General features: G+C 39.6%; 10 protein-coding genes and 1 long non-coding RNA gene across 12 annotated transcripts; 4 read left to right on the top strand and 7 right to left on the bottom strand.

Moving 5' to 3' along the window:
* The first annotated feature begins 4,974 nt into the window (after positions 1-4,974).
* On the top strand, positions 4,975-9,045 carry pck1 (phosphoenolpyruvate carboxykinase 1 (soluble)). The gene is given in 13 exon segments (XM_032548340.1): positions 4,975-5,107; positions 5,369-5,597; positions 5,599-5,654; positions 6,091-6,275; positions 6,371-6,574; positions 6,691-6,889; positions 6,960-7,123; positions 7,223-7,311; positions 7,313-7,448; positions 7,582-7,713; positions 7,813-7,908; positions 8,026-8,270; positions 8,272-9,045. Coding segments are annotated over 12 exon segments (1,887 nt in total). The 5' UTR covers positions 4,975-5,107; positions 5,369-5,429; the 3' UTR covers positions 8,485-9,045.
* A 16,094-nt stretch (positions 9,046-25,139) lies between these two features.
* On the bottom strand, positions 25,140-60,249 carry pmepa1 (prostate transmembrane protein, androgen induced 1). Its single transcript, XM_032549673.1, is given in 7 exon segments — positions 25,140-25,515; positions 25,517-25,562; positions 26,136-26,495; positions 26,573-26,622; positions 29,059-29,091; positions 29,093-29,214; positions 59,400-60,249. Coding segments are annotated over 7 exon segments (975 nt in total). The 5' UTR covers positions 59,497-60,249; the 3' UTR covers positions 25,140-25,248.
* Positions 60,250-75,724: 15,475 nt separating this feature from the next.
* On the bottom strand, positions 75,725-93,388 carry LOC116710465 (uncharacterized). The gene is made up of 4 exons (XR_004337093.1): positions 93,220-93,388; positions 83,634-83,643; positions 79,557-79,560; positions 75,725-75,735 (listed from the first exon to the last, which is right to left on the bottom strand). It is a non-coding gene; the product is annotated as an uncharacterized LOC116710465 (long non-coding RNA).
* On the top strand, positions 83,927-91,178 carry ccndbp1 (cyclin D-type binding-protein 1). Its single transcript, XM_032549509.1, is given in 12 exon segments — positions 83,927-84,107; positions 85,060-85,119; positions 85,417-85,496; positions 85,693-85,774; positions 86,474-86,523; positions 86,525-86,571; positions 87,465-87,538; positions 88,559-88,635; positions 88,803-89,062; positions 89,342-89,402; positions 89,607-89,653; positions 90,660-91,178. Coding segments are annotated over 12 exon segments (1,035 nt in total). The 5' UTR covers positions 83,927-84,019; the 3' UTR covers positions 90,769-91,178.
* A 1,908-nt stretch (positions 93,389-95,296) lies between the features above and the next one.
* Positions 95,297-111,760, top strand: LOC116710462 (nuclear factor 7, ovary-like). Of its 2 annotated transcripts, XM_032549507.1 has the most exons (3): positions 95,297-96,003; positions 96,970-98,388; positions 111,406-111,760. In XM_032549507.1, exon 2 carries the CDS (start codon positions 96,987-96,989, stop codon positions 98,364-98,366), a length of 1,380 nt encoding a protein of 459 aa, XP_032405398.1. In that variant the 5' UTR covers positions 95,297-96,003; positions 96,970-96,986; the 3' UTR covers positions 98,367-98,388; positions 111,406-111,760. The 2 variants fall into 2 exon arrangements, with proteins under 2 accessions (XP_032405398.1, XP_032405399.1); XM_032549508.1 differs by lacking the exon at positions 95,297-96,003 and having other exon boundaries at positions 96,452-98,388.
* nol8 (nucleolar protein 8) lies at positions 101,538-115,376 on the bottom strand. Its single transcript, XM_032549510.1, is given in 22 exon segments — positions 101,538-101,932; positions 102,275-102,357; positions 102,525-102,586; positions 103,046-103,119; positions 103,121-103,233; positions 103,308-103,560; positions 103,562-103,586; positions 103,765-103,848; positions 103,934-104,069; positions 104,650-104,740; positions 104,845-104,969; positions 105,044-105,227; positions 106,332-106,626; positions 106,629-107,249; positions 107,252-107,387; positions 107,834-108,090; positions 108,923-109,221; positions 111,775-111,931; positions 113,301-113,379; positions 113,742-113,804; positions 114,962-115,028; positions 115,030-115,376. Coding segments are annotated over 22 exon segments (3,318 nt in total). The 5' UTR covers positions 115,084-115,376; the 3' UTR covers positions 101,538-101,872.
* Positions 115,377-115,726: 350 nt separating this feature from the next.
* Positions 115,727-205,857, top strand: cenpp (centromere protein P). The gene is given in 10 exon segments (XM_032550650.1): positions 115,727-115,855; positions 116,698-116,856; positions 116,940-117,094; positions 117,563-117,651; positions 118,928-119,016; positions 123,878-123,921; positions 123,924-123,973; positions 201,453-201,532; positions 201,615-201,706; positions 203,844-205,857. Coding segments are annotated over 9 exon segments (891 nt in total). The 5' UTR covers positions 115,727-115,855; positions 116,698-116,710; the 3' UTR covers positions 203,990-205,857.
* ogna (osteoglycin, paralog a) lies at positions 127,327-137,176 on the bottom strand. The gene is made up of 6 exons (XM_032550651.1): positions 136,939-137,176; positions 133,061-133,130; positions 132,124-132,288; positions 131,282-131,484; positions 130,984-131,076; positions 127,327-128,250 (listed from the first exon to the last, which is right to left on the bottom strand). The coding sequence occupies exons 1-6, from the start codon at positions 137,080-137,082 to the stop codon at positions 128,080-128,082; spliced, it is 846 nt and encodes a 281-aa protein (XP_032406542.1). The 5' UTR covers positions 137,083-137,176; the 3' UTR covers positions 127,327-128,079.
* On the bottom strand, positions 154,618-171,898 carry aspn (asporin (LRR class 1)). The gene is made up of 8 exons (XM_032550649.1): positions 171,692-171,898; positions 164,206-164,460; positions 163,185-163,297; positions 160,445-160,658; positions 158,047-158,157; positions 157,815-157,908; positions 156,485-156,623; positions 154,618-155,498 (listed from the first exon to the last, which is right to left on the bottom strand). The coding sequence occupies exons 2-8, from the start codon at positions 164,411-164,413 to the stop codon at positions 155,298-155,300; spliced, it is 1,080 nt and encodes a 359-aa protein (XP_032406540.1). The 5' UTR covers positions 164,414-164,460; positions 171,692-171,898; the 3' UTR covers positions 154,618-155,297.
* On the bottom strand, positions 182,281-200,188 carry ecm2 (extracellular matrix protein 2, female organ and adipocyte specific). Its single transcript, XM_032550647.1, is given in 14 exon segments — positions 182,281-182,801; positions 183,936-184,149; positions 184,949-185,061; positions 185,152-185,291; positions 186,993-187,150; positions 187,733-187,868; positions 188,147-188,262; positions 188,511-189,209; positions 190,598-190,736; positions 190,738-190,787; positions 194,157-194,169; positions 194,171-194,301; positions 195,568-195,702; positions 199,911-200,188. Coding segments are annotated over 14 exon segments (2,409 nt in total). The 5' UTR covers positions 200,083-200,188; the 3' UTR covers positions 182,281-182,608.
* A 757-nt stretch (positions 205,858-206,614) lies between the features above and the next one.
* LOC116711236 (semaphorin-3D) lies at positions 206,615-240,285 on the bottom strand. The gene is given in 19 exon segments (XM_032550648.1): positions 206,615-208,110; positions 208,798-208,937; positions 210,798-210,862; positions 212,388-212,545; positions 213,049-213,090; positions 214,794-214,882; positions 217,295-217,517; positions 219,805-219,949; positions 221,520-221,589; positions 222,245-222,359; positions 222,639-222,781; positions 222,906-223,034; positions 224,496-224,586; positions 225,313-225,432; positions 225,607-225,669; positions 231,776-231,930; positions 240,091-240,163; positions 240,165-240,194; positions 240,196-240,285. Coding segments are annotated over 19 exon segments (2,376 nt in total). The 5' UTR covers positions 240,256-240,285; the 3' UTR covers positions 206,615-207,645.
* Positions 240,286-247,229: the final 6,944 nt, after the last annotated feature.

Raw genomic sequence — 247,229 nt, 5'->3', positions numbered from 1 at the left:
CCGCACAGCATCACTACCTAATGGGAAGACCAAGTCAGCTATTTTATTTTAAAAACCAGTGGAGTCCTTGTGATTTAACTAAAGAACTTCAGAAGTATTAAAGTAATATTTAAGCAGAGCAGGAAGACAAGAATGTGACAGAAAACATGGAGCATGGAGGACCTGGTCCAGCCCAACACCATGTTTCTGATTTTGTAGTTTTATCATTAAAGCTGCAGTACGTAACTTTTGTAAGAAATATTTTTTCACTTATTTGTTGGGAAAAAAAAAAAAAAAGTTAGTGCCGTCAATCACAATCTCATGTAGCGCTGCTCATTCTTCGTCCCTCATTGCTCTGCAGCTAGCAGAGACTTTAGTGAATGCTAAGGCTAGTTAGAATAGCCACAGATAACAGCGGATAAACGGTTTTCCTGTGCCAGTAAATTGTTTCTCCACCATTAGCACATTTAGCAGTGGGTACATGAGGTTGATTGAAAGCACTAAGACCCTCCTCCTGGCCTTGATTGGTTGTTTTGGTTGGGTGCATTTCTTCAGACTGCAATAGTAGCTTGTAGTAGATCAATCTTTGTCATATATTTTATTTATCAAATATGTAAATAAAACTTTTTAGAAATGTTACATACTCTAAATCGAAAGCCCCCAAACAAATACTTCTTATGAAAAACGCAAATATCTCTCTCTCTCTCTCTCTCCTCTCTCTCTCTCTCTCTCTCTCTCTCTCTCTCTCTCTCTCTCTCTCTATATATATATATATATATATATATATATAGCTTAAAAAGTTATTAGAAGTAGTTGAAGTATATAGGTACAAAATGGAAAGAGGTTGAACTGAAACGGTAACATCACAATACAGAAAGTGAGTAGAAACTGGTGAAGACTTTGAAAGCCTGCTTCTTTGGTGAATACAAAGGGAAAAGGGCTGAAATGGGATTTGGGAATTAGACTCTGTGTGAAGGAAACAAGGAGTCTGCAGACAGGATGCATCTGATGAAGATGTCAAGAAAGGCCTGGTGTTTCACTGGTTGAAACAGGAAAAACTGTTTTTCCACCACTAGTACTAGGGGGAGAAAAGGTGAAGTGGTTATCCTTTTATCTATGAAAGTGAAAGCAATAGTGAAATGCGTCTCATGATCGAATCAAAGGAACCGATGCTGTGAAGGCAACAAGCACAAACCAGTTATGGGTGGAAAATACTTGAAAAGTCCTGTCACCAAACAAGTACTTTTTCTTTATTTTTGAAACAAATTTTTATATGAGATCTAGAAGTAAATATAGCTAATACTATTAGCAGTTTGCAGAGCTTCTTTGTGTGAAACATGAAATGGCAGCTGGGAAGGAATATACAAAGTAAAATTATTCAGGAATATCATCATAAACTGATTGTACTTAATAGTCCCCCTTAAGAAGCGAATAAAAAACAAATATGTTTTAAAAAGGGTTTTTTTTAGCACTAATGGTCCTCATTCAACAGGAAGGACAGAGAGAAGAGAAACCCAGGCTAAGGCTAAAATAATGCAGACTGAATTATGACCCCATTAAAAACTTACTTTGATGTTTTATGAAAAGTTTGTCTGTCTCATGACATTTGTGCCACACATTAGTGTGCCGAAGTGTCCACACAATAGGCTATTTTAATCCAACAGTAAGGATGTGTTTGTTTTTAATAAAAAATAATTCTTTTGATCGTCTGAACTAAAAACAAACCTTCCTCTTGGCTGACCTCCTCCTTTCACTGATGAAGCTGGGAAAACTGTTTCCCTTAATCAAACAACTGCTACATAAGATTATCTATAGATTTTGAAGAATACTTAAATTCAGGGAAAAATTACTTTCTTTCTCTATATTTATGTGACTAACCTGCAGTCTGGGAGCGTAGATTCAACGTAGTTCTTTAGAACTGCAATGCAATATGATTTCAAATTTATGTTGCAGGAAAAAATACATTAAAAAAATGTATTTTTATTTTAACAACCGATTTTTATTTTGTGTGTGGACGAACATATCATTGAATGAATGACTGGAGAACTTGTTGTTTTTGTTAAACTTTATCAAATTTTTTCTCTCATTCTACTTAAAAATAAATCGCCGACAAAAAAAAACAACCCTAAATCAACACTGCTGCAATTATACATTGAAAGATAACATCCATTTCATCATTTGTTTTTCTTTTTGCTCACACACAGGCACGTATCTAACGAAATAACATTATCTTTTGCTGAGAAAGCTGTTCAGTCAGCAATGCTGTATTGATGTCTTTTGCTCTAAATAAACCAAGCTCCTCATGGAAGCACCAGTCAACTCGCACACACACACACCCAGCAACCTGGTTGGAACCAGTTCCTCTTGGGAAATTGATCACTCTACATGCACTGCATTGTTTTCATCACTCACTTTGTTCCACAGTTTAGGATATAAAACTTAAAGAACTTATAACCATCAGGTGTAATACATTTGTTTAGGGTATTTACAATGCTTGAGCAGAGCAATAGTAAAATAGCTTAGCTTGTGTTGATTCAAGGCAAGTTGATTCAAGTTGGTTGGACTAAACCAATGACTTTCCGATAACTTCAGAGAGAAATGTATATTAAAGCTGCAAATTCCTTCAAATTTCTTTATTTCTGGGGCTTTAAGCTGGGAAATCTATTGCGTTAGAGGTCCATTGCAATTTGATCACAGATTAGGGGGAAAAAATTAATGTTTAAATAAATATAATCCTAAACAAACAGAGAATTATGATCCTTGTCAGAATGAATCAGCTAAGCCTGCTGTGAGAAAACAAGAGACTGCAAACCTGAATAACCAGAAGGGTTGAGTTAAACAAAGCTTTACATAACGCTGCATTTATTCAGAGTATCAACTAATTTCAGTCAGAGAGTAAACACCTTAATTACCGACGTAAATCAAGCCAGTCATACAAAGATAATGAGGGTTCTATTTTTAAAAAATAGCAAAAACATGAACTGATCTAAAGTTCAGGCCAAATGTTCTGTCACTTTGGTGAATTGATGTCTATAGTACGCTGTGCGTTTGTTCCAGATACATGAGAAATTCAAGTCTCAAGACATTAGCTGGGAGGAATCGGAAAGTTTCCTTTCTTTAATTCATCCACTTTGTGAGATAAACTAAAGTGGATGTTAAATTAATTAATATGCCTGATAGGTCTGTCACACTGGGGAAAAAATGTAACAATTTAAGTCATTGCCAGCTCAAAATTGGCTACCATCATGTATAAAAACTTTAAATGCAGTAGACTTTAATTAGCATCAAGTATATGGAGTTATGGAGTAGTGCTAAGCATAAAAATGAAAAGGTAAGATTGAAATGTGCAGAATGTCCTGGTTTTATAATCTGCCAGGAAGTTATTGTTGTTGTTAGTGCTGTTCATAAAACAGCTTCAAAGAATGTTTTGTGCAATCATAAGTTCCTCTATGACACATTTTCTTTTTCCATTAAATCATCTTTTTTGCCCAGTTATCAGTTTTAGAAACTTGTGAAGTTATACTGAATATTGTTTCTGCCACTGTAGATTTTTGGCAATAACTTAACTGTATTTTAAAGTTAATCCTGAAGAAAATGGCAAATGTATTCCATAATTCATCAGCAAAGTTAAGTGTCTACTTGAAAGTGGAGATTTAGTTAGTTTTTGCTTTCAGTCTTCAGGTGTCTTAGTGTTAAGGTTAAAAGGAAAAACAAAAATCTCAAGAGAAGCAACTGTTTTAGCCCACACAAGAAAGGTCAAGAGGCCATTTCCAAACAACTTGGAAGTCTCTTATTCCAATACCAGATTCACTGTTTGCAAGTTTAAGTTGATATACTTCCTAGCTGTAGACATCACAAAAAGCTCATGGCAAAGTAAGGCAGTATTTAGAGCCATTTTGGTAATCCAAGAGCTTGTTCTCAGATTCCACAGGCCAGTTTGCATGTTAAACTATGAGTTTCTCTCAGGATAACACCACCAAAAACTATGAAGGCTTTCTGAAATGAATACAGCAGCCAGAAATCTTGGACAACATTTTTAGATTAGTAGTTGCCATCAGTAAAGGCGACACATTTTTGAAAGATTAGAAGAAAAAAACGGCTGGACATCAATAAAAGCTTTACCAGCTCACTGTTGGCAGCATTTGACCCAAACCCTGATCTAGCAAGAAGTCAGGTTTCTGTAGTCTTCATTCCCCTGTACTGTATCTTTGCTGGAACTTTTACAGCATGTCAAAACATGTCAAACTTAAAGATGACGTTAATCAAATGCAAACATCTCCTCTGTTAAAAACGACTATAAGCCTCTTTATCTACAGTTCTCTGTGCAGCACATGCATGCGCACACCAACCCGACTGGACCTTAAACTCAACAAGCCCACAGATGTCAGCCAATACAAAAGAGGCCAGCAAAAATGTTCTTAACGTCACACTGCAGACTCACGACAGTGAACCCTGAACTTGCATCACTTACAGTGCCAAAGTTCAAAATCTTTTGTTGCAGCAAGTATGAAGGAAGTTATTGAATGTTAAATATCTTAGTCAGGTTAAACTGACTTCTACAGAATGAATAATTCACATAATTATTCATTCATAATTCATAATTATACAAATGCGTTTGTGTTGAATGTGTTTGAATCACACAGAAAACATTTTCTTAAGGAATTTTAGATATAAAAAAGAAATTTTGCTTTTCACCTAATACTAAGTTGCCAATATATGTACCATTCAAACAAGCCCATCTCTCAATTAATTAAAGACATCACAGATTATAATTGCCTTAATTAGCAAAAAGCTGACGTCTCTTCAGTCTGAGATTTGAACACTTTATCATCATTTATCTGACACCAGGGAGAACCGGTTCTGTGAAGATGACATGACGTCCTGTGGCTAGTTAATAATTATTCAGTGGCATGCAACACTCATTTCAGGACGACGAGGTTATGCACACACCTCCTGGCACATCCCCTCCCTCTCGGAGGGAAATCCCAGGGTATAAAAGGAGCAAACCTTCTCCAGAGCAGACACAGCGGACCAAGAGTCCTAAACTCAGCCGAGAACAGCCATCACCGAGAAGCTTCAGCTGATGAGGCCAAGCTAACAACTCCTTGCTCCCAACAAATTGTTGAAGGTAACTTCAAAACTCTGTTTTGCAGCTCTTGTATGCATGGAAGGATGAGAGAGACATAAAATGAGATGTTACTGGACGTATCAGAGCTGAAACCAGAATCCGAACAATTGTGACTTTTTCTGTGCAAAAAGCTAACTTTTATCTTCTGTACCTCTTTTTTCTCTTCATGATTTTATCTTTTTCCCATTCCCTTTTGCAAACTTTCTCCCAACCTTTTTCTTATTTTACCTTCCACTACTTTCTCCCCACCCTTCACTCCAGACATCCTCTCATCTTTTCTCTCGCAGTCTATCGACTTGCTGTTTCTTCAGACTTCTTCACCATGCCTCCTCAGATCCAGTCACAGAACCAGAGCGGTCTCAGGATCCTGCAGGGCGAGCTCAGTGCCCTCAGCCCGGCGGTCAGAGAGTTTGTGGAGACCAATGTGACCCTGTGCCAACCCGAGTCCCTTCACATCTGCGATGGCTCGGATCAGGAAAACCGAGCCATTCCTAACTCAGCTGGAGGAACAAGGGATGATCAAGAAGCTCACCAAATATGAGAACTGGTAGGTTGATCTGAAGCATTTAACTAGGGATGTGAAGAATTTCTCTTTGCAGGGTTTTTCTAATTTGTTGCAAAGTGCTGCAAAGAAATAGGAGCTTAACAGTTTTAGTTTGAGATACCTATCACTATAGCTTGAGTTGTTTTTGGAGCAAAGCATCAGTGGAATCAGTAAATTGTATAATCATGTTGTTGTTGATGACAGTTTGCATCATTCAGCCGTCAGCAGTTGTTTTGATTGACAACATACCTAGAAAATATCGTGCAGTCTGACATACCAGAAAGTCCAGTTAGTTCAGCTAACTAGAAGTGTTTACCAGCAGCTGAAAAAGGTGCAGATGAAAATGACTTGCAAGAAGCTCAATATCTGTAAAAGCTACAACTTTTACAGATATGCTGTGAACTTGTCTTTCTTATCCCTTATATTTCTAATTTTACAGCTGGTTGGCTAGAACAGACCCAAGAGATGTGGCTAGAGTCGAAAGCAAGACGGTAATCGTGACTAGGGAGCAGAGAGAAACGGTGCCCACGCCACTGGGAGGTGGGACCAGCCAATTGGGGCGTTGGATGTCCCCAGAGGAGTTTGACAAAGCCATGGCTCAAAGGTTCCCTGGCTGCATGAAAGGTACTACAGTGATGAATGTGCATTTTAAATCAGTTGATGAAAGTAAATGAAAGAAAAGGCAATTGTAAGCAATCCTTTTATCTTTCTGTCTTCAGGTCGCACCATGTATGTGGTTCCCTTCAGCATGGGCCCCGTCGGTTCTCCCCTCTCTAAGATTGGCGTCGAGCTGACTGATTCCCCCTACGTGGTGGCCAGCATGAGGGTGATGACCCGAATGGGGAAGACTGTGCTCAACGCACTGGGAAACGGCGAGTTTGTCCGCTGTTTGCACTCCGTCGGCTGCCCTCTACCACTTAAAAGTAAGCCAAAAAAAGTTTACCGAACATGTATTAATATGCTACTTTTTCATTTTCCAAATGTTCCTGCAAACCAGAATAATTCACATATTTTAAAAATGCTCTGATTTTCCTTTCAGCACCCCTGGTAAATAACTGGCCCTGCAACCCTGAGCAGACCCTCGTCGCCCACATCCCAGAACGCAAACAAATCATCTCATTTGGCAGCGGTTACGGCGGAAACTCCCTCTTGGGAAAGAAGTGCTTCGCTCTCCGCATTGCCTCACGAATTGCCAAGGAAGAGGGCTGGCTTGCTGAGCATATGCTGGTAAGCAACAGGCAAAAGGATTGAAGCCACTTCCAACAGCTTTTTCATTTTTGAAGAAGACTAAATGTTTTTCCTGTTCAGATTCCTAGGCATCACCAATCCTGCTGGAGAGAAGAAGTACATGGCAGCAGCCTTCCCTAGTGCCTGTGGTAAAACCAACCTGGCCATGCTCTGCCCAACACTGCCTGGCTGGAAGGTTGAGTGTGTCGGAGACGACATCGCCTGGATGAAGTTTGACAACCAAGGTAAGAAATCTTTCTCTGGCCATCAGCTGTGCAAAACTGAAATATCATGAAATATCATGAACAACTATCAAAACTAACAGATGTTATTCCTGTTCTTAGGCAACTTGCGCGCAATCAACCCTGAGAATGGATTTTTTGGTGTTGCGCCTGGTACATCAGCTAAAACCAACCCCAACGCCATGGCGACCTATTGTTAAGAACACCATCTTCACAAATGTGGCAGAAACCAGTGATGGTGGCATTTACTGGGAGGGAATGGAGCAGGAACTGCCTGAGGGAGTCACACTCACATCATGGAAGAACAAGCCCTGGAGTTCAGAAGACGGTAAGAAACTCACAGGATTAAAATAAGATCAAAACAGATTTCATAAATTACTTAGATGTCTAATAAGAACACAAACTGTGTATCCTGGGTAAAGATAAAAAATAAAATAACTGTCTTATCTTTCTCTCTATAGGGGAACCCTGCGCTCACCCCAACTCTCGCTTTTGCACCCCAGCAAGTCAGTGTCCTATTATTGACCCACAGTGGGAATCACCAGAAGGAGTCCCCATTGAAGCCATCATCTTTGGAGGCAGGAGGCCAGAAGGTGAGCAAATATTGAATCGAGAGGAGTAAAGATGTAAATTGGGAGCACAAAGCAAGAGAAGATTAGCAAAGATGCAAATATAACTCTGATTCTCTTCAGGTGTTCCTCTGGTGTATGAAGCCTTCAACTGGCAACATGGAGTATTTGTTGGCGCAGCAATGAGGTCAGAGGCCACTGCAGCAGCTGAACACAAAGGTCAGTGACACTAAAAAGATCTCCTTTTGTCTTTTGGGTATTTTGCAATCTGCAACCCCACAGAAGTGAAGTAAAGCCACACTTACTCACAGCCTCTCTCATTTTTTCTTTACCTAGGCAAGGTAATCATGCATGACCCCTTTGCCATGCGACCCTTCTTCGGCTACAACTTTGGCCAATACCTCTCTCACTGGCTGAGCATGGCCGACCGCCCCGGTGCCACGCTGCCCAAGATCTTCCATGTCAACTGGTTCAGAAAGAGCCCCAAAGCTGGCTTCCTCTGGCCTGGCTTTGGAGACAACATCCGCGTTTTGGACTGGATGTTCAGGCGAGTGGATGGCAATACCGGCGCCATGCCTTCCGCTGGTGGGCTACCTGCCCTGCAACGACTCCCTGAACCTCCAGGGCCTAGAGGGAAAGGTGAACTTCAGTGAGCTGTTCTCCTTGGAACATGAGTTCTGGCAAAAAGAAGTGGAGGAAGTGAGAAAGTATTTCACCACACAGGTGAATGATGACCTGCCCAATGAGGTGGGCCATCAGCTGGAGCTGTTGCAGCAGAGGGTGAAGCAGATGTAATGAGGAAGAAAGCATGGGTTGGGTATTTTAAATGGAAACTACATGGATTTTGGTCTTCAGCTTTGTCAGTTATAAATGTACTGAAATTCAAAAAGCTAGTTGGAATTTTAAAATATTTCTTCATAAACTTTAATTTCACAACCTTTATGAGCAATCCTTCTTTTAATATTTTTCCACGTTGTTTTCCTCTCTGTTACCTAGCAAGAAATACCTAATGATGATACTTTTCGGCATGACTAATTTCCTCCAGAAATATTTATTTTCCATCCATATGCTGTTGTAGCAGGACTGTGTATTTAAAACCAATTGCAATATGTTGTCCTACTCCGTGTATGTCTATTTAAAGATAACTTATTTGAGCTATACGTCATAGTTTCATAACCATGTAATTGTATGTGGTCCTTTTTATGGCTCTGTTCCCTATTTAAAGGGACAACTGTTTTCTGTTCATGTTATTTGATGTCTTAATTTATTTTTATACAACACTGGTGATGTTTTGTTCTGTTTATTATAATTTGGATCTCTTAAATGAGAAGACAGCAATAAATGCATTTGAAGATATATTTGTGATTCTGATTCATTTTTCAATGGTTTGGCCATGATGGCTTTCCTCCTTTGATCGTTAGGACATCAACAGATAACGCACAATTATATCAAAAAATATTTTACAAACACACGAACTCTGCAATGTACTGAAAAGTAGCAATTAGCATAATCTGAAACAAATGATTCAAGAACTAAGACAACACGACTAAGGAGTCGCATTCAAATGAATTGAAATGTCTGATTAAATATTTCACAATGTCAGACAAAAAACAATTTACAAAATTCTGATATTTTAAAGACCAAGACAAAAACATATATATACATATATGTAACATTTATAAAATTACTAATTTATGCAGTAGAAATCCTTATCCAAATCAAGGATTTTCATGTATAAAAGCTTTGAAACCAATACTTAAGGTCAGTATTTGTATAATATATCTTAGAACAGAATAAATACTTCCAGTGACATTGTATAGTATTTACTGTACATTCACTTGTCCTCAAGTGTCACAATAGGCTGAGCAAACAGAAAACACAAGAAAGAATATATGTACAAACATGAACTCTCACTTTCACAGACTTCGGGTCTCTATCTGACATATTTTTGGTTAAAACATATTTGTCCTTCATTTAGTGAAGTTATTTCCAGTAGGTAGAGTATCCCAAAATTTTATGTAAGAGTAGTGATACTTAATAATAATATTAATGGGGGACAAAAAAAACAAACCACATTTAAATATAATTTGGTTTAGCCGTCTAATGTTTTTACACAACGCTGATACATCGTATGAGTTCAGGATCCTATTTATGCCCTAAATGTTTTAGATCAGTTAAGTTACTGCTCTGAAAATGATCAGGCGCTGGAAAATAATAAAAAAAGCAAACTAAGTACAATAAAACATTAACATACAGAAGCTTAAAAGATCAGAGGAATGAGGATGTTAAAATTCAAAAATATGCAAAGTATTAAATTTCAAAGTAAAAGTCATCCCTTTTTTTAAACCTGGTGTTTTTTTCAGTTCTCTTCATAAGCAAAAACATCCCAGATGAACATGGTGTACAAAACCCCCGATCGTCATCACCTGTTTGTGGGAGGCCACATGTTTCTGTCCCAGTGGTCGCTGTGGTTTCATAACAGGTGAAGATAATGAAGGAACCACAGTTAATCATCACTCAGATGTTTTTGACCTTCTCTCACATTCAAATTCTGTGTGCTGATTAAACTTCTGCTCTTTCCTGCTTCTGTAATCTGTTCCAGAAGGATTTTAAAAACAGAATACAAACAAGTGTAAGGTGCTTCAGTAACAGCTGCCGACCTGATTGCAAGGAACTCCCCTTCTTCATTATGGATGCAACAAAAAAAAACGTTCAGATTTTTATTCAAAGTCCTTCTTCACCTAAATGTTGTCAAGCTCTGAATGGTATTTAAGTTTTATCCTTTCTTGCTTTACCAGGTGCAAACAAACACACCTAAATGTTTTCAGAAGTGATCTTAACAGTCACTTCATCAAATTTAAAAGTCCACACCTGTCAGCTCATTTGCTGCTGGTCTAATCTTTTACGATGTGTGAATTTTCTAATGATGTTCATAATACAGCATAGGTGTAACTTCCTGAAGGACTGGTGTGGACATGTCCCCTCCAACTCTGGCATGAAGGGGACAGTCACCACCAATATTTCCTGAACCTTTTTTTCTTTATGTGCCTGCATCTATGTAACTCGGCAGCAGCTGCACGTTGTATTCAAAGCATTATCAGCCAGGTAATGCTTTTTAAAATTTCTTTGTAAAACGTAAATGGCAAGTCCGCTCAGTGATCTAGTGGATTGGACATCATGTGACTTACTGTGCGCTACATGCGCTGTTGCTTTACATTGAGTCAGGAATATCGGTGGTCGGGGAAATGACACAATCAAGCAAAGAATCTGAGAAGGGGACGCAAAGTTTTGAGATTAATTGTCAACACTACGATAGCAAGATAACAAGGTAGAACAGAATCACATTTCACAGGTCATTAAGCTTTTCCAAAAAGCTTTAATTAAAAATATATATATATAAAGAAAGTGGAGAGTAGGTTAGTTATGCTAGCTTAACTTTCATCACCTTAACATGTACTCTTGCTGCGCAGTTCGGAGTATTTCGGTTCAATATACACAAAAATAAGGAAGTGCAGGTGTTTAAGTTAGCTAATCAACCACCGCTAATGTTCAGGCATCACTAATGATCGCAAAATGGAAATTCAAAAACATAAATCTGCTGGACAGAATGTTCTGTTTGGTGTTTTTATGTCATTTTTGTGTTTGAAATGTTTTTGTGGGGGTTTTTCTGTGTGTGTGTTAATTCCTGATGCACTTGAATCTGTGCTCTGAGCTCCCTGGGCTGTTGTCTATTGGTTGCCATGGCAACAAGTCCTTGTGTGTGTGTGTGTGACATTAAGCTGACACGCTGAGAAAAATAAATCATACAATCACCCGTTTTTCTACATTTTTCCCAGGGCAAATTGCATAATTTGTTCATAGAACGTGGCAATATTCAGAGCAATCATCAAATAGGATGAAATATTTCATAAAGCATAAAGAGCCAAAGTTTGTTACATTTTAAATCATGGACCCTACCAAGTAAAACTAAATTATGGGCCATTATAAAGATAAATTGGTCTTGAACTGACAGAAACCAAACTATAGATTTATTAGCAGAGAGAATATATATTTCACATATCCAAACATCAGCATCTTAGTTTTAAGCCACATTTTATAGAATCCAGTAATATTAACCAACTGCCCCAACCTGACCCAAAAAAGGTTTTGCGTCTTTATTGTTTGCTATATTAAAGACACATCATATCATCTGCTATATGTAAGTCAGCAAGACGAAGGTTTTGCCAACCAGCTGAGGGACAGCTGTGGAATCAGAATCACATAATTGAAAAATACAAAGTTTGTACTGACAAGCATTCATTTGGTTTACACAGAAGTTACTTATTGTTTTGGAAATGTTTAATAACATTTTGATTGTTATAGAATCTCATGTTGTTGATGTTTTAGCACTTGCTAAAATCAGACAATAAAAGGCAACTATATGATAATTCTACACAAAAAATATTACTGAATTGTAGGTAATCATTCAGCAAATACAGGCTGATTCCATAAATTAGAATGACTGAGAAGTTCCTTTGTCAGCCGTTCCATCACCAAGTGAAAGACATTATATAGATTAATTAGATTACGTATGTTTTAACATGTTTATATTTCATAGTATGTTTAATACCTCCTAAAAGATTATTTTCAAAAGATACTATTAATCTGACAACCCTGATCAGGACATATTTCCTAATTTATTGAATAAGACTGTATGGCAAAAGAAAAGGTCTTCCATTAACATGTGAGTGCATCATGACTCTACCATCCCCCATTCCCCTGCTCCTCTACGTCCCCACCAACTTGCAACACAAAGTTACACCCTTGTAATACAGTATGTGATAAAAAAACAAAGCTTTTACATGAGCTGTATATCAGTTGCAAAGTGGTGACCTTTCCCCTACATCTTTAAATACCAGAATCTTGGTTAGTATGTGTCTAAGTAAATCTTCACCACTTCTGAAGAAAAATCTCCCCACTGATTCTTTTGGCAAGTAAACAATTATTTTTTTCAGGTTACACTGACAATGATTTACTTGTTTTCTGCCATCTGCAGACGATCTGAATGTTCTTGTTTTTCAGATGCCTTATCTGAAGAAATAATTACCTAGCAAGAATGTAAGCTCATAATTGTACACCATGTCCCAAACATGTTTTGTGCTCAGCTCTTATCACATTTTCTCTTTGTGATTTAACCGGATTATCTGTGAATTTACACATTTGTCTCAGTTTATGTCCTATGTTCCTGTTTTCTAGGTTTTTATAGCCTTGTTATGTAACATGAAAGATCAATTACTCTGAGTATTTTTGCAACAGTTTTGGTTTTTATCGTCACACCATTACAATGTATAGTGTATATATTTGCTCACATCATTTTTAATTCTACTCAATCTAAAAAACAGTAAAAAAAAAAAATCTCAATTTTTTTTTTCCAACACACTGTGAGATCTATAGCCTGATGAATGTAATATTATTATTTTTCTGAGCAAAAGAATTATTTCAGCTTTTCTGCATCAAATGGGGACATTATGACAGCCTACGTCAGACTGCCCCGGGCAACTTTGGCTACAATGTAGTAACTTATCACCACCAGTGTGCCAATCTGTTCTAGTTAAAGAGCTGTACTATATTTTACCATATAGTAAAAGCTTTAATTTTTTCTCTATTGAAAAAACAGGAGGTACATCCCACATCCTCAGTTTTAGGATGTGCAAATTGTGTTAATATTTAATATGCATGTATAAAAACATCATGAAAGGATTATACTGTGAAAGGTTGAGATTATCTCACAAGCGAAGTTGTAATTCCCAGAGAACATGAATGAACAAGCAAACACTGTTTCTAATCTAAGAGATAAACTCTTTTATCTCTAAGAACAGATTATCAGCTGCTGCTCAGATAAAGGCTTGGAGTCCAGCGTTATACAGTAAGAATTAGTGAATGTTGACTGAAATTTGTTGGATTTAAGAAATATTTTCCCAATTTTCAAAGAGATTTTTGAGAGTTTTCCATATTTTGTCTCTCATCTGTTTTGGGCCTTCCTTTCCTTCCTTAATACTTACCACATTTTAACAAAATCCACTTTGATAAAAAGAAAAAAAAAATACTAGGCCAGTCAATGACAAGGCATTACAGACACACAGCACCACCAATGCAGAAACACACTCCCCTCTAAGTTTGGTTACAGTAACTGATTAACAGTCAAATTTTTATGGAAGAAAGTCGGAGTACCCGGTGAGAACCAGATCATGTATGGGGACAACATGCAAACTCCATGCAGAATGAGCCCAGGGTGAATATTCAACCTCACCTCACCCTTCTGGTAAACTGAAATGGAACTGAACTAGAAATATCACTTGTTGTCCATCACTACAAAAATGTAAAGTGTATCAATTTCTGGTTTTGAAGCTCATTTAAAGTCAGGTTGTATTTCGACACCAATCCATTTATAAAGCCAAACCACCAAATGACCAAAAGGTCATTTTAGAAATCATCTCAGCAGATTTAAACTCACAGGTTGAATCAATGCTTATAGGAGATAGACTGAATGCAAAGTTGAAAGGTCTTGAAACTAGTGCGAAATTAGTGCACATACAGCAGCTTACTTAGGAGAAATAGTGCATGTCTTGTGTCACATACAACAATTTACACAAAGTCTCAACAGCTAAGTATTTCATTGTTCACAGACAGCTGAGTAAGGGAGAACAGAAGGAAGGGAACAATGTGAAGTTGTGCAATGAAAGGAGGACAGTCTGCCGCGTCAAAGGTGAGTCCTTATCAGCTGAGTGTGTGAATGTAATATTTGCACAGCGAGCTGATAGAGCTGACACAGTAACACGGCCCAGAGGTCCAGTCAGACTCTCACCTCCAGTAAAACGTCAGCAGTGACGCTTCCTGGCCGTGGGGCGCTGGTGGTCAAAGCTCAGAGGGAATTCCAGACGATCCAGGAACACCGACTTCTGTACTCTCTCATGTTTAACATACCTGCAAACAGGAAAATTATTTTAAAGAAGTAAAAAGTGAACTTATTTTTTTCCTGTCTGGGGTGAAGGTGAAGAAGATACAGTATGCTTCGATGTATAACACAAATGTTTTGTAAAGCAAAGACTTTAAAAAGTATCAAAGTGCAAAATATATTTCAGTGACTGATATTGATAAATGTAGCATACATGGTTGATTCTAGCATTAAAAATGATTAAGACTCAAAGCAGAAAATTGGCAACAAAGACACAACAGTGTAACAGCAAATAAGACAGATTTCAAAATCAGAGAGAAATATTAAGAAATAATGGCAGAGCGGGCCACAAAAAGGATGAGCGACAGTCATAGCTCTGAATTTCTCTGTATTAACTTAATATTATTTAATCCCAACATTATCAACTCTTATTTGGCATTTTAGAGATTTTGTGTGAAACTTTGCTGACAATGTGACCAGAACATCTTCAAAAATCTGAAACTAAAAGTCCGTTTTCAAAACTACCCAAATTCTGAGCTTTACAGTCGAGTCTTTGAGACTCAGCATGTTCAGTGCGTCTCTCGTCTATATTTGGCCAAGCAAAGTAATTTATTGGTGTATCTTTGAGAGACACACCTGACAGACATATCCTGGCAAAGGCTAAAAAGATACAAAGTTTGTAAAATGACTCACTGACTGATTTTTGATTGTCAGTGATCAACCCTTTTCATTTCATCATTTCCATTTTACAACCTGTAAGTAAATCCTTCATATCTTTTCATTTCTCCATAAACACACAGAAGAGTATGAGGTAAGAGTGCGGGGCACCATGTAAGCAGCAGGACAGTAAAAAACTGGAATAGCCTGCAGTAAGAGCCGTCGTAGGAACCTGGCAAAAGGACAAAACTGTAACGTAAAGTTCACTGGAATCCACGTAGTAACTGGCTAGGATCCATTTGGGATCTGGGAATCATTTACTAACTGATCAGAAAGCTGCCAGGAGACAGACTGACGAAAAATCAAATCCGGTGTGTGGCAGGTATGTCCTGCCCCGGCCATTAGGTTATTGTAGGCAACTCTTATATTTAGCTCATCTTGAAAAAGACAAAAAAAAAAGAAAGGAACTCATGTCTAACCATCTAAAGATATTTTAAGGTGATGGAAGCTGGACAATTGGGAAAAACTCAATATGATGTGCAGACAAGCTAAAACATTGATCCAACCTTTTTTTACTTCTAAAGGTTTACATATTAGGACATTTCTAGGTATTAGCGAATCTTAAAAGTAAGTAAATTAGATGAAATAAGATGAATCACATGCAGTGTAAGACATGTTTTGGGAAAGTTTCTGCATTCAGGTGTATTGTTGACCTCAGCACATTATGAACACATTAGAGCGACTGCTGCTTGTTGAACTGAAATGGTTGTTGGACCATTTCTAAAAAATTCTGAACTCAATTAGGGAATGAATTGGATTAGGACAGATTCAGTAAAGCTCTCGACTTTCAGCTTCAACATTACAGATGCCAATAGGTGAGTTTTGCTTCCACTGCAGGGTCACGGCTTTACTTGTTTAAGAGCAAGGAAGTAATTTTTTTACTAAGTGGAAGACGACCCATAAAACTTATCCTATTCCAAGTGTCCCAGTAGACTTCCCTCAGGTCAGACATGCAGTGCTCATACAAATCATCAATGTTGTAGAAAAAGCTTCAAGAAATGTCTCTGCACTTATGTTTTAGGAAGCAAAAAAATTTAATTTGTGTTGAAAGACTTGCCCAAACTTCAAACTGAAGAAAAAAAGATTTGAAACTTGAAATACTGTTAACACTGGTGATTATAAACTTCTTTTACATGCCAGTGTTTCACTGCATGGTTCCCTGCCCCCAGCTTCTCCATATTGGACCTGTCTCTGTTATTAAGAATTAAAGTCCACAACCCCTTGCATATTGTGAGAATAAAATATACAAAACTTCGAAAACAAACAAGAAATTTCAATAAAAAAGACAGATGAGTAACAAAATGTCTGCACAGAGTGGAATTAAACAGCTAAGCAACACAAAAAACACCCAGTCGACATTACTTCACCCTGCAGGTGACAAAGGAAACGCATAAAAAACGCAGCACAGCGCGGGAAGAGCAGTCAGCTTGTTCACACATTTGCTGCAACAGTACGGTCCAACACTCGACAAAACCATTCCATCCTCCGCTGAACTATGTATAAAACATTTACCGAACATCTGACAAAAATGTTAGCTAAAAGATAGTAAAACATTTTGCCATCTACAGCAACTTTCAGATAGTAAAACAGAAGTTCCGTGAGAAACTCACCTTCTACCATAACAGCCATGAGCGGTCTGGTGAAGGAGGAAGTGACGTCACAGGTCACGACCGCAAAGCTTCAGCTTAGCGAAATTTTCTCAAAGTTACAGATTTTGTTTAAATAATAATTTCAAGATAAAAATGAAAGACAATAAAATTAAGAAAATAAAAAATAAAAATACATGAATAAAATTAACAAGTGAGGGGATTTTTGTGGAATGCATTATGTTTCCGTTCTTCCACTCTACACATGCTGATTTTAAAGTGCTTGTTGCATTTAATCATTTAAAAGTCTAAATTCTATTGTTTTTAATTCCATGGATCATTTAGCAGTTTGGTTAATTTCTGCTAATTTTATATAAAATTAAACGAGTTATCTTGGCCTGATGGATGAAATCTTGGATCTTTTGTGAAATTGATACCAAATGGACACAGAAAATTGACTTCACAGGCCTCAAGGTAAAAGAGCACTTACTGTAACTCTTAGATCAAGTTAACCTGCTACTTCAACAGGGCCTTGTGAATGTGAATTATTAAATGACACATTTACGAAACATCCTTTGATAAGGACAGCAGTGACTCAGACAGATGCCTTTGCTGATTGAACTAGTGCCTGGTGAAAGTTTTCAGATTTTGTTATTTATTCAGGGTTTAGTTTGCAGGATTATAAATACAGATAATAATGGATAAGATTTTTTTTTAAAGTGATCAAGAAACATGTCACTTTGTGTTCAAACAGCATTGATTGGTAACATTAAGCTCTCTGTTCAAATTAAAAGTATTTGTTAGAGTTTGTGTATCCACACGTTCCTGCCACAGATTGTCAATTTGAGTTTGAGACCAGCTGAGAAAACACTGAGACTCACAGCTGATTTCACATTAACCAATCATTTAGTGGAAACCACTGAAACTTTATACGTTTTCTGATCGGCTACTCAGTTATCTTTACTTTCTACTAGTAGATTTACAGAGGTTGCTGTCGTGGTTTTATGTTAGGACAAAAGCAAATATTTGACCTACCATAATTTTGACTCTGATAGAACTTTACTGTTCTTTATCAGCCATATTATGTAATAAACCAGTAAAACTAATAAAAAGCTATACCTCTGTAAAAGTCACAATCAGAGAAAGTAAATGAAATTAAGTTGCAATAAACATGATGTTTGAGGTATGGTTTAGCAAAACTTGAGTTCACTTTACTTGAAAAATTGAAAACAAAATCATTATTGAAGCAACAGCAAACGCAAAATTGGTGGTCGAATGGATCAAATGAACTGTCATTCATCTCTTGCTTTTTCTTTTTCTCTTGCTTTTTCTTTTTTTTCTATGAAATATCTCAGAACATATTTAACTTCCCAGACACAATGAAGACAAATAAAAAAAGAAAAACAAAGTTTATGTGAGATATGAGCCCATATTAGAAATTCAAGACAGAAGTTCTGATATTTTAAAGTCCAGGTGAGTAAGAAACTCTTCACTGAGTGGTCCTGCGTCTCCAAGATGATATTTTGAGTTCAAGGTATTTTCGAAATAATTAGCAACAATGAATTTCAATACATAAAAATTTACTAACTTCATATGAACTTATATTTGCTTTTTAAATGTGTCTGCTTAATTAACTGAAATTTGTTGTACTTTGAGCAATTTTGTACTGCGTTGTGCTGTCTGACTTACTGCTGCCAAAAATATTGTTTTATTGCATTTTTTTGCATACGATGACAATAAACTCTATCTATCTATCTATCTATCTATCTATCTATCTATCTATCTATCTATCTATCTATCTATCTATCTATCTATCTATCTATCTATCTATCTATCTATCTATCTATCTATCTATCTATCTATCTATCTATCTATCTATCTATCTATCTATCAGTACTCGGACTGTTACTGAACGTCCAGGTGCCTTTGTGTCGTTGAATATTTTAGCTTTATTGGCTCAAATGCTGAACATTTGACAATTAAGGTATTAATCGCACAAAGTTAACATTCTTTTGAAATGCCACTAGAGGGAGCCAGTGTACCACACAACCCACTGTCCCTTCATTTTTTATTTTTGTATTTTTTGGGTGTTTCCGTGTTGCCACACACCTGACTGAAATAAATAGAAGTGTAAAAAGCTCCTGCAGCAATTAATTAAATGCTTAGGATGTGATGTAAGCATTGTCCTGAGGTTCATTCTGACCCCTGTGTGTGTTGAAGACGACTTGCTGAAGGTCAAACCAAACACCAGAATGATGGGAGAAATATGAAGAGTTTTACACTTTAATTTGTCTATTGTCCTTTATTTTTCTTTCTCTTTTTGTACTTGGATGGCTTTACTGCAGGTTCATCCTATATTATGAATTTTCTGTAAAACTAATTGAAGTGCACCATCTGGTGGACACTGTGAGAAAATCAATCTGTTATTTTTGTAAATCATTTGGGCATTAAGCTTTGCAAATCCAAATTGAAGATATGTGACATGACTGTATGTGTGTTAATGTCCAAGTAACATAAAACTTGTTATCACAGTTAGAAAGTTTGTTTCTTAAAGTCAAAGATAGTATATTTCTGTAGTGGATGGCTTTTATGTTCTCCCTGTGCAGTTCACTGTTTTTCTCCAGGTACTCTGACTTTACCACCCAAAATTATGCATTTAGGCTAACTGGACTCTCAATCGGGTTTGTGTGTATGATGTGTTTCCCTGTTATTCAGTAATTACCCCTAAAGAAAGGTACATCTCTATGTGGACAGTAACTAATTACTTTTACTCAGTTACATTTACTTGAGTAACTTTTTAGAAACAATGTACCTTTAGGATTTACTGCTATGATTTGTGTGATTAAAAGCTTATCACTTTTTGAACTCCCCACGAAGAAATAAAAAAGACAGGTCAGGTGTATTTATAAAACTTTTTTATTTGTACTTTTGTTAATTCAAAGGCTAAATGAAATGTGTCCGATTCTTACCAAGTTCTGTATCACCAACAATGAAGCATTGTTGAGTTCTTTTGGCAAGGAATATAACATAAACCCGTCAATGTGAACATAAGTTAAAAGGAACTGTCTTAATACACAAATAAGCAGGTATTATTGAGAATAAAATAGATCTCTATATAAGTGTGTTACCCATGCTGTGAGAGAAAACTGTCTGGAGTTTAACCCCCCAAACTTTTCTGCAATGACAGATTCCTGGATCCTAAACCAGACTTTACAAATTGCTGTGTCCTAGATGGGTTTTAAGATTCTGCTCATTGATGAAAAGCTGACCGTAATTCATGTTTTTACATTTAATTTTACTTTTCTCAAAGGTGGGAATCCAGAGCAGAACAAACTCACCATACCGTACAACTCCCACCATTAATGTGCCTTCAGGATTAAACTCCACAACAGCTGGAAGACTTTTACAACAGTCGCAAGCGTTGCGGCGCAGTCGTAATACAGAGGTTTTATTTAAATATGAACACATCACATACTGCAACAAAAAGAGAGTGTTATCACACATTTTGTTTTCTACAACATTGTCAGAGGAAGAGGCGCCAGTGCAGCGCTGATTCAAAGAGCGGAGAAGCACACAACACTGCAGCATGAGAGGAAACACACAAAAAGGGGGGAAACCTTAATTTTCTTCCAGTCGCCTTGTGCTAATGACATAAGTGCTTCCAGAACCGCTTGTTTCTGGGCTAATGTCTTAAGTTATCAGGTGAAGAGAAATTGAGTTTAAATAATTTAGAGTGCAGCTCCTGATTTTGCTGCTTTGCTATGAAAATGATGTTTTCTTAATAAATTTGGGCATGTTTCTTCCCTTTTCCTGCAAGACTTCCTTACATCACACAGCCAGGCTTATTCAATGTTCCAGGCTGTGTTTGGTTAAATGTCAAAAGGCAACGGTAATGTAACACTGGACACCAGAAGGCACACATGTAGAGTTTGGAGACGATAAGAAAAAACAAAAAAGACTTTATACTGCATAAGAGAAAAAAAAAGGAATGACTGAAACTCTTTTTGCCAAAGATAAACATATAAAAGCACAAATTTGCAAACTAACAACAACACCTTCAACTGAAAAGGGCACTTAAACACAGAAGCACATGTTACGGATTTCCTCTTCTGCCTTGCTGATCTGCAGCTTTTGTGTGTTTAGGTAGTTTCACACTTTCACAAACTTTACAAATGCAAACAGTTTTCTGTGTGAACAGTGAAATAAAGTGAAATCCTTTTTTCTCTCTTTCTAAAGTGATAAACAACAATAATAACAATAATTCAAAACAAAATCTTACATTTAACACACTACGTTAAAATATCACTAATATCAAAAAGGCAAAAAGTAGTTGTATTGCAACAATCTTCTGAGGCATCACTATCGAAACCATCAATCTTCATCAGACTCATCACCACCATCCAAACATCATCATCATCATCATCATCATCATAGTCTGAGACAGCGCGGCCGGGGATGATTGACAGCCCACACAGGCCGCTCACATTTAGCCCGTCTCAGCACAGGCAGGCACACTTACGTACGACATAGCAACAACAACAAACGACGAACATTTCCACGGAGACCCAAACTCGGTCGGCCAATGGCAAAGGGGGGGCCTTCTTGGAAAGGAGCTCTGTGATTGGACAGCGGGCATCTCTTGGGAACAGGAAGAGCTCACTGAGACAGGAGGAGGAGGGAGGCGCTCTGGAGGAAGACCAGGTGTGTGTGAGATGAATGTTTTCGCTGTACCTTGTGTGGTCCACAGTGAGAATGGTGGTGGTGGGGGGGGGGGAGCACTAGCTGAATGAAAGTGTGTCTGGCTCTTTAAGTAGTTTATTTAGACTGCTGTGTGTGTGCGGTTGTGTGTGTTTGGTTTTTGTCTAGACAGCTGGAGGTCTTTCCCAGGCCACATCGCTGCACATTTACTGCACAGGAATACACACCCACGCACCTTTCACAATGCGCTGATACACACTAACTCACTTAAGAACTTTCAAACTGGCATAAAGCATTAAAAAAAGAAGATTGTGTAGAGAGTTTGCAGTGCATATTAAATGATTTTTGCCTGCGTATAAATGTTTGATATGTGTGAGTTTCCTTCTTCCTCCGCCTGTCTCTCTGGGTTTTGTCAGCCAGCGCAGGGTTTTTATGTATTTGGATGCACATATTTATTATTATTATTATTTATATTGTTAGTAGTGGTATTTGTTTTCCCAATCATCCTGATCAGAGCCTTTTTCAAATCTTTATTCACTCGTTACAAACCTTCTTATCTCTGGTTTAATGGTCAAGAATGATTCATGATCTAAATATCCTTCGGTAGTTTTGGGTGTAGGCCTTAGTTCCCTTTGCATCATAATTTTTTTATCTTTAAGTGCTTGACTTTAACATATGTCACTGATTACGTAATGGAAATATATAAAAAAAATTACTTTGGTTTGTACTCTAAAAACTCTCTCTGGTTGGTTATAGTTTAAGTAATTTTGTCAGCATAGATCAACTAAGGTGAAGATTTGGGATTTCTTCCATTATTCAACACAAATTGGTTTCTGATCAGGGTGTGTTGCTTCTAAACACTTTGCTGAGATTAAAAAAGCACCTGGAAGTCAGAGTTACTGACCTACCGACTTAATAATACTAAAACTGCTAGAAGAGTCAATATATCTAGAAAGTCTAAACTTTTTTGTTGAAAACAGGCTTGTTAAAGTTTATCTGTTCTCTTTTCTCACATAGCAGACTTACAGGGATGGTTCAGATGTTTTTAAGTAATATCTCTTGAAATGCTATGAGCAGTTAGTGACATACAGTAGGAAACTCTGATCTCTTTCTCTTTATATGAATACAGGGCCAAGAACAAAGTAGACTTCCTCCATCTTTAAAACAATTTCAAAGTGGTTCACTCTTACTAAAGTTGTGTTTTGTTGTTGGATTTTACACTCATGACCAAAGTAGCATGCGGCATGCTAATCGGCAAGCTAGTTTTCTACTGTTCTTAAACTGTTAGCTGCTCATAATCTTTTAAGTCATCTGAAACACCCATTTAAATCAGCTTCAGCATCAATTTGGTTCAATAATTGCATAAAAACTGGACGACACAAAGCTCAACTGGTGTCGTCTTTACGTTTACAGACTCATAATGTTTTTCTATTTCTACACTTGTAAAGAGCTGACACAGGATGAGTTGCTATTAACACTCGTGTCACTTGTCAACACTTCAGTGTGTCTAGTTTCAACAACCCATCTTGTGTAAAAAAAGAACTTCAACAAAATCAACATACCAAAATATTGCTGCCAATATTATCCAAGAAATGTTGGGCTACATTTATGGTCCATTCTGATTCATTTTAGAAGAGCTTTGTTTAGTGAAACTCAGCAGATCGGATGCTGGACTGATTTATACATTTTTATCCAGTGTACGCTTTTACCTCGCCAACAGAGATAAAGGTTTCATGTTGTGATGCTGGCGGACTCGAGGATTGTTGTCTCTTTCCCGCTGCAATAAAGTGCTCAGAGATGCCAGGCAAAATCGAAGAAGTTTACCAGAGTGAACAGAATGAATGTTGACAGGAGGTTCGGAGAAATGTTGGTGTTATGAATCGTGCATAAGAAGCCACCACTGTGCACAGTCAGCATATCAGATATTTAGGGACCTGTTGGACAACAGGCTTTCTTCCTGAGTAATGCTCCACAATGAGGACATTAGGCGTCTCTCTCTTCTCACCTAATGAGCATAAAACTCTAACATTCAAATAAAACACCCAAGCAGGATTAAAAAACAAAAAACTAACTCTACAACATTCTACTCTATCCCTTTCTACTGTTACACAGCTGTCTTGATTAGCTCAGACGCTTGTCAAATGGTACAGTCTGATTAAGTTGAGGAAACGTATGTGCTTCACTTGTTTGGTCGAGGTAGTAGCAGCCAGCTTTGGGATTGCTAATGATTCGGCCGACAGGGATGAGAGAGAGAGAGAGAGACGGAGAGAGTTCTGGGATTTCTGATTGGACCCACAGGTGGGTTGCTGACATTTGGTTGGTTCGCTGGACTCAGACATTTGCATAAACTGGAGATTTTTTTTTTCTTTCATCTATGGTACAGAAATTGGATTGTCTGAGTCCTTTGGACCAAAGTCAGTCTTCCCATCGACTGATAGCCGCTGCTGTGCACCGTGCTGCTCACACACTCTGGCAAATCATTTCCAATCTCTTTTTAAACCACAAGACACAGAGCTCCTTCACAATAAAAGTCCCTCTCAAATGTTCCATCTGGGCATACTAAAAAAATAGTGCAATGCTTTTCAGCAATTATATAAATAACTCTAAATTCGTGCTTTTCCATTCTCGTTCATACATGCGTGTATATATACTCCATATGTAACGAATATACAAGTCAACATGTACGTTTCAAAATGTTCAAGGTGAATGTTGGCACCCTCACGTGTTTCTCACGTCTCTTTTTCTAAAACTAGACAACCAAAAAACAAAGAATGCATCAAGTTTTAAAAAGGTACCCCTACTTTCTAGACCTTCTCTCTTAGCATTAATCACCGCAGATTCTCCTTCTGCGGCGAACAGTCAGACTTTGTGCAAACCCTCTTCAGAAGACATCAAATTGAATCAAGGATCTGTAAGGTCTCCTGCAGGTGTTGGTCATTATAAGGCAGAGCTTCTAGCTTTAGGACGTTTAGCACTGTTGCTACACCTGCTGAGCTAGTTTTACGATTACGCTAACTAAATCTAAACTGGAAATATAGTCAGATGTGCTATCATGCCCCACTGGTAAAGCCAAAGCTCGGTGCAGGAGCTGCTGCAAACTTTGAAGTTGGAGGAAAAAAAAGAAGCAAATATTTAAGGACTCAAAGCAGCAACAGAGGATTATCACAAGAAAACGAAACATATCCTGCAAGAAACAAGACGATTGAAGTGTTCTGCAGGCTTGGAAATGATACGTTCTACAGAGGCAAACAGAACAAGTAAATATTTATAACAAAGATCCATCGGATACAGGAGAGACGAGGAATATACAGAGGCTTCTATCCACCTTCATCTTTTCCACTTCACGTCCGTCTTCTCTGCCATCCCCCGTTCTTCTGGAGCAAAGTGGAAAACCAGGAGAACCGGATGTTCTCCTGGAACTGTGCTCTGCAGAGGTGATGCAGATGTTCTCACTCAGACCGAGTCCGACCGCACATCCGCCGTGTAACCATTCACACCGGATGTTAACGTTCACGTCATCGTTCCTCATTGCCCGCGGATGATTTCCCAAATGGTGAGCTGATGGAATTTGGGGTGTTTTTCTTTTGTCTTTTTTTAAGCTGGAATGAAGAGAAAGCAGTCCAGTCACACCTGTTCCGGCTTCTGGGATTTCTCCTTTGTGTTCCTTGTGTTCCTGTTTTCCACACTTCCTTGCTGCTTGGGCAGAGGTCTGAGCAGGCCGTGTATGAGAGAGGACGGCGTCCCCTGCAGGGACGATACCGTCCGATGGCTCTGGGTGGAGGCGAGTGTTGCTGGGTGGTAAAAGTGCCCGATGGCTTCGCTGTAAGTCGGGGGAGTACCCTCGACTTGAGAGTTCTGTTTCTGCTGCCGGGACAAAGCCTCTTGGGCCGCCTAGCACACTAATACCTGAATGGACGCTTGGGGGCGGAGCCTGCAGCCTGGGGACAGAAGATGGAGGAGGAATGAGAATGATGGGAGAAACAAATGGAGGAAACACGCAATAAGCCCTAAATATACATCAGATAGAAAAATAACTGGACTGGAAGATTGGAATAAGAATAACTCGTGGTCAAAGTTTATGTCATAAGCTGTTTTTGAAATAAATATTTTTAAGGGCAGAAAGTCATAAAGAACTCACTAATGTTTTTAATATTTAGATATAATGAAAGATGATGTAAAATCTGGAACAAACGTCCAGAAACGTCCAGCCGAAACACTGAGTTCCTTTGAATCAGGAGTTGCTTTAGAACATATTTGATTTATATTGATGATTAACGATAGTTACTGTTTCTCCACAATTGTTGACTACATGTCAACAACTGTTGACATGTAGTCAACAATGACCAAAACATAGATAAATACTGAATAGTTGAACTTCTGGGGAAGAGAACAAATAGATAGTTTCCTTCCTGGCAACATTTTAAAAGTAATTTAAGTGACAATAAATCTGAAATGACTCTGATTACACATGAGTTCTCCACGCTAGTGAATGACAGCAGCTGTGCTGTTACCTGGCCTGCAGGCAGGAGTGGGAGGGGTCCAGGGCGTGGGAGTCAAACACTGTTCGGTTGGGCGGAGGGCGAACCGACTCGCGGTTCAGCTCCATCTGCTGTTCAGGGTCCCTCAGCTGCAGAGTGCAGGACCCCTGGTACGGAGGCGGCTCCTCGCCGTCTGAGAGGGAGATGGTGGGCGGGAGGTCGATGAGGCTCTGGGGCAGGTAGGGGTATGTCGGCTGGAAGCGACTCGGGCCGTACGTCTGCTGGAAGCGCTGTGATTGAAGCAGAGGCTGCGGCTGGCTGGGCTGCGGGTCGCGCTGCAGGTACGACATGACTCCTCTGTCCGGGGGCCGCGGGTTATACACCTGGTGCTGAGCGACATGAGACGTCAAGATCTTTAGCTGCGTTAAGCTGGAGAACAAGGAGCTTATTCCAAACAGAAATTACCTCAGTTCAGACCACTGCTGGTCCCAGTGCTCTCAGACGACCACAGGCTTCCCTCCTGCAACAGAAAAATCATCAAACTTCAGTCAGATTCACCTGCAAACTGAATGCAGCACAAACTATATTACAAAAGCAAGAAAAAAAAGCACAAACATAATAGAGGACTAACTTAAGAGATTTTAAATGTTGTCAAAAAGCTAAAATTAAACATCCATGATGAAGATTAATAATTAAAAGATAAAAATAAATAAATAAAAGCTATTTTTAAGCTCATGGATTCAATTAAATACAAATGTACAACTGCAACTATAAATTACAAAAAAATAAGTGAGCTAAAATGTAAAAGGGCAATAAAATGCCTGGAATTAAATATTAAAAAGCCTCAAATTAAATAAATGAAAATAAAACTGAATCACTGAGAACCTGTATACATTTAATACTTTATGCTTTAAATAATAATATTTCTAAAAGTAATGATCAATGTGCATCAGAGAAAAACTGAAAAAATTCACAAACCACTAACAACCAGTCAAAATGTAAACTGTATTGGTTTGTGTTTATGTTTTCATGCCTAAAACCAGACAAAGAGAACTTTACTGTCCATCTGTTTTTGGTTTCCAGCAAAACTGATTTCAACAGAGCAAATAAAAAAAATGTGAGAATCTAAAACATAATAAGTAACAAGAGTAACGAGAAACTGACCCAATTACACCAACTTATTCAAGATTTTTTATATATATATTTCATTGTTGTTATTGACAGTTTCAGATACAGTTCCATTTTTTTCTGCACGCTTATATCTGATTAAGTGTTTCTCCACTAGAGGGCTCTGCTGGCGTGTAAACTGAACTTCTCTCCATGGTGTTTTTAACATTCTTCCCTTTATAAAATCTTTTTTATGCATCTTCATTTTTCGCTCTGCTTTTTACTCAGAGTCTCGCCTTGGCCTCTGTGCTTGATTAACTTCTACAGCTTCGTGCTGAAAGGAAATTAGCCGACTAAAGCAGACATTTCAGCAGTTTTTAGGAAGATCAGCGCCTCTGCCCGACATTCTCTGTCCGTTTTAATTTCCTTTCTTTCGAGAGAATTTCGATCTGCTTGTCTGCTTGGATGTGTGTCAGTGTGTCTGAATGCTAATCCAAACTAACTAGGACACTGTCACTCCCCTGAGCTCTTCACAAAGCCTCTATGTGTGACGTTTATCCTTCATCCCTTAATCATTATCTTACTTCCCGACTGGAGCCACAAACACACACACAGTGACTCAGGAAGCACGAGTGAAGTCATATGTTTGAGGAAGCCTCAGGTGTATCTCAGTGGATGTGTTCCTCAGAATAGACGCCGGTTCCCTTAACGAAAAAATGAGTCAGTGAGCTAGCATTAGCCTGCAGCAGCTCTTAATCACTGGAATTGCATGCTGTCTGTCAGCATGCCTGAAACTCTGTCTTCCTTCTTCTGTCTGACCCGTCTTCTCATTGCCTAATTCACTCCAACAACCGCTGGTATGTTCAGGAAGTTATGACAATGTCTCAGAAATTATAACGTAAGTGAAGCTTGACTGTCTTTCCAGAATCTTTTCAGAAACTTCCCAAAATACTTGCGGAAATATCTGAACATGTGATCCACAGGTTAGAAAGCAGAGTGGAAATCTTACATCTGCATACAGCTGATCCATATTTATGAGATTGGAATGCTTTTTGGTGTCGATGTAAATGGAGGTTTTAAAAGTTTCAAAAATGATAAAATTCCAGACTGTCACAAGTTCTTCATTGAAATCCTGAAGGTGTCAGAAAACCCAGAGTTTACTCTGATAGTACGGAGTAGAAAGAAGCGGAGCACTTCCCATCCTTTGTCACAGTAACAAATTTTCCTGGATGATAAATTGTCCCACAAGTTATTCCGATAAACGATAATATTGTTGTTTTGAGATGATTTTCTAGCATGGCTTAATAATGCAAAAACATTCTCAAATATCAATAAACCTTAAATTCTAATGAACATTTAACACTGGAACCGGAACAAAATTTAAATATTCAAAACAACAGACACAACAAATAAAATTAATTATGAAGTCTCTCATAAAAGGGCCTTGTTGAGATCAAAGTACCAGACTGAAGACTTTTATCATCCAGTTTTCGGAAATGGAAATTATTGAGCTCGTTTTAATTTATCTTGAGATGAATTTGTTGTTATTCCCTCCCCAACCTGTTGCTGAACACAGCCAGTCAGCTAAAAAAAAGGAAGGTTGCTATCAAAAAATAGATGGATGGATGTTCTAAAACTACATTTAGCAATCTGTGAGCGAGAAAATATTCAAACTTTTTGATTACGTTTGTGCATCAAAAATAAAAATAAGAGTAAACAAATCGGTCTGAAATCTTAAATATGTTAGCTTGTTTTAATACTCAATAGTTAATAACAGCTGCTTCTCTGTTTAAGATAAAAGCATTTATCCAAGTCTTTGTCCACCCAGATTTCAGGAGGAAATTCTTACATTGGCCAGCGGCAGGTGCCTCCTGCGGGCAGGGGGAGTGCCTGGAGAGCAGGGAGCGCGCAGACATGCGGTAGTGGTTGAGCAGACAGGTGATGACCACCACCATGACCATCATGAACACCACGATCACCAAGATCTGGACGAACTCCAGCTGGGCTGCAACGGCACAAACACTAAGGTCAGCATATGATCTGGACTAACAAACAATAAAGCATTAAAAACAGATTAAAACTTTTTCTACATGCATAGAAAATGCCACAAGCGTGCCCAGTTATGTCATCAGGACTTAGTCAACTTGAAAGCTGCTGATTATTAACAAAAGCTGCAAAGCTCAGGCTGAGAGTCAAACTCCACCCAGTTGCTTTGTGGGAATAAACCAGTTTCACATTATTTTCCTCCATTAGAAGCTTTACAACTGAAACAGTCTTTACAGATGCATAAAAATATCCCTGAATGAAAGTTGAAAACTTGTTTTATAACCTAAGATGTTGGAAACAAGCAGCATGTTAGCCCAAGAAGAAAGTTTTATTAAGGTTCAGAAAAGCAGTTAAATATATTTCAGTAAACTTCTCGACTAACAGCAGAAAGATCAGGGATCTCAAAGCTTAAAGGACAATGGAAGAAAAATTTAGAATCAGCTCATGTGAATAAAAAAATAATAATAATAAAAATATAGCAATATTAAAGCACAACAACCTTATTTACACACAGCTGAATTTTAGGGTTTGGGTTTTTTGTGCATTGAAAAAGAAAAAGCTGCTTTCATAGATCTTATGAAAATAACAGGTTTTCAATGTAAAACAAAATGAATTTGACATTCTTGGACTTAAGAAGCAAAAATGATCACTTCCTTTTGAGATTAAAGATGGAATAAATCCAAATTGTGAAATATAATTACCAAAACAAGGTCAGTGTTTTATTTCAGACATGAAGGGGGTCAGGGAATCATACACACACACCCACCCCTACACATGCACACACACCCCCACAGACACACACACACGCCCACACAGAGCCAGACAACATCAGACATACAGAACTAGCTTTGTTTAGAGACAGTCTGCTCAAACTCCCCGCTGTTCATGCCTACGCCACCCCCATCAGACACACACACACACACTGAGCAATTTTCACACACTTTTTTCAAAGGGAGCAAGCAGAGGTCAGGGCCAAATCAGAGAGAGGAACATAAAGTAACCTGCAGCCACACTACGCACACACACACACAGACCAGACTGCAGACTGGTTTCCAGACGGCTCACACCAGTTCTCAGAGCTCTGTGTTCGTCTGGACCCGTTAACGGTCACATGGCGTCAAAAGACAAAGTCAGCTGACTGCATTTCTGCACTTTTATGAAATCAACCATTTTCACTTTATATGACTGTAAAACGTGACTCTAAATAACTTCCACCGACAGGAAGTGAGAGAAACACACACAACTAACCAACTGTTTGAGAAGCCAACCTTTTCAAAATAAGAGCATTGCAGTTTTCTGATAATAGGAAGATTACTGGTAACTGTGACTGTGATCAATCCAACCTTTGAGGTTTGTCTGTAAAAGAGTGATTTATTAAGTGAATGGAAACTTGAAACTTACTAAAAAAAAAATGAACTTTTTTCATCCTTCTTCACTAAAACATGTTTTAATTTTACCAAACAAAACTTCAAAGCTGTCCAACTGCATAAATCACTCAAAAAATCCTGCTGACAAAAGTTAATGTTCACTTTCCAGAAGGTAGAGGAACCTGCATTCTCAAACTGGACGAAATGGGATTTAGTATTTTGCATAAGTGATTTAAAATATAACAATATTGATAATATTAATATAAATCCTGATCAAATTAAGCACAACAATAACAAACAAATAATCACAGAACAGCGGTAGAACTTTATAAATATAATAAACGTTGTTGGTCTTTGAGTTGGACATTTCCAAACTCTTCCAATCCACTGCAGAATCATTAAGTATCAAAATATTGTAGAATCAATAACCTTCCAATGCAAAATCTGCCTTATTATATGAGAATGATAATTCTAGTTTCTGTTTGGTTCTGGAGATGAACTAAAAGTTTCACAAGAGTTGGAAAAAAAAAGCACAACAACATGAAAATAAAGTGAAATCAGAGCTGAATGCTGTAAAAACTGACACGAAACTCACCACAGTGCTGTATCTGAACACAGTTTTCATGGCTGTGACTCCCTGACGATGGTTGCATAGTCTCTGCATGCAACAAGCTGCCCAGATCAAGACGTTCTCTCTGAAACAGCGCGCTGATTAGATCCCGAGGGTCTGTTGTTAAGGCAACGGTGCAGTGGGGAAAGTAAAGTGAACTAAAACAAATTTTTTTTAAAATAAACTAAAACAAAAAGTTTGTGGGAAAAGTTGGAGCTACATGATCTGCAGACGCTCCGAGTCGCAGTGTGAGCACGCACTCTCTGAGTCTGGACTGAGCTTTGTCTGCAACTTTTTCTCACGCACATTCCCACACTGTCCAGACAAACACACACACACACACGCACACACACACACACACGCACACACCACACACACACACACACACGTATGGAGGAAACAGTTGACCGGAGCCTTCCTGCCTCCCCCACAGCCGCTCAATAGATGCGAACAAAAGGGGTCGATGTGACGGGGGGAGGAGAAGAGCGAGGGAGTGGTGGGAGCGTCTGGTAGGGACAGATGGGTCAGAGGGATGGACAGAATAATGATGAAGGACAAAAATAGGGAGCCATGAGGCTGGAGGGGGGATCATTACGAAAAACAAACATTATAACTCCAAATAAAAATGTACTAGTTTGGGTTAGCTTCAGGTCTGTTTAACCCATCACAATATAAGTTATTAATGCAAACATACTGTACGTATGATCACATCAGAATCAGCAATGACGTTACTCTGTCAATAAATCAACAGAAGTGTAAATCTTTCCACTGTTGTCCAGTAAGGTTGGGTAATATGGCTTAAAAAGAAAATGTTTTTTTTTTAAATCCAAATTATCATAGGAAGTAAAAGCAAGTGATTCACCAGATAATTTTTAAGTAAGAACTTTCAAAAAGCTTCTTTTGGTTTTTGAACATAATTTTCTTCACTTTTCATGCAACAGAAAATTACAAATGAAAACTAGATAAACTAGATAGGGGCTGCACAGTGGCGCAGTTGGTAGCACTGTTGCCTTGCCGCAAGAAGGTCCTGGGTTCGATTCCCGACTGGGGTCTTTCTGTATGGAGTTTGCATGTTCTCCCTGTGCATGCGTGGGTTCTCTCTGGGTACTCCGGCTTCCTCCCACAGTCCAAAAACATGACTGTCAGGTTAATTGGTCTCTCTCTCTAAATTCTCCCTAGGTGTGAGTGTGCGTGTGCATAGTTGGTTGTCCTGTATGTCTCTGTGTTGCCCTGCGACAGACTGGCGACCTGTCTGGGGTGTACCCCGCCTCTAACCCGGAACGTAGCTGGAGATAGGCACCAGCAACCCTCCCGACAAAGGGTGAACAGAAAATGGATGGAACTAGATAAAAGCTGCAATGTTGCACTCAAAAAAAGTATTTGAAGGATGCAGATTAATATCCATCCATCCATTTTCTAACACAGGAGGGGTGCTGATGCCTATTTCCAGCGAGACATTTCAGGCGAGAGGCGGGGTCACCCTGGACAGGTCACCAGGGCAACACAGAGACAGACAGGACAAACCGCCATGCACACATCTAAGGAGAATTGATACAGACTAATTAACCTGACAGTCATGTTTTTGGACTGTGGGAGGAATCCGGAGTACCCAGAGAGAACCCACGCATGCACAGGGAGAACATGCAAACTCCATGCAGAAAGAACCAGGGGCCGGGAATCGAACCAGGACCTTCTTGCTGCAAGGCAACAGTGCTACCAACTGCGCAGCCTCAGATTAATATATAAAATTGTAACTGAAGCTGTAAAAGTGACAGTCTGAACACAAACGCTAACAGAGTTGGTCCGTCATAAGAAGCTGGGGTACCCAGAGAAAACCCAGGCAGGAAAGGAAAGGAAAGGAAACGAAGGAAAGGAAAGGAAAGGAAAGGAAAGGAAAGGAAAGGAAAGGAAAGGAAAGGAAAGGAGAAAAAAACAAGTTGTGGGAGTTTGGTACCAGCTGACAGAACAAGCTGTGCGCAGGCATTAGGCCCACTCACACACACACACACACACACACACCCACGCACACACCCCCAGTCTGGGTGGCTTCACACAGATGGTGAGACTGGCACTGATTTCTGTTTAAGTGTCTCTCTGTTCCTCTTTGCCTTCGACAACAACAGTTCCCTTTAACAGGCAGCGTCGCTGTTGACAAATAACGCTTTTAATCTGTTTATGTTTGTTGTTGTTTGTCTTCCCTTCGCCCCTCACTCTGCCTCGCTTCCTCCTTCGCTCGGCTGTATCCTCCTTTTAATCGAATCAGAATGAAAGCGCAACGGGGGAAAAAACAACAAAGCAGCAAATAAACAGCAAATAAACACAGCACTCAGAGACACAAAGAGAGGAGGCTGAGCAGCAGAGTGCAGGAAGCCTACTCAAAGATACAAATGAGAAAACGGGCTAAATGCAATTAAAAGTCAGTAATGTAGACTTCATGTTAGAAATTTGAAATAAGGAGAAAGAAAGAGCTTATTTTGTATTCCTTTCTCTTCTTTCTGAGTTAAGGTCTGTTAAAATAATTACATTTTGTACATCTGTGGGTTTTTTTAGATCAGCAGAGCTGCATCGCATAAAAATCATCTGTACACAGATTGTGTCTGAAAATTAATGCAGTGGGTAGAAAGTCTTTAGGTGAAAACTCTGATTATTTGTTGGCAAATAACTCTAAAAAGCTTTTTCTTGGAGGGGATTTAGTAAAAGTGAAAGCAGAAAAGAACTTTACTTCAATGCGACAGCCCAATAAAAGGAAAATGTTAAAAATGTTACTCATCGCCATCCTTCTGCCCTCTGAACATGGATTATTAAAACCACACTGAATGAACCCTGGTAGATTTAAACTCTGACAAGGCTCCCAAAGTTTAACTGCAGCTCAGAAATATTTGCAGCCCAGTCTCACATTATGGAGCCATAACCGTGACCTTCCCTTCCCACTGCTGTAAAACCTCGCTGTCTGACCAACAGGACTCTCTCTCTGCAGAATAATAACCTCGTTAGTAAGAGAAGAGTTTTACTGCTGTAACAACTTCAGTAGAGGTACAAGTTTGTTTTTATGTTGCCAAACATTTCCCATTTTAGATTGTTTAGCTTGTCATTTTTTTATATATTTTAATTATTCAGTTAAAGTTACATGCTTCAAACCTCCTTCTATTATGCCTTTGCTTTCATTTCATTCATATCTATCATTATGAGTTGCTTAATATTCTATAATCTTTTGGTTCAGTTAAGGCATCCAGCCAATCTGGGGTCATGCCAACACATCCCACCGAGCTCAATTTTCAGAAAAGATTTAAACTACTCTCACTCTCCTTTTTGCTCTCAATCGCAGATGTATTTTTAGAGCAAATGTGTTGTGCCGTCGCGCTGATAAAAAAAATAAAAAAAACATCCTTAGGGTGAAGGCTTGGCTAGAAACGCAGCAATATTGTTCTTCGTTTTTGGGACGCGCGCTGTCGGGAAACATGATTTCTCAGCTCCTTCTCTGGATGTGTGAAGAAACAAACAGAACAATGGCTGAATAAAAGCTACTAGCAGAGATTTTCTTACTTGTTGCACTGTCTGGTCCATTTCACTGCTTGTTCTTGTATAGAAAGTACATGCTGGCTTTTTCAGCTGTTTTCCAAAAGAACAGATATTTTGGAAAATGATTGATGTTATCTGAAAGGACTTAACTTTGCTAAACATTTTACTTGCATTTTTTGCATATGCACATTCCAATCTAAAGGAAATTTGTAGACAGTCATGTTTTTGGTTGGTGGGAGGAACAAAGAACTTTAATCCTGCATTTATATCCCTACAAATTGGACATCTTATAAAATATTTTGTCCTCTGAATAAAATAAAATTTCAGACTCACAAAGCGACATTTAACACATTTTCCACCTGCTTCGTTTTTCTCAGTTGGTGAATCTAAATCTGCTGACGTAGCAGCATTTTAGAAGCATCTTCACTGCAAACAATATTTTTTCTGTTTCAAAGAGGTGTTGGTGATACTGTTACATAAAAAAATCCTGAAAATGCTTTGTAGTTTCCTTGTCAAGAATAGAAATGATTAGCTAACATAATCTCTGTTTAGTCTTGTGATCTTGAATCCCAAGACTAAGAGCAGATTCTCATGTAGAGAGTGGATTACTGTCCTCAACTGGCTGTTTCTCCGCACTTCACTTCAAGTTATTTTAAGTTGATTTTGGGGCAGCTCAGGAGAACGAAACTACAAAAAGTTGCGAGCAGATTTTCATTTCTTGTCTTGTTGCATGAGATCGCCTGCTGATCCTTTCCCTCCCTCTGCGGTGTTGTCTAGACAGGAGGAGGCTGTAAGCCTGGCAGGCAGGCAGACACTGCATGGTTAATCTAAAGCAATTAGCTCATTTGTCATCCGTTGCCTGCCCTCCGTCTATCTGCCTCCATCTCCTCCTCCTCCTCCTCTGCCTCCTCCTGCAGTCAGCAAAAGGTCGCAGGCAGGCCGAAAAACGAAGCAGGAGGAGAAATAAAGAGGAGAAATGGATGAAGAGGAGTGAAAAGCAAGCAAAGTGGAAGGACAAGTAGAGAAAATAGAAAATACAAGAGCAAATGAAGGTAAACTAAGAGGTAAATAGAGAAGAGAGGAGAGGAGAGATTAACAGAAAAAAATGATAGAACAGGGAAGAAACTTGCCAAGTCCTTCTCCTTCACTTGGTCCTTGGATGACTCGACAGTCTGGGAAGTCAGAAATAACTCACACCACTGTGTGTGTGTGTGTGTGTGTGCGTGTGTGTAAGAGAGAGAGAGTGTGGGTCTATGCAAGTATGTTTGCGAGTTTGTGAGAACTTTTAGGTCATAGGTCCACACAATTTGCTTACCAATTTCCATGAGAAAGGCTGCAGGGGGTAGACGGACGAGCAACAAACACACCCCGGCACACACACACAACACACACCATTGACTTCTAAGTCAGGGTCTCGACAGCCAACAAGTGTGGGAATTTTTGTCGACAAAACTCTCAGTGGAGGTTTCAATAGTGGGAAAATGAAGAGGAAGGACAGTGGGTGTGTGCATGTTTGTGTGCAAGACTTTTTTGGGGGGGAGTGGGTGTCATCCTTTCCCATCTTTCCACTTTTTAATCTTTCACCATTCTGATAAAGGAAACACTCATTTCCAACATGTCTGGTTTTGATACAACTTAATTTGTTCCTGAGAAAAAATGGACTCATAATCAGTACTGATACAAAACCATCAGCTGTCTTCTGATAACAAATTAAGATTTTTTTCATTGTTGTTGCCACTTTATCAAAACAAAAAATAAGAGGATCTTCTCCCGGCTCCAGTAATTAACCAGTAACAGGTCAGTAATATTGTGAAAAGGAATGCCTATTAATCTAAATATCATACCTTACAGTATCAAAAAGAGGCACAAAATGTCTGTACTGTAAACAAAACATTCATAACTGCATTTAGAAAATGAAAGTACTGCAACTGATTTTTTTTTTTATCTCAACAAGCTTAAATGTTGAACCATCTCCAATGTATTTTTCTAAAGTTATACACTGCAAAAACATAAAGTCTTACCAAGTATTTTTTTTAGTTTAGTAGAAATATTTTATTACACTTAAAATAAGACAAATCTAAATTACAAGTAACTTTTCAACAAGATATTCTAGCATTGTTCAAGTCAGTAACTCTTAAATATTAATGAAAAGTAGTAGTTCCACTGGCAGATTATTTCACTTATAACATGGGAAAATGACTTGTTAAAAGTGGAATAACTATGCCAGTGGAACTAGTACTTTTCTATCAATATTACTTACAACAAGCTACTATATCTCCTAATTTAGTTTTGTCTTATTTCAAGTGTACGAAGAAATTTGCACTAGAAACTAGACCAAAAATACTTGGTAAAATTTTGTGGTTTTACAGTGTTGAAATTATTATAGTGTGTCTGAGTAAAAAATATATATATTTTTATAGGACCAATCAGGAGAAGACGGACTAAGACAGAAGTGATAGAATAAAGAAGAGGAGAAAAGAGAAGTGACAGAGTGGCAGAAAGTGGAGCAAAGCGGCAGGAGGAGAGGACAGGGCAGCATTAGTCTAATTTTAGAGCGCTAATCCAGGGAACTCCCATGTTAAACTGTGAGTCCCATCTGGACCTGGAGCCAGGCTGACTGCAGCAGAGAGTAGGTCACCGGCTCCGAGTGAGCTACATATCCTGACGGAGCAGAGAGTAGTGCTGACTTCTCAGGGTGCCGCGACATCTGACCCCTTCACCTTTGGAGTACAGCGTCCTTTCAGATGTTTAGTTAATCACACAACGTGATGGTAAAGGTCAACAAGCACTCATGTTGGATGTCTGATGAAACTTTTCAGCCTCTTTCTTCCGATGTTCACACCATTCCTGTTCAGTTTAATTAAACTGTTTGTTTGAGGAGGTGTGAATCAAACTCTGGGGTGGTCCCAATGTGGATGAAAGCAAACCTGAGACCTGCTCCAAAATCAGGAAGTGGACTAGAGTGCAGGGCATTCTGGGTAAATGCCACCTAGTCTAATGCTAGCAGTAGAACTGCCATCATGGCCTTTTACCAAAGACAAAAGACAAATTTGATGCTACTCCGTTTTTGTTTACATTTTAGGAGGAAGGAAGTTGCGCTCATGTCTATTTCAGAGGTTTTCGTATCGTTTTCTTCAGTAATTTTTGGGGCAGCGCCCCCACAGGTGAGGAGGGGGACAGGTTTTTCAAAGGTTTTGGTTTATTTGACATAGTGCAGGTGTGAAAACAACTGAAAATGTAGCTAATGTTGCAATTGTGAAAACACCCTAAAAAAATAGCAGATATACAAAACAGGGTTTAACAAACACACACAATGTATGAATACAATCTTTCTTTATGAACTAATATACCATGATGGTGGAGAAAAGGCGATAATTAAAAAAACAACCTTTAAAAACTGTCTTTAGCTGCAGGAAATACCTCAGCAGACGAAAGAAGGGAAGAAACAAAATCAGAAATGGACCTCTTGGTTCAACAGCTGGTGAATCTGAGAAGTAATAACTCCGTAAATTTCTCCTGTACAACTCTTATCGCCTTCTAACATCACTAGACAGGAATTTTGTTCCACTCCTTTTTGTAACCTCACCTCCCTCCTGGCTGTGCAGACATTAATACCACCTGCAAAACTCAGTCCAAAGCAAATATTTCACCTTAGACCGTCAGCTATTTCCTCCCAGATGTTTAATAAAAAGCTCAACTGATAAGACAAAATGCCAAACGGGTTGCAGGTCTGGTCGATCCGCTTTTAACCCACATCTGGGTCACTTCTTCACCCTGACCTGACACACTTTGGTAACAGTTGGTGCTTCATTGTCATCATTCCTCTAACATGTACAAAACTTCTTGATGTTGTGTATAAATGTAGATATATCAACATTTGAAATCAAGTCTCACAGCATGTTTATTCTTAGCTGATCCTGGGGGAAACTGAACAACTTCCAGACACACATTCAGTCTCATGTCCTGCTTCCTGTGCAAGAAGGAAAGGCAATGCCATTTCTAAAAACAACGTGGGGGTAAAGTATCCATGTTCACCAGCAAACATGCATCATGGTCTGCATCTGCGGAGGTTTTCACACACGTAAACGGTTCACATTTTATGCAGTTACATTTTCAGCATGTAACTGTGCTAAACCTGCAGCTAACGATTGTTTCAGTAATCTATTATTCCATCGATTATTCTGACAGTTATTCAAGTAATCCGAGGGAAAACAAAGTGGCACATTGTGTATATTTTTCATACTTTTTAAGCTTATTTTATACAATATTTGAAATACATAAAAAATGCAAACAAAAAATTCAGTAGAATTTTATCACCTAAAATGCAATAACGTAGCAATGCTTTAGGGGACATTTAATTATTTAAATGTCCCCTAATCTGATCTGTCAATCAAGTAATTAATAATTGGATTGCAAAATGTACTGTACACGAGCATTTTTCTTTCTCTTACAGAATTCAAACCAAGTGAGGCTAAAACTGATGCTACTTCAGGACTGCTGGGTAGAAAATATTTGCAGACAAGGACGTTTTTTCCATCTTAAGTGCAAAATGTTTATATTTTTGCATAGTTTTGGCTTATTTAATGCTCTTAGTGTGTTATCTTAGCATATTGCATGCTTTAGTCTGGTTCATGCACAAAACAATAAATCTCTCAATGAAACAATATTTTAAATGTGTGTGTAAGGAGAGGCTGAGGAAGTCTGAGACCATTTTCAATTACACCAGCTGACACTCACACACACACGCCCCCACACGCACACACACACACCCACCCACCCACACAACCCACACCCACACACACACACACTCTGAGGCCAACACACAGTGCTAGTTGGCCCGTCGAGCAGTCTGTCTGAAACGTATGAAAATCAAACCTCATTATGAGCCGTGTGTCTGGCTCTGTGTGTGTGTGTGTGTGTGCGGGGGTGTGGGGCGTGTGTGTGTGTACATGAGAGAGGGGGTGCGAGACGACAAGAGCAGTCTAGCTTCTTCTGGCTAAAATTAGCACACACACTTGATTTAAATGTAAAAGAGAGAGAAGTTGCAGGGCAGGTCATGTGTAAAAGAGCTGTGTGTATTTGTGTGTGTCTGTAATGGCTCTGATCCATTGTGACACTCGACATAATAATCATTAACAGTGTGCTGAGGGTGTGTGTGCACACATACGCACACAATCACATCATGTCATGTCACCGTTTGCAGCCTCATAGAAAACAGCCTTAAGTGAAAAAATTTAAATGCATATAATGTTGAGTACTTTGAGTTTGTTCCATTCTAAATTTATGATGCTAATTGTGACTTATGAAGAAAATTAATTCTAGTTTCTGATGCAGTTATTTATGTTAAAATTTTATTTGAAAAAACAAAAAACTGCTTCCTATTAAACACAAGTAAACAAGACTGGAAAGTAAACAACACAAGCAGATAGTCTAACTAATCAACTAATATCAACTTGTTATATTGTTATTACTCTACAGAGAGCAAAATAGGAAATAAATATATACTGCATAGTATTCTATACTTGACAGTTGCAAATAACACCACTAAACAGTAATTATCAATGTGTTATATAATTTCAGCTTTACTTTTCTGTACTTATTGTGAAACATTTGTAATGTTTTCTAAACATAAAAGTTCTAAGCACAAGAAAAGTGTGATATGTTTGTCCAAGGTTGTACTATTACAATCTCACAGCATAGAGTTCTTACTAAGATACAGTAACAATGATTTTCAGTTTCTGACAAATGCAACGTATCTTAAGACTCTCTTAGCACCTTGAAACCTTTAATAAAAATCTATAGATGTACAAATCTATAGATATAAACACTGAAGACTGTGAAAGATGTATTTTAGGATTACACAAGTAACCCATTTCTAAAACTGAAGCAGAGAGAAGTTTCCACTCCCTGCTCAGGGAGCTCAGGGAGATTTTTGCCAAAATTGTTCAAGGATAAATGCGTCATTTTCCAACACTACATGTGCCTGGTTTGTGTTTATCTCTTTGGGAAGGAAAACGCCGTTCTGAAGCACAATTAGTGTGAGATCAAGCTTACAAAAGAAGGGGGATGTGAGGGAGTGTTTGTGTCAGCGCATAAGCCAGACATGTGTTCGCTCTCCAAACAGTGTTTAGCTGCCACACTAAAACCAGCTCAGCCAGTCTTTAGCCACACACACACACACCTGGCTAGACACAACAATGTCTGTCTGACTCAGTACTTGTGTTTATGTTTCTGGGAAAAAAATCAATTCCACAGTAACGGACAACGATAATGAACTGAAAGCGCATCCATTTGTAGTCTGGGTTTTGTTAATGTGTACAGAAAACGGCTCCAAACTGAATGGTGACAGACTTACTGTACACAAACATCAATAGTTTGAGTTTAAAGTGTCAGTAAATTCTGAGTGAAAGCTGTTTTCACTCAGCCTGCATAAACATAGCCACTCTGGAAGTTTTAATGCATAGTTTTGCAGCACAAATGATTACGAGATGTGGACATGATCCATGTGTAATGACAACTCCACCTGAAACGATCATAAAACCTGCAAGTGTGAGTCTTTTTTTCTTGCATTTTTAGTGAGATGCACAATAGCAGAAAGTTTAGCAAAACCAAAACAAGAACACTTAAATTTCAAACTATAACCAGGGGAAAATAAAGTGTTTTTATGGTAACAATTAGTATATAAAAGGTAAATGATCTAGCTTTGACTCACCACGGAAACCAGACCACCAAAAAAACAAAAACCTCATGGGAAAAAAATCATAGCATCCTTTCTTCTAACACAGACTTGAGGCAAATAAAACATTAAATATTCATCAGCAAGTGTCAACAAGTTTGGGTGGCTTTGTGTTCTGCTGTGTGAACACAACAGCAGGGTGGAAAGAAATCAGCAATGATTTCACATAAACAACTGCTGCTATTTCTCATTCCATCTGAATTCCATAATTTTACAAAGAAAAGATTATTTACAAGTGAAAATCGTTGAAGACTGCCATCAGGCCTTCCAGAAGTGGAAATTTCAGCAAATTCAGACTTTGCAGTGTTGAGAAAAAAAGTGTTAAGGTCTGTGACAACTGGATCGGTAAAGAATAAGTATGGCTTGTATGAAAGGGTGACGGAGAACGGCTCTACTCTTTAAAAATAACATGACAGCATGATTTAGGCCTGCAAAGTTTCATCTGACTGAACCACAGGTTGCTGGGATAGATGAGGCAATGTGAGGATGTTTGACCATAAGTACAATGTTTGGAGAAAATCTGAAGCAGCACATCAGCAGAAAGACCTCGTCACGGGGGCGGAGGAATGTTACTGTGGGTTAAATTTGTTTTGCAGCCACAGGACCTGGGAACCTTGCAGATTCTTGAGTCTACTATGAACTTCTCTATGTAGATGAGCAGTCGTCGGTTCAACGACCCATTTGGCCCAGACTGTTCCATCCATGATCCCAAACACAGTAGCAAATTTAAAACTAGAACATTTCTGATGAAATGTTAAAAATGGTGGCCAAAATGTGCGTGTCGGTCGGATCCAAGTCATGGATTCTAATGCTGAAAATGAGCTAAAATGTTATGGTTAGCGTAAATGCTGTCACTCGCATGTGGATTAGTGATTACTAGGTGAATGTCTAAACTCAGTATGCAAGCATTAGTATATAAATTCAGCTAAAATGCTAAGGCTAACTTAGCATTTTACTAACATGTGGACTTACAGTACATTTAGTATGCTAAATGTAGCCAGTATATCCAAAAATGGCTAAAATGCTTCTTTTTTTTTTTAGCTTAATTCCAACATTAGCATAAGGGTTGTCACTGTCTTATAGAGCAGCTAGCATGTAAGCACTACCAGTAGAATAAGGGTTATCACTAGCATGTTGACTAACATTAAATTACTCCATTCAGTGTGCAAATATTGGTGGATAAGCTAAAATTAGCTAAAATGCTAAAACAGCTGAAAAAACATTCAGTTTTAATGGTCCAGTTGTCAGCCTGATTCATAAAATGTTGCAGTTGGAAGATGAAGAATCCAGAAAGACTTGAAGTGCTAAGAAACAACTGCATTTTGGCTTGTTGCCTTCATCATATTTATGACCAGGATGAAGTTAACAAGCCAAAACAAGTTGGTCTAGTTTACTGGAGTCTTTACCGTACCAGATTACTGACTCTCTGTGCACCTGAGGAGTCGGTGAACTTGTGCCAGAAACATTTTGGATTTGTTGCTGTGCAGCAAATGTCTGCAAAAAACAAAGAAAATTCACTGTGAAGAGTGGTGGGTCAGAATCCCTCTAAAGTCCAATAGGACATAACGACCTCAAGTTATTGTTGCTGGTCGTTCAAAACACAATTCACCACAATTCGCTGCTTAGGCAACATAGAATTGTGGTAAACAGAGCAAAAGCACCTTGATTTCTTTATTAAGCTTTAGAATATAAATGCTTAAATCTTTGAGGATTACATTGATTTAAATCCTCCAGGAACACCTCCACTGGATTTTCTTTCTGTGGACTGACAGCTTGAGAACCTTCTTTTTATCATTTAGACGCTGTTATGCAAGAGGGATCACCTGCTTAGTGGAAAACACTGAAACATTAAAAACACCTGGCACTGAAAAGGTCCTTTCTCTCACAAAGACTAGGCTCAAATAAGCCCTGATCCTTACTACATCCTCCACATGATTCAACTCGCCTTTGCTTTGTGTGTGTGTGAGAGAGGCAAAGATAAACTCCAGTTCAGACAAAACAAATATGTGCAGAAACCCAAACACGGCTGTAACAAAGCCACTGGAAAGACATGTTGCAAGGAAAAGGAAGGACTGAAATAACCAAGGAAAGTACTTAACGGGAAGAATATTTTCGGGTGCATTTGAAGTGGATTACATGTCAAAAATGGTGCAGGAACTGGTTGAATATTTTAAATATAAAACATGTAGTAAGCACATTCCTGGATATTTTATTATTTCATATATTTATGTAAGGGATTAGAGCTTTCCTCTCCAAGTTTGCCAAAATAATTCTGCAACAGGATTATACTATAGTCTTCACATAGGAGTGATGAAGTCTAAATAGAGCGATGGAATGGAAACAAGGTGGGGAAATGTCCCTCAGCTTCAAAAACAATACAAAACACACCAATATTTGAAAGGCATTAGAAGGTTTTTGGACAAAATGAGAGAAGAACCACGGATCTGTTTTAGTCAAGATACTTTAGATCTTAGTTTTCAGGAACCAGACAGATGTTGGGAGATTAAAAACAATCTCATGGAGAGGGTGAGGTGTAAAAAAAACTGACACCAAAGCTGGATCAGACACCTGCATCCAAACACGGAGGCTGTTTTCTCCCTGTTTGCACTTGGATGAAAGTTCAGGGATATTGGAGGGAAACTAGTCACTTTAAGTCAAATGAATGAAGGAGATAAAAAAGCCAAAGCTTCCCTGAACTCTGTCAACGCTAATATTTGCAGCATTTCTGAGCAGTAATAACATAAGATACAAAAACATTTATAGATTAGCATCTTCTAGAAATCTTGTTGAATCAAATTTATTATTTTAGAAAGTTCAAAATGATTTAATATGGAGGTTTAGATATCAAGAGTATTTAAAATGTTTTCTGTCTCCAAACCCTGGACTGCAGGGTTTGAGGTAAATATCTGTGTTTTTTACTTTACTTTACAGCAGTTTACCAGCTACCTGGCAAAAGTTCAAAATAATCATTCTAAGCATTTAATGTATTAGAACATAAAAGTCATTTAAAGAACTAAATTAATATGTCATTGCAGCAGCTAGCTAACATTACGTTTTGTACCTGCAACAGTCATATTGGGTTTTAAGGTTGAGTATAAATGGAAACCTTCAACTTTCCAAGTTGAAACGATGACTTAAGAGGGTGAGTGAGGTAAAGTTCAAAGTTGGACAACAAATGCAATATACTATTACTCCTCCACCAAAAAGCACTTAAAAAGTCCTGAGTTTATGTCTGAATGGTGACTGTGCTGCTGTTTCTCTAAAAAAAATGTTGTAAAGTTTTATCTTGTTTACCAAGAAGAATGCAATAAACACTTTTATTACCAGCTGTATTTAAATACAAATTAATTATCCACGTACAAACAGCAGACGTGTTCTTTAAACAGTCAGTAAAAAAAAGCAAACCTTGAAGTCTTCCAACAAAAAAAGACCATGGAGTTTGAGGGCGTCATTAGATGTGACTCATTTAACAAGGAAACCGAGAAAAGCTTGTTTTGGTTAAAGTCCCATAAACTGTTCTGGACTAGTTAAGAAAATCCTATAAAACAATTTCCTTCTGGCAGTCGCTCTAGTCAATGGTGGTTAGGTTAGTTTAGCTAAACAATTACTTACAAATGAATAACTACTGCTTTAAAATACAGACATCCATTAAGTAGAAGCTATTTTTGCAGTATTTGGTTACATAGACACTTCCAGATTGTGTTTTCAATAATTCAGTCAATATTTGGATTAGAATATAGTTTGGACTGAATAGAACCGTTCCATTTTTAATGGCAGCAAGCGGTGTAGTTGCTCTAAGAACCACAAGAGGGCAGGGTATTTTTTTTTAAGAGACCGTATTTCCCAACATGCAACAAACAACTCGTGGGGTCATAGTTGGGAAGATATTCTGGAAGCAAAACGCAGTGTGTGTGTGTGTCTTTGTGCTTTCCGTCTAGACGCACTGTAATCTACTCTGTGTGTGTCTGCTTTTGTGTTTGTGACACTTTGAGGAGGAGGAGGGTGGGGGGTTGTTGTTCCTGAGGTGGAGCTTGGTTTGTATCAGGCATTATAACAACTTTGGGTTGCATACTTGTGTCTGAGGGAGTGAATATTTGAATATGCAATGATAATTAGTAGTAATTTAAACAAAAAGGGAGGAGTCAGAGCATCATTTGTGCGTGTTTGGCTGGAGATGCAAAGATGTGGTCCCAGCTGTTTCCTGTGAGCCAGAGGGCAGAGCGAGGCAGACAAAGTCCTTTGTGTGTGTTGGTGTGTGTGTGTAGGGGTCAAGCCCATGGTCATGAGCGTCTGTGACGTGAGTGTGTGGGGGGTAGTCAGAGTGAATGTGCGTGTTTCCCAGACTGAAGTGTCCATTGTCTGGACTCGGTCTCACAGTCAGAACCAGCTGACTGCTCAAGGCTTTGGCTCAAATATCCCAGAGCGGACTGGGACGGAGTCTCAGAGATGTTCAAGCTGATGAACCGTCAAAAAAAATTAAAAATGAAGAGCATTGAAACGTTATTGCAACATATTCACATTTACCATCAACACATAGAGAGAAAACTGATAAAATGACCCAAATGTGATTAAATGAGTAACAACTTTATTTAGCCAACTCACTATTATTTAGTTAAATCAAAGCTTTATTTTGACACAGTTTAATTTAGTTTTTTATTTAATAAAAACCTAATTCTGTCATGGACGCATTAACAGTTTGTTTAATCTGATATATTTGCTGTTTGTGTCTAAAATTGCCAACAGCTTCTAGTCTAAACACGAATCTGTAACAGACATATTTGAGGAGTCTGTGCTACTGACACAATGAAAGCTGAATGTTACCCTCCTCCCATCCTTTTACTGACCTGACCCCTGACCTTTGCCCTCCCAGACACCCAGACTGTCTCACTTCACCCCCGTTCTGCAGATGCACAACAACATTGGTTTCATATGCAAAAAAGCAGACCCATCATCACAATAAGCATTTGCATATGTGGATCTGAATTTCTAATGAAAATAATTTTTTCCATGTTTTAACTGAAATAAATCAGTTCATGTTGTGTTTATCTTATTTCTGAATGCCAGAACTGTGGCAATAGATTCAATATGTTAAATCACATTTCACACAATGCATCCATGCAAGCAGTCTTGCACATCCTAACTTAACTGCAGTGTGCTTTTTTTTCCGGTTTCGAAAACTTTAAGGTCATTTCTTACATCCTTAGATTAAAGACGTGCTCTGAGGAAACGCGGCAGACAAATAACGCCTCTTCAGACTAACCAACAAAAGCTACAGACACTGTAATTTCTTCTTCAAACATAATCAGACGTTAGCATGAGCATTTTGTGCACCAGACAATCTTATGGCGAGTTCGTCAGCGCCAGATTAATTAGCGGAGGATGCTGTAATTTTACCAACACAAACAGACGCATTTAGAAAAGCAGACAGTTGCTTCCCGTTTTTTTTCCCTCTTCTCAGACTAATTAATGTGAAACAAGAGACAATCTTTTCCACGTTGCCACATGACAGTCTGACAGACATTGCCCTTATTTATAGAGCAAGCCTCTTGCTCCTCAGACAGCCTCTGTGTGGATTTATTTACTCTGCGACGCAGACATATAGGGCTGGCTCTGATTTCAGACTAATTAATGGGATGCTGCCGGTCCGGCGGAGTGAAAGGGCCTCAGCTGAGTGCTGTCTCGTATGCAGATCAGATATGAGGGGGCGAAAACGCACATACACCCCCTACCATCTGAAAATAGTGCCAATGAACTTGACCCCTGCACGCACATGCTGCATGCATCTACATATATGCATGATAAGAACGTCCTGATGACTTTTTGGGGGTTCTGTGTGTTTTTTAGCGTCTAGACTGAGAAACAATGAAGAGTCGATAGGCTGGGTGAAGCAGCCAACAGAAAACAAAACCAAGTAACATAGAAAGGAAGGAAAGAAATTACAGATTAAAGACAGTGTAGATTAATCTATCAATGACTCAGTTTTGTGTTGGACCCCTCATATTGCATTAAAAGTTGCAGAATTTACAATTAATTAATCACAGCTAAAAGCATTTTAACCAAACACCATTCATCGACAAATTGAGCAATATTTTCAATTCCAAAAATACTTTTTGCTGCAAAATTATTAACTAAATAGACATATGAACTAAACCAAAAAATATTTTTTGTTTTTATTCTGTTATTTAGGTTCTTCAACTATCAGAATGGTTCAAAGTGCTATTATAGCTGTAGAAGCCTGTGTGAGTCTAACAGGCGCTTAATCCAGATCTCTCATTAATCGAATCTTCCTCGGTCAGAAGGAATAGGGCGACTCCAACGGTGCAGCTCAGAAGTTTATTGATGTTTTGTATGTGAGTGTGTGTGTGTGTGTGTGTGTGTGTGTGAGAACAGACGGACTTTTAACAATACCACTTCAGCATTCAAGTATTTCTTTTTAAGTGATGCTAACATTAGCACTGGGAACATTTCTGCTGCTGCAACATTTTAGCACTGAGCTAATTGGATAGCGTTGATGATAAGCTAACTCCTCTTAGCACAACAATAATGTTTTCCAGCGTCCAATCAGATAATTTTTAAGCCAGAAGAGAAGAGGCTTAGTCGTCCATCACTGTTGTTTGTAGATGTCGCCTGTGCGTCAGATTTAAAGGTGTTCCAGAAACAAAATTCAAAAGTTCCGGGTCTAGATTTTTTGGTATAGAAAAAAATATTCTGTAAAAAAAATTACCACTTGTAAATCTATGTAATTAATTAATCAAAATTAACACACCTTAAATAAAAGCATAACTAAACAGTTTTATCCATGTTTGGTTATCTAATTTGAAAGCATTAATCAATAGTTTAAGGCACTTCTATTTTATTGAGACAAACATTGACTCAGCTAATGAACTGGTCCGTCAGCACTTGCCAGTGTGGATCTGATGAGATAAAGAGGTGGATAGGAAAGGAAAGAATTTAGGAAGCCAGGAAACGAGAAAGCCAGAACAGGAAAAGAAGCAGGATGAGAGTCATCAGGACTCAGTTTTCCGCAATGGGAAAAAACTGCTGCTTATATGCCTTCAAGCAAGGCACTGAACACAGCTACCCCAGCGGCTGAAGAGAATGAGAATATTCCAGAGTCAAGTTTTATTCACAGCTGGAGATCAAAAACAATTAGAAGCCTGGCTGACTTTCTGCAGACACATTACTTCTTCAGAGACAAATTACAGCCTTCTTATCGTCCTCAAGGATTAAATTAATCTCTGGGATGATGCCAGATGTCATTCACAGCATAAGAAAAAAAACAAAACAAAAGGGAGAATTTGATCTATGCAAGTTTCAGGAAACAAAACTAAATTATTGTCTATTCTTTCCTGCAAAGACTGCGGAAATGCAGCATCAAACGGTCTGATACTGTCTTCTGCACTCACAGGAGAAACTAACACATGTGCCTGCTTGCTCTCACACAGCGCATGAGAAAGCCAGACAGTAAAGTTTGCATAATAAGTCCAGGAGAGCCGCCAGAGCAGACTCGATGATTTAATTTCCATGATTCACTGAGTTCCAGCAAAAAAGACAGAAGAGCAGAAAGAGAAATCAATGGGAAGTAAAGTCAGAAAAGCGGAAAAAGGAGCACCCAGAATTTGTTGGTCGTTTGACAAATATTAACGTTAAAACATTTAAATCATAGTTTCCAACAGGATTTATCTAAACCCAAAGGTCATACCATTAGAATTATAAGGAGACAAGACATATCATCCCAAAAACTGATAAAATCAACTTCTTACTTACGGGTAAATACTTCTTACTGTTCTGTTTTTCTTTAAGCACTTTGTTTAAGTAAAATGACAACATTGTGATTATATCAGCGAAAAGATCCCCTCTGTGTGACAATCAAAGTTGCAGTGGCGGAATTACAAGCCAGTTGCATCAAGTTTTGCAATACAAATGGAGTGCCAGCATAGGAATGAAGAAGCATCATCTCTGTCACATGGTAGCTGCAACTCAGACAGGATGTGGAGGGGGACTCATGACAAACGGAATCACACAGCAACAATTGACGAATAAAGACGGTCAAATGCCACAGCAGCTCCTTTTGGAGAAGTGAAAGCTGTCCATTTTTAAAGTGTCTCCTGGCAAACGAAGCTTCACAGTCATTCTGTGATGTCGTGAGAGACAAAACAAAGATAAAAGGTTTAGAAAGTAAAATCTACAAAAGATTTTTGAATGTCAATCTCCAATAATAAAGGATGCATTCGAATCTGGATGAATAAATTCCAACAAGTTTGTCTTAATATGCTTACTTTGTTCCTGCGGCACAAGAAAGAACATCTATTACAATTACTTTGAAACATTATATGCATCTTCTCATGCTATCTTTCACAGAGGATTATTAAAAATAATCAAGGCTAAGATATCCAATTTCTACTGCACAGATATAGGGTTTACTTCAGTAATAATATCTTAGGTTTTTTTGAGTTATTTTTGTTTGATCAGAGGTCAGGAGGTCAACGGATCCAAACAGAAGTTAGGAACACAGAATTAATAAGGTGAAATATTGAATCTGTTGAGAGATGAGTGAAGTGACTTTAAATTTTATCAAACGTAGCGACCAAAAGGTCAGTTGTGGTATGTTCGTCTTGGTCTCCAGGGTGTTTTATTCTGTTCAGCTTTAATTTTTCATTTCCACATGATTTGCACTAAATTATATAAAACATATTGATGTCAACATTATCATTGTACTGTAAATGCAAGCAGTTTTTCTAACTATCATTTATATATTCTGTATGGCAGATTTACCTTGTCAAATTCATTTAAAAACATCTGTGCTTTTAAAAAGATACATCTTGTTTCATGTGTAGATGCATTAAAGTTAATAAAAATAACTGCAGTCTATAATGCAATAAGAAATGCAGACCTCTTATTGCATTTTTTTACTTAAAGGAAGCATACACTATGTTTGAAATATTACATCAGTCTAGTATTTCCATAAACTAAAGTCCATTCATGTATTTACTTGCTTATATGTAACCAGAATTCCCATTTAGTCACAGTTACACTGCAAAAACACAAATGACAATTGCCAAGTATTTTTGTGCACATATCTTAGTATGCTTGAATTAAGTCAAAACTAACTTACAAGCAGAAGCTTATTTGGTTATTTTTGGTTAATTATTCCTTAATATTGATAATAACATTATTTTTCCCATGTTATAAGTTAACCTGCCAGTGGAACTGATACCATTTTTATCAATATTAAGGAATTATCTACCTAAAACAAGCTCCCTTATCTTGCTAAAAAGTTACTTTTAAGTTAGTTCTGTCTTATTCCAAGTGTTATCGATATTTAAACTAGAAACTAGACCAAGAATACTTGGCAAAATGTTGTGTTTTTTTAGTGTAAAGGCTGCACGCATGCAAGGTTTCATATGTTACATGTTCATGTTACATATAAATTAGGTATAGGCTGAAGTTTGGAGAGGAAGCCTAAAAATGTTTTAGTAACGTGATATAAGCTGAGGTGAAGGAGTTGAACATAAATCTTTATTCATTGCAGCCTTCCTGTCATCAACACGCCAGCAACCCGCCGCTCCACTCTGCGACGTTATGACTCTCTTTCCTCAAATTCGATAACCAAAATAAATCCCTCTACCCTGCAGCTGAACCCACACTCACTCAAACACATGATATGGATAACATTTACGTTGGCTGTGCAGCCGGGCTGCGGATGTGTTGATTTTAGGACATGCAGAGACAAATGTACTGGGAGACGGAGCTACTTGTAGGAAATGATTCTTCAGAGCTGATAACATCAATGACTTCACTGCACAGACACATGGCCAGCCTGTGAGTAATGCTGAGGTCATGTGCTTTGACTCGCCATGTCTGCCGCTTGGAACAGATGTCTTACAACCTAAGCGATCCAAATGAAGGAGGAAAGTTAGACAGCTAATGATAGTGTGCAGTGAGTCAAGGGCTCTGCAGCTCCTCTGGAAGTTTAGGGAGTTTAAATGCTTTTAAATCCAGGTGTTGGATATACAGCAGTTGGAATGCTCTGCTTTAGGACTGAATCTATAGTTTCACTTAACAACTGCTTTCATATTTTTCTTCCATGTGATCTTTGTCAACAGTTCTCCAGATTTTCTGAAGTTTTCTAACATTTCCTCTCCAGCACCTGGCCATTTACTCCTGAACTCAAAAGTTGAACCCGTTGACTCATAACATTTGCACAAAGTGAGTAAGAACTGAACTATGCCAGCACTCACTGTCATCTGAAATCATAAAACTGGCTGGTTTGCTTTTAGATTCCAGGATAATATCGTTTTCATTTGGCCACCTGTGTTTCTTCCTTGTCGCTCATCTGCACACATTCACTTCAGCTGGCGTTTATATCGGAGTGAGGAGGGGTAAAAGTGATAAGCCGCTTTGGGAATGCTGCACTCATTCCTGAAGAACACATGTTATCCATCAGAACGGCTAACTTTATTCACATGTTGACTGTTGAACTCGTACAGTATAAGTTGTCGGGTAAATACTACAACAGGTTTCACCACATTTTCTCGAGATGATAATGATTTTAATTTTCATGTGCTTAGTGATATGTCTGTGCTGTTGGAGTTCTCTGTTGATCGGGTTTTGTGCATAAAGCATAACGAACAACATTTCAGACAAAAAAAATCGGTACGGGTCAAAATTAGAATCGACAGGTCAGGCTTTTTAAAGACTGGTAATCCGCGATGAGTCGGAAAACTATAATCGGTGTGTCTCTATTAGATTGCTTTGGCATGTTGGAGTTTTCCTCAAGGACAAACAAGCATGCAGACTATTGAATGTGACATGTGCAGCCAATCAGAAAGCGAGCTGACAGGAAACACAGAGAGAAATCCAAAATATAGAAGACAAAACTGCCATGACGGACTAAAATGTCCAGTGGACGTGTTTTTTCTCTACTAAAGATAGTCCACAAACTATCGCCATGGCTTCTTCCTTGTCGGCCATGTTTGTTTACCCTGAATTCACCATCTAAATGTTCATGAGTAAATCTGTCAGTGTGTGGTGTGTTGCATTTGCCCATATCAACTCCAACTGAACTATGTAGTCTGCAAAACACAAAGAAAATACCCTAAAATTCCCCAAATATGTGCCTTCCTATGTACAAGCATCCCTTGTAGAGAGGATTGTCAGATGTCAATGCGAACATAGCACTTGCTTTGGTTATATCAGGTTCTTAAAAGCATTGCTGGATCTGGGACCAGTGGGACCAGCGATAGACATTAGCAGAGTGGTTAAAAGCAGCTGAGATTAGTGTGCTTGTCCCTCAAAAATAGACACTAAATTTCTCATTTATCATGTATATTTCTGAGTAACTTCCTTAAGATGGAAGGATTGAGCCTTTAAGACATTTTAAACAACACGTTGGATCACATGTTTGTTCTCAGATGGGAGCTTTCTTCCAGATCTGTTTTCAAGATCTTCTCGGGTCAGACTTTTAGGAAGCCCCTCCTGTTTCTATCCTGTCCCTGCTTTGATCGCCACATCTCATGTGTAAAATGTGGATTAGCCTGTGTTTTACTTGCTCTGCTGTGTCTTTCATCTCTCCTGTCACACTCCAGTTCATGCTGCCCAGTACATCTGCAGCGGCTTAAAAATAATCTTGTTTTTATAATAAAGGCCAGTGCATCATTAGTTTCAGTCTGTCAACTCCTACACGATTTTCAGCTCAGCAGAATGTCTCTTTCGGCTCCTCAGTCTCTCTCTTTTTTACCCGGTTCGTTCTTTCCAAAGTTAGGACGCATTTCTCCCTCACGCTTCTCCAGCCTGCTCTGCTCTCCTTCTTTGGTTTATCCGTTTCCCTCCTTCTGTCCTCCAGACTAAACATCACGTCTGTTTTCAGACAGAGGAATTGCGTGTTTGTGTCTATCTGCATTCTTATCTCGTCTTACTGTTGCAAGTCCAGGCAGCAATCTGATACAAGATTGAAATAGATACACTCTGATGCAGCTTTAGTCCAAAGTCTTTGTGTTTGTGAAGTATACATCCTTTTCATTTTGCACGTAGAAAATCTTACGTGACTCACAGTTAGACAGCTTGGATGAGCATGAAACAAAATGTGTGCTTTTTAAAATTCTTTCACATGAGATCCAAGCAGCAGGAGGGGGGGAGATTATGAGGTTCACAAAACTGAAAACATAATCTACAGCTTCAAGCTAGGGTGGGCAGAAATCTGCACAACAGTTTACAAACTGAAGTAGCAGGAAGCGTGAGCATTTACTTCCAAAGTGCTACACACAGACGCATAATTGTTCATGTATTCGTATCAAACTGTCACTCTATCGATGTCACAGTCCACTGCGTACAACCAGATGATCCAAAGCCTCGTTGAGGAGAGGATGTGCCCTGTAGGCCTGTCAACATAACAAATTTTGCTGGACGATAAATCGCCCTGAGAAATTATTGCAGTAAGCAATAATATTGTCATTTTGAGACCTTTTTCAACTAATATAATGTTGACAATGATATATTAATCCAGGTATTCATACTCAAAACAAAACAAAAAAAACTTGAGTTCTAAAGAATGTTTAACAATGGAACTGGAAAATATTTGAAATATCCAGAATAAAAAACAAAACAATTCTAACTAAAATGGATAATGAAAATATTAAAATATTAATTATTCAGCTTGGGCAGGGAAAACAGGCAAAAGTGGCAGGCAGTGCAAACTAACTACTTTGTACTGGATGTCAAATGTTTGCAGTGTTTTTCAACAATATTAAAGTTTAGTGTCTCTTTAACAACTATACCAACTGGAAATTATTAAGCTCATTTTAATTTATTATGTGATTAATTGATTTATTGCTTATAGTGACAGGCCTCTCTGCATGTGCATATATTTTTCTTTAGTACTACAAAACAACATGCAAACATTCAGATATTGTCTAAAGCAGGCCACACCAAAGAAATGCCCAAACAGTCTCACTTCAGGTGAAGTGTGAGGATTCAACCTTTAACTTATTTTGTATTTTCACGCAGCCGGCTCAGAGGGAAGACTATTATTCATGGCTCACTATTTGTGAATTCACCTATCAGCTGATTTTCTGTGAAATGTGACTAGAAATTATTTGCAGGAAATCCCCCCATTCGCATTTTGGATCTAAAATATTCAAAAGACAATGCAGCTTTGGAAGCTACTTGAAGTGGTTAGTAGTTGGCCAGTAGTTCTGCAGTTATGTTAAGATGGTTTACACTGAGCACGTAAATGCACATGAAGGTATATTTGATATTTGAACATTTAAAAGAGGCAGTTGTGTGGATTATTAGCGATTACCAGGAATCCACTGTAGCTTCCTGCTGCCTCAATTCGACGTGCCGCTGGGCAAGGCATTTAATCACAAGTTGCTTGGTTGTCTCTTTTGTCTGTGATAACCATGCCTGCAAAAAACAGCAACTCCAAAACCTTCAAAACGCTCAAGGGACGGGTCTCAAACAACCCAGAAATACCACCAATTTAATGTCTTTGGAAGCAAAATTAAAGTTACAGTTTCCTTTCAGATCACTCAAATTACTTGTTATTTTGAACATATTGCCCAATAAACCAGGGAGCCCAATGACAACATCTTGTGTCAGAAAGACTTGATTCTGCACACATTTCCATCCTGAAATGGGAACGCAGCCTAATCATTTTGTATTTTAGCCAGTATGCCAAAATTCAGCAAGCACCCACTTGGGACTAATGTCCTGTCAGACAGACTGCATGAGAAATAAATGACGGATGACACCAGCATGAACCCTTCTCACACATGATTGGCTAAACCCATTACTCACAGTGTCTGAAATGTCTTTCCTTCCCATTTTCAAAGTGGAAAGTCTTATAAAAAAAACTTAAATATACCTTCAACCAATCCAGAAGCTTCTAAACAGACTGCAGGTGAAATGAACAGCAATTTTAAAAGTAGGTTTGTTAAAACTGACAGCATGCTTCATCGAGTTATTTGGCATCATATGACTGCAAGAAAAACAGGAAAACTTCAAATAATAAATGACTGCAGTCATATATATATATATATATATATATATATATATAGGTCGCCGAGGAGGTCTGGTTGTCATTCGGGTCATGATTTTCTCTCTCAGGTCTGATTCGCTCAATGGGGCCGTGTATCCCCTGACTGGGTGGGGACTTGTAGTTAAGTCCCCACAGTTCTGACATCCAGGTTCCTCCTTTTTGCCGTAGCATTTGTGTTGTATCTCGTCAATCTCAAGTTGTGATAGCAGTTGCCGTTTGCGGATGTTGGAACACTGAGCTACTAGTTGTTTAGCGCTTAGTGTTGACTGGGGATGTCGAAGTAACCATTCCTTCACCAGTCTTTGCATGTAACCTCTCTGATTAGGGTTACTTGAGTAGTAGCATTCCAACAGATCCACATTTTCATCTCTCGCCCATTTCCGTCTTGTTCCAGTAGCCCATTTGTCATCAAGGTGCTCTGGTCCCCCAACACCTGACGCAGACCTTGTTTGGCCGGGCGACGTCTGAGCCGGCATGTTATGCATTTTTGTGTCTCTCATGGTATGAGGTAGGCAGTAGCTTGAAGGGTCTTGCCTAAGGACCCAGACTGGATTCGAACCCTGCCCTCTCGGGTGATATACTGATGCCTTATCTATTGAGCTATCCAGCCAGCACGAGGAGCCAAACACCAACTCCTCGTAGACCGCACAGTTGCCCGAGACTGCAAAACCCGACACACCAACCTGTGCATGGCTTGGATTGATTACAAGAAAGCCTATGACTCAATGCCGCATACTTGGATAATTGAATGCTTAGAGATGTATAACATCAACAGGACTCTGAGAGCCTTCATTGCAAACTCGATGAAGCTGTGGAAAACCACCCTTGAAGCCAACTGCAAACCACTTGCACAAGTGTCCATCAAATGTGGCATATACCAAGGAGATGCTCTGTCCCCGCTACTGTTCTGCATAGGCCTGAACCCCCTCAGCCAAATTATCAACAAGACTGGCTACGGATACCGACTCAAAAATGGGGCCAACATCAGCCACCTTCTCTACATGGATGACATCAAGCTGTATGCCAAGAGTGAGCGAGACATCGACTCACTGATCCACACCACCAGGATCTACAGCACGGACATTGGGATGTCATTCGGACTAGAGAAGTGTGGTCGGCTGATCACAAAGAGGGGGAAGGTCATCCGCACAGAAGGGGTCTCACTCCCAGAAGGAACAATAGCAGACATAGAGGACAGTTACAAGTACCTAGGTATACCACAAGCAAATGGCAACCTCGATGAGGTCACAAGGAAAGGAGCCACAGCTAAATACCTCCAACGAATAAGGCAAGTCCTGAGAAGCCAGCTCAATGGCAAGAACAAAATCCGAGCAATAAACAGCTATGCCCTGCCAGTAATCAGATACCCTGCTGGAATAATTAGCTGGCCAAAGGAGGAGATAAAAGCCACTGATATTAAGACTAGAAAACTACTAACAATGCATGGAGGATTCCATCCCAAATCCAGCACCCTGAGACTGTACACGAGCCGCAAGGAAGGAGGCAGAGGACTAGTGAGTGTGAGAACCACAGTCCAGGACGAAACAACTAAGATCCATAAATACATCAGGGACAAAGCCCCAACAGACAATGTGTTCAGTGAATATCTCAGACAACAGGGAACGGAGGTTGAGGTGCCAGAGATACCATCATGGCAGGACAAGCCCCTACATGGGATGTACCACCAGCAAATAACCCAAGTGGCTGATATCAGTAAATCCTACCAATGGCTGGAAAAAGCTGGACTCAAGGACAGCACAGAGGCCCTCATCCTGGCCGCCCAGGAACAGGCCCTAAACACCAGAGCAATAGAGGCCCAGATATACCACACCAGACAAGACCCAAGGTGTAGGTTGTGCAAGGAGGCCCCTGAGACAGTCCAGCACATAACAGCAGGGTGCAAGATACTGGCAGGGAAAGCGTACATGGAACGACATAACCAAGTTACAGGCATAGTGTACAGAAACATCTGTGCAGAATATGGACTGGAAACCCCGAGATCAAAGTGGGAAACACCCCCAAAGGTGGCGGAGAACGCCAGAGCTAAGATCCTGTGGGACTTCCAGATCCAGACAGACAAAATGGTAATGGCGAACCAACCAGACATTGTCGTAGTGGACAAACAACAGAGGAAAGCCGTTGTGATAGATGTAGCAATACCAAGCGACTACAACATCAGGAAAAAGGAGCACGAGAAACTAGAGAAATACCAGGGCCTCAGGGAGGAACTGGAGAGGGCCTGGAAGGTGAAGACCACAGTGGTGCCTGTGGTCATCGGGGCCCTCGGGGCAGTCACCCCCAAACTGGACCAATGGCTACAACAGATCCCAGGAACAACATCAGACATCTCAGTCCAGAAATGTGCAATCCTTGGCACAGCCAAGATACTGCGCAGAACCCTCAAGCTCCCAGGCCTCTGGTAGAGGACCCGAGCTCAGAGGATAAGAACCACCCGCGGTGGGTGAGAAGGGAATTTTTTTTTTTTTTTTATATATATATATATATATCAACCATCCAGATTATAAAATAAAAAACTGCTTCAGTTCTACTTTCCATTGCAAGAATTTGGACCTGAAACAGTAAGTCCATAACTCAGCTGTTCAGACTGTAAGAAGATTAATCTGCAAAAATCCCCATCCTCACTTTTGTGACTTTGTATTATTATTTTTCTTTAAAAGCTGCAGAAACATTTTGAGGATCATGTTTCTTTGTTTGCCTTGAGGTACGTACCATAATATGAGTTTAAAATGTAGAAAAGGAGGCTAAGGAAAAGAAAACAAGAGCCCGTTGCTGCAGACAAAACTATAAATCAGCAGAGATGTTACTCAGTTCCAGACCAAACAAGTTATTATGTTATTATTCAGTGAAATATTACTGAATAATATTTCAGTATATTATTCTGCTTTTGTGTCCACAGAGCTGAACCGAGTCTGAGTCAGAACTGTTGGTGACCTCAGGTGGACTCACTAACATAGAAACACACACACACCCCCACACACACACCCCCACACACACACACGCACGCGCACACACACATCCGTCTTTTCATCTACAACATAGCTCAAAGTATCACAAGTGAATTCACAGCCAGCAGTGGGGAATGGACCCCAACGGAGGGTCACAGTATCTTACCGCTTCAAACAAAAAGAAACAAACAAAAATCTCACAGATGTAAACACACGAAAACACACACACGCAGGGATTTCCCGGATACGACCACACACATAACGGCGCGCGCGCGTGCACGCGCAGGCAGACGGCTAGACAGACGTCTGGCTTCACCGGAATGACGAAGCGACGAGCAAACTTCAAACACCCTCCTCTTCTTCTTCTTTTCCACCGGGAAAACACACCTTTTCCTCTGTTTTTATTTTTCCACTTCCAGCGTCCTCAAAGGCGAAATTATGAGAGTTTCGACAAGCTTCATCTCATATCCTGACCATTAAGAGAGAGAAAAGGCAGACTGCAATCTTTTCTGCTTCCTTTTATTATCGGTTTGCCTCTGCAGACATGATAGGAAGCTTGCGACGTTAGTTCAAGTTCAAAATCAACCCTTATGAACCATCTGCAGGGAAAATGGTTCATTAGAGGAGCTTTTAATGATTCCTTGCAGTTTTTATGAGCAGCGCTAAAAGTAAAGTTGACAGGAAGTCGTTAAAAGGTAAAATAAACTGAAAATATTACAGGAGTAAATTCAAAGGCGAAAGTGAATTTCGCGTATTTCTAAAGGAAACGTAAGTCAGGGTAACCTGAGAATGAATGGGGTGTTTCAAACAGAGCCAAAAGTCATATATTCATCATCACAGTCATCAAACACAGCTGAAAACAAAAGGAGTCAGCAGATTTAGAAAAAAGTATAATAAATGTTACTTACTGATTTCCATGTTCTGGATGGAGGTGTAGGGCTTACAGTTGCAAGTACAGGAGACATTGGGGGCGGTGGCGTTTAAAACACCCATCAAGTTCAACATCTAACGCCTCCCAAAAGCAGACATAAATGCTCCAAGAGATGAAGAAATTAAAAGCAGGGGGTGGAGGAGGCTGGAAGAAGGAGAGGAGACCCAAAATAAGACTAAATGACCCCCTGAAATGTCTCCTCTTGTCTCTGCGCTCTCTCCAGACTCCTCTCCTCTCCTTCCTCTCCGGTCCGTCCGTCCTCCCTCCGTCTCGGTTCTCTCCTCCTCCCCTCTCTGCTTTCTCCTCCTCTTCCTCCGAAATCTAACTATCTATCGATTTGAATGTGTCAGTCTTTCGGCGGGCTATGGAAGTGTCTGCTCCCCCGCTAGACGTTGTTCAAATCTACTTGAGTTAGTTTCATTGTCCGCTGGAAATGAAATCAGCGAATCCGTGAGTTCCGCCGAGCGACCGGCGACTAAACCACCGAGGGACTCATGTCTGGTTCTGGCTGCGTCTCTCTCCTCCTCCCCCTCTCTCGTCTCTGGGGATTTCTGTCTCTCCCTCCCTCCTCTCCGTCTATTTTTCTCTCTTTCTCTGTCCGTCTGTCTCTCACGTCCAATTTCCACTGTCCTTGTTGGTGCATCATAAATTCCACAGTGAGAAACTGACAGGGAAAGACAAGTCGAAGATTTATTTCTTTGTCGCCTCGCTTCCCTCCAACCGCCGTAGGGATCACACATCCTTCCAGATTATTTCATTTCTGTATTATTTTAATTATAAGACGCAAAGACTTGGTGCAATGCTGATATTAGACCAAACTAATGTTCAGCAACTGATAATTGATGCTTTAGCTATTCAACTGTAATCACAGTTCATTCTTTAACTTTGATTCAAAGTTATGTAACACAATCAAATGTGCTAAAACGTTATATTTGAATTTTGTAAAATCTGTTTCGGACATCATAGTCTATTCAGGTGTGGCAAGATGCCGTGGAGGGTGAAAAATATGCCAATAAATTGTCATGAAGTGCGGGTGTGAGGTGGTGAGGCAGAGGCAGCGGACCCAGGTATGATGAATTATGATGATTTAATGATGAAAACCAGGCAAAACAACGAACAGCAGGCACATGGAAATACTGACGACGACTAGGCTGGACATTGACGAGGACCCGACGAGGAACAAGGAACACAGGTGGAGTTAAATACACGGGAGGGTAATCACAGAACGAGACACACCTGGGAACAATCAAGGGGAGGACAGGACAACGAAGAGACTCAAGGACACAAAACACTCTAAATGAACACAGAAAACACAGATCCTGACATAAATATTCAGCTTTTTATTAAAAATGATCACACATCGTTGTCTATTTATTAATATGCACATTATTAATGTCAAAATGATTCAGGTGAAGGTAAATGGCAAAAATCAAGCCTTGTTTAGCTTATGAAAGCAAAAAATTTCTATCTGGAAAGAAAGCCACAGAAACCTAATAGTCTCACTTCTGTTGAGTTCAGCTCAACAACAGCAACAACTTCTGGGGACGATTTAGTTCTTTGAATACTTCTTTTAGCATCTTGCCATCTGCTTACAGGGTGAACCTGCTTGGATGACCAGCCCTGAGCATCATGGTGGTTGTTTTGAATGGCCTCCACTTATTTTTCACTTTGTAGAAATCCCTCGTTTCAAGTTCTTTTGAGACCTCTTTGAACCCGAACCAGACTCCAAAGGCCTTCTGAGCACAGTTCTGACAATCTAACCATCTCACTTCAACAACTAAATGTCTGAGGTTTAATGTCTAAATGTCTGAGGTTTAATGTCTAAATGTCTGAGGTTTAAATTGGGCAGCTGTCTTTTAAGTTGCTGACTACTAACGCTGTAAATATGCACTGAAAAAAGAGAATGGACCTCCAACTAAAAAAAAAAATTAGCTAAATTGTTACATGTAATCAAATTAAGTCCACCACTTACTTTATTTACATTTGTTTAATATGACAACTTAATGTATTTACTTGGATAAACTTAGTTTAATTACTTGTAACAAAATATTTTTTTAAAGTTAGATCACCTGTTTTCAGTGTGTATAACTGTGTAAATTAAACCATTTTTAGTGGAAATAAATGTGGTAATATGTATTTTTTAAGAGAAATTCTATTTTGTACAACAGTTCAAAGTCAATTTTTACTTACAATTCATATTAAATGTTTCAATATTTTTAAAATTGACATTAAATGAAAATGATTCAGATTGCTGGTGTGGGTGTAATGGTGTGACTGGGGCGGTTCTGACCGTGTTACAAAGTTCAAATCACGCCAGCCTGGTTTTTTGGACATGACACTTCATCGCACTCCAAAGAGAAACTGTGGGATGTGAGGGATCAAGATGTTTGCATTATGGATCTGCAGCCTGCAATCTTCTGCAAAGGACCAGAACTTCAGAAATGTTTCCAACAGTTCGTTGAGTTCTTCACCATGACTTTCTGCAAATGTTCTAATTCTTCCTGGTATTTTAGGAACTAGTCATATTTCCTTTCTTGATGCTGCTGTTGCTAAGGATCGTTATGTCTGACTTTACTGCCGTCTTTTCCATTAAACCATCGCCGCAATGTTTAGCTGGTTAGCCATTGCCTGTTTATCAGTCTAGATCTGGAAGTCCCAAAGGAAATTGAGGTCATTTTTCTTAGCAATTTCATCCTCATTTAGTGGTTTTCAGGACTAAATACATTAGTCTGCCACTACTTTTATTTCTTCCTCCTAAAAGTCAGGCACATAAAGCTTTGCCTTAGAAAAACCACTGATTGCTATCCATGGTCACTGTGCGCAGGCAGAAAGACAAACCAAAAGGTTGTTTGTTGTAGTATTAAAACTGCATTTTTCTTTGTTTTGTTTTATTTTTATTTTGTGTTGAAACTGCAGCTATTTCAAATTCAGATATAAAAACTTCAGCTTAGTTTAGGAAATGTTTAAAATGCAAGGTTTTTACTTTGTGACGCAGTAGTTTCTGCTGCAGATTCACATCTACGTCATCAGACTTGTGTTTTATGGGGTTTTCACCTCAACATTTCTTCCCATAATGCATCAGTGTAAACCTAATGGTACTCTTTACCAGGCATGCACTGATATTCTGTAAGATTTCCTCTAGCTTAGTTAAGACATTTTCTTTGGAAGACAGTCATAATTTTAACCCTTTTGTTTTACCAAAGTTTATTAGCACAAAAAACCCACTTTCAATAAATTTCTAAATTTTGTTAAATGACTAATTGTCCAGGTGAAATTACACAAATTGCAAACAACCTTTGAGATATTCTTTATACTAAATGTACTTCAGATGTTTTAGATATTACAGCTGTTTCCACAGAGCCAGACAGCGTTAGATCACTTCTATGATTGACAGGCTACTGGGACCAATGAGACCAGACTGTACCAGTATGTTTCATCTGACTCAGCTTCCTAATTAGGTCTGCTGGAGTTTATAGCTGCATGTTAAAGTGGCTTTACAGCCCAGCTGGATGCCCCAAAGCCTTAATTGTGCAGACAGAAAAAGAAAGAAAAAAAAAATCACCAAAAATACTCTGTGCGAATACTGAATGCTCGCTGTGTGGAGGAAAAAAGGAGCAGGCCTGTTATGTGTTACAGTTGGCTGAAAATACCATGGGTGTGTACGCTTTGCAACTAATGATGCAAGTAAAAATTAAACCACGTAAGAGATTACAGCAGTTCTAGAGCAAATTGGCTGATTTTAAAAAACACTAATTATTAAAAAAAAAGATCACTTTGGAAGAATTCAAGTTATATAAACACAGGTTATGGTTGTGCATTGAGAGAATAAACTAGACAATAATTACCGCCGCAAGAATGAAATCCTATTGTCCGCTTATAAAACTAAATAAAGTAAATAAATGATAATGGGTAACCAGTCGACTTAATAATTTGAGAGGATGAAAAGTCGTCTTTGCCGCCCTCTGGTGGACACCCGCGTCATTCCTGCAATCTGAGCACATTTTGTTTTGGCTTTTAGTTATTAAGCTCATAAGTATGACTGGGGTGTAAATCATAGATTCTGGGAGTGTGTTGGGTGTATATTATTTAAAAATGTAAATACCTCCAGGTAAGGTGTTTGTTTAAAAGGGGATTACTAATTTAGAGCAATACACCGGAAAACATGGTAAACATTTAGCTTTAATATCACTTTAAATATTTTTGTGTCTTTCTAAATGCCTTTACTATATGTAAGCAAAGCATGACATGAATTAAAAAGATTGCTTTGATATATAAAATACAGTGTTTTATTGTTAAGTTGGAAACATCATTGACTTTTTGTCCTTGAGTCTAATAACCTGGGTTTTGTCTGTCAGGACTGGTTTGAGCTCCACTAAACTACGATGGACATTTGGGTCAGTTTTAATCTCCCAGTGGAGACCCTGTAAGTCAGTTTCATGATGCTTCTTGTCCTCTTTTGATCTGCCGCAGAGCTTTTTAAAACCTGTTTAACAAATAAAGCCTTCACTGAGCCTTCTAAAGAAGGGTGGAGATGGGTAATGACACGACAGGTTCTCAGCGATACTTATTCCCAGAATGCTAAATGATCAGCCTGCTTCGTCTCACGTCTAATGATTTTAAAACACGACAAAATCATCTGCTGTTGTTGTTTTGCAGATACAGGGAGTTTTGTCTGTGCTAAAGCACTACCAGTGGGTTTGAAAAACTTTCCCCAAAATAATGACTACTCTGTAGAATAAGTTGGAAAGATATTTTTTGCAGAATAGTATAGTTTCAGGAGATATACTGGATGTTTATTTGAAACCTCCTTTGTGAAAAAGTATTTCGATCCTTGTTTTTGTGAGCTGTCACTCATAGATGTTTCAGATAATCAAAATTTTAAAGACAGAAAACAAACAAATAAAAAGGTGAAAGAAAGATTATTTTATTTATTGAGGAGAAAAAAAATTATACAAACCGGACTGGTGAAAATATAACTGACTAAGATTTTAGTCTGAATTGCAACCTTTCATTACTTCTCTTCATTTTTCCTCTGCAATATAATGTTTTTTGTTTAATTATTGTGTTGTAAATTTTTACCATATTCAAGAGGCTTCAGCGTCTTATTCAGACCTGGAGAGACAAGTCTATTAGGGAGTGGCTACATATGTAGGGTTTTGGGGAAATCGTAATCGCGATTTTCCAGAATAACGATGAATTCAACAAGTTGGAATGACACACAACTTTTTATGAGCTGTGCGATGCTGTGAGAGCTCTGGTGGAGCCAGCTGGACGTTGTCCAAAATGAAAAAAACTACAAACCACAAAGAAGATTACTTCCTGTTGTCTTCTTCAGCATTTCTGGCAGTAGTAACATCAGGTTGTTGATCATGTGAATCGTGTGATGCAGAAAAAGTGTTTCCATTGCAGTCTTGCGAAATATATTTACTTTGTCATGGCAGTGAAATCATCTCATCCTAACACAAAAACTTTTTATTGGAAAACATCCGTTTTTTCAACAGCAAAATTATTTTCATAATTTCAAGTTGTGCAATTTTAAGGCTAATGGAAACGTGATGTTTAAAGCCTAATCACAAACACTTAATGCCAACTGTTGCTACCAAGGGTTTCACCAGTTATTACAAAGATTTTAATGGCTATTTTTTTCTCATTTACAAAATTATTGTTTGAGAATTGTATATCCTCTGGTTATGTTTGTCTAAAATTAAACTTAGTTTGATGGTCAGAAACAAAAACAGAAGAAATCAGCGGGTAAATCCTTTTCCGCAGAACTATTGCTGATTGTGAGGTGGTCCAAGCCCAAGGGGAAAAGCTCTTTGTGTGCGTTGTAGGTGGAAGGCCTCAGCACAGGCAGCAGGCTGAGACAGATAATCGAGCTGGCTATGAGTCAATTTACCGTCTGAAGGGGCTGAGTCACCGATCGGACACCCAGGTGTGGTCATTCTTTGTGTGCCTCTTTCTTTCACTCTTTATCACACCCTTCCTTTGAAGACTGGAGTGGCTGAATCACTGGGTTGAGTACTTGCTCTCAGAGTGAGCGTATCTATTTATCGCTGTCTGTTCAGATGCCTGAAAATGTACAATGTGCATTAAAAAAAAAGAAGCAGAGCAAAGCTGGAGAGGAGATGAAAAGGAATCCAGGAGGGTCAGGTTGAGTACGAGAGACAAAACAACACACAGCTTCTTTTTTTTCTCAATTCTGTAACTCTATAACCAAACCTGAAACAGTTATTGCAACATCTATTATTTTATCTTTAGCTTTAATGATTGATAAAAATAAAAAAAACATAAGAGAACTGATCCAAAAGCACAGCAGCTTTAGATACATTACAGCTCTTCAATTAGGTTAATTTGTGAAAAGATTGCTAAGTTGATTCAAGGCCCCAAGCTAAATGAATCCAGAGGACATTTGTAATTAGTGCATCTTGTATGCTTCAATGTTAGGAATAAAATCAAACATTCATAACTTTGTGATTTTCTGGCAAGATTTTCCAGTTTGAAACTGTTGGTAGTTTACAAATTACTGAACGACTTGGCACCACAATACATGAAAGATCTGCTGTTGGATCAACCTTCCAGACCTCTCAGGTCTTCTGGTCCTGGTTCTGCTCTGCATCCCCAGAACCAGAACCAAACATGGAAAAGCAGCTTTCAGCTTCTATTCACCACAAATCTGGAACAAATGTCCAGAAAACTGCAAAACAGCTGAAACACTGAGTTCCTTTAAATCCAGACTAAAAACCCAAATGTTTCGAGTTGCTTTTGAACCGTAATAAATAGAACATTGACCAACATATTTGATGCGCATTGATGATTTTGATGATGGCAATCAACACAATGTAATATTTATTATTGGTTTCTCAGATTGGTAGACTTTATTGAAACGTGCAAAACAAACTTAATTGATTGCTTAATGTGTTGGAGGAGGGGTATGTCTAAACGTTGAAGGACTCTGACTCCCAAGTTCAGTTTTTATGTAGATATATTTTTATATTAGTCTGTCACAGAGTTAGATCCTAAACTGAGGAAAACAGGATGATGCCGGCATGTCAACGAGCAAAAACGCAACTTTAGCAAGTTGCTAAGATGTAGCATATTCTTAAGGCTAAGAAACAACAGAGTACACTCAGCATAGGCTGTTGGTAAGTTAATTAAGTATAAAATGAATCAAGGATAGAGAAGCCACAAGAATATAAGAATGACAAAAATAAAAGAGAAAAAGTACTGAACAGAATAGTAGTGATATACAAAATGAGTTCAACAAGGATGGACTTTCTATTTGCAGAATTTTAAAGGTAATTTGAAATATTTGATTTTGACTGTTCAGTTTGTTGGTAGCCTGAATGTTAAAAGAGCATGCTTAGTCAATAACTGTTTCCCAAAAAAGTGAATTTATGTTGCTCCAGCAGCAACAGCAGCTGTGTTTACATCTTAAATTTAAGATGCATAATTTAGGAATTCATAAGTTTCTTACTTCTTCCTACTCCTTCTCAAGCATTTTAAGATTATGTGTCTTTTGCATTCCCTTTTCATGTGTGTGATTTCATACTTCTATCATAAGTATTTTTTTAAAAAGTATCCAAACGCACAATAAAAACCAAAAAACCACACAGAAAGTTATGCAGACTCAAACTGTGACGTAACCTCGACAAACTAAAGATGGAAGGAGGAAGAGAGAGTGAAAACAGGAACTTTAGATTGTCTATATTTGACACTGAAATCACAATGTGATTTGCAGTCATCTGCCTCCTGCTGCAGGGCCATTACACCATCGGAGCGGCTCTATCTGTGGTATAAATGCATTGACAGAAAAAGCCACAGCATTACGCAGTCCTTCAGCCAGCTTTCACTTCCTATAACTCTCCACATTTAATATGGTGCGAAAACCTTGGCTTCCTTCTCTTTGAAGCTGGCCCGCCCTGAACTGTCCAGATGGCTCTGATGTTTGCCGTCCTCATTCAGGAAAAATAAAATCACAGGTAGTGGGGAAAGAAGGTTAGTTTATACTGCTGGGAATATCTCAGAGTTATAGTCCAGGAAAAGAAATTCAGCTGATCAATGTGTGACCTAAAACATAATATTGAATCTGTTTCTTTAATGTTTTCAGGAATTTTGGTTGTTTTACTTTGAGATTTCTCACATTTCTTTACTTTTAAGAATCCTGATGCTTCTAGTTTATCACTTTATTTATGTTCTACTCCATCTTTAGTTATGGTTATTCTTTCTTAGTTCTTGTTTTATTTTGAAACCTCTGGCTCTGTGTTGTTTTTATTTATGTTTCCTGTTGATCCCGTTTTTGAAGTTCTTTATGTTTGAATCTTGATTGATTATGATTTTCAGTTGCACTCTGGTTCTGGCGCCTCTCTTTTTGCTCTAAGTTCCCCCGAATGGGATTTAATATTTCACTCCCTCAATAAAAATATGAACAACTAAAGGAAATCATAAATGAAAGAGCAGAAAGATGTACAAGCTCATATATGCCTACTATTTTCAACTCAGACTATTACAAACATATTTCAAAATAAAACTAAACAAACATTACACAACAAAACATCAGCTTATTCAACATTATATCGCTTCATTATAGTAATTTAAAATTTTATTTTAAATGCAGAAAAAGATTTAGATTTTTGTTTTATTTAATTGTAAATATTCTTTCATAAACTGACACCTTAAATAGAAATGCATCTTCTGCAGGTCTTAATCTTTTTCTTTTTTTTTTTTACATTTAAATTCCTTTTATGTTGTATTTACTTTATCTCTTTACAAATCTGTTTGAATATTGTTTGTACATACATGCTAAAATGTTGCACTCTATCAATTCATAACATTTCAATAAGTTTAACAATATAAATGTTGGGTTTGTGTGATCTCTGTATTTCAGTTTCTTCTGTTTTTGAACGTCACAACCTGAAGAAACAGGTATTTAAGTTTCTGTCATTCTCTTTTGAGTTCTGCTGTATTTCCTGATTCCTTGTTGATCTGAAGTTTATAATTTTCTCTCATTTAAGTAATTATCGATCATTCACCTGCCACTCACCTGCAGTCCTTTTGGTTCTTACAAACACAGAAACATGACATGTCGGGGTCACTATATCGGAGGTAGGTTCACAAAGTAATAAAGTCCTGAGTCAGAAGCTTACTCTCAGTCTCAGCAACACATACCACTAGAGGAGATCTTTTCTTCCTGCTTTAAAACTGTCTGTAAGAGAATTAAACCTAATTTCCCCTCAGGGTTAGAAAGTAACATTTAATTGAAACAAACTGAATTGATGTAGAAAGTATATTGTACATACTGAACCTGAACCTGCATGATCTGGCAACATTAAAACAGCTCCTCTGTGTGAAACATGAGTTGAGGTAATAAAGGTTTAACGCCACAAAATCTGAGCAGAGTAATCCAAAACTGGATCAGCATGTGACTTTTATTCATTCTCCTCTTGGGAAATAAACATTTAATTTGAGTTTTAGTGCAGCTAATATGTGGCATCAGAACATATTTATTCAAAGTTACCTCTAGCTGGTGTATGACTGGATTAAAGAAGAGTGAATTATGTCAATTCAGATATAAGTAACAGGAGTCAAAGTGGAAACAGTTTTGTGAAATGGCCTGACAACTGATCACAAACTGTTGATTTTTCTGCATCAGACCCTGCAGAGCTTAAACCGTGAAGATGATGCATTTCCAGACATTGTGGCACACATGCAATAGAGAAACCAACAGCCTTTCAGGTTATTGCATTCCATTGGAGTGAGCAGGCAGCTCTGTGGCTGCATTGCTCATGCTGGCTCATTGTGACGGCTGACTGCAGCACTGCATGGAGCTGAGCTGTTACTAGACTTCATATAGTTTGTGGTTCTTGTTGCATTTCAGGATAAAGAAACAGAACTTATGCTGGAGAAAGTGCAGATACGTAAACCTTTGCTCTTTGGCTGTCTTTGTACTCTGATTGGCTGGCAGATTTTACTTGCTCCAGACAGATTTGTGGTAGTTTTGTTATAAAACAAAATCCCTCAGTCAGTTTCCAGACTTTGGAAAGAGCTTACTGGGGCAGTGGCCCAGGGCCCTATTCTAAATCTTTTATATTCATTTTTTGGAGAGGTGGGCAAAGGTCTTTATTTACTTTCTATTTGAAAATATTGTACTTTTTATAAAACTAATAGGCACAAGTTAGGTGAGTTGTATTATTATGTTGAGATTTTTATGTTTATAAACAATATTCAAGTGTTTGAAAAATTCTGAAGTTATTGCACATTTCTTTGGAAGCAACATGGAGTTATTGTCTAGGTGGCATATTGAATTTATCATGCATCTATTCATATCTGGTTATGTAAATGATTATTTACTTATTACTTATTATTAATTTGCATCAGAAAAATATTTTTTTCCTTAGTGGACAGGGCACCAAAACTAGCTCCAGCCCAGGGGCCCACATGCTTGTTGATCCGGCCCTGGCCAGGTTTATCACAGGAAGAAAGATGCATGATAGTAACTTGCATCATATTTGGATTGAGTAAAACTCTCTTATCTTGATGTGGTTTTACTTTCCATCATTTATTTTCTTTTCTTGACTTTTGCAGATGCCTAACTAGTTTTCTTTGCGGTTTTTTCTATCAAGCTTCTCTGTAAAATTATTTCATTGTTTATTACTAACAAATCTCATAAATGCAGACTTACCAAGACAAAGGGAATATTTTGGCACCTCTACCTCCCATTTTATTTGTTCGCATCCCTTCACCCAGGTGTGTGGCGGTAGTTTGCAGAGAACTCATAGGCGGAGGCCAATCCTGTTGGGGGCGAGATTAAACAGGGATTAAGCATGTTACTCTGTGAAAGGAGACAGACAGAGTAGGACTAAGCTGACTTTAGCCCTGTTCTGAAAAACAGCCGGTTTGGGCAATCCCACTCTTCCGCGCCTGCATGGTGTGTGCGTGTGTGTGTTCATGGGTGTGTGTGCTCTTGTGCTTCCACCTTTATGGGAACCGACTGTCCTCTCAAGGACTGAAACGTGAGAGCGTGATACTGTTGCGTGGGTCCTGATGCCTACAGGGGGTTAGTTTAGGATTAGAGTTTAAGGTGAATGGCACAGCCGGGATTATGAGGCTTCAGGTCAGGTTTTACAGTTATGGCTGAACTTCAGTTGCATCCACGGTGGAAGAAGTCTCATTTGTGACAATAAAATACCAGTATTTTGTTTCCAGTAAGTCAAGTTTGGGTTTGGGTTTTTTTTGTTAAACTATGTCTAAAAATGACCTTGAACACAGCTGGATTTTTCTTTTCCAGATTATAAAGTGCTGTAAAAAATACTTTGACAACCTAATATTCTGTAGTTGGTTTTTTAACTCGCATATTGATGATTTTTTTATCTCTAGAAAAGAAAGAAATGTAAACAACAAAACTCATTTAAGAAAAGATAACAAAGGTGTTTCTCTAAATAACTACTTTTACCACCTTTGGCTTAAAAAGAGAAATGTCACTAAAAAACGTTTTCTCCACTCCTCGCTTTTATGTGCAACATTTGATCGTTTTTTTGCATATGTAGTCCAATTCAAATCACACATTAAGTATTTAGCATTGTTAAATTTACTTTATTAAATATCCATACTTCCAAATGTTGCAAAATGTCTAAAATGTCTTAATTTCATCACACAACAATACATTCTTTTTCAGTCCTTTTGTTAGGATTTAATAAAATCATGTGGCTCTCAGTCTCTTACGTTACTTAAATCTAACCAGAAGAGAAGAAGATTCTGCTGTTATCAAGTAAAAAAAAGTTTAGGTTAATCTGGAAAAATTGTGTGTGAAAAACCAAGTACACCCATGATTGAATAGCTTGTACAACCATGTTTAAAATCATGTTTAAAAGTAATTGTTTCTTGTCTTGTGCTTCAGCTGGCAAACAAATGCATAATGTTTAAGTCTAAATATCATGCAAACCTGATCACAACGCCATTAAGCAGGAGAAGCTTTCTTCTTCAACTTTTCCAAATGAGCCAAACTCATTCAGCCTTTTCTAACTCTAACATGTAACAGGCTAACTAAGGCTGGAAAAGTCTGATAAGATGGTCAGGTTTTACATTTTTTCTGCGGAGACTTTGACGACTATTCACTAATGCAAAAGTTGACACCTTTCTTAATTTTTTTCAACTGTAGATTGGGGTTTTTTTTTGATTACACATTAAATAAACACAAACAGAATATACCTGATTTGTATTTTATCAACTTCTTAAAATAATGTCAAACTCAGTTTTTGCCACAAGTGTTTTTTTCCCCCTAAAACATATTTTGCAAAGAAAGTGATGATTTTCTTTTCTTAATTTTTGATAAAATCACCACCTATTGGGCTATCATTTTAGGAAGGTAACAATTTGTTTCTTAATAATAGAAAAAAATATTCAATTACTCATACTTTGTTCCTCAGATTAATTGTCAGACATCACTATTTTCCTAACAATTTTTTACAGTGTACTGGAAGAATTGGTAAGTGTATCAAACTATTTAAAAAACTTCACATTGGTATACAAAAATGAGCAAGAAACTGCATAAAAATCTGAATCAGGCACCTTGTATTTGTCCTTTAAAGGACGTGCCTGTGCAGAGGGAGGTGGTATGTGAGTTTGTGTCGCCGGCGCACAGGAAAAAATGTTGAGCTGATTGTCTCACTTACAGCTTAGACTGGCTGTGTTGTTCCCTTACATAACGCTCTTAAAGCTCCTTGCCCTGCGGTAACAGCAGGGTTGTCCAAGCTGCAGTCTGTCACACGACGATGGTGTTGCACAATGAGAATGTGACCAAACAAGAAGAGCAACAATCAAGTTTGTATTTGTAATTGTAATTGCTCAGCATATAAAATAACCGGGATTTTTCCATTTTGCAGTGGAGTCTTCATGATTGGATTTTTCTCTAGTATGTGGAAAGTTATATGCTGACAACCTGCATAGTTGTGCTTTTTTTTTCTTTTGTGGTGCATATCCAAAATATTTGCAAGGAAATGCAGCTTGGGAAGTTGAAACAACTGCAGTGCTGCTTGACACACTATTGGCTGGTGTTTGCATAGCAGCCAATCCAGAATCTCCATTTATTTTCCTTGGTCCAAGGAAAATAAATGCATGCATGTCCATCCATCAAAACCCACTGTGCTGCTTTGCTTCTTTTCTATAATAAAAGCTTGACATTTGAGTAAAATCTTCAGTCCAGGATTTGATATAAATTTGCCCATCTGGCTTCACTCACACACACACACACACACATTTTGTCCCCCTCGCTGCTCACTGCCGCAGCTGTGTGAGGTAACGTCTGTCTCTGTCTGCATCAGTGTACCACCCTGGAAGAATACCAAATCCACCTTCTTCTCTCAACCTTTGTCTGCCTCATTATCTCCCCCTCTGCCTCGTATATCGCTCCGTCTCCCCCGTCTCTTCTTCATCTGTACTCTTCCTGCTCGCCCACCCCTCGGCTCCCCCAGTTCTGTTTGAGGCTAGATGCAGTCGGGTGTTAAAAATGTCCTCTGTGGAGGGGAGACTGTGTTGTAAACAAAGAAGCATGGATGAGAGAAGCCGGCGTGAGGAAAGGTGGCGAGTGAAGGAGTGAAAACTGACTGAAAACAACCTAAAGGAAAGGGAGGGAAGGGGGAAACTGTGTTCATTTTACTGCATTAATAGTCATGTTTCCAGAAGTGCTGCATCATCTAAGACCTTTAACAAACTTCTTTCTACTTCATAGCAACAAATTGATGACCAGATATGTTCACTTATTAATTAAAGACAGGACAGAAATATTTTATGAGAAGTCAAGTTTAAAATCTAGGCATAAACTACAATTCTACCATCTCCTTTTGTTGTGCTAGCTACATAAATGGTAATACAATCATATTTAAGGGACACATTTTATGCTGGGCTCTGGTGGTGGAGCCAACCATAAAATAAAATATGACACTGAAACTGGTGCAACTTAGACAGATTAGGGGACTCTTTCAAATGTTGCATGAAAAGCTGATAAAAGCCTGTGTTTAGCCGACATGCACAAACTGTATTTTTGTCTAGTTTCTATTGCAAATGTATTGGTCTTCTTGAAATAAGATACAAATAACTTAGGAATAACCATACATCAAGTTACAGAAGCTTGCTTTAAGTCAATAACTTGATGAAAAAGTACTTGTTCCATTGGAAAATTATTTCACCTATAACATGGGAACAACGTCTTCTTATAAGTGAATTTATCTGCCAGTGGAACTAATACTACTTCATCAATATTAAGGAATTATGTACTTAAAACAAGTTATATATCTTGCTGAAAAGTTGCTGGTAAGTTTGTTTTCTTATGTCAAGTATACTAAAGTAATTGCACTAGAAACTGGACAAACATTTTGTGTTTTTGTGGTGCACAAACATCTATTACTAACAAGCCAAACACTGTTTCCAAAATCTATTTGTATGGTTTTTCATTAATAATAATGCTTAAAATGTGGTACATCAGTCTGATTAATGGGTTGAAAATGCCCATTAACCAGGTATCCTACAGAGAAGGATATCTGATCATTACTGTTTAGCGATCTGTGACTTCGACTTTTTATCCCTCCTGACCTGATCAAGAAAAATACAAATATTTTATAATAATTAAGAAGAAGGTGTAAAGAAGTAGATCCTACTGTCTGTGTGTACTCACGTTTATGAAAAATAAATAAAATATTCATTAATTACAACAGATTTACTTCTTATCATTTCAGCAGCAGCACAGACCAAACTCTACTTGTTAAGTTTCCAGTTGAGTTTTATTGAGATGAGAGAAGAGGGGAGGCGTCAGGAGCTAAAAACAGAAAGTGAAGTGCTGCCTCAGACAGAGAAGTGGAAAAATTCAGATAAGTAGAAATAGAGGAATGATTTTTAACATGTTTCTGATTCATGTTCCTTTCCCATTTCTTGCTAATTTTGGCAAAAAAAAATTGCACAATAGTAGTTCTTTTCAAACATATTCATATGATAGCGCTGCTGCCTTGCAGCAAGAAGGTCCTGGGTTCAAATCCTGGCTCAGGGTCTTTCTGAATGGAGTTTGCATGTTCTCCATAGTACACTGATTTAATGGAAATGACATAATAATCCATGCGATTTCTTGCCAAAGATAGATACACTTTATTTTCAAAAGAACACTTGACACTGGAAATGATAAACAAAATAAACAAAACAACCAAAAACGAAAATAAAATGGTCTCCATTAACAAAACACACACTTGAAAAAAAAAACTAAACAACATAAAGTAAAAGTGGAAATAAATACTGCATTCAACTAAAAGAGTGCAGATTATGAAGTCTGTATACTATGTTGCCCTTCAGTAATAATTAGATTTAAATAGAGAAGATGGGCCCATCGACTACCTGATGCAATAATTCACACTACATGATTTTTTGCTCCTATTTTTCCCCTTACAACAATCTTAAAACGTTGATCTTTCTAAGATTGTGTGGTGTGTTACGGTAGATCATCGTGGCCGCTCCGATCCAAATCAGGGATTTTCCCCGACTGGGCGCTTTAACTCAGCCTGTTGAATGTGACAGGCAGCCAATCAGAAAGCGAGGATTCTCCTCTGCACTTTCTGAGGGGAAATTACGTCGGGGAATCCCAAACAGCTGACACGGCGCAACACGAAGTCCAGCGGACATTGGAGATGATATGTGGAAACAACATTAATGTTTATTCAACATGCAAAGAATATAGAAATGACAAGAGGAGGAGTTGGAGCGAAATTGCTACCGCAGTTGATAAACCCGGTAACTTTTCAGCTGTTCTTCGTTAACGTGACGTAAATAGGTTATAATGATTTTCATTCAGTCAGGACTTTACGCTGACACTAGCCACATGCATTGCAGGTAGATTGTAGTAAAGCATTGATTAATGCCTGGTTTTAAAATTAGTCCACTGAACTTGTAGCCATTATTTTGTGCCCATTGTTGGACACCACATGGCAGGAACGAACCCGATCGAACCGTTATACCTAGGATTTCTGTCGGCTAATGTGTGGTCTGTCAGGTTTTGAAAATGGGCCGACAATCGGCCGACAGCTCTAAGATCGTCCATATGCATGCATTAGTTCTCTCTGGGTACTCCCACTTCCTCCCACAAGCCAAAAACATAACTGACAGGTGCAATTCAGTTTTATGTGCCACCAATTCACAACACAAGTCATCTAAGACACTTTAAGTTTGTCTGTTTGACTGAAATGAATTCGCATTGTTGTTTTGCAAAGTAAAGGACGTACGTATGTTCCAACTGATGTTAGTTATCAGACAGTTCAATTAAGGTCAATTTATTACATAAACTGGCTAAAACTGGCAGATTGCATAGAATAGACAGAGTTGTTGAGCATGCATGTAGCAATAATAGAAAGGAAAACATCATCAGTGTGAGCAGCCAAGACAAATGTTTCTGCATAGGATCAGAATATTAAGTGAAGTGGAGGAATAAAGTAATAAAGAGTGTGTGGTTGTATTCAGCTCCCTTTACCCTGATATTCCTAATTAACATCCATTATATCAAATTGCTTCTTAGGAATCAGAAACTGTGAATCATCTGAAGAAATGTGATCTTTGTAAGACAATGAATGTATCAACCGTACAGGCTGAGCTATTTTATCAAAACTGTTGAATAGTTTTAGTGATTCAAATTTAATTTCATTTAGTAGAATGAGACAAATATTGTGTCCTGAGCTGAAAATTACATTTTATTTTAGAAGAATGTACTTATTTTTGACTGGTTTACAGTAATATATTTAAATACTACCATCTGTTATGTAATGGGATCTAAATCTAGAGAAATCTTTTAATTTATAAGGCTACAGTGTGTCTTACATTAAAACAGATGTCAAACATGTACAATCAATTTATTTAAAAAAATATTTGGCTTGAAGATCATTTGTTTACATAAAATCAAAACAATTATGTACAACCTTTAGCGTCCTCTTCCTTAGACTATCATAGAAAACCAGAGTGTCTTCAGTCAGAGGCTTCTTCAAATTTATTGCAATACAGACTGCTACAGCAGATCTTTCCTGACCGCAGCCATTCCCCACCTACAATAACTTTCATTAAATGAATTACAACATTTAAATTCCTTTTGTGTCAATAAAGTATTTTTGAATTTGAATTTACTATATTGCTCTTCCAAATTAAACTGATCAATTTGTTACATATAATCAAATATTAAATACAACCGAAAAATGCTAAATTAACTTAATTTAACTTTACTGCAACCAGACATTTTCACCTTGCAGTCCTGAAAAATGTTAAGGTTTTGAATTACTTTCACGCAATATTGCTAATTCGTCCCCTGCATGTAGGAGGTCACAGCAAAATATGTGCGGGGGTGCAGGTTGAGCATTAAAACCTAAAAAACCTTTATTCTGTAAAGCTGTCATTATGTGAGGGAATTTCTCCTCAGACGCAGGAGATCAAAGCAAACAAAGGCGCAGCAGGCGAGGCAAATTGTCCTCGCCCTGCCCACACAAACACAACATATATTTTTCATTTAACTTCAGAAAATTAAGGCAGCAGGGAGGCTAATAAAATACACAGACACATTTGTTAAACAAACTCCACATAAACCCAATTTTACAACCAAATGAGTGCGCACAGACTTAACAGACATCCTGGCAGGTTGTTTTCAATCTTTGGGTGGATTTAATAATGTCACTGTATAATCTGACTAATCTGATTACTTTTTATACCTCACAATTTTCTGCCTTATTGCATTTCTCTTCGAAATAAGATCCAAATTCTGAGTCAGACTTTTTGTTCACTGAATATCACTGCTGGTCATATAACTTCAATTATCCTCAGTTTAGATTCTTTATTGTTAGATTAATGTTTAAATCACCTTCTGATTGTACCAGCGCTGGTAGTATCGCCTTTAACAAACTGGCTGTGTCATATCTACGTCATGTAACAAAACCATTGTCATGGTTACCTGCACTTAAAATAAACTGACAGATAATATATTCTAGTTATTAAGGCCTTATTTTTGCTTTATTTAACAATAATACTTGAGACAAAATGCACACGCATTTTTAAGTTTTGACAAAATTCTAAATTTCAGTTTCAAATTGACAGTTTTCTCTAATGCATTGCATGATTTCCACCTCATTTATGCCGTAAACATTACATCTGTAATGTTTAAGGTGCTTTTAAATACTTTTAGGGTGGCAGTATGTGAATACAAAATGTATTTTTATGTGTTTGTTCAGTAGTGCAAAGGTGGAAAACAAAAGCCACCAAGAATTATACTCTTTGCTCAGATGGACAAATGATGAACGTAATCTCTCGAATGTTTTGGCCAATATTTCTTTAAAGCAACCACACACTAATCTTGGCGCAGTTCCTTAAACTGAATCATCTGCTAAGTATATGTATTAATTTAAAAGTAGCAGACTGTACCCAACTGCTACTGGTGATTATTGTACCTTGATCTTGATTTTTTATTTATTTTGAACATTATGATCAATTATAAATTATTTAATGAGTTTTTGCTTTGATCTGTATCCTGCCTGTTTACTGATTATTCTTATAAGTGCTTCAGCTTGTCTGTAGTACATTTCCCAGTTGCTATCGTCGGCTTGCGCTGTGTTTGTGATGTAGCTAAATGTTCGCTTAGACGTCCAATCATCAGTTGTTGTAGCGATGCTTCCGGCGTCTTTCAGCTTTTAAATAATTTACAGTATTTAAATACTGTTTGTGTTATGTCACTCTGTTGCCATTTATCGTTCCTGTTGGAAACCCAAATAAATGATTTAACAGTAGTTGATGATGGATCTTCCATTACAACTTCATCAGGCAAATTTATGTTGACTGCAACTAGCTAGTGCTCACGAGTTCGCAGTCACTTCAATGAGAAATATTGTGTTTAATACATAAACACCAAGCCACGCAAGAAAATGTAATCTTTTGTTTTGAAATTTCTGCTTTTGCTTCTTAAACTTTACTTTAAATATCCTACAAAGTCAATAAGAGAACAATTAAAAAATAAAATATCTCGGACATTTTATTGTCAAAGTGTGTTAGATATTTAAAACATCTGATTGCCTCTTTTCTCCCTTCTGTTCTGTCTTCTTTCATCTGTGTTGCTCCTGTCACTTTTCATTCCCAAACATTTCGCAGAACTTCAAGACTAGAATGAAAAGTAAATCAGTTGTTTACCCCCTTCTCTCTCGTCCCTATCTCATTTCCTCTTTTGTGTCTTTTCTTCCTCCTCTCCCTCTGTCCATTTTTCTCTCTCAGGTGTGATCTGTGTGGGGAGTCACTGTCTAGACAACTGATTATACCGAATAATGAGGGAGAGGGGGTGGCGGGCGACGAAAGGAGCTTTAAAAGGAGGCGAAGGAGGAGGAGGTGAAGGAAAGAGAGTGTCAGACAGGGAGAGAGAGGTGTAAGGGGAGGAAAGAGGGAGGAAAGGCAATCTGTGGGGGATTAAAGAGAAGAAAAAACATAAGAAAGAAGAATAAGGAGGGAAGACGACATAAAACACAAACCAGGAATCAGGATGAAAACAAAATAACAGAGAGAAAAATACTGAAAAAGATTAAAAATAGAAAGACGGTGCAGAGAGATGAAAGGAAGCGAGTCAGTCACACAAACCGAGCGAACATCTCTGAGGCAGAGCAGAAACCCGGTCTGATCTGTTGTGTTAGGAAACCCTATCAGTCACACAGGCTTTACTCACTCCATGTGTTTGTGTGTCTTAGTTTGGTGATGAGTAATCAGCAAACCCAAAAACCTCCCCGACACACACACACAGTTACGCACACACACTGTAATAGGCTTATCCAGTGCTGCAGTTTCATCCTATAAAATGGGCCTTTTTTTTTTCTCCTTCTCTGTTTGGGATGAAAGAAAATTGGCTCTGTTAAGACGTTTGCCACTTCCACAGAAGCTTTCCTGTGGGTGTGCAAGAACATTTTAATTTTGTCTGTATTTAGAAACAGATTAAATGAGTTGGGCAGTCTGCAGCACACAGACGTCTGATGGCTGACAGTTTATCTGCCATCAGACGGCCGGAGCGAACCAGAGCAGAGCTGCTATCGACATTTTTCTTGGGAAGTGCATTAAGGCCACTGTTAGATAAACTTCCTCTTCCTCATGGAAAAGAAACAGCTCTCATCCTCCTGCGTGTTTGTCTCTTCTGTTAATGCAGCAGGGACAGTGGAAAGGGTCTAAACACTTTAAACTAGGCTCAACTTTTGTCGCAGTGCAGCAGAAATGAACTGGAGTGTTTGCAAGTTCAATAAAGGCTGACTGGCCTCATACACCACCTATGTCTGAGACAGTGGAGGCTCAGGTTAATAGATGAGTCAAAAAAAACTAATTCTCCTATTTCAAACCAACAACCAGTGACGTTCTTTCTACAATTGTTCTTATATACTAAAAAGGGCTTTTGTCTCCATGACTCAGATAAGTCTTCGAACATTAAATAATCCCTTTAATCCTAAAATTGATGCACTTTAGGTAGCCTAAAGGTGAATACAGCATCCTCAGATTGTCAGTTAAAATTAAAGTTCTTCCATAGATAAATAATGTAATTTTATTAGGGGTTCACTGATTGCAGTTTTCTGGATAATTACGGATCTTTAAAAAGCCTAACCTGCTGATTCAAATTTTGGCCAATGTTTTTGTCTTAAATGTTGCTAAATATTGCAAGAAAGTCACTGAGTTAACAACAGTGGGGTGACTATTGTTAACTGCAAATGTCCAGGCATGACCTGGTGGGCAGGTCTGTCAGCCAAACCTCTCCCACAGCAGAGCAGAAGAGAACAGTGGCTGATTTTTGGACCTTTGCTGAGGTAGATACAATTGGTGGATATGCTTCACGTGCAAGTACTTGGCCAATTACAGATCTTCTACAGTTAAGGAAATCGAGGTCAATTTATTGGCTGACCAATTTATCGATCCACCCCTAAAATTATGTTTTCTTTTCTGATAGTACCTACAAACAACATAAATATAAGGGAGTGAACATTGATGTAGATGATGGTGTGTAGCATCAAATAAAAGCCAAACTAACCCATCAATCAATTTATCCATCCATCCATTATCTTGTGCCTAATCTGAAGTCGGGTCATGAAGACAGAAGTCTAAGCAGACATGTCCAGACTTCCCTCGTCCCTCATGCCTTAGGTCTTCCTCTGGGTCTTCTTCCAGTGGGACATGTCCTGAATACCTCACCAGGGAGGGCATCATAAGAAGATGCCTGAACCCCTCCTAGATGACCGAACTCCTTACCCCATCCCTAAGGGAGAGCGCAGAAACCCTGTGGAGGAAACTCATTTCAGCTGCTTGTCTCCATCATCTTGTTCTTTTGGTTACCCAGAGATTGTGACCATAGATGAAAACATCAACACAGATTGACCTGTAAATCAAGAGCTTCACCTTTCTGGTAATCTCTCTCTTCACCAGTGATGAGAGTGCAACAACAATCCACCATTCAATTTTACAGTCCATTTTCCATCCTACATAAACAGGACCCTAAGAAATTTAAACTCCTTCACTCTCACCCTTGCCTAGAAATGACACTACCCTTTTCAAGACGATGGAGGTGCTGGTTTTCTTTCTGGACGCTTTACACTCCAATGAAAGCTGCGATCACAGTCTGATGAAGCTAACAGAAACTAGCCTGGTAAAAATCAGCCCCTTGTCGTACGCCATTTGTTTCATATAGAGCAGGGACATCAAACTCATTTTTATTTTGGGCTATATCAAAAACCTGAATGTTCTTAAAGGACCAGCTGTGCCAGAATATATTGATAAAGCCAATTAAACTATTAAAATATCAATAATTAGCTGTTCCTTCAGGATTATGTGGTTGTTTTAGTGGTTTTTTGCAATCAAAATTATAGATTTTGTGGTGCAAATTTAGAAACGCTTATGATATTTGCACTAATGTATGATGTTACATGTGAGTTTTTATTACTCACCGTATCAATTACGGACTATAAATTGACATCAAGTGAGGCTGAGGCAGCAGTCACTTAAACTCAATGTTTCTGACCAATTTTGAGAAAATTTCTAGAAAAATCAGAAAAGATTTGGAGATTTGTTGATTTTGTTTGAATTTTGCAGATTTGTGAAAAACTGGAGGGACTCATTGATGTAATTTGGAGACCAGAGGGCCACATAAACAGCTACGTTAGGCCAGATTTGGCTCCCAGGCCTTGACACAGAGGATCTGGACCATTGGTTGTTGAGAAACGATTGCTTCCTGGAGGTGTGGACTGTGTGGGAGTTTTAAATTTTACCCAGTCACTAACGTTTGCCTGTGATATATGTAATGCACCAATTTGATGCTAAGAAGCGTACCAGAAGTTGCCTGTGCTGTAAACTTCTTCTGCAAAGACAGGTGTGCCAATCTGAACGAGGCAGTTATTAATGTTAATATTTGGAAGTGAGCCAACACAAACTGAAAGGCTTCTTTCACTTCCTCTGCTGCCACTACTAAAACTACATGCAGACTACAATTCTAAAAGAGGGCAGAAATTCGTTCACAACTTCTTCTGTTCGCCGATTGGCCCAGTTAAAAGACGACCAGAGACAATCTGAGTCGAGGGGAGGAAGCCCAGACTGTGCTGTAAGTGAGCATTTTTTCAAGCAGAGTTGCACGGGTAGGCAACGGCGAGGCTAAACGGAACCACATCATCTGCAAAAAAGCAGAGGTCACTAAAATGGATCCTCTCTACAACTTCACCGCACATAGAAATTCTGTCCATGAAGGTTATGGAATCAGTGACAATGGGTATCCTTGATGAAACCAAGTTACATTTACTGGCAGCAAGGCAGCCAAAGCTTTGAGACTGATCATAGTGATGGGCAAATTCTTGCAAATATTGCTTGGCTTTCTGTATATTGCTCTACAAGTAACATATAAAGGAGATTAATAATTTCATTGGTAAAGAAGCTTCATTATTTAATATCTTCTTCTTTGCTTTAGCTTTTAATAAAAATCGGCACGTTTTCTTCTTCTTCCCAATGCGCCCCACAAGGGTTGCCACAGTGGTTCACCTGCTTCCATTTCACAGACGTTTTGACTCTTTAACAGTAAGATTTATTTTTAAAAACCACAAACCATCCCTTATAAAATCCCTACAAACCAAGTATATAAGTATGGTAAAGCATACTAAATTGTTACTGTATTGCAAAGTGGGAAATGCAGGTGAAGTTTGTTTTAAAATTACAAACATGTCGGTACATGTGGAACAAAAACATCCTACAGTGACACCATGTGGACTCAGACATGTATTGCACACTGGAGGCCAGTTTCCTCGGCAGGGAAGTTTACAGCTGACACAAAGCTTCTCCGCTGTAGTAACTCATGTACTTAACTAACAACAATTTTTTTTAAAATATACAATTTATTAATTTGATAACGTTTGCACGTAAACAGTGGAATTCATGTAAGTACAATAATAATTAAAGAAAGAATGGCAACTATGTGACTTATGGTAATAGAAGACAATTTAGCAAGTATACAGCACGTCTTCATGACATAAAATGAACATAAAAAAACAAATTTTACTAATTCATTTAACAATGGAGCTGTGTTTTACATATATAAAACTCTCTTAATGCCAACTGATAAATGATCTGGTGTTTAATATTAAATTAATTTATACTTTGAATGTTAAGATGTGCAATCAAATGAAGAAATGTTAGTTTCTAAATTCATCAAAGTAATAGATTTAGACTGAATATTCATTTAATTCTAATGTCTTGCCACATGCCTGCTATTTTAAAATGGTTATCTAAAAGGTTTGTTCCCCAGAAAACTATTTATAGTCTATTAAAACAGTTAAATGTAATAGTCATAGCAAACGACATTAAAATCAATAAATCGAGATTGTCATTTTAAATCTCCCTCCAAAAAAAATCTTGATAGATTTTTTATGGTTTATTAATGCCCTCTTATGGCCATCGTTGGAAACTACAGCTTAACCGATGAGTTTGAATAAAACCATAGTCCTTCATTTGACCACGTACTTTAAACTTTTGACTTTGTATGTGTGTGCCACTAATCTTGAGATTTAAAAAGTACATACCACATTTTTTTTATTATTTTTTGTTAACATTATATGCTATAACATCAGCGTTCAGGTTGGTGGTATAAATATAATGGCATATATTAAGACAGTAAAACTGGAGTTGTATCATGAGAACTAGGCTAAATTGGAAAACAGAGGACTGGGGACTTACTCAGCATGTTTTAGATGCGTCCTAACAACTTTCTGCAAACTTTCTGAGAAGGATGTGGTCAGCTGCGCAACGGATTGTGGAGTTTCTTTGCTCTCTGCTCTTGTTTCTTTGGGCTGCGATTTAATGGCCGGAGCAAGAAAACCTCCGGAGACTAATTTCTAATTTGTCTTATGACTGGAACAGTATTTTTCTCCACCGCTTATGGCGTTTCAGATTTTTGCGAGTGCAAAAGTAATGTACAGCGAAAGAATCAAACTATTGAGCACGGTTGTTTCACATATTATCCTCCCCGGAAACAACGTTCCGCTCCTCAATAGTTCCACAACACCCGTGTTAGAGTTGTTTTGCTATTTGCCGTTATCTCATTTTGGCGTCATGAGTGCTGAAAACTCTGATGAAACTTTGTCGGTGCCTTTGCGAAACATATTGAACTCTATTCAGTGTATCAGAGACCGAGTCCGAGGTAAATATGAAAAGTTATTTATTGCGGAGGGAATGCAAAAATACCACTGCATGCTAATCTTTAGCTAGCGATTAAAGCCGCATGGAGTGTCTGTTAAAATCCGTTTTTCTGTTGTTTGTTTACTTCTCTGCTTTTAGTATATTCATGGTCAACTCTTTTATTTACCCCAGTGTTGTTTTCATATATCATAGCTTCGATCCTAGCACAACGTACAAAAGCATGTATAATATGTCATTATTATGATTAACTGCCTTTGTTGTTGTTGTTGTTTTTAAGAAAACTAAATACGTTTTTGGCTTTGTTTGATTTTTATCTGCCTTAAATTACTTAAATTATTGTCATTAAGCTGCTCTAGTTTAAAAACTATAACTAGTAGACTCTTCAGACCTGGACTACAGTATTACATACTGATATCAGAATATTAAAAACCGAGTTTGTGATTTGTCAAACCTTTATTTGATTTGTGAAGGTTACGATAAGATCGATTTCAGCACCTGTTTCTGCTTCTTATTATATGGTAGATTTTAAACCAGAGCAAATTAAAGACGCTCAACATAGTTAAAAATTCGGTGAAATTGCCATTTTCAGAATGACTGTTGGTTTGGTTTGGAATTGGTTCTTGTAATCAAGAACCAAATTCATCTTTGTATTACTGTCATAAATATTTCTGGAGATTGAATCTTAGAACAGAGACATGTAGTGTAGTCTGACTGCCAAACAGCTTCTAAAAATCCCAAATACTTTGATATAAAACAACTAAATAGATCAATATACTTTGATTAAAAACTAACTCGCATAGGTAGGCCTATCTCTGCTACTACTTAACATGTTAGACAATTATTACTGAGACATTTTCTTAAGAAGTAGAAGCAAGTAGACCTAATCCATGGTGTGAAAAAAGGTTTTATCTTATAATTCAGCTAAAGAGTGTTCTTTGTACTTTTTCCTTTAGATGGAGAATCAAATGAGAGAGACGGAGCATTCAATCTCTCCAACTTCTGGGACACTTTGAGTTGAGTTTTCTTGACAAGATCTACCATTTTCTAGACCCCATGTGGCTTTAAATGACCTCCCATCTTGTTAGTGGCCATCTTTTTTCACAGATCCAGTTGTGCACAATAAGATTATAGTAGCTATAGTAATATACAATCCCAGTTTTTTCATAATAGTGCTCCTTCATGACATTTTTGTCTTCAGACATCATCAGCACATTACAATAAAGTATTAGTTGACTTTCACATAAAAATATTATTTCGTATCTGTTGAATATTTTGAAAATGTTCCCAAACTTTTCTTCCCTTTTCCTCAGACCAGGCAGTGAAGGCTGTGTCACATGAAGCAACTAAACTGAGCCTGGCCTTCTCTAGACCTCCTCTTCCATCTTTACAAGTCAGTTTGTTATTTTCAACAAAGATAATCGTTTCTTTACATTCTGCTCATTCACTCAGGTCTCACAAAGAAAACATCTAAAAGCATCTAATTCTTCTAAGTTGTCTGTTTTAGGAATTCTGTTGATTTTTCTCCATGTTGAACTGCCATATAAGCGTGTTATTGTCTCCTAAAAACAAACTTGCTTGTCTTGCAGGATGGAGAAAAGCTGTCAGAGTCCATATTGAAAAGCGTCCTGACGCTGTCGACTGTGTTTTACTGGCTACCCAAAAGCCAAGGTGACTCTTAAACTGTATAAAGTTTGATTTTTATTAGCAAAATAAAGTAGATCTGAGTAAAAGAGCATAGTTGGGTAGTAACTAGTTACATTTACTCAATTATTTCAGTAACTTTTGAAAAAAGAAAATACTTTTAGGAGTAATTTCACTAAGCTGTACTTTTTACTTTTACTTGAGTAATTTTATTATGAAGCATCTCTACTCTTACTTGAGTAAAATTTCTGGATTTTCTATCCACTGAAATGAAAAGCAAACATGTTTTAACCAAAAATTCACCAGACATAGACACACACCTGCAGTTTTTATTAAAGTTTCATAAGGTTTTTATTGGAAAACTTATTTGGAAATTTATTTATTTTTTTTTTACTTATATAAATTATTGTCATTTTGGACCTTAAAATGACAAAATGTCCACATAACTTGATGTTTTGGTTCAGTCTGAATATGTAATTTTTAAATATTAAATGATTCATAATTTGATCAGTACTTGAGTAGACGTTTTACCAAATACGTTTTTATTATTACTTGAGTAATTCCTTGAACGGCTGCTTTCTACTTGAGTAAAAATATGTTGAAACAGTGCTACTCTTACCTGATCACCTTTTTTGGGTACTCTGCCTACCTCTGCTGAAGAGTGATTAATATTTGCGGCTGCACTGTAAGTCTGGCTGAGTATTTTAAGTCCTGTCTGTGTCTCAGGGGTGACGCTACGGCGGCAGGTCAGGGACGCCACTGTGGAGGTGCTGGACTGGCGTTTTACAGCTTCTGGAGGTCATAATCAGCTCACCGCTGCAAAGGTGCACACATCACTGTCACACAAACACCATGGGAGGAATTACAAAGCAGCCAGCCTCCAACATCTGTGGCTGCTGTTTTCTTAAGGCTGTTTGCCTTTTTTTCACTGGATTCACAAAGCAAATTACACTAAACGTTTCACCCATCAAGTCCAGCAGATTGGAGGAATGTTCACCTATTTCTGCACCATAGTTGTCCTCTCTTCACACAGAAGTGCTGACCTTTCATGACCAGAGAAATGTCGAAGGTTGTAGAAATCCCCTGTTATTTTTGCTTCAAGTTTTAAAATTTCCCAAGATGTTGCATCAGGGTGAAAAATATTCTTTTAGCCTTTGTCCAATTTGGCATATCACTGCTTCTCTGAGACACATCTCTGTACCTCTTGACAATTTCAGATGTTTCAAGGTTTAATAAAACTAATCTACTGTTTTGGAACTGCAACTCAACCATAACACAGATTTCATTTACCTCTTTTTGAATATATCCTCCACAAAACACTGAGTCAAGTCAAGTTTATTTGTGTAACAATCAAAGTCAGCTGGGATTTAGCCTGGATGTAAAGGAACTCTGGGTTTCAGCTGTTTTGCAGTGTTTTTTGTTCCAGATTTGTGGTGCATAGAAGCTGAATGCTGCCTCTCCATGGTTCTGGTTCTGGTTCTGGGGATACAGAGCAGACCAGAACCAGAAGACCTGAGATGCTGACTTTATAAAAGTCCAGCATTTAGACCCCTTTCAACTTGTTTGAATGCTGTTTGAAAGCAGTCCCGTCACTAGAAATATTCTTTTTGCCAGGAAAAAACCATCAAACAAATCAGGAAGTTGTTGGATATCTTCCCTCATTTGTATGCAGCTTCATCATTTCCCTCTATCTGCTCTTCTCTCTGCTGCCATTCAGCCTGACCCAGGAGCAGATCACGTCCACTGGAGGAGTTTGGTCTGCCTGTGATCGCTTTGCTCAGCTACCAAAAGGTAAGAAGAAACAAATAAAGTAAAACTCGGCTGTAAAGTGTTGACCAGGCTTTTTTACCCGACAATGAAAATTTTTTTATATCACCATTATTAACCTTTGCATTTTTTTACCGCAACATTGCTTCTAGTTTTCAGGTAGTCATATTTAATATTTAATGGTGAGATATTTGTCATAAACACTGAAAGTGTGTATCAAGTTTTCCACACTTAATGATGTAGGAATGACAGTGTTTACTTACGTTTGACTTACCATGAAGGCCATTTGTCTCTGTGCGTTTGCCACTTATGAATGCAAAATTACATTTTTGGGCAGTAAAATTAATTTTTTATCTCCATTTCCAGTCCTGTGCATAAACAGGGACAGCAAACCTCCTGATACTGATGACAAACTGTTTTACAACAACTGGTAATCATTCTGCAAAGAATACCAAACAGATTTGGTCTGTTTTATTTCTATAAAATAATCAGAATAAATGACCATAGAACCATATTTGCACACTGCTGCTGCTCAGGTTTAAACTGGAAAACATCTATCAGAGAATAAATAAAATATAATTTAAAAAAACTGCTGGTTGCATAAATATTCATAAATTTAACCTTTAAATACCAAATATTGACCATTTTTATTTTAAAATTTCCTGTTCTTCTTCATTGCCCTTTATATTAAACCAAAGATTAGCATAATATACCTACAATATTTACCCTTAAATGAAACTTGTTTTCATTGACTCCCATTATAACAACATATTTCTCATACGATGTTGTCCGTCAAATAGCAACAAAGTATTAGATTAAGAGTCTTAAACTCATTTGTTGAGTACTCATTTTACACCCACTGTGCATTTTATTTGTTTTAGTGTTTTGATATTTGGTTAAAAGAAAAATGCTAAAGAGAAGACGTTAGATGTCCAGATTGGGTTTAACTTATTTTCCACTGTCTGGATCAGCAGTCTGTTTTACTTACTTTGACACTCAGAGATCTTAACATGTTTATTGTTGGAAAAATTTGTATTTTAGCAGACAACAAGGAAGCCCTGCTGGTCGTTGTGTCCTCTCAGTCTGGAGTTGTAAAAGATGCTGTTGAGGAAATGGAACAGGTAAACACTAACACGCTTTTCAAAGTTTTTTCTTTTTTTGTCAAACGGAAACCTCATATTTTATTTGAACTTTTAGTTGTTTCTGTATACTTAAAAGCCAAATGTTTACACATTAACCCAGATTTATTGCTTAGAACCAACAGCTGCTCTCTCCTTCACATTCTCAGGTTTTATCCGAAACCCAGGATCCGTTCGGGGACTTCCTCATTGACGACCCGGACGACGACAATCCTCGAGGCAACCAGGACGTTTACCTGTCAGAGAAGGACCGCCAGGTGATCAGTGCGTGTCAGGGGTTAATGAAAGCAGCTGCTGCTTGTCTGAGGAAACTGAGGTCAGCCGTCAAGGCCAACGGTGACGCTGCCGACCCTCAAAAGGTCGCTCAGCTGGACGACCTGGCCGACATCAGCCGGGAAATCAGCCCCAGGTAAATAGACAGTGTTGTTGTTTCTGTTGGATTTTACATAGAGAATGAAAAAAGTTGCAACTAAATGGAAAAAGTTAATGATTGATACATTAACAAAACAGACTCCTGCTGATTGAATTACAAATTTAAATCAAAATATGTTGGTTTGTGCCAGCAGGTTCAAGTTATTGCATGGATGTTTTGACTTGTATTGTTTCCTTCACATGACGTCAAACGTTTAGTTGTTTTTAAACTCAAATGAAGATATTTCTGTCAACGTTGATGTTTTCTCTCTCGCAGTGTGGACGATCTCGCCCTCTGTCTCTACCCACCCATGAATTACAGTGGAGTGGAAAACCACGTAAGACAACCCTGCATTCTTTCTGATTGGAAAAATAGAATACATTTATTCATTATTCTCCCTCAAAATAATAAGGGTGTTATTTTAAAAGCTTTAAAAAAAAATAATTTTTGATATTTTAGTCATTTCCATAACATTGACACTGAGTTCTTTTGTTTTATGTCCTTCTGAAGAATAATAAACATTTTCTTTTTCTCCATTTAGACGTCTAAATTGGCAGTGATTTTAAGGAAATTTTTGGACCTAATTAGGTAAGATTGATTTATCCACAGTAGCTTGTATTTGTGAAAATCAAGAGTGCATGATATACAGAAAATGCTTAATTGTGATATTTATGCAGAATATTACAGTGATCATATTGATTACAGTTTTTTGTCAAAAGTGAAATGATCTCTCAATGGACCTATAGCTTTTCTTTTATATAAATATTAACCCTTTCATGCATGAATTATGATCCTTTGTGTCAGAATTTTTTTTCCATTTTTAAAAAAATTTTCTTAAGGCATAAAAAAAGGTAGGAAAATTTTTTTGTAAAAATAATTATTTTTTTATTTGTATTTTTTATGTGATCAGTTGTAATTTTGTCCAAATACAAAGTTGTTATTTGAAAAATACATCAGTAGTATTGTTCCTTAGGGGTTATCTGATGTCACAATATTTTTTTTACTTGCAAGAGTCGTCTACAGTAGAAGGAGGGACCGGGTCGGTTCTCATGCTTTTTTGTCTGTCGGCCATATTGTATTTAACAAAAATAATTTCTTGCATTTGCAGCTGATGGCCAGTAGTTGACGGTATATTTTATGATGCATTAGTGTCCACTTCAGTGGTCTGTGTGCATTTATAACATAAAAATCCACAGGAAGCACAAGAAAATGGCTTTTAGATAACTGTCCACTATCAACTACTGTCCACTGTAGTGACCACTATGCATGAAAGGGTTAAGGGATTACTGACTTAAAACAAGTTCAAACATCTTGTGAAAAGTTACTTGTAAGTTAGTTTTATCTTGTACTAAGTGTACTAAGATATTTGCACAAGAAACTAGTCAAAAATACTTAAAATTGTGTTTTTGGAGCCTGATAAATACAGAAAACTGTTTTCAATAGTCACCTCTAAAATGGGCTAATAAGACTAATCTTTTTTCAGTGTAATATTTTGTTTTCAGCATGTTGTCTTTGATCCGGCATTAAAATGATTTGTTTGTGATAAATGTTGCTATTTTAATGCTGACAGCTTTGACTTGTGCTCACCCTCCAGATCCAGCCATGTGTGTGGAGAAGCAGAGCTGACCTGGGTTCAGTTTTTAGAGACAGCCGTCGATCACAATGTTCAGAAAACCAAAGAATCGATTGAGCTGGACGGCTAATTTAATAAAATGTTTGTAACATGCATCAAATGGCTGCCTTTATATTTTGGTTTATGCACCAGAAAAGAAAAATGAGAACAAATTGACTCTGAGGGGAAAAAAGACAACATAAAAGCTGGAAATACATTTCAACTGTATAATTTCCACTCTGTCCCAGCTCATTATTTGTTGGACTTGAAATGTTTTGAAAGTAAAATATTTTTTCAGAGCTCTTTATTAAATAAAGTCAGAGGATTTGCTTTCTTTAAAGCTTTTGTTTTGCTTTGTTTTTTTACAACTGAACATTAGAGCCAGACTGAAAGGTTTTCATTTTTTTTAAAGTAATAATAGTTGTGATAATTAAATCATAATATGACAATAGAAAAAAGATGCAATATTACCAGATGGAAAAGTCGTTTTAACTATCGAAATGCAAAGTTTTGACAGTTATCGAGATCTGACGTGACCCGTTCAGCAAATCCATACTTCTTTCTTTAAAATAAACAGTCATTTGCATCATTTCCAAGACCTGCTACTTAGAATAATTTGATGCTGATGTGTTAAAAAAGATTTTATATTTCCTTACTTGTAAAACCGATTAAAAACAAAAGACATAACTTTGTCAGATGTTCTGCATTCCTCATTTTATTTTTATTAATATTTCAGGGAGGAATTCTCTTAAAATTACTACTTCATTCTCCTGACCTTATTCTGATAATCTAATTTTACAGTAATATAATGACTGTATTCTCACATTATTACAACTTTATTCTGGTAATATGACTTTATTCTCATATTAGGACTATATACTGGAAGATGATCGTAACACTCCGTTGTTGTTTCTTGCTGGATGAAAGTCAAACAAGACGAACTACTAGCAGTTCAGCCCATAAGAACTTACACAGTCATTTTACATTGTAATCTTTCGCATCCAGTTCGTTCTGGCCTACATGTTTTTTGTTGAGCCATAAAGGCGTACTTAATTACCTTTACCACAAGATTGTTCATCATCCTGTCAACACTTTGACAGCTTCAACCTTCAGACTGTAACGTTTTCTGGAAAGTAGCGAACCCAACAGAGCTGATGAACGACCCATCAGTAGCAACATCAATAGTAAGTTACTCATTTGGGTCATGAGGAATTTGATTTGGAAATCAGGATTTCAATGGAGAATTTATTCAGGAAGTGAAAGATTAGGGTGATGTCAAAGAGGCCTTCCAACCTGCAAGTTGTGATTAGCTGTTGTAGCTTCTGGATTTGTGTTCATTCAGGTTATTTTTATCCAGTATTAATATTTATCTGATGATCTGACAATAAAATAATAAAACAGCAAAAAATTTATAATGAGGCAAACAATTTTTTACAGCTTTGTGATCACTCCAGCACAGCTTGTTGTACATTTACAGCCCAAAATACTTATGACTGCCTACAATGAACTGGCTGTGTTTGAAATTTGTGGAAGTTTTCCTAGTGTGGAGCATCTTCTGTAGTTTTACATAAAGTTGGTTCTTGTTTATTCAAAAACAAACTTAAAAAAAAGAATTATGTTCAGTCTAGAAATGAAAGATTTTATTGAAATATATGCCGATTCCAGACTGGTTTCTCTGGACTCTGATTTTCTCTCTTAAAAGAAGATCTGAAAAAACTTGAAATGTGTTTTTGTTTTATTTCTAAAGGAAAAACTCACATTTAGATTAGCTGGAGAACAGCATGTACAAATTGTGTCAAATGCATGTATAAAGGTTAACATTAAATGTTGCTGTACTTGTTGGTACAGTTGTGTTGTAAGTCAAGTTTTCAGCCTTGGAGCTTTCATACCATCTGTCACCCAAAAATTCAGTGAGAACATTTCACTGGAGCTAGTGCTGATAATGATCATATAATGATCAGTGACAACAAAACACATTTACTGCCTCTATGAACGGTGACAACCAAAACCTGCGGTAAAAAACTGTGTTTTGTGCTGTTGTTTCTAACAGCATACCTTTGTTTTCTGCTTAATCCAATAAAGATAAATAAAGAAATAAAGAAAATCCAGTGAAGGTATTTTTTCTACTTGTGTTTAAAATTTTGTCTTTGTTTCAGATGGTTGATGAAGCCAGAATGGACCAGAAAATGACTTTCAAAGTGGACTTGAAGAATCCAGTCAATGAGACACTGACAGGCTGCACTCTGACTCTCTGGAACTGGCCTGGTGCAATGGGAGGAGATGGTCAAGTATGTGTTTCCTGTTGAAAAGTCTACATGTATTGGTGCAGGTTTTCAGACTTTAAGGACAAATCAGTCCTTTAAGATGTAAGGAATCTGACATGCATTGTGTTTTTGTGTCATCCACAGAGTTCCAGATTTGATGCCTTACGATTCCCTGAGTATGAAATTAAGCCTTTTCCCCTACAAGAGTGGAGAAAAGACTCTGCTGGTCGACTTCGACTGTGCCTCTTTCAGAGACAGCTGCACTGTTAACGTCAAACCTTAACACTAGAATAGCTCAAGTTAGTCCACTTTGACGTATACCTATTTCGGCTTCGATAGTCCAACTGGCCTGAAGGATTTTATCTAGCAGGTGCTTTTGTTCAGTAAATAGGGCCATTACCTTATCAGTACCCTGGTAATGGCCTCAACGCATCTCACAGTTGCACAATAGACTTAGACTTCGACTTCGACTTAGACTGACTTTGTTGTCATTTTCAATGCACAGGGTGTATAAAGAACGAAATTTCGTTGCATACGGCTCAGGACAATGTTTGAGGAGAAAAATGTTCGCTGGTTGACCTGACACTTCGCCCTTTTGCCTGGGCTGGGTGTGGAAGGTTGTTCCCGAAGCAGTTTCTCCTTGTGTGCCTTCTTCTCATTCACATGAGAGTTACCGAACTCTTTAGCAAGTTCAACAAGGAAGTCTACCCGTCTCTCCTTCACCCCAGTGCATGCCTGATAAAGCACATGTGCATTCAGTGCTGCCATGTCAATCAGGTTGTAGAACACCGCAACTGGCCATCTCCGTGTTCCTGCACGCACGCTGTACTCCCGCACCATTTGGTCCATCACATCCACACCACACTTTGTTTTGTTGTAATCTGTGACCGTGTTTGGCTTCCTTTTGGTGGTATCCTCAGTCTCAACCACGCTGTGCATGCTGCTCTTTCTAAACTGTCATTTTATACCCTCTTAGCTTTATTTCAAAGAGAAACATTACTAATTTCTTTTAGAAAAACCTTTGCACATTTCTTGAAACAGATTGTATGTTTTGCAAACTCTATGTACATTTGGCAAAATGACCTGGATAATGCAGCACAACATCATGGATCAGCTGCAAAAGGTCACATCTCTCCAAAAACACTTCATGTATGCTTCAAAACTAAACTGAAGAGCACTACCTACAGGAGAGTCTACTGTAGAGCTGCCTCCATCATAGATTGCACCCACCCCCAACATGGACTATTCACATTCCTACCTTCTGACCTGACGGTCAACGACCACATTTACAATTGAAGAAGGGATGCTAATTTGAGCCATCAGAGTCGTCAGGGTGGACTCCGGCCTTTTGGCCCTGGTGAGCCGATATGGGAAGGACTCGAAAACTGAGCTATCCTACTATAGAAAGAAAAATGTTTAATACACACATTGATGCATTTGATGCATGCATTGATGCTGAAGGCTTCACAATTAGTTTTTTTAAGCTGATAGATCATTGAATTCAGAGAATATTGTTAAATGATGGTTTGAATAAATCGTAGCTTTTGGTTGTTTCTTTACGTTTAACATTAAAACTTGGATTTCTGTGGGGAACGATCAGAAACTTGAAGTAAGAAGATCATCCAGATGATTCTTATAAAGCAATAAGAATCATTTTGAAAATCATAAACAGGAAGCAAGGCCCTGCTTTCACTGCTGTCTGTCTCCAACCAAATTCATTCTTAAACCAGTCAATGTTTTGAGTAACTTAAGGGTTTCAGGTGTCCACCAAACTGTCTATTTTTGCTATAAAACTCAACAGCTCCTTTTCTAACCTTACTGACCAAACTGCTTTTACACTGCAAAAAACAATTTTATTTTCTATTAGTTGAATTACAAGTAAACATCCAAGCAACAAACCTCCAGCTCTTTCAATTTCCATTTTTCACTTAGGATTGCGTCACTTCACTTCACACTCAGATAACCCCTGCTTTGTTTGGTTCAATCATTGCAGTCTTTTATTGTGTATTTGTGTATTTTTATTGTGTCATTTTCTGTATAGATATTGACTCAGTGGGAAGACATGAGTGCTTCAGATACAAATATTTCTCGCAAAATAAGCTTAGCTAATGTAGCGTTTATCTGCTAGCTAAGGTGGATATGTGGTCTATGTGTATATTACTACATGAACTTCCTCTGCCAGTTACCAGAACTTTTTTATTCACACAAAGAGTTTGTACGTCCTTTACAAAGCCGTTTAAACATTGATTGTATACATCCATAGATTTCAGACCACAAAGCTCATCCATGGTGTACAAATTATTTGCGTTCATTTGGTAGTGATCTATGTCATTGTAGATCGGAAGGAGCTTGTCCACATCCTGACATATTTTCCATCTCTGTCTCATATGAATCAATCCCGACAGCAGCCATTTTGTTCATGTTTTTCTCTTGCACATTGGTCCAGAGTGTAAATATATTTTCTTGGCCTCAAAGTCGTAGTTTAGCTTTGCACTGCACTTGCCTACCAAGATGGCACAGATCACTTCCATTCAGACTTGTGGGAACTATGTATTGATAGAAGTTCAATCAGAACTGAATGACTGCAGGCCGGAGGACAGTTTATTCTTATTGTTTTTATTGCAGGCTATATTCTGATCTGAGCAGAGAAAAGAGGAAGTGAGTTATATAGCTGCTCACAGGCTGAATGATGGACTTTGGAATAAAACATATCTCAGTTACGGGTGAGGCAGAAAGTAAACTGCTGCCTCACCCAGTATACAGACGCATTTTCAGATGCATTGAAACCTAAATTTCAATGCATCTGAAATTTGCATTGAAATTTCAGATGCAAATTTGAAATTTGCATCTGAACACAACCATAGGTGTGTCTAACCTATAGTTCAGGTTAAACACACTTAAACTAAATCAGGAAGCAGTTTATGATTGTTGGTTCCTGCAGACGATCAGATTCACCTTCAGACCAAAGTAGCAGCTTCCTCTGAGTGAGTCCAGCTGTAGGAGAGAAAAGTGGAAACCTCCAGCTCTGCTGCTTCCAGCTGCTCACACTCCACAGACTGAAGGTGAGTTGGACCAAGAACACTTTGACTGCTTCTCTATCGTCAAATCTCTCTCTAACCGGTTAACTTCTGGTTCACTTCTTCACCAGTTGGAGTCGTCTAATTGCGATCTGTTCTTCTCTATCATGGGCATTAATATGGGCAGGAACATGGGCGGGACATGAGCTCACAGTTGTTAGTCCTGCAGTGAGGAACCTCAATATTTTGATGGACACAACTAAGCCCAGATATTTGATATTGTCTTTTAGAAATTAATTGCTGACCCAAACATAATGAAAACTATTTAGATTACCTGATTACTTACAACTTTATCTATATTGTATAATCATTTGGATTTAGATAATGCAATCAAAACATGTAAACCAATGTTGTTGTAAGGCATGAAGTTTATTTAATAGAAAATACCAAACAAAGAATAAATTGCACATCATGCCAAACTAAAGTCAGTGATTCACATCATGTAGCCAAAGCTGTAGCTGGTAGCTAGCTTTGCACAGAGCTGCACAGCTTCTCACTTCCTTATTGGGTTCCTTTGCATGCAGCTTGCAGGGCTATGAAATCATGGTCATTCTGCTCCTAAAGGTGATGCATGTGTTCCTGCTCTGGATTAAACTTATATTTACACTTCTTCACACTTGCGCAGCTCTCTGAAAGCAAATGGCATGTTCGCCGGTCCACTTAAGTTGTTGACATGTTTGGAGTTTGCAGTGAGGGAAATCAAGGGCCAGTCTGCAAATGAGGTCCACTGTCAATCAAATAGCTTGCACACAATACAAGGCTTGGTGCAGTTTGTAATTCCCCTGAAGTGAGTATGAAACATGGGGTGCAAATTCATCTCTCTTAGCAGTATGAGAGATGGCAGTATGGGACAGAATTGGTTAAAGATGCTCTAGTGGAGAAGCGGCTTTCAGGTGAAGTTAGTAGAGGAGGGATGGGAGCTGTGACTGACTGGATCTTCTTTGTTTTCAGCTTCTCTTAGAGACAAAATGGCTTCCAGAACAGAGGAGGATCTCTGCTGTCCGGTCTGTAAGGAAGTCTTTAAGGATCCAGTCATTCTGTCATGTTGCCACAGCTTCTGTAAGGAATGTCTAAAGGACTGGTGGAGAGAGAAACTAGCAAGAGAGTGTCCAGTTTGTAAGAAACTATCAGTCACCGAAGATCCATTTTGTAACTTGGTTCTGAAGAACCTGTGTGAGACTTTCTTACAGCACAGAGATGAGACAGTTTCAGAGGATCTCTGCAGTCTGCACTCTGAGAAACTCAAACTCTTCTGTCTGGACCATCAGCAGACAGTTTGTCACATCTGCAGTCATTCAGATAAACACACCGGGCATAGATTTAAACCTATCGAGGAAGTTGTGCAGCAACTCAAGAACAAAATTAAAGAATCTCTGGAGCCTATAAAAAAAACCCTGGACCTCAGGATGAAAGTTCTGGAAAAGGTTTACCGGACCGCAGAACACATGAAGGTCCAGGCCCGACACACAGAGAGGCAGATTGTTGAGCAGTTTAAGAAGCTTTATCAGTTTCTAGCAGAGGAAGAGGAGGCCAGGCTGGCTGCACTGAGGGAGGAAGAGGAGCAGAAGAGAGGGATGATGAATGAGAAGATGGAGGCTCTGAGCAGAGAGATAGCAGCTCTTTCAGACACAGTCAGAGCCACAGAGGAGGAGCTGAGAGCTGCAGACGTCTCATTCCTGCACAACTACAAGGCTGCAGTGGAAAGAGTCCAGGGCTGCCCCCTGCTGGAGGATCCACAGCTGCCCTCAGGAGCTCTGATAGACCAGGCCAAACATCTGGGCAACCTGGCCTTCAACATCTGGAGCAACATGAAGGACATGGTGACCTACAATCCGCTGGTTCTGGACCCAAACACGGCTCATCCAGGACTCCACCTGTCTGGAGATCTGACCAGTTTGACTGTAGGAGAGGAACAGCAGCTTCCTGATAATCCAGAGAGGTTTGGTTCAGGGTATTCTGTCCTGAGCTATGAGGGTTTTAACTCAGGGAACCACAAATGGGATGTTGATGTTGGAGACAGTGAAGGCTGGGCATGTGGTGTGATAGCAGAGTCTGTTCAGAGGAAGGGGATTATACAGTCTGGGTGGCTGGTTCTGTGGTTCAATGAAGGTGAATACTTAGCACGTTCTCCAAAAGCATCGACACGTCTCCAAGTCCAGAAGAAACTCCAGAGGATGAGAGTGAATCTGGACTGGGACGGAGGAAAGCTGTCGTTCTCTGATCTGGACACTAACACACGCATACACACCTTCACACACACCTTCACACACAAGATGTTTCCATATTTCAACACTAGTCATGTAACAGTTTTACCGATGAAGATCTCAGTGATCAAACAGCAGCTCTGATGTTCTCAGCATGAAGAACAAAAAGTCCAAATGAAACTTTATTGATCACAAGTTTTGATCAGGAAACTCTAAGTGATGTGATTTGATCACTTGTTTGTTTTCAGGATTCTGATCTTAATAATTTTTCTTAAATATTTTGAAGGCAAAACATTTAATATCAAGAAGAGGAATATTTTTACTAAGAGCCTGATGATCTGTAATGTTTATTAATTTATATATGAATATTTAATTAAAAAAAATTAATAATTGAGAAATTGATGATTTACAAATAAGTTATTTAAGTCAAATTAAAGTTTCCCAGAGCAAAATTAAAGCAATCAGTGTTATGCCGATTATTAACTTTGTAGAAAAATCAAGGTCTAAAATATTAGACATAGATTTTATTTACTAATTAACTGATGGCTGATGAAATACTGATTTTTTATTTTACTTATTGATTAAGTCAAAACTAAAAATTCGACTTGGTGATTTTGGAGACTAAGTGAATTATAAACAAGTTTTCTTTGTGCAAGTAAAGGTAATTTATGTAACTTTAACAATTTTACAAATGTGTTGGTAACTGTATGGCAAAAAAAGTGGAATGAAGATAAGAAAGGAAGGTGTTTATGTAAAATACAAAAGTCTGTTAGTTAAAAAAATTAGTGAGAGAAAGAGAAGGAAAGACGTAATAATGATTAGGTCATACCTATTTAAATGACATTTTATGTCTAATTGGGAAAAATAGTGATAAATGTGAAAAATGTGGAGAGAAAGAAAATTTAGGACATGTATTGATGAATTATAAAATATGAGCCTGGAAGGGAGAGATTGAGAAAAATAGAAGAGCATGAATGGTTTCTTACAGGAATATTAGGAACTGAAGGAAACTTGAAGGATATTTATAGAGTAAGGAGAGAAATATTTATTTATTTTCATAACACAAAATTAAAAAATAGAGTTTAATGGATGTAAAGTAGCGTTACTACACACATGTACAGTAGGTGGCGGTATGAAAGTTGCTTGTAATCCACCATAAATAAGAATAATAAGAAAAGCTCAGAGGCGACGCAGGAAGAGCATCTGACTGGTTTCACTTATCAGCAGGTTGGCCTGCTACGGTTTCAGTTTTAGTTCAGTTTCAGGTTAGAGTTACTTATTCTTGGTAATTGTTGATTAAAACCGGTTTTGGGTTTTGTTTGGGTTTAGGGAAAGGGAACTCCTATTGTTCAGCCCTCTGGCTCATTTTAAAGGGGATCTTTGCTGCCCTGGATTCAAACCGGTTTTATTAGACTGAAGAGATGAATGGAGGGAGTTTTATTTCTTTGTGGTATTCACCAGAGATTTTGCATGAGTGTGTTTTTGTTAGGGAGCACGTTAAGTGTATTTATTTCTCTTTTCTCTATTACTACCCCACCCCAATTAGTCTATTTTATTTAAATGGGTTTTAACTAGATTTCAGCTAAGAGGCTCCCACCACATACCTCTGTTTAAACCTTTGCCATTTTTGTATAATAAAATAAATTCTGTGATTCACTCTAGCCCTTAACTCAGGGTGTCTGTGAATTTGTGAACCAAATAAAATGTATCTAATTTGCAAGCAGTGACTCTGCATTTTGTTAAGGTCAGCTGATTATTCCTTGATGAAGATCTTGGTAAACAGCTGAACTGCAGCTCTGATTATAGTTTTGTCTTTAACACAGTTTTTTCTGATCTGACCAGAAAAAAATGAAACCTGTTAATTAGTGACTTTTATAGTAGCCAAAAGGTTGAATTCTGGAATGAAACACCTCAGTTGGACCTGAACTAAAGCAGGAAACAGTTTGTGATCGTAGTTTCCTGGAGAGAGACGATCAGATTCACCTTCAGACCAAACTAGCAGCTTCCTCTGAGTGAGTCCAGCTGCAGGAGAGAAAAGTGGAAACCTCCAACTCTGCTGCTTCAAGCTGCTCACACTGGAGGTGAGTTGGACCAAAAACACTCAGAGTCACTTTGAGGGAAGTTAGTAGAGGAGGGAGGGGAGCCGTGACTGACTGGACCTTCTGTGTTTGCAGCTTCACTCAGAGATAAAATGGCTTCCAGGTTAGAGGAGGATCTCTGTTGTCTGCACTCTGAGAAACTCAAACTGTTCTGTCTGGACCAAGAGCAGCCAGAGTGAATCTGAACTGGGACAGAGGAAAGCTGCCGTTCTCTGATCTGGATACTAACACACACACACCCCTTCACTGACAAGATGTTTCCATTCTTCAACACTGGGGATCAATTTAAGATCTCAACGATCTTAAATTGATCGTTAATTCAATTGATCACAGCCAGGCCCCCTTTATGCTTTCTACTTTCTGTAAATTCACTGTGTCTCTTTTTTCATCCCACAATGTTTCTGTTAAAAACATCACATTGATATTGTGCCCAGTGATGAAATCATTAATTAAAAATAATTTTTCTGATAAGGATGTGACGTTTATAAATCAAGTTTAAGTGTTTTAGTGTTAGATCCATTTTCAATCAGATGTTGCTTTAGACAGAGGAAAAATAGGAAAAATCTCAAGTTTTTTTTTAGATAGCTGCATTTTATTCTATTGGTAGTTATTTCTCTCACTAAATTTTTCTTTAGTCTTTTACTTTCGGTTTTAGGTGTTTTATGCCATCATGGCCAAAGTCCAACCAGACCATGTCCGTATTGAGAGGAGCCTCTGACGATGTTTACGATGTAACATGATGGTACAATCTATACTGTGGAGTGAACTGTGTTCCCATCTTTAGTCATTCATTTATTTTTTCAATGAAGTTTAAAAGTAAGTATGTAAGGGTGAGTCAGGAGAAAACTACTGAAAGACTATGTCCTTTAAATCAAGGTTAAAAATCCATTAGCTTAGAGGTGCTTTGATTAATAATAAGTGGAAAACAGATTAATTCTGGTCTGGATTATAATTTTCATTTTAATCTGTCACTGCAATGTAATGTTTGTTACTTTGTGTGTTAATTATATTTTTAATTAATAGAAGCTGTAAAACATAACATTTTCTGACATCATTCTGAACTATGGAAACCCAAGAAGTACATTGGTGGGAAAAAAAATCTATACTGTTCAAAAATGTCATCTTCAAAAGAAACAAAAAAATGTATAGCCAAGTAATTTAAAGAGAATGAAACCTTTTAAAATACATGGATGATTTTTGCAACAAACTGAGCAAATTTTCAAATATTAAAGAAAATGATTTATTATGTTTTACAAAAATCTGAGACAGTAAGGAGTCATTAGATCAAAACTTTGAGATGTAATACTTTAGTAATGTGTGAGCAGAGTAAAAAATGTATTGACATAATATTTTCAAATATCTTGTTAAATTATTTTCAGTTTCTGTCTCCAACACTTTATTATTTTTGCTTTGTATTAGTAAAGTTTTGTTCATCTGCAGCTCATTGGCTGCAGCACAAAACCGGTTCAAACAAAACCGGTTTAAAAGCGACTGAGAAAACCAAAACTCTTCAGAGCTAAGTTCACTGGAAGACTACACTTCCCATGATCCTCAGGTCTTCCGAGAGATATTCAGCTTCCTCCTGGCGTCTCTGTGCTTCTTGCGGTATTCCTGAGAAAAGCGGATAAAACAAATGTATTTATTTCTTTACTCTGCCTTATTTGACAAGAAACAACTTTATTTCTGACTGTTCTGTTCTCTGCAGAAGGATCAGAGCTGAATTGTTCTGTGATAAACAACCACGTGGGTCAGATTTTTCACTTTCCTACTTCTGATCATCTCAGATCCAACATGTAAAGATATTTCTGCAGCTTGTTTGATTTAAAGGAACTACAGTTTGAAACAGTTATTCATTCTGCCTCTAGAGAGCAACAAAGTAGACTTTAAGATCAGTTTTTTCAACCAACATCACTCTGATCAGTTAAAGTAATCTTTGGTGGAGCTGATAGAAACCTGTCTGAGCGTGCTGGTCCTCTCCTCCCACTGCTCCCTCTGCTCCGCCAGCTGGGAGGTCCGACAGAACAACTTGGGCCCCTCTGAAGGACGAAACAGAGAGCTGAGATTAAACAGGATTAAAAAAATCTCCAACAGAAGAGAAAAGTCAAGATTTAAAGATTTAATTCTGTGTCTAGAGCTCAAAAACAGAAAAAAATCAAACCATCATAACAAAGTGTCAGTAAGGAGCCCAGAAGGTTGATCTCACCTTTCAGTCTGTGGTCATCAGAAGAGAAGAAGAAGAAATCAGGCTGTGATGGAGTCTCCTCCCTGTTAAAGATAAAAACGAATGGAAGAGATTTAATCTGAACTCAAAGTGATTATTTTATCTTCTCCAGAACCTCTGAAGAGCAAAACGTTACTACAAGAAGATAACGGGTTTACACAGATTAAATATGTTGATCTATTAAGGAAGAAACTCCATAACCAAGTTGTTTTTTTTTTTCCACCACTGATAAAAATAAATGCAGGTTATTTATTATTTATTCAAAGATTTATTCACCAATCACGATAAAGCTGGTGTGACTTCAATGAATCAAAGTCAAACCTGAGGCGGGAATTCGCCTAAGGGTTTCAGGACGGTAGCTCTTGATAATCAGAGTTGAGAAAATTATTTATCCACTTGATTAATTTATTATGTCTGACTATGTTTCCTCTGATCACATTCAGGTTTGAATTATTGGAGAAAATAAAACCAAACTGCAGAAGTTTGCAGGATTTTTCCCTCACTTTGTGTTTTTAGCTTCAACGCTGCTCTGCTCCTCCTTCTTCTCCTCTTGCCCATCCTCCTCATCTTCCTCCACCTCCTTCCTCCTCAGAGCTGCTGTCATGGAAACGTGGGTCTTGGTGCCAGGAGACCTTCGGCGCCTTCATCTTCTCAGCTTTGTACTCAGCTGTTGGGAAGATTGAAGAGATGAACAGAGATCTGCTCCATGTGTGGGTCTGATGAGGGGAACTGATGAGACTCACCCGTCTCTCCTGCTTCCAGCTGCTGATTCGTCTCCAAAGAAGGAAAACCTGAATCCGGAGGATTCCTCTGACTTGGAGCTGGGATCGGCTGACAGGAGGGAGGGCGGCAGCTGTTCTTCCTCTCCTCCTCCCTCTTCTTCCTCCACTTTATCCCAGTTTGCCCCCTCCTCTCCCTCAGCGGAGCCGTCGTTCGTCTGGCCGAACACGGCCTTCAGGTCTCCGGACACCTGGAAATAAATCTCCTTGGAAACTTCAGGCAGCTTCTGAGCCTCTTCTCCTCTTCTTCCTGCGGGCCGCTTTGCTGCGAACAGAACAAACCTTCAGGATCCTGCTGGGAAGAGTCTGACTCGAGTTTAAAGTTCTGATGATTTGTGGATCGTCTGAGCTAAACTTTCACAGAATCTACACACAGATTCAAGTGATCAGAAGTCATGAATGATCGTGTCAGTTTAATCTGAGGATGGAGGTGGTTCCTCTACCTCTCCTTTTTGGTTTCTTCTGTTTTGGTCTCGAATGCAGCGTGCTCCTCTTTGCTCGGGTCGTAGTGCAGCGCCGACACGTCTCTGCAGACACAAAAACAACAGATTTTAATCTGTTCAAACTCCACCTTTTAGTCCAGGAGGAGCTGGAAACCAGACTGACTCCCACCTGAACTGCTTGGCTTTGACGGCCGTTTTGCCGCTGGCCTGTTGGCCAGTTCCGAGGACGCTCTGCAGGATGGACAGATTCTTCTTCTTCTCCTCCTCCAGAGCCTCTTCGTCATCCATCAGACTCTTCTGAACTTCTGAAAAACAAAAAAATGAAAAACCCTTCAGAAGGTAACAGAGGGAGGTTCAGCAAAACAATGATTTACTGCTGACTGGACAGAAACAGAGGAAGAAGTTCTCATTGGTTCTGATGGAGAGGAGTGTGATCAGGTTGTTACCGACGTCATGAAACAATGAACCTAAAAAAATCTAACGGGTTCTGATTGAACTGAACTAGTTCTTGTTCAGTGAGACTATTGTCATAATAACAAATTTTGCTGGACGATAAATTGTCTCAGAAGTTATTGTAATAAACAATAATAATAATAATAATAATAATAGCATAATAATTATAATGCAATAAAACATTCTCAAGAATCAATAAACTTTCATTTCTAATGAACTTTTAAATACTGGAATAAGACGACATTTTAAATGTCCAAAATAAATCAATTAAAAAATAAAAATAAATGAATGAATTATAAAGTCTCTGTAATAAAAAAGGAATAGTTGAGATAAAAACACCAAACTCAAGACTTTTGTCATCCAGTTTATGATTTCCACTAACATCCCTCCTTCCTCTTCCTCCTGACTCAACCTTCATCCAAACCTTCTAACCTGTTTCCTCTTCCTCTTCCTCGTCCTCCAGAAAGCGGGAGTCCATCCGGAATCGCTCGTCCGTCCCAAAGCGAGACTGCAGCTCCATCAGCTGGATGACAAACAAACATCTTGGTTTCAGAACCAGAACCAGGACTTTAACTAGACCAGACTGACGCAGCACTACAGTTCATGATCTCCACATGACAACCAGACCTTCTGTCCAGCTGGACCTTCAAACTCTGGCCTGATGTCAAATCTGCTGCCATCCTCCTCTTCACCACCTTCCTCATCATCTTCACTGTCAGCAAACAGCTGAGGACCCGACGGCTTCAGGCGCTTCCTGAAAACAGGCAGAGGTGCTGAAGCTACTGGGATAATTAGAGCTGAGCAAACGCTCTCAGATCCTCACTCACTGCTTTGTGTGGGGCGTTCTGATTGGCTGCTGCTGCTCCATCAGCTGTGGCTTCGTCTTCTGATTGGCTGTCCTGGAACAGGGGCTTCTTTGACTCTCTGACAGCTGAAACAACTTCCTGCTTTTCCTCCTCGTCGTCTGAACCGAAGACGATGCGTTTCCCTGTGGCTGGAGGCGGAGCCTCCTGATGGAATAATAAAATAGAATAAAAAAAAAGATTAACAACCCTGACCATCCTCTTATTGAGGCTGACTTGGGAAAAGAGAGTGTCTTCAGTCAGAGGCTTCTTAAAATGTGCTGTAATACAGACTGCTACAAGAGATCTCTCCTGCCAACAGCCAATCACACTCTTACAATAACTCTTTGAAGAATTTTAATTAATATGAGTTACAACAACATTTAATTTCACTTTGGGATCAATAAAGTAAATTTGAATTTGAAACCAGGAAGTAAATGTTTCTTGCGTCTTTATTCAACTGAAAGTTTACAAAAAAGCCCAATAAGGGGCTTCCGGCCAGGAGCACCGTAAAGATGGCTGCTCGGTAGAGAGGCTCCCCAGACGACCGGAGAAATTATTGAATCACTCCCGTTCAGCTGAGTAACATTGCCTTGCGAAAGCATATACACTTATCATGTCCTATGTCCACCCATGTCAGCTCTTTGGGATTCCCCTCCGTGCTTACGTCACCTGCGTTTTCTGATTGGCTCCCTGTCACATTCAACAGGCTGCAGTTCTCGCTCCAGTCAGGGAAAACCCCTCAAGACAATCCAACATGTTCAGCACGCCCGATTTTAGATCTGAGCGGTCCCGACGATCTACGTAACACACCACATACTGCAGGATGATCAGTTACTATTATCACAATTGAGTCTAAGAACTCGGAACGTTTGTAAGGGGAAAATTAGGGCAAAAATGTAAAATTGTGCCATGTGAACCCGCCATACTTCTCATACTTCCATTGTGGTGGAAGCTGGATTGTAGAAAGTTATTGTAACTTGCCTTTCCAAATAAAAGATTAATTAAAAAAAAAAAAGCCCAGTAAGTTATTTAGGAGAAGTTACGCGCGCTAAACGTTTTCAAAGTTAGCAAAAACGTTGAAGTATTAAATGAAATCAGTTCCACTTTTAGCGCTTTAGCAGAAGTGTTCAGATCATTAAAACAAATACTGAGGTCTGGAATCAGAGGAGATTGTTCTAAAGAGCAACGATCCTCTTTCATCCAGGATATTCAGAACAGACTGGACCAGAACCAGAGGTAGCTACCAGTTGGAAAACCAGGAACACCCACCAGGTTGGCCAGAGCTCCCTGGATGAGCTTCTGATGCTCCTCAGCCTCCTTCTGCCTCAGCTGGAGAGCAGCCAGCCTTCTCATGTTGGCCTTCCTCTGCAGCTCCTCTTCCTCCTTGGCTGCCAACGCCACCCGGGGAGGAGCTACTTCCTCCTCTGCCTCTTCTTCCTCTTCCTCCTCTTCCTCACTGGAAGAGGTCTTGCTGCCTGCAGCAGGAGCTGGATGAGGAGCTGCTCCAGCCTCCTGCTCTTCTTCCTCAGAGGAGCTGCTGGATGAAGGCTGATCTTTCACAGATATCATCTTCTCTTCCTCTTCCTCATCTTCTTCACTCCAGAGGAAGAGTTGGTCTGTGGATCATTGAGAGCTTCTGATGTTTCTCCATGTTTCTGTCTCTCGCTGCCTGCAGCTTCATCCTGCTCATGTTCCCTCTTCCTCCTCAGACACCCGTCAGTTTGAGAAGTTTCCGGCCCGGTTTCCTCTGAGGGCTGCAGAGACGCTGAAGTCACTCCTTCTGCTTTCTTCTTCTTCTTCTTCTTGTGTTCTTTGTCGTCGCTGCTGCTGTCCTCCCCCAGGATGGAGGCGAGGATCTCGTCGGGGGTGATGGCTTCCTTGCGCGCATGTCGCACCTGGAAGCCAGACTCCGGTTTCAGTCCGGATCCGAGGATGCTGGGAACTTTGCTCTCGGCCAGCCTCTGTAAATCAGCCAAGGAGATCCTCAGATGGTTGGAGTTAGCAGAAAACAGGGCTGGAAAATCAAAATCTGAAGACGAGTCTGAAGAGTTTCCCTCCTCCTCTTCATCATCCTCGTCGCTGTGTGAATCTGATGAGTGCTTCATCGCAGGGCGGACGCCAGCTGGGTTCTCTCTCTGCAGAGAGGATGAGTTTTTACTGGAGGAAACATCTCCAGGTGTAGTTTTTCTTTTCATTTGTCCTCTTCTTGTCTGAAAACTGCTGGGCTGTCGGTGATGAAGGTTTCTCCTGTAGGGGGGGCAGGCGGATTTCTTCTGGAATCAAACAGTTCATCTGTGCCAGCAGAGTCATAGTCTTCCTCATCCTCTGGAATCAAATGGAGAAATCAGGTCAGGTCAAAGGTTATTTTTTACCTTTTGCTGTTTCTACGTTTGCACTTTAAAGAACTTCATCAAAGCCTTCATTGACTCCTGAATTTCAGTGAAGTTTTTTCTACTTTTTAAAATTTCTTCCTAAACCATGAAGGTCCACCAGGTTTTCCCTCCAGGTGTGATTTTGTCAGATTCTTCCTACAAACTCATCTCAAGGTGTCAACAGGAAGTGCAGACTCCTCTGAAGTGAACATCAGGCTTCTTCTCTGCTCAGTGAAGTCTGGATTGTAGAGCTGGTCCTCCAGAGTAATCCAGCTTCATGAGGTTCTACCAGCTAATGATGATTCTGTACTTGGTGTTTCTCAGGGATCAAAGGTCATTCCTTTTAATGACTGGGAAGACATATTGATTGAAAATCCCCGTTTACAGAATTTCTGTTACCGTTGGGTCCTGATTTCACCAAGTAGTCGAGTCCCACCACTTCCAGGTTGTCGTCGTCTTCCGCCTCCTGCTGCAGTGCATCATGGGAGCTCTGCTGGGCGGCCGCCAGACTGCGGACTTCCTCGTCCGAATCAACATCGCTGTCAAGGAACCACCTGTCCTCCCTCTGAGCTGCTCTGCGATTGGTTGGCAGATCAGAGCCGTTGGTGAGCTGATGGACTTCAGTGTTTCTGTCGGAGTTCTGGGCCCGTTCGGATCCTAACAGAAGAAGAAAAGAAGAAACATGGATTATAAACCTGTTCTACATGTTTCATTACTGCCTTCATGTAATATCGTTTTAAATATTTGACACTTTTGGCTGTATGTCTCTAAGACAAAATAATTTATTCGAGTTCATCAAAACCACAACTTTCAGGTTCCAAGCCCATATTCACATCAACAAAAGTGATGACAGAATTTAACCAGAAGTTAACTGGAGCTGATTAAGAGCCTCTCAAGATTATTTAGTCTCCATATACGGGTTTAGCCTGCAAATTTTAAACTCGAGTCTCTGCCTCTGATGCCTCCATAGGGGCAGGATTAAAATGTTATCTGGGCTGTTTAGCAGCAGTTATCTGGTTGACCCTGCATATCTAATTTATGGAGCTCATTAAATCAGCTTTAAGGAGCCTCTACAGAACCGTCTCAGTCTCCGACTGCAGCAAACATGACAGGCTGCAGGAAACCAGAAGAGCCAGGGAGGCTCCAATGGAGAACTAATCAGTTTGGGGAAAAGTTGAGAAGAACCAACCACAAACCAAGTTTTTAAACATCTGAGGGAACCAAAGTAGGACACAGGGTTTCTGTATACGAACAGAACAAACAAGGCAAACTGAGGCCAGAGATCCTTCAATCTATCTGTTATCAGAACCGGGCCCGACGACAGACCATAAAAACGCTTTTCCTCAACATTCTCCTACAACTATGCTGTGTAAAAAAATTCAACGGTTCATGAGATGTTGTCACATCAACATAGTGCTAATTTTGTCCGTAGCTGTTTTGTGTAAGAACACTTCCTTGGGAACAGATGAGAACATTTTAAAAAGTTACCGGCTCCTGCTGAAAGCATTAAGGGAGTCGCCGGGATCCGTGCGACTCTTCTTAGGTTTGATTGGCTCGTATGGGGGGAACTCCCCCCTCCTCCTCTTGCTGATGTCATCATCCCCTCCCTCCACCTGCCAGGTGAGCTGGGTGACTGACAGAGTCTCATCTGGATCGGTCCGGTCCAGTCTGCGGATGTTGTGGCAGTACTTTGATGGGTCGTACTTCACTGTTCGAGCTTTGCTGCCTTTCTGACACCTGAGCTGCAGCACAGGAAGGACTCGACCGAATTTACTGACCACCCAGTCCTGAAAGCAGAGAACAGAGTCAACATCTCCACCTACACACACAAACCTGCGTTTCATAGAAACCAACAGATGAAACCAGCAAACATGTCCGTATGGAGCTCGGATTAAAACATCTGATTCTGTCTTGAGCAAAAAGTAAAGTGTGAGAAAAATAAGTCAGAGAATAATAAGCATTACATTAAAAACACATTTAGCAACAAAAACTGAGTTGTTGCTGCAGTGGGTCTGGAGGAAGAGGAGCACTGATCATTAGGATGAGGAAGATCTTGGTAAAACGTTTCAATCAGGGTTGAAATCAGTGCAGTTTATTCTACAGTCTTTATTACAGGTTTTGTTTTGATCTGAGCAGAGAAAAATAAAACCTGTTATCAGTGAGTTTATTAGCAGCTCAAATGTTGAATTTTAGACACTGGAACAAAACACACCTTGATTATGGGTGAGGCAGCAAGTTTGACAGGTTTAAGCTCCGCCCCCAAACCTGTTCTACCTCAACTAAAGCAGGAAACAGTTTGTGATCATTGTTTCCCTGCAGAGAGACTCCCAGACGATCAGATTCACCTTCAGACCAAACTAGCAGCTTCCTCTGAGTGAATCCAGCTGCAGGAGAGAAAAGTGGAAACCCCCAACTCTGCTGCTTCAAGCTGCTCACACTGAAGGTGAGTTGGACCAAGAACACTCAGGGAAGTTAGTAGAGGAGGGAGGGGAGCCGCGACTGACTGGACTTTCTGTGTTTTCAGCTTCACTCAGAGACAAAATGGCTTACATGTCTGAGGAGGATTTCTGCTGTCCAGTCTGTAGGGACGTCTTTAAGGATCCGCTTGTTCTGTCATGTAGCCACAGCTTCTGTAAGGAATGTCTGCAGAACTGCTGGAAGAGAGGACCCATCAAGACAGTGTCCAGTTTGTAAGAGGAGATCTCCTAACGGATGATCCGCCTTTAAATCTGGTTCTAAGGAAGCCTGTGTGAGACTTTCTTACAGCAGAGAGACCAGAGACTTTCAGAGGATCTCTGCAGTATGCACTCTGAGAAACTCAAACTCAAACTCTTCTGTCTGAACCATCTAGAACCAATTTGCTCCATCTGCAGAGATTCAGATAAAACACACCAACCACAGATTCAGACCCATCGATGAAGCTGCTCAGCAACACAAGAAGAAACTTCAGGAAACTCTGGAGCCTTTAAAGAAGAAACTGGAGCTGAAGAAGAAAGTTAAAGAGGAGTTTGATCAGACAGCGGAACACATGAGGGTCCAGGCCCGACACACAGAGAGGCAGATTGTTGAGCAGTTTAAGAAGCTTCATCAGTTTCTAGTAGAGGAAGAGGAGGCCAGGCTGGCTGCACTGAGGGAGGAAGAGGAGCAGAAGAGAGGGATGATGAATGAGAAGATGGAGGCTCTGAGCAGAGAGATAGCAGCTCTTTCAAACACAGTCAGAGCCACAGAGGAGGAGCTGAGAGCTGCAGACGTCTCATTCCTGCACAACTACCAGGCTGCAGTGGAAAGAGTCCAGCACTGCCCCCTGCTGGAGGATCCACAGCTGCCCTCAGGAGCTCTGATAGACCAGGCCAAACATCTGGGCAACCTGGCCTTCAACATCTGGAACAACATGAAGGAACATGGTGACCTACACTCCTCTGGTTCTGGACCCAAACACTGCTGGGTCAAAGGTCATCCTGTCTGAAGATCTGACCAGATTTACTAGAGAAGAGAAACAGCAGCTTCCTGATAATCCAGAGAGGTTTGATGAATGGGAGTCTGTTCTGAGCTCTGAGGGCTTTAACTCAGGGAACCACAGCTGGGATGTTGAAGTTGGAGACAGTGAAGGCTGGGTGCTTGGTGTGATACCAGAGTCTGTCCAGAGAAAGGGAGAGATAGAGTCTGGATGGTTGGCTATATGGTTATATAAAGGTAAATATAAAGCAGAGTTTCCACCAGCTCCAGTCACGTTTCTCTCAGTCCAGAAGAAACTCCAGAGGATCAGAGTGAATCTGGACTGGGACAGAGGAAAGCTGTCATTCTATGATCTGGATACTAGCACACACATATACACCTTCACACACACCTTCACTGACAAGATGTTTCCATTGTTCAACACTTGGAATAAAGTAAAAATCCTCCCTATGAAGATCTCAGTGATCAAACATCAAACTCTGATGTTGCTCAGCATGAAGAACAAAAAGTCCAAATGAAACTTTATTGATCAGATTGAAACTCTGTGATGTAAGCAGGAAACTGAAGATGATCTGATCTGATGATCTGCTTGTTTTCAACTCAGCTTAATAATCCTTCCAGATGCTACAAACTAAATGCGCCATGAAGTGAATGATGTGGACTTTAGTTTGGTTCTGACAGCCGATAAAGGTGTGTGGATCCTGAACAGGTACCAGGTGAGGTTAGTGGAGAGCATGAGGACACTGTACAGCTCTGCTGATGAAACAAACTGAGATCCAAACATCCAGACTGATGAACAGAGGAAAACTCTGAGAGGTTTTCATATTTAGATGAGGAACATCTCGGCAGATTTATCAGGAACAGGAAGAAGCTGACAAACCAACCTTACATCCTGGTACTTCGGATCCCGGCACCGCAGCCTTCATGGTGAAGTTTTGGACTCCAGCTTTGCTCCATGTATCCAGAAGTTTGTGCTTCTTTGCTCCATTTGCAGATCTTTGAAGATGATGTTCTGCTGCCTCCTGACGCTCCTGAGCCAACCTGCAGCACATTTATTAACTTAATAATGCTGTTTTCTTGCTCTCCCTCTGCATTATGGGTAACTTCTGGTACTCCAGCTTCCTCCCACTATCCAGAAATACAACTGTTGTGTTAACTGGTCTCTAAATTGTCCCGGGAAGTGAGTGTATTCATGGCTGTTTGATGGTGGATTTTGAATCTCAACCAATGATGGCTGGAGACCAGCAGGTCAGCTGCAGCTGGTAAACAGAACATTATCTCAAAAACGCTGAAATCAAACATTATAAAAGATATTTAAGGGTTTAATCATCTTTTCAAGCATCTTTTTCTCTCTGGTAATTAAAGCATCAGATTCTTGTTCATCAAAACTGATTCTGTTAAAATAACCGAGATTTTAAACAATCTGATTTATGTTTGTAAGAAAATACTAATTATTTCCTAAACTACTGAGAGCTTTTCATAAACTTATACAATATTTTAAAAGGTAAAATGTTAATTTTATTGTTATCAAAGTTGAAGGCAGAGTATTTATTTAAAACAAACTAACAGCCTGATTTATTGTAGTGTTCATTTCTGTATGAGGAAAGAAATAAATTAAGGAGAACAAGCTGTGATAAATTGAGTGTTTTTACTGACTGCTGATTAAAGTTTCACTGAGAAAATTGAAAGGAAAATTGATGCATCATAGCCTTGATTTAATAATGTCTTGTCCATGTTTATCTTTTATATAAAATATATTTATACGTAGAGTTTCTTTTCTTTTAAAAATTTCCATTGAAAGTCTCTGATGTTCTCATTCTAACAACCGATGAATTTGTTTTTGTTTTTGGACAATGTGCAAACACTATTAAAAGATGCTTTGGACCAGATTGAGTTTAAGGAAGTTTCCATCAATAGTCCTCTAAGCAGGTGAGTTAATAACAGGTTAATATAAAACCTGCATTGAAAGTTGTATATGCTCTATACAATCACTATACAGTCATAAAATTACAATATAAACAGTACTAGGTGCCATTTTTACTTAACTGACCACTGATGATAATCAGCCAACTTATCCTTAAATCAGCTCTGATTGGTGATAAATTTCTGAACTATTGAAGCATTGATATATTTTTTTTAATTTTACTGATTTATTCAAAACGAATTTGCAGATCAGAAATTAGAGAACTGAAAATCTGTTTCAGCTGGTAAAATCCTGATCAGTGCATCTCTACGTCAGACAAAAAAAAAATTCAATCCATAAATCCAGCAGCTTTTAAAATATTTTCATTTGTAAATAGGCCACTGACATACTGTAAATCTCTCTCTGCTTCCTGAATTTTATAACCAGATCTTCTGTATAAAATGAAATTTTCCTCCCCAGGATGTGAAGTTCAGTAATAAAATGAACCTTTGGAGGAAGCTCTCCTTTGCTGCTTCAATCTGCAGAGTTCCTCCTTTCCATTTGGATTTATTAAGAACCGTCATACCTGCAGAGAAAACACGAAGACGTAAAATGACCTGAACTCTGATGTCATATAAATCTAAGATAGTAAACAGAAAAACTGGGAGATGGAGAAAATTTCACCTTCCTCTGAATCTGTTCTAATTAGTTTCAGCACTGATTAATTTCATTAAGAACTTCCTACATCATTGTCCATCAACAAGATACCCTTTATTTTAGATACAAATCTATAATCTGACTGTTCTAAAGATCATAAATAAATATTACATGTCTGACAATATCTCACTTTCACCAGATCACGAGACAGGAGTGATTTTATCTTACAGAGAAAGTTTCCTGCAGATGCTTTAAGGTGGGAATGTTGACTATAGAAGCTTCTTTACTTACATTTCTTCAGGTCTGGTTCAGAAATGTTGATGTTGATGTAGGCGAATGTTTTGTAAGGAACATCTGCAGGAAAAAAATAAGAAAATAACATCAGGACAATCTGATGAAGCCGTGGCAGGAAAAATGGAGGATGTTCTCTAAGAAGAATCCTGATTTTAACCAGAAACCTTTAGAGTCATTCATTTCCTGGTTTGATTGGAAAATATTGCAGAACCTTTAAGGATTCAACAGAAATAAATATTCAAAGACAAATTATATCCATTAATTTGGTTAAAAGACTTCTCAGTTTTCAATGCAGTTTTGATGTGAAATTAAAATAAATGAAGTAACAAAACTGTTTATATTGAGAAGTATCTAAATTAGGTAACATTTAAACATAAAGATGATTTATTATGTTGGTTTCAGAAGTTTTGTTTATAAACTGTTGTTAAGTTTAAACTTTGTTAAATAGTCATCTGGGTGCCATCATGCGAGAAAAAAACAACTATAAATGCACAATATATCAGTGTTAACATTGCTGTTAGTCATTTCTTTTACATATTTGATTCAGCCCAATAAGTAAAATTGGGCCAATATTAACAACTGATATTTATTTCCACCTTGTTCTTGTTGTTTGGTCATGTGACAGTCATAATCGTGCAGTGCAGAATTGTAGGGTGTTTAACTGAAGTGAAGAAATGTCAGAGAAATATTCATATCACAGCAATACTCTGAAATACTCTAAAAATGAATCGTATATTGACAATCGTATACTTTTTATATTGACAGCATGTTATATTTTATTTTTATTTTGTCTACAATTGCTACTCAGTGGTGGTTGTTGTGTGTCTTGTCTCTATGCTGCTGTAACTGCGAAATAATTTCCCTGCTGGGATGAATAAAGTAATTCTATTCTATTCTATTCTAATTAAAATATGCTTTCCGATGAGGCTCCTTTGGCAGATTAAACGGCAACTTTAGAAAATAATATTTCAGAAGCTATTAAACAAACTTTCTTACGCCCACATTTCTTAATTATGCTTTTTATTTTTCTTATTTAATAAGATCTTTATCTTAAAGGCCATGTTTTCATTAACTGCCTCATTCAGTGAGAGTCTTACTGATTCTCATTTGTTATACATGACAGCTATGATTTTGAATGATAACTTCCAGTTGGTGGTTATGATATTAAAACACATTAACTTATTTTACAACTCTCAGACCATCAGGAGCATTCTCACCCTCCTCATCTCTCCGGGTCCGCAGCTCTACATCCAGAACCTCTCCGAACTTTCCAAACCGGTCCTTTCAAATCCTTCTGGGTGACCGTGTGGTTCAACCCGCCGACGTAAAGCCGCCGCATTGTGCAGAATCCACAAAACCAGTCACTTCAAGAACAGCAAACACCAGCAGCCTGTAGCAAACACTGGTCATCCAGACTGATGTGTGAGGAGCAGCATCAGTTATTTCAGCAACAAACCTTAAAGGAGACAAAGATGTTAGAAAATGGAGCAGCTTCTTATGTGAACAAACATTTCTGTTTCTATAGTCAAAAGGTATTTAGGATTTAATCATTTTTCTAATGAAATTCCTAATGTTTACTTCACATGTATTCAGCCTGTGCTTCGCCCTTTCGAGTCCGACTGACACTTACTTCCGGTAGTTTATCTGAAAACGTTCCGCGTACATTGTACTTTATATTAATGTAAAATACACAATGCCAGCATTTAAAAGATTAAAAGAAAGATTTAGAATAAAACACATTTTAATTAAAAAATATAATACATATGCAAAATTATATTCCTCCTGGCGAAAAAGACACATTTTCGGGTTTTGTCGAGATATTTCCTGTGTCCCATCTACTGTGTAGAGGAAGAGGGGATGTTTCACATTTTTGCTCCCGAGTAAATCTTATTTTTACAGTTTATTACCAATATTAACGCATTATTTTATGACATTTAGATTGAGTTTACTTATATTTGTGGTTTTTGTACCAACAGAAGCACCCAGTAAGGTCAAAAGGACTCGACAGCAACACCGTCTCACCCTCTAATTTCAGACCGAGGTGGTACAGTCCAGAGAGCGGGAGGCTGCAAACAGCTAGCTCCACAGATCAGCTGGGACACGCAGACCAGGTAAATAAAAAGCTTTAAATTAGCCTTCTAATGGTTGGCAACAACTTTAATGTGGCCGAATTTATACGGCCACAGAATTGTCTGGTTACGTATAAGTTGAATTTTATTGTGTTTCTTAATAAATAAATACGGTAAAATGGTAGTTTTTGTTGGTTATTTTTTGAACATAACAGTTCTTAAGCTTTTTGAGCAGAAATGGGTTGAGCAACAAACTTTGCGTAATAAAAATAACATTAGAAAAACAAGGTTGGTGTAGAACTAAGGTTTTACTTCCACATAAATTGTAAGTCTGTCTGCTTGTGTTGTTGATTCAAAGATATAAGCTTAATAGATTAGCCAGACATTGTTCTCCAGTTATAGTGGAGGACAGTTACTTCATACTAACATCACTCAAGTATAAGTGAAACGTAAAGCGCAGCAAAACTAATCCTGGAAGTAAAACGAGCTCAAAAACTTCCATTTGTATAATTTAGCTTTTTCTTTTTCCTCTTTCTCTTTCTACCAAAAACTGAATGTTAAAGTCTTCAGTCTGGTGCTTTGGTCTCAACTAGCCCTTTTTTAAGTGACAGTTTTGTTCATAGAAATATCATAGTGTATTTTATTTGTTGTTTCTGTTGTTTTGTTTATTTATTTTGGATATTTGAAATGTCTTCCATGTCCATTGTTAAATGCTCGTTAGAATTTAAAGTTTATTGATCTGTGAGAATGTATTAAATTACTTGAAAATGTTTTCAAAGCAACAATATTATTGATTATTGCAATAACTTCTGGGACAATTTATCGTCCAGCAAAATTAGTTATTGTGACAGGCCTACGTCTGAGTGTTGTTGCTGTTTCTCCAGGAAGAAGAGGAAGATGAGTGAGGAGAATGCAGAGGAGGTGAAGCAGCTGGAGGCTGAGGTGAAGCTGCTGCAGGCAGAGATCAGAGCTCTGCAGCAGCAGCGACAGGACAGCTGGGAAAACGTCTCCTTCCAGTTCAGGGGACAGATGCAGGACGCTCTGTGAGTTTACCTCCTTTTATTACCATCAGGTTCCATGTTTGAGTACCAGAGAGAAATGATGGGATGTTTGACTGTCTCTGCAGAGCGTTTGTCTGTGGACGGACGCAGGAACCTGGAGGAGACTGGTGGTGTCCAGGCTGAAGGAAGGAAGTGGAGGAGCTGGAGAAGGACTTGAAGCTCCAGACTCAGATGAATGGCATCAGCCTGAACAGCTGCATCACAAAGACCCTGCCGAGCCGTAAGGAAGAGAATCTGCTGGACATTTCCAACACTAGACATCTAGCTGCGTTTCCATTGACCATCAAATTGCACAAATTGATATTGACATGGCTGAATGATGAATTTATCTTTTCTAACTGTTTACATCTATCACTCCAATCATTTTTTTTACTTATCTCTATGAACAAGCTGATTCACATGTGATTTTAATTTCATTTATTTTTTAATGCAGTTGCGAAATGGTGTTGTTTTGACATCAGGAGAGTAGAGAGAAAGATTTGCAAACATTTGTAATGGAAACACAGCTTCTGTTAGCCATTTGCTCAACATGTTGTTTATCTGTTAGACTCATCTGTGTTATTTAAAACCAGTTACTCTGACCTTCTTACTGGGCTTTTAAACTGCACCAAGTTTCCTCATTAGTCAGATGCCCAGTTTCTCTTTCAGAATAAAAGTCTGGTGTTATTTGTTTCTGTGTGTGTGCCAGGCGGTCGGGAGGTGGTCCAACAGGTCTGTCTGTCAGGTCGCAGCTCTGAGCTGGTCTTCCAGGTAGAGTTCCAGCTTTCTGAGCTCAAGGTGAGTCTTTTTATTCTCTTGATGTTAAGGTCGTTTTACTGATATTGGCTCTGGGACCAGCAGCTGTTCTCAGCCTCTTTGTTGTTTAATTTTCTTGTGTCTGTTTGTTGGTTCTCTGGCTGTATTTAGGTTAGAAGGAGGAGATGGGATTTTGCTTTCTATCTTGTTAGCTCCAGATCAGTGTCAGATGATGGATAGAGAAGATCTTAGAGAGAAATATTAGAAAATAGTTCAGGGTTTAGCCAGCAGTGGGTGACAGAGAGCCATAATTAGATCAGTGATTTCAGCTGCTCCTGAAACCTCAGGAATGATGCTCATCACTTGTACTTAAGTCATTAAATTAATTATTCGCATTGATAAATTAAAAAACTCAATAACCACTGGTTATGGATTCAGTCATCTGCCCCTAAATATGGAAAACAGTCCCCAAACAGGAAACAAGCTTTTGGAAAAGATGGAGGGATGGATGGACGATATGGCTGAACATTTTTCAGGATATAAGCATTTCACATCTGTTGTTATCGATAACTATGTGTTGAATTCAGTTTTTTTGTTTTAAATATCTGAAATACTGGCAAACTCGGAGCATGACCTTTTCTGTTTTATCCAGTTTTCACTCCATGCCATAGTTTTTTATTTTTAAGCAGTTATGAGGCACGATGGTGAAACCTGAAACTGCTTCTGCACAAGTTTTTCAGCAAGTTGTTGCTAGGTAACCAAAGAATGAGTTGCTCGGTAACCAAAGAGTGAGCGAGAAAGTTGATGCCACCAACTGTATTTAGCTGGTTGTTAGAGGTTTAGTGACTAAAGCTTACATCTCCCAGAATGCTGTGTTTCTGGATTCTACATATTGCATGTATTATCTATTGATGTTGAGCATGTGTATATGATGATATATATTGTTATTGATATATTGTCCATCCCTAGATGGAGATAATGTTCTGAATTTGTTCATGCTGTCATTCTGCCTCCTCCTGTGTCCTCTGAATGTGTCTTTTTCTGCATTTGTCCTCTCTGTGGAGTGACATATCTGCATTCAGTCCTGCATGCCTTAGTCTAAATATCTATTTTGCATCATGTAAACCATACATTGGATACTTTCTATATGTGTGAACTGAAACTGTTTGAATCATAGAACAGTTTCACAGAAATCATTTTTCTAATTTAGGAAAGTCAAAGTAAATTTCTAATTTGTGCAAACAGGATTGAAGCTGGATCTGTTAGCTAACTGGAGCAGATGTTGGACTGTTTTTACTGATGGATGTAATGTCTGCAGGATGGATCGAGAACAGAGCGGAGAATCAGAGATCTGAACCTGGTGCTGGACTCCAGCGACCTGCAGAGCCTCAGCAGCTTCCTGTCCAGGTACCGACCTGCAGTCATAACTAATGGGGGATAATCTGAGAGGGAATGAGGAGTAACCAGGTGGAAGGGTTTGAAAACACTAACCAGGAGGAAAAATACATTATTTCAGCTGTCATAATCCTCTAAAATGAATCTCTGATTTTTACTGAGGAAACTTTAAAGTTAAGATAACATGATATAAATGTATCATTTTGAAACCGAAGCGCTCCATCTCAGACTCTACAGGCCTCAGTTAGCAGGTTAAAGTCAAAGATCATGACCATGAACCAGTTTGGCTGCTTGGGAGGGTTGGGGGGCGGGCTATTTTTCTCCAGAAACAAGATGGCTGCCGGACTGAGGTCAGCAGGACTGCATGTGGAAGAAGGACGAGACTTACAGGGCAAAGTCCTGTGGACAAGTGAGACCAGAGTGGAGATGTTGGACTGTGATGGACAGAACCGCGATGGAAGAGACCAAACACCACATACCAACTGTTGAGCACGATGGGGGAAGGATGATGGAGTGGGCTTTCTGCTATAATTGACTGCAGCCAAAGTATTCTAGAGTCCAATGTGAGTCCTTCTGTACCTTCATCTGAAGCTTGGTCCTAACTGGGTCTTCAACAGAACCAGGGTCTCAAACTGAGCAGCAGATCAATGACAGAAGGGCTGAAAAAGAGGAGAATCGATGTATTTCAGTGGCCTAGTCAAAGTCCAGACCTCATCCTGATGGAAAGGCTGAGGTGGGACGAGGACCCTATTATCAGTGTGTCAGTCTAACACCTAGTGCTGAGAGGTTCTGGTCCGTTCTTTATTCTGCTGCAGAGCGTCTGCTCTGCTCTGATTGGCTCTGAGTCTGAGGCCAAACCACATCTGGATCGGATGACCCAGACTGCAGAACCTGGCAACCAGCACATGGAAAAATTCTGAAGACAATGATTCAGCTGCTGCTGCTCCGTCAGGACCTCTGGCTTTATGAGTGAGTGTGTGTGTGTGGGCGTGCGCGTGGTGTGTGTGTGTTTCAGCCAGTCCTTACTGTCCAGTCCAGATGGACCATCTCTGGTGGATCCGTCCGGGTTCAGGTGCTGCTGATGAGTTTCTCCCGAGGTCAGGGTGGGTTTCCTCCTCCAGGATTACCCACTTTATCCAAGCTGATGTGGATCTTTCTGATGTTGATCTGATTTAGTGACTGTTGGTACTGAGCAGGAGGGGAAAACAATGCTTGTGAATAAACTTTCCATTCATTAAAATTCAATTAGTTAAAAATATGTTCGACTGCATCTCTATTTGAAGGCAGAGCTTCAGCTGGAAGCTTTTAAAGGAGACATGTTGAACCTTTTTATGATCTGAACTCCTCTGCCTGAGGTTTTATTGAATTATTTCATTCCCAGGTGTTTTAAATGAATTGCTCAGCTCTCTGAAACCTCACTGTGTGTTGTTAGGAGTCTGGGTGAGGATAGACATCATCTCCTCCACTCATCATCTTCTTTCTTGCTTTTAGCTGGAGTTTAAAGGCCTCTCTATGATGGGTTTTAATCTGTAATCTGGAGATCAATCCGTCATCAGTGAACCAGACGGCTAACAGCTTGGTGGGAACCAGAAGTTCCTCCTCCGTTATCGATGGTGACTGGTTCTTCTTCATATGTTGGCTGCTTGTCCGATGGTCTCTCTTGTTTTAATCTGGGATTATAATCTTGTCAGCAGTACACTATTCGGTCTTGAAGCCTGTTTACCCTTTTATGAGTGGAGCCTGATTGCTCAGCATTGGGTTGACTTCAACCCCCCTGTGCCACTTTGGTCCTTTCACAAAGATGACAACTGTTCTTTGTTTCTCTCTGCTGAGACACAAATGCCACATAGAGCTGGAATCAGAAGGTTATACACACCTGTAAGCAGAAGTTTACACACATCTGAAACCAGAAGGTTACACACCTCTGGGACCACAAGTTTACATACACCAAATAAAAAGATGCATCTACGTTTTCTTTCGCTCTGACTGAAGTTAAATCAGAATGTTTTGTTTCAAGTCAGAATCACCTAGAATTATTTATATTTTTAAAAACTTCTACAATAAGAGAAAGAATCTGTCAGATTTACTCAATAATGTCTACCAGATCAGAAGTCTGCATACATCTTCTCAGTATTTGTAAACATTACCTTTAAACTGGATGATTTGGGTTAAACCATCAGTTTTATTGAGTTCTTGTCCATTTCTTAAAACGCTGCAGTTTTTCCACATAAAGTTCTTTCCTCATGATTTCATCTATTTTATGAAGTGAACCAGTTCCTCCCATGGCAAACCACCACAGCATGGTGCTGCCACCATCATATAGATCCTATTTTTTCCCCCAAATGTAACAATGGTCATTGTGTCCAAACAGTTCCACTTTAGTCTCATCAAACCACAGGACATGTTTCCAAAAATGAAGATCTTTGTTCCTATTATGGTATTTGATTTTTATGTTTCTTCTGGAGTGATGGCTTCCTCCTCGCTGAGCGGCCTTTCAGCCCATGTCGGTACAGAATATATTTCACAATGACTCTGACTCACCAGCATCAGCTGCATCTTCACAAAGTCTCTGGCTTTTGTCCTGCACATTTTCACTCACCATTATGACTTTTAGCAAATAGACAGTGAGAAAAAAGTGGATAAAAAGTATATTTTTATTGGGCATATGTAAACTTCTGGCTTCAGCTGAGTACGATAGACCCTAATTTGTCACCTGGTTGATGTTGATTTGCTTTGAAATGTGACTTTTGTTTACTGTAGAGCTCCGTCCTTTATAGAGTTTTCTTGTTTCTTTGCGACGATACAACTGAAATCCAGGAAAACCTCCTCACGTCTTCATTCAGTCCCATCAAGATTAATCTGCTCAACATTCCCGGTGTTTTATTTCATTCCCCGCTGAAGATTTTATCTCTTTCTCCCGACCCGTTTCAACCAGTCAGTCCTTCTGCTATCAAACTGGGATCGCTCTGTCTCCGTCTGCCTCTCTGATAGTGCTGCATTAGAAGTCAGGCTGCTGCCATGTTTCCATCGACTCCGTGCGGAATAACAGTCATCTGGAAATTTAACCCGGCTGCCGTCTAGCCCTGGGCCCCCTCGGAAAACTCTGGAAATCCTTCACCAGAATGTCCCAGGCTCCGTCACACTCTGGACCAGACCTAGGCGTTTCCGCCTTGTTATACGCAGCCTGTTTCAGTGAAGAAACTGCTTTTATTTCATATTTTCTGCTCTGTATTCATCTGGATGATTCAGAAATTAATTTAGGATTTATATTAAAATGTTAGCAGTAAAACGAGGTCAGGCTGAATTCATAAAGGTCTGAAGATGTTTTCTGATTGTGATAATCATTAACAGTCGTTGGGAGCAGAATGTCTGAAATAGAAAAGAATCAAGATGCTTCATGGGCCTAGTCAAAGTCCAGACCTCATCCTGACCGGAGTGTAGTTGCATATGAACATGTGTATCATCAGACATCATCAGACATTGGTATCAGCCTGTAGGAGCTGGACTGGTGTGTTGCTAATGTTGGGTAATTATAGTACCAATAAAAGGTTTTTTACTTTCACTGATTTAGAAATCAGTGAAAGTAAACAAAATGTTTTTTTTATTTTTTACAAAAAAAAGACAAAATAACATTTAAAATCAAAGTTAAAAGTGATGTAATTTAATGACAAATTAAAATATTTACCACAAAATAAGGAAGTGCATAAATATTCAGGTGTGTCAGCATTTTGATAACACATTTGTCCAGTGAGATGCCTTTAATTTTCCACACCTGATGTACTTTGCAGAGTGAAAACGTGGATCAGTCATAACCATCGTTGCAGTTTTAGTGTTTTTATTGTGATTAAATAATAAAGTAGTCTGTGCAGCTCTGCTTTAATCTGGATCCCATTTTATGATGTATTTCTACAGTTTTTTGTTGTAAATATTCCAGTTCAGTTTGGTTTTTAATAATGGGACGATACATATTAAATATTTTAGATTATAGCCAAGTGGATAATTTCCATCTGTAGTCTTACAGGCAGGTTGTTTCAAAAAAACAAAACAGCAATAATAATAATAAAAAAAAAAAAACATATTTCTACTAGGTTAAAGGTTTATATTTGACCATAAAAATAACTGCACATTTAACTATAGTCATGTTGACTTTTTGGCTTTCCGGGAATCAGATTTTAAGATGTTTTATCTCGTATTGAGCCTGGTTCTGGTTCTGGTTCTGCTGGAGGTTTCTTCCTGTTAAAGAGGAGGTTTTCCTCTCCACTGTCAGCCCCCTGCTGGTCCAGGAGTAGTGAATCCTGCATTAATGACTCGATTCTCTGCTGGATTTCCTTAGACATAAACCTTTTTAACTAATTTGAATAATAAATTGAGCTTAATGCTCTGATTTGTAACTAGAATTTATTGAAATGGACTGTATGATTTAACTGAAGTAAAAAAAATTTATAAAGTCAATTGGGACAGTGAAGTGTACTAAATTTAATATTTTTATTTCATTTTTAGAAATCATTTGTCAGGAGAGGAAATTTTGTTATCCATTTATTTATCAAAATAGGCAAGTGAATATTTTTTACAGATGCTGTAACGTGTGAAGTTAAATTATTTCTAATAAATCAAAAGTTAGACAAATTAAATGTTATTATTTTCACCATTTGTTTTTGGAGTTGAAAATGAAGTATCTGGATTCTTGTATTTTATTTTTGTGCGTTTAATTTGTTAAACTTTTGCAGTCAGTTTGTGACGTCATAAGATGTTCGCTTTGAAGCAAACAGAGACAAACAGTTTTAAGCTCAGACGAGAGGCAGCCTGGCTGTTTATGGTTGCTATGGTTACGTGACGAACGCCGCCATCATGTGACGACATGCTGTGATTTCAGGGTGGAGGAGACCCGGGACCTCCTGTTGTTCTTCAGAACCATCAGAGTTTCTCAGAGAAATGCGACGATCGGACCAGAACCTTCCAGCACTTCCAGGTGAGTCAGAGCAGAACTGGACGGACCAGAACCTCCCACTGATCTGCAGACGTCCTGGTTCTGGGTTATTAGACATCAATGCTTCTTCTGGTTTTGTTTTAATTTTCTCCTGTGGAGAACCAGATGTTCATTAGATGCACATCTGCTCCGATTGTTTACCTCTTCAAACGGTTTTATGACAGCAGAACCTGCTCCAGGTTCTGTTTGTCATACTGATGGGTGTGTGAGGCATCCAGAACCAACTGTGTTTGTTTGGTTTTCTGCTGTTATCTGACTCACGGAGGCTCTCTGTAGTCCAGCAGCTTGTTTTTAGTTCTTTTAGGTTCTGCAGAAGCTCGTATTTCTGTGTTGCTCAGATGATGAAGAGGAAAAGAGCCGTAGGTGTTAATTAGCGGGACCAGTCTAAATGTCAGGGCGGGACGGTGCTGGACAGGCTGCAGCTAGATGCCAAATAACACACCAAGTGGCAGCGGTGGTGTGGAACACATTGGCCTGTTTACTCGGGGAGTCGGCGGTCCAGCCCAGTTGGCAGGACCGCAGGACGATTAACACACATTTTCCATACTGAGCCGCGTGCTTGCAAACACTGCAGTTTAGCTTCATCTGCATCTGTTTCAGGGTTTCTGTGGAAAATGTCATTCCTCATCGTAAATATCCAGCTGTAACGTTCTCCATACCATAATAACAGCCAGACAACACCAGCTTAAAACCGGTTAAATAAATAAACAGAGTAAATGAATTATATGGAAAGTGTTGAATGTTTTTCTTGCTGGTGAACCGCAGCGCTAAACAGACCAAAGCTATCGACCTCGGGCTTTATGAGCCTCAGCAGGGCTGCTCATATTGATGTTCCCTCTCAGGTGCGCAGACATGTTAACGGCTTGTGTTGATGAGAGCCGTCTGATGCAGCTAATGGATGTTTTCAGTTTGGTGTTCTCACATTACTGCATTCTGGTTCTAATCTGGGCTGCAGCACATCAGGAAAACATGTGACTGCAGTGTTATTGTTGCTTCACCCATCAATAGGAACTGAGGCACATTTTCTTCAAGATCTTCTTCCATTGGTTGATTTTTATGCTCCCTGTCAAACTGAACCCATTTTCCCTGATTGGTCTTAGTGATTAGTGGTTTTCTTAAAGCTGTTCATGCCTGGAGCTCTCATGTCCCTTCATCTTGCTAATGTAGAAATGCTCTAAGTCAAATACAGCAGTCTTTTCTTCAATCAGTAAGTCAAGATTTTTTCCTTAAAGACAACGGTTCCCCACTTAAAATTTTTAACAAACTTTTCAACACAATGTTACTCTCAGATGTTTGCTTTATTTGATGCCAACAATTAGACCCTTCTGGAACAGTTCATGTCTTCATGGTTGATTGAACAGGCAGTGTATTATTAAGTCAAATTTAAGTCACATTTCAGCAACAAGGCAGTTCAAAGTGCTTTACATCATAAAACATCATACAGTTTACAATGAAACAGCAATAAACATTACATTTTGTTAAATGCCGTCATTAAATTTCATGAAGCCAATACACATCAAATATGTTGATCAATGTTCCAGTTACTAATCAAAGCAACTCTAAGCAGGTAGGTTTTTAGCCTTAATTTACAGGAACTCAGTGTTTCGGCTATTTTGTGGTTTTCATATTTGTGGTGCATAGAAGCTGAATGCTGCTTCTCCATGTTTGGTTCTGCTCTGCATTCCCAGAACCAGAAGACCGGAGAGGTCGGGAATGTTGCTATGACAGCAGTAGATCTTTAATGTATTGTAGTCCTGAGCCGTTCACTGACTTATATACTAACATGTCTATTCTCTGAGCTGCAGGGAGCCAATGTTGGGACTTTAGAACTGGGTGGTGTGCTCTATCTTCCTGGTTTTAGTGAGAACGCCAGCAGCAGCGTTCTGGATCTGTTGCAGTTATCAATGCAATCAATACATGGATGAGTTTCTCTAGATCTTCCTTAGTCCTCTAATCCTGCAAATGTTCTTCAGGTGATAGAAGGCCAACTTTGTAACTGTCTTTATGTGTCTCTGAAGGTTCAGGTCAGAGTGCATCCCAGAGTTTGGGCCCAGAGTTTGGGCCTGGTCACTAGTTTATAGCTGTGATAACTGAAGCTGTGCGTTGACTCGTCTCTTTGTAGGTCCAAAGAAAATAACTTCAGTTTTGTTTCTGTTCAGAAGGGCCAATGGTACAAAATATCAGCCTTGACATTTTGCACATTTTGCTCTGGGTCAGCCAGCTGCTGACCCAGAGCAGCTGTGACTACAATCCAGTAGCTTGCCATCATCAGTGTGTGAATGTGTGTATGAATGGAAGCGACTAATTTAATTGTAAAGCTTCTTCGAGAAACCTTATAGGGTTGAAAAGCGATATATACTGTAAGTGTTCTGTTTGTTGAATAAATGAATTCAGAGTCACCTGGTGACATTGTAATGTAGAGCTGTGTATCATCTGTGTAGATATGGTAACTAATCTTACTTTTATAACCTATATTGAGAGGCAGAAACTGAATTCACAACAGTTGAAATATAATAGCCAAGAAAATATTACATCCAAGCAACTCTACATCATCCAGCTGGATGATAGTGGTGCGGTTTGTTAGGCCTGTTGCAATAAACAATAAATCAGTTAATCAAATGATAGATGTGAACAAGCCCAATAATTTTCAATTGCATGATTTATTATTTTTCTCTTTTCTCTTTCTATCAAAAAATTACAAAAGTCTTCAGTCTGGTGCTTTGGTCTCAATTAGCCCTTTTTTGATAGATTTTTTTATTTAATTTTGTTTTATAGAGGATTCATATTTGTTGTTTCTGTTGTTTTATTTGTGTGGATATTTAAAATGTCTTCCAGTCTCAAATATTTATTATGGTCTTTGAGAACGTGTTTTTGCATTGTTATATCGCTATATTACTTTAAATGGTCTCAAATCAACAATATTATCATTTATCGCAATTACTTCTGGTACAGTTAATCGACCAGCAAAAACTGTTACAGTGACAGGCCTACCTGTCCTGGTTCTGGTATACCTACCCTGCAGACCCGGTTTATGGAGCTGAAACTGTTTAAAGTTTCTGACGGTGAGCTCAGGTTTTGGTGATTTGCGGTTTCAGTGCCAGACTGATGAAAGATGAGGATGGATACACCTCAAAACTTAAGATCGTATTTTTGCAAACTGGAGACAAAGAAACGATGACCATATATCCCTGAAACATCTATCCACCACAGTTTGTCCTAATGTGTGGATTCATCCTGTCATACTGCAGCACTGGCTATTAGTTTTATAATAAACTCGTGGTTCTTCATCCTGTCAATAAATGTGACATGATAAAAAATGGAGCAATAATCCAGACTGACTGTAATCAAAAACAGTTTATTAACATATCAAATACAGCCTTGTTACACACTCCTCCTTCTGTACAGCTCCTCTTATTCACATCAGTTATCATAAACAAAGATTTATTTACCTGGAAAAGAAGTGAAAACAAGAGAGTAACTTTCACATTACTGAAGTTCATAGATACATGTTCTCCAGCTCACCTCAACTGGACCATAAATTAGAAAACAAACTGAAGTCAAGTTACAGAACATCATCATCATCATCATCATCACCACCGTTGTCTGCAAGGCCATGCAGACGAGTCGGATGCTTGAATTAATCACAGCTCATTTATCCAGCGTTGCATCCGGAGGGAAACGTCTTAAAATGTTCAGTTGACAAAGGATCACCATGACGACGAGATTAAATTAGATTAGACTAGAAGAAAAAACTCACCTGTTATTACCTGGGAAAATCATTAGAAGTAAATTAAGGAGCCTGTTTATTTTGAATGAGCGGGGATCCTCCAATGAGCAGGACGTGTTCGTCATGCGGAATAAATTTCCCTTCTTTTAATATAAATTCTATTTTATTCTGGGTCTTTTTCCAGATCTAAGATGAAGGTCCAGAACTATTATTATTAAAATCTAAGAGAATCTCTTTAGAGTCAGGAGGGGAACCGAGCCGAGCTGGACCCATCACTGCTCGTTAAAGTGACAACACTAACCGAACCAGAACCATTCTGCTGCAAAGGCCTTAGAGTGAGTCTTTGGGACATTGGTTCTCCTCAGCGGTACCGGCCCACAGGCAGCACTTTCATGCAGGTGAAGCTGTCAGGGTACTTGGACAGCACCACCGGGTTCCCGTCCATCCGGACCTCAGACAGACTCAGTCGTAGATAGTAGGAGTTGTCGGACTTGCAGAAGGTGTCTGTGTTAACCTCCGTGATGTTGTTGTCCTGAAACACAGGAAGAGTGAAGAATAAGCGAATGTTTTGTTGTCTAATTTTTCTTCATATTTCAAACATTTCAAACGTATTTCATTTGTCTTTGAAATATGTTTCACCCAGAAAACTTGCTAAGCCCGCTGGTCGGGGCGCTAGGCCAGCCATCTGGCGACCAACGTGTCCTTAAGTTAAAAAATGATTAAAGTTCACAAGAAGTTTGAAAATATGAGTAGGTAAATATGTGCTATTTGAAAACATTATGAACAAACACGATAAAGTGGCGTGTTACTTTATTCGCTAAAGTAGTTAGCATGTAGACTGGTGATGACAGGCAGGAGTGAATTAAAAAAGACACCTGACCTCAATCTCAATATGTATTCACGTACTGACTGTTTTATGTTGCCATTGTGCTTCCAACCATTTCAAAGAGACGCTGGTCTCACTGTTAGTGGTGTATTAAAAAAACAAAACGATAATACTGTAGATAAACAATGTTAGACTGGTGGGGGTGCAAATAAAGCTTGGTGGCCCGCCAGGCTGATATTGCACTAAGGGAAACCCTTTAATAGTCTTTAAGAGTTGAATAGCTAAATTTATGTAAATAGGGGGGCAGATATTATACATTTATACTTCTTTCTGCTCCTTTTCATTCATGATTTCTTTTAGTTATTCAAATTTAATATTGAGTGAATGAAATAAAAAATTAAATTAAATGAGTTCAAAACAGGCCGATTATTCACAGCCCCTTATCACATTTTGTCATATTACAACTAACCTTTTTATTTATTCTTTTTTATTTATGTTTTTACAATTTTTTATATTTACTTATTTATTTTAACTATTTGTATTTATTTATAATTTTCATGGTAGATTATGTATTTATTTTAAAATGAACCTGAATTTGTTTTATTGGGATTATTGAAGAGGCAGTTGAGGGGAAACTTCCTCAACTTTGTGTGGAATGGAGATGTTTCGCTCAGCGACTGCTGGAGTTGGGCACTGGACGGACCAAAAATCTGAAAAGTGTGGCTTGGATTGCAGTTGCAGTAGTAGGAACATGAAAACTCAGAGTAGAAACACTTCAGTGGAAATGTCTGTGACAGATGGAAGAAATGGATGTGAACAAAGTTCCAGAAGATTCGGATGTGTTCTCAAGCTTTTACTGCTTGGAGGGTTTTTATGACATATATTTTAGGGTTGAGCACTTTTAAAAGGAGAATTCCCTTTTATATTTAAACAAGGTTCTTTGTTTTGCACGTAATGTTTGTATTTTTAAAAATCTTAATGGGGAAACTTTTTTTTAGCGTCTTATAAAACTAATGCTCTGTTGAACCACAACAGTTTAATTTGTGTAATTAAGTATTTTTATTTCCATTTGGTAGCTCATTGAGACTGTTTTGTTTAGTTAACTAAATTAGTTTACATTTCTATTCATCCATTTTGTATTTTCTTTGAGGCACTAAACATTGTGTATATTGTATAAATTGTGTATATTTATACATGAATATTTCTATGTAGTTTATAAAGGAAAGAAAAAAACTGAAAATGTGGAATATAGTCTGTGATGTATAATTGAGGTATTGAAAATATATTGTGATATAATTTTTTGGAAATATCGCCCAGACCTATTTAGGACTGGACTTTGACTAGACCAATCTTCTTCCCATAATATTTATGGCTGGATGGTGATTGCCCTGTTGGAAGGTGAACCTCAGATTTACTTCCAGGATTGTCCTGATTTAGATCAATACATCTTCACATCACCTCTGACCTGCTTCTCTGACCCATAGCATGATGGTCCCACCACCATGCTTCACCAAGTGGATGGTGTAGTTGTTTTTTTTTTTTAATAGTTTTGTATGTAGGGTAAAAAGCTTGATTTTGGTCTCCTCTCATCTCTTCTTCCATGTCTCCTGCATGGCTAACTGCTAACAGGACTTCTTCAGTGACTTCTATTACTGTCAGACAGCTCTCCTGTCAGTCCAGGTGGACGTCCATGTCCTGTTCGGTCAGCAGGCGGTCCGTCCCGTCTCCAGGTCCAGATGATGGACTGATCAGAGCGCTGGGAGATTTTCTTATAGAACCTAATCCTGCGTTAATCAGAACCAGAACCTCCTCAATGTTCTCTGGAGAACCTCTGAAGACAATTCTGGGGGGGATATAAATATCTGATTCGATCCCGGATATCGGTGGCAATGTGCCCTGATCCACAAGGACAGATCTATTCAGTCTAATTCTATGCTTTGTGCTTTATTATTTATTTTATATTATATTTAGATTTCCTAATTGCACTTTCTGAGTCATTTGAATGGTTTGTTGCCGTTTATTTTTACATGTTTGACTGAAGTAGTGAACCTCTTGTTTTTGACAGTTTCAGTTTATTTATTTTACATTGGCTATTAAAGTACTAACTGCACTCACTGAATAAATTAAAGTTATTTTTGCATGTGTGACCAAGCCTGTGAACCTATTGGTGTATTTAAGTGAGCTGAACTGGTCCAGAGTTATCAAGAAAATCTGTAATTAAGTAGATTATGTCGGTACTTAAAAATATAAATGTTTTAATTCTGGGCTGTTTTTCTGTATCGGATTGGTATCTGCCGATGCTAAACCTCAGACATCGGGATCAGAAGTGAAAAGAGTGGATGAGTGCATCCCTAGTTCACAGCACACTCTTCAGGTTTTAATCATAAAGGCATCCTAACACCCATTCATCCTCTGTGAACTACTTGTGTTGGTGCAGACCTGTAGATGCAGGATGCGGACGCTCTCTGGGATGAAGGGGACGGCCTCCAGCTGGTTGTTGGCCAGGTACAGGTTGGCCAGGCCGGTCAGTTTCTGTCATGGAGAACAGAGACTGTTCAGCTTCCTTCTCATCTTGAGTTTATTTACAGCAACATCATTCAGCTGCCTTCATTTACAGACGAGTTAATGTCCTTTTTAAGGGCTGAACTGTCTTATTAAATCAAATCAATCTGGTTTTACCTCATATATAGGATACACTCTCCCTGACTGGTACCAGAGCCGGGTTCTGCTGACGTACCTTGAAGGCGTTGGCTTTTACGCCCTTGGTTTTGAGCAGGTTGCCGTTGGCGTTGAAGGAGGTGAGCTTGGCGGGGAGAGCGGGGAGTTTAGCCAGTCTGTTCTCAGCCAGAGACAGTTCCTCCAGCAGGGTGAGCTTGGAGAAGGCGGCGTCGTCGATCTCTGAGATCATATTTCCTGTCAGGTCGATCCTCTTCAGGGTCGCTGCGGCAGATAGCACAGGGAGGCTTTTTTAATACCAAATATTCATGATCCAGTCAGGTATTCAGACATCAAATCAAATTTTTGCCAACTTAAAAGCTAAAATAACAAATCCATTAGGGATGCGAATCTTTCAGCGTCTAGCAATTCAATTTCTAGTTTCAATCCTGAAACAATTTTTAATTCAGAAACTAATTTTTCTATTCAGTCTAAAGAATCTGTTTGAATTATGTGACTGATGAGAGGAAAAGACAGTGTAGCAAAAAATACATTTATTTAAAACAATTTCCATACTGTATCAAATTCCATCAGTGTATATTTAAACAAAAATAGGTTTGTGCATAAAATTTCGCAACTTAAATAACCAAGTATAAGGTTATCTTGGCTAACTGACTTTTTCTTAAATAAAAAAAAATATCATAGAATTAGTCGAAATATGACTTTACAGAAACATAAGCAGACTAAGTAAAATTTTTGAGCATTTTGAATCCATTCAAAATTCCCAGGACTTTTTCTTTTTTTCCTGCACTTTTAAAATCCATGCATGTTTTATTTCCCTGAACTCTGACGTCTCTGCAGCTGTGAGGACACGAAGGTCTCAGCTCTGAGTCCAGATGTTCTATCCAGACGTCAGGGACTTACCAGTGTCTCCGAAGTCGTTTTTCCCAATCTTCTTGATCTTGTTGAAGCGAGCGTACAGGTAGGCGGTCTCTTTGGGCAGCAGGGGGACGCTGGTCATGTCTGGACTCACCTCCTCACAGTACACAGAACCGGACAGGCAGACGCATAGCAGGCAGGTGGGCAAATCTGCAGAACAGCAACCAGAACCAGGTCACAGAGACCCGGGTTAACCCGACAGACTCGGTCACATTCAGATATTTTTATGGATGTTTATATTTTCACAGTCTAATATCTTATTTTAGGTGATGGTTTATTTATTTTTTCTTGTTTCTGAACATTCAACCAAATCTACTTCATTTAAAAACTCCCATTGACTTCCTATTATATGGCTGATTGTTCATGTTGTCATTTAAAACTTCACCAAACTCAACAGAATCTAATGGGCTTCACATAATTCAACTCTGAGAATATTTCTGTCAAGATATAACAGTTTTTTAAAGTAATTTCTTTCTGCTGAGTGTTTGACTATTCTAGGACTAGGATTATTCTGACAATTAATTGGATTAAACTCTGTGCATTTTGCAGATTTTTCATTTAACCACTTACTATATGCAATAGTAAAATACATAAAAATATAAATAATTACATTTCTTTTTTAAAATAAGAAAATAAACATTGTATTGTCTAGAATGGAATAACATTCATTTAGTAAATACTTGACCATTTGTTGTAAAGGATCAAGATAAAAATTTTCTTAACATCAACATATGAAATCTCAGCCTCTTCTGTCTAGTGTGGAGCTAATTTGTTGATAATTGATTAGATTAGCTAATTAATAACTGGGTGCAAAAGGGGCTTAATAGAAGATTTTTACAGAATGTGAATGGGGTGAAGCTAAAACTGCATCTAAAAGAGTTCTGGGTAGAACTGATTTACAGGTCCAGATTCTTTCTCTCACCGGCACCGCCGCCGCCACTTTCCTTCGGTGCAATGCTTGCATCCGGCTCATCAGCAGGAGGTAGCGCCCTCTGCAGGAGAAAACAAGCAGTGTTTACGCAGAGCCTCGTGTTTGGGTCAATCTCTGATTCTGGTCGAGTTAGGAAATTCGCACACTTATTGCAGTGTGTGTACTAACAGGCAGGTTCTGTTGAACTTTTCTGCATTATACTTGTGTTTTAAGGCCTGCAGAGGAAGATAATTTGGTCATATTCAGAGTTTAAATCAACTGCTTGAAATGTCTTAAGATTTCATACTAAACAAACTGAATGGAAGGAAATATTCTGGAATATTTTTGCATAAACTGACGCCTCTTCTTGGAGTAGGAATGTTTCTCTTCCAACAAGTTTTCAGGAATATTTAAATATAGACCTTCATGTTGTCTTTAAACCAGTCTTGGTCCGTTGTTCTCCAGCCTTTGTTTCTTTGGTCTTTGGCCAAAGACCAAAGTTTTCAGTTCAGATCTGACTGTTTCTTATTTGCCAAACTCCAACCCATGAATCATCCCTGATAAATAAACTGTTTCATGTCAACACAAAGCAGATAATTTTGTAAAAATGATTTCAGATTGACTCTATCAGTCATTTTCTGACAGAAAATCTGGAAGTGTGGAGTGTTTTTCTGTTTGGATATTGATGAGAAGCGGTAATCAGAGCGCTTCAGTCCTCCATAGCTGGGTTCTGCAGCTCATCTGGAGAAGCTATTATCTAGTCAGACATGAGACGTGTAATCTCCAGCTCTCCGGGATCCAACCATGGGTCTTCTCTCAGGAGGACACGTCCAACACATCAAACCAGATGTCCAACCTGCTCAGCTGTAGAAGCAGTGACTGCAGTCTGCTCTCTGGACGGCGTCCCTCAGGGTAAACCCAGCTGCTTTGCAGGGGAAGCAGACGTTGGCTGCTCCTGTCCAACACTTGATAGGTGAGGGAAGGATCAAGTCTCCTGTGAAGCTTTTTAACTTCAGAGTTTCACACCTGACATCCCTGCAGGACCACATTCCCATCAGCGAGGAGGACAGAGAGAAGAGTGCTGCTTCTTTAACCCTGGAAAGGTCCAGCGTCTACAGGAACCAAGTTGGATCCTTTTAACTCAAACCAATTACACCCAATGTCTCCCTGTACAGTGGAGGGGCTATAATTGCCTCCGAACACCTGAGACTTCCTCAAAAGACGCTTATAGCTGCCTATTTTAATATTTCAGACTCTAGGAGCACCGATCAATCAATTGGCCATTTCTTCAATGTGAAATCTGTCCTTGATCCCTTCTGCTCTGCCATGAGAGACTGACTCACAGATCTGTCCACCGGGTCACGCCTAGGCCTGCCGCCGAAACAAGTTTGGCTAGACAATAAATTATTCCAGAAATTATTGCAATTAACAATGATATTGTTGTTTTAAGACCATTTTCAAGTAATTTAATGGTAATAATGCAAGAACACGTTCTCAAAGATCAATAAACTTTAAATTCTAATGAATATTTAACACCAGAACTGGAAGACATTTTAAATATCCAAAAGTAAATAAACAAAACTGGAATAACAAGTAAAAAGAACACTGAAGTTTCTGTAAACAAAATTGTCCTTAAAAAAAACTAGTTGAGGCCAAAGCACCAGACTGAAAACCTTTGTCATCCCCGTCCTGCAGTCGGAGCAGAGAGCAGACCGACTCCACTCCGGTTCCACTTTGCAATTGAATCACTCATTCTCAGACCTGCTGCCGAAATCAAAAAGACTGTAAACATAATTTTTTTTTAATTTTCAAAAAAGGTCTGCAGTAGGGGTGGGCATTTATTGTATTATTTATTGTAATAAATTTCTTATCAAAATATGAATTTTGATTTATTGTCGTCATGATAAATTCCAAAAACCCAAAACTGTCAGTATTGCCGTGTTTTTTCATTGAAAGTGTCATAAAATACCAATAAATTTCTAAATATTTTTAAATGTCGTTACTGTGTTCATGTGACACAAATCACACTTCTTTATGCCATGGAGTCCTAAAGAAGCGCTTTGCAAATGGGAATGTTTCTCTAGGTTATTATCTGTGTTTGTAGAGCTATGATTGCTGTGCCATGCAGTCATAGTTATATAGTTACCTTAAAAAGAAGTAACAAATAGTTCTTATGTCACATTTATTGTTATTACAATAGTACCACAAAATATAGTCCATATTGCCCATCCCAAGACTGCAGTCTAACTTGTTGTGCAACTTTTGTTTGTTTTGAAAGTGTGAAAAATGAAACACTAAAGGAGCTGCAGTTGGAACAGCAATGCTGTAAACATTATTTACATTCAAGAGCGTAATGTGCAGCTAAAACAAATGTATATTGGTTCACTGGTATTGTTCAGTATTTTTCAATAAAATAAGGTGTATTGTGACTCTGGAGTCTGGAGTCGGAATCAAACTTAAATGGGAATCTGCAGGTCAGTCTTTTGAGGATCGGCCAGAAAACAAGATGGTTTCTGCTGTGCATATTGATGCATATTAAGGTATATTTGGTGTTTGAACTGGGATTGCACCAACGCAAGAACTTCTTTATTGGTCGCCTTTATTACTTTTTTTGGGCATACAGCCAGTCAGCATCAAGGAAAATAAATGCGCTCCTGGAATGCATTGTGTCTCGGTATTTCAGCTCCCCAAGCTGCATTTTCTGTTGAATATTTTTGATTTTTTCTGTGGACCAGTCCATGAGGGGTCCACTGCACTCTGGTGCCCCCCCCCCCTGCAGGATGCAGGTGGCACTGCAGGGCATCGATTGATGCATTAAATTCAAATCTGCAGAGACAGAACCTAGTCCTTTCCAGTACAGTCTGAGGTCAGAGGTCATTCATGGAGTGGATGGATCCCACTGAGCTGTTTGCTGCTGCTCAGTGCAGACAGAAGCAGCTATCCATGCTTCAGGGTGATCAGATAATCGGTCAGTCTGTCCCAGAGTTCACTGCTCTGATGCTTCAGCTGCTGCTTTTAGCCAGGAAACAGACGAACTTCCATTCTGAGATCGAACGGGAGCTGGATGCAACATCCAGCCTTAACCCAACCAATCAGGATGAACAGCTACAGTTCCATATTTTCTATTTAATCTTATACATTTATCCACATTGATTACATTTGAATGCATTTGAGAGCTGCTGGAAGAAGAAAGGTTGATTACAGTGAAGCTGTGGTCCATGTTTACCATGTCCCACCATGGTTTCGTCATTCTGTGGATTTTTTGAGGGTTTTTCTTCTCCTGGAGGAATTTCCTGACAAATATTCGCTGGATTGGTGGTTTTGCTTCATGCAGTCGACTCATGCAGGACTGTTGTGGTTGGAAGGAGGTTGTCGGTTTAGGGTTAGCTTTGATTGGTGTGAAAACACACAGGAGGTTGTTTGGGTGAACCATCTGCTAGAGAGGAGATGGTTGAATCAGAGCTGGCAGCAGCTTGAGGAGAGATGAACCAGTTAGTTTCATATCAATCAGCAGCTGGGAGACAAACTCCAGCTGTTCCTGACGGCCCAATGAGATGCTTTAGATTCTGACCTCACAGTTTCTCACGTTGCTTTGATTGTTCAGAGAAATCTTCTGCTAGGACTTCAGTGTTTGTTTTTTTATCTGCTTGATTTACTTCAAAAGCTCAGAATATTTATGGTTTTGGTTTAAGTTAAAGAAAAGCAACCAAAAATATTCTAATCAAAAATTCAAGTGTTATAACAATAAAAATAACTAAACAGTTTTAAATCTAAAGACAGTCATCAACACTGAGGAGAGATGTGTCTAAACTGGAATCATTTCCAGACACTCTTAAGGAATAATTACCGACTTGTGGCTACAGGTCAGATGTAAACGATAACCTCCTCACCCTCGCTCTCCTTGACTTCAAATATTCGCTGATGTATCCGTTGGGTAAAGATCCGGGTCTGAGGCGCAGCTCCGGGCCGGACGTCCGGGCCGAGGCCGCCGTCAGCCACAGCGCCAGCAGACAGGTGATCAGGAGCGCCTTCATGCTGTCCGAAGCAGTGTGATGCAGACACCGCCGAGCCTCAAGGAAGTGTGGGTCAGCACCGCGCTCTCAGCTCCGGCTCTGACAAATCACTGCATTTAAAGGCTGAGCTTTCTGCAGAGTTTATAGAGAGCAGCTGTTAACCCTTTCCTGACCACCCACCATCCATCTGCAGGAGGAGAGGAACACACACACGCACGCACACGGAGCGAGGCATCACATATCCAAACAGGCGTAAGCATCTATTTTCCTCTGAAATGTCCCTTAAACATGACCAGGAGGGAGCAGACACTGCAGAGAGAGCAGAAAAACTGAAAGTTGACAACATAAGAGAGTGAGAGTGTTTTGCCTGGAGGAAAGTCTGGTGTCCAGCAGAGACATTGTCAGAAATCATTCATAATCAAACCTTTCCTCCTTTTGTCTCCGATTTTCTCTCTTCATCATCAAGAGTAGAAATGGTGACTGATGTTAATCATCAACCTGTCCTCCTCACCGACAGGTCACCAGTCTGTCTGTTTACTCAGACTGACTAAAGTCTGGATGTATTCAATGCAAATTCATTACCTGATTTAACTTATTGTACGCAGATCTATATGAGAGAATATGAGGTTCATTGTAGATTACAGAAAAATAACAATTTGACCTCAGAGGAGTAAATTTACACCAAAAAGCTCAGACAAACTTGAAAATTTTCTGATATGGAAATTGTTTTTTAGTATAACTTTCTCTGATTAAAGGAAAATATTGTAGCTATTCTCTGACATTGTAAAGTCCGAAATGTGCATGAACAAAGCTCAAAAGTTACCTGAGATGTGGGATTAAAAAAAGCCAGGAATCCACTAAGATTCGATGATGTGAATTTGCAATAAGGTTTGATACAATACTCTCAGTTAAACAGACAAAAATCTGAGTCACGCAAGTAAATTGTGCTACGTGTTTCAAACATGTCCTGCATGAGACATTTGGACATCTCCCAGTTTGGCAGACATAACTTAAAAGTTTTCACAAACACTGTTACAAAGCAGCAGACTGGTTAGAATAACATGATAGTCCTTCCTGCTGTAGATAGACATAGAGTTCATACCTGCAGAGGCGTGGCTCTGCTCTTCTCCCTTCCTGGACCATAAACTCCTGACCTCACTAGACTGGAACCAGAGCTTCCCTGGAGCAGAAGCTTTGGTTTCCTTATTGCTTCCTTCCTCATGGTCACTGGTTGGGAATGAAAAAGTTGTAGAAAGGTTCACTGTGGTTCTGCCTGCAGATTTCAGGTTTGGTTCATATTAGACTTTTAATTTTAATCTTAATTTTAATCTTCTTAGCCTAGAGTTGATTTGTTTGGTAAAAATGTTGGAAGCATCAGTGGATTTTTTCTTCCTGGTAAACTGTGACCGTGGACCTCCATAAATCGATTAGTAAAACCTTGTTTGATACGGTGAAACAGCCAACATAGAATAAAGCCAAGCAGACGGAGCTGAGCCTGCTGCTGGCAGGGCTCTGAAACAACCAATCACATATCAGCTTCAGGCTCTTGGTGGAGACACCATCTAATGCACAGGTGTCAAACTCCAGTCCTCAAGGGCCGGTGTCCTGCAGTTTTTAGATGAGCCACAGACACAAAACACTGGAATGAAATGGCTTAATTAAATCCTTGTGTAGATCAGTTCTTCCAGAGCCTTAATGACCTAATTATTCTATTCAGGTGGTGCAGCAGAGGCACATCTAAAAGTTGCAGGACAGCGGGCCTTGAGGACTGGAGTTTGACACCCCTGATCTAATGGAACCATAACCGAACTCTGATGATGTGCACTGCTGGGCTGACCTCTGAACCTGAGGCTCAGTTAGTGGAAACTAATAAATCTGCTTCTGTTTATTATCTGGTGATAGAAAATGGAGACCAGCTTCCTGTAGTTATTGTTAGCCAGGAGAATGTGAGAACATTGTTTCTAAGCTGTTCGTCTCCATTTATGTGTCGATTTAAATCAGTGATGTCAACAAACAGCAGCTTGACATAAAACAAGATAAAAACTAAACATTCCTGGAAGTTCCTTCATCCATCCAGGCCAAGTTGTAAAGTTTAGTACAACTTGAACTTTACAACTTGTCTCCATCTCTTGTTCCTCAAGAGATGGAGACGTTAGTCTTCCCAGCAGGGTTTCTGTGGGTACGTTGAGACTCCATAAGAAGGAGAAGGAGACTTCCCCTGAAAAACAGTTAAATAGAAAACATGTGACCGGTTTGAGCCGTCTGTAGGAAAGGAAGAGAACCGGAGCCAGAATATAAACATCCCAGCAACATGAGCGTGCTTTGTCACAGGTGTGTTAGCAATTAAGAGCACCTTTAAACTTTTATGAGTGTGGGAAGAGAAGCAGGAGCTGGAGAATGTGTTTGTTAGGCTCACTGATTTTCTGTAGCAAAATTTGGTCTGTTGGGTTGTTTCACTGGGGTTTTACTCCCCAATAAAGCTGCTTTAAAGGCGAAACCAATCACAACAACTTTATACATGGACACATATGGTTATAAATCACTCATTATGAGAGGGAGGGGTCAAAGTTCACCAGATGTTCATATGAGCTCTATCAACACAATAGAAAGATTTTCAGTATATTATATTATTTTAGCAGACACTTCAGGGCCAGAGTTTTTAAACGAGGCCAATAAAAGATCTGTAGAAAATAGAAGGTATATTGACCTAGTTAATTGGGCCAATACTGATGTGTTAATGCAGGATATATCCATATCTTGCTTCTTTTTCTTTGCTACTGTAATGCTTGATCTATAATAAAGCACCAAATCTATCTTCTTTTCAGTCTCCAATGAGATTAAAAAACTTTCCTTTTGTAATATAAAAATGAAAAACTCACCACATCTCTTCGGACCATACGTCAGATTTTAAGCAAAATGTGATAATAATTTTTTTAAATAACCATTTTAACATTGTTTTTGTGGTTGTTTGAAGCCACATTTATAATTAAGAGATCAGTTTGTTTCATTACTTAGTGCATCAGAGAACAATTGGCCCAAGGTTGAATATCCATCCATTGTTTGTTTATCTGACATCAGATGCGGATAAAATATGAGAAGGCTAATTTTTATAGCTGCTAGCATTATGTTCAACCCAACGACTTGAAACTGAGTCACCATAGAAGCAGCCAGAGGTCCGATTTCAAGTGGTCTGTTCCAAACAGCAGCGCGGCAACAGGAGGAGCAGGAGTCCATTTAGTTTCTAAATACATGCAGATGTGCAGCCTGAAGCGCCTGCAAGTGTTTATCCGACTGCTGAAGCTTCAGCTTCCTTTGCACTCTGCAATATAGGAAATAATCTGCTGTCAACCACACTCCAGCTTTAGATTTATGGATTTAAGTGTTCTTGATTGTTCCTCTAATAGAAACGAAAAAGATGGTCCAGGTTTGGAGAAGCTTCAAATGAAGCTTCCAGTTATGAAAACAATCAAAGTGATCTGTATGTTAATGATTCTAGAAGTTATGTTTTTTATCTCATCTTCATCTATTCAGCTTAATGCGACTTTAAAGTAGTTCTGTCATCACAGTCTGTGTATTGATCAGTTAAATTGGTCCAGATGGAGAAAAGGATCCAAGAATAACAACTTCTTGAGTCCAAAGCACAGATAAAACCAACCTGTTTGAAGTTCTGGTACTATAAAGACTAAATGCTCCAAATCTCCAGTTTATCTTTGATGCAGAACAATGGTCCGAAGACCCCAGGTTCTGACTGGAAAATGCTTTTCTGGCTCATTTGCTCTGTTGCGGTCAGTGTGACTGTGAGCAGGTGGAGGAGAGTGATAAGCAATGACAGTCATACCCCACGTCACAGCAGAACACTGGACCACCTGGCCGGGAACCAGACAGCCGTGCCGGGATCGAGCAGGGATAAAAACTGACTTGATGTATTAACACTGGTGATGAAAAGTGTGTGTTTTGGTTGTGGCAGAGCCACCCCGTTGCTCTGACTTGCTGCCAGCAGCTGCAGACCCAACACTGGGTTTTTTTTATTGCAGCTCAGAGACTTGTTGGGAATTTAATGTTAACACGAAGCAGCTACTGCAGGTTCCACAGTTTCCAAGCCTCGTTTCCACAGGTTGTTATACTATTTGTCTGTTTCCATTGTAAAAGTGGCCCATAGAACCACCATTCCTGGGCACCCTTCAGTTGTAGATCCATAGGACAATGGTAAGGTCTGGTTAGAGCGGAGCTAATGGTGTCACACGACTCAAAAATGTCACTCGCCTGCCCAGTGAGACTCCAGCTGGAGGTGGAAACCTCTCCTGAAAACGACGGACCATGAAAACAGGGTACCGAGCCGGACCGACCCGTACCTCTCACTCAAAACGAGGCATAAATGAAGCAAGCATAGAAGAGTCAAATAGGATTCTGTGGGACTACAGCTGCTGCCACCGCTGGGTATCTGGGACTAGCACAGAAACAAGAAACTGATTTTTACTGGATACAAACTGGCTTTATAAAAAGTTTGCAAATAGTGAATTATTCAATCCACCCTGTGCATTAATACATTTTTATTCAATATAAATGGACAAGCATAACCACTGAACACTTTATAAGGTACACCTTTTGAACTGTTTGACTCTTCTAATCACGACGTCAACTCAGTGTCTCTAGGCTTGGTTAAGACAACTTGCTGAAGTTGAAACTGGGCATCAGAATGAGAAATAAATCAACTCTGACTGTTTCACTGTTACTGGTGCCAGAAAGGCTTGTATATTGCAGGAACTGCTGGTCTCTGGCTCTCAACCTTCTCTCTGGTTTACTGAGATCGGACTAACAAGGGACAGATATCCAGTGAGCAGTAGCTGAGTGAATGTAAATACCTTGTTGACGTCAGGGGAGAGTACTTGTCACAGTCATGGTTTGCAGAATCTCATATTGGATTTAATCGACATTCCTCCATATCAAATGATTCTGGTTGGAATGTTGATGAGTCTGCGGCATGAAGAAGGTTGTGTCAGAACTTGTTGTAAACAACATGAAAGCATGGATCCATCCTGCCTTGTATCATGGTGTTGTGGTGTGGAGGATAATATCTTGGTACACTTTGGGCCACTTGATACCAGCTGAGCATCATCTAAACACCACAGCCTGAATCTTATCACTGACCGTCTCCATCTTTTGCCTTTCCAGAATACTTCCTAAGGTCTTAGAGATGTTTTATGGTAAATATAAGATGGGTCTTTGTGTTCTTTTGGGTCAGCAGTGATTCTGGTCTTTGAAATCTCCCATGAAGGACATTTATGTCTCTTTTGAATAATGATCTCTGACTTTATCTGAGGCAGTGAGGCCTGCAAAGCTTTAGATGTTGTTCTGGGTTCTTCTTGGTCCTCCTGGATGGTTTCAAATTCAAAAATACTTTTTTGAGCCCAAAGGGGTAAAAATTTGTTGGTGACCTCTTCATATTGGTAAGTGGGCCTCTCCTGGAAAGGTTGAATGTCTTCTCCACTTGTGTCTCATTGTTGTTCACTTTCCAGACTAATAGATATCACTGATTCTTTTTGTCCTCTGTTCTTAGTTTTCTTTAGATCAGATCATGTTTTGGTGATTTTTTCATCTCTGCTGAAGTTTGAAATGACTGGATTTGATATTACCCAATCATTAATGTTTGGCCATGATGAATGTAATGCACCAGCACGACCATGAAGGAGCCTACGCTATGAAGCTGCCTGGGAATTATGTCCACTGTAAGCAACCAACCCTCACTGCGAAGAGAGTGCCGAGTCAAATGATATCTTTGCCCAGTCTTGCTCTGAGTTTAATTGCTATTGGAAGTGGCCAACACAGACTGAAACTACAACCAAAGGCAGCACGGAACTTGGCATCATTGTTCACAATTCCCCCTTCTGTTTGCTGATGGCCCAGATGAATTTCATCTTGAGAAATCCAGCTTAATGGGGAAAAAACCCAGATGCAGTTGTTTTGTAGGAATGCAACAGCCAGGCTAGTTTGGCAGCAGTCAGGCTTGGGTTTAGCTTGTGGGCCAGAGAGCAAGTGGTGGGTGCAAAGACTTTTTAACAGCATTATATTTGTACCATAATTTTCTGCAGGTGCAACATCTTAGCAATGGTTTGCATTACTTTAGCAAGTCTGCAAGTGTAATACACCCAGTGGCTTAAAAAGTTCTGACCTTGCTTCGTTTCCTCTTGTTTTCAATCCAAACAGCCCGACTTCCCTATAATCCTTCAAAAACTGCTTCCTGATCTCCAGCTTTTCTGGAGATTTGTTAAGGTTTTATTGGGGATTTGCTGTTTGTCACTAACAATAAGTCAGTTGTGTTGACACTAACAGGAAACTTACCAAGGAACAGACTTCAAATGAAACATCTCCCAGCTTCTATCATGTCCTTTCTGGGTTTGTTCCAGTTTTTTCAGTATGGCTTTGAGATACTGTTTCTCTGCTGGAGAAGTTTTTACTGGCCCTAGAATTATTGTATTTACATGTTTCTGGGACGCTTGTAAATTTGATGTGCAAGGGACATCTGCTAACAACAGCGATGGATGACAAAGCTGCTTCTAATAGCACTTTGCAATAATCTGATGATTGAAGAACCTGAATAAATATCTTTGTTGTTGAGCCCATATATCTATTTATTTATTTAATAAATAGATAGCAGCAAAAACGATTTTTGAATTGAAAATGTTGCTTATTTTGTTGATATATAGCTTTCGATTCCTTGCAGTTAATTAATTACAAACCCAGGAACTAACTTGATTAAAACTTTGAATCAAGTCCCACCACTAGTTTTTAGGTATGCCTCGTCTTCTTTGGCCCACCAAATCTCCAGAGTCATCATACTTCAGCTGAACACCATGTTGCGATATTCCACAATACGACATAAATCTACGAGTTCAGAACACAGTCCAACAACTGATCAGTTCCCATCTGGTGGTGTTATGCGATGAAAAATGAAAAACTTCTTGAGTTTCCAAATATTTGACTCAATCCAGCATTAAACATGGGAGTTCTTTGAGCTTGCCAAAGAATCTGTTAAATGTGGTTTTTAACTGCTCCGTCATCAGATGCTCTACCAGAAAGATGCAAAAGCATTTTCAACATAGTCTTTTGTTGTCTTTTCCTGCTGCTTGACAGTTTTAAATAAAATTAGTTCTTTGAGGTGACTTTCTGTGAGCGTCCGTTGTTACTACTGTTATATTTTGGAATTTGGAGTTCCTGGGCTAGAAGAGGTATTTTGTCCATCAGTTTACCGCAGAAGTGAGTTCTTTTCCTTCTGCCGAGTCTTGGTTCAAACCCTGGAAATCGGCCTTGGAATTTGAGTCCCGGAGGACGGCCTGATGGTAGAAACAGAGCAACTGCAGCTTCCAGAAGGAGACCACCACTTTAGTTTTACAAACAACAGGTTAGGATTTAATTTCTTCAGCATTTTTGTCTTTTCCTGGGATTTCTCATTTTAAATAGAACCGTTTTGTTTTTAATGGTTTTTCCACATTATATGTTTTTTCATGAATCTTAAGGAAAGAAGTAATGAAGCTGATTTCTTCGTAGGTCGTTACTTTAACAGTGTGTGCTTGATTTGCACCATATTGCCATGAAGTCTTGGCTTCATGTAGATATGCCGTGTTGGACCGCAGGAGCCCTGCTGTTATGGCAAGATGCAAAGCAGATGTTTGGGATGCACGAGGAGGAAGGCCGGGATTTCAAGTTTGCCGTTGGACATACAGCTTTATCATGATTCACATGCTGCTCTCTGTGTGAGAAGACTGATAGATTTCTGTTAAGATTAAATGTCTGTTAGCGGCTTTCAACTGATTTTACCTCTCAGTCAGTTTGATATGACAGTGAGCCATTGTCTGGTCCTGATTTCAATATTATTGGATTTTTTTGTTTCTGTTTTTCAATTTTGTCAGGGTTTTTCTGTAGCGTTTTTGCTCAGATTTCATCAGATTTTATTTAACTCAGCTGTATATACTTTGTTTTGTTTAACCAGGAGTTTTAGTCTGGGTTGTGTTGTGAATTTATCAGGATCTCCTATGCTCCTGTAAAGCTGCTCAGTGTTTACAGTAAAGAGTTTTTCATGCTTCTCAGAGCCTGGAAACTCTTATCCCAGCATGAGATTTACTGTCAGTCCCTCTTGGCCCCCTACATGTGAGGGTTTTCCAGTCGTGAGAATTCCTGCCCATGTTATTGCTGCTGTGTACGTTTAAGGCCTAAACCTGGATGTTTAATGTAGGCTAACAATCGTATTTATGACTGAGGTTAAACACTTCTCCTGGTACTCATGTAAAGGATGTAGTTAGCATAATGACTCTAGTAATTACTGGCCAAGCTTTATACCAAAGCTTTAGATCCAGCTCTCCAGAATTCAGTTTTAGTGCAGACCTCGTGTGAGGTCACATAAAGTTTAGATGGTTCTCAAACTGGTCTTGTAATAACAAGAGTTCTTTTAATATCCCCACTTAGGTGCTACCACACTTACCAATAGTGAGCAAAGGCAATAACATTTTAGCCTTATTTGCACTCTGTTCAACCTGAACATAAACTTCTTGTGCTAAGGGTCTTTCATTTTTACTCTTATATTCTCACACACCATAAATATTGTTCTAAACAAAGATGTTACTTCTCCTTTACCTGGAAATACATAACACACCATATAGTACCAGACCATACCACAACACATTATACCATACCATACCATACCAGTTAGTACCAGACCACACCATAACACATCATACCATAACATACCATACCATACCAGACCGTACCACAACACATTATACCAGACCATACCATACCAGTTAGTACCACACCATACCATACCAGTTAGTACCATACCATACCACACTATGCCATTCCATGCCATATCACGGCTTTTAGTACCAGACCACACCATACCACTCCATACCACATTAGTTAGTACCATACCATACCATACCCTACCACAGTGGTCCCCAACCCCAGGCCATAGACCGGTACCGGTCCGTGGACCAATTGGTACCGGGCCGCGCAAGAAATAATTAAATATTTCCATTTTATGTATTATTTGAGTCTGGAGGATGTGATCGGATCCTCTCGGTTGCGTCTTGCTCACCAACATTGAGCCCACCTCATCACTCCCAGGTGGAACCGTCTCGTTGCAGAGAAATAAGCTCAGGGCTCCCATTAGTCGTTATCGTGAATTAAAATTTTCACGAAAGTAAAATGTTCGTTTTTGTGGCGCATCTGCATCTTATTTTGAAGGGATATGTAAACGTTACGATAGCAACCAGAGTCAGAGAGCGTTAGGGCAGTGGTTGAGACGAGATGAGAGGACTAGAGCTTGTGAGTTTTAGGTCTGGTTCACACGGCACGATTTAAGGATTGTCGGCCGATTTTCCAAACTTCTGTGACCACACACGACACGAGCCGATAAAAGTCCAACAGGTTCGGTCGGTTCGTGTGTCCAGCCACACGGCAGGAGCAACCTGAGCCTGTTCAATTCTGACACTCCCATAAAAGTTTTTTTTTTAATTCTATGTAAATATTTTACGTTACAACTTGGAGATCACTCGCTTATAGACAAGTGCAGCCTTGTCTATAAGCATATGCTGTATGTACTTTTTTATTTTTAAAGTTAGTGGGTTCTATTTGGGTGCAGTCAATAATCTGTAGTTGCCCACTCAGGTCATTCACAGCCTGCGTGAATGACCTTTTTTAAAGTATCTGTTTTTAAATTGTTTTGATTGTTTTATACTTGTGCATATGTATTAATTGTTTTTATCTTGTAACCAGGTTGCTATGTATTGCAAATTTTTTGCTCAGGTCCCTCTTGAAAATGAGATCTAGATCTCAACGGGGTTTACCTGATTAAATAAAGGAATATATATATATCTGTTATATTGAGAAATTGGCTATTTTAACAGCTCTTCAGTGGACTGAGTTACATGTAGTTCTAAAACAATAACAGAAACCTCTCTAATATTAGTACTGTATACAGTGGTTAAACTCACAGCTCTGCCTGAAGAGCAGAGGACGGAGCTTTAAATGCTGGTAGTTGTAAGTAGACTGGACCAGAACCAAAAACCTATTGGAACTAGTTGTAAGTAAGACAGATTTTCCTTTTTCTTGTCTTGATTTTTTGTCAGCAGACTTTCTTTGTGAGTACTGGACAACAGAGCCGCTCCAATTAAACTGTCAACTGGGACACAATGTTTTGGACCAAACCAGTCTGAAACATGTGGGGAGGATTACTGGTTGACTGGGTTCCAGTTTGCGTTGGTATGGTACTCTGGTGGCTACTGGACCTGTTATCCCGGCATTCCAAACATTTTCTTTTTCCCAGACAGCAACTTCAGAACCGATGAACCCAAAAATGTTCTTTTTCTTCAGTCTGGACAATAATTCACAATCAGCCTTTATTTTCACTGTTGATTTCTAAATGTCTGAAAGTGATTCAGTTTATAGCCATCCCGGCACTAAACTGTTGGATCAGTAGGATGCATTCTTAGACCAACTTGGGGGGTTGTCAGGCTTGGAAAATATGGAGTCAAGATCATGAGTGTGAGTATCTTAATCAAATGGCTGTTTTCATTTTAGTTGCTTGTTTTGGTTCTTTATAACCAACAAAGACAATAAAATTCTGGGTTAGGCTTTTTTCTTGTATAAACAGACTTTAAAAAATAGTGGCGCCCAACCTGCCGCAGAAACCAGTTTAATTCTACAGAAACACAGTTCTGTTTTTGTGAAACCAACATCATACTCTTGCCTTCACTACTTCACGGCCTGAAAGAAGGCACTTCTTCTCCTAGACTTTTGTTTTCACTCTGGCCGTTTCCTCTTTCCAGCAACCTGGATTCATGTTTCACATGGAGGCTTGGTCAGCTGCTGCATGTTGTCTTTCTGGAGGCTGGAGGCAGAAATTATCCTGGTAGTGAGTCCTGGTTAGGAGCCATAACCTCATCTTCATCTGGTCACACCCAGTGATGTGGTAAAGAGTAAGGGTAGCACATCTCAGGTACAGATGTTGAGGAGTCAGATATTCTGCTGGAAAACAAGATTAGCAAAACAAAATGTGCTCCATATACTAGAGAAGCCTTCACGCACCATTTGCACTGAGGCACAGATGTTGGCTGCGGCATAATCAAAGACCAAAGACGGCCCTCACACACTCTTCAAAAACTTTTACGGTAACACTTATGGCATGTGAACAGGGAAGATGCTGTTCAGACATGTTCTCTGAGTCAATTTAAACATCTCAACAACTGTCTCAGTCCAATCAGTAAAACTGGACCGATGTTTAGAATCGTTTACTTCCATCTTGTTGTCATTTGTGTTGTTGTCTGGAGGAAAAGGGGTAGAGGTTGGTCATGTGACTGTGATGCAGCAAAGGATTGTGGGAAGTTTAGCTGAAGCAGAGAAGCAATGTAGGCCATGCTGTCGTTTGTTCCCCTTTGGGCACATGGGTATCGAAATATGTATATACTGTAATATTGGTTAATATCGGCCATTACAGTGGCTTTTATTTTGGCTCACATTTTCCTATTACTTCCTCCATCTTAAATGCACATAGATGTACATATTGATTTTTTTATTTCCTCCACTTGATGTCTGCATGCTGCGATCGTGTGGTTTCAAAGTGAAATTTCTTGTTTGTGCACATGATGTTGGCAAGTAACGCTGGTTCTGGTTCTGTAAGTGAATGACAGCCAGGTCAGTTCTAATGTTGGTCTAAAGCCGCCTCTAACTCTGGGTGTGGTTTACGTAACTTCTGAAACATCATTCTGCAGGTTCCTCATGACGAATTGCTCTCAAATAATTCCTGAGACTTTAGTTTCTCTTTAACATCACGTTACCTGCATACATGAGGAAAATTATCGTACTGTTGGTAAATGGAAAGCTCCTGGCTCTGAGAAGCACTGAAATAAATCGACGGTTTGTGATCTGAGTCGATACCCCGGTCATCCTGACTCCAGAATCAGGAGTTATTGGGAACATTTGTTTATCCAGTCTATTTAATTATGAGCCCATCAATCAAGGCTGTGTCAGGTGGTACAGTAGTCCGCACTGTTTGCGTTCCCTCTCCTCAACGCTCCAGTTCAGCTGAGATGTTATTTCATGTGGTTAATGTCGACTCTTTGGAGGCTGGGGGATTCTGGGAAGTTCCCATGTTAATGTAATTATGTCTGTTTAATAGGACATTGTGGTCTTGAGTGTTTCCTTTAGCGCTAATTGTGATGAGGAGAACACAACTGTCCTCTCAGCAGTGGGCTCCATCTGGTTAAAATCTCTTTTTATTGGAGCGCTCTTCAAAAGTTCTGGCTTCAGCATCACTACTGGCTTCAATAACAGTGAGTCTGGGACTCTGGCTCTGACCCTCTGTCTCCATATTCTGTCTGTTTCTCTCATTTCAGCTATATTCACTGGCTCTGGAAGTTATACACTGCAAACTGATTTAAGACCCAGATATTCAAATTGGTAATAAAATGAGCTAAATACTGCATAATCTGTAAAGAATTGCAGAAATCCTGACTGTCATCCATTTAAAGCTCAAAATAATCTTTTCTGGGATTGTTTGGTCAGAAAAAAAACCACTTTATGAATTTTTAAACATTCAGTGATTAAAGATAAACCTGTTCCCAAGTTTGCTGTCCAAGTAATGAAATTAGAAGAGGCCTGGAGGGACAGAAAACCAGGGAAAGGATAAGAAGAGATGATCCATTTCTCCTGTTGACCTTTTGCTCTCAGTTTGACTGACCTCAGAAAAAGCAGAAAATTAGAATACCGGAATAAAAATTAAACAATAATGAACGTGTATGCACAGACTGACTCTGCATCACAAAGATAACAGAAAAATGAACATTGCAGCAGAATTGTCACTTTCTTTGGTTTGTCTGTTTCTCGTGTTTTCTGGTTGCCTTTTCAATCAATCAATCAATCAATCAGTCAAGTTTATTTATTTAGCACATTTCAACAAAAAGGCAGTTCAAAAGTACTTTACACCATAAAAATACAAAAATAAAAAGTCATAAAAACAACATACAGTCATCAATTGAGAAACTAGTAAACATTACATTTTGTCTGGTTCTATAATTAAAATCATCAATGGACGTCAAATATATTGATCAATGTTTCATTTATTATGGTTCAAAAGTAACTCTAACCAGGTGGGTTTTTTGTCTAGACAAAAAACCAGGTGGGTTTTTGAAGGAAGTCAGTGTTTCAGCTGTTTTGCAGTTTTCTGGATCTGTTCTAGATTTGTGGTGCATAGAAATTGAATGCTGCTTCTTCATGTTTAGTTTCGGTTCTGGGGAGTCAGAGCGGACCAGAACAAGAACACCTTGAGAAGGTTGATATCATGCAAACTCCTTACAGAAGGAGGTTAAATCGGGTTTTGAACCTCTTTCATTCCCTCCATCTGCAGCTCAGCCTCAGACACGATGAGAATTCGTCTTTTGGTGGAAAAACCTGGAGCACCAATGGAAAACTCTAAAACAAACAGGAAAATCTGGCAACGTGGATAATGATAAATGGGGATATCTGTCTTATTCAAATGTATTTTACAGAATTATCTTCTGTATTTAAACCTTGTTGCTCCCACAGACTTTTTTTAGTTGCAGCCCAGTCTCTCCCACACGGCCGTCATAAGGCCGGTTTTTCCACTCCAGCCAGACAGCCGTTGGCCTGTTGGCCTTGTTGCTCATTTTTCATGTCAATCTTTTCCCTGCAGAAAACATCAGGCTGAGATTGTCTCACAAGAACAAACAGGCCTCTCAGTCCTCGCCTGTAAACATTTTAATTTCACTGGCCTCATTAAGCCTTGGCCCGTTTCTGGGTGAGCTGGTGGTCTATGTTTCAGATTTTGTTGGACAGTAACTGTGTGCTGACGGAGTTCTCAAAGCCTAAATGTCCAATTTTCTCCAACTTTTGAGCGTTCTTTGCTGTGATCTTGGCATCCTGGAGCTCTGGGTTCCTCTGAAAGCATCTGCAGCCGTCTGCAGAGACTCTGCTCATTAGCTGTTTGGGTTTTTTGGCTGAAGCAGAACAGACTTCAAAACCTTTAAAAAAGTGTAGATGTGCTGAGGACGGGTTTTTCTTTTTGGACTTGTGGAGCAAAAAAATAAAAAAGACACTCAGCTCCCCAATTTGTTTTTCTCAGAAGCATCTGTTAAAACTTCTTCTTTTTCTTCTGCTCAAGACATTTGAGTTTGATGTCTGCAAACGGTCATCATTGTTTCCAGTTATTGACATTTTTGCTTACAGTCAACGTCAGTGAAAGCCTCAGAGTCCTTCTTGTTTGCCCTCTGAACCCATATTGTTTGGGTTTTAGCTTTCAAATACAGTCAGAATCAAAACCGACTTCTGCTTTCAAGTATTATGTAAGGAAGAAAGTAATACTAATAGAAAATACTGACAGAAGTTCAAGAAGGGATTAATGCTGGTTCTTCTTCCTGCCGTGGCTGTAGAAAAGCTCAGCTCTTGGTCTCATTGATCCTAGTTGATCTTGGATAATATTCCTGTTTGGAAAACACCAAAGATGATTTTTAAAAAAATCTTTCTAAAACAATTGTTCAGCACTGAAAAGCTCCATATAGATGCTGGTTGCCTGCTTGTGGCTGATACTTTGACATATTGGGATCGGTCCAATAAGTAAAACTGGACTAATACGATGTTTATTTCCATATTGTTGCTGTTTGTGATTGACTGTCATGTGGTATAAGTTTGGTCATGTGACTGTTGTAGTGATGCAGTGCAGGATTGTGAGGTGTTGAAAGTATGGGGAAATAATATCGGTAAATATCAGTTATCAACCATCCTAACAGCAATATTAATAACTGGACATCATTATTAGGCTACATTTTCATATCAGTACATTCCTAAAGCGTGACATTTAGAGTGTGTTTTGTTTTTGTGAATGCATGTATTCATTCATATTTTATACATTTTTAATTTTTTCTGCTCGGTTGCACATTTCTTTTAAGAACAGTTATTTTTTATGTTGCTAACCCGCTGCTGGTTCACCTTAATTCCCCTGCTGAGGGACAATAAAGGAAGTTTCTATTCTATTTGTCTCTGATATATTACTGATTTGAATTTAGCATTAAAGGTCAATTGTGAAGGGTTTAGTGGGACCTGCTGGCAGAGTGGCAGATTGCAACTAGCTAAACAAAAACAGATTATTATGCCACAGTTGTGCAAGCAGAGCAAGCTGGAGATGGGCAGCAGGTAGACATGTCCTGATGGAAGACGGAGAAATCTGGCAGTGATGTAGAAACTAGCAGGATATGAAGAGGAGTGAAAATCCTGAAGTTGAGTGTGTGTGAGAGAGAGAGAAAGAGTGAGTGTGAGACGTGGCAGAACGAAGCCTGGCCAAGCGGCAGATCTTTTCCATATGTTTCCTGGAGACAGACAGAGTGAGGCTGCTCCCCCGCCCTCACCCAGTCGTCATTTAAACCGCCAGAAACCAGTGAAACAGCAACACAGCTCAACGCTGGGATATTGGAACTGCAGCTCTGCCTCGGTTCAGACAGGTGTTGGCTTCCTGGAGAAACCAGGAGTCAAAGAAAACTCTCAGGTTTTCACCTCCAACAGTCCCAGGTGTGTTTCGCCATGAAGAGTTACTTCTTGCAGAGAGAGAGTAAGGAGCCCAGGAGTTCCCCCCTTTCAAAGCTGTGACCTTTGACACTCATTAAATCATCCATACCTTTTCTGACTCCAGGCAGGAAAACATTGGCTGACAGTTTTTCTCCAAATCTCAGTGGAGACCAAAGCAGAGCTTAAGGAGCCGCTAGAATCACCATGGAAACGAATCAAACTCTTTAAGCATCGTGTTGATAACTGTTTGAGCTTCAGTGCTGTTCCTACAGTTTTCCTCTGCTGCCCCCTTGTGAAAAAATACAATAATGCAACATTACTGATCCTTCCAGACAACAATGTAAGGGATTAGTGCGATGTGTATAAAAACCCAAACCCAGCCTTCATTTCTTCATACTTTTAAAGCTGATCTTCAGAAGTTTGCTTTGGATTTTGGACGGTTCCCTTCTCATAGGATTGTGTGGTTTGGTTAGCCAGTTAATTTCAGCCTGTAAATCATTCTGGCATAAAATAACTCCTAATTTCGTCCATCCATCCATCCATCCATCCATCCATCCATCCATCCATCCATCCATTCATTCATCCATCCATCTTCTTCCGCTTATCCGGGGTCGGGTCACGGCGGTAGCAGCTTCAGAAGGGAAGCCCAGACTTCCCTCTCCCCAGCCACCTGTTCCAGCTCCTCCTAATTTAACCACATAAAATTTTATACGTCATCACTTTTACAACTTTTAGTTTTCACCTATATTCAGGCTTACATCTCATTATTTTTCTGCTCTTTTCTATCTTTGCAGTTAAGAAATGTATAAACATTTTGAGGGGAAAAAGCAAACACAAGGCAGGTGTAATTTGGTTTGGGCTGCCAAACTTGAGTTTTAATGTGTAACTTAAAACTGGCCAGAATACAAGGCCAAAATCCCCAAACTTAAATTTGATCTTATTGAAGAGAATATTTCTCATATTTTATCTTCTGATGAATAGTCAAGGGATCAGTTGACAGAGAAAAGTATTTTGGAGACCCAACAAACCGGCACCACAGCTGGGGATTTAAAGCAACGATCTATGGGGAACTCAGTCTGCTTGTAATTCTTCTTTGTGGTAAATGATCTCTTCTGACTAAAACTGTAATTCAAAATGCTAAAACTCTGGCAGGAATGGAATTTTTTTTAACATAAAATGACTTATTTGCGTTAAAATTAATGGGGAGCCTAATTGGGATTTATCTGTGCAATAAACCCCGGTATTGGGCACACAATGCCGCTGCTCCGCTCGGTTCTCCGCAACCAAGAGTAGAAAAAGTAGCAGACGAACGCGGAGAACATCGACAGAACCACATCCAGCCATTGTAGAAAGCCCAACTGATGATCCATGGGTTCTTCAAGCATGGATCCTTAATCGGTTACAGCAAATATACACAGACAAACACACACGACGGGAGCTGCGTCTGCAGGCAGCCAGCTGCGCCGGCGCCATCTTGACGCCATCTTGACTACCCAGGTTGCATAATCTTTACAATATTTTAGATATGATCCACAAAAGAAAATACCAAAACAGGGATAGGCAGGGATCCAATTTCATTTATATACTTTTTAAATTGTTAATAACTGCAACTGATTTTATTATGTAATTTTGACCTTATTGTGCAATATGTTATTCTTAGTTTTGTTTTTATATATTTTAACCTTTATGTGAACCTACATTACTTGAGGTTCTGTCACTTTGCTGCAGTTAAACCTGATTTTATTTTCTCTTTGGGACAATAAAAAAGGATATTTCTATTCTATTCTTTTAAATTGGATGCGTTTTAGGAAATGACATTTCAAAACCATCTTTTGTCACAATGAAACTATTTGTTTTTATTACGTTTGCAGAATCTAAAATATCCCACGTAGTTAGTCTTTTTACATGCTTGCTGTATGATACTGCAGAAATATCTCAATTTTACACCTAAACTTGTTGTTCGGGACAAAGATGTGAAAGAATGAATGATTGAGGTGTTTCAGATTTATTTATTAGACATCCTCAATAAATATAGCACCATTTCAGAGGAGACATGTTGAAACAAAAGATGCTCTGACGTTCCAGGTTGGGACTTTTGAAGCTGTCTGGATGAAACAAACGAACAGTCTGTCCTCGGCCCTGCAGAGGACTCAAAGTTCTGATCCAAACGGACCTCAGCCTCTAAATACAGACGACACAAGCATGCAGTCAGATTACGTACAACAACTCAGAGCCAGTTATTCAGGAGGGAAAAGCAATATTTAAGCACCTCATATGTTACAGTTTTTGTCCTCTGTGGAAATTATAACATCCCAACATTAATAAAAATGTTCAAAAGAGATTTTATAAAGTTTTACAAATATCAGGTGGATCTTATCCAGGCTAGAATAAAAAGAACTAAAAGCATCTTTATTTGAAGCCCATAATAAATGTCAGAGTGGTTTTCATAAAAATACAAATACTGACTCCCCAGTAAACGCCCCCTGCTGTTAGCTTATGATTCAACATTTATCAGAGAGAATGAACCAGCATCAACAGCATCGTTTCTAATATACGCCAATATAATGAGAAATGAGTCTAATTTCCTACAGTTTTCAGCCTACAGGGTTTTTTCCCCTCCTTCTGTTATGAGGATGTTGGGTCTGTTTCGGAGTGGCCGCCATCTTGCTCTACTTCCTCCTGAAGTTCCCCAGCTGGATGCCCCGCCGGCTGGCCACGCAGCGGAACGTGGCCGGCTGGATGCTCCAGTATTTCACCGGGTTGGCGAATAGGCTGATGGCAGAGTACGGTTTCTTCTTCTCGCTGGGAGATCTGGGGCAGAAGTCGTTGTATCCCACATTGTTGATTTTGTTGCCATGAAGAAAAATTACCTGCGCAGACGGAGAGACTTTGTGTTTAATTTGGTTTGGTGATATCCTGGAAACCAAACCATGAGTCTTTGTTTGATGTTGTGGTGAAATTTTGGCTTTTGTTGGGTTTTGTTTTGGCATATTTGAGTTTCATCAAATATGTTGCTGTCAGATGTTTGCAGGCTGCTTTGGCTTAATTTAGCAGTTAACCTAAAAAGAAAAGTTCTGCAGGTTCCTTGATCCACTTATTAGAAAATGAATAAATAGATTCAGTTTATTTATGTAACATAAGTTACATAAATAAACTGGTGTTACATAAGTTTACTAAATCAGCAAGTCTGGTTTAGTCCAAATATATGGAAATATTTATATGGAAATATCAAATAAATGTGTTTCATACCAATTCACTACAATCATATGAATGCAGTCCTTTGACGATGGGGATGAAACATTTCCTTGTAACAGGAAGAAAACTTCAGCATAACTAGACTCAATTTTCCTTCAGTTATTTTATGGATAATAGCAGCAACATTTATCTAATTTTATTTAAATTAAAACAAAATGCAACTTTAAAAGTGCAGTTATCAGTTTAAATTAATTTAATTAATACCAGGAAAAAAAATGTTTTTAGAGTCCTTATCATCAGCCAGACTCTGGCTGAGACTTCTGAACATTTAGATCCTCTGTAGGAACCCTTGTGTTTTCTGATGGTACCACCTGGGGGCGCCATTTTTATTCAGAAAACCAGTATTTAAGTAATTCATTTGGATAATGTTTTGGAGGTTGAGAATGGATTTAAATGTGCATCACTTTGTTAAAACTCAAACATCTTAATCTTAATCTATGAAAAGAAAGCAACTGGACTTTCTTTTGTAATATTTACTATTTCCTTTGAAAATAATTTTCATTTTCATCTTTTTCATATAAAACTGGTCATCAAAGAGGGATTATGAAGTGCTAACTTTGGTCCTGGTGATGCCCCGGACTTGTTTTGGTTACCCGCTCACCTGGAGGTAGCGCAGGGAGCTGAGGCCCGCTGGGACTTTTTTCAAACGGTTGTGGTCCAGATGGATCTCCTGGATGTCCGGGATGCTGGCCAGGCTGCCGTTTTCCACGGATCGGATCTGGTTAAAGCCCAGTCCTAACCTGCAGGGATGTTTGGGGAGGTGTTAATGTCTGGAGGAGATGCTGGAAATCATCAACAACAGCATCATTTCTAATACACGCCAACGTAAACATCACAAAAGGTGTACCCCAGGTCCAATTTGGTTTTCAGTGGCGCTGAAAAAACGACTAATGTTTTTACACACTTTTACACTGTAGTTTACAAATCCAAATATATAATAATATTTTAGCTGATAGGATTTTTATGACACAGTATACTAGCAAATTAACAAAGAAAAACTAGTTTATTTTTTAAACTTATGCTGAATTAATTAGTGTTTTGTTAAAAATAACTTTTCTTGGATAAAAATATTTTACTATAGTCCAAGAATCAAAAACTAGTGGACAGATCATTCTAGGTCAGTGTTTTTCAAACTTTTTCAGACTGAGGATCACTTAACCATTTAACCAATTTCACAAATACTCACAGACTACCTAACGTGAAATTGCCTGTGCAATAACACAACATCTTAATAAGTACAGTATTAGTCTCTTAACTCATTTATTGTTGTCTTCTTTGTTCATCCTAATAAGAAGGGTGGTTCTGTTTTGTACATGTCAGTGGCCACAACAAAACCATGAACTAGTGTGCTGTGCTTTGAGTTATTTACAGATGGTGAAAGTGTAGATCCTAGGCTTTCCAATGATGTCAAACATGTGGAAATAAAAAAATAAGTTGTGCTTTACTACATAATAATAATAATAATAGCATAATAAAAGAAAAATAGACTTTCGTTGCTGTGGCAGAAACAACTCTTCTGCACCATTAAATATGAAAGTTATCCTTCTATGAACTGTATTTATCTACTATATTTATTTGCCAAATAAATATTTTTAAATTAAATAAAAATAATAGTAGCTGTTGAAGTGACATGAATTAAGTAGTCCTGCTGTTGTTGTTTTTTTCCACCGATATTTTCAGCTTTTCTTTTCAGTGGCCCGTTCTTAATCTGCTTATCCATTATTATTTTTAAACACAATCCTTTGGCAAGCTAACTGTTTGCGTCACTTTTTAAATATTTACATGCAGTGCCTGACGGACCACATTTTAAGAAAGACTGTTCTAGATGATTCTTTAATACAGTAATTGTAGGCAGCAGCCGCCAGTAGAACTGCATGCTAAGACAGACGGTGAATCGATAGATTGCAGAAAACACCGCGGATGGTCGCCACCTCTGCAGGTTCTTGTATCTCTTGAAGTCCTCCACCTCCACCTTGGAGATCTTGTTGTAGTCCAGACTCAGCTCAGTGATGGAAGTCGGGAGCGCTGGGAGGAAAAGCAGCACACATGATCATAAATCCAGCTGCTTGTGATGATATGGCTGATTAATCATGAGGGTTAGAGGACGACTGCAGCATGTCGCAGTGACGATGATGTGAGAGGATCTTCATCTTGGTGTCTGACCTTTGGGGACGGCTGTCAGCTTGGCCTCTGCTATGCCGATGTAGAGAGTGGACAGGCCGTCGAAGGCTCCCAGTTCGATCCCACTGTTGGCCAGAGGGTTGGCTCCCAGCTCTGTTTGGGGAAGCACACAACATCTGGATCCATTAGAGCTCATCCATCAACATGACTGCGAACATGGATGGTTAATTACAGTACAGTGGAAACCAGCATTGGTTGCTCCCAGAGATCTGCACAAATTTGGTTAAATGAGCTGTAAATATAATAAATCACAAAGATTCAGGGTGGAACATCATCGACCTGCTGATGGAAAGAAACTGGTGCTTTTAACTAAAATAATGTTTTAGTTAGAAACTGGTTGTTTTATTACCGTAAACCGATGCAGTTATATTCAGCTCATTGTGAATAAGATCAGCTAATCAGCAGAAACATCGCCTGAAGTCACATTCGTCTGTTCCAGTCGTGTTTCATGGAAAATTCAGTTTTCGAAAATTGTTTCTAAATGATTTTACGTGATGTTTAAGTACACACTTATTAACTAACTCTGCATCTGTACTCGGAATTTGTCAAATACCTAAAAGTGCTTACCAGTCACAGTTTATAGGTGGAGAAAGTTCTGCATGAACTCACAGTCGGCTTTAATTCGGCTTATTTTGTACTAAAGTCTTTAGTTTCATCCAGAATCTAAATATTGGTTTTTGTTAGTCAGTGAACCCAGATTATAACGGGTGGACAGATTCAATTACTGCTGGAAATATGGCTGAAAAACATATCACGATATAAGTGTTTACATCAGTCGATATCGATAATTATTGATTGTTTTTTTTTGTTTGTTTTAAATATCTAAAATCACTCAAGTTGTTGCTAGGCAACTGAAGAATGAGTGAGTTGCTAGGTAACTAGCAGTTTTTGTCAGCTTATGCCACCGATATTGCTTAGCTAGCCTTGAGAGGTTTAGTGACTAAAGTCTTTAATCTGCCTACGCCTCCCAGAATGCTTTGTGGTTCTGGATCAGAGTTCAGTGAATATGCCATATATTGAATATTGAATATTCTATCAGATATGTTATCTACTGATATTGATGACGTGTCAATCACAATATTCTTATTGATTTATTGTTCAGCTGTAGTTTTGGAGGTGCCTGGATATCAGCCATTATTACAGCCTCCGGTAATCTTGGTACATCTAATTACCAATTTAAACGACATCATTTCATTTCTCATAGCTGTCGTTTGGCTGTTCCAGACTTTAGATCCTGTTTAGTTGGGATTAACCAGCCTAAACTCTGTTCTGTTGAAGCTGTGTTTGCTTATTTCTTCAGATGAATCATTATTTTCTGTTCTGTGCAGCTGCAGATTTCTGATTCAGGCTCAGTCTGTACTGCAGCCACGTCTGGGTCTAATTAACACCTGATGCTGAGTCCAGAGCAAGGTTATTATAGTTAAGTAAAACTAACTAAATAACAAAATCTGAAATTAAGGAGATATTTTTGTGAACTGCAACAAATAAAAACGGGAAGAACTGGAACTATATTGTTTGATTCTATCTCCCACACAGGCAGTTTTTGTTAGTTGTCGGCAAATTACGGCACTCCATTAGGCCGGGCACAATAAATATTAAAGCAATTATAATCGCATTATAAATTAAAATGAGCTCAATAATTTCAAAATACATGATTTATTGTTTTTCTCTTTTCTCTCTTTTTCTACCTAAAGTATTTTTGGATGAAAAAAGTCTTCAGCCTGGTGCTTCAGTGTCAGTTAGGCCTTTTATTGAACGACAGTTTTGTTCACATCTGTTTCATAATTAATTTCATTTGTTGTTTCTGTTGTTTTAAATATTTTAGATATTTAAAATGTCTTTCTGTTCCAGTGTTTTATATTCATTAGAATTTAAATTTTCTTTGAGAATCTTTGAGATCTTTGAGAATTTGTTCTTGCACTATTATTCAATTACCATTTATATTACTTTAAAATGGTCTCAAAACAACAATATTATCATTCATCGGAATAACTTCTGGGATAAATTTATCGGCAAGCAAAATTTGTCACCGTGACAGCCCTACACTCTGTACACTTACACTAGTCCACAAAAAATGACGGCAGCAAAAGTTGGGATTAAACGGCAAAAATAATTGAAAAGAGCATCTTCTTGAGTATTCATTACCCAATCAATTGTATCACAATGCAATACTTTATCCTTTTTAAAAATCAAACAAAGTCTGAAAAACTAAAACTAGTGCTGCAACTAATGAAAACTGAACTAAAACTAAACAATATTTAAGTGGAAAACACACAAACTAACTAATAAGACAAACAGAAAGTCGCAACAAACTAAAAATAATCTATAATGAAAAAACCTAAACGAATTATAACCCTGGTTCAGAGGCAGGCTGCCTCACCCAACACATGCAGCTTCCTCAGGCCCTTGAAGGCCTCCTTCTGGATCCGGTTGATGTTGTTCTCGTGGAAGCGCAGCTCGATGACGTTGGGAGGCAGGTTGGCCGGGATCTCCGTCAGCAGGTTGTAGGACAGGTACAGCAGCCGCAGGTGGTCCATGTTTCTGAAGGCCTTGGCGTGGATCTTGGAGATCTTGTTGTTGATCAGGAACAGACCCTGAAGGTGGGAGAAGATGAGATGAAATCTAATTCTGCAGGAGTGGAACGATTTTTTTGCATTGCAGCAGTTTGATGTGATTAATAGAGAACAGGGAGAAATTCTAAAAGTGATTAAATATTCTTTTCAATATGAAGAAATACACAAATTTTCAACAAAGGACCACAGCAGGTCTTGATGCTCAATTACCAATTTGTTTTCTGTTTTCTTGTTCATTGTACGACTGTTTTAAAGTTGTTCAGAGCTGACAGTAGGGGTGGGCAGTATGGACTCAAAGCTTTATCACGCTATTTTGTGGTTCCATTGTGATAAAGATAAAAGTGACAAAAAGTCACTTTTATCTTTTTAAGAACTATTTATTACCTGTTTTTTGGTTTATTTTCTTAGGTAACTGTGCGACTGTGGCTGTGTGCAATAATAGCCCCACAAACACAAATACCATTCCTATTTGGGACACCATTCAGATAAAGAAGTGTGTTATATATCATTAAACTACAAAATATAACTGTGTTTAATCAACTTTTGCACTTCTAAACTTTTATTAATGCTTTCATTGAACATTGGGGGGGGAAAAAAGTAAAACTAACAATCCCAACACTACGGACAGTTTTTGGGATTTGAAACATTATGAATTTATCAGGACAACAATCAAAACGACAATCATGATAAGAAATTTATAAATTATAGACAATACAATAAATGCTGACAGCATGGTCACCAGATCAGAACCAGGCGAAGGATAAAAAGAAATGCCTGCTAAAAGCAGAGGTGGAGCATTGACAGCAGCCTCTGTAGAGGAGTCTGTTTGGATGTGGAGTCGAGTTGTTGGGTTGTGATGTCATTTTTCACTGACTCAAGCTGCTTTCATCACTTCATTATTGTCATTTTTAGCCATTGTTTTCGTCCAGACTTACCATCTTCCCTCTTCTGGTGCAGAATTACAACGCATGATGTCTCGGATAAAGTCAGATAAAATGCAAAATGACTGCAGATACTTTGAGGATGATCAGATACAATTTAATTCCACATTCAGAAGTTGAACAGATTGGATTTATTGGGAAGGTTAGAAGATCGGAATTGGGCCGTTCAGACTGCCAAGAAAAAGTTGGATATGATTCGCATTTCCTTACTAACGCAACTCATTAGTGTCCAGTATGAACATCTGCTGCCGTAAGACTCTGTAAATCTGGCTTAACATTACAATAGTATGAAAAATGCAGGTTTCATAATACTTGGAGTTCATTAACCCACAATTATTACAGTCCAAACTGACCGTTGAGATATGAATATTTCACACACAGATATTGCGATGACAATTAATTTACGACACATTGTGCAGTCTTAAATAAAGTATTTTTGAATCGAATTTAATTGAATCAGGGAAACATCTGGTTAGTTATAAAGTTGATTGACTCATTGAATAATCAGGTCTGCAGTGTTCCTGTCCTTCTGATTTAGGTCCTCTCCAAACGTTAATCCAAGACATTAACCCCAGATTGTTAATGATTAACTGAGAAATAAAATCTAATACTTTCCATTCCGACAACATAAACTCATGTCTGGCTCCTGCTGTTTAGACAATGAAACAACTTAGTTTCATGGTATTAAACTTATTTTATAGATGTTTTCACTGAGCAACATATGTTGATGTATATATGCATCACATTGAATGTGAAGATATTCCAAACAATTATAATGACAAAGTGATTTTTGATATTCTGCAGCATTATTTTTATCTCTAGTTTTTATTTTAATTAACTAAAAAAATTTAATCAAGTAACTAAAAAAATAACTTCCTGCGATGATAAAAAATGTTTAAAGGTTAAAACATTTGAGTTTTTTTCTATTCCAGTGTCGACTTGCCGAAAAAAGGCAGTAAATCAATTAACCGCTTGATAAATTAAAACGAGCTCAATAATTTTTATTGGCATGATTTATCGTTTTTCTCTTTTCTACCAAAAACTGGATGATTAAAGTCCTCAGACTGATGCTTTGGTCTCAACCAGCCCTTTTATTGAAGGACAATTTTGTGTATAGAGACTTCATATTGCATTATAATGCTATTCCCATTATATTGATTATTGACCTGGATTATTGACCTATTTAATAATGATGGTGGTGGTGGTGATGATGATGACTACTGCTGGTTTATTTTTTATTTGTATTATTTTTACTCTGTTCAAGAAGGCGTTTTGTTGGTCCAGAATGGCTTGAAGCAGATAGAGAAAGTTTACTTTCTCGGAAAAAGAATAATTGATGTCAAAACATCAATATTATCAGAAGTTATTTATCATCAATAACTTTATTATTTTTATTGTCTAGCAACATTTGTTATCATGACAGGCTGTAAATCTGAGTCCACACTGCGCTGCAGCTTCATCACAACTCTAAATCCAAACATCTTCATCTTTAAATAAATAGTAGCAGTGGAATCTGTTGCACTTTTTTAGTTCTTGATATTTTAAATCTTTCATAATCATCCATCCTCCATCTGAATCTGCTGTCCTGCAGTTGAATCTCTCTTACATAAAGCTTGTTGAGGCCTTTGAAGTCGTCCTCCTTGATCTCGGTGATGTCGTTGTTCTGCAGGTCGATCATCACCGTTTCTTCAGGAATCTTCTCAGGAACAGAAATTAAACCTGCAGCACAAAGGAAACCTGAATGAATTACTGGCCAGAAAGTACTAAATGATGCATTCAGGGACAGCTTGTACACTGAAGCATCAAGAGCGATGGAAACATCTTTTATTCTCTTTTATTTCCAAACCAAAAGTTCCTAAATAACAACCTGGACCAGTTTATTGTTTCATCCACGGATCTTCTATAACCTCATTATCCTCAATTAAAACAATCAATATTCAGTCAGTTCTTTGGTACGCTCTTTTTAAAGGTTGTTTTCGACTGAATAATGTACTTTAACCGAGATACGGGTTAGACAATCTTCACAACCAAAGCAAAAGAAGCTTTAGCGTTTTTTCCAACTTTTCAGATATTTAAAACAATTTAAACACCAGCCATGTGTGGACCGTTTTGATCGAATTGCAGTCCGTTTGTCCAGAAGGTCTGGTTCGTTTAGGGAGGTGTGAATGTGCAATAAAACTCTAATGCGGACCAACTAAAGAAACTCTCGTCAGCCTAAAAACTTTGGTATCAGTATGATTAAAGTGAACTCTGGTGTGACTCTAATGCATATGTGAACGTCAAGCAGACCAAAAACCGCTCCAAAAATTGCAAGCGAACTACAGCGCGGGGCATTCTAGGTAAATACAGCCTAAACAAATGTGCTAGTCTAGCGCTAGCAGGACAAATGACTTATGATCTTTTACCAAACAAACAACAGCTAAAATGTTTTAGTTTCACAATAAAAGGCAGTAATGATCCATTGATGGGATCATTTCTTAATTTTTTGCTGGATTTAAATGCCAGCTGGAATCCAACACCACCAAGAAAGTATTTTCCAGGTGTGGATAAATATGGAAAAATAAATACTCCTGAGCAAAAGAGGGGACATTTTTTAACAATAAGTAGAACATAAAAAGTACTCTGACCCTGATCGGAGCACTGCAGCACTCCAGGTGAACATCGGCAGTGAGCCGGGCAGTCCTCATCATCGTAATCATCATCGTCGTCATCGTCATCGTCATCCCAGTCTGCCATCATGATGTCGTTGGTTTTCATGAGCTCCTTGACGTTGACGGGCCGGTAGGGCTTGGAGTGGCCGAGCGTCAGAAGGCAGAGCAGGAGGAGGAGCCTCATGGTTTAGTCTGATCTGATTGGTTGAACAACAGGCGCCACCAGGGGAGCTGTAGGAGGAGAGAGGTCGGGTTAGCTTTCAAACCAACAGGATTTCTGTGTGTCAATGGTGGCACCATTCAACAAATTAATAATCAATCAGATAAATATTTCTATATTTGAAACTTATAAATTCATTAAACAAATAAAAAAAGTATCAATTTTTAAGAATAAAAAAATCATTATGTTACAGGTAAATTATTATGTTTCTGTCATGAAGTTGTTGCTATAACTCATCAAATAAAGCCTGACATCTGATTGGTTAACCCGCACAGCGACTCGGCTTCAGACCAATCAGCAGGATATACAACACTTAGCTCCGCCCACTCTCACTGATCCATAGATTAAATAAATTCATGGTTTCTTGAATCATATGACTGTAAGAGAAATTAAAATCTGAAATAATTTTTAGGCTTTTGAAATATAATGAATTCAATCTTTAATGATTTTCACATTTAATATATAAATTTTATAAATTATTGAAACATTAAAATATTTTCAGATACATTTATTTACCTGAAAATGTCAATATATTTAAATGATCACAAATAAGGTATTAGATAATCTATGTATTTATTTGCTTATTGTTTCATTGATTTATTTATGGCAGTTGAGACTGGTGCAGTTCAGAAAGCTCGAGGCATCATTTTCTGTGTTTGGCTATATAAACTAATTTTATATTTTAGGCTGTTCTTGTTTCTTTTATTGGAAGATAAAAATGTTAACAATTTTCTCTTTATTTTGGTTAATTTAACAGGGAGAAGTGCAGTGTGTTTTGCTTCATATATAGTGGTTATGCATGCAGGCTTCTAACCAAATCTGAGCTTCTAAGCCCTTTTGTTTTGCTCCTTCACATTTTTAGTTTTTGTTTCAAATCATTGATAATTTGAGTTTTCTTTGCTGACAGAAAAATACTTCAGTTAAAATTTTCCTTAATAAAGATGACCTATAGTTCTTACACTGGGACTGTCACAACAAACAAATGACCTTCAATCACAAACTGTTCTTCAGATCATCTGTGTTCAGTTTGGAAAAATCTAGTCCAGATTATCTTCCTTAAGTCATAAACAGATCAAAGCTGATCCCGCTCAGAGGAAACAGGGGAATATTACTTTAAAATAATTTTTGTTTCAACATTTCAGGAGCAGACAGATCATAAAATGCAACCAGGTAAATGTTTTGTTCTCACAAAGGTTTTCAAAATTGTATAAATTTTGAAAAAGAATATGTAAATATGTAGAAATCCTGCAGTCTGAGACATCAGAGAAAACAGCCAGGGATAAACATGGCGGTCGCTGAGTCAGTCTGCAGCGTAAACAGAGCAGATGGACGGCTGAAGGAAACATTGCCGAGTTAAAAAGGTGAATAAAAACAATCTGGACTCCACCACAGTTCCAACCTTTGCCATCACCTCTGCTGCTAACCTGACTTCTGCTCAGGTGAGGCAGGCAGATGAATTAATCCGCCAGTTGGTTCATGGGCTGACTTACCCCTCTCTCTATTTGAGTTTGTCTGCAGCCAAAATCTGGCATCAAACTACAGCTGGTTCTGGGTGGAACGTGTCACTGAAATGTGTGTTTTGGTTGTGCAGAGGGATGAACATGTGCAGACTGACGGGATGTGAGGAGCTGAATGTCTGAGTGTCGTTTTGATCTTTCTACATGTGGTAAAGGCTCCTCGACTGGGAGGTTCCTGTAGAGGTTTTACAGAGGAGAAAATAATAGATTAAGCTTTTATTTGTCCCTTGGTGCAAACAAATAGAATATGACTAAATTACATATTTTATGGAAAATATAAGAAGCAGATTCTAAGAAATATACAGATGTGTTAATAGAATAAAAAACCAAGTTATGTTTCTTTGGGTTCTCAGCAAAAGAGGAGTAGTAACTAGTTTTTATGAAGCAGTGAGAAAGAAAATAGTTGTTGCAAAAAGTTGCGCTCAATTCCTGAGGTGAATTCATAGTGTGGAGAAAACAGCTTCATGGATGAGCTGGAGACAGCAGGAAGTCAGGCTGAGAGCTGTGGAAATGCTGCACCATCTCATGGGAACAGCTCTGCTTTACAGACTAAACAGGAACAGAAACCTTCGTCTGATGTTGGCTGCAGTTACGCCTTCATCATCTGCCTTCATCGGACTGATTCAGAACCTACTTTATTCCATATGGAGGATACAGGCACGTCTAATCAAAACTGTAACATATTTTGAGGCTTTGTCTTCACAATGATTTCAGATCTGATAAATTAACTTTTTACTGACTTCAATTTATATTTCTTAGATTGATGATTAATCTTAACAAGTTTCTAATGTATAAAACTCCTCGATGTGTTTTATTCCTCTGGTTATATCTGTGAGACCTAGAGGGAGTTCAGCTTCAGCACTAATTTTATGATGTTCTCTTTGTTGGTTGTTGTGGTTGGTGTTAAATAAACTGGGTTAAACATCAGCTACAAACTAAAGTTTTTTTAATCTGAAGAAGTAATTTCATCAGCTGAATCAGACCATGAGGGCAGGATCTGTCTTAGCTTTCTACATACAGTACATGCTAACTGAACCTCATTATGGCAGAGTTGGCGCATTAAAAGTATAAACATAAACACATGTTCCCGTTCATCTGCACAGTTTCTATAACTCTACTGTGTGCCGCCAAGAGGAGCACATGGGCCAGAAGTAGAAGCTCCAAATCTGATTGAGAACTTGTAAAAAGGTTTTATGTTTGGTGTTTATGAATCCCTGTTATCGTTTATCAAAAATCTGATCAGCAGTTTCCATCTGAAGAATGAAGATGTCTGCATTTAGCAGACAAGATTTATTACAAACTGTAAAATCTAACTAACTGTCTCATACTAATAAGTTAAAGGGATAGTTTGTACATTTTGAATAGATTGCTTGATCACAGCGGTCCTGATGAAAATTAAGATGTTTATGAGATTACGACTCTTTTCAAGACTGATAGTCTGGTAGACTCAGTTCGACTGGGAACCAACATTGCAACATTAGTTAAATTTTCAGCTGCTGCAGTTCACTTTCACACTGCACTGTGTCAAATGATCCAAACTAACTAATAACTTCTCACCTGTGGTGGCGCTCACCAAGAACTACTCAAGGAAACAACATAAAAACCTCTGAAGTGCAACTTCCTTCTTCACAAAATGTAAATGAAAATGGAGTAGAGAAGTACTTTTGCAGTTGTTAGATTTTTCTTTTGTCGTTGGTAAAACGACATTTCTCCCTCTAGCGCTAGACTCTTTGATTGTTTTGGTTCAATTGACCCAGAAAGAACTACACTGCAGTTTCACTGTTTTCTGCTTTTGGAGCAATCTCTGGTCCGCTTGCATCCACATATGCACAGTGCCAAAGTTCCCTTTAATTTAATCAAGGTTTTAGTTTTTAGGTGGACCACAGTTAGCTTTTTTGGTGCTTTTTTGAAACGGAGTAGAGTTTGATTAAAGAGGACTAAATGGGTGTGAATAGGCTCTATGAGTCAAACTCGTAAAGCCTATTCTCCAATTTTGTTCAGAACAATGCTAGTGAGAGCTGGTTTGTTCAGAACAATGCTAGTGAGAGCTGGTTTGTTCAGAACAATGCTAGTGAGAGCTGGTTTGTTCAGAACAATGCTAATGTTTCCTTGGCTGAGCCTGTCCATTGTTATCAATCTGCTATAATAGCTGCAACTCACCAGTGTGCCTGGCACAAGCTTTTTGATTGTGTTTCTGCTCTTAACTCTGTCCTGCCTCACAGACTGTGGTGAAAGCTGTTAGTCGTTGGTATTTTCTCCCTGGATATTAAAGGACTTTCTAACAACCGCATATAAAGGTCTCAGGGTGGTCCCCATATCTCCTCTGCCATCAGTGTTGGCACCAGCTCTCATCAGGGCTGTGTACACATCACCATGCCATGACCGCAGTGTCATCAGACTGCTGTGGTGAGACTCATCTCTGGCATGAGTGAAGAAGCTGCTGTGCACAGAGTTGTTTCTGAACAGAAGAAAAACCAAGGTCTTTGTGGACTTGAGGGAACAGAAAACTAACATCCAACCACATTACATTAAATGGAGAGGCTGTTGGATTTCTGTTTCAGTTTGTCAGGTTGTTTGTTTTCTATTTTAGTCCAGAAAAAAACTCCTGTTTCCGAGCAACAAGAACAGGCTGAAGATCACTCAGTCTTTGTAAGCCAAGTTTAGACAAGTTCAGTGAGTCACTGAATGTTTGTGGTCCTGTGTATTATTAACCTCTTAACTGCCAGGTGGACACTGGTGTCCTCATGGACCCATTGACTGACATGTAAGTATTTTGAAGTATGACAATTAATCAAAAGCTAAAGGCTTGCACTATAAAAACAAATACTCAAAAAATTTCAAGAAGTCAAAGGGAGCTACATACGTTTGTGTGTTTTGTAGGTTTAGAGAAAATGCACGAAATCGTACCAACAGAGGAGCTGCTGCGGTGTTGCATAAGGAGCTCTGGCGTGGCAGAGGAGTACGTTAGGCTATGTTCACCCAGCTGGTCTTTATGCTCAATTCTGATTTTCTGCTAAAATCCAATTTTTTAGTGTGGTGGTTCATGCTGCTCTAATTAAATGCAACCACAATCAGACTTCTGTGTGAATGGTTTACGACTCCAGGGCGACCCATATATGCGCACAAGAAGAATGTAGACGTCAATGCTTACGGCAGTAATACAGGCCACTGCCATCCATGGATGGGTTTTAAAGTTGTTGAGCAATGAAAGCTCAACAACTTTCACTGTTAAAATTGTTCATTCCGTAATGAAAGTTGTTTACATCCAGATTTGCTCATGGTATGGCTTCTGGTGGATGCAGACAGTATCGTTACAAGATCTTAAGATAAAGGAAGCTAGCTTCCTGCCATTGTTTATGTTCAGATTTACAGCATGTGGCTTTCTACGTAAAAGCTGGATAAAATGAAACTTCAGAAGCTTTGAAAACAGATATGGTTTAGCACCACCTATGGAAGTAGCAGAGTTTGGATTTTAGGGTGTAAAAATATCGAAGTGTGGTCATTCAGACTGCTGTGGAAGAAGTTGGATACGGGTTTGTGTCGCATTTACTTGCTCTGTGAACATAGCCTTAGATTGGGGCACTGGAGCTGTGAGATAGCAGTGAGGTGTGCCTCAAGGATCGGCTTTAAGTCTCTTCTTGTTTGCTTTGGTGATGGACATGCTGGCAGATGAGGCTAGACAGGAGTCTCCATGGACTGAAATGTTTGCAGATGACATTGTGATCTGGAGTGAGTGCAGGATGCAGGTGGAGGAAGAGCTAGAGAGGTAGATGAGCTGCAGAAAGGCAGAGTACATGAGTGTAAATGAGAGGAGCACAAGAGCAACGGTGGCATTACAGAGAGCAGAAGTAAAGACGGTAGAAGACTTTAGATTCTTGGGGTTAAAAGACCAGGGCAATTGAGGGTGAAGAAGCATTTACAAGCAGGTTGGGATGGATAAAGATAAAGATTTTCATCAAGAGCAAGAAGAAGGGTGTAGAAGACCAGTAGAGATGTTTGTTTAGAGACACAACAAATGAGGAAAAGACGGGAGGCAGAACTGGAGGCTGCAGACCTCAGGATGTTGAGGTTCTCCTTGGGAGTGATGAGCAAGGACAGGTCAGGAGTGAGGACAGCAGAGGGACAGCTCAGGCTTCTGGAGATAACAGGAGGCAACATTGCTCCCTTTTCATTCATTTCCTATGGAGCTTGCTCAATGAGGGCCAATTCCTTGTCCTCCTCCCCCCAAGCAACCGGTGAAATTTGTGCATGTGAGATTTCAAGCTTGTAGACGTGCACAAGCCGGCTAATGACGATACTCAAGGATGTTGAAAAACAGTTCAACTTTAGTCACTGTCTGTGTGTTCGGTTCATACCGAAGGGCGGAGTCTTTCACTGCCGCTCATCATTCCCTCTGTGTTGAGCCTGGGAGACATGTTCCAATGGACAGACAGTGACTTTATTGGTAGAAGAATGCCATTATGCAATTGGTAGACTTATGCATGTGGTGAAAGAGGACATGAAGTTGGTTGGTGTGAGAGGAGAGGACTACGCTGTGTTGACTGTTTTAATAAGTCCGCCATATTTATATCACTTTTAAACTGACACCTCTGGCTTGAGGCACATCTTGTCTCAGAGGACAGCATCTTTTCAGGGTCAAACCATGAAATCCAGCCGACCAGGTGAAGTCGTGAAAGGAAGAGGAACAAATCCTTCTGACTCAGAAGTCAAAATCCAAAGGTTGCGTCAAGCTCAACCTTCAGATAATGTTAGAAAGTAAAGACTTGACTTTTGTTCTGCCTAGCAGTTGGATTTCCTTTCAGAATCACAGAAACAGATTTCTTTGACAAACCCATTTCAGGACTAAATGCAGAGGTTCTGAAGGATTATGTTCCTATAAAAGGAGGGTGAATGGAGCGGTGCAGCCAGTGTAAATATTTGTCTAGCTCTCACCTTTTCCCTGTCACCATGAAGTGATTTATCCCTCCATCAGACGGAGGGTTGCGTGTCTCCGCCAGCGCCGATGCATTCAGAGCCCCCTCTTAAAAGTTCAGGCCGTGCCACAAATATGCGTGGTGGTCGGGGGTTCTGCTTCGACAGCAAATCCTGCCCAGACAAGGCCCCTCTCCCCACCTCTCTCTCTACCTCTCCATCCCCCCCGGACTCATTCATCACGGAGACCATGGTCTTTCTTTACAACTTGGCACACGAAAATAAATTGGAAACAAATTTTCCGGCTGCTTGTTTTCTTTGCGCTGCATTAAAAAGCGATATGTTTCAGCATTTCCCACCAGTCAATCTAGCTCAGATAAATTATGTCTTCATCTTTCAGAGAACATCCAGAACAGAAGCCCGTCTCTCTGTTTAATCTGGCTTCAGCTCTCTTTCTGAACTCTCACCTGAAATCAGTCACTAAAACTGAAAGTGCAGGACAGGAAGTCCTTCAAACTGTCAGAGTTGCAGATGGCTTGGCATTGCGGTGAATAGTTCTGATAATGTGTTGTATCATTAAGGATAAATGTTTGTTGGTCCGGTGCCAGGGTAGAAATTTACCCGCTGATTGTTCTGATTCTGTGCAAGCAAAACTAATTAAGGTTTCTCTCTCCGGTCCTGACTCACTCGGAAATAAAAGCACATAAACATCATAAAGGTGTTGCTCAGAACCAGCAGGAATCTCCTCAGTATCTCATCCTTCTACAAACACACAGCAGGTGTGAGTGCTACTGAAAGCAGGGCTGTGTCCTACCTCAGGGGTGTCCAGGTCTAACTCCGGGCGGTGAACAGATCAGCAGCTGAAGGCTGAGAGATGCCTCCTCACTCGCTATGCTCCCAGAGACTGAACAACAGCATCAGCCTCTCTCCTCTGCAGGAGGAAAACCCTCCTCCGCTGGAGGTTTTCCCCCCACCAGTGGAAAACCTCAGCTGTTCGCTTTCAGTGGAGCTCCTGACTCTGTGGCTCAATGTCTCAGGGACCGAAGGGGGGATGGAGGGTGTAAGGACCTCATTCATGTGCTTTTCATCAGGTGCTTTGACGTGAATCCAGGAGACTCCTGAGTTTCTCAGGTTTATAAAACAGAGATGGAGGGTTGGCCCCTTCCCTTTAGTGAGCAGCTGACTGACATGGTAAAGGTTTACCTTCATGTGAACAGACCCAACAGACGGGCCTCTAACATGAAGCCATCAGCTGCTTCGTTTGAGGAACACGTCTTCCTGTCTGCTGTAAGAGTCCATTAATGACCGGAACCAGATCCTGAACTGATCTACTGGTTCTGGTCTTTGGTTTCAGATTGTAGTCAACATAAGACCTCAGATCACAGATAGGAAATAAATCCATAAATCAAGTTCATTTGTGCAGCACATTTCATCAGCAAGGCATTTCAAAGTGCTTTGCATCATAAAAACACAAAAATAAAAAGGGACAACAGAGAAACCAGTGACAAACTTTACATTTTGATGTATATCGATCATCAAAACCATCAATTCACATCAGATATGTTGGTCAATGTTCCATTTATTATGGTTTGAAAGCAACTCTTAACAGGTGGCTTTTTAGGCTTCATTTAACTAATTGTTTTGGCTGTTTTGAAGTTTTCTGGAAGTTTGTCCCAGATTTGTGGTGCATAGAAGCTGAATGCTGCTTCTCCATGTTTGGTTCTGGTTCTGTGGATGCAAAGCAGACCAAAACCAGAAGAATAGACAAAAGTATTACTGTGCCTCAACAGTTGTCCTATAGGCATTCATAAATGATTTCGATTATTACGTTTACAACTTTGCTTTCTTACAATGAATGCTCTACACACGCTACACGACCTGTTGATATTCAATTTAATTTAAAATTATAAATTATTGGCGTGCCGTGGTGGCGTAGTGGTTAGCGCGACCCATATTTGGAGGCCTTGAGTCCTCGACACGGCCGTCGCGGGTTCGACTCCCGGACCCGACGATATTTGCCGCATGTCTTCCCTGTTTCCTGTCAGCCTACTGTCACATAAGGGACAGTAGAGCCCACAAAAGACCCCCTGGAGGGATAAAAAAAAAAAAAGATAAATTGTTGCCAGTGATGTTTTAAGTCACTGGAAAATAAATAAAATAAAGAAAAAGGCTTTAAATATGAGCACAGAGCACTATTAATTTACTTCTAGTGCAAGTTTTAAAGCTTTATGTGTCACTATTTACCGAATAATTAAAAGTTGACACTTTTAAAGCATTTTAATACATGTTTGCTTTAAAAGTGTAATTATCTATCGAATTACACTTCAAGAAAACAGCCATAAACATTAATGAAGACTCCTTCATGTTCACCACAGGTGTTTTGTCATGTTTATGACAGTCTTGTGCACCCCCATTCAAATAAAGTGCTCCGTTAGTTTATTATAGTTAATGATGCAGAAAGTGCAATTTTTGTCTTTGCCAAAGAAACTCATGTCCATTTTTTACCCTTAGTGTGTTACATTTTGTTTTTTTGTTGTTTATGCATTGAAATTAGCGCTACAATGTTATTAATGCACACAACACTTGGATATTACATGTTTATACTCTGAAATGTTACACTTTTTTTGCTGCTCAAACATACTGTTTTTAGTTAATACAGATGATTCAACTTTTTTGTGAAAAAAATGAATACAAACTAAATTCGGGATAAATCTAAATTGCATGATCTGAAGTGAACAGCTACTGCATCAGTAAAAGATGAATAAATATGTTGAATTTAAGGCTTTTTGCACGTCTTTGCAAGTAGCAACTGGAAGTGTGGAGAAGCCTCTAAAGCCTGTCTGATCTCTTATTGAAAGGGGCGGAGCCCTGATGAAGGTGATGTGAACGACCAATCAGAGTAAACCAGGTTTTATCTGTTGTAGCTGAATATAACTTAGAATAATCACCTAAAAGTGAGTTGGTGCGGAGGCTGGTCCTCTGAGGACGTTCTTCCTCCCTCCTGCAGGATCCTCACCACAGGACTGTCCGCTTGGTTCTGGAAAACTTTTCCTACATGTGTTTTTAATCTGGGCTGGGAACAGGTGGCTTTATTCCATGAAGCTGGGAAGTCACTGGTTTAAGGTGGAATTACCGACACATACAGAGACGAGAAAAGTCATACAATCAATCAATCAATCAATCAAGTCTATTTATCTCACACATTTCAGCAACACTGTACATCAACATGTTTTACATTGTGAAAACATAAAAAAACAAATGAAAGAAAACCAATAATAGATGTTACATTTTGTCAAATGCCATAGTTAAAATCATCAATACACAACAAAAATGTTGGTCAATGTTCCATTTATTATGGCTCAACTCTAAACATGCAGGTTGTCAGTCTTGATATAAAAGAACTCAATGTTTCAGCTGTTTTGCAGTTTTCTGGAAGTTTGTTCCAAATTTGAGGTGACTTAAGGTGGTATTAGCAACGCAGAGACAATGGAAGTCACTGGTTTAAGGTGGAATTAGCAACGCAGATGATGGAAGTCACTGGTTTAAGGTGGCAGATGCTATGGAAGTCACTGGTTTAAGGTGGTATTAGCAACACAGCACCAGACTTCAGTTTTTGCTGAACAGGAAGCGTCTTTACGCTACATCTGAGGCAGGGATGAAAAGTAGCGATCTGAAATGGAAAAGCTAACAGGGGCTCGCTCCCTCAGGGGTTCCTTTTCCTTTCATCCTGGGATTTTCTGCTGAGCTGAGCTGGAACGCCACGGCTCTCTGCCGAGCCAGACCATTTTAATACCCGGGTCTGGTCTGGCAGGCTGACAAGCAGGAGTGGGATTTGGTCTGAGTTCTGCTTTCTGAGCATCTTCTGGAAGGAGAATTCATATTTTCCAAACCATCTCTGGTGAAACCATCATTTGCTCAGTGAGGCGTCTGCAAAGGTCAATGTCCTCCAATTCTTTAAGCAGATTCTGTTGTTCTCAGCAGAAGTGTTTGGAACAAAAGACAAATGAAGGATTCTTGTAAACCAAAACCGGTTCAGACAGGAATAAGGTTTTGTTCATGACTTCTTCTTGCAGGTTAGAAATCACAAAAAAGGACTTTACCTCCACATATTTCAAATATTAAACTTTCTTCTGGGGTTTTATTGTATTTAGTAGAAAGTTAAAGTTGCAGAGAAAGAGAGTAATTTTGTTATGGATTCGATTTTGGTTGTGATAATTTAGCTGTGATTTTTTTAGATTGAGGTTTTGTTTAATGATTTACCAATAGAAAATGGTGTAATTTATGTTGCTGATTCTGAAATCTGTCTTAAATAAAACACCAAAAACATGTCACAATAAGCAATAATTCAATTAATTAAGACAAATTAAAACAAACGTAATAATTTCCATTTGCATAATTTATCGTTTTTCTCTTTTCTTTTTCTTTTTACCAAAACTGGATGATAAAAGTGCTCAGTCTGGTGCTTTGGTCTCAACCAGCCCCTTTTGGGAAGGACACTTTTGTTTATAGATATTTCAAAATACATTTTATTTCTGTCATTTTGTTTATTTATTTTGGATATTTACAACATCTCTCAGTTCCAGTATTAAATGCTCATTAGAATTGTAGGGTTAGGGTTTGATAATATCTTCTTGCATCATTATGCCATTACTATATTACTTGAAAATGGTGTCAATACAACCATATTATCTTTTATCGCAAAAACCTCTGGAACAATTTATTATTCAGTAATTTTTTTATTGTGACAGGCCTATTTGTCAGTAATTTTTCCTTCTTATCCTATCAGAAAGGTTTTTCTATTAGTGTCAGAGGAGCCTGAAGGGCGAGTCTCCTGGTGACTCTCCTCCTCACCAGTTCATGTGTTCAGCCAGAATTTTAGAGATGAGATGATCTCAGATGCATGTTGGTTACCAAAGGTTCTGCATCCAGCTAATGGACTCAGTTTTCTTTCTGCGTTTCCACTCACAATGTCAGGAGATTGGTGTTCTGACCGTGTCGTGATCGATGTGAAGCAGGTTCACCTTTAAGGATGTTTTCACAGAAGTAATCAGACCCAGGTTGATTTTACACCCCAAACTGTCTGATGATGTCCAAACTGGCTTTTTGGGATCAGAAGAGAAGAACATTGGACAAATCTCTGTAAAGCAGGGATGCTCAATATGTTGATTGCAAAGGTAGTGAGAGTAGATTACATGACATTAAAAAAACCAGATGTTAGCCTGTGTTATTCATCCCAGCACTTGATTGATATACAGGGCGGCCTTACCAGTAGGTGGCATTAATGTTTCCTTGAGTTTTTTGCCAACCGCTATTATGACAAAGAAGATGATGAAGTGACTTTTCTGACATTTACGTCACTCCGCATATGCAAACAACAGAGCTATTTGCAGCAAAACTAGCTAATCCAATTTTTAGCCCTTGGTTTTTCTGTTAAACTTAGGAAAAGGTATAAAAATGTGTAAGGGAACTGTTGCCTTTAAACTAATGGTGGGACTCAACATGCTTAATCAGGTTAATTGCAGTGTCTGTTATTAATGAATAACATTTTAATCTAAAACTATGTAAAATAAGCTAAATTTTAATTCAAAAAGCCCTTTTTGCTGCTAAATTATTGAGTAAATAGAAACATGAGTTCAACCACAAACCTTAGCATTTAGGTTCTACGACCGTCAGATTGATGCAATGTGCTATTCCGTGTTTCAGGAAGCCCAGATCATTCCTGGAACTTCTTTATAAATGTGGACTGTAGACGCTGATGTGAGCATTGGGAATGTTTATGCTGCTGCTACAGTACAGACCAAAAGTTTGGATACACCTTTTAATTCAATGAGTTTCCTTTATTTTCATGACTATTGACATTGTAGATTCACACTGAAGGCATCAAAACTATGAATAACACATGGAAATATGCACTAAACAAAAAAGTGTAAAACAACTGAAAATACCCCTTATATTCTAGTTTCTTCAAAGTAGCAACCTTTTGCTGTGATTACTGCTTTGCAGCACACTCTGCATTTTCTTGATGAGCTTCAAGAGGTAGTCACCTGAATGGTTTTCACTTCATAGGTGTGCCCTGTCAGGTTAATAAGTGGGATTTCTTGCCTTATAAATAGTCATGAAAATAAAGAAAACCCATTGAATTAGAAGGTGTGTCCAAACTTTTGGTCTGTACTGTACATGTTTAGCATTGAGATGCTAGTTTTGGCTTGAATAGCTTCACTTTTAGGCTAACTCGTTTTAGCACAACTTGAGCACAACAATAGTCTTTTCCAGCGTCCCATCAGATCATTTTTTGAAGCAGAAATTAACCCCCAGTGGGCCGAGAGAAGGAACTTCATCTTCCATCGCTGTCGCTGTGCATCAGATTTTCGGAGGTACTAGAAACACACAAACACAAAGGTTCCAGATTGTGACTTTTGTACATTTAAAAAAATGCAATGAATTGTGTTAAAAAAATTTTTAACTCATTAAGTTTCAACATCTAAATTGTTGAAGGTTTAAAAAGAGAGACTTCAGGACGCCACCTGCAGGAAGAGCTATCGTCCAGCAGGGATATTTTGGAGGGTCTGGAGGGGAACTCTCAAGGGTTTGTAGATCATGATGATAGAAACAAAGCATAGCGAGGATCAGCGGCTGTGTTTGTACCTACTGCTGCAGATTTCAGGTCAGCTCTGATGACACCACTGACAGCTGCTGGTATCTGGTTTCTGGTTCCCCTCGGAACCTCGGACCGTATTTCTGCTCTGTCATAACTATGTGCTGAAACAATGGGCTGCTCCGAGCCAGATCATTTTCCCAAACATGGCTGGACTCTGATTGGATCCTGATGTAAGCCTCTCTGAGCGCAGCCTAACCTGACGTGTGATGACTGTCTGGATGAAGAGCAGAGCTGCTGGGGTACAGGGTCTTCATCTCCAACGGATCAAAGCGGATGATGAAGACTTCTTTTGACTGCTGCGCCTCCCGGTGATGAAGCGCTGCAGAGTTAACAGCCCTCAGAGGGAAGCTGGTTTGTGGTGGAGGAGCAAAACCGTGATGGCGTAATTGTTGAAATTACAGTTTTAAGATTTCAGCGTTCCTGACGTGTGATGGTCTGCGTTCCTGATGGTCAGGATCTCTCAGAGGGCCTCATAGTTTCCAGCCCTCTCAGACATCTGACTGCAGCTTGTTGTGTTTTTGCTCTGAGGAGGAGAATTTGCTCCGTCTGGACCTTCCAGCATTTGATGAGAGTCAGCGGTGCAACCGGCAGCATGCCGTTGCCAAAAACTTGCCTCAGCGTTGTGGAGGCTTCAGCGCCAGGAAACATTTTGAAAGAGGTGTGATCCTGAAGTTCTGCCAGCTATAGATCTTTCCAGTCCAGAATGATGTCATTGCCGACATAGCGACCTTTAGACTGAAACTGAACATGTACCACATGTTCACTTAGGTTTAGCTCAAAACAAAATCAGGTTGAGCTGCTAAAGCATATTTTAAATCAAATCCGATCGACTCCACTGGGAGGCGTCCAGGAATTGCCCTGATTCCATGAATCCTGCAGCAGCTCGGCTCTGAGTTGACCCAGGATGATGGACCAGAGCCCAAAACTATTCAGACCCCAACAAAATTTAGATTAGAAATTATTTTTATTCAACCAAATGACAAGAAATGAGGAGCAAGGAATGCCATAGAAGATAATTTAAAAAATGGAAATGTAAAATCAGTTTGTTGGTTTTTTTTAATGTACAAAAAAAATGACATTTTAAAATGTAATTTTGAATTATTTACGTTCTCAATAATTAATCAAAAACTCTTTTTAGGGAGTTAGACTTCTCCAACAGCTAAGCATTTTTCTGCAGGTCTCCTTTGCTGTTTCGATAGTTTATCGTCGAAGTGTTTTCTCACCTAATAGTTCTGTAGATTCGATTTGATTGGGGACCAAAATTGTTAAATTTTCAGCAGCTGCAGTTCACTTTTGAGGATGCACTGTGTCAAACAATCTAAACTATTTCACAAACCTGTTCACCTCCTTGCCTGTGGTGGCGCTGCACTAAGAATTTCTGAAGGAAATTACACAAAAACCTCCTAAGAAGAGACTGAGGGCAACTTTCTTGTTTACAAAATGTAAACATAAATGGAGTGGCACCATATTTTAGCAGTTGTTAGATTTCTCTTTTGTCTTTGATTAAAAAAAAACCACAGGCCATTTCTACCTGTAGGGAGACGGTGGATGATTTTCAGGCCTTTTTTCTAGATCAGTGGATAAAATTGATTTCTCATATAAGCATCGGTCAAAGTTAAGGAAATATGGGCCAATTTATCAGAGCACCCATAGTAGGAAGGCCTCCTACCCATCACCCTAATCTTTATATTCTCTATAGATTCTTTATGAGGTTCAGGTCAGAACCTTTGAACTCTGGTCTGCTAATTACGTCCAGTCGAAGGAAGCATGTTAGTCAAATGAAAACCGATTGGATCCATGATCCTGGTCTTTTCACCATCACTCTAGAAGGAGCTGAGGAGGTTTGATCACCTGATCAGTCCTTTGGAGGATGACCCAGAACTCAGAGGGACTACAGCCGCTGTCAGGTCCCACTCTAACCGGTTAATGTCCGGTTCGGTATTAGCCCAGATCGTCTCCATTAATGGTCTGCTCCTCACTCTTGTGCGCTGCAGTTGTGATCAACTCTCTGCTGATGTTTGCAGCGATACTCTGCAGTGGAGAACGTTGAGGTTGTGGTTCTGATGGACTCAAATAAACCCAGATATTTCATTTAGTCTTTTAGGAATTTATTGCTGGCCCGAAACATAACAATAACAATTCTGATCAGCTGATAAATTTGCTATGCATAAACTCTACTTTATTTTGGATTTAGTTAATGTTGTCAAAACATGTAAACCAATATCCATTCATGAACTTTATTGAAAATAAAATTCCAAACAGAGAACAACAAGCTAATGTTACGTAATTTTGGTAATTCATACTGTTTCTCTCTTGCTGCCCATTCTCCAGAGAGACGAGCTGCTGGCAGGGCTGCTAAATCAGTATACTACTCCAAAAGTTGACACATGTTTTCCTGGCACTGCTCATGATTGAACTCATACTTATGCTCCTGCAAACTGAGCCACACTGTTGTTTAGAGTTTGCACAATTTTGCCTTCGCTCCTCCAGTGACGGAAATCAATGAATTCAGTCGGCTGTCAATCAAATCACATCAATACTGGCTTGTTCCACCCCTGGGCGTGGGTACGAAAAACGGGGTGGAACCTCGCTGGAGCTGCTAATGGAGACAAATCTGATTTGTTCGCTGAAGCTTACAGCCCAAATAAGAAACAGGTAGGAATGAAGGAGGGTACTGATGGTTCTGAACGGTTTTTATCATTTTTCTTTCTTGGCTTGATCTCTGTCCTGCAGAGCATTCCTGACTTCATGTGACTGATGATTCCTGGGCTCTTCCTTCATCTCTTTGATATTTGAATCTAATGACTGAAGCACCTGGTTTCTTTGGCAACCCTGCCGACTTTTCTGCTGCAGGAACGGCTTTAATCTAGGCGTTCCGGCTCATTTGAGGAAGGTTTTCCAGCTCAAGCATGCCGTGACCATGATTTGTCCGTATCTTCTACAGCTGGCCATTCATTCGAGCTCCTTGTTTTTATCGCTTTCTTTCCTCTGGATGTCCTTCTATGAAGTGATCACTTGAAATGTCAAGGTTTTGTTACCAGGAACGTGGTTTCGTGATCACCACATCCAGTCATCCATTCAGAGTTCTGCTACTGCAGGAAATGTTCCCAAACCTCAGGCTTGCAGAGGAAAATGTTATGATGAATGTTATGATGATGTTGGCTTCCAGCTTCTACTGAATGTTCATGGCATGCAGCTACAGAACCACATTTTCTCTGACTCATTCAGAATCTGTCATCCTGGCTCCAGGTCGTCTCCCACGACTGAGGTGATAATCTGAAAATGGGAATGTTCCTGTTGGTATCTTGGGGGTGCAGATGAAGGCGGAGATCAGGGAACATCTCCTACCTTCTCTAGGCTGAGCACCGCCCACTTTTAATTGGTTAAAGATGTCAGATTTTTATTCAGCTTAAAGCAGTTTCCATCTGGGTAAGACGGGGTACTATATCAATTTATCTTGTCTTACACTGTAATTACTGAGATGCTGGACTGTTGTTTATAAAACCAAACAAAGAAGAAGTCAAATGGAGAAGTTCAATCCATGATCCATCAGCCTGCTGTGTTTGGTTCTGTTGATGATCCAGTTTGGACTAAACTTAGATGGACCGCGACTTGACACTAGAATACCTCGGAAAATTAATAATCTTCCCCTCTGCAGAATGATTAGCATTAGATTGTTTGGAGATGACCTTCAGAGGTTGATGGGCATCAACCATTTCTTCTCTAACGCTGTTTTTCCTATTAATAGTCCGGTAGACCCGGTTCGATTGGGAACCAAAACTGCAACATTTGTTCCGTTTTCTGCTGCTGTGGTTCTCTTTCACACTTTAGTGGTTCAAACCAACCAAACCCTTTGAGCAACTTTTCAATCTGTAACACAAAGTGCACCAATGTGAATTGAGGCAGCTGATAGAAATAGAGACCTGTTGTGGAAAGCTGCTGCCAGGGAACTGATTTAAGCTCGAAATGACTCAGTTCCCATCTGTCATCTGAATCCTCTCCTCCTGGATCAACAACTACTTCAGACATGTAGGGCTAGCTCAACAGAATGCGCGTAATGAGCATTATTCTGATTTTGCTAGTGCAACTTTTACAAGTGTAGGTAAGTTCAGTATTGTCACAGAATTACATTTTATAGTATAGACAATTTTAAAGAAAGGAAAAAACGAGCCACACAGGATCCATCAAAGAGCCGCATGTGGATCGAGAGCTGCAGGTTCACAGGTCCTGCTCAAGGCAAACGGACTGGAGTTGGATTAAAGCGGGCTGAACAGGACTGGTGGGAGCGATACACTGTAGGCCCATTGATGACGTCTTTGCATCTTAATGTTGTGATAACACACCTTTATTCTTCAGGGCAGTCAACAAAGACAACCTCTGCTTTTTCAGAGTCTGTCTTTCTGGAAAGTTTTCATCCATGGCCACTCATAAATGATAAATCCCTTTTTAATCCCACCAGTGGAACTGCCTGTCCAGACTCTGTCTCATTCACTCAGAGAAACAAAAACGAGGAGGACATGTCCTGACAGCTACTGTATTCTCATCTGCTGAAACATTTAACTCTTCTGGAGAACATGTTCTGACCCGATCCTTAAATGTCATTAAAATCTGCAATTCATGAACTCTAAAGAACAACCCCACTCACTCACAGCTTGTTTAAGCTTTCAGAGAATAAAGTGTTGGAAGAAAGAGCCGAGAACACGAAACTGCTGAGGTTGTTAGGAAATAATGTGCTCTGGTACCGCTGCAGGGAAATTCTTTCCATTTCTTTATTAGTAGTTTACAGTCTCCAGGGAAGGAGTTCTTTCCATTTTACATTTTACCAAAGGACATGTGTTTGGTTTCTGAAGCCTGAATGAGTTCAGTCATCGTCTAACAGCCAAAGGTCGGTCCATGTGACCCATCAGAACAACTCACCAGACCCAAAACGTCATGCAGGGGCTGAGTTACTCAGAGCTTGTAAAGATGAAGTCCTGAGATCAGAAACTCTCTCTTTCCCAGAAGGAAACTCATGTCCAATCGTTTTGTTCATGAACATCAGGAGGAGGTTCTGACAGAGTTCTCAGGTGTCTTTTAGTGTCTGGTTCTGTGGATCCTCTGTGTGGTTTTCTGAGGTTTCAGAACCACACTGGAGGCAGAACGTAAACATGAGAAGGCTGATGGAGACACATCCAAGGCATCGATGTAGTTATTTTCCATCCTTAAAGCCACCAGAGTTGTTTCCTCCTGCTGTTCCGGGTCACAGATGCTTTCTTCAGAGATGCTCCTGGAAAGTTAAAAGATTCAGTTAGACTCACTTTATTTTCATCACATTCCAACAACTAAAAGGTTTAAATATCTGTCATTTTTCTTCATATCCTCCCTAAATGCACACTTTGTTTGTCAGGGTTATCTTTTTAAGATTTCTTAATAAGGATAATTTTAAATCTCTTTGGGGATTATCAACATCTCTTACACATATAGAACTTTATTGATGGGATCATATCGTGACATTTGAAGTATAGTTATTAGTTTTATTGAATATATGCAGGTTTTCAATTATGAAATTTTGTTTCACTTCCAATATAAACTTTTCAACATTTTCAGCTGCAGTTATTTTTTTCAATGACAATATTTCTTTTCAGTTTCATTTTAAGCTGACAGCATCTAAACAGTCATTCATTTCAGTAAAAAGTATATTAAATTTCTTGACTTGTGTGCATTTGTGTTTTATAAGATTTTATTGCAGTGGAAGATCGTTCTTCCTTTTCATGACTCTTTGTGCAAGATTATGTGAATATCACAATCCAACCAGGATGAAATCGCCTGAATTTTGAAACAGACTCTATCTATGGTCATGCCCTAAAACTCCCAGAACGTTTGGTGCTCTACCCTCCTTTGTTCTCCATAGTGTTGAGATTTTACAATTTGACTGCTTTCTGCCAACTGGTTTTAATCTTGTGTGTCCTGCCTGGTCCTGGAGCTTAGAGTGTGTACCCTGAATAAACTGGCTGCAGCAGAAAGAGGTATGTTTTGGCCCCAGCTTCATTAAAGTCCATGTTGGAGAAGACTGGAGCTACTGTGGAGGTTGTTGCTGTTGGAGCATGAAGATCTCACTACTGGCATGTGGAAGAGTTTAGTGGAGAGTCCAAACATGATGACTTAGAGAAGAGTCAGACTCTCTGTAGCGTTTTTCCTCTCTGGATGACGATGTGAGGCTCTCAGGTGGAAACTTGAATCAGCTTATTTTGTTTCTGGTTGTCATGGCTACCAGTGATCCTACAGTTTATTGGTGTCTGGCTGGAAGTGATGAATGATTCAAGCTCTGCTGCGTTGGGGGAAAAAAAACGCTGCTGGATTTTACGGGATTATATTGGGAGGACATTATATCAGTACGTCTGGAGCCGAAAGATTCTGGTACCTGATCCGGTTGCTGTCCAGTCGGAGGAGATGTAGGTTGGTCATTTCACTGATTCCGAGCGGCACGTGAATCAGCTGGTTGTGGTCCAGACACAGCTCCATCATGGAGTGATAGGCGCCAAAGAACGACTCTGGCTCGATTCCCTCCCCATCCAGCCTGTTGAAGGACAGGTAGAGGTACTCCAGGCCAGGATCCATGTGGGCAAAGATGTAGCCTGTGGAGGAAGTCCTAGTTAGATCCATGATGAAAGCGTAGATGATTGTCCTGCGGCTACTCTCTGTTCCCCCACTGATCCTTGATCACCATCTGTCCTCAATACCTCAGGGTTTTTAATATTTGACCCTGCTCTACCTTTTCTGCTCTTGTCAGTCTAAAGGCTCTTCCTTACTTCACCCAATGCCAAACAGTCGATGCAGTAGGTTTTGGGACGTTCATATTCATGCATACCTTTCACAAAAGGCACAGACCACCTGGGGACACCACTTCCACGACATTCAGGTAACATAGTGACTTACTGAGAAAGTGTCAACTTTTTTTGCAGAAAGCCGCCTCCGTGTACTACAGCGCTGCAATTTCTATTCAGGAGTTTTCTATGTATTTTGTGAAGAATCACTCAAAATAAATGTAATTCCTCACCGTATCTGAAGAAATGCGTTTCAAACGTATACATGTTGCCTGTGGATGCAAAAACCAGATAGTTGGAGCAATATTTCTGCATAAAACACGCCCACGGACCTCGGATCAAACACACTGCAGAGGAAGATTTGTGCCGTTGGACCAGTGCCTGGTGTCAAGAAGGGGAAGAGGCCGCCTCTTTGTGAATAAGATGGTGGAATTTTTGATTGACTACGTCAGTGAAGGTCTATTATGGTGCTTCGGATGAACTATGGGAGAGCCTATGGAAAGTCACATTTTCTGGTTCTCTTATGATGGTGCAGGTACAGGTGTGGGATTCCCACCACTGGACCTCTGGGTTGTAGACAGAGCATTCTTAAGACTTCCTTTCAACCTACCAGGTATCCTCTCAACCTTATTTCCCACAAGCACTAAGTGGACCAAAGACTTGGGCAGGTAGGACGGAACCAGGTAAAAGTCATTATGTGACAAGTCAATGGACTCCAAGTTCCTGCAGAAGTTGAAAGAAGAGAAGTTATGTTTGAATATCCTTATTGAACCAATCTCATGGCTGGTAAAGATGGTTCTGTTCTGGTCTGACCTGTGGTTGAACCAGGCCATGGGAGCAATCTTGGTCTCGTCCAATTTGTTGTGCCTCAGAGACACCACGTTGAGGTTGGTGGTCTGGTTGAAGACCGTCTCTGAGATCTCCTCGATCAGGTTGTTTTCCAGATACAGCTCCTGGAGAAGGAGAAGAAATGTTTGATGCTGTTTAAACAGAATGTTGTTGTAGCATCATCTGTTAACGTACTGAGCTAATTATCAGATGTTACTGTTGGACCTGGTTCTGATTCATGACATGAAGAGTGTGTAATTCTGTATTTGCAGGTGTGTTCAGGATGCAGGAGTATCAGCACCAGTCTGCTGGTACTCTGCCTTCTCTGCGGTTAACCACAGGCTGTAATTAGATGGTTAGATTGGTTTCCCACAGGTGGGAGGTTAAATATTCAAGGAGAACCTTGTTTGCTTTCAGCGACCATGAAGCAACATAAAGAGCCTCGCCAACACCTCTGCTACTGTAATTTATCTTTTTAGACAACTTCTGTTTTTGTACATTTTATGAATAATTTGACTTTATTTGTTTTTACGTCATAATAAATTTAACAAAGAAATCTGAGATTTGTGAACCGCAGAAGAAGTTTAGTTTAACTTTATAGTTCCAAAACAACCGGTTGTGGATATTGCAGACTATTTCACAAACCCACAAGGTTACTGAAACCTGTCTGGTTCTATTTTTGTTTAAATATAACCAAAAAGCTTCGTTAAATGACTAACTTAACTTGGTAAATACTGTATGTCTTCATGAGTCTCCAGCAATGACTAGAAACTTATTCTGGAGGTTACTGGAGAGACAAAGCTTTCCTGAAGGATGGATGGAAAGCACTCTTAAGGTGCATTAAATAGACCATAAACTCACATTTACCAAATTAGAAAACATTTAGTCCCCCCAGTCACCTAAAAAAGATATAATCTCCTTCCCTGAGTTCTGAATGTGTTCCTGAGTCCTCTCCCAATTAGATGAGACCAGGAGGCATCCTAATCAGATCCTTAGACATCATCAGTTGATTCTTTTAATTGTGGAGAAGCATCGCCTCATCCTGCGTAAGGGAACTCCTCAACTTTTTAAGGCTCCAAGTATTGTGCAAGCCACGCTCTGTCTGCAGACAGTGGAGATTTCATAGTTGAGCCAAACAGATTGCTTACATTTTTCTTGACAGATACCTTGATTTTCCTACATTGAAATAGATACTATCAAGTTGATGGGTTCCTAGCCATTTCTTCTCCACCATGGCAGCCACCGCACACCCTGTCAGTGCAACACAGAGAATGGCAATAATCCTGCGCGGCTTTACAACTGGTTGTGTCAACTCTCTACCTTATCAGCTCAATGTTGCATACAAAATACTTCGATACAAGCTCTGCTTAACGCCCAGCAGTTTGCTGTGCAATACGTAGTCGCTGCCTGGATGCAGCATGTCCAGCATACATTTACATGGAGTCTTTCTCAAGTACTAAGTGTGAGAAGATCCTCCACAGCTGAGTGTGTGGGAGTCTTGAGGCAGATGCTGATGAACCCTTGATCGGTCTTTCTATGTCCTGTTTCATGATGATACAGAGGTATATGAACTCCTTCAAACTGATCACAGACCCAGAGATTCCACCCAGAAGGTCTATAAATAAGCTAGACCTCCTGCAGCCTGAATCGATGAAGATTTTTAATCAAGTCTGACTTGTTGCACTGTCTATATCACTGATAAGATAAAGATAGATCAAACATGTCCTGATCTCAGGTCATAGCTGAATCCAGTCAAGACTGGATTTCAGCTCACCCCGCAGAATTTCAGGTTCTAGTCATGATGGAAAGGATTTTATCCTTTATACCAGCAGTGACTTGGGAAGACCCTGGGGAACTGTCCGGAAATGGTTTCTTCCCAGTCTTAGGTAGGAGAGATGGGTCAGAGGTGCAAAGGCCCTCGGGTCGACGTTCCCTTCACTCAGCAGATTCCCCTCCAGCTCCAGGATCACCAGGCTGCTCAGATCTGAAACACGATGCAGTAGTTTTCAGCTTAAGAGTCAGACTAATCAGGTTCAACACACCGAAATATTTATGAGGTTGGGGATTTTAAAAATGGTGCCTTTGATTCTTGTAACAGAGTCGCTCTCATCACTCAACCAGTAGCTTCACTGTCTAGCCCATCAGTGACCGACAACTCAACTTAGCTCTCTTAGAACCCCGACCAGGTAGGTAGTATAAAAGAGTACCACTATCGAGTACCGTTATCTAAAAGCCACATTGAATGGGACTGAGTAAGTAGGAGTGGATAATGTCCTCATCTGGCTAATGGCACTGGGGGCTTAATGTTAATAGTACCTTTACTCTGTTAGAGTGTGACCAATGCCAATGAGATTACTTGGTTTTGACTTCTTGTAATAGAACCAGGTGGCTTCTTTAGGCCATATTTTACTGATGTGGTTCCTGTTACTTGTCAACACTGACTGAACCAGTCAATTGAAAAGGGGAGCCCTGTACTTCAGTGAGTGAATCAAACCCTGGCCAGTCCAAATGCTTACAGTATGTCATTTTCATACTGGTTGCTGGCTGCAGGATGGTATCTCCGTACCTTGGAAGCTATTTTCATCTATTGCTCTCAGTTTGTTCTCATTGATCTTCAGTTCCTGCAGTGTGGACGGGAGGTCAGACGGCACAACGTCGAGAAGATTCTCGTCCAAGTAAAGACGCCTCAACATCTTCAGGCCCTGAAACAAAAAGAATCTGTTGTCATGGAGATATTTTGTTATTGCGAAACCCAAAGAATGTCATTGTGGAGATATGTACTTATTACAGGAGTTAAAGAGTCAGTCGTCATGGAGATATTTAGTCATTACTTCCTGTTCATAGAACTGCAGTCTGCTGGGGAACTGCAGTGGTCTGGAGTGGTCTAGGTTTGTGCAGTGGTCTGGGTGTCTCATGCACTTTGAGGTTCTGCAGTGTTCTGATGGTCTTCAGTGTTCTGGGGGTCGCCAACATGTCTTACCATGAAGACTTTGGGATCAATCCCAGCAGACGTCAGCTTGTTCTTCTTCAGGTTGATCCATTCCAGGTTGGGAATGCCGTTGAAGGCTCCTGCTGGGATGCTGCTAATGTTGTTCCCTGCAGGTTAGAACAATTTCAGTCCAACGAATACCATGAAGGTGTTCATGGTCTGGTTCTTCTGAGTATAACGCATTTGGTAGCATAATGATGATATTTCCTGCTTCCATAAACTATTTTGCCCTGACCATCAGATGCCAGGCAGATCTTACCCTGGTTGCCCCCTTGTCCCTCCCCCTGGTTGTCCCACCCCATTGGTACCACCTGATTGTCCCTCTATCTGCCCCCTGTTTGACCCCTGAACTCACCCTCCAGGCTCAGAGACTTGAGCTCCGGGACATTCAGTGGAGGGAAGTGGACCAGCTGGACGTTCTCGCAGGTCATGGAGACATCAGAGATGTCGCAGCCGGCAGGGAGGACTACTATTGTCTCCTCCTCCTCCTTCTCTTCCTCCTCCTCCTCTTCCTCCTCCTCCTCTTCCTCCTCTTTCTCTCCTGGTGCCACCTCCTTCAGCTCATCTGTCTTAGTGGGATGCGTTGGGACTGGAGGTGGGAGGAGTTCTTCTTCTTTTGATGGCATCTGGAAGACGTCTCCTCTCAGCCACACCTCCATATCCTCCTTTGCCTCCTTCTGTTGCTCCTCTTCCTCCTTCCTTCTCTCCTCATTCATCCTGCTCTCTTCCTCCTGCCTCCTCCTCTCCTCTGCCTCCTCTATCTTTGTCCTCCACTCCTCTTCCTCCTTCTCCACCTGCAGCCTCAGCGCCTCCTCTTCCTCCCTCCTCTTTTCCTCAACCATCTTCCTCTGCCTCTCTTCCCGCTCCTTCCTCTCCTTCCTCCTCTTCTTTCTCGCCTCGTCCTTCCTCCTCAGGCGCTCCTCCTCCTCGTGATGCTCCGCTTCCTCCCGCCACACGATTCTCTGGATGTCCTCCTGGGTCAGAGGGACGATGTGGTCCTTGGGGTGGCTGGGTACTGGAGAGTCACCAGAAAGTTCTGGGCTGAGCCCGGAGTCTGTGGGGGAGGCGGGTGCCGCGGGGCAGCCAATCAGGGAGCAGGAAAGGAAAGTGAAAGAGATGGAGAGGAAGAGGAGGGATGTAAAGGAAACTACAGGAGATGGCAGAGGACAGACAGGCGGAGGACGGTTGGACACAGACGAGTTGTTAGTGCTGCAGGAATACCAGACCAGCTGCTGAAGCTACAGAGCAAAGAGCTGCTGTAGACCGGTCCGACCCAAACCCACCACCAACGGGTCTGTCCCTGAGGCTGGACGTTCCTGAGGCTAGACAGTTCGTATCTGTCCTTGAGGCTGGACATCCGAGTCTTTCCACAGGAAAAAATTCATGGAAAAACAATAAAATTTCTGGAATTTTTTGGAGCATTTTGGAAAATGGAACGATTTGATTCCATTATTTCATTATTTTATTTTAGTAAAAAAGATTTTAAGCTATTTTGACAACTTCAACATTGTTTTTTGTAGTTTTAATCTGTTTTTGTTCTTTTCAACTTTAACTAAAGTTTTGTCATCAGTCTGTTGCTCTGTGCAGCATCTGGGCTGAATGTCTTTAATTCATGAAGCTAGTTCTGTCATAAAAACGCTGAACTTCCCCTTCCTGTTTGGAGCAGCTGGTCTGGAAGCAACAACCACACAACAGTCGTCACCTTCACCAAAAATATTACGTTACTATCACCAGATCCAGATCTGGTTTAATCTGTTGTTGATATTTTAGTTCAGAAGAAGAAGAAGAAGTTGTCTTTCCAGTTTGTCTGGCAGTTTGTCTAATCGTAAAGTTTTCCATCACCAAAACCCAAACTGTGCTGTAAGAACACAACGTTCAGGTTCTCATCGTTTTTTAAGGCGTAATTCTTATTTTGGCTTCAATTGGTTTGTTTTTCTGCCTTTTTAAGGAGAAACTAGGCAGATAAAATTAATTTTCACTCACTGAAAGATAAACAATCTAAAAGTCCAAGAAAAACTAATAAAACTTTTGGAAAGCCTGAAGGACTCTTGATCTGAAACTTTCAAGAGGTTTTACAGCAAAGTCATGCAACTTGGAAGGAAAACATGGATGAAACCCAGGATCCAGTAATGGATCGTTTTCCCAGACTTCTTAAAGAAAGGTAAACATTTACGCCCACTCACAAAGGGAATAAAGCTGTCATCTTTTTTAGTGTCCAGCCTCTCTGACACTAAAAGGACCAACATGTACTAATGCTAAAACAGTTCACAACATGTGTGCTAGCGGGTCCAAAATGTGTTGCGCACATTTTTCAGCCATGATGGAAACGGGAAGCAGCATGCCGAGGCCTCAGAGATGAAGACTGGAGATTTAATAACATCGTGGAGTCATCTCTGCGTCTCCGGATGCTGCGCCATGGCGTCTCACATGTCGTGTTTCTACCTGGCTCCATGCAGACGGGGCAGCAGCGGCCCACGGGCGTGGCGGGGGACGGGCAGTGCATTGTGGGACAGGTCATCTCGTCACACACCACCCGCCCTTCGCTGCACAGACACATCACACAGGGCGACGGAGACCAGACTGGCCAGGTCGAACATGGTCAGCCCGTGGTACACACACTGGGTCTGCTTACCTGCAGCAACACACACACACACACACACACACCGGGGTCAGTTCAACATCTGGCCGCCATGTAGAGCCACCGATAATCACTGCATAATATTTAGAGGTGCACCGACTTATCAGCACCAATTTCCTTAATTGTCAGAACTCTCTCAGCAGTTTTATGACATTTTAAAGTTAGACATTTGGTTAAATTCCCAGAAGTCCTTCAAGATGGAGGAGTTTGATCTCCCGGGTTCAGACGCAGCTTCTTCTTCACCATTTCAGTTCCGGATCCCATTTGAAGCGTTCATGGTGAGTCTGGACCCGGGAAATGTTGGAAAATATCCAAAATATACACATCAGTCTTAGATGACTTCTGGCTTTTTAGTCATATTTTTACACCAGATAATTTCTGAGTTTCTGTAATGCAAATTTCTGACTTTGTCATAGAATAAATTAGTCTTAATATCATAACTTTAACCATGGAAATTATGGCCTTTATTTATGAAAAATTATTCTTTTGTTTTCCAAAAGTACGTTTTTTTCTTGTACATATGTGAAATTAATCTGCAAATATAACTTTTGCGGGGGAGAAAATTGACCAAAAGACTTTCTCTTTGCGTGTTTAAACACTAATATTTTCACACTAACAAACTGGTTTGGGATCATTTCCATAAATAATTAGATGGAAGCTGATTTTCATCCAAGCACATGCAGAATGCATCATTTCAGTGCTTCAAGCTGCATCAGACGCAGTTCCTACTCTCTCATTTGAGTTGCAGATTTTTCTTTGGACCCGTTTTGTGAATTGGTATAATGCTCCATGGTTTGCATGATTTTTTTCAATGTTTTCTTACGTATTTGATGCAGTTGTGGCCTTTATTCATGAGCAGCTGCACAGGAAGACGGCCAGTAAAAGCCCCGGGTCGGGATCTGAACCCAGCAGGTTGTTGTCCTGCTCCAGTAATTGTGCGTCTGGTTGGTTGTCTGGCCTGTACTTGAGCATAAGCAGCAGACAAAGCAGTGATTTGTCCCGTTTGCCACCCCCCCCCCTCACTGAGGTAACCCAAGTCGTAGTGCTCCAGGCCAGCGACATGACGAGGTTGCGAGGGGCCGTGAGTCAGAGGGAAAGACTTTAAAACACTGTGATCCAGCAGGAAGAGCTCTCTGGCTCTGTTTGGACTGCTTCCCGTCTGTCATCTGTCCTTCCTAATGGCATGCTCTCTGTTGGGTCTGCAGGAGCACAGGTAGTTAGAGGCTCAGCTAGTTTCTCTATTGTCTCGGGCGACTGTCCCCCTGTCATCTCTGCTGAAGCACTCATACTTTAGAGCTTTTCTTTTCTCTCTGAAATATCGTTTCTCCGCCTCTCAGACTCTTTACTGCTACCTTAATGGCAGGGATGTAAAGCAAGGCAATCCTCTGCTTCTCTCCATAATGCCTCTGTTCAGAGAGAAACTCAAATTATACTCTCTGGCTTTTCCATCAGTTAAAGTCTGGCAGAGTTTAAATGTCTTACTGTGTTGAATCCTTACTGCCCCAAACTCCCTGCTTTATTTATGTATTTCAGAAAAAGTTGAGCTGAGTGGTCCCGGGGGTTAAACAGGGATTCTTTAGAGTAATTCCTGCTGAAGTGAAAAGCTCAAGGATTGAACCCTGCAGAACTCCATTTAGACTCTGAATAGCCTTTAACATTTTATAAAGTAGTTAAAAGACTTGATTAGCCTCACAGAATCAGCTAAAAAGAGTTTGTTGTTTGTTTGATTCTAATATTTATTTATTGGCTTTGGAAGAGTTGCACTCTGCTGGGTCTGCAGGAGCACAGGTAGTTTCTTTGTTGCCTCGGTCAACTGTCCCTCTGTCATCTCCACTGAAGCACTCATTCCTTAGAGCTTTCCTTTTCTCTTCTGATTAAAGGAAGAGCCTGACAGCCTCCGTCTTTCAGGCTCTTTACTGCTGCCTTAGTGGCAGAGATGTATAGCAAGGACAAATCTTCTGCTCACTGTAATGCCTAAAAAAACCTAAAATTTTACCCTCCATCAGTTCCATCAGTTTCTACCCTGACTCTTCTCTTGCTCTAATCTGAAAGTTATTTATGTTTTGGTCCGCTTGACTGGCAGAGTTTAAATCTCTCTGTGTGGACTCCTTACTGTCCAAAAACTCCTCCTTAGAAAAGGTTGAACTTTTCTAACAAAGCTCAATTTAAAGAGTCTAAATTGACTCTTTCGAGTTTTAATGAAGAGACTCGAGAATTGAAGCCTGCGGTACTCCTTTTAGCGTTCTGAATACCCTTTAACCTTTTATAAATTCAGAAAAACTCTGAATTATCCTCCTAGAATCAACTAAAAACTGATTTCAGTTTGTTTCATTCAATATCATGTTTTTGTTTTGGAAGAGTAGATTGGTTAAAGTTCACTGCACCATGCAGAAATCTTTTTGCGTACATTAAAAGCATTGCTTTCTTAATTTTAATAAAGTGAAGTATTAAACTTTTGATTTACTCCAGAACAAATCAGAAGTTTCTTCTGCTTTAGTCTAGTTTCTCTCCGGGTTCATGAGAAAACCTCCTCCGTTCTTTGAGGGGTTTTTTATAACCCAGTTTAATTCATGAGGGCCTAGTAAAGCTCCAGTTTCCCCTCTTTTGCTCTTTTAAAGCATCAACCATTGACCACAGAAAGAAATTAGCTTAGCTCCTCGCAGAAGATGTCTGCCGCCGTCCCTCTAACTGCTGCTGATCTGCAGGAGTCCCGTCCTCTCTGTCAGGGAAACCTTGAAGTTTTCCCTCTTCATGTTTGGATGTGATGATTCATCATTACATGAGTGAACGTGACTAAGAGGACGTTTTTTTCTCTGAGCCCTGTTGTTTCTCTCCGATTCCTTCAAGTCAGCTTAACAGCCGGAAAAAGGTTATGACGGTAAAATTTACACACCCTTTCCTGGTGGTTTATAGTAATCCAACTGTCCTGTTAAATGTATTTTATGGGAAAAGTCAACATTAATTTGTCACTTAATTGAAGTGGAAAGAACAGGAAACACACCAGAGTTATTATAGTTAACTAAAACTAACAAAAACTGAAATTGAGAAAACATTTTTCGTCAACTGAAATAAATAAAAACAATAATTAATAGGGAAAACTATAACTAACTGGAACTATATCGTGCCAGTTAGCATAAAACTTAGTGAAACATATTGAAATTACATGTTTTTGTGTTTATGAATCTATTTTCAAACTAAAGAGACTTCATAATTCATTTCATTTGTTGTTTCTGTTGTTTTGTTTATTTATTTTGGATATTTGAAATATTTTCAGATTCCAGCAGTTTTTAACCAGATTTGGACCGAACCAGATTAAACCTTCCTGGTTCGGTCCAATCAGCTGGCTGCTGTTCTCTTACCGACCTGGGATGACGCTTGTAGCTGGACTGCGGTTCTGGGATGTTCCTGTAGAACGTAAGGGTTCCTGCTGGTGTGTGTGGGCCGTTCGGGCCTGGAACCAGCCGGATCTTCAGAGGTTTAGATCGCCCCTCACTGGTCCAGATGAAACCTGCAGACCAAAGCGCAGATGACCTCAGCTTATATTAGCTCAGAGAAACACGAAAACCTGTGGAAGGGTTGCCAACCGTCCCGCAAATTAAGGCAAACCGAAGTTTGACAGCAACCTGCAATTTGTATTTATAAACACTAGATGTCACTCCTCACTGAACATAACCTAGATTTTTTTTAAAAGTGATGTCAATGTAGAAAGCGCGGCACAGCTAGGCTTATTTGTTCAGAAAGGACAATCTGCACATCTGACTCATTTGCGCATGCGATGAAGAAATACTTCAGGATTATTCTTAAAATGTACATCAAGAAAGTGTAACATTTATTTGTATTAATTAAAATACAACTTATAATAAGATTACATATTTTCCTAGACAATGTTATAATTCCCCTAATAATTTCCGTAATTTAGTTAAAAGATTTTAATCAGAAAGTTGTGTATTGAACTCACTGGACTGTTAGCTAGGAGCTACAGTCAGTGCACCCTCTGGTGGAGTCATCACAAACAAATAAAAGACCTTTATTTTTTTTAAATAAATGCATCTTTTTTGAGGTTAACTAAGTCTCTTACAAGACTACAGGGCGTGTTCATGGGAAACACAAATTTACTACTCTAGTTCTCTTTAAATCACATATTATTTTTTACAATTACAATGACATATAAAAAGAAAAAAATGGGAACAAAAATACTCTCCATGGAGGGATTTCTAGCACATGTACAAATAAGTTGATGGTACAGATTGTGCAGCAGGGCTTTGTCTGCAAGTCACTGTTAATTCGAAAAAATATATGGAGAAATCTACAAATTAAAGGAAACACTTCAACTGCATAAAGAAATAGGAACAAAATAATCAGTGTCAGTGATGAAAGCTTTTTGCAGTTTATGCCATCAGGAGTGTTCAGTTGGATATGGAGGTGAGAATGATTTATCTAAAGCTTGATGAAAAATAGGCAACATGCTTTTGAGTGAAAACTGTAAACTGGTTGGTATTGTATTTGTTTTTAATTCTACTGAAGTTGCAATCTTGCATTAAAAACGTCATTCTGTTTTCTGAGGCCATCATCAGTTGAAAACATGTAAGGGAAAAAACATAAAAAACCTTGTGGCAATTAAATCCCTCTTTTTAACAGAAACAAGATTAATTCATTGTCAGAGAAATAGGGAATATTGTTTGATGATGTCATAATTTCCATATTACGTCATTAACCTGGTGGAGCTGTCCCATATTCTGGTCCCCTGCAGAGAAACATTAGTGACATGTCTCACCCTGTCCGTCCCTCCATCGCTTCCCTCGCCGTCTCTCCCCATCCTGGTTCCGATGTCTCGACCCGGCCCGGGCTTCAGGCAGGATCAGAACCACCAGCAGCCACAGAGCGGCCCACACCAGCCACCGCCTCATCCCTGCAAAGCGTAGTGGGTCAGACGAACCGGAGCGTTGACCTGCAGCAGCGTGTCAGATGCAGCTGCGCAGAGCCGCCGCTGCCGCTCCTCATATAGCCACGCTGCACTGCTTAATGGCCGGGTCCGGCTCCCCGAGGCTCTAATAACTGGTCTGAGGTTGCAGTCTGTCATTATTAGAGCAGGCAGATCTGCTCAGGTGATAGTTGCTCTGGTTGCTCCAGGATGAAGCAGCTCTTTGTGTCTGAATCATCCCAGGCTTCTGGTTTGAGTCCAGATGTTCTGAGAAGCTGCAACGTTCCACCTTCTGATAGAAAACAGCGAACGCTTTCTCTTCTCATTTGTCATCCGCATTTAGAATGCAAAGCAGTCAGCAGTTTTACATTGCTACCACTAGGGGTCAGTACATCCCACATCCTGCACCTTTAAAGTGGCAGTATTCTGTGTTTTCCAGGCCATGTCATAGCGTATTAAAGTAACTATGCTACCTTCAGTTGTTATAAAAATGCTACATATATCAAATGACTTAAAAGAAAATTTGCTTCTTGAAATTGGGTCTCTGTCTCTTTAAAACTCCTGCTCTTTCTGAAACTGCGCCTTCAGGAAGTCATCTCAACATTTCTCCTCTATTAACCCTTTAACAACGTTTTAACAAGCGTTGAACTGAGAAGTAGCTCATATCAAAAGCTCGGTTCCACCAGGTGTTTGCTATGCTGGCTAGTCTGAAGGAGCTGAGTAGTAGGGAATAACATTATACATGATGTAAAGCGCAAAGTCGGTTTTATGCAATACTGCCCCTTTAAAATGAGGTCAAACATCACTGACATCACAGCAGGATTATTCTGCTGTGATATTAACGTTATATTATGATAACATAATGTCATAATACTGAACTGAATTGAAAAGGAACTGTGGTAACACTCCTTTGTGCAGCTGTCTGTCACTGAAGGAGCTGCAGCTTCATGCCTGGAGGGCGGGACTTAAATGCTCTGCTGTGATTGGTTAATGCGCCCCTCTGGGTTTTTGGCAGGAATCTAATCCTGTAGTCGTCCTGTAACAGAACCATTTAAAGGTCACGTTTCTCAAGTTCTGGATGACGTCCATTCGCCATCACGTTACTTAGCAACAACATCAAACCAGGGAGGCAGACCTGTCTCTACTGGAAGCTGAGTTTAATAGCTGCTGTTTGAAAAGGTAACATAAAGCAAACGGATTAATGGAATCGCTGCTTTGTGATTATCGCTCATCTGCAGGGTGTAATTACCAATGAGGCACAGCAGCTGATTATCTCCATGCAGTCTGGTGGTGTTTACGGGAGCAGTATTATTATGTAAACTTTTTTTTAGCTTGACATCATGTTAGAATGTTTTTCCCTCATCATAAACATACCTGTTGTTTTGATTCTTTCGTCATGTTTGAGAAATCCTTTATTCTCCATGGCAACCATTCAGCTGTGCAAAATATCTTGGCTGGAACTAGCTCCACCTTCCAGACAAAGCTCCTCCCCTCGCTCGGCTCCTTCAGACTAGCCAGCAGCAATTAGCAAACACCTCATTATGAGCCTAGTTAATGCAACGCTGGTAAAAATGTTGTTAAAGAGTTCAAATAGGAACTATGCTCTGATGACTTCCTGAAGGCGGAGTTTCAGAAAGAGCAGGAGTGTTTAAAGACACAGAGGCCCAATTTCAAGGCAGTAAATCAGGAAGTAAATTTTCTTTTAAGTCATATGTAATCAGCATTTTTATAACAACTGAAGGTAACATAGTTACTTGACTGTGCTATAAAATGAAACTATGTGCCTGTAAAACACATAATACTGCCCTTTTAATGTTATGTGTAAATGGCCCTGCAGATATTATTTTGCTCCTTTATGCGGGTCAGTGTGATTAATAAGTTGATTAATAAGCAGAAATCTATTTTCCAAACTTCCAAGTTAATTTAAAGGAGTGGATTGTTGGATTTTTCCCATGATGAAGACCAGAAAGCTCAGCAGCAGATCTGGATGTTTTTAAAGTTAGATCAAATGGTCTCCTTGGTTACAGTCAGCCGTGTCTCTGGCTGTTTACTCCTTATTGCTTCATGCAGGTATTCTGCAGCTTGCATGAAACTTCCTTGAAGTTTTGCTGCGGACCCCGACCCGCCCCCTGCAGCAGCTTGAACACAGACCGCCTCCCCCCTCTGTCCTGACCAATAGGAATCCAGGAATAAATGGGAGACAAAGAGAGAAAATCAGTGCAACACGGGGGAGAAAACAAGAGGGGATGGAAAATATTCAGCTCACTTCCTGGATGAACAGGCTCAGATGGAGAAATGTTTCTGTTCCAGTTTGGTTCTCCCAGAGTTTCTGCTCAGATGGACCCAGAAGAACTTCAGCATCTGTTCACGTGCAGTCCAACAGAAAAACTCTTGCTGGTTACCACAGCCTTTATTTCACCAGCAAACGTCCCTGTGAGAGGCGAAATATTTCAACGTGTTCTGGTCAAAATGCTTCCAGAACAGCAGAACCAAGCAAAACTGTAGACAACAAATTGGTAAATCAGTTACAGGCAGAAGAATCAGCTGGGTGGAAATGAAACTAATTTAATTTGTCTCCATAGAAGCAGATTAAGTTGTTGAAGCAGCAAATTTTATTAATTATTCTAAATATTTTGCATCAGTTATCAACTTAAACTGGGGATTTTAAAGGTTCTGGTTCTGATCTGAGTCCACATTTAGTCCCAGGAACTGAAGCAGACCCATCAGAGCCTCAGGGTTCCAACAGCTAAAAACAAACATCTCACAATGTGAACTGAAAGTATTTTTCCAGCAGGATTTCATTTGGACTGGTGGACATTTAATCTGCTTCAGCTGATTCTTAATGAGTTCATATGATGACATTTTGGTCTCTGCTAGAGAAACAAAACCAGAGGGAAAATCAGATGACAAGATTCTGGAAGAATAAGTAGAATCTGGAATATAACGGATCCAAAAATGTGCTTCCCACAAATTCTTCAAATCACAATTTAGGAGTGAAAAAAAACACTAAACATATTTTTTGATGTATTCGCATCAAAAAATATCTAGGTCAGCCCTGGATCAAATGCCGCCCTGTTTTCTACCTAAACTCATTCAGAATTCGACTGGGAATTTCGGGTTCATTCACTCCATGTTTAGTTCGCTTTAATCGAACTCTAGTTCGTTTGGGAAGGTGAGAATTTGTAATCAAACTCAAAAAACAAACTCTGGTTTGCCTAAAAACCTCTGGCTCGTTTTGGTTGAGACCACTCCAAAAGCAGGAAGTGGACCAAAGTGCGGCCCAGGGGCTACTTGTGGCCCTTGGTATTGATTTTGTGCGGCCTCCAACTGCAATTAAAAATAATGCAAATTTCTTGGTTGATGCAGACGGAGACATTTTATTTGTGTCAGGCTAAAACTAATACCGATCAGCTTTTATTCTTTATTAAACTTGGCTAAATATAGCAGGCATTTTGAAAGAAATAAAATCAGAATGAATAACCTTCATTTGAACAAAAAACAAAATTCATTATTGCTTCAACATTTTTGCTCCCATGACAAAAAGTCTCTAATCTCTCAGCTAGAAGCAGCAGCTCTGCTCACGTTTTGCTCGTGACTTTGTGTTGTTTTGGTCGGAAACAAGGTGTAGTTAATACATCCTGAACTAATTATAGTCACTGTTGCTCTCATAGCCTCACCTCTTCCTGCTGAAAACAACAGTTCATCCTCTCTGCTCTGGCTAAGAGGTCTTGACCCAGCAGTCCTCCAGAGTTTCTGAAGATTTTTCTGTGAACTTTTACTGCTTTTTTATTCACTTTCAGTCCAGAAGTCAGATTAGTTTCACAGGAAATGTAAACTTTCGACATAAAAAGCCTCCCAAGCTGAATGGACGGGAGCAGATTCGTGCCTCACATTTGTTTTAAATCAGAGTGTTTAGTTTCTGGTCCCAGCTCAGTTTGTTTTCTCAGATCCAGTGAAGATATTCAAGCGTTTTAATTTGAGGCTCCTGCAGAGCCTTGGTGTCATGCTGCTGGAATGTAAACAAATGCAGTAAAAGCTGCTAATTACAAGCTGTTAACAACCGAAAATAAATCTCCTGTAATTCCCAAACATGTCAGGATGCTCTGCCTGTGACTCAGACGGCAGAGAGACAGACGACGGGGACGGAGGGACAGGAGGGAGGAGCCAAGGACAGACAGACATGGAGTCAACTTTACCGTCAGGCTGAAGCCGACTTCTGTCCTCCTCCGGTCGTCCTCGGCGCTCTGAGAGGTGTGTGTCGCCGTGCGATGACACCCTGAGAGTGTGTGTCTGTTTCAGACCCGAGACTTTGAGCGGAGCTGCGAGGAAGAGGAGGCAGAGGAGGAGGGAGAAAGAGGGTCCTAACATGTGTCTTCCTGCCTGGGAGAGGACGCTGCCAACCTGCTGCAGGAATCTGAGCAGAGCAGGCGGTGAACGGGAGGAGAGGTCATGTTGGGGTCAGAGTCCTGCAGATCCGGGAAACTGACTAAATTCAGCAGAGAAAACATCTGCAGAGGCGATGGAAGGAATTATTTTAATTGAACTCACCTGCTTGTGTTTGGAATCACGTCTGGGTGTCCATGGAGACGTTATTAAATAAATTAAAAGCCGTTTTCCTTCAGGTTTGAAGAATCCCAGAAATCCTCCAGAATGAAATGATCCGAATCAGATAATGACTAGAGTTCAGTAGTAACTAGTTACATTTACTTAGTTTTTATTTTAAAAAATGTACTTTTAGAAGTATTTTTACTACTACTTTTTCATTACGAAGTATTGCTACTCTTACTTGAGTAAAATTTCTGGATGAAAAGCAAACAGGTTTTAACCAAACATCCACCAGACAGAAACATTATTGAAAGAAATTGATTTGTAAAAATTTTCTATTCGCCTGATTTTTTTTATTGTCACATATATGAATCATTGTCACATTTGTCCTTAAAATAAAAAAAATCCACTTTGCTTTACATTTTGGTCCATCTAATTGTGTCATTTTAAAATATTAAATAATAATTTGATCACTTACTTGAGGAGACTTTATACCAAATTCCTTTGTACTCTTACTGGAGAAATTTCTTGGACTGGCTACTTTTTACTTTTACTTCAGTAAATATATGTTGAAGTAGTGCTACTTTTCAACAATTTTGGGGTACTTTGATGATAACAGAGGTGATGGTACGGACTCATTTCATCAGTGTGTGGCGCCCCCTTCGGGCTGCTTCAGTGTATCGACTGAATATTCACAGAATAAGATGATTTAAAGCTGCTGCTGATTAAACTGTCAGTTTGATGGAATCCCTGGAGTCGCCGGAGAGCCTTAATCCTGATTGGTCCTCCAGACATCTGGATACAGGCGCCCCCTACAGGCAGCAGCTGGAACAACAAAACCAGAGCATCATTGTTTAATAATTGTTTCAATGTTTGTTCGTTATGTTCCATATATGCATAAACTCAATAAATATATTGTAAAAAAATAAAATAATATATTTACTGTTTTTCAGCTGATGTTGCATTCAAATTATTAAAGTAGTGTAGTTTCTAAATCCATTTTATGGTTTGTACTCCTGTAAGGTTAAGATCAGTAGCCATAACAACACTGGTATAGTTAGCTATAGTTTTTCCCCATTAATTACTGTTTTTATTAATTTCAGTTAACTAAAATGTTTTCTCAGCTTCATTTTTCGTTACTTACTCTCAGTTGACTATATAACTTTTGTTCCGACCTGCTCTGTCTTCTGCAGGAGAAGTTTCCCTCCATCGTGTCTCTTCCCAAAGGCTGCGGCTCAGAGGTCATGACCTTGAATCATCCCGAGCTTCCAGGGTAGGAATCCTCTCATCCTGGCAGAAAACCTCCAGAACCAGAGCCGATCCGCCTCTGAACTCGTCTCTGTTTCTGTTTGCAGCTGCGGCTTCTTCATTCACTGGTGCCTGGATGTTTCCACAGGGGGCGCCGTCACTCCCAAGATCCAGCTGCTGTCAAAGATCCCAGAGAAAGGTGAGAACAGGATAGGGCATCTACCTGAAGTGCAGGTGTCATCCTCAGCCCCAGGGCCGGCCCAAGCCTCCCTGGGGCCCTCAGTGAAATGTGGTTCTGGGGCCCTCTAGTTCTGCTAACAATGTGGACCGGCTGCTGTCAGCAGTCCGATCATTAGATCATTCACACACCTGCTATAAACGTATTGCATCTCTGGCAGTGCTGTTTACATTATATACATGTATAATATAGGATACATTTATTGGCCAACTGATTTATCGACCAGTTGATTTCTGGGCGCCGATTTCCTTAATTTTGGGGGATTGTGATCTGCTGATACTTCCATGTGAAGCTGATTTTATCCTATATTCTTATCTTCGTCAGCAAAGGCTTATAAATCAGCCTCTGTCCTCTTCTGCTCCGCAGCGAGAGGTTTGACTGACAGACGACCCACCAGGTCACGTCTGAACGTTTGCAGTTAACAATATTCACTCCACTGTTACCAAGCTCACCGACGTTTTTGCTATATTTCGCGACATTTTAGACAAAAAAAAAATTCATATCAGCAGGTCAGGCTTTTTAAATATCGATAACCAGGGATCGGCCAGAAAACTGCAATCGGTGCAGCTCTACACACATATTCATGACATTCTTTGATTAAATTAATTTCTCTTAAGCGTTACTCCAATACCTAAACATTTTATTTGTACCAGGTGAGTCTTTCTCCCCTGGAATGTGGACCGGTACCAGATTGATTCTGAGCCTTCAAATGATTTTAACAGAAGTTTCACATAACTTAGAAGTTGATGTAAAAATAATGTTTGTTTTAGCCACAAAATGATTATTATGCTCAGCAGCAAACAACATGTCCCCAACTACAGCATAGAGCAGCTCATTGATTGTAGCAGCCATGTATCCTGACGTAAAAACATTTTGCTAGACAATGTCAAACATTGAGAAGTTTTATTTATTGTAATCAAACATTATCAAACAGCGTTTTGAAGCCAAAGTTACCTCAAACATACAGAGCCAACCAGGAGAATCAACTCATTTAAAGTTTAATCTCAGTTTCACACAAACACAAAGACCCGAGCATAAATGTTTGGCTGTTGAACTGGACCGGTGCAGGTCGCTACCAAGCTAATTTTCTATTAGCAGCTTCACAAATCTTTTGCATTACATGACATTACCAAGACACATTAAAACAAACCTTTATCTTGGCTTTTTTCTATTCTTCCTCTTTCCTTTCTCCCTCCCTGAAGGATAATCCTTTTTTGAGACTTTGTTTTTCTTATCTTCTGACCGGAGCTTTGGGCCTTTGGATGCTCTGCACGCGAAGCGTGCGGTACCTACCGCGGCCACCAGGGGGCCCCAAGAGCAATTTATTTGTTTTTCTACATATATTATCAAATATATATTATTGTAAAAAAAAAAATAAAAAAAATCACTGCATAGTGAAATTGTGTGTTTTTGATATTGTAATGACAGAAATTATTACAAAAAAATAAAAATAAATAAAATCAGCTCCACTGAAGGGGCCCCTTAGTAGCCCTGGGGCCCTAAGCGTCTTCTTAGTTTGCTTATGCCTTGGGCCAGCTCTGCTCAGCCCTGAGTTTTGACTGCAGGCTCCTCTTTCTGCTAACATCATGGTTCGTTTTGTTTTTGTCCAGTTTTAACTTTAAATTAAAGGCTCAAAATAAACAATCAAAGAGATTAGTTCTAAACGTGAAATTATTCTGTGACTTACAGATATAATTTTACAGAAATGAGGTCAACGTCATGAATATTTTTGCTGATGAAGCTGCTTCCTACTGGAGTTCCTAGTTCTTGATTATATTTGACCCAGCGTGTGGGAGGAGGGAACGTTGTTTTTGAGACACCTTAGAACCATGAATCCTGTCATTGGCTTTCTGTAAAACATTGTTTATCGTATTTTATGCTTTTATTGTTATGTTGTAGCACTTTGACATTATTATTGTTATTATTTCCCTGAGGCTTGTTTTGTATTTAACCAGTAATTAGAAAATTCCTTTATGGACCAAAAAATGAAGGAGTTTTTAGTTTTGATACATTGAAAATCTGATTTGTTGGTGCGTTTCTAAACGCAACAGGAAAGAAAACAGTTTCTAGATGCTAATTGTTGTTTATTTGTGTGCAGCTCTGCAGATGTTCCCCAGTCAGCCAGCAGGAGGCGGCGCTGCAGAGGCCTTTCAGAGCCTGCTGAGGATTCTGGGACCTGAAGCCGCCATGGAGTCCATCATCAGAGCCGTTAGCCTCTCAGAGAGAGACGAACTCAGCTATTAGCAGCTCCAGAGGTTCTGCTGGACCTCAGCTGGTCCTGAATCAGAACTTTATTTCCCTGGATGAGACAAACGCACAGAAAGCAGACAAACCAGCAGAACTCCAACTCTGCAAAAATAAAATAAAGAATTGTGGTAGAAAACACAAGACAGCTGTTTCTGTCCTCAAAAAGTTTCTTTTGCTTTGATTTCCACACCGAGGTTTGGTGTGGGGTCATAGGTCACAGAGCTGATGACCTATGACCCCAGCGAATGGTGAGGATCATGGGAAATGACCACGGTTTCAATCCTAATTTTCAGGATCTGAATTAAAATTTAGATCCTGATTCAAAATTAGTTAAAAAAGTTCTAAGGAACCAGCAGATTTATAATTTGCAGCTTGTTTTCTCTCTGCAAGGACCTGAAATTTGCCAACTTCTTCCAAATGTTGAGGACTGTTTGCGCCAGCGTTATACTAGTTCAAGATTTTTCATTTTAGCTATTTTATTGTGACTTTTTGTTTGTATATAGTTAGTTTTAATTTGTTCAGAGTGTTTGCTAGTTTTTACTAGTTATTAGATATAGCTTAGTTTTAGATTAGTTTCTATTAGTTATAGTAGTAGTTTTAGTTTTTTCTTACTGATTCTGATAAAGTCTGAGGCGGACTCCCATTCTGGGTTGGATTATAGGAGACCAACTGTGGAATGGTGATGCGTTCAATGCCTCCAGAGCAAGCGAATAATAAAAAGATTTGATTTTATTGTATATTAAATCCTCCACTTATCTAGTTATATTAGGATTAATGAATTTAGAAAAAGTCTCTCTGTTCATCTGAATACGAGCTCGGTACTATGTTAGCATTAGGATTGTTAGTATAGCAACACTTAGTTGACTGTCACCTAGCAACAACGGTGAGCAGTTTAAAAAAGTAAGCTGCCTGAACCAAAACTCAGAGCTGCTCAGTGAGAGTTGAATGAACAGATGGATTTATGAGAGAGACGTGGAGACCAGCAGAGGAGAAGCCATTGAAGCTTTCAGATATAACCAGAGCAGGTTACAAAGTGGAAGAATAATAACACGCGTTATTGAGACATTTAAAATGTTGTTTTTTTATGTAAATCACTATAAAAACATTAATTTGTTATGTAAAAGCAGTTAGAATAAATTAATTGTTAGGACAGTGGCTGTAAATGATAGACATGCACCTGCACTGTTACTATGCATTGAGTCGTGTCCACAAATCTATTGTTATTTGAACTTTCAGAAATTACAACAGCAGTGGTGCCGCTCAGGGTGGCAGAACGTTGGGATACCTCTGCACTTTCATTTTTTCTCTTTTTCAAAGCTTCATTCCTGCCTTTTTGGAGGAAAATTGCTTTTTTGGGCAAATGTTCCTTTTTTTGGATACTATATAGTATCCAAAAAAAGTTTCTTGTAGTATTTTTCACATTTCTTCTATTTTGTTATGATGCATAACCACAGCAGCAGTGTGGCTTACAACAGGGAGCAGGTGGTTACGATTTTAAAGCAGAAATAACAAAACAGCTGAAGCCAGGAATCCCAGAGGAGTTGAAAAGGAGGTGGATGCAGGGCAGGAGCAAAGAGGAGAGAGAAGGAGGAAATTCAAACCATCTCTGCCATCCCATCATAATGGGCAACATGACATCATTGCACATTAAGTAAGCAGTTTAGTTCTACATTTTAATTCAAGTTTAAACATAAATTTTAAAAAATCCACAAGGGAGAATGATATTTAAGAGTATTAAAAATACGCTTGATAAAAGGGAAGAGACTTCAACCTGAATAAAATCAGCAAAGCTACAGAGTTTGTTTCCTGTAATGTTTCTGGAATAACATTGTTTTCCACCAATTATATTCCTTCACTATAGTTCATCTATTTTCAAGATGTTCTTTGGCCTCAGGCTTGTTCTTCTGCTGTCTTTGTTGGGACGGTGATGTCATTGTTCACATTGTCCTGTGTTTTATTTTGGACAGAGGAGCTTTTCTGATTCACAACACAAAAAATATTGAAAGTGAATAGTTATGAGATTCCCTGTTGTGTTCAGTGGGTCATTGAAGTAACTCACTGTAATTTCAGATTTTTATTTGGTAATACCATTAGCACCAGTATGTTCCCAACATTCAGGTGATCAGTGAAAACCGATCATGTTTTTCTTTGCTGAGGAAAACAGGCAGGAGCTTTAACACCACCTAGTGTATATCTGCACATTCCTAAACTACATATACATTGAGGTGAAATATTTTCACAAATAACCAGCAAATTTTGCATCAACAAACTCTGTTTTCTGTAAAACCAGAAACACAGCAGGTCACTTATGTCGGTTCTTTATTCTTGAGCAGAAACCAGCAGCTTTCAATAGACGGCAGCTTCCATCCCATCTAAATTACAGACAGTTCTGGGTTTCAGGATCAGAAACATGTAAACTCAGGTTTTCGAAAAAAAAAGCTTCAGCTGGGTTTGAAATAAAAATAATTTAAAAAAATTATGAGGTCCAACTGCTGCCTTTATTCTGCATCCATCACCAACAGCTGAAATAAAACTGACTATCCATCGGCTAGTACGATCTAACGTACAAGTTTATCCTGATAGACTGAAACCATGAAGATTAACAAGACAAACACATAACTTGTATATATTTATATATTTATTTGAGTTTATTAGACTCTAAATGTCAGATATTGTGGTTTATTCTCAGACAAAACATCATGACTCAGTTTTACATCTGAAAACTCCACAGCAGAAACTCGGCTAAAATCTCCTGGAAGAAGAACAGCCTCTTTACATGTTCATGGATCTGCAGGAGCTCTGCGTGGCCCACTGCGTGTTTTCATGTTCACTGAGGCTTTTATTTCCTCCACAGCATGAAAGAGATCAGAACAAACACATGTTCATGTAGAAAACATCGTTTAGATCAATATGAAGTTTATGAAACTGGTTCTAGCTTCTGCAGTTAAAGTTGTGGATAAAAACTGTTTATTAAGGTTAATGAGGTTTGGATTTGTCATTTCAAAATATGTTCATGAGAAAAGCAAAGGCTACTTAGCTTATTATGAAATGTTTAATAAAATCCAACAGTTTATAAGTTAGAAAGTCCAATAGTTTGGTCCTGATTCCGATGGAAATGGAGGAAATCCTGCGTTTATTTTCAGAACGGGAACAAAAACAGTTTCTAAAGTGTTTGTTAGGAGGAGGAAAACTTTCTGACTGAATCTCTAACAGACATTTATCATCAATCTCATTTATTCAAAAGTCATGTTCTCTCTCATTGGAACTTGATTCAGCCAACATGAAGAGGTTTTAATTGGATTTTCAAAATAAAAGTTTTGTATTAAGATTTTTTGTTTTTAGGAAACTGTCTAGTTTTTTTTTTTCCAGCAGGTTTTCCACAGAAATCAGCAGCAGTGATGGAAACAATATGTGAGTGAGGAGATTTCTAGGAAAACGGAAACAAAAATCTACATTTGGTTCTAGAAAAAAGATCAGATTAGCTTCTTTAAGGAACGGCTGGAGAAAAACACTGAAGACAAGTCAGACCTGATGCATCAAATCCATTTTTAACATCTGAAGGCTGAATAATTCTGTGGAGCAGCTGACGTTGCAGTACTTCCTGTCTCCATGCAGGATCTGTTGTCCTTCAAAAGTCTGAGTCGTCTGGCGGACTAAAGAGGGACTTCAGGCGGGTTGTTCCTCCTGACCCGAGCCTTCCGGTTCTCCTGTTTCAGCTTCAGAAGTTTCTGCTGCTTGCGTTTCTCCCGGTACCACAGTTTCTCGCAGTACTCGTCCACGCTTCGCACCATCTGCAGGTCTTTGTAGCTCCTCAGAGGAGGCGGCCATGAGTTCCTGTGCAGCGGCAGAGGAGCGGCCTCAGACTGACCCAGAAACCCGGCCGGGCCGGTCCTCACCAGGCTCAGGAGGTCCGGCGGGTTGGGACTGAGGTTCTGCAGGTAGCGGGTCGGATGCAGGCTGAGGTTGGGGATGATGTGAACTCGGTACCGGCCCAGGACCTGGCTGTAGGAGTGGTCCTGACTGGTGCAGGTGTATAGGCCGGCGTCAGTCAGCTCCAGGCGTTGAACCAGCAACCCTCGCTTCATGCTCAGGAAGCGGCCGTCATCACTGAGAGGGAGCTGAGAGGACCAGACCAGAGGAAGATGTTAGAGTTCAGCTCATTTCGTCTATCTTACAAACTTTAGGTGAGCTGGACACGTGTCTCTCAAAGAAGACAGAGGTGTTGAAGGACTGGCAAACCTATTTGATTCAATAATGCACTGCCTTCACCCACTCCGGTTACTAGGAAGAGGAGTTATTTCAGGGAGGGAACCCTGTTGCCATGGGGACTATATACCAAGGACTAATGGTGCGTTCACACCAAACACGTTACGCGCATCAAAAACTCATCCGACGTTTCAAGTTCGACATGGATGCAGACGCTTGACATTTTGCTTTACACCAAACGTTTTGCGCCTGTGATTCACATTCAAAGTCTGTGTGGAGGCGCGTCGAGGGCGGGTCATCGGAAATGGCAACTTGCTCTTGGTTCACCGTTTTCCTATTCCAAATTATTAAATTATCTGTCACTGCAGACTGATCATGAATTTATTTGGTATATTTAAAAAAAAAAAGCTTTTATTGAATTTCTAAACCACTAAATAACAATCCTTCATTTTAAAGAAAGCTTTGGATCATAACAGCAACATCATTTGATGTTTGAGGAAATCAGAGGCTCATCAAACCAGAGCTAAGGTATTGGAGGAGCCTTGGTGGAAGCAGGTAAACGTGGGTCAAAGGTCAGACCTGAGGTGTTGAATACACACCTGACTGGCAGCTTTCTGCTGACTCTCTGCGCGCTGCACCGTCCAGCGGAGCTCAGCCTGCAGCGACCGAGGAACGCACTCCAGGAACGTGGAGTTTCCCTCCACCCCATACACCACCTTCACCTCCACCGAGTCGGAGTCTGACAGAAAAACAGCAAACAGGAAATGTGTTCAACTGAATTGTCCACTTACCGGAAACCCTACAGGAGTTATAGATGGAAAAAAATTTAGTTTATTCCCATTGTGCCAATTCAAAATAAATGTCGTCTCAAGGCAAATTACAAAAAATATCCTTTCAATTGAATCATATATACATTCCAATTGATCCTAGTTATCAAACAGTACACTCAATTAATTATTCAAAGTAATTTAAAAAGTTTCTATCTAATAGGAGGTAGAAAAATTCCTTGCATTGTGTCATTGACTTCCCAGCAATGCCCCGTACTGAGCATGCATGTAGCATGTAGCGACAGTGGAGAGGAAAACTGCCTTTTAACAGGAAGAAACCTCCAACACAATCAGGAACAAGCGACCATCTGCCAACTGGACTGGAGGTTTGAGAAAACAGCAGAATGCACAAAAAGAAACAAAAGAACTGATTTTGATGTTCATGAAAGTAAAAATGTAATAGCAGAAGAGGGAGAACGTTTAGGTGATAGCAGAATTATCTCAGGCCTCATTGAGGAAGGAATGATAGCCAGAACAGACGTAGCTGCCATAGAGAGGAAAACAAAAAGGGAACAGTTGAAATAAAGCATGGAACAAACTGATGCATCAGAAAAAGCTGATAACCTGACCCAAGACAAGTTCTCATGATTTACCATCCTGCAACTTTTAGATGCATCCGCTCTCCTTCACCCGTGAATCAAACGGCTGAATTCCCTCAGCAGCAGTGATTCAAACCGTTCATCTGATTCAGCTGTGTTGAAGAGGGAACGTATCTGACAGGAAGCTGTCGAGGACCGGACACGCCTGCTGCAGTGTTTTTCTAAATTTGTAGATGCAAAAGAAATCCCTTAAAGGGTGCCACATACTGTATGTGCCTCAAGATTTTAATAACAACAGGAAAAACTTAAGAGAGAAACACCCTGAGGATCACCTTCATCAGGGCAGACTAAAACACTGAGACACAGACTGCTGCAGGAGGAAGAGGAGGCCAGGCTGGCTGCACTGAGGGGGGAAGAGGAGCAGAAGAGAGGGATGATGGAGGAGAAGATGGAGGCTCTGAGCAGAGAGATAGCAGCTCTTTCAGACACAGTCAGAGCCACAGAGGAGGAGCTGAGAGCTGCAGACGTCTCATTCCTGCACAACTACAAGGCTGCAGTGGAAAGAGTCCAGCGCTGCCCCCTGCTGGAGGATCCACAGCTGCCCTCAGGAGCTCTGATAGACCAGGCCAAACATCTGGGCAACCTGGCCTTCAACATCTGGAGCAACATGAAGAACATGGTGACCTACACTCCTCTGGTTCTGGACCCAAACACGGCTGGGTCAAAGGTCATCCTGTCTGAAGATCTGACCAGTTTGACTGGAGGAGACGAAACAGCAGCTTCCTGATAATCCAGAGACGTTTGATTACTTTTGTTTTGTCTTGAACTTTGAGGGGTTTAACTCAGGGAACCACAGCTGGGATGTTGATGTTGGAGACAGTGAAGGATGGATGCTTGGTGTGTTAGCAGAGTTTGTTCAGAGGAAGGGAGAGATAGATGGTTCTGTAAGGATGAATACTCAGTGGTCTCTACCAGCTCCGCCCACAAGTAAGATCAATTTAAGATCTTAACGAAGATCTCAGTGATCAAACAGCAGCTCTGATGTTCTCAGCATGAAGAACAAAAGTCCAAATGAAAACTTATTGATTAGATTGAAACTTTGTGATTTAAACAGGAAACTGGAGATGATCTGATCAACTGGTTGTTTTCAGATCAGCTTCATAATCTTTCCAGACGCTACAAACTAAATGTGACATGAAATGGATGATGTGGAGTTTAGCTGGAGATCTTTACCTTCCTCAGTGACTGGACACTGACTCCAGGGGTCTCCATACTTCACATCCTGTCTGCGAGCTCGCCTGATACACAAACACAGATCAGAACATGAGACGAGTTTCTAAAATGCATCATCAATAGTGTCTGAATAACAGAACTGCTCAACAGTTGCATTTATTTTCAGATTAAATCACAAGTGGACTTGATTAAACGACTTATGAAGGCAGGACTTTATTTAGGGGAGTTAGAATAAAGGGACCTGAATGTAAATGCATGCCACACTTTTCAGATCTATTTTTAAAAACATCTGTTTTTCTATTTTTAGTAAGGTCTCAGTAAATACATTTCATTCTGTGGATGTAATGCTGCAAAAAGTGGAACAACGTTGGTGAACAATTTGATGGTGAGTTTGTGTAGCTGGATATTTTCTATAAAAAATTTCAACAACAGTTGAAAAGAGGGGAAAAAAGAATATAAAGTGGAAAAAGGTGCAAAACCTTTTGTTGCATAAATGAGCAAAAAAAAGCTTTATGCTTCTGAATAAAGTTTAGTAGAACATATTTTTTTCTCTCTTTTAGCATTTAAACATCGTGTGGATGCACTGGATCTGCATCGGGTCGGCCTTCTTCATTTGACAGGTTTTTTTTCATTTTATTTAATATCAAAGTAGAAAATATACAGTGAGATACATTACATTAATGAAAGGAAAATAAAATCCCGGAACAAACAAAGACAAGAAAACAGAGGGTATTGTGTTGCAAAGAATGAGTATTATTAACCTGAAATGAAAATATTAGCCTCTTAGCTCACTTACTGTCATGAACAATTCTACTCTGGGCATTCTGAGTTATTAATTTGTTGTGAAAAGTGTGGTTTATGCTTTCCAATCATGGCAAACACACAGACATCAAAAAAAGAAGCTGTTCTTTATTATCTACTGTTGTGTGCATTAGTAACATTTAGGCACATTAGTAATTTAGAAATACAATTAAAGAAAAATAGTCTTGATTTACTTTGGCAGAAACAAAAATCCTCTTCTGCAAAATTAAATATAAAAAATATACATCCATTTATTTACCTATTGTATTCAACTAATTTAATCACTTTTAATTACATTAAAATGACAATATCTGTTGAGGTATGAGCATTATAAGAAATCAGAGTCGTAAAAAACAAAGAACAGTTCTCACCAACTGAGACTCGTTCAAAAGAATCGAATCGTCGTAAACGACGCATCATTTCTCTCAGCAGGTATAACTTGGTTTCCTCTGATCATGTAAGTTTTCCTATAGTTGTTTTCTTTCCACCGGGATCTTCAGCTTTTCTTCTAAGTGACCCTGTTTTAAGCCACTTCTTTATTTTTATTTTTAACCAAAATCATTAAGTAAGCTTGCTGTACTTTAAGCTCAAATCACGGCAAATAAACTGCAATACATGCAGTACTTGCAGACCACTAGGGGGCGCCTGCGGACCACCAGTTTGAGAAAACCTGATCTAGCGCTAGCTTAGTAAGGAGAAGACTGCCATCTAGTGTTTGCAAATAGAAATTGCAGGTTTAAAACCAGGGGCAGCTGGTAACCTCACTCCTCCCGGACTGAGCGTCTCTACCTCCTGCTGGTGGGGAAGAATCTGGAGCAGTTCTGCCCGTCCCAGGAGCAGTACGGGTCTCTGGCCAGGCAGCACTCGGCGCAGTCGGACCCGTAGAGCTCACACCTCTGCAGCCCCAACTGGACCAGGCCGAGCTCACTGCACACGTACAGCTGTTCCTGAGAGAGGAAAGCACAGGTTCATTACGTTGCTGAGGGTTTAATTCTCCACATCTGTGCTCAGTTTTCTCTCACTTCATCATCCTGATTACTGACCCGAACGCCTCGCTTTCCTCTTCCTCTGTTCTTCTTCCAAAATCTGGGATGTTTTGTCTTTTTTAGCTGAACTAGCTGACAACTAAACGAGCTTCTCTCACATTAAATCATATGTTTGAATCAAATAGAAGCATTTTCTCTGATACTAAAACCCAAATGCAAGAGAAAAAATAATTGCAACTCATTTTATTTTTTATATTTTTTAGCTTCCTCCAGAAAAAACAAAGACAAAATAAAACAAAAACCTTTATCAACCAGATTCAGTCTGAATGATTTGAGTGGTAGAACCTCAAGCTCAACTTTTTCTGACTTTAAATAACTGCTTGGTTTATTAACAACAAAAAAGAAAAATTCTGTTCCTTTAAAAAGGTTTAGCAAGTCAAAAATAATGAGAAAGTGACACCTACCCGTTTAGTTGACAGCTCCATGCTCAGGACAGGAGTCGGAATCTGTGGGATCAAAAAATACGATCACCAGCGAGAAATTAAAAATATTAATATTTTTGACTTGATAACAATAAGAAAGTGTTGCTGAAACACAACAGCAGTTTCAGGTTAAATCATTCCAGCTTTCCTTCAGTAAAATTCCAAACTGAAATGTGAAACTACATGAAAAATTTAATTAATTTTTTAATTAATTATGTCTGGTGTCCCACAGGGGTGTGAGTTGAGACCACTTCTGTTCATTAGTTTTCGCTAAGGAGTTATTACTTTAATTTTTATTGCTGTACTAATTACATTGAAACTATTGAAGGACATCAATGACACCAACAAAAAAAAATGTAAACACCAAAAAGAAAAAGTCCAATTTGAAACTAATTTGCTTAATAATTCACTAATTGGGGGACACAGTCTCTTTATTCTAACTTGTAGCGGTTGCTTTAACATCATGAATTTGAAATGAATCCTTGGAACTATGACTGAGGACAAACCTGCAGGATTAAAGGCCGACCCGTTGGTTTGACATGATCCCGCCTGAGCTTGTTTGAGTTTCTTTAACAGCAGTCATCTTTCAGGCGGGCGGCGGTCGAGGAATGCAACATAAAATACTACGACTGACTGCGGGGTCAAGAAACCTACAGAGATTAGAAATCAAATGAGTCCCTTTCTTCTTCTGCAGAGGCCTAAAGTTTCCCCACAGCTCCATTTTTCTGGGTCACTGACTTGTTTCAGTGTTTGACAAAAGGAGTCGATGACCTTTGACCTCTGTGAGGCGAGTGAAGGACGGAGGGCGGGGGGTACTGGAGGTATTTTAACAATGATCTGGCTGTTCTCTGACTCAGCAGAACACCAGAGATGGTAACTAGTTATATTTACTTGAGTAACATTTGGGAGAAAAAAGCAATATTAGGATTATTTTTATTATCCTCGGTTAATCCCACTATGAAGTATCGCTACTCTCAGTTAAGTAAAATGTTTGGATTCTCTACCCACTGTGAGTAACTTCACTGAATGAAAAACTAATCATATTTTAACCAAGAAAGTCACCACACACACACCTGCAGTTTTTGCTAAAGAATTTGATTTTGAAAATATTTTATTTTGTAATTATATTTTCTTGAATAAATTTTTAGGTCCTTAAAATACCAAAATCCACTTAACTTTATATTTTGGTGCCTCTGATGATGTAATTTTAAAATATTAAATAATTTATATTTTCATCAGTACTTGAGTAACCTTCTCACCAAATACTTTTTTACTCTTAACTGAGTAATTTCTTGGCTACTTTTTACTTTTACTCAAGTAAAAATATGTTGAAGTAGTGCAAGTAAAATGTTTTGGCTATTTTATCCACGTCTGCAGAAAACTGAGGAACCAGCAGCAGTTTAGACGACCGGACCAGGAAATCAGTTTGTTCTGTTCTTTTATAATCATCTTCCTTCCACCTAGGTTTGCTCCATCCTTAAAAAAAATTTTGTCTTCCCTAACTAACATTTCTCACACAGATGAGTTTGGGAAATATGTGCCCTTCCATGTGTTTCTGGACTAAAATGTCCCTTTGAGAGCCTGAAGAGGGCCTCATGCGGGAGATCACACGACGCACAATTGGCACAGGAGCACAAGGAGGAACTGGAACAAGCTTTCAGCCCTAAAAGTCCAGTCCAGATGCAGCAATCTGCAGAGAAGTTACCTCAAAGGCTGAATAATCTCACCTGGAACACGGTGAGTTCCTCCAGAATGACCTCCTCTGTTTCCCAGTTGTCTTTGATGACTGACACAGCCTTCACCACCTTCCCATCGTCTGGAAAACATCACAGCAAGAAGAACCCAGATGGTGAAAAGCTCTGACTTGTCAAATAATACACACACATTGGGTCATAGCAAACTGTCACTGCTTTGAAATCCTGCAGAAAGGCTTGTATTTTGGACAGAGGGTTTTATTTATTTCATTCCATCTCTTCAAGAAATCAAAGCCAAATGTAAAAATCATAGAAGCTTCATTTTGTGCCACTTGCCCTTCAGCTCCACAAATTTTTGAACTAACGTACATTAAAGAGGCAGCATTATGTTTATTCCAGCCACAGAGTAACATTTTATAGCACAGTCAAGTAACTGTTACATTGAGTTGTTATATATCAAATATCTCTTAAAGAAAATTTTCCTGATTTAGAGGCTGGAAATTGGGGCACTGTCTCTTTAAAAACTCCTGCCCAGGAAGTCATCACAACACAACTCCTCTATTAACCCTTTAACAATTTTTTTAACCAGTGTTGCATTAAGAAGTAGCTCCTATAATGAGCTCAGCAGGTCCTCCAGGTGTTTGATAAATTGCTGCTGGCTAGTCTGAAGGAGCTGAATGGGGAAGGGCTGCTCCGCGTGGGATCTCTGAAGCTGCAGCTCAGAGGAGGAGCTGTGCCTCGAAGGCGGAGCTAGGTACACCCAGGCGTTAACATGATGAAGTATAACATGATGTAAAGCTTAAACAAATTGCTACTATGTGTTGCTGTTCCTTTAAAATGTCTCCTGTAGTTAGATGTTGAGACAGCACTGTGGCTGGAGACGATACTGACTTCTATTCAATAAATTTCACTTTGTGCTTTCAAGGTTGATCAACAAAGAAATGAGGGAACAGAGTTGAAGTTATAACTCCTGTGCAGTATGAGCATCTATGGACAACCTCAACGATCATGAATCTGTCAGAAAACTAGTAATAAAGAAAGTCATAAAACCACCTGTGTGGGGAACTGAGGAGGTCAGGTTAGCACGTCCAGAAGAAATCTCGTCCTCACAGGAGCTTTACTCTCCACATGTTTCAGGATTATATCAACAAGATATTTTGTTATGAAATATTCCCCCCATCAGATTCCTGGGTTCCTCCCGCAGTCCAGAGACATCCTAGGCCTAAACTGGAGTGGTAGCACTGGGGAGCCGTTGACCTTTCTATCATCACTCCCCCAGCTGGGACGAGCTGCTGGCTCTGACGGAGAAACCAAATCCCCTCCTGGGAGCTTTAGAACCAGATGCCCGTTGCCTGGAGTTTGCCCTCTTAAAACACCAGGCTGGATGGATAAAAACTCACACATCCATCCATTTCTACCATCCATCCATCTGCCTGTCCATCCATCATCTGCTGCTAAATTTGGGGTCTTGCCATAGGAACAGAGAGACCCAGACATCCTAACCAGACGCCCAAGCCACCTTAACCGGCTCCCACCTGGAGCTTCTGTCTGTAAGGGAGAACTCAGACACCCTGCAGACGGGTCCTGTAGAGGATCCCTTTTCATGTGACGTCACGCTCTTCAAAACGCTGCCGGTTTCACCATGGCAGACATCAAAACAACCAACGCGCTACAGTAAAGCAGTAAAGCCTATCAAAAAGCAGACATCTAGTAGCCTAATCGATTCTATTCGGTTTATTTCACCTAATAAACCGCAACCATAAGGTGCTGCCGTAAGGCTGCACAAACAGACACTGTATAACTTTAATGAGGAAAGATACGATGGATAGCAGCCGTTAATCATAATGACTGGCAGCCCTCGGTGTAACCGCGGATTTGCAGCAAACACTTTTAACAAGCTAAGACGATTAACGATCAAATACTTTATAAGTAAGTATAATTACAAAGAAATGAAATAAGAATTATGGGGAAGGTACATGTCCAACCATTGTTTCCATGTCCAGATGATGACCTGATCAAAGCTCTGGGATGTTCAGAGCTTAGAACCCCACCCCTGCTGAACTGAACCAGACCCCCCTCCCTGACCTGTTGCTGTCTGATTCCAACACATCAGCTTCAGCTTCAGAGCTCCAGAAGAAGATCTCTAGCAAATCCATGAGATGTGAACACAAGTGCAGGACATTTTTCCAGTTCTGCTGTGAAACAGAGGGCAGGTTTTATTCAGGCTGTTAATGTGCAGTTCATGGGGTGGGGTGAAAGGCCAAGGAGAGGAATCCACTTAGAGGAGATATATGGAGCAGCTCTGCGCCCTCTCCCCTTCGGCCTGTCACCAGCCACTAAATGACCTCTCATTCATCACAGAACCAGAACCGTTTTATCTGACAGCAGCGTTTCTCCGAAACGACAGCAGGTTTCTGCAGCTGGAGCAGCAAAGAATACAGATGTTCAAAACGGACCCAGTGAACCTTCACTGACAACAAGCTGATTCTCAACGTGATCCAATGAGTTTAATCATTATAAAGATCCCTCCTCACCTGTCCCCAGGTGTAAGACGTCGTACGGTCCGTCCTGAGCCTCCACTCTGTCCACAACGACCCTCTTCAGCAGGTATGGTGAGTTGACCCGGGTCAGGACGGGTCGGCCGCCCAGAGGCAGGACGGGGTCCCACATCAGCTGGTGCTGCCGCATGAAGCTCACCACCTCATCTGGGAAGTCCTTGGTGGACTTGAGCAACGCATCGTACGTCTCACTGGGACACTGAGAGGAGAGAAGACAACATCAGGAAAACGGCAGGACGGGTCCACTTCCAGGAGCGAACCCGTCCTTAACCCGTCCAAAACAATCTGGGATGTCAGACTTTAAAGGGGCAGTATTATCCATTTTATAGCACATCAAATAACTATGTTACCTTCAGTTGTTTTTTTTAAGGTAAACATGACTTAAAATGAATTTGACTTCCTGATTTAATGTCTTGAAATTGGGCCTCTGTGGCTTTCAGCATGGGAACTGCAGCCCAGAGGAGGAGCTGGGTCTTGAAGGCGGGGCTAGGTCCAACCAGGTGTTTTGCAAAGTTGAATGGTTGCCATGGAGATTCAAAAATTTCTCAAACATGCATGAAAGAATTAAGGCAACAAGCATCATGTAAATCTTAAAGAAGTTAATTTTCATTGATTCTGCCCCTGTAAGTTGTTCTTGCATGAAAAATCAGCCAAATAAAATAACATAATAAGTTTTACTGACGTGTCTAACTGTTAAAAATAAAATCCAAAGAACCTTCTCAAACTTTTTCTTTGTTTAATTTTTTAAGAAATTCTAATCATTACACCTAAAACCAAAGCAGTGACCAGGTGTTAGTTAATTAAAACAGGCTTCACTGTGCTGTGATTCACGTTTCCTTCTTCCGTCTCTGAAATATCTTTAGAGATAAAAACAAACTGAACAAATTTCTTATTTTATTTTTTATTTTATTTTTCTTAACTCCAAGAAATATGCCTGTCATGATAACAAATGTCGATGGACAATAAATTATCCCAGAAGTTATTGTGATAAACGATAATATTGTTGGTTTGAGACCCTTTTTGAGTAATGTAATAGTAATAATAATGCAAGAACACATTCTCAAAGAATATTTAACACACATTTAAAATGGAAGACATTTTAAATATCCACAATAAATAAACAAAACAACAGCAACAACAAATAAAATCCATCATCAAGACTCAAAACAAAACTGTCCTTCAAAAAAAGGGCTAGTTGAGACCAAAACACCAGACTGAAGACTTTTAACATCCAGGTTTTTGGTACAAAAAGAGAAAAGAGAAAAATTATAAATCGTGGAAATGGAAATTATCGAGCTCATTTTAATTAATCATGCAATTAATTGATTTATTGCTTACTAAGATAGGCCTACCAATAAAGTACGGGTTGTGTTTAAGCTGTGAACTTTTCATCTAATCGGAGAATTTAAACCCAAATCATCAAACAATCCTCTAGAAATAAGCAGTGAAGGTCAATTCTTCTGGTCTCAACATGCTGATTGGTGCATAAAGTCAGATTTCCTCTCAGTGAGGAAACATGAAGAGAAAGGAGAGAGAAACTAAGAGTAGGAAAGATGAATTTGTTGAAGGTGTAAAGCAGGTTGGAGCTAACGAGGGAAGACGTGCCACCCAGTAGAGAAGTGAGAAATGTGGAAGCCATTATTGTCTCTGCGGTGAGACTCAGCTTGATTCTGCCTGATTCGCTGCTCTCATCGCCGACACGCCTCGCCTCTGCTGCACTCAACCGCGTGATTAAACACCGCGCAGAGCGGCCATGACACCCGGCGTGCACACAGCGACCTCTGACCTCACGGTGGCTGAAATGTCCCAGAGGAACCGGTGTTGGACCAGAGGAGCTTTCTGAGGTTGGACTCTGATCCCACAGGAAATTCCTAATTTTTCACAAAAACACAAATGCCATCCAGCTTCCAATATATGTGGGATAAATGATGGAGTGTGAGGCTGAATGTGGCAGCTTAACTCAAGAAAAAGGAAAATATTCTGGCGGTTACATGCTGACCCTCGGTGGGGCAGTTCTACCACAACCACAGAGCAATCATATTTACATTAAAATATAAATATTTATGAGTTTACATTCTTCTTTCATGAATGTTCCTGCATCACTTCTCTCTAGTCAGCACTGGGAGAAGACGTAGGAACTAGATATTGTTCACAGATTATCTGTCTCATACGATATAGTAATAGTTAAAAGTTACATTCTACAGCTTTAAAAGTGCTTATAAATAAAGTTGGCTTTGGCTTTTTTTTTTGAAAGAGCTTCACTCTTTCCATGTAATCCCAAAGTGTCTCCATTGTTGTTGTGACTGATGGCGGCGCTGCAGGACACCCTGGGCCGGTTACCTTCCTGAGAATGGGAGTATCCCACAGAGAGATGTGTTTTCCTATCTTCCTGTTGGACCTGTGCAGTGACCTTCACCGCCCTGCAAGGTCACCAGCTCCTGCCTGATGGCAGCAGTTATCTTCCAGTTATCTTGTGCTGAACTCACCGTTCCGGGTCTGGGGTACGGGATACGGCCCTTGTACTCGACCCAGCGGTAGTCGGGTCCCTCTCTGTGGGCAAACGGGCCGTTGAAGGCGGCGCGGATGGACGCCATGGAGTAAACGCACACAGCCGAGCCCTGGAAGATGGAGCTGTGGAGAGAGAGGACCGACCGGTTGATCAAACCAGGGAGAAACAAAACAGCAAACAGCAAGAAAAACTAAAATTAAATTGTGTTATTTACAAAATGATGATAAAAGGAGCAACAGAAGAAGAATAAAACTAAAAGAAGGTGGAGAAATTATTAAAGTTTAAGAATGTGACTTTTTTTTAAAATATATTTTTTTACATATTTATTAAATCTATCTATCATGTGGTGACAGTTTGAAATGAGACACATAATATGTGGAAAAAACTGCTTTAGGAACAACCAATCAGAGTCAGGAAGCGGGTCTTAGTCTGTCAATCACCATCGATGTGGCACTGCAGTTAGCGTAGCCTGTCATGAATGCTAATGCTAGTTAGCATGACCACTGATGATGGCGAATAAACACTGATGACGGCGTTTATCCGCCATCTGCGAGTACATAAGGCTTATTGACAGCACTAAGACCCACCTCCTGACTCTGACTGGTTGCTTTTGGTTGGGAGAGTTGCATTTCTTCAGACCGCAGTAGTAGCTCAAGGAGGAGGTCGATTTTTCAAAGATTATCTGTCTCATAACACACCTGGTGACAGTTTTGATGAATATGTACAAAAATATTTGTATTAAAGTTACTTACTGCAGCTTTAAAGAAGAAGAGGAGGAGGGAGTGGAAAGAGAAGTGGCTCTGCTTTTCTACATTAAGGTTAGAAAAACTCAACCTGCTGGGCCCCTACACCTTTGACCCCAGGCACCCACCCAGACCTGACCTCTGACCCTGAACTGGGAGGGTGTGCACGCGCCAGCCAGGGCGGCGGGAGGTCAGATAATCTGCAAAGTTTCTTTCAGCAGGTGGAGCTCACAGACTCCAGCTGGATTAGATTATTTATAACCAGATTAATCAAAACACAAACAGGAGGAAAACTGATCATTTCACTAATTACAACTAAAAAAATCATTTATTATAAACATAATGAAGGAAATTAAACCATTTCATTTCTATTTTCAGGTTTAAAAACAAAGAAAAAGTTTCTATTTGCAAAAACGGAATGGCTCGTTTATTTTCTATCTTTGTGGAAAAATATTTTGTGGAAAAAGTTATTAGCTTATTAACTCCAACAGAGATGCCTGTCACAATGAAAAATTTTGCTGAATGATAAATTGTCCCAGAAGTTTTTGCGATAAACGATGTAACCAACCTGATGACAGGAAAAACCAAATACTACTGCTCCTCTTAGTGTCATTCTGTTGTTAAAACTATTAAGATAATAAAATAAATAAACGGCTAAATCCTGCATTTGTTATTGTATCTATATTTTAAGAAGTTATTATGAGTCATCCTCCTATTTCTTATTTTTGCTTTTTTTATTCTTGCAGATATTCTGTGCTTTTCTTTCTTTTTAATTCAGTTGATTATTTTTTTGTTAATTCTTTTCTGTTTATTATAGGGCTTGACTTGATTTAGTCAGTTTTCAGACGATCGCTCCATCTCTCTGTTTCAGCTGGAGGCACCTGCTTTTATTTTGTTTTAAAAAATATCCCGTTTTTATGTCTTTGACATGATGGTAGCAGTTTCTCACCTGGAGGTGGTGAAGACGCCATAGATGGTCGGGTTCTGGGGATCCTTGGTTTCCAGAACAAAGATGTCCTCTAAAACAAAACAGACAAATCGAGATTGCAAAGTTTTATCACTTTATGTTCTCCATAAATTAGTCGATTGAACTCAGTTTATTAAATGGTCATTTTTCATTTGTCGCTGTGTTGTGACAGTTTGGTATGAGACAGGTAATCTGTGAAAACAATCAAGCTCCTCTGCCTTCTAGAATCAACCAATTAGAACCAAGAGGCGGGTCTTAACGCTGTCAATCACAATGTTGTGTGGCGCTGCTCATCCCCATCCTGCTCCTCATCCCACCTTGCTCTCTGCTACTGCAGCTAGTATAGACAGTTGTGAATGCTCAAGCTAGTTAGCATGACTGCCTACGACGATGGATAAACATTTTTTCTGTATTTTCCACCACTACATAATTAGCAGCCAGTACATGAGGTTGACTGATAGCGCTAAGACCCTCCTTCTGGCTCTGATTGGTTGTTTTTGTTTGGGAGCGATTAATTTCTTTAGACGACAATAGTAGCTCAGGGTGGAGCTTTACCTACATCCATTTTTTTTCAGCAGATTATCTGTCTCATAATAAACTGTTACAACATGGTAAGAGTCTTAACAAATATGTAAAAAACATATTCTTTATAAAAGTTACAAGCTGCAGCTTTGATGGAGTAAGAAGAGAGAAAGGGTCGGCGTTACCGAGCTCATCGAAGTGAGTATCGACTCCCGACGGGCCGGGAACAGAGCAGACTAATCGGGCTTTCAGGAAGGTGGTCCAGCGGTTGATCAGACTCCTCTTCCCACCAACGTCATTCTGCAGGAAGGAGAAACAAATATGCACTGAAAGATTGATTATAAAACTGAAACAGGAAGTTGGGTCAGGCCTAAGCAACATGGAGTTTTAATGTCTGAATGATTCAAGGTCAGAGCTGCATGAAAAACCTCCTGAAAATGAATGAAAAAGCAGGAAAAATCAGAGGAACTGTTAAAAGAATGTATGGTTGTTTTATTTAATTAAAGAAAAACTGCATCAGGGTTTTATTGAAAACATTTATGATCCTTCTAATATGGCTTTGACTGAAGCGTTGTTCACCTTGCAGACCCGAGCCACCCGGCTGTAGACCCTCTGGTCCCACTGGCCGGCCTCCACCGCCTTCTCCTTAAAGAAGAAGTAAACTTTATCGTCGTCTGGACTGTGAGTGTCAGGGATGGAGAAGGAGCCCACAAAGTCCGGCTCTGTGGGGTGACAGGAGACGTTCACTGTTGGAAAACCGATGACAGCCTCCAGTTTCTCTGCTGTCTTTAACCCTAAACGGAGCTAGAATGAAGAAATGCATCATGGGAAGAGGCAGCTGCTCACCGTTGAGCCAGTTGTGATCGGACGCCTCGGTGCGGATGTAATGCTGACTGCTGCCCTGAACCGAGGTGCAGAAGATCGCCGCGTTGGCCCCCATGAAGTCGACAGAGGTTCCTGCATAAAGTTCACCATCTGAGGAGAAAAACGACAAGATCACTGCAGGGTAAAGGTCACTGCAGGGTGAAGGTCACTGCAGGGTAAAGGTCATGAGGCACTTTGAAGGTGCTAACATCACAAACTACTTTGGCTCTTCAGGTATTTCCTGCAACCAAGGTTGTAATAGTTTGGGTTTTTCTTTACTGTTTAGTTTTATTTCCATGTTTGTACAATTCAATTAGTTTTAGAGTGTTTGGTAGTTTTTAGTCATTATTATTAGTTAAACATTTAGTTATAACCGTAGTTTTAGTTTTTCCATAATTGGGATAATCTTCAGGTGCAGAATTCATAAAGATCCAAAGTATTGTGAATATGTTTGCATCAAACTGATAATTAATACTCAACAGAGGACACCAGTTTTCTGTGCATCAGAAGAAAAGCATCAGGCAGTTTGTTGTTTCAGTAAAGCAGTGAGTTGCAGAAGGACATCCAGATGAGGACAGATGCTTCATCCTCTGCTGTCCAGCTGTGAAACCTCAACATGAAGCTCCAGCTGACCCCTGGGGGTCTCGGTCAGGAGGATCTACAGTTGCTGTGTTTAGTGTGTTTAGTGTGGCGTCAGCAGTGAAATAACTCCCAGGGACCACACACACCTCGAATCGGCACTCAGCCGGCGGGCGGACAGGCCAGGGACGGCACGATGCTTAATGTCACCAGAATATGGAGAGAATGACGTAAAATCATTTGAACATCGTGTGGTTGTGAGGACCAACGTTGTTGGTTAACAAAAACCCGACAAACAAACATTTTCCTAATTTTTTCTGGTGACAGAAAATGCAGAAAGACTCCTGACTGCAGCGCATCAGAGCATTGACTCCCAACCAACGTTATTATAGTTAACAAAAACTAACAAATAACAAAAACTGAAATTAGAAAAACATTTATATTTTTTTAACTGAATAAATAAAAATGATAATTAATGGGGAGAGGACTATAACTAAGTGGAACTATATTGTGTGTTAGTAATACAAACTAAAACATACTGAAGTTATAGATATCCTTTGTTTTCATGTTTATGAATCTATTTATCAACCTTTCGAACTGATGTGCAGAAACAACACAAGCAGTTTACGTCAGCTACGGCACTCCATACTTCCGGCGGCGCTTACGCTGGTCTGCGAAACGGCGACAGCGACAGTTTGGAGAAAACGCCAGAGTCAGTTTGTTGTTCAACAATAATTAATTACATTTTTTGAAAACAGTATCTTCTGTCGAGTATTCATTAACCGATCAATGTAGACATAATTAATCACAATACTTTGGCCTTTTGCACTCAGTACCTAAAAACTAAAACTAAAAACAAACGAAAACTAAACATTTAACTAATAAAAACTAACAAACACACTCTAAAATTAATTACAACAAACTGAATTAAATTAAAAATCACAACGAAATAAAACAATGCTATGAAAAACCCAGAGGACAGGTGCGTGGTACCGGTCAGCCTGGCAGCGAACGGCTCTCTGGGACTGAAGGGACACTTTCCTCGTCCTGACTCCACGGCATGGGACAACCTGAACCACGGCTCCTGCAGGACGGACAGGGAATGAGTGATGAAGAGCGAGGAAGATTCTCTGGCTCCATTTTGTTGCACATCAGAGAAAAAGACAATGAAAGTTTACAGAAAATAAGAATTAATTTAGTGTTTCTTTGCCAGCGATTTAAAAAAATAAATATTTCGCCGGTTTCTTTTGTATTTCCTGTTAGTTGCTTTGTGAGATTTTGCACATTCTTTGCGTTTTTATTAAATTTTCTTTCTGACCCCATTTAAGCTAAATTGTTATTGTGTTAAATCTGTTCTTGACTCAGACTGTGCCTGTAACTGGCAATGGACTTTCTGTTTGCTATTTCATATTTTAGATATAAGCATAAATGTTCATTTTACAACCACAATACTGCAAAAGTAAAGAAAAAGTATTGTTTATTTTTGCTTGATTATAACACCAAGAATGAGTTCTGCACTATTTAAAGAGTCTATAATTTCCAACTGTTTGGAAGCATTTTTTTTAAAATTACATTGGATTTATTTATTTTTTGTAATACAAAACAAGTGACAGTTAAACAATAACAGCAACAAAAAAGACTCAGCGTTGTATAATATTGTCGTTTTCTTCCGTAATTTTTCAGAAACTCTTTAAAAGTGCCTCTCTTTTCTCAAATGAGCTAAACATATCTCTGAGAACATAGCAGACATGCAACTTAATCAATATGTAGTGTAAAGGTAAATAAATGTAAATAACCAAATAATTGGTACCTCTGGGTTCTGGCTGAGCTGCAGGTAAGTACACTGTGGATGGAAGGCGCCGGTGCCACAGACGTAAACATGAGTCTTATTGAAAGGCTGCAGCACACGGACAAAGTTGGCACAATCTCTCTGGAAGTCAAACACAAACAATACGAACATCCAGAATGGGTTTAGCAGATAAAAACACAGAAAAACAGTAGGTAGAAAAAATGACTTAAAGCAGATTTCAGATTCTTAAATCCTAAAAAAGATTATCAGTATATGAGGTGAGAAATAAATAAACTTTTGTATAATTGTTTTTACCTCCAGGCTCTTGCCTGCCAGCCTGCAGTGCTCCACATGTTCTTGAGCTGCAGGCCAGTGGATCTGATGGGGAAAATATAGAAAATATCCAAATAATAAACTTAAATATGGAACAAATAAGGAATCAACCACTAATGGAAATACCTGCTAATTTTAAACCCTGAAATCTAATGTCCAAAATTAAAGAGAAATAAGATAATTAGTAGAGGTTACCCAATTATAAATATTGATAATCTCCTGAAGGTCTGTTGTTTAGTTAGGGATCAGGAAATTAGGAAAACAGAGAAAAAGTAGGGATCAACTGGTAACATAAATAACTATAATGAAGCTCGAATCAAATTTAGCTAAATAATTTTAGAATGTTATAATTAAGCATCTGTTAGGTTATTTCTAAATACTACTTGCACTATAATACAGAATTGTTTATAGGAGTTTGAAATCAGTAACATCACAGATTAACAGCAGATGCTAATATTAATTGTTGCTCATGTGTCACGTTGAACGCTGTGCTGAAGGGTGACTCTGCTAACAGGTTATGGGCCCAGAATCAATGAAGAAACGGGTAATTGTCCCGACAGACAGACAGTGAACACCTGCTGTGTAAGTAAACAAGGAACATGAACAGAAGAGAAAAAGACTTGCCGCACAGCCGCTGGTCAAGACTTCTCTTTGATGGAGACGAGAAAAATTACGAACTATGGGAGACAAAGTTTTTAGGACATCTACGATTGCAAGGGCTGAAAGAGACAATTTTGAAGAGCCCCACCGATGAAGACGATGAAGAGGAAGACGAAAAGAAAAACGCTGAGGCTTATGCAGAGCTCATTCAGTTTTTGGATGACAAGAGTCTATCACTTGTCATGCATGACGCGGCAGACGACGGACGTGCGGCGCTTGGAATCCTGCGGGCCCATTACGCCGGCAAAGGAAAGCCCAGAGTGATTAACCTGTATACCGAGCTGACTTCACTGCAGAAATCACCCTGTGAGACAGTTACCGAGTACATCATCAGAGCTGAGACCGCGATCACCGCATTGAGGAGTGCAGGTGAGGAGCTGAGCGACGGACTTCTGATCGCCATGATCCTGAAAGGACTTCCAGGGACATTTAAGCCATTTGCTATTTATATCACTCAAAGCGAAGATGGTGATAAGATGACTTTTGCAGAGTTTAAGACTAAACTCAGAAGTTTTGAAGACACTGAAAATATGCGTGCCACAGTATCTGAGGACAATGTGATGAAAACTAAGGCACATTTTGGCACGAAATGCGCACCAAGAGGTGCAGATGATCCTGGAGCAGGAAGTTCTGAGATCGTGTGTTTTAAATGTGGGAGTAAAGGCCACATAAGCAGAACTTGCCAGCGGAAGCAGTGGTGCAGTTACTGTAAGAAGAACAGTCACAGCAACGCAACCTGCAGACGGAGAAAACAACGGGACAACGTACGGAAAGTAGCCGAAGAGACGGGCGGCGATAAAGAGTTTGCTTTCCGGGCGAGCGACGCTGACACGCGAGTGGACGACATCAAGAGGAGAGGTCTGATGGTGGACGCTGGGGCGACGTCGCACATAATCACCGACATCAGGAGGTTTCGGAAGCTTGATGGGAGTTTCCAGGCCGAGACGCACTGCATGGAACTGGCTGATGGATCCAGGTGTCTTGGGGTTGCTAAGCAACGAGGAGACGCGGAAGTGTGTTTGATCGACAGTAGAGGTCGACGTCTTAAAACAGTGCTGAGGAACGCATTATTCATCCCTTCATATCCGCAAGATATCTTCTCAGTGAAAGCTGCAACATCCAGCGGAGCAACGGTGATCTTCAGAGAAGGAAAGAACGTTCTTCTCAGAGGCAATACCAAGTTCCCCATTCACGTATGTAACAAATTGTATTACTTACAAACGATGGACAATGAATGTGGTGATCAGTGTAAAAAATGTTATGACTTACAAAGTTGGCATGAGATTCTTGGTCATTGCAATTACAGAGACGTACTGAAGCTAGAAAATGTTGTTCAAGGCATGGAAATTAAAGGGAGAGGTGAACCGAAGCCATATTGTGAAGTCTGCACAAAAGGAAAATTTGTTCAAACTAGGAACAAGGAGCCAGATGCAAGAGCTAAAGAACCGCTAGCAATGGTCCACACAGATTTAGCAGGACCTATAGACCCAATGTCCAAAGATGGTCACAGATATGCATTATCCTTCACAGATGATTATTCCAGTGCAGTCTTTGTATACTTTTTGAAAAATAAGAGTGACACAGTACAAGCGACTGAAAAGTTTATTGCTGACATGGCTCCACATGGAAAGATTAAATGTATGAGGTCAGACAATGGTACAGAATTCACAGGAAAAGAGTATCAGGCATTACTGAGTAAAAATGGTATTAGACATGAGACCTCAGCACCATATTCTCCACACCAAAATGGTACGGCAGAACGAAATTGGAGAACTTTGTTTGACATGGCTAGATGTATGTTAATCGATGGTGAGATGCCAAAAATGTTATGGCCGTATGCAGTTCAGACAGCTGCTGTAGTGCGAAATAGATGTTTTAATAATCGCACAAACCAAACGCCTTATTTCATGTTGACGGGCAGACAGCCTAACATTTCTAGGATGCACAAGTTTGGATGTGTTTGTTACACTTACAAACGAGAGAAAGGGAAGCTGGATTCAAGGTGTGAAAAAGGCATTTTTATAGGGTATGACAAGAATAGTCCAGCCTATATGGTCTATTTTCCAAGCAGCAGGAAAATCCAGAAACATAGGCTTGTGAAATTTGTATCCAGAGAGAAAAAATGAGACTGATGTAAATTTGGATGATGATGATGATATGATTAGAATTAATCCCAGAGCAACCAAAACTTCAGAGGCTGATCCAGTAAATGTTTCTGACCAGAAATTGAGCACAGAAGAAGAACCAAGGGCGAGTACCAGTCACACAACAGGACATGAGAGGCGATACCCTGTCAGAGAAAGACAGAAACCAGGTTATTTAGATGACTATGTATGTGGCATTGATGATGAAGAACAGATGGCTAACATTGATTATTGTTATAGACTGATAAGTGGAGTACCTCAAACCTACAAAGAAGCTGTAACATCTGTGAATGCAAAAGAGTGGGTTACAGCAATGGATGAGGAAATCCAATCATTAAATGACAATGTTACTTTTTCCCTGACCAGTTTACCTGAGGGTAAAACTGTAGTGGGGGGTAAATGGGTTTATGCAATCAAAAAGAATAGTGATGGATCAGACAAATATAAGGCTAGATATGTTGCTAAAGGATTCAGTCAAAAGAAAGGTATGAACTATGATGAAACCTTTTCACCAACTGCTAGCATGACGAGCATCAGAGTGTTGATGCAAAAGGTAGTACAGGAGAACATGTTTGTTCACCAGATGGATGTAAAGACAGCATATTTACATGCCCCAATTGAATGTGAACTTTATATTGAACAACCAGAGGGCTACAAGAAGGAATCTCAAGAAAATAAAAGACTGGTGTATAAACTGCAAAAATCTCTTTATGGACTTAAACAGTCAAGCAGAAACTGGAACAGAATGTTGCATGACTATCTATGTGAAATCAAGTTTGTTCAAAACCCTGCTGATCATTGTGTTTACACAAAGATTACTGATACTGAAACTGTGTTTATCATTATATGGGTCGATGATTTGATTATTGCTGCCAGTGATATGAATATCCTTAGAGATATAAAAGAAAAACTTAACTTCAAATTTAGGATGAAGGACTTAGGAAATTTGACACATTTTCTTGGCATTGACTTTGAGAAAGATGCTGACAGTATTAAAATGTCACAGTCGAAGTATGTAAAGAAAATACTGGAAAAGTTTGACATGCTGAACTGTAAGCCACGAACTACCCCTTGTGAGCAGAAACTTAACTATGCTGATAATGCTGAAGTAATGGATGATGTCAGAAAATACAGGGAGGCAATAGGGAGCTTAATCTATTTGTCAACATGTACAAGACCAGATTTAAGCTATGTTGTAAGCAAACTGTCACAGTACTTTGCAAACCCAACCACAGAACAGTGGAATACTGTAAAACATGTTTTTAGGTATCTAAGAGGCACACAAGATAAAGTACTATGTTTTAAAAAGGGTGCCTGTGATAACCTTATATATGCATACAGTGATGCCGATTGGGCAGGCGATGTAACAGATCGAAGGAGTACAACAGGTTACTGTATGAGTCTAAATAGAGATGGTCCGTTGGTCTCGTGGAAGACCAAAAGACAGCCTACAGTATCTCTATCCACATGTGAAGCAGAGTACATGGCATTAGCTGTTACTGTACAGGAATGCTTATACTTGAAACAACTGTTGTTCAACATGGATGGTAAGGATTATTTAGCTAAGATTTATGAGGATAATCAGGGTACCATATCCTTAGCCAAAAATCCTGTGTATAGACAAAGATGTAAACATATTGATATTAAATATCATTTTGTCAGATCAGTTGTAAATGAAGGAAAAGTCTTTCTAGAGTACTGTCCAACTAATGAAATGGTTGCAGATGTACTAACTAAACCAGCAACAAAGATTAAGTTGAGGAAGTATGAAATGTTTATGTTTGGTGGAACATGAATGTATTTGGAAGAAGTATTAAGAGAGAGGAAGTTACCCAAATGTGAGCAAGTGGGGGTGTTGACAGTATGAATGTTTATGTGCTCTCATTTGTTGTTGTTTTTATCATTATTGGATTATTGTGAGTCACATCACGTGACCTGTCTAATTGAAAACACTCGTGTACAATAAAAGGTGTGTCCTTCATGCAAAGAGGGTTCAACACGAAAGCCACAACCTGTGTGAGTCTCATGTTGTCACGTTGAACGCTGTGCTGAAGGGTGACTCTGCTAACATCATGCTAGCTGCAAATGATGGGATTAATTTAGTTTAACATATAAAACATGGTTAGAAAGTAACTGTTAGTTATTCATTCCTTCAGTATTATCTTCTAATCTCATGTTTACAGTTTGTGAAAGAAAAGGGAAAACTTGATGCTAATGCTAAATGCTAACAATTACCCTAAAAACAGGAAATAAAAACAGAATTGTTCATAAACTATTTTAACTGTAATCATCCCTAAAATATTTTTATCATGTTGTTTCTGATAAGGTTAAGTTTCACTCAGCTTAAAATCTCAAAACAAATCCGGACTTGCTTGCTAATGCTAACTATATTGAATGCTAACTCATAACAACAAACATCTAATTACATGTTGATAACCTGCAAACATGTAATTATTAAGCAACTGTTATTGTCGCCTACTATTTACTCATCACCATAGTTTCTCTTTGTCAAGTCTTTTGCAGCTGATCCAGAATGCTGCTGCTCACGTTCTCACTAAAACCAGGAAGATAGATCACATCACACCAGTTTTAAAGTCCCTACACTGGCTCCCTGTAGCGCAAAGAATAGACTTTAAAATACTGTTGTTAGTTTATAAATCACTGAACGGCTTAGCACCACAATACATTAAAGATCTGCTGTTGCTGTATCAACCTTCCAGACCTCTCAGGTCTTCTGGTTCTGCTCTGCATCCCCAGAACCAGAACCAAACGAGGAGAAGCAGCAATTCAGCTTACTATGCACCACAAATCTGGAACAAACTTCCAGAAAACTGTAAAGCAGCAAAAACACTGAGTGCCTTTAAATCTCGACTAAAAACCCGCCTTTGTAGAGTTGTATTTTAAACGTAACCACTTACGATATTTAATGATGGCATCTGACTTAATGTCGTGTTTTGATTGTTGATTCTATGTTGCATGACTTTGTGTTTCTGTGTTTGTAATGATGTAAAGCACTTTGAAATGGCTTGTTGCTGAAATGTGCTATACAAATAAAATTTGATTGATTGATTGATTTAGATAATGTTCATTGGTTTTAATATTTTAAAGAGCCACAACCAAGAAATCTCTTTAATCCTGTTGCAATCCGAATATATTCTGATTTATAAACTTTGGAGATAGCGGGAAAAAGATGAATAATAAACCAGCAGTCCAGAGTTTTTTTCACTGCTAAGACTTTAAATTGAGCTTTGCTGCATCTTATATACCAAAAGAAATAATAATGAACTCCAAGCAGCTCTGACGGTTTAACGCCCAACTAGGTCCATCAGAAAGGTTCGACACCTCACCTTGTGGACGGGCTGGTCCAGGTTGTCGGGGTTCAGCAGGTAAATGTGGTCTTTCCCTCCAACCAGCAGCCATCCTCTGTCCTCATCCAGCAGCAGGACCTGGTAGCCCCCGCCAAAGCCGGCGCCCCAGGAGACCGCCGAGCTGTTCCTCACATCTGGAAGAGTCAGGAACATTCAGGGGTTTATTCACCGTGAAACTCTTTGCACGTTCAGTCCTAAAACTGCTAAAATTAAAAGGAGACAGGCAGATAGTCACTGGGTTTCCACAGGATGCTGAGTCTCTCGGACCTCAGATCTTAGTTTAATCAGGAACAACTAGAGCGTTTTGGATCAAAACTAAAGAAGTTATTAAGCACTATATCTATCAACCAATCAGAGGAAAGAAGGCGGAGTTCAGAGACCGTAACGTTTTTAGCTCCAAGAGCTCTGCTAGCTTGCAGCATCTGGCGCCCCGCAGGTCTCCATCTCTATAAAGCAATAATTTCAACCCATATAAGTTTTTATTTACATATTTTTAGACAGAAGACACCCAGGTTTATCCCTCATCTTTCTGGATCCAGAAGTGTTTGCTTCCCCTCAGTAACATGAGCCTTCACTGTGCTTTACCACCTTGCCGTGCTCTATAACTTCCAGGTCATGTTTTGGTTTCTCTGTATCAGTTTAATGGAAAATCAACTTTTTTGAGCTTTCATTATGTTATAATGTTATTCCCTCATCAAAAACATCTTTCATGCATGTTTGAGAAATCCTCTAATCTCCACGGCAACCATTCAGCTGAGCAAAACCCCTGGGTGGACGTAGCCCCGCCTTAGAGGTACGGCTCCTCCTGAGAGCTGGAGTTCCAAGTTTCTGCCTCACAGGACATTCTTCCCCCTCTCAGCTCCTTCAAACTATCCAGAAGCAATTAGCAAACACCTGGTGGAACTGCTGAGCTCAATATACGAACTACTAGTGTAACACAGGTAAAAACATTGTTTAAGAGACAGAGGCCCAATTTAAACACGTTAAAGAGGAAGTGAATTTTCTTTTAAGTCATATTTGACATATATCTTATTTTTAGAACAAATGAAAGTAAAATAAGTGCTATAAACTAATAATACTGCCCCTTTAAAATTGACTCTACAGGCGGCTGAAGCTGCCTTTTCTCACTCTGCCTCTGTGTTTTGGCCTCATTCTTCACAAATTAATTCCTCATACTGATCATCAGACGTATCTGAGTTTACCTCATACCCAAGCCAGTCGGTCTAGTTCATTTTTCCACATAGCTGCAGTTTGAACCTGGCGGCTCCTATATTAATAAATCAACAGTAATGTAACCCAGAACTGCAGGTCAGGAGAAAACCTTCCCTCTGTGGGTTTTAGTAACTCTGTGCTGTGGTTGAATGCCTCATAACTAAAGTCAACACTCACGCTACACACACACACTGATTGGCCCCTGTTCTCCCTGGGGAGGCGGCGTTAAAGCAGGCAGAAAACAACCTGGAGAAGCAGAGCAAATTAACCCTGAAGCTCCAGCTTTATGATCTGTCGGCTCAGGCCTCCCTGGAGCCGGAGGACCAACCGCTGCAGCGCCGCTGCCAACCCAACGACAATCCAAGCAGAAACAGCAGAGCTCAGGAATCCAAACCGTTTCGCAGCAGGAGGCGTCGGCAGCCATCAGGCTCCCAATTATTTTTACTTTTCATTCATTGAAAGTGAAGTTTTTCTGGCCGACTGCAGGTTCCTCACAGCTGACACCAATTTATCGCTGTAACTTCATCCCTCAGTTATTTGATTGATTTATTCTCATGTAATGAGTAAAACTCTGGAGCAAAACTTTTAAAATGTGGATAGAAAACTGCTTTAAATATGAAGAATTTTTATAGAAAAGCAACAGCCGGAACCTTTCTATCCTTACAGTTTCTGGTACACCCGTAAATCTGACGCACAAGCGACATCCGCTAACAGCAGCGATGGCAGGACGTAGCCTCTTTTCTTGATTGGCGGCAGAGCTAGGCATGTATCGTATTGTTTATCATTTTGATTTAAAATTCTAATTAATTATGTTTAAAACCCCAAAACTGTCCATAATGTCAGGATTGTTAGCTTTCTCCACTGTTTGTTCAATAAAAACATCAATAAATATAAATAAATTTGAAAATATGATTAAATACAGTTACTTTCAGTGATACAAATCAAACTTCTTTATGTGCTTTTGAAGAGCAGTATTAGTGTTTGTGTAGCTATGATTGCTGAATCAGTCAGAGCCATAAATAATTCTTAGTCACTTTTATTGATATCACAGTAATACCACAAAATATCATGAAAAACTTTAAGTCCATCAATCTGATGGTTGAATAACCTAAATAATAGATTCAAAAATAAAAATATCTTTGCTGTTAGATCTCATCTGTCAAATAATTCAATAAAAAAAATGGTTTTTGAATTGAAAATGCTGCTTATTTTGTTGCTATGTTGTTTTCGATGAATTACGATGAGTTCAATTAAACATTTGAATTGATTCCACCTCTAGCTAAAACATGATCATCAACATTTGGAGCCTACAGCTTTTAATTATCAAAAGAAAAATTAAATCATGAGTTTTCTTCTCCTGATTTCTGCATCTCATCCTGTAAACTTATAGTTTCTGACAACAGCAGCTCAAAATTTTAACTTGAGTGAAAGCAGAAAATTTCTTGCAGCTGAATTTGCACGTCCATGTTTCTGCAGATCAGCACCAAACAGAGCTGTCAGTGAGGAGAGTGGAGCGAAACGACCCCCCGCGGAGCATGCAGAGTACAACCGTCACTCATGCGCACGCAATGCGTGTTCAGGCTTTGAATGCAGCACGCCACATTTGCTGCACCGTTCTGAAAGAAATAAATCACAGCCGTGACGAGCTGACAGGTGACGGCAGAGACCCGGCTAGCCAGCCGGCCGTAGAGGAAAATTTGAGGAACTGCAGAAAAATGAAGTCAGATTTGTTTACACAGCCTTTATTTGGAGTCCTGCTGAGGAAAATAAGAGATGATGGATGAAAACAGCTGCTGCACCAGGCTTAGAAACTCAATCAGTGACGAACAAGTCAAATCAGATTCTCAAGCCTCATTTGTCGGCTTTGCTTTGTGTCTTTATTACACAAAACTTGCTGAATTAGTTTAGTTCAGGTGCTGCAAACTAATCCTGGATGGTGCAACTTGTACACCAGAATGAAGTTGCCCCCCTGCCATATCACCTTTTTTTGTGATACATTTGTGCTGCAAAATCTTTTGTTTGTGCCACTCTCATTTTAAAGTTATTAATAAAAGTTTCCAGAGGTTATGAAAGGTCAACCAGCCTCGCCATCTTCTTCAAGTCAAAGTGACTACATTTCTGCATTTGTGCTACTTTTGCTTTGAAGATAATAATGAAAGTTTAAAGGTCAAAATGTCAACCAGCCCACCACATTACCCAAATCTAACAAAATTGGTGTCGAACGTGCGTGCTGGTTTGTGCAGTAAATGTTCGATCACACACCCCACTCCCATTTACAAAAATCAAACAAATTTGGTGGCAATCAACTCAGCTATGTTTGTGCAGCAAAACATAGCTGCACAAACATAGCAGCTATGTTTTGATGCTATGTTTGTGCAGCAAGTCTTTTGCAGAAGATATAAATCAGAAGATATCAATATCTTCTGTTTTGCTTTGAAGATATTGATGATGACCTCTGATGATCTCTGGAAACATTCATTAATATCGTTAAAATGATAGCAGCACAATCAAAAGTTGCCGCTGCAAAAACATTTGACACTAATTTTGATCTGAAGAAGGTGATGGGGTTTGGGGGTTGAGGGGGCAACTTCACTCAGGTAACATGCACTACTTTTATACTATCTCAGGATTCTAGGAAAGTAACTTGTAAGTTGTAAGATAATCAGGAGTTTTTGCAATCAGAGCTTAATGTGGTGATTCAGGAGCAAATTCTCCAACTATCAAAAAGTAACCTGTAGATTCTGTAAAGTATTTAAAATGTTATTAAAAAACTCTCTGTGGGTTCTTGGAAAGGTAATCTGTAATGTTACACAAAGTAACCAGAAAGTACCAAGGCAGTTTTAGAAAGTATCCTGTAACTAGGAAAAGTAGTTAATCTAATGTAAAGTTTAATCAGTAATACTTTTATAACAAATTTATGTCACATCATGATTTCTTGGTTAATGTCAAGTTGTTATAAGGAAGACATTTTGAATAATGTCAACTTTGTATTAAAAGTGAGCCTGTAGGTCCTTTACAAAGCCGTTTAAACATTGATCGCATACATCCACAGATTTCAGGCCGTGTGTTGTACACACTCTTTGTGTTCATAAGTAGTGTAACTTCGTCATAGATTGAGATTGGAGGCAGCTTATCCACATCGTCTGGCATATTTTTCTTCTCTGTCTCATACGAATCGATCCTGACAGCAGCCATTTTGTTGATAGATATTTCTCTTGCATTGTCAATGTACTTTCTTTTTGTTGATCTTGATGCAGTGGTTCATCTATGCTTTGCGCTGCACTTGCCTACCAAGATGGCGCATATCACGTCCAGTTCAAACTTGTGGGAACTCGTATCAGTAACGTAACCTGAGATTTTAGAAAAGTAACCTTTAAGTTTCTGGATAAATAGCCAGAAAGCTGTGCTTTCAAGAAGGGTAACCTATAAGTCCTCAGAAGTCACCAAAATACAAACTGGTAGTTCTGAAAATCTTTCTACATAAGTGACCAGTATGTTCAATAAAAGTCTCATCTTCTTCTTTTAAATGTCATGATGGAAGAACAAAGCTGCTAAAAATAAAAAGTAAGAAACAGGAGGAGGAGATTTAAGCCCAGGAAGTTATTTATGGAGCTTCTGCTTTTCTCTCCAATCCTCCAGGATCTCATTCATCAAGCAGCCATGATGGCAAATTGACCACAAAATGAAAAGTAAACACTGTGGGAGATATCAGAGGGGGGGTTGGAAAATGTGACATGAAACCCTGAAGAAGCAGCCAAGAGTTTATATCAGTCAGTGGAAATCTGTTATGCTTTGACTTCAGGTTTTCCAGTAGTTTTAGACGGGAAGATATAAAAACACTCTGGCTGCACGGCGTTATGGCAACCAAACCTGCCTGCAGAGCAACACTCCAGACAGCTGGTGTCAACAGAACTGTTCTGTTTGACGAGGAAGAAGCTTCTGGATCCAATCAGACCACTGGGATCACGGAGAGGCCCAAATACAGAAACTACGTCCACGAGTTGTTCAGGGACGTAAGGTCTTCGCTCCCATCTTCATCTTTCCATCCCTGCAAGTTCTGAATTATTGCTCAGACTTTCAATCTTTGCTGCAGTTTAATTTTTTGTTTCATTGCGATAATATTATTATTATAATGGCTGCAGGATCATAATGCTCTTGTTTCACGTATTGTTTGTGTATAGCAGCTAGCTAGCTGAGGATGTGAACTATTCTAGCTGAGGAAATTCTAGTACGCTAGCTGAGACACCCAGAGTGACGGCTAGCCGTGAGATTCAGCTCCTGATTATCAGAACGCATCAACATGCCAAACACGCTATGATCACCTTCAACCCCGAAGGTCGAGGAATCACCCTGGGAGTTGATGGAAACAAAATCCATGCATTTCTGATGGGCTGTACCTGACGACACCATGATATAAAGAACCTGATTTCCCCTCGCCTCCATTCCTTCGAAGCTCTGCTTTGTTCAACTCAGGAAACATCCTCAGTCTCATCCTTCCTTCCTCCCTTCCTTCCCTAGATCCTTCATCTCGTCTATAAACTTCTCACAACATTTTGCTCTTTCGTTCTAACTCTTTTCCTCTCAAACTTACAAACTGTAATCAGAGCAAGTTAAAGGTCAAGGTTGACAGCGTAACAGTGTAGGGGGCCAACGCTCACACACACATGCCCACGCCAACATCCACACACACACACGCAGGTCACATTCCTGCTCTCTTCTGTCTGGATGATTTGGGATGTGAATCAGCTTTGACAGATTTCCTGCAGAAACACGCAGCATGTTTTTATCTAACGACGCAAAAACACACCTCAGACTGAGCTGCAGAGTGTGTGTGGGTGTGTGTGGGTGTGCGTGGGGGTGTGTGTGTGTGATGATGGGAATGTAGGTGTTTCCCATCCCAGTCCCACATGAAGTCAGCTTGTTTTGGTTGGAGCGTCAGAAACCAGCAGCAGCAGGGCGAGGAGGAAGTGATGTCAGAGATGTCAAACTGACCCAGAGGTCTTTTTCCCTGAAACTTTGGGCTCCAACAGAGACTCCGACTGTAGAGTTAAGAAGACGAGGTGGAAATCAAACCAACGTTTCTCCTTCCTCAGACTCCAACGGACCGTCTGCTTCTGGCTTCAGTTTGAACCCAACCATCGACCACTAAATCTGACCCATCGCTGCTTCCATACAGGGTCCAGATTATTTCCGAGCCCAGATTCCACTGGACAAATCATCTGGGTTGAATTGAAAAATGGCCTCATGTCAATTGAACACAAAGAGTCAAATGCTCCTTTTGTCTTTTGCTGACGTTGGTCGCTCCTTGTGTGTCGAGCCCAGAACAATTAATCAGATCTGCATGGATTATAGCTAATCTGAGTCCAACAGCTTGAAGGACTTGAAGGAAGTGAGAGAAAGATCCAATCAGTGGATGTAGAACCAACAGTATGGCAGATCAGAAGTTCAGGGCTACCAACCGGCGCCGTACTGCAGCCTGGTTGACCCGGTGACCTCTGAGCATCGCCTCTGTAGATCTGAGTGTTGATGACGAACGTTCCAGCAGAAATGGTTTGAATCGGAGAGAAAGGCTGTGTGACCTTGGAGAGTTCAGGTCCAGGTTGGAATCAGATCTCAGATTTTTTTACCAAGCAACCATGGTGCATGAAATCTGTTTCATCTGCTGAGATTTATGTCCAAACAGCTGAGGATCGTCCCTGGAGTGAAGGTAGCAACGTTTCCCACAGAGTTTCTCAGACTCCAGACATTTCAGCTCTCATGCAGAGTAGAGATGGAAAAAACGTGTTTTACAGTTTGAGTCGGAGCTGATCTTAGATTCTTCCTTTTCCAGCTCTCTTTATAGGCTGGACTCAGCTGGACAGAACATTTTGGCTCAGTTCAGATTTTTGAACAACACAAGTCAGAAATGCTGGATTAATTTGACCCATACCATGATGCAACTTCCTACCCGTCTGCAGTCCAGTCATAATAGTTTTAGGTTTGTCATTACAGTAAAATTTTATTTCATAGTTAGTTTTAATTACTTTTTACAGTGTGTTTGCTAGATTTTTATTAGTTATAATTTAGAAATGGTGACTATAAACTGATTGTGCTTTGGATTATTCACTGTTGCGTTTTTGGCACCAGTTGGCCATAATCTAAAGGGGGAAGACATGAGGCAAAGGAAGCTGTTCTTTTAGCAGGAAGCTGATTGTGTTCAGATGGATTGAAGGTTTTCACCTGAATGAATGTGGAGATCAGCGTATTTATGTTTGTTTTGAGCCCTGAAGCCGCCGTCTGAGTCTCTGCGTAATTAACAGTTTACAGGCGGACGGTTGTTTGTCCTGCAGCCACGAACGCAGCAGGAGAAACTCGGAGTTTATTAAATGCGTTCACTGCTTCCCCCTTACAACCACAAGCTGCTACCGTTTCACTTCCACATAAAACCAGAAAGTCCAAATTATTACCTCCAAAATGTGGAAAAAGTTTCTGACAAGCTGAAGGAGTGGAAAAACAAAAAACACAAGTTTCCAAAAGATCCATCAGAACTGATAAAATCTGAGATGGTTTTCTGTGTTTCTGTCATTTAATGTGTTAAACTAAAGATTACAATGAAATATCAACTGCAATAAAATATCACCTCCAGAGCCGGCCCAAGGCATGTGAGACTTAAGCACCTGCTTAAGGCCCAACACCAGTCAGGGGGCCCCATAGAGCATAATTTGATTTTATTTTGTTTGGTAGGATTGCATATTTTTCACACTTTACACATTTAAAAAACAAAAACATATTAAACAAGCTGACTCAAGGTAATTTCAGTTTTTACTTTCAGTGGAAACACAGCGACTGCACGGTTTCTGCAGAAATTATATTTAAACTGAATACTGGAAATATTTTACAGTTTCTGATTTCCTACCTGTGAACGAATAAACAAAGTGAACTAAAAGCTGAATAATTTATTTCCAGTCAGAGTTAAATCAGAAGCGCCAAACATCGAACCCTTTTAAACAAAACCTGACCGGGTCCAACGGGCCACACCGATCCTCAGAAGAACAGAAAACAGGAAAGCTGGTCTTAAAGGTAGACACACATCCGTTTCCTACCTGAGTGAGAGAGCTGAAGCCGAGGCCCGGTCTGGCTCCAGGTCCTGGATTCTGGGTCGGTTCTGGACTCTGAATGGTTGCAGACTCAGCAGCCAGAGCAGAAACACTGGCTGCTATGAGAGGAGAGGATGTTCTGGTTCTGAGACCTGCAGCTGATCGCAGCATCTTCTCTGACCTGACGAGTCGCTGCCACAAACTGAAGGAGAAAAGGGCAGAAAGGTCGGGGTTGACTTATTAAATGTTTATTTATTTCATGTTCTTCTCATTACCAATCAATCAATAAAATTTATTTGTACAGCACATTTCAGCAGCAAGGCAGTTCAAAGTGCTTTACATTATAAAACACAAAAATAAAGTCATAAAAACATCATACAGTCACCAACTGAGAAACCAGAAAGACATTACATTTTGACGAGTCTAATCATAAAAATAATCAATACACATCAAATATATTGATTAATGTTTCATTTATAAAGTTTCACAAGCAACTCTAAACAGCTGGGTTTTAGTTGTGGTTTAAAGGAACTCAGTGTTTCGGCTGTTATGCAGTTTTCTGAAAGTTTGTTCCAGATTTGTGGTGGATAGAAGCTGAATGCTGCTTCTCCATGTTTTTCTGGTTCTGGGGATGCCAGAGCAGAACCAGAACCAACCCTAACCAGAACAGATAGCCAGTGGAAGGTCTTTAGAACTGGGTGATGTGCTCCATCTTCCTGGTTTTAGTCAGAACGCCAGCAGCAGCGTTCTGGATCAGCATTCTAGGCAGACCTGTTCAATGCAACATCAGTGGATGAGTTTCTCTAGATCTTGCTGAGATTTTACTCCTTGGAATGGAAATGTTCTTCAGGTGATAGAAAGTCTTTGTAACTGTCTTTATGTGGCTCTGACGGTTCAGGTTAGACTCCATCACTAGACCCAGATTTCAGTCTGATCTGTAGTTTCAAGCTGTAATAATCGATCCTGATTCTAGATTGTTTCTGTTTAATTCCAAAGTCAATAACTTCAGTTTTGTTTCTAGTCCAGCTGGAGAAGGTTCTGGCGCATCCACACAGCCCTGCTGCTTCCATTTACCCTCTAACCTTTCAATCCTTCGTTATTATTTTCCATTTCTCAACAGTTGGGAGTTTTATTCAGCAGGAAAATGTCCACAGGTGTAGACAGATGTTTGAGCCTCTAATCCAACAGGAAACAGTCCCGTAGGGAGGAGATAAAGCAACTGAAAAAACTTTCAGGTTAAATACCAACCACATCTGTAAGTTTCCCATATCGTCAGCATTCCTAAAGTAATGGCTTTAAGTTATTTATTTTTATTCTTTTTTTATCTTTTGGAAAGCAAAATGACTTAGAAAGGTGATGATATGATATAAAGTATAAAATATCATAACTCACTAATAAAGAGTCAGTATCAATTAAAAAATATGGACTGTTATAGGTACATTCAAATCTGGCATTATGTTCAAAATGTTATTGGATATCCCATCCATCCATCCATCCATCTTCTTCCGCTTATCCGAGGTCGGGTCGCGGGGGTAGCAGCTTCAGAAGGGAGGCCCAGACTTCCCTCTCCCCAGCCACATCTTCTAGCTCCTCCGGGGGAATCCCGAGGCGTTCCCAGGCCAGCCGAGAGACATAGTCCCTCCAGCGTGTCCTGGGTCTTCCCCGGGGCCTCCTCCCGGTGGGACGTGCCCGGAACACCTCACCAGGGAGGCGTCCAGGAGGCATCCTGACCAGATGCCCGAGCCACCTCAACTGGCTCCTCTCGATGTGAAGGAGCAGCGGCTCTACTCTGAGTCCCTCCCGGATGACTGAGCTTCTCACCCTATCTCTAAGGGAGAGCCCAGCCACCCTACGGAGAAAACCCATTTCGGCCGCTTGTATCCGCGATCTCGTTCTTTCGGTCATGACCCAAAGCTCATGACCATAGATGAGGGTGGGAACGTAGATCGACCGGTAAATCGAGAGCTTCGCTTTTTGGCTCAGCTCTCTCTTCACCACGACGGACCGGTACAGCGCCCGCTTGACAGCAGACGCTGCGCCAATCCGCCTGTCGATCTCCCGCTCCCTTCTTCCCCCATTCGTGAACAAGATCCCGAGATACTTAAACTCCTCCACTTGGGGCAGGACACCCCCCCTGACCCGGAGAAGGCACTCTACCCTTTTCCGGCTCAAGACCATGGCCTCGGATTTGGAGGCACTGATCCCCATCCCAGCCGCTTCACACTCGGCTGCGAACCGCTCCAGCGAGAGCTGCAGATCACGATCTGCTGAAGCCAAAAGGACCACATCGTCTGCGAAAAGCAGAGATGAGATCCTAAGGCCACCAAATCGGATCCCCTCAACACCTTGGCTGCGCCTAGAAATTCTGTCCATGAAAGTGATGAACAGAATCGGTGACAAAGGGCAGCCCTGGCGGAGTCCAACTCTCACCGGAAACGAGCCCGACTTACTGCCGGCAATGCGGACCAGACTCTGACACCGGTCATACAGGGACCTGACAGCCCGTATCAAAGGGCCCGGTACCCCATACTCCCGGAGAACCCCCCACAGGGCTCCCCGAGGGACACGGTCGAACGCCTTCTCCAAGTCCACAAAACACATGTAGACTGGTTGGGCGAACTCCCATGCACCCTCCAGGACCCTGCCGAGGGTGTAGAGCTGGTCCAGTGTTCCACGACCAGGACGAAAACCACACTGCTCTTCCTGAATCCGAGGTTCGACTATCCGACGGACCCTCCTCTCCAGGACCCCTGAATAGACCTTGCCAGGGAGGCTTAAGAGTGTGACCCCTCTATAATTGGAGCACACCCTCCGGTCCCCCTTTTTGAACAGGGGGACCACCACCCCAGTCTGCCAATCCAGGGGAACTGCCCCCGATGTCCATGCGACATTGCAGAGTCGCGTCAACCAACACAACCCTACAACATCCAGAGCCTTAAGGAACTCCGGGCGGATCTCATCCACCCCCGGGGCCCTGCCACCGAGGAGCTTTTTAACCACCTCGGCGACCTCGCCCCCAGAGATTGGAGAGCCCAACCCAGAGTCCCCAGGCTCCGCTTCCTCAGTGGAAGGCATGTTGGATATCCCATTGCTGAATATGTTTGATAAGTTAAACCAATCAGATTCGGGTTGTAAACTAAACTCCAGGTTGCATCAAGGTATCCAAGAGGTTAAAAGTCTAAACGCAGCTTATATTAAGCAAAAGAGAGTAAATGATGTAATCACTAATAATATATAGTTTCTACAATTTGCAATCTTGCAGGATTTGAAAAGATCTGGGTTAAAGGAAAAAATAATTGTGGTAATTTGTCCAGAATGTGTGTCTCTCTGTACTAATTGTATTGTAATTTGAGTTATTTACACGTTAATGTACACCAACTCTCCTTTTTTTTTTTTTTTTTTGTTGTAATTTTTTGTTCATGTATATTATGTTAAGGAAAGCTTGGGAAAAAAATTTAAAAGAAGCAGGTGTTACTTCTTCTGCACATTTTAGACGGCTGCAAATCTTTCCTGGAGTCTTCCCTTGCAATGACCTAGTCAAAGCCTAGAACTGAGCCTGATAAAGAGTTTCATCATGTTTCATTAGAAAATAAGCCAAACTCCTGATTAACGACCCAAACACAAGAACCGATGCATAACTGGGATGTTTTACTGTCAGAAATGCTGAAGTTAATAAAAAAGACGCATTGCTCCTAATCCACCTCTGGAGACGAATAGAACAAAAAGAACAATATTCATAAATTTGGTAAAAACAATAATAGAAATATTTGAAGTAGAAGCAACAGCAGTTAACCCCCAGGTGGGCCCTATTCAAGCCGCTGACCTGCAGAACCTGCAGAACCTGCCTGTGTTTATCTCTGAGGCACCGGTCCTGTTTTACTGTGCAGGGGTCAGAGGTCAACGATGCTCCAGATGCAGGAAGAGTTCAGCTACTGCTGGAGAAACGACCCAAACGGACCAGAACTCCTCCTAACATATGAGTTGGATCTGAATCATTCTAATGTTCTGATCGTCAGTGTTTAACAGAAAGATGGATGGATGGATGGATGGATGGATGGATGGATGGATGGATGGATGGATGGATGGATGGATGGATGGATGGATGGATGGATGGATGCCCAAACCCTTTTCTCTTTTCCAAATCTTCCATCACTTTCCAGAATATTCTAATGAATGTCTTGTTATCCCTTGTTTCTGTTAAATCCAGACTGACCTTTGACCTCTGAAAAACTTGCTTCAGAGTTAATGTTGGCAGTAGGGAATGCTGGGAAATCTCTTCCTGCAGCTCTGCCGGCTTTCATGCTTCTTTCCTGCCTCCTGATTGGCCGACGGCTGGAGGGGGCGGTTCTCTAAATCCTTCTGAATGTCCGGAGGTCATTTGACTACACTGCCCCAAAATAAATCTGACCTGAGGTTCTGCTGCTGCGGGTCGGCTCTGATCAGGTTTCACTTTAACTTTCCAGAAAACTGAATCCTTCAGGGAGTACCAGGCAAATCGAATCGGACCAGAACAAGGCAGAAGATTAGAGACGTTCTCATCCAAGACGATGAGAGGACAGAAACCAGATGTTTATTCAAAGAAATAAAGAAAATGTTGAATGATAGCCGTGAGTCCAGATATGTTTGCCTCGTTAACGGGTCTGTGGGGACTCAGTCCTGCTCTGGTTCTGGAACGGCGGGAAGCTGAACTAATCCACAAAAGAGTCGGGCTGAATGGTTCCTCATAGCGATAGTGATATTCCTACGTTCTACAAAATAAACGATCCAGTATCGTTTACTGAACTTTCAAAAATTACATCAGCTCCAGCGCACCACAAAAAGGGAAAGTAACTCTAAAAACCACGTTAGCAACTCAAAACAACTTGTGTGTCAGTTTTACTCGACACGAACACCAGTTGCCAAGGCAACAAACACCTTTTGTTTTATCAAAACATTTTACTGAACTGTGAAATAAGATTCCTCTTGAATTCCAGCACCGGTTTAAACTCTAAGCTGGAGGAGTTTCTCTTTCACTCCAGAGACAAACCAACAAACGGGTCTAGATCAAGACAACCCATCCAGTCAAAATGCAAGCTGTGTTTTTCCAGAACTTTGTGGGAACCGGGAAGTTCTGGGAAGAGGAAGCTTCCCCTCCAGTTGTTTCCTTGTTCGGTTGAAGTGCTGGAGGAAATGTTGTCGTCCGTGTCCCCGGGGATTCCTGGGAAGAGAGACTGGGCTGATGTCACACTCTGGCAGAGAGCAAACGGACCTCCTGGTTCTGAAGGAGCCTCAGAGTTGGTCAGATGATGTTCCAGATGGCATCAGGTTAAAGATCATGAAGACAGCAGATCTTAGTGTTGGTCTTGATCCACAGAATGGAAGACATTGATGATTAATCAGAATATTATTGGTGTAAAATGGTAAACTTGTCAGCTTTTAGTTTTATACAGCCAGACGTAAAACGATCTGACTGCTACCAGGTTCTGCCAAAACTCAAAAGCATCAAATAAAACATGAATTGAGTCTCTGCTGTAGCAGTCAGACGAGACCCAAAGCTCCACCTGAAGATGTTTCCCACCTGAAAGTCAATATTTTCGGTTGGATTGATGACCAAAGTTGCAACATTTGTTACATTTAGAGCTACTGTGGTTCTTCTTCACACCGCACTGTCAAACCAACCAACCTGTTCCCCTCCTCGCCTGTGGGGGCGCTGCATCAAGAAGGGAACAATAAAAAAAATATCTGAAGAAGACGCTGAGCGCAACTTCCTTCTTCACAAAATGTAAACAAAATTGGAGTAGCGTCAGATTTTAGCAGTTGGAAGATTTCTTGAGCCATTTCTCCTGTTAGCAGTAGATTAGCGTGTTTGTTTTGGTTGTATTTACCCAGAATGCCCTGCTCAGTAGTCCACTTCCTGCTTTTGGAGCTGTCTCCGGTCTGCAATGACTTCTGGGAAAATTTATCATACAGCAAAATTTGTTATTGTGACATCCCTAGTGATGACTGCTGGGTGCATTTCACATTCCTCAACATTTCTGAGAAGTGACAGAAGATGTGTGGGCAGAAGCATGAATGAAGCTCTTTTTCTGCCTTTGTGTGGATATAATCAGACCTGTGCAATGAGAGTGATGCATGGCAGGCTGTCTGGTTAGATGGATGGCTGTGGTATTGTGTCCGGGTTAGAGGGGAAAGACCCAGAGTTTGTTTCTTCAGTCTGTCTCCAGACAGCCTGCTGCTGTTCATTCACTGAACGTCTGACCCAAAGCTAGTCGAGAGGCGCTGGTTCTGCAGAACGCCTTCAGCATTTAAAGCCGCACTATAAAACTTTTATAAAGAAAATGTTTCTTGCATATTTATTAAAACTGTCACCATTTCACGACAGGTATAATATGGGACAGATAATCTGTGAAAAGATCGATCAGTTCTGAGCTGTCAATCAGAGCCAGGAGGCGGGTCTTAGCGCTGTCAATCAACCTCTTAAAAAAGTTTATCCGCTGTCATCAGTGGTCATGCTATCTATAGAGACCTAGACAGTTATTAGCTTTTAATAGTTAAATATTGCTTAGTTTCAGTTTAGTTTTAGTTATAGTTTTGTTTTTTTCTTTAACTTTCGTTAATTTTTATGTCCAGAACTTCAAAAGATTAAACATTGTAATGTGATTATGTTTACACTGATTGGGTAAGGAATACTCAACAGAAGATTAAATTTTCAAAATAAGCAATAAATCAATTAATGCATTTTTTATACATTAATGTATTATACATGCATTATTAATTTTTGAGTTATACAAAAACTCAAAAATTTCCATTTGCATGATTTATTATTTTCTCCCTTTCGACCAAAAACTGGATGACGAAGGTCTTCAGGTTGTTGAATTAGTCTCAACTAGAAATTTTATTGAAGGAAAGTTTTGATTGACTTCATGATTCATTTTATTTGTGGCTTTGTTTATTTATTTTGGATATTTAACATTTCTTCCACTTCCAACGTTAAATGTTCATTAGAATTTAAAGTTTATCGATCTTTGAGGGCGTGTTCTTGCATTATTATACCTTTACCTTGAAAATGGTCTCTAAACAACATTATCATTTATTGCAGTAACTTCTAGGACAATTTTTCATCCAGAAAAATTTGTTATCATGACATGAATTGCACTCAGGAGTGC

Source organism: Xiphophorus hellerii, chromosome 20 (assembly GCF_003331165.1).
Source record: "Xiphophorus hellerii strain 12219 chromosome 20, Xiphophorus_hellerii-4.1, whole genome shotgun sequence".
Classification (NCBI taxonomy): Eukaryota; Metazoa; Chordata; class Actinopteri; order Cyprinodontiformes; family Poeciliidae; genus Xiphophorus; species Xiphophorus hellerii.
The sequence above is the reverse complement of the archived record's forward strand: the minus strand, read 5'-3'. Positions and strand labels throughout refer to the sequence as shown.

Coding starts and splice junctions, on each gene's coding strand:
- LOC116710462 (XM_032549507.1), top strand. CDS start 96,987: ATGGCTTCCAGAACAGAGGAGGATCTCTGCTGTCCGGTCTGTAAGGAA.
- ogna (XM_032550651.1), bottom strand. CDS start 137,082: ATGAAGGCGCTCCTGATCACCTGTCTGCTGGCGCTGTGGCTGACGGCG. Junction 132,289..133,060: donor AAGTGGCGGCGGCGGTGCCG/GTGAGAGAAAGA, acceptor GCTGTTCTGCAG/ATTTGCCCACCTGCCTGCTA. Junction 128,251..130,983: donor TCCGCATCCTGCATCTACAG/GTCTGCACCAAC, acceptor CCTGTGTTTCAG/GACAACAACATCACGGAGGT.
- aspn (XM_032550649.1), bottom strand. CDS start 164,413: ATGAGGCTCCTCCTCCTGCTCTGCCTTCTGACGCTCGGCCACTCCAAG. Junction 158,158..160,444: donor GAGGAAGCTGCATGTGTTGG/GTGAGGCAGCCT, acceptor TTCCCCAAACAG/AGCTGGGAGCCAACCCTCTG. Junction 155,499..156,484: donor GCTCCCTGCGCTACCTCCAG/GTGAGCGGGTAA, acceptor CCGTCTGCGCAG/GTAATTTTTCTTCATGGCAA.